The sequence below is a fragment of the Oncorhynchus nerka genome, linkage group LG25 (assembly GCF_034236695.1).
Source record: "Oncorhynchus nerka isolate Pitt River linkage group LG25, Oner_Uvic_2.0, whole genome shotgun sequence".
In the NCBI taxonomy this organism is placed as follows: domain Eukaryota; kingdom Metazoa; phylum Chordata; class Actinopteri; order Salmoniformes; family Salmonidae; genus Oncorhynchus; species Oncorhynchus nerka.
The window spans coordinates 49,327,745-49,616,102 of NC_088420.1; the positions used below are offsets into that span (position 1 = coordinate 49,327,745).

Sequence of the window (288,358 nt, forward strand, 5' to 3'; positions counted from 1 at the left end):
CAGCTAAATGTGGGCAGCAGTTAGCCTAGTGGTTAAGAGCATTGGGCCTTTCCAAAACTGTTAAGAATAATGTCTGTGAATATAACGGAACTGATATGATGCCATTATTTTTAAATGGCTGTTTTTCCAATGAAAGCCTATTCACCATTTATAGGGATAGGACCCAGATTCAGTTCCCTACGGCTTCCACTAGTTGTGAACAGTCTTTAGACATTGTTTCAGGCTTTTATTCTGAAAAATGAGGGTGAATGACCACATTGAGTGAGTGGACCCTGGGATGTCCCCAGAGCTGGTTACTGAGCCCGATCGAGAACGTGCCTTTCTTGTTTTTCTTTTATATTGACAACGCTATTGTCCGGTTGAAATATTATTCATTATTTAGGCTAAAAACAACCTGAGGATTGATTATAAACATCGTTTGACATGTTTCTACGGACTTTACGGATACTATTTGGCATTTTCGTCTGCATCTTGTGTCCGCATTTGAGCCATTGGATTACTGAACAAAACGCGCCAACAAAATTGAGGTTTTTGGATATAAAGACTTTATCGAACAAAACAAACATTTATTGTGTAACTGGGAGTCTTGTGAGTGCAACCATACGAAGATCATCAAAGGTAAGTGATACATTTTATTGCTATTTCTGACTTTTGTGACTAATCTACTTGGCTGCTAACTGTTTGTGATGTTTTGTTAGCTGAGCACTGTCCTTAGATAATCGCATGGTTTGCTTTCGCCATAAAGCTTTTTTGAAATCTGACACGTCGGCTTGATTAACAAGTTAAGTTTTATTTTGATGTATTGCACTTGTGATTTCATGAAAGTTAAATATTTATAGTAATTTAATTTGAATTTGGTGCTCTGCAATTTCACTGGAAGATGTCGAGGTGGGACACTCGAAGTTAATCCCCTACAACAACTCCTCCCCTGTGTCAATTAAGGCAGTACTCTACACCTCTCTGATTCAAAGGGGTTGGGTCAAAGTTGTAACTAGGTCTTTGGCATTTAGAGTCAATACAGGGCAGGTACTTGGCTACTAGCTTGCTAGGATGTAGCCAGCTTGCTTTCAATAATTTTTCAACTCAAACTGGCTAGCTAACTATAGCTAGATAGCCAACTCATTTCAACTAGGCTCGGACAAAGATATGATGAATAACCCGGATTTGCAAGTTAGGTGGCTCGTTTATTTTCTAGGGCAAAAATAAATTGTACTTGTCTACTACAAATATAGCAATGGCTCTGGCACTCAGCAACGTTCACAGCTGGTTGCATAGTAACGGTGTCACCATCACCGGCCTGAATCCATTCTGTAGTTATACAACAGGTGGGTCTAATCCTGAATGCTGAATCCAGCTGGTGTCTATTCCGCAAGTTCCACCGGATAAATCTATGATGTTAAAATGCCTATTAACTCTGTTCCATCTGACTACTGTTTCCTCAGCCCAGCCAAACAATCTATAAACTTGATCTCCACTATAAAAAGCATCTAGACATTATCTCAAATTTCTTTCAGACTAAGATTTGTGTAAACATTGTGACTGTCTCTCCGACATTTGCAACATTGTTTAAATATTTAAATTCAATCTCCAGCTGTCCCATAGTAATGAACGTGTCGCTAGTCGGGACTAGATAGACAGACAGGGAGCATTTCTCAACCAGTTGAAATCATGAATCAGCTGGCATCATTTGTATGAATATATACAAAGTCAATTGAAAAAAAGTAAAACGAAATGAAGTTCAGCGAGTTTGCAGTCTTTCCAACTTCAGTTTGAAGTGCTTGTGTTAGCTGTGTTGTTGACTAGCTCCTCTGAACAACAGTGTCCTGATGAGGAAGCACATTTTCTATGCCAGGCAGAATCACGCCTCATTAGCTCATTGTTAAGGATGTATCCAAATAAATGTAGCTAGAAAACAGCTTAATGCAAATGCAAATGCAGCTACTTTTCTGTTATTCGGGCTGCACATTTTGACGTGACTGTGGGTTAGTAGTAGTTGGCTAGCTAGCAAGCAAGGGATAATAACGTTGCCAGCCAGTATGGCAATGGAACATTTAGAATGAATGACTGGGTTGCGTCTCTAGAAACCGAACCGATAGAATGTGTCCAGCCTGCTTGGGTAGCACCCCTTGATTTGTGTCAGACTATATATGGTGGAAGGATGAAATAGTATGAATAAATTCATTAAAATTAAGTTAATGAAAATGTCAATCATTTTTGAATCAGCACTATGAACAACAAATCCACCAGGTTTTGTACATAACATTTTAATGAAATAAAATATCATCACTCAATAACATATAGCGAGAAACATGCGTTTCTCTATTTTGGAAGTCATTTATATGCTAAAAGGACTGTAATTAAGAAGCCGGTGTTGGGAAGATATACTGGTATGGGTGTCGTTATGCCTGAGGCAAAGTGGAGGGCTGTCAAACCATGCCAATATATCCCCCAAACACCTGCTTCGAGGGTCAATATCAGGGGATCTCAGGGGATATCTTTAGCTATATATTTCCTCATATCTGATATTTTATTAGATATAAGGAGTAGACATGCTCCAGATACACATTTCCTTAATTTCATATACAGAGCTAGGATATTCTTATTTTTCTCACTATATGTTTCTCGAGTGATGATATTTTATTTCTTCAAATGCTATGTATAAAACCTGGTGGATTTGTTGTTCATAGGGTTGAGCGATTACAAGTTTTTGAGGTAGGTTCAGTTTTAGGTAGATTATATAAACAATTTGTTTTCAATTTCGTTTTTTTATTTGACATTGAATGCACTATGCATCATGTGGGTTGAATGCTGTAACAACACAGAATAAAACAATGAATAAAAGTCCCATGATGGTGGTAACTGCCCAGTACTGCTTATCACTTATTAACCATCATTCATTCATATTACTTTACATAAAAAAATATTTCAATTGTTGTGTATATTACATTTGTTTTATTTGAGGACTTTTATTTATTCCAAGTCATCATCTCTATAGAGCTGCTGCCTATGCTGTCTGACAAAATCAATGTAAATAAGGCATACTTTTATGACTGCTGAATACCAACTATCAATCACTTAGATCATGTATTTTCAGCGAGAGATACCTTTCGAAGCAACCACTGCTCTCAACTGACTAGTATCTCCTTTTCCTTTCCTTTCTCTATATCAACTTAATATCCCACATTCTTCTCTCTTCTGTAGCAGTTGTGAAAGAAACACAGACTGGACAAGTAGATGCGCAATTGGGGGGAGAGATTGGAGAATTAGAGGGAGCATATCTAAGGTCACACAGGACACCAGATAAGACAGGAGAATTACACCAGATATGACAGACTGACCCGTGACCCCTGGCACACAGACTATTGCAGCATAGATACTGGAGGGACATTGTCAAAAGTTACCCCCAGACAGGGACAACCAGGCAGAATATAACCCCACCCATTTTGCCAAAACACAGCCCCCACACCACCAAATGGATATCAACAGACCACTAAATTAATACCCTGAGATAAGGCTGAGTATAGCTCACGAAGGTCTCCCCCACATCACGAGCCCAAGGACAGGAAGGATGGGAGAATGTGAGTAAGCCAGTGACTCCCCGTAATAGGATGAGAGGCAGAGAATCCCAGTAGAGAGAGAGTAGCCGACCAGGCAGAGACATCAAGGGTGGTTCATCATTCCAGTGCCTTGCCGTTCACCTTCACACTCCTGGGCCAGACCACATTCAATCATAGGACCTACTGAAGAGATGATTCTTCAGTCAAGACTTAGAGGTTAAAAAACAAGTCTGTCTCACATAGCTCTATAGGAGAAAGCCCTGCCTCCAGCTGTTTGCTTAGAAATTATATGAACAATAAGGAGGCCTGTGTCTTATGACAGTAGCGTACTGTACGTTAAGGTATGTGAGACAGGACAAAATAGGAGAGATAGGTAGGAGCAAGTCCACGTAATGCTTTGCAGGTTAGCAGTAAAATCTTGAAAACAAATACAATGGCTAGCACGAGAGTAATATGGTCAACATTTTTTTGTTCAATTCAAGATTCTAGCAGCTGTATTTACCACTAGCTGAAGTTTATTTAGCACCTTATCCTGGTAGCCAGAGAGTAGAGCATTGCAGTAGTCTAATCATGAAGTGACAAAAGCATTGGATTAGTTTTTCTGCATCATTTTTGTACAAAAAGTTTCAGAATTTTGCAACATTACAAAGATGGAAAAATGCTGCTCTTGAAATATTTTTGATATATTTGTCAAAAGAGATCAGGGTCCTTCACAGTTTTATTTGAGAAGACTGTACAACCATCGAGATTCAATTTCAGATCCAACAGGAGATGCCTTTGTTTCTTGGGACCTAGGACTAGCGCCTCTGTTTTGTCCAGTATGCACTCCATCCTTCCTGCCACCTAACTGCACCTTTGCATAACCTGTAATGCATTACATAGATGGAAGGGACTTCATCACTCATTGGAGACTTGAAGACATAACATCACCCAGAGAGCTGTGTATGTCCCGTGTGTGGTTAGACAGCCAAATCCTTAGATTTGGCCAAACAGACAAATAGAACGCCATTCTAGTTCTGTTTGAAGAGCTGAAGTTGTACCCTTCACACAACTTATTTTTTATTTCCTAGGTAAGTGTAGGCATACTGTCTTTATAAGCACATTAATATGATATTTATAACATAAAATGTTTTGTCTTTATAACACAAACACACTGATCATTTAAAAAAAAATTAATACATGGATCAATGTCCACCAGTATGAATATTAGTAGTTCTGGGATTTGTCCATTGTGAAAGCTCTGCTTTGGACCTAAAGAGTGATAAGACGAGACAAAATTAGCCAGTTATAGAATATTGTGTTGTAGGACAGCTGAGCTGACTCAAGACCAGGCATTCAACTCGCAGTTAGTATGTATTTACATGACATGATGAAACGTTGAAACTAAGTTGCAAGCTACTTTCGTAGCGAAGTGTTGTAGAACAAGTGTCTTATGAAACTTTCTATCTTGCCATAAGAAATAGCAGCTAGATAGGATAACCAGCTGCAGCTATCACCAGTGGTTCTTCCTGTAAAAGTTACGTCGTACTGCAGGACAACTTGTGGGCTGCCGCAAAATTCTAAGGCACGTTATTTAATTGTCAGCCATTGTTGCCATTAATGCTAGTTAGTGCTAGTTTGACCACCAGAGGGCATCTTTGAGAAGCATTTGATAGTCTTCAATATTGGCTGTACTAGAGAATTTAAAACCTTTTTGCCACAGAAAAAAAGGAAGAAGATCAAGCAAGCCGAGTCCCAAGCATCCCCTCAAACTCAATGTGTGGGGGGCAATTTCTCGCCAGGGACCAGGCCCATATTTGATTTTTGATGCAAAGTTTAGCTATTTACAAAGCAAAAGGTACATACAATATTGTAGCCTACACCTCACGGACTGCTATGTGTTCCACAATAATTCACTGTTGCCTCCTTTTTCAGGTATCATGGCTCGAGATTTCTTTGAGGAAGAAATCATCAAGAGATTTGCTGAACCCTGTGTCAGAGAGGTGTTTCTGGGACCACTGTTTCTTTCAAGGTAGGATTATAGCAATATTTTGTTATGTTTAGGCCTATGTACATGTGTATTTCTAGTGTTGTACCTAATGTTGGCTGTTGGGCTAAATGTATTTTTTTCTTCTCCAAATGCAGACAATGACCCAAAACACACTGCCGCCCAGGGTTGCATTGCAAGTGACAAGACGCCAGCAGAGTAAGTAGACCTCTATGTAGTAAAATACAACACCTACGGTAGGCCTACAGTATATCTACAAATATATTTTTATCTCTACATGTATAGGTCTCCTGATTTAAACCCAATCGAACTTGTTTGGCATCAACTGAAAACAGTCATCCGTAACTCTGCCAAGCCTACAAGCTAAAATTAACTGGGCCATCAAGACGGTTTGGCTTGAGAAATTGATGATACAACAATACAACAAATACATTAATCATCTCAGCAAGGTCTTACCCGTGGTCGTGGAGCTGGGGGAAAGTGCAACTAAAACGTAGTTTAAATTAACATCTGCATTTTGAATGTATTTTTTCTCAGTATTTTATTAATGAAAGCATAAAGATGTTGATGAAGAACTGTTAGGGCCAAATTGGGGGATTTTCACACCTACAGCAGCTGGGCAATGAAGAGTTGCCTGTCAATCCATAAACAATGTGCCATGGAATCTCTTCCCAAATATTTTTCAATCTATTTGGCTTTCCGACATTTTTCAGTTGCTTGAGGTCTTGAGTTAGAAATGTAACACTTTAGAGTAGTTAAGCATTGAATACATTGCAAATTGGTAGATTTTCACACCTGCTGTAGCCGGGCTATGAAGAGTCTAGTCCTGCCAATAGAAAACAGTGTTTGCATGATGGGCTACACCTGCTACAGTGCAGTACACCTGTGAAAAGCTGTTATCAAAATGCTTCCAGCTGTCCATTACTACCGTAAATAAAAAAAACAGCATCTAGTTTACATTCCTTATTGTAACCAATGTCACAAATGTCATCAAATGTCATCTACCTTTCCAATTACATTTAGAGTTTTGGATTTACAAATGTGCGCTGTTAGAATATCTAATAATGATAATAATAATAATGGCTGTGTAAATAGGGATGCATTATGAAAGGAAAATGACATGCACGAGAGACGGTGGCCCATAATGGCGCTGTACAACGTGACCAGTCAGTAGGCTACAGTACTACAGTAAGAGAAAAATAATCCTAACATTTCCACACCATGATTGTAGTCTAACCAATACCTAAATGGAGATTAAGTGAAAATAAAAATCTAATTGATTTATCAAGACCAGTCCCCATGCTTGTCTCAGAGCAGCGCTTGACCTCTGAATGCTGTCTTTTTTGAATGAATATTTTCCAGTAAGCAAAATTTATTTACCCTCATTAGTCTACTTTGTTCCAATATTTCTGTCATTCAGTGATATTTATTTCCATAGTAATTCATTATGGATCCATATGGAAAATGACATGCGCAAGAGATGATGGTAATATTTTTCCTTTTAGAGACTAAAATACTTGCGTAGGTCAGGAAAACCAAAATATTTCTTTATTAAAGACTATCAGAAAGAATATTGGTACTTATTTATTTTGATCCAAAGCCATGAATGAGTGAGTCACTCAGCTTTATGTAGGTGCCGAGGCTATATGACTGTGCCATCAACTTGATTATTTAGCAGACATCACTTGCTTATATTCAGTCAACACATATATCGTAAGAATATCATGGAATATAATTTAACATTTTAGTTTCTCTTAGAATAAAAACCTTAGTGTAACAACAGTTTTAGGACGTAAGAAACAAGTAGAAACAAAAAAAATAAGTGTGCACATGCAGGACAGAGGAATAGTAATTCTTACACTATTGTTCTAAATTCAGTCACCTTCTTCATCCTCATCATTCAGTTAATTGAAATTACATTTTGAAGTTGTGCACAATTATCAGTTTCTATTTGGTTTATGTCGCCCATTCATTGTCAGAGACACATTAGCGCCTTGGGACACAAAAGCATAATCAGTGGTCTAACTCCCCCTTGTGGTGGTCTGCAGCAATGAAGCAGTGACGCAGGGTACCGTACTAAACTACAAATTACCTCTAAATCCCACAGCATAATCTCAAAACTTTTAGTTGAGCAACCACTGTAGCTAGCTAGCTGCTATAAGCTTGGCTAAACACAAGGTCAGTGCAGGCTTTAGCCTACACATAGAACTGAATTAGCTGACCATCTTGAGATGGAAAGTCGGTCAGGAGGGGAGAAGTCCTCAACTTCAAAAGTTTGTTCTCTCCACAGCAACGCTAGCTTAGCTAACGTTGCTTTATTCACTACTTGCCTTTTTTTGTTGTGATTGGCAAGGACACACCCAATAAACACCCACATCAAACTACACCTCCAAGACAACTCTTGTTTGCCTTCATTCATGGCCACTAGCATTTCTTAACGAGCGATGATGAAAACGAAGTGCAGTCACCCTTTAAATGGATGTGATGTTAATTGACTTACCTGGATAAAGAATGGATAAAAAAAATTAAAAAACATGACCCTGTTCCCTATTTGTCACTTTGTAAAGATTCACTGCAGACCTTTAATAATTAAGCTAATTAACGGAAAGGACAGTAAATGTCAGCTAGTTGGAAAATAAGCCTCACTAAATGAGCAAATAGAGGTCTCTTTCATGTTCCCTAGCTATTCAACTTGTAAGATATCAAAGAAATGACTTTTGTAAAGGTATTCACTTGTAAAATGTCAAAGAAATGCATAGGAAAATATGTTTTTCATTCTCCAGCCTCTGTTATGAGTCAACTTGTGTTTGAAGTGCTTTTCTTGTTTCAAGTTAAACATGAACCATGCTCTCCTTTGAATGCACACCATACTATGGACCTACATTCTGTTTGTGCAGACTCATATTTATATAAAAACACTGGCTTGTGTGAGTGTGTGTGTCTATGTGTGCGTGCGTGTGAGATGTGCATGCGATGCAGTGTGCGTTTGTGTGTGTGTGACCATTTATGTGTGCATTGCTTACATATGTATGCATGTACAAAGCCGTTCAGCTGCAAATGCAAGATGCAGAGCTACCACCCCATTTTTAATATAACTCACTTGAAAGGTCACATTTTCTACATGTAATAGTTTGAAGACATCAATACGTATCACCTGAAAGGGGTGGTGCCATACAGCAATAGGGCAGAGGTGAAGTTGTCTAATGGCGTCGTGCTAACATGAAACTCACTGATGTATGATGAAGTATGATGCAATCAAACAGGGGTCTCTGGAGCCTTTGGCATGTGAGTTTGTTAGTTAGGGAGGATTTACTGAAGGCTTAGCTTCTCCCAGCTGCCTTGAGGAACAAAGGGTATCTGTTCCTCCTCACTGTGGATATGTCAATCAGTCACTGTTGTGATAGAGAAGCTCCTCTCATGGTTTTGCCAAGGTCTTCAAGGTCGTCAGCCATGATGACAATAAACAGCAGAAAACTCTGATTCTGTTTATGTTGCTAACAGATGGATAATGAGTTGAGAGCTTAGTCCAAAACAAAGCAGCCCTTTAAACTCTTGGCATTATGGTTCAGGAAGTGAGTGAGAGAAAAGACAGACTTCGTTGGTATGCAGAGCAGTCTCATTGGTGCCTTGCATCGGAATCCTCAGCCTTTTACTGATTGACAGTGATGCACTACCATACAAACAAACACCTGTATCACCTGGAAATATTCTGGAAATTGTGCTTCTGGAAAGCAATTTGGACTGTACATTTGAAAGACGTTTTGATTTCTCCACACCCAGATGTTTAGTGTGCAATACACACCAATAGTACAGTTGCCCAGCAGCAAGTTGTGGCTACATGCTGTGGGGAAAAAATGGTTCGCTTTTCCTTTCCACATATCTGAGTCTGCCTTCTTGTCGTCTATGGCAACTAACAGACTGAAGAAAATCTAACTGTAGCTCTCTGCCAGTGTCCTTGTTGCTCTCACGTAAACAATGTTGTCCCCCAGGGCTCTGTTCTAGGCCCTCTCCTATTCTCGCTATACACCAAGTCACTTGGCTCTGTCATAACCTCACATGATCTCTCCTATCATTGCTATGCAGACGACACACAATTCATCTTCTCCTTTCCCCCTTCTGATGACCAGGTGGCGAATCGCATCTCTGCATGTCTGGCAGACATATCAGTGTGGATGACGGATCACCACCTCAAGCTGAACCTCGGCAAGACGGAGCTGCTCTTCCTCCCGGGGAAGGACTGCCCGTTCCATGATCTCGCCATCACGGTTGACAACTCCACTGTGTCCTCCGCCCAGAGCGCTAAGAACCTTGGCGTGATCCTGGACAACACCCTGTCGTTCTCAACTAACATCAAGGCGGTGGCCCGTTCCTGTAGGTTCATGCTCTACAACATCCGCAGAGTACGACCCTGCCTCACACAGGAAGCGGCGCAGGTCCTAATCCAGGCACTTGTCATCTCCCGTCTGTATTACTGCAACTCGCTGTTGGCTGGGCTCCCTGCCTGTGCCATTAAACCCCTACAACTCATCCAGAACGCCGCAGCCCGTCTGGTGTTCAACCTTCCCAAGTTCTCTCACGTCACCCCGCTCCTCCGCTCTCTCCACTGGCTTCCAGTTGAAGCTCGCATCCGCTACAAGACCATGGTGCTTGCCTACGGAGCCGTGAGGGGAACGGCACCTCAGTACCTCCAGGCCCTGATCAGGCCCTACACCCAAACAAGGGCACTGCGTTCATCCACCTCTGGCCTGCTCGCCTCCCTACCACTGAGGAAGTACAGTTCCCGTCAGCCCAGTCAAAACTGTTCGCTGCTCTGGCCCCCCAATGGTGGAACAAACTCCCTCACGACGCCAGGACAGCGGAGTCAATCACCACCTTCCGGAGACACCTGAAACCCCACCTCTTTAAGGAATACCTAGGATAGGATAAAGTAATCCTTCTCACCCCCCTTACAAGATTTAGATGCACTATTGTAAAGTGGCTGCTCCACTGGATGTCATAAGGTGAATGCACCAATTTGTAAGTCGCTCTGGATAAGAGCGTCTGCTAAATGACTTAAATGTAAATGTAAATGTATGTCTCTGAGAGGCAATAGAAATCAGAGCGAGAGACTAAAGCATAAGACATACACACCTCTCGTATCATGGAATGAAGACTAATGAGAGTGTGGTACAGAGGCTCCTCTGTCTCTGCTCCCACCTGCCACTGGGTCTCACTGTCACAAAATGGTGCCAACTCCGGTTAATTAGACCATACATATGCAACCAAACATATAGGATCTTATAACCCATACATTTAAAGAGGAAATATGCAGTTTAAACAAAAACATAGGTCCACAACGTCATTGATTTGGTAAACAGCTGCGAGACGGGGCTGGAGAAATGTAACCACTCTAAAATACACTATATATGCAAAAGTAAGTGGACACCCCTTCAAATTAGTGGATTAGGCCACTTCAGCCACACTCATTGCTGACAGGTGTATACATTCCAGCACACAGCCATGCAATCTCCATAGACAAATATTGGCAGTAGAATGGCCACTATTATAGGATGCCACCTTTCCAACAGGTAAGTTCATCAAATTTCTGTCCTGCTAGAGCTGCCCCAGTCAACTGTAAGTGCTGCTATTGTTAAGAGGAAACATCTAGGAGCAACAATGGCTCAACCGTGAAGTGGTAGGCCACACAAGCTCACAGAAGGGCACCGCCGAGTGCTGAAGCATGTAGCGGGTAAACATCTTCTGTTCTCGTTTGCAACACTCACTACCGAGTTGCAAACTGCCTCTGGAAGCAACATCAGCACAATAACTGTTCATCGGGAGCTTCCTGAAATGGGTTTCCATGGCCGAGTAGCCGCAACTTGACCTGAGCCTAAGATCACCATTTGCAATGCCATGTGTCGGCTGGAGTGGTATAAAGCTTCCCGCCGTTGGACTCTGGAGCAGTGGAAACGCGTTCTCTGGAGTGATGAATCATGCTTCACTACCTGGCAGTCCGACTGACAAAACTGGGTTTGGCGGATGCCAGGAGTATGCTACCTGCCCCAATGCATCGTGCCAACTGTAAAGTTTGGTGGAGGAGGAATAACAAACTGGGGCTGTTTTTCATGGTTCGGGCTTGGCCCCTTAGTTCCAGTGAAGGGAAATCTCTTTGAGGAAGGCCCTTTCCTGTTTCAGCATGACAATGCCCCCGTGCACAAAGCGAGGTCCATACAGAAATGGTTTGAGATCGGTATGAAAGAACTTGACTGGCCTGCACAGAGCCCTGACCTCAACCCCACTGAAAAAGCTGTTATATCAGCAAAGGGGGGACCAACTCCATATTAATGCCCATGATTTTGGAATGAGCCGGTGTCCACATACATTTGTTCATGTAGTATATAGACAGAGCTATGGATGCAAGGACTGCCCATCCAAGATCAAAATGACAGTTTTAACCATGTTTTGAGGCTATACAGTGTTTGTTTATAATTACATTAATTACAAACAACAGAGTATATTTTTGGGTCCGACTGTTGAGCTAAACTCATGAGATATGATTAAGTTATGTTCTTCAAGAATCAATGGGTATATATAATTAATTTAAAGTGCTACAGATATAGGATCTTAACTTGAGCCAGTTTGCTACAGCAAGGATTTAACCCGGCAGCAACAGGAAATGTGAAATTACAAACTTCAGCAACCTTTTTAATCCTCAAATACACTAGTATTTGCAACAGGATGATCAAATTAAGATTCTACATCCGTAGTACAGAGACTGCATGGGTTCACTTAAATCAAAACTGCATTCCAGTATGTATACTGTAGCATGTATCTTATTTTGTATAGTATACACAGTACATTGTATACAGTGTACACAATACTTATCTTTGTCATGATAGGATGTGTTTGCTGGCAAAGATACTGCATAAACTATGCCATGTCAGGTTTGATAACATTTACAGTAACTATGGTGATCATTATACCTACCAAAATGTATTTAGGTCTATGGTAAGCTATTGGTGGTGTGTTTATCAAGTCAGTGTTATCATCATTGAGATGGGATTGCAATCACTAACAGTAGTGTTTGTGCTGTTGGCTACATCGTTGTTAAGGGTGTTGGATGTTTGAGCAATAAACAAAACAATACAACACAAAACAAAACAATTGCATGAACTAAGAGTTAATCATATCATGCTGCAATGTTGTTCCTAAGGTTGAGGATGTGAGGAATGGCGTTCATATGGAGGCAGTGGTTTAAATGAAAGTACGCAGGGAGCTCTCATTAGCCTCAGATGAAAAATTATGACAGTGTGTTCACGTAATCACTTATTTCCTGTGTGACTAATAAGGATGCTCCCCCCTGTGCTGCTAGGGGAGGTAATCATGATGCTCTGTGACAAGACTGGAGTTTCTCATAAGTCCCTGATGCTGGAATGTTGATGCCCCGGGTGACAGATCTCATCAGAGGCGCTCCATGCACGGCAAGAGAAGCAGAGGCCCATTGCTTTGTGTCCATCCTCTGCAGTGGAGAAAAGCAATAACCACACAGGGATGTAGTACACTTAAGTGTGGGCGTGAATAGCTGAGAAGTGGTGGTCATAAGGACATAGAGAGCTGAGAGTCTAGGCTGAAAGGTTATGTTCTGCCTAAAGCTGCTGTTCACACAGGACTCTGTGGTCATATCAGTTCAGAGAGCGAGAGTAGTCTCGGAAAATCATAGACCTAGGACAACAGCACTAGGTTTGGGAATCATGTCTGATTTTCTTGGCCAATTCAGGAAGGGTGCTCTTCAGAATTGACAGCTCTTCTAACAAATCACAAGTTCGGGCAGGTAGGGCTTAAAAACTATTAAGGATAGGTGTTCTACTAGCGGAAACACCTGGCCAACAGCCAGTGAAATTGCAGAGCGCCAAATTCAAACAACAGAAATCTCATAATTAAAATTCCTAAAACATACAAGTGTTATACATACTTAAAGATAAACTTCTTGTTAATCCAACCACAGCGTCAGATTTCAAAAAGACTTTACGGCGAAAGCATACCATGCGATTATCTAAGGACAGTGTCCAGCTAACAAAACATTACATATATCTACCAGCCAAGTAGAGGTGTCACAAAAGTCAGAAATAGCGATAAAATTAATCACTTACCTTTGATGATCTTCATATGGTTGCACTCACAAGACTCCATGTTACACAATAAATGTTTGTTTTGTTCGATAAAGTCCCTCTTTATGTCCAAAAACATTGTTGATGCGTTTTGTTCAGTAATCCATTGGCACAACGATGTTTATAATCAATCCTCAGGTTGTTTTTGTCATAAATAATCGATAATATTTCAAATCGCACAATATCTCCATCAATAGAAAATGAAAAACAAGAAAGGCAAGCTCCCGGTCACACGCAGAAAACATCTCTGGAAATGTTCACTGTCCACTCATTGAAAGTAGTGTTTCTCCCTCATTTTTCAGAGTAAAAGCCTGAAACAATGCCCAAAGACTGGCCACATGTAGTGGAAGCCATAGTGATCGTGAACTGGGTCATAAGTGGATAGGCTTTCAATGGAAAAACAGCCATTTCAAAATAATGGCATTTCCTGGATGGATTTTCCTCAGATTTTCGCCTGCCATGTCAGTTCTGTTATACTCACAGACATTATCTTAACAGTCTTGGAAACTTTAGAGTGTTTTCTATCCAATACTACCATGCACCTGCATATCCTAGCTTCTGGTCCTGAGTAACAGGCAGTTTACATAGGGCACCTTATTCATTCAAACTACTCAATACTGCCCCTGTTCCCAGAAAGGTTAAAAGTAGTCCCCTCAGAAACATGACAGAGGCAGACACAGAAGGCTAGGCAAATTTTGAACACAACCAGTCAGTGGTTGTAAGCTTGTATCTCTAAAATCATGTTGAATGTAAAACTATTTAGTTGCGAAATACTGTTATTGAAAATATCCTTCGCAAGCTCCATTTAGCTAGCTACCGGGAATATTTACAGCAGGACATGAATGTATAAGGCTTTGGACGGATTTGAATGTATAGGGCTCTGGACGGATTTGCAAGAAAATTCCCAGCAACAAAAGAGTGATCAAATTAAGACCCTACACATGTAGTACCCAATTTAGATAAATGAAACAAGCTAAGTTTGTGAATAGCCACATCCATTAAGTCATAAGTGAAGGAATTGCCTCTATTTCCGATTTATTTAATGGGCATTGGTATATTTCCACCTCCATCTCAAGTCTGAGAGAACAAAGCTTTTAAAAATCAAATGTCTTATTTTACGACCAGATAGAATCTATAATGTAATCTACAACCCATTTCAATTTCATTTGCACCCCTCTCGATCCTGTACGTCTTATCCGTCCTGAATCAATATTTATTACATTTTAAACAATTTATGATTTCATGGTCTGTGATTGCATTTGTTCTTGTTTGGGGACCATTCTCTCTTCTCTCAGATGGAGAAACTGTAATATCTACATTTGAAATGTGATCTACATACTCAATGTCTTATATTGCATCTCTTCGCACCCCGTGAAGCATCCCATGTATGATAGTATAAATAAGGGAGGTTCGAAGCTCTATGGCTTTCCTTGTTTGATGAAGCAGTTCACTTATTTAGTGTGCAAAAGAAAAGCCAACAATCTCCATCATTCCTATCCTAAAGTAAACTCCAACATAGGCGTGGCACTGAGGTTACAGGGTTCTGTGTGACAAGCTTACTCAAGCAACTCTGAGTATCCTGTCCTACTGTGAAAAGGTAAGGAACACTGACGTGTTTACTACACCCAGGGGCACTGGGATGTTCTCTTAGGGGTGCAGTACTGGAGGACTGAGGGACCTACTGCCTTGTGGTAAAATCTATTGATAGATTGAAACCAGTATTTGAATCGACAATTACTCTCTATCCAAATAATGATGACAATCAATGAAATGGTAGGGCAGAGCCAGAATCAGTACCCGTGAAGCACTGATGGCCTTCTCTTCTCCGTTGTGTTTAAAGCTACATTTACATTAAAGGTAACACACCTAATGGAAATAAACAAGTCACCAAATCAAATGTTCTTTGTCACATGCATGGTAGAAAACAGGCATAGACTTGTAAAGGTTACTTACGGGTCCTTTTCCAACAGGAGTTAAAGATAAGATAAAACATTTAAAAATAAATAGAAATAGTGACACAAGCAATAAATACACTGTGAAAAATTAATTTAAAAAATATGGCTATATATAAGGACTAGAATATAACATGGCTATATATAAGGACTAGAATATAACATGGCTATATATAAGGACTAGAATATAACATGGCTATATATAAGGACTAGAAAATAACATGGCTATATATAAGGACTAGAATATAACATGGCTATATATAAGGACTAGAAAATAACATGGCTATATATAAGGACTAGAATATAACATGGCTATATATAAGGACTAGAATATAACATGGCTATATATAAGGACTAGAATATAACATGGCTATATATAAGGACTAGAATATAACATGGCTATATATGAGGACTAGAAAATAACATGGCTATATATAAGGACTAGAATATAACATGGCTATATATAAGGACTAGAATATAACATGGCTATATATAAGGACTAGAAAATAACATGGCTATATATAAGGACTAGAATATAACATGGCTATATATAAGGACTAGAAAATAACATGGCTATATATAGGGAGTGGAAAATAACATGGCTATATATAAGGAGTGGAAAATAACATGGCTATATATATAGGGACTAGAACAGAACATTGTTATATATATGTACTAGAAAATTACATGGCTATACATCGGGATTGGAAAATTACATGGCTATATATAAGTACTAGAAAATTACATGGCTATATGTAAGTACTAGAAAATTTCATGGCTATATGTATGGGGAGTATAAAGAACAGCTATATACAGGGAGTAGAAAATTGAACGGCTATATACAGAGAGTAGAATCAACGTGGCTATATTTAGGGAGTAGAACACAACATGGCTATATATAGGGAGTGGAAAATAACATGGCTATATATAGGGAGTAGAAATAACATGGCTATATACAGGGAGTAGAAAATAACATGGCTATATATAGGGAGTAGAAAATAACATGGCTATATATAGGGAGTAGAATATAACATGGCTATGTATAGGGAGTAGAAAATAACATGGCTATATATAAGGAGCATAAAATAACATGGCTATATACAGGGAGTAGAAAATAACATGGCTATATATAGGGACTAGAAAATAACATGAAAATAACATGGCTATATAGAAGGACTAGAAAATAACATGGCTATATATAAAGAAATAAATGGCTATAACATGGCTATATATAAGGACTATAGGAGGCTAGAAAATAACATGGCTATATATAGGGAGTAGAAATAACATGGCTATATATAGGGAGTAGAAAATAACATGGCTATATATAGGAGTAGAAAATAACATGGCTATATATAGGAGTAGAAATAACATGGCTATATACAGGGCTATATATAAGTAGACAATAACATGGCTATATATAGGACTAGAAAATAACATGGCTATATATAAGGACTAGAAAATAACATGGCTATATATAGGACTAGAATATAACATGGCTAATATAAGGACATGGCTATATACAGGGGTAGAAATAACATGGCTATATATAACATGGCTATATATAGAAAAAATAACATGGCTATATATAGGGAGTAGAATATAACATGGCTATATATAGGGAGTAGAAAATAACATGGCTATATATAAGGAGCATAAAATAACATGGCTATATACAGGAGTAGAAAATAACATGGCTATATATAGGAGAAAATAACATATATAAGAAAATAACATGGCTATATAGAAGGACTAGAAAATAACATGGCTATATATAGGGAGAATAAAATAACATGGCTATATATATAGGGCTATATATAGAAAAATAACATGGCTATATACAGGAGTAGAAAATAACATGGCTATATATAGGGAGTAGAAAATAACATGGCTATATATAGGGAGTAGAAAATAACATGGCTATATATAGGGAGAAAGAATATAACATGGCTATATATAAGGACTAGAAAATAACATGGCTATATATAAGGAGCATAAAATAACATGGCTATATATAGGGAGTAGAAATAACATGGCTATATATATAGGGCTATATATAGGGAAGAAAATAACATGGCTATATATAGGGGAGTAGAAAATAACATGGCTATATATAGGAGTAGAAAATAACATGGCTATATATAGGGAGTAGAAAATAACATGGCTATATACAGGGAGTAGACAATAACATGGCTATATATAGGGAGTAGAAAATAACATGGCTATATATAGGGAGTAGAAAATAACATGGCTATATATAGGGAGTAGAATATAACATGGCTTTATAGAAGGAGTGGAAAATAACATGGCTATATATAAGGAGTGGAAAATAACATGGCTATATATTGGGAGAGGAAAATAACATGGCTTTATAGAAGGACTAGAAAATAACATGGCTATATATAAGGAGCATAAAATAACATGGCTTTATATTGGGAGAGGAAAATAACATGGCTTTATAGAAGGACTAGAAAATAACATGGCTATATATATGGGCTAGCATAAAATAACATGGCTATATATAAGAAAAATAACATGGAGTAGAAAATAACATGGCTATATATAGGGAGTAGTAGAAAATAACATGGCTTTATAGAAGGACTAGAAAATAACATGGCTATATATAAGGAGCATAAAATAACATGGCTATATATAGGGAGTAGAAAATAACATGGCTATATATAGGGAGCATGGCTATATATAGGGAGTAGTAGACAATAACATGGCTATATATAGGGAAAATAACATGGCTATGATAAATAACATGGCTATATATAGGGAGTAGAAAATAACATGACTATATATAGGGAGTAGAAAATAACATGGCTTTATAGAAGGACTAGAAAATAACATGGCTATATATAGGGAGTAGAAAATAACATGGCTATATATAAGGAGTAGAAAATAACATGGCTATATATAGGGAGAAGAAAATAACATGGCTATATATAGGGAGTAGAAAATAACATGACTATATATAGGGAGTAGAAAATAACATGGCTATATATAGCGAGTAGAAAATAACATGGCTATATATAGGAGTGGAAAATAACATGGCTTTATAGAAGGACTAGAAAATAACATGGCTATATATAAGGAGCATAAAATAACATGGCTATATATAGGGAGTAGAAAATAACATGGCTTTATAGAAGGACTAGAAAATAACATGGCTATATATAAGGAGTGGAAAATAACATGGCTATATATAAGGAGTGGAAAATAACATGGCTATATATAAGGAGTGGAAAATAACATGGCTATATATAGAAGGAGTAGAAAATAACATGGCTATATATAAGGAGTAAAAATAACATGGCTATATATAGGAGAAAATAACATGGAGTATATATATAGAAAATAACATGGCTATATATAGGAGTGGAAAATAACATGGCTTTATAGAAGGACTAGAAAATAACATGGCTATATATAAGGAGCATAAAATAACATGGCTATATATAAGGGAGAGGAAAATAACATGGCTTTATAGAAGGACTAGAAAATAACATGGCTATATATAAGGAGCATAAAATAACATGGCTATATATAAGGAGCATAAAATAACATGGCTATATATAAGGAGTAGAAAATAACATGGCTATATATAGGGAGTAGAAAATAACATGGCTATATATAGGAGTAGAAAATAACATGGCTATATATAGGAGCTGGCTTTATAGAAGGACTAGAAAATAACATGGCTATATATAAGGAGCAGAAAATAACATGGCTATATATAAGGAGCATAAAATAACATGGCTATATATAAGGAGTAGAAAATAACATGGCTATATATAGGAGTAGAAAATAACATGGCTATATATAGGGAGTAGAAAATAACATGGCTATATATTGGGAGAGGAAAATAACATGGCTTTATAGAAGGACTAGAAAATAACATGGCTATATATAAGGAGTGGAAAATAACATGGCTATATATAAGGAGAGGAAAATAACATGGCTATATATAAGGAGTGGAAAATAACATGGCTATATATTGGGAGAGGAAAATAACATGGCTTTATAGAAGGACTAGAAAATAACATGGCTATATATAAGGAGCATAAAATAACATGGCTATATATAAGGAGTGGAAAATAACATGGCTATATATAAGGAGCATAAAATAACATGGCTATATATAAGGAGTGGAAAATAACATGGCTATATATATGGAGTGGAAAATAACATGGCTATATATAAAGGAGTGGAAAACAACATGGCTATATTTAGGGAGTAGAAAATAACATGGCTATATATAGGGAGTAGAAAATAACATGGCTATATACAGGGAGTTCCCTTATTAGTTTAAAATCCAATACTTATAGAGTTATTTGAACACTGTAATTTGCTAGATTGTTGTCTCTTTGGGCAATTTGCACATCAAAATGTGGATATTCTTTACATTTACATTTAAGTCATTTAGCAGACGCTCTTATCCAGATTCTTGTTGGTTTGCTTTGTTTTGACATGGTAACTGACTACGACGTATGGTATCAGAGCAGCACTCCACTCCGCTGTGAGGTGGTACATTCACTGAGCTTTGGGAATTTGTGTTTTCTCAGTTTCTATTTATAATGTGCACGTGTACAACCAATTGAGGCAGACTCTGCATAATATCTCTTTAGCAACAGGCGTCATGTCTCTGAGACTGTAGGCTAATTATGGACATTGGAGTATATGGGCAATTTTTTAAAAGGAGGACATTTTGGGAACACAAACATCTGTCATCTCCCAGCCAATGGCCATGGGGTAAGTTGAGCCAATGGCCACCATACCCCAAACAAATTATAATGACATTTAGTCAGTTTTATGCATAATATGCATACTATGTTTGCAATGTGTCATGCATATGAACTCAATATAGTGCCTTTCTTATTGTTATAGAGCAATAAGAATGTAAAATGTAAAAAATTGCTCAACTTACCCCACTCTCCCATACTCCCCTACTGTGCTAAGTTGTTGTTTAGAATGACATTATGACATTATGACATTCTTCATAATTATTAGCTTTCAGCATTGATGTCTTGAAGTAAACAAATTAACTGGTCATCCTTGATTCTAACATTTCTCAGATGGTTTCCCAGAATTAGTATAAGGCATTTCCTGAGTTTCCCTGTGTGTACATGACATGTCTACCAATTTGTAGTATGGTCCTTTCTATGTCTGGACTTGGTATTGATTTGCTTAATTTTGAAATGACAAATATCCTATTTCCATCCAACACGGCATCCCTGACCTATAGGCTCAACAAATTTTAACATGATACAGTAGGAAAGATATGTGAAATGGCGATTGGAAAATGAGTATAAATGTCACATACGTTTTTGTCTCCCATCAATTCACTAAATAGATTTGTATCAATATGCCAGAAAAATGATCAGCCTCCAGTTCTTGAAGTTGCATTGGAGAAGTGTATGTATTTTGTTTTGTATATCTCTAATGTAACCCCCCCCCCAAAAAAAAAGTAGGCCACCATAATGCCAGATCGTGATGCACACGTTCAAATACATTTTTACCTTTCCAACTTCTTAGATCACCTGTGAAAAAACTACCTCTTTTATGAACTGCAAAAAAATGAGCGTGGAGCAGAATGAGGTTCTCTCCCCACTATTTATTGTTTTTGCAGTGTGGACTCACCATCTTCAGAGAATTATTTTGTAACTTATTTGCAGATAATCATTGTTTGAAAAAGCAACAGCAGCAGTATACAAATCATGGAGTCAATGCGATTAGTTTCCCAACATTCACCACGACATTCACGAACGACCCATCACTAGTCTACACTTCACAGCTAGTCAAGCTAGAGAAAGACCAGCTCCTTCATCAGCATCAGAGTTTCCTTTTTTTCAAAGTGCAAGCTGATGTGCTTCTGTTTATGATGATTGAGCACACAGCTCTATATGGAGCTCAGAGGACATGCACTGTATGGGTTAGCTCAACACAATTACTAACCACCAGGATACAATAGTGCTGAAGCAATCACGGGGTGGTATGGTGGGAGGGAAGGGAGGTTGGAGGGGGATGGAACACACAGCAGAGACATGTCAGATGTTGTGGTGGTAGTTGATTGAGAGAACCCATGGTAACCAGATTCAGACCTAACCTCTAAAACATGATCACGACATACTGCAGAGGTGGGACCAAGTCACTATTATTCAAGTCACAAGGTCCGAGTCTCAAGTAGAGTCCCAAGTAGAACGGGGGTGAAGACTCCAGTCAAGTCGAAGTAGGGCATTCTAAGAGCGAGTCGAGTCACAAGTTAAGCAAAACAAAAGATCTATATGTGCAACGACTTGTTCAACCACACATCTTTGTCTATTTATCGAGGCTACAGGGCGGCCCTTTTCATTATTTTGTTCACAACTTATTTTTATCAGCCTATGTAATTGTAAAATAGGGACCTTGTAGCAGTCGCAAGGGCATCAAATCAGCAGAAGGCACGGCAAGTTGACGTGCTCAGAGTGTAGATTTACAAATTGAATCTGCCTAACAGGAGCTCAAACAGGTACATAATAAGCACTTGGGCCCCCAGGACCATGCAATTACCCTATTGGCAATTACATCATCCAATAAACTGGTTCTACAATATAAAAGGCCATTTCAACCTCCATTGTTACATTGGTACCTTGTTCTTATTCAGACTTAATGATTATTAATGATATTCCAACACCATGTATACATGGAACAATAATTTTATCTTATTCAACATTCTGACTCCAAAGCGTGGAGCGCAGGCCACTTACACCGAACCCAAAACGGCTGCGCGCATGCGCTATCATGCATACATTTATTTTGCCCCCCCACACCAAACGTGATCACGACACGCAGGTTAAAATATCAAAACAAACTCTGAACCAGAGACATTAATTTGGGGACAGGTCGAAAAGCATTAAACATGTATGGCAATTTAGCTTGCACTTGCTAGCTAACATTAATTTGTCCTATTTAGCTAGCTTGCTGTTGCTAGCTAATTTGTCCTGGGATATAAACATTGAGTTGTTATTTTACCTGGAATGCACAAGGACCTCTACTCCGACAATTAATCCACACATACAACGGCTAAACGAATCGTTTCTAGTCATCTCTCCTCCTTCCAGGCTTTTTCATCGTTTAATTTATATGGTGATCGCATCTAAACTTTCATTGTATTACCACGACTACTGGCAAAACAGTTAGTCTTTCAATCACCCACGTGGGTATAACCAATGAGGAGATGGCACGTGGGTACGTGCTTCTATAAACCAATGAGGAGATGGGAGAGGCAGGACTTGCAGCGCGATCTGCGTCAGAAATAGGAATGAGTTCTATTTTAGCCCTTGGCATCGTAGACACTCGTTGGTGCGCGCAATAATTGAATAACATGGATTTCTACATTTATTTTGTGTCCAGTCTGATCAGCATGTTAGCCTATTTCTATGCGAAGTAAGACGCACACGCGCCTATTGCGCACAGCAAAAATGGCAGAGACGTAGGACACACACACACGGAACTCCGACATAACCCGGGAAATATGAACAAAAGAAACCATTGACTTAAACATAACGTCTACCTCATGACTCTTGCGAATGTCCATATGCACTATAAACATCGCTCCCACTCAGTGCATGATAAGAAATGGTTGGCTTTAAAATGAAAATGTATTGTAGGCCTATCAAACATGAAACAGAAATGTCTATGTGGTCCAATAAACAGCAAGGTAACGGAATGATGAAACGCTAGCAATTATTGTAGTATTAGATGGAATATAGATTTACCACATAGGACCAATGCTTTTAAATGTGTGAAAGCAACAGCAAATATTTCAAGGAGAAAAAGCAGTCTCCGCTGGTGGGAGTTTAGAGAGCGCAAGTCAAATCAAATCAAATTTTATTTGTCACATACACATGGTTAGCAGATGTTAATGCAAGTGCAGCGATATGCTTGTGCTTCTAGTTCCGACAATGCAGTAATAACCTACAAGTAATCTAACTAACAACTCCAAAACTACTGTCTTATACACACAAGTGTAAGGGGATAAAGAATATGTACATAAAGATATATGAATGAGTGATGGTACAGAGCGGCATAGGCGAGATACAGTAGATGGTATCGAGTACAGTATATACATATGAGATGAGTATGTAAACAAAGTGGCATAGTTAAAGTGGCTAGTGATGCATGTATTACATAAAGATGCAGTAGATGATATAGAGTACAGTATATACGTATACATATGAGATGAATAATCTAGGGTATGTAAACATTATATTAGGTAGCATTGTTTAAAGTGGCTAGTGATATATTTTACATAATTTCCCATCAATTCCCATTATTAAAGTGGCTGGAGTTGAGTCAGTGTGTTGGCAGCAGCCACTCAATGTTAGTGGTGGCTGTTTAACAGTCTGATGGCCTTGAGATAGAAACTGTTTTTCAGTCTCTCAGTCCCAGCTTTGATGTACCTGTACTGACCTCGCCTTCTGGATGATAGCGGGGTGAACAGGCAGTGGCTCGAGTGGTTGTTGTCCTTGATGATCTTTATGGCCTTCCTGTAACATCGGGTGGTGTAGGTGTCCTGGAGGGCAGGTAGTTTGCCCCCGGTGATGCGTTGTGCAGACCTCACTACCCTCTGGAGAGCCTTACGGTTGTGGGCGGAGCAGTTGCCGTACCAGGCGGTGATACAGCCCGCCAGGATGTAGAAATTTGTGTGCTTTTGGTGACAATTTCTTCAGCCTCCTGAGGTTGAAGAGGCGCTGCTGCGCCTTCTTCACGATGCTGTGTGTGTGGGTGGACCAATTCAGTTTGTCTGTGATGTGTATGCCGAGGAACTTAAAACTTTCTACCCTCTCCACTACTGTTCCATCGATGTGGATAGGGGGGTGTTTCCTCTGCTGTTTCCTGAAGTCCACAATCATCTCCTTAGTTTTGTTGACGTTAAGTGTGAGGTTATTTTCCTGACACCACACTCCGAGGGCCCTCACCTCCTCCCTGTAGGCCGTCTCGTCGTTGTTGGTAATCAAGCCTACCACTGTTGTGTCGTCCGCAAACGTGATGATTGAGTTGGAGGCGTGCGTGGCCACGCAGTCATGGGTGAACAGGGAGTACAGGAGAGGGCTCAGAACGCACCCTTGTGGGGCCCCAGTGTTGAGGATCAGCGGGGTGGAGATTTTGTTGCCTACCCTCACCACCTGGGGGCGGCCCGTCAGGAAGTCCAGTACCCAGTTGCACAGGGCGGGGTCGAGACCCAGGGTCTCGAGCTTGATGACGAGCTTGGAGGGTACTATGGTGTTAAATGCCGAGCTGTAGTCAATGAACAGCATTCTCACATAGGTATTCCTCTTGTCCAGATGGGTTAGGGCAGTGTGCAGTGTGGTTGAGATTGCATCGTCTGTGGACCTATTTGGGCGGTAAGCAAATTGGAGTGGGTCTAGGGTGTCAGGTAGGGTGGAGGTGATATGGTCCTTGACTAGTCTCTCAAAGCACTTCATGATGACCGAAGTGAGTGCTACGGGGCGGTAGTCGTTTAGCTCAGTTACCTTAGCTTTCTTGGGAACAGGAACAATGGTGGCCCTCTTGAAGCATGTGGGAACAGCAGACTGGGATAGGGATTGATTGAATATGTCCGTAAACACACCAGCCAGCTGGTCTGCGCATGCTCTGAGGGCGCGGCTGGGGATGCCGTCTGGGCCTGCAACCTTGCGAGGGTTAACACGTTTAAATGTTTTACTCACCTCGGCTGCAGTGAAGGAGAGGCCGCATGTTTTGGTTGCAGGCCGTGTCAGTGGCCCTGTATTGTCCTCAAAGCGGGCAAAAAAGTTATTTAGTCTGCCTGGGAGCAAGACATCCTGGTCCGTGACGGGGCTGGTTTTCTTTTTGTAATCCGTGATTGACTGTAGACCCTGCCACATACCTCTTGTGTCTGAGCCGTTGAATTGAGATTCTACTTTGTCTCTATACTGACGCTTAGCTAGTTTGATTGCCTTGCCGGAGGGAATAGCTAAACTGTTTGTATTCAGTCATATTTCCGGTCACCTTGCCCTGATTAAAAGCAGTGGTTTGCGCTTTCAGTTTCACGCGAATGCTGCCATCAATCCACGGTTTCTGGTTTAGGAATGTTTTAATCAATCTTCAACGCACGTTCTGGAACTTTAGCGAATGTTTTAATCTGACGCAATACGAAACATATCCCAGTCCACGTGATGGAAGCAGTCTTGGAGTGTGGAATCAGATTGGTCGGACCAGCGTTGAACAGACCTCAGCGTGGGAGCTTCTTGTTTTAGTTTCTGTCTGTAGGCAGGGATCAACAAAATGGAGTCGTGGTCAGCTTTTCCGAAAGGAGGGCGGGGCAGGGCCTTATATGCGTCGCGGAAGTTAGAATAGCAGTGATCCAAGGTTTGCCAGCCCTGGTTGCGCAATCGATATGCTGATACAATTTAGGGAGTCTTGTTTTCAGATTAGCCTTGTTAAAATCCCCAGCTACAATGAATGCAGCCTCAGGATGTATGGATTCCAGTTTGCAAAGAGTCAAATAAAGTTCGTTCAGAGCCATCGATGCGTCTGCTTGGGGGGGAATATATACGGCTGTGATTATAATCGAAGAGAATTCCCTTGGTAGATAATGCGGTCGACATTTGATTGTGAGGAATTCTAAATCAGGTGAACAGAAGGACTTGAGTTCCTGTATGCTTTTGGGACTACACCACGTCTCGTTAGCCATAAGGCATACGCCCCCGCCCCTCTTCTTACCAGAAAGATGTTTGTTTCTGTCGGCGCGATGCGTGGAGAAACCAGCTGGTTGCACCGACTCCGATAGCGTCTCTCCAGTGAGCCATGTTTCCGTGAAGCAAAGAACGTTACAGTCTCTGATGTCCCTCTGGAATGCTACCCTTGCTCGGATTTCATCAACCTTGTTGTCAAGAGAATGCACATTGGCGAAAAGTATACTGGGGAGTGGTGCACGATGTGCCCGTCTCCGGAGTCTGACCAGAAGACCGCTAAGTTTCCCTCTTTTACGAAGTCGTTTTTTGGGGTCGCCGGCTGGGATCCATTCCGTTGTCCTGGGTGAAAGGCAGAACAAAGGATCCGCTTCGCGAAAGTCATATTCTTGGTCGTACTGATGGTGAGTTGACGCTGCTCTTATATTCAGTAGTTCTTCTCGGCTGTATGTAATGAAACCTAAGATGACATGGGGTACTAATGTAAGAAATAACAGGTAAAAAATCAAAACACTGCATAGTTTACTAGGAACGCGAAGCGAGGCGGCCATCTCTGTCGGCGCCGGAAAAGGGAGTGAAGTGCTCTTGGTGCGTCTTCGCCACAATAATATTTGATTTTAACATCAAATTCCAAAAGAAAGCTTCATAATGTAAATTATCAATATCAAGCATTTGTTGCCCCATTACTGGTGAGCTTGCAAAGAAAACAGTTCATATTCTTGATAACCACATTTTTGGGGCACTGCATATTAATGTATCATGGCAATCCTCCTTCCCTACAATTCCACGTTTGCGCTACACCAGATCTTATAGCTGTACAGCAAATCAGCAATCTGTTCGCTAGCTCACGCGACCTGTGTCGATTGACAGTTTGCTGGTCCAATCAGAGTGCCGAGTGTGCGTTTCACTAGCCAATCTGTTGCAGTTTTTATTTTGCGAAGAGGATGCTGCGGCTACTGACATAACATTACAAAACCTGGCCAGATTTCTAGTTCTCAAGTCAAAGTCGAGTCCCGAGTCTTGAGGATCCAAGTCCAAGACAAATCTCAAGTTATTTTATTTTCTATTAAGTGGAGTCTCAAGTCATCAAATTTGTGACTGAAGTCAGACTCCAAGTCATGTGACTCCAGTCCACAACTCTGACATACTGTACTACTGTATCCTTCCACTACCTACAGTTCCTACACCAAACAGAACCCTTTGTTCATACCCAATAGAAAAGTGGGCTTGCTTATTATACACTACATGAAAAAAGTACTGTATGTGGACACCTGCTCGTTGAACATCTAATTCCAAAACCATGGGCATTAATATGGAGTTGTTGAGTGGAACATCGCTGCGGGGAATTGCTTCCATTCAGCCACAAGAGCATTCGTGAGGCCGGGCATTGGTGCCTGGCTCACAGTCGGCGTTCCAATTAATCCCAAAGGTGTTCAATGGGGTTGATGTCAGGGCACTGTGCAAGCCAGTCACGTTCGTCCACACCGATCTCGAAAAACTATTTCTGTTTGGACCTTGCCTTGTGCGCACAGGGGCACTGGAACTAAGGGGCCAAGCCCGAACCATGAAAAACTGCCCCAGACCATTATTCCTCCTCCACCAGACCTTACAGTTGGCACTCTGCATTGGGGCAGGTAGCGTTCTCCTGGCATCCGCCAAACCCAGATTTGTCCATCAGATGGTGAAGCGTGATTCATCACTCCAGAGAATGCGTTTCCACTGCTCCAGAGTTCAATGGCGGTGAACTTTACACCACTCCAGCCGATGCTTGGCATTGCGCATGGTGATCTTAGGCTTGTGTGTTTTCATGAAGCTCCCAACAAACAATTATTGTGCTGATGTTGCTTTAAGAAGCAGTTTGGAATTAGGTAAGGAGTGTTGCAACAGAGGACAGAAGATTTTTACACACTACGCGCTTCAGCACTCGGTGGTGTGTTTGTGTGGCCTACCACTTCATGGCTGAGCTATTGTTGCAAGGGGCAGCTCTAGCAGGGCCGAAACTTGACATACTGACTGACTTGTTGGAAAGGTGGCATCCTATGATGTAGTTATATCCTTGAGTTGTTTTTGTCTATCAATGTTATGTATTTTGTTATGTTTCGTGTTTTTGAAAGTCAGTGAGCTCCTCAGTAAGGCCATTCTACTGCCAATATTTGTCTATGTGCTCAATTGTATACACCTGTCAGCAACAGGTGTGGCTGAAGTAGCTGAATCCACTAATTTGAAGGGGTGTCCACATACTTTGTGTGTATATATAGTGTATGTGGGGTGAAGAATAATGACCATAGTGACCATGATTATAGCGCAGGTTAGCGTTTTTTGTCATAAATCTTGTTCTGTAGGCAGCTCTGCAGAGTGGTCACCAGCTGCCACAGCCAAAAAGTTATAAAATCTGACCCAAACCTTAACCATCATTCTAACCCTGACGCATAACCCTAACCTTATAATTAAGACCCAAAAGCACATTTTTGTTTTTAGGAATTTTTACAATATGGAAAATGTTGACTTTGCATCTGTCCTTTTATACATTTACATACCTTAAGGGAACATTTTGACATTCGCCATATGGTTAGTGAGACCGACCACATTGCAAATGTACGGCGTCGGGCCGTGCGGCAGGGCCGGATCTTCCGGGAAGTCATCAAACGAAGTCTCTCGGACATTCGGTTTCCGTTTTATAACATTTTCAAATTTTGGTCAAATCCCACAAGAGGGCGAATGGAATCATATTGCAAATGTACAAAACATCACCAATCACAACGTGGCCTTTTCTCCTAAACGGAAAAGACTTTGAAGACGAAACTTGATGAGCATAGGTTTGGCATAATGGGCAGTTGGCCCCGAACAAGATGGCGTCGAGGCCTCAACGGTTTTTGAGTTATGGCCATTTTTCTGGAATTAAAGGTCAAAAATGAAAATAGAGCACAAATTCTTTCGCTTCACATCAAAGTAAATGAATCTACGGTGTCAATAAAAAAAGAACCAGCCATTTATCTATCGTAATTTAAGAGAAATCGTTCAATGTACAATTGGTGATGTTCAAAAAAAAGTGTTTTAAAAAAAAGGTTACAGATCCAGTTGCAGCGTGTTCAGACGAATCTTTTTGAAGTGTGTTTATTTATAGCTTCCTGTGCAAACCGGAAGTGCCTTAAAATAGTGTCATAGGTGCTGTTTCGAAGACTTCATATGTGTTATTAAAACCAGTTAAGGCTAGGCAGAATACTGCCCCCTTTGGAGGAATTGCGTGCCCATAGTAAACTGAAAAAAAATCTGTCCAAAATTGCTAATTTATATGCATATAATAATAATTATTGGATAGAAAACACTCTAAAGCTTCAAAAACCGTTTGAATTATGTCTGTAAGTATAGCAGAACTCACAGGGCAGGCAATCTCCCAAACTATTTTTGGGAGCCTCAAACTTGGGGCAACTTTGACGTCATCGCCCCCACCCTTCCCAACCAGCTATGGATCTGGAGACACTTTCTATGTCTTCCACTAGACTACATTCAAGACGTGTAGTCCACTTGTCATTCCAATCTCCTTTGCATTAGCGTAGCCTCTTCTGTAGCCTGTCAACTATGTGTCTGTCTATCCCTGTTCTCTCCTCTCTGCACAGACCATACAAACGCTCCACACCGCGTGGCCGCGGCCACCCTAATCTGGTGGTCCCAGCGCGCACGACCCACGTGGAGTTCCAGGTCTCCGGTAGCCTCTGGAACTGCCGATCTGCGGCCAACAAGGCAGAGTTCATCTCAGCCTATGCCTCCCTCCAGTCCCTCGACTTCTTGGCACTGACGGAAACATGGATCACCACAGATAACACTGCTACTCCTACTGCTCTCTCTTCGTCCACCCACGTGTTCTCGCACACCCCGAGAGCTTCTGGTCAGCGGGGTGGTGGCACCGGGATCCTCATCTCTCCCAAGTGGTCATTCTCTCTTTCTCCCCTTACCCATCTGTCTATCGCCTCCTTTGAATTCCATGCTGTCACAGTTACCAGCCCATTCAAGCTTAACATCCTTATCATTTATCGCCCTCCAGGTTCCCTCGGAGAGTTCATCAATGAGCTTGATGCCTTGATAAGCTCCTTTCCTGAGGACGGCTCACCTCTCACAGTTCTGGGCGACTTTAACCTCCCCACGTCTACCTTTGACTCATTCCTCTCTGCCTCCTTCTTTCCACTCCTCTCCTCTTTTGACCTCACCCTCTCACCTTCCCCCTACTCACAAGGCAGGCAATACGCTCGACCTCATCTTTACTAGATGCTGTTCTTCCACTAACCTCATTGCAACTCCCCTCCAAGTCTCCGACCACTACCTTGTATCCTTTTCCCTCTCGCTCTCATCCAACACTCCCACACTGCCCCTACTCGGATGGTATCGCGCCGTCCCAACCTTCGCTCTCTCTCCCCCCGCTACTCTCTCCTCTTCCATCCTATCATCTCTTCCCCCTGCTCAAACCTTCTCCAACCTATCTCCTGATTCTGCCTCCTCAACCCTCCTCTCCTCCCTTTCTGCATCCTTTGACTCTCTATGTCCCCTATCCTCCAGGCCGGCTCGGTCCTCCCCTCCCGCTCCGTGGCTCGACGACTCATTGCGAGCTCACAGAACAGGGCTCCGGGCAGCCGAGCGGAAATGGAGGAAAACTCGCCTCCCTGCGGACCTGGCATCCTTTCACTCCCTCCTCTCTACATTTTCCTCTTCTGTCTCTGCTGCTAAAGCCACTTTCTACCACTCTAAATTCCAAGCATCTGCCTCTAACCCTAGGAAGCTCTTTGCCACCTTCTCCTCCCTCCTGAATCCTCCTCCCCCTCCCCCTCCTCCCTCTCTGCAGATGACTTCGTCAACCATTTTGAAAAGAAGGTCGACGACATCCGATCCTCGTTTGCTAAGTCAAACGACACCGCTGGTTTTGCTCACACTGCCCTACCCTGTGCTCTGACCTCTTTCTCCCTCTCTCTCCAGATGAAATCTCGCGTCTTATGACGGCCGGCCGCCCAACAACCTGCCCGCTTGACCCTATCCCCTCCTCTCTTCTCCAGACCATTTCCGGAGACCTTCTCCCTTACCTCACCTCGCTCATCAACTCATCCCTGACCGCTGGCTACATCCCTTCCGTCTTCAAGAGAGCGAGAGTTGCACCCCTTCTGAAAAAACCTACACTCGATCCCTCCGATGTCAACAACTACAGACCAGTATCCCTTCTTTCTTTTCTCTCCAAAACTCTTGAACGTGCCGTCCTTGGCCAGCTCTCCCGCTATCTCTCTCAGAATGACCTTCTTGATCCAAATCAGTCAGGTTTCAAGACTAGTCATTCAACTGAGACTGCTCTTCTCTGTATCACGGAGGCGCTCCGCACTGCTAAAGCTAACTCTATCTCCTCTGCTCTCATCCTTCTAGACCTATCGGCTGCCTTCGATACTATGAACCATCAGATCCTCCTCTCCACCCTCTCCGAGTTGGGCATCTCCGGCGCGGCCCACGCTTGGATTGCATCCTACCTGACAGGTCGCTCCTACCAGGTGGCGTGGCGAGAATCTGTCTCCTCACCACGCGCTCTCACCACTGGCGTCCCCAGGGCTCTGTTCTAGGCCCTCTCCTATTCTCGCTATACACCAAGTCACTTGGCTCTGTCATAACCTCACATGGTCTCTCCTATCATTGCTATGCAGACGACACACAATTAATCTTCTCCTTTCCCCTTCTGATGACCAGGTGGCGAATCGCATCTCTGCATGTCTGGCAGACATATCAGTGTGGATGACGGATCACCACCTCAAGCTGAACCTCGGCAAGACGGAGCTGCTCTTCCTCCCGGGGAAGGACTGCCCGTTCCATGATCTCGCCATCACGGTTGACAACTCCATTGTGTCCTCCTCCCAGAGCGCTAAGAACCTTGGCGTGATCCTGGACAACACCCTGTCGTTCTCAACTAACATCAAGGCGGTGGCCCGTTCCTGTAGGTTCATGCTCTACAACATCCGCAGAGTACGACCCTGCTCACACAGGAAGCGGCGCAGGTCCTAATCCAGGCACTTGTCATCTCCCGTCTGGATTTACTGCAACTCGCTGTTGGCTGGGCTCCCTGCCTGTGCCATTAAACCCCTACAACTCATCCAGAACGCCGCAGCCCGTCTGGTGTTCAACCTTCCCAAGTTCTCTCACGTCACCCCGCTCCTCCGCTCTCTCCACTGGCTTCCAGTTGAAGCTCGCATCCGCTACAAGACCATGGTGCTTGCCTACGGAGCTGTGAGGGGAACGGCACCTCAGTACCTCCAGGCTCTGATCAGGCCCTACACCCAAACAAGGGCACTGCGTTCATCCACCTCTGGCCTGCTCGCCTCCCTACCACTGACAAAGTACAGTTCCCGCTCAGCCCAGTCAAAACTGTTCGCTGCTCTGGCCCCCCAATGGTGGAACAAACTCCCTCACGACGCCAGGACAGCGGAGTCAATCACCACCTTCCGGAGACACCTGAAACCCCACCTCTTTAAGGAATACCTAGGATAGGATAAAGTAATCCTTCTCACCCCCCTTAAAAGATTTAGATGCACTATTGTAAAGTGGCTGTTCCACTGGATGTCATAAGGTGAACGCACCAACTTGTAAGTCGCTCTGGATAAGAGCGTCTGCTAAATGACTTAAATGTAAATGTAAATGTAATGTCCTCATTCAGTACAGCGTTTAATTGTGCAAATCCCGCGTGTTTTGAGCCTTTGGTAGTCAAAAGACTGAGTGTCGCGAGAAAATTCAATGTTACGAGAGCGTGCTTTATGGAGACCCGTTTCTTTGTTCCAGATCGCCTGCCAAGAAGCACGTTCGTCCGAGAGATTAGATAATAGTTTTGTACGTTTAGAACATCCTAAAGCTTGATTCTGCACTTAGTTTGACCAGTTTAGTCGACATATAATATGTAATTTTGAAGTTTTGATGCGCAACTGTTCGTGACCAGAAGTAATTTTTGGTAGTATTTCAGCTGGAACTTGCAGCATTTGCTAATACAAAGACACACGAATTGAAACCAAATGATGTTTTGGGTAAGTATGACTTCTTCCACTACATTATGATCGAAGACCATCAAAGGTAAGGGAATATTTATGTTGTAATTTTGTGTTTCTGTTGACTCCAAAATAGCGGAGAAATATTGCTTATGTCTGAGCGCCATCTCAGATTATTGAAAAATGAACGATTTCTGTAACGTTAAAAAGAAATGTGACAAAGCGATTGCATTAAGAAGCAGTGTATCTTTCTAACTATATGTAGAACATGTATATTTAGTCTAAGTTTATGATGTGTATTGCTGTTATCTGGCGTTATCTGGCGGAGTTATATATAATTTCTCCGGACATTGTTTAGCATTTTCTGAACATGGCGTCAATGTAAACGGTGATTTATGGATATAAATAGCATATTATTGAAAAAAAACATAAATGTACTGTGTAACATGTCCTATTACTGTCATCTGATGAAGATTTTCAAAAGGTTAGTGAATTATTTTTCTTTTAATCCTGCGTTTGTGATTGCATCTTTTGTTCAACAAAATGGCTATATATTGGCTGTGTCTGGTGGTGGTTTGACATAAATATGTGCTATGTTTTCGCCTTAAAACATTTTAGAAATCTGACTCGCTGGGTAGATGAACAAGGTGTTTATCTTTCATTTGAGCTATTGGACTTGTTAATGTGTGGAGGTTAAATATTTCTAAGAATATTTTTGCATTCTGTGCACCATCTTTTGAGTTGAGTGTGGGGGGTGCCCTAGGGGAACGTGGTAGCGTGAACAAGTTAAGCAACTCTCATGAACTGTAAATCAGTCATTTCTCCCAACAGATGTCAAAGAAAAGCTCTCTCTCACTCACACACACAAACACACACACACAGCAAGGATGGAGTGACAAAGTGCAGTGCTTAAAGACACTCAGAGCCTGCAATGGCATTACCATAATCTCTAGGCTGTGCCGAGTTCAACGATATGCCCCGCTTGACCGTAGCTCGCTCGGTCTAAGTGCAACGACCATGAGAAAAAGTAGGCCCAAAATGAAGCCTGGCCCTAAATTTAATTTGCTTTTGAGTGACCGTGGGACAACCTTTAGGGTGAGAAGCTAAATTTGACCTCAGGGATGTTCTCGAGGTCCTCCCAATCTATGCAAGCCTAACCTTGACCGTGTGGCATTAACCCTGAACAGTTAAAAGAAGGTGTTTACATCAAACAGTTTTCAATGACTTCTCTCCCCATAGGAATACATTGCCTGCACCCCTAAATTCAACCTGAAGCCTATGTGGGTTATGAATGTCTTATGAACCTGTCTTCGATGACAATCCATCAGGCCACTATGAGATCTACCTGTGTTGATTCTAAGCTTCCTGGAGCAACCGGAAGTGGTTAAAGTGTTTACTTTTAGCTTCCTGTGCCAACCGGAAGTGCCATAATTGGTGTCATAGGGCTGTTTCGAAGGGTTAAAAAAGTCTGATCTTTCCAAAACGTCATATGTGTGATTAGGCAACTCTCATGAACTGTAAATCAATCATGTCTCCCATAAAATTCCCAAGAAAAGCTCACACACACACACACACACACACAGCTTGGACGGAGGGACGCAGTGTAGTGCGTAGAGAAAGACAAAGCCTGCAATAGTTACCTTTGTTCGAACTATTAAAGAACCGTCAGACCTAGAGTTCTGAAACTTTAGAAAACTGTTCTAGAGCTCAGGTCGATAGTGTGTGGTGAGTTATGTGGCTCTAGAAGGTTCTCGGACCGAGAAACAGCCTAGTACATTTGCAATAACTTCAATTCAATCACGGAAATTACAACATTTAGAAATGTCCCAGAATCGCAAGACTAGGTGCATTGCAACCGCCTCGGCCCATAGAGACAGACCCTAACGTTTCTGTCCGATAGCTCATTCAAGGATCCCGTAGCAACGCCCGGGAAAATGTGGATTTTCAACACCAATAATTCATAGTAAATATTTTATGAGTGTACAATGTAGGCCTCTGTATTTGTTACCATGGCTACAGTGGCTGGCTTTAACACTAACCAGGCAATCCACTCAGTGGCCATTATAGCTGAAACTAATTTATATAAAGACACATTGTATGGTTACCTTATTGAAAAACAAGTGTGTTCTTCCCCTTTTGAAATTCAAGAAAGGAATGCAACTGTTTATTTCTCTCTATGGTTTGACATTGAATTGAAATGAAAAACAAACCTTTTGTGATGAAGAAAGCCAAATGAGAGATTGTTTTTTAAAAGTCCATCTGCTATTGGTTCTCTTAAATCTATCACAGCCCTGGTTAAACCTGTGGTTGAGCAGTAACTGAGGGACATGGCTGATTTGACAGTGGTAGAAGAACATTTATAAATAAACAGTGCTCTTTCTCTCCCTGTTGGTTGATCTTATACAGTGCAGCTGGGAGGTAGTTCATCTCTCGAACCCTGGAGCTGGGTACTCACTGTCAAAGTTAATGACTATCTCATTGAGAGCAATATGAAACAATGGCTTTTACAATAATATACAAGTGCTGTATGATTGAGCTAGGTCATTTCAGACAATTGGCTAAGTTGCAAGGTCCTTCTTCCTCTCAATTTCCTTTTCATGGTCGCCACCTAGTGGATTCACATTGTGCCTACAGTCAAGGCAGACATTGAAAGTACAATACATGCTCTGTCAAAAGAAAGTGTGACATGAGCAAAAAGACATTCAGAATTATTTCTCACATGTACTTTTATTGTAAAGGTTATTTATTCCAAAATATGGTGTGATATGGTGTAGAGGCAAAAAGAAAGAAAGAGAGAGGACAGAAAAAAACAGAGCGAGAACATCTAAAAATGAGTTTGGCAAGACTTGGCTGACATTTTTATCAAAATACACAACAAAAAGAACACAATATCTAATGATGCACACAATCGCTGCCCTCTCAATGAGGCATCTCTATGTTTAAGCCTCTACATGTATTACAATGGAATAAAAAGTCCCTACACATTCTTGTCTTGAAAATAATAATCTATTTGAGGCATACAAAAACCTGGAATGATTGTTCACCTGTGCTTTGTTTTGGAATACAATTGTCAAATTAACAAACTAACCACAGGATACAATATTTTTTTTTATAAATTACTTGGTTGGTATTTTCATTTAATAACGTTTCATTACAATCAACACTTATTTTCGAAAAAGTCACTGTGTATACAGAGCTACTTTGTACAAACTTTATGGAGTATTGTGGTTCATACAACAGGGTTATTATGCCCAAATCAACAGGGCAGTGATGTTTGGAGACCTGCCTTAATGATACAGGAATGCTGGAGTGACCCGGATAAAAACATTTGGGGCAGGAAGAAAATGCCAAAAGCTAATTCCTTGTGACGCCCTAGGCTAGAGGCCTGGGCTAATGCGACTCTAAGATTTGCAACTGCCCTTTTTAAACATGGTGATCATCACAAACTGTGGCCAGATTAAAGTCTAGGGCCACAACCAGTGAAGTGAAGTCTTCCGACTGAGAAACGTTAGACATGCAAGAGTGAAAGTGTGTCATCACTGCTAGCTAGTGAAGCCAATACAACGGTAGTATAAAGACAAAAATAACATTGTTAAAAAAACGTGTTGTATTGTGTGTGGTTGTGAAGTTGTGGTGTACTGTATAGTGTTGGTTACATAGTAATACATAGGCCTGCTGAGTGATGAGGCTACTAGAAGACTAATGACTGACGCTGGTCTCGTCCTCAGCCCAGTGATCCACTAAATGCTTACAGTAATGGCATCTCTGGAGCATCTCTTATCTCCATCCAATACACAGGTGGACTGTCTCCACCACACCGACTGCCAACCTTGGCTAAATCAACACTGACTGAGTCTGCTTCTCCTTCCTCCCCCCAACCCTAACAGAGTGCATCGTATAATATCACAGAGAAACACAGATAAACAGCAGCGCCCCCTAGCAGGGATGGACTTTACAGGCGCGGATCTCCTTCCTGTCCTTGCAGCTGGTGACCTGTGCCGGGGTGTTCTTAGCTCTCTTCTTCACCGTCATGAAGCGCTCCTGGATCCCCCCGCCGCAGTGTTTGGTACAGTCTGTCCAATTGGACCAGGGCCTCATCTTGCAACCTGTAGGAACAAGTCAATGACATGAGGAGAGGAGTGTTTCAGATGACTTTCTTTAGTTTGCCAAATCCATCCCGTTTAGTAATATACTAATTGAATATGGCATATCAGTTAAAGACTCACTATGCAGAAATCATCACGCCATTTCCTGGTTGCTAAAATTCGAATAGTTTGCCTAATTAAAGTTTAGGTGAAAAAACAAGCAAATATAGTGTACTGCAGGGTTTCCAAAAGTCGGTCCAAAATGGAAAGTTACAGACAAAGTCTGCAGACCTGCATCACTATACTGAGAGCGTTGGTGTATTTTTTTTTATATTTTTGAGCTTTTGTTCATATTTTATCCAAGCCCTGGCACTGCAGAACGAGCACGAGGAAGTGTTCCGCTGATGGGGGGTAAGTTGTTCCAAACCAAGTGAAATCGCAAAGAAAAAGTGTCTGAACTCTTCTATAACATGCAATTTACATTCACAATAGAGATTTGAATCAAATAAAGTGAACTTCAACTTCAATGTGAGTGATCACAAGTGAGACCTATCAAATGTGCAATGTTCAAGCCTCCATTGCATGACCAATCATCATCATTCATAACGGATTGATCTGTCATAAATTGACAGTGTAAGAACAAGGAGTCCCTGTCCGGCCTCCATTTCCCATTATTACTGATTATGCATGGTAAGTGCTGGGGGGTAATGCTGCCTAGCAACCCTAGAGGATATACCACGGTGGGGGTATTTGTCACTGTCTACAGCTCATTAGCCCCAGGTTAAAGAGGCCTGTCCCTGTCTCTGTTGGGAGGCAGCAGTCCAAAGCCCACCCTGACTATTTGGCCTCTACCTGCTCATCAGGACGGCCATCTGTGAGCTGGACTAGTCACTGTATCACCCTGACAGGGCTGATCAGCATTGAGTGTAGCCACTCTAACACAGCAATCGCACTGCACCCGGCTGGCAAGGCAGAGAGGGAGGGAGGAGGGGGCAGAGTTGATCGTCTCAAGCATTGGGCGGGGCGATTGAGAGTGAGCTGCATGGGCCCCTTGACCCTTGACTGAGATATGTCTATTTACATTCAGAGCTACAACGGATATCTCAGTGGGACTCATGGAGAATTAATGATGAGTGACTGTGAAATCATCGTCAATGACTTGTCCTATGAATGTTTTGCCCTTTATATTTGGGATATAAAGGATACATCAAGGTGGTGTATAAATCATGAATCAAGCATGGCTTGACAATGACATTAATCCAAATGTGGATCATGGCTGAAAGAGGAAATGACAATAGAGGTGATGAAGATGGTCTTGATGAAAACGATGATAATGATGAAGACAGTGATGAAGATGATAATAACAAATGTATATACAGTGGCTTGCGAAAGTATTCTCCCTCCTTGGCAGGATTGTTGCATTACAATCTGGAATTGAAATAGATTTTTGGGGGTTTTGTATCATTTGATTTACACAACATGCCTACCACTTTGAAGTCAAAACTTTGTAGAGACACCTTTTTCAGCTATTACAACTGCAAGTCTCTTGGGGTATGTCTCTGTAAGCTTGGCACATCTAGCCACTTGGATTTTTGCCCATTCTTCAAGGCAAAACTGCTCCAGCTCCTTTCAAGTTGGATGGATTCCGATGGTGTAAAGCAATCTTTAAGTCATACCACAGATTCTCAATTGGATTGAGGTCTCGGCTTTGACTAGGCCATTCCAAGACATTTAAATGTTTCCCCTTAAACCACTCGAGTGTTGCTTTAGCAGTATGCTTAGGGTCATTGTCCTGCTGGAAGGTGAACCTCAGTCCCGGTCTCAAATCTCTGGAAGACTGAAACAGGTTGCCCTCAAGAATTTCCCTGTATTTAGCGCCATACATCATTCCTTCATTCTGACCAGTTTCCCAGTCCCTGCCGATGAAAAACATCCCCACAGCATGATTCTGCCACCTCCATGCTTCACCGTGGTGATGATGACCTCGGGGTGATGAGAGGTGTTGGGTTTGCGCCAGACATAGCGTTTTCCTTGGTGACCAGAGTATCTTTAAGCAATGTTTTTTTCCCCAGCCACTCTTCTGTAAAGCCCAGCTCTGTGGAGTGTGCGGCTTAAAGTGGTCCTGTGGACAGATACTCAAATCTCCGCTGTGGAGCTTTGCAGCTCCTTCAGGGTTATCTTTAGGCTCTTTGTTGCCTCTGATTAATGCACTCCTTGCCTGGCCCGTGAGTTTTGGTGGACGGCTCTCTCTTGGCAGGTTTGTTGTGGTGCCATATTCTTTTTTTTTTTTTTTTACAATGGATTTAATGGTGCTCCGTTGGATGTTCAAAGTTTCGTATATATATTTTTTTATAACCCAACCCTGATCTGTACTTCTCCACAACTTTGTCGCTGACCTGTTTGGAGAGCTCCTTGGTCTTCATGGTGCCACTTGCTTGGTGGTGCCCCTTGCTTTGTGGTGTTGCAGACTCTGGGGCCTTTCAGAACAGGTGTGTGTATATATACTGAGATCATGTGACACTTAAATAAAGTCCACCTGTGCATAATCTAATTATGTGACTTCTGAAGGTAATTGGTCGCACCAGATCTTATTTAGGGGCTTCATAGCAAAGCTATGGGCGGCAGCGTAGCCTAGTGGTTAGAGCATTGGACTAGCAACCGGAAGGTTGCAAGTTCAAACCCCCGAGCTGACAAGGTACAAATCTGTCGTTCTGCCCCTGAACAGGCAGTTAACCCACTGTTCCTAGGCCGTCATTGAAAATAAGAATTTGTTCTTAACTGACTTACTAACTGATAAAGGTAAAAAATTAAAATAAAAAAGCGGGTGAATACAAATGCACGCACCACTTTATTTTTTAGAATTATTTTTTTCCATTTTGCTTCACCAATTTGGACTATTTTGTGTAGCATGTCCATTACATGGAATCCAAATAAAAATCTATTTTTAAAATACAGGTTGTAATGCAACCAAATAGGAAAAACGCCAAGGGGATGAATACTTTTGCAAGGCACTGTATACAGTATATATAAAGTTGATGATGATGACTGACCGGGCTGTTCCTCCACTGCTGCATCTCGTTCTTGCTGTTTGCCTCTTCTCTTCTCTTTCCCAACGCCCACCTCTCCCCCCCGCCGCCTCTTCCTCTCCTCGCTGGCCCTGGAGCCCCTTTTGCACTTCCTGATCTTACACTTCTTCCTCTGGACTGTCTCGGGGCAAGGCTCCCCTCCAAACTGGGGCTCCAGCTTCACCATGCGCGTCCTGATGGTGTGGCCTTTACCGCAGGACTTATTACACTCAGACCACTCCGTCCACTCTGATACCATGCAGTCCGTAGCTGGGGAGAGATAGGAAAGGGGTTTGGGGGTATTGAAAGGTTGAGTGAAAAGCTACTTGCTAATGTCTCTATTCATGCTCATTGGACAACTACTTACTTAACTGACAATGATGAAAACTCTTTAATTTAAGCGACATAAACTTAGCTGTGTATTATTATTGCAAGTCAACCCGACGCTGAGGGATTATATTGTCCAGTAGGGGACTGGTATGGTTTTCATTTCAACCAGAGGAACAAAAAGAAATGTTAATTGATAAGGACTAAATGGTCATCTTTTCATATGTTATATTAGTCTGCCTGAAAACCAGAAAACTCTTTCTCGTTTCAATAATTCTTTCCATAATCCATTTTCACATTTGACTGCATCATTCATGGAATAATACGACTGTATTTTTGTTATTACTTTGCAGGGAACAATTGTGTGTTTGTTGCAGAACATTTGTTTTTTACTTTGCAAGGAACCCGATTAGAATATAAATAATGGAGCTCCGCTTTAAATGTCAAAGTATAAGGAGACGGAAGATGTCAAATCCTCCATGACGGAAATCTGCCTGGTGTCTGACTTCCACTATGTCTGTCTGTGAGCCTAAGTCTCAACACCTTTTTGGCAACACACAGGCTATTGCTATGCAAAACAAACCATAGGACTCAGCTATACAATCTGGGACCAGGCTATGACAGTGCTAAAACAAACAAACATATGAATTTGAAATATTATGCACAAAGTTGGGCACTAGTTTCTAGTGATCACACTCTGTTTTGGAGTTGATGGTAGTGGTAAACAGCATGGCAACATCTGATGGTGACACTTACGACACTCCGGCTGCATACACCGCTCCACCTGTTCCAGCTCCTCAGTACACTCCCCCAAGTCTGGAGACTTGAGCATGCGTTGGCGTGTACGCACTCCCTTCCCGCATGTCACACTGCAGTCGCTCCAGTCGGACCACGGAGACAGCATACACGGGATAGAGTCTGCAAGGATAGATAATCCAAGCATGGGACTGTCAGTCTGCACATAATTACATAATGTCCCCTGCTCTTCAGATCAACTGCTGTTCGGTAGTTTCAACATACAACATTTCATTTCTGCTACCTTCATCTGCTGTTTTTCATACCTGGGACTTAAAATGATTTTATTGGGTGACTATACACTGGATGTACAAAACATTAAGGACACCTTCCTAATACTGAGTCTCCCCTCCCCCTTTTGCCCTCAGAACAGCCTCAATTATTCAGGAAATGGACTCTACAAGGAGTCGAAAGCGTTCCACAGGGATGCTGTCCCATTTTGACACCAATGCTTCACTGGATGTCCTTTGGGTGGTGGACCATTCTTACACACGGGGAAACTTTTGAGCGTGAAAAACCCAGCAGCGTTGCAGTTCTTGACACAAACTGGTGCGCCTGGCAGCTACTACCATACCCCGTTTAAAGGCACTTAAATATTTTGTCTTGCCCATTCACCCTCTGAATGGCACACATACACAATCTATCTCTCTATTGTCTTAAGGCTTAAAAATATATTTTTTAACTGGTCTCCACCTCTTCATCTACACTGATTGAAGTGGTTTTAACAAGTGACATCAATAAGGGATCATACTGTACTGTAGCTTTCACCTGGATTCACCTGGTCAGTGTATGTCATGGAAAGAGCAGGTGTCCTTAACGTTTTGTACACAGTGTATTTTCATGCCTTCTCTCCTCTGAGATATACTGTCAATTTTAGTGTGTACCTAGCCTGTTGGATCGAGATACATAAAAACTACAGATGCCCCTTGGCAGATGGCTGAACAAGGCTGCCTGTCACAGTGCTTTTAGATGTAGTGTCTCTGGCCTGTAGCCCGGGACCTGCGGGATGAGGCAGGTGTTGAGTGGGTGTGGGGGGCGTTACTCACGGCACTCAGGCATCATGCATTTCTCCACCTCTGCCACCTCCACTTTGCACATGGAACCATCCGAGGGGGGCATCTTCACCATGCGCTCACGTTGCTTCATGCCCAGCCCACAGGTGGTGCTGCAGGGATCCCACTCACCCCACTCCGTCACCACACAGCTACTGGGGGCTAATGGAAGGGACAGGGACAGATACACGCCCATACAATGGGATGGTTCTTTGTTATGGCGGCTTGCGATTACTGTTATTAACATTACTTGAGAAACTTGGTTTCATTAACACACTGACTGAATAAGCCTGTTGGCATATAGCAGCAGGGCTAAGGAAGTATACTTCAAAAGAACAGAAAGGCCCGCACACTGAATATGCGCGCAATTACCACCTTTATTGACAATGTTTCCATACACAAGGATCTTTATCAGGTCAAACATGCCAAAATATTTACACATTTCACCTCACATGACCATTATGCACATGGCTATACAAAGGGCACTAACCATTCATCACAGAGGTACATACGGTCATAAAGGACTTTGACACGTCTCTGTTTTCTCAATGACATTCAAATCAGCATTGAAAAAAGGCGCAAGTTTAAGTTTGTTCCACCTGAGCGAGTCTGACCACAAGTCAGAGACCACTATGATGACACACCAAATGTGTTTGTCACGACTTCCGCCGAAGTTGGTGCCACTCCTTGTTCGGGCGGCGTTCAGCGGAGCCTCCTACGACGGTCCACAGTCCGGAACCTCCTACGACGGTCCACAGGCTGGAGCCTTATTCTGCGCCGGGGCCCAGTCCAGGCACGGCGTCCAGTCCTGCTCCATGGCAAGGAGCCTCCCTCTGCGCCGGTGCCCAGTCCAGGCATGGTGTCCAGTTCCACTCCTAGGCCGGAGCTTTCCTCTGCGCCGGTGCCCAGCCCAGGCACGACGGCCAGTCCCGCTCTATGGCAGGAGCCTCCCTCTGCGCCGGTACCTAGTCCAGGCACGGCGTCCAGTCCCGCGCCAAGGCCGGAGCCTTCCTCTGCGCCGATGCCCAGTCCAGGCACGGAGGCCAACTCAGCTCCATGGCAGGAGCCTCCCTCTGCGCCGGTGCCCAGCCCAGGCACGGCGGCCAGTCCCGCTCCATGGCAGGAGCCTTCCTCTGCGCCGGTGCCCAGTCCAGGCACGGCGTCCAGTCCCGCGCCAAGGCCGGAGTCTTCCTCAGCGCCGATGTCCAGGCACGGCGGCCAACTCAGCTCCATGGCCAGAGCCTTCCTCTGTGCCAATGCCCAGTCCAGGCACAGCATTCTACCCAGGTCCATGGCCGGACCTGTGGTCTGTCATGCCCTGACCATAGAGCGCCTTTTTATTCTCTCTTTTGGTTAGGTCGGGGTGTGACTAGGGCAGGTGTTCCTATCTAGGTTATTGTTTTTTTAATGTTTGCATGATATGGTTCCCAATCAGAGGCAGCTGTTTATCGTTGTCTCTGATTGGGGATCATGTTTAGGCAGCCATTTCCCCGCTGTGTTACAGTGTATAGTCAGTAAGCAGTTATTCCGGCGGGCCCCTTTGGCAATTATTTAATAAAACCAAAAGCTTACCTTGACTTGGAAGAGTTTCAGTGTTGTGTTGGATAGTCATAGCCAGCTAGCTAACATAGCATCCCTCGGTTTGAGCCAGGAGTTTGAGTAACTAATCTAGTCAGCTACATTTGCTAGCTAAAAAAATGACACTTTCTTTTGCTTCTCCGTCATTTTTGAAGGAATTAATTTGTTGAAAACTATTCAGCTATTGTCTTTCTCCTTCGAGTCAACTACTCAACCGCATTTTATGCACTGCAGTGTTAGCTAGCTGTAGCTTATGCTTTCAGTACTAGATTAATTCTCTGATCCTTTGATTGGGTGGGCAACATAAACTAAGGATTCTAGCTTTAACACAGTAGGCCTGAATCCACAATATGATCCTAATGTCACAAAGACTTGTACCCCCATGTTTCAGTGAGACTCACAGCAGTCGTCGTTGACCACACACTTCTCCGTCTCCTCAGTGTTCAGAGAGCAGATGGATCCATCCTCCGGGAACTGTTTGATGTAGCGCTCCCGAGACCTCATCCCCATCCCACAGGACACACTGCACGGAGACCAGTTGATCCACTCTGACATCATACAGGTAGACGCTTCTGGGAATGACGAGGCATAGACAAGCATGGTTAAACCACACTGGAGGCTGTGGTCACCATTGTGTAATGGTGAGTGCAGGATTCAGTCTGATTTAACCAGGCTAGAGAAAACGAGCAGGGTAATTAACATGCCATAACATGCAACAGCTCTGTCCATTCATTCCATCAATACTAGCTGACACCTGAATTACACCTGCACCTTCTTCTGGTAACAAGTAACACACCCTAAAATATTTGATTTAGTCCTACCTAATCTTACTCCGCTCTCTCCAATTATCTGGGAACAGAGCATGTAAACAAAAACAAAATTCATAGAGGATGGATAAACTTTGGGGAACTTTCCATGGATTTCTCTTTCATCTGGTCCATCCCACTGCCTGCCTGCGGATTGGAAGCAGCTGTGAGTGTAGCTTAATAAAGCAGAGCTAAGTGGATCATTAATAAGAGCTGTAAATAAATGTGGACCTGATGAGGCCCCCAGGGGCCACGTCCAGCTTCAGGAATATCAATCAACCACGGACATTAACAGAGCGATACAAGAAAGGAAAGGAGTGACGTGTAGGAAGAAAAGCATACGCTGCCGGTCCTATTAATCGATAGTGTGTGTTGGAGGGAAACAATAGCCTTGAACAATTCAAACACACTTTATCAAGCCCTGACAAATCTGAGATTTAGGGCACGAGTAGAGAGAAAGGGAGGAAAGACAAACAACTCTGCATGACTGATCATGTGCCTTTTGGCATGGTGGACTAAATTGACAACTTTGATGAGAATTGGACAAAGGACCAGTTAGTTCCTGAGAAACAAAGTTGATGTCAATCTGACTGAATAGAACAGCCATCAGATCTGTCTTGTTTACAGGAAGAAGAAGCTTTTGTGGAATATCATATTCCTGTCTTTGGATCTTTACCTGGTTGTGGGACTTGATGAGGCTCCAAAGTTCCATCTTTACATGTTGTATTTGAATGCCAACAACAAAACGGTATTAATTGTGCATCATATGTAGCATGTAAACAGGGAAAGGGAAAACAATGGCAACAATGTATTTTCTCGTGCTTGGCTAGTAAATTGGAGGATCGTGACACCATTTCAACCCTAATCCCTGTTCCCATACATGGATATGGCTGTCTTTAGTCAATATGACATGTACACGACCACACAGGGATCACCAGCTCAGCCTGCAGAGTAGCAGACAAACCTTTAGCCAACAACCTCTTCTTTATGACCTGCTTTAAAAACAATAACATATAATTCACTGTCTCTTTCCAATTTTTGGAAGCTCTTTTACAGCCATTGGAGATGGAACAACATGTTCTGAATGAGACAAAACTGTTGGATTTCAATTCTCAAAAATTCATAGACGTTTCACCCAATTGTTATCAGGCAGGCAAACAACTGTATTCATGTCTAAGCGGAGGCGACTTTGTCAGCTGACTCATATACCAGTGATTGCATGCATTAGTGCTATGAATGAGAAACAGGCCTGTGACACTGTCCTTAGTCCTCACCCTCCTCGCTGCAGCCGGGCCCCATGCAGGGTTTGAAGTCCTGGGTGTGAGGGCAAGGCACACTGAGGTCCAGCTGGGCCTTCAGCATCCTCTGTCTCATCCTCCGGCCCTTGTCACAGCTGGCTGAGCTGCAGGCTGACCACGGAGACCAGTTGGAGTAGATGCACGTCTCTGGAGTGTCGTCTGGAGGAGGAAATACTCTATTAGACAATGCATTGACAAGTCCTCTTGGTCAGCTTGTCTGACAATAACTGCATTGGTTAAATGTCACTATCTTGTCATATTCTAATGAGATCATGTAAATGGGGATGGGGGGGTATTAATACTCAATTTTCTTGTTTATAAGCCTATATTTTCACTGCTTTAGAATGTGCTGCTGCTGTATAGGTATGGACTAATGCGCCTAACTGCCTAAAAGTCAATGCAAGTTCATATAGTTCAGATCTTGCTCTAACCACAGTGTATAGTTACTGTACAGTACCCACAGTACGTGTATTGTAATGTTCTAGAGACCTTCCTGTTAAGGAAACAGACCGTGTTGCCCTCAACAGAAAGAGGTTAGAGAGAACCCGGTTCAAAGGTAGAATTGGACGTTAACTGCAGAGTGTGGTTAGAAACAAACTCCACAGGTTCATTTCTCCTGCTAGCAGTGTTGATGGTGTTCAGCAGACAGACATCTGGAAGTTTAAACATGGATTCAGGCAAAGCAAGTCCAGCAGCTGGAGCTTGTGGCTTTTAAATTGAACATCCCAAATTGGTTGAGATGAAGTGCTTCCACACCTTCCTCCTTCTCCTCCTGGCCAATATCTGCCACGATATCGTCCACCGTGTCCGGGACAATATTGCACTGCTCTCCCTGTGGACAAGAAACATGATTCAACATCACAAACACTGACAAGATTCTCAATTTACCATTTAATATCACATTCTTATCGGAGACTAGGGTAAACACCCGAATATGTGTAATTTATTTTCTTGACAATCTTCTGTGAAATGGAGGTTAGGTCAATATGACATCTGGTTGTTGGTTTAAAAGAGATTCTTTTTTCAAAGAATTATTTGCTTCAATTGGAAGGAGACAAACACATTGTAATTGTTCTATGTGTTTTCCAAAGACTTGCTATGATCAGTGTACAAAACATTAGGAACACCTTCTTAATATTGAGTTGCACTTCCTTTTTGCTCTCAGAACAGCCTCAAGTCGTTGGGGCATGGGCTGTACAAGGTGTCAAAAGCGTTCCACATGGATGCTGGACCGTATTGACTCCAATGCTTCCCACAGTTGTGTCAAGTTGGCTGGATGTCCTTTGGGTGGTGGACCATTCTTGATACACACGGGAAACTGTTGAGCGTGAAACAGCGTTGCAGTTCTTGACACACTCAAACCGGTGCTCCTGGCACCTATGACCATACCCTGTTCAAAGGCACTCAAATCTTTTGTCTTGCACATTCACCCTTTGAATGGCACACATGCACAATCCATGTCTCAGTTGTCTCAAGGCTTAAAAATCCTTCTGTAACCAGTCTCCTCCCCTTCAACTACACTGATTTAAGTGGATTTAACAAGTTACATCAATAAGGGATCATAGCTTTCACCTGGATTCACCTGGTCAGTCTACTGCCCATTCAAAGAGCTATGTATCCAAAGCAACATTACATGTATAGTGACTGTGAGGAGAGTTATGTTGCATGAACATTCACATTTCTTCAGCGAGAGGGAGCAGACACAGACAAAGATAGCGGAATGAATGAGCCAGGCGCTGATGGTACCTTTCTGGCTATCCTTTCCACCAACACCCGGGCCAAGGCTGTGATAGGGCCTCCCTCAGTGTCGTAGAAGGGACTCTGGGGGTGGTCCAGGCTGGTCAGGGGCCGGATCCTCTCCTGGGGTATCGTAGGCTTGTTGGGAGACTGGAATGGTACGAGACAGGTTGGACTATGAGTGACACAATATTGACATTGGGCTAGGAGTAAGTGTAAGACAGGGTAATATAGGTCCACGGAAGGGAGTTAGTACAACAGTACTAACAGTAATTCTAATAGGAGTTAGTATAGGTGCAGAGTTGGTATTAAAGGCCCAGTGCAGTCAAAAATATGATTTGCCTGTGTTAAACTGTGTAAATATCAGACCAGTTTCTCTGTACATATATTGATGAAAACCTGCTCCAGAGCGCTCATGACCTAAGACTGGGGCCAAGGTTCACCTTCCAACAGGACAACGACCCTAAGCAAACAACGACCAAGACAATGCAGGAGTAGCTTCAAGGACCGTCTCTGAATGTCCTGGAGTGGCCCAGCCAGAGCCTGGACTTGAACCCGACTGAACATCTCTGGAGAGACCTGAAAATAGCTGTGCAGCAACACCGCAGAGAAGAATGGGAGAAACTCCCCAAATACAGGTGTGCCAAGCTTGTAGCATCACACCCAAGAAGACTCAAGGCCGTAGTCGCTGCCAAAGGTGCTTCAACAAAGTAAATGGTCTGAATACTTAGGTAAATGTGATATTTATGGAGGTTTTATTATTATAAATTAGCTAAATATCTAAAAAACGATTTTTGCTTTGTCATTATGGAGTATTGTGTGTAGATTGATGAGGGAAAAAAAATATTTAATCAATTTTAGAATAAGGGTGCAACGTAACAAAATATATACAGTTGAAGTCGGAAGTTAACACACTTATGTTGGAGTCATTAAAACTCATTTTTCAACCACTCAACACATTTCTTGTTAAAAAACTATAGTTTTGGCAAGTCGGTTGGGACATTTACTTTCTGCATGACACAAGTCATTTTTCCAAAAAGTTGTTTACAGACAGATTATTTCAGTTATAATTGACTGTATCACAATTCCAGTGGGTCAGAAGTTTACATACACTAAGTTGACTGTGCCTTTAAACAGCTTGGAAAATTCCAGAAAATGTCATGGCTTTAGAAGCTTCTGATAGGCTAATTGACATCATTCGAGTCAATTGGAGGTGTACCTGTGGATGTATTTCAAGGCCTACCTTCAAACCCAGTGCCTCTTTGCTTGACATCATGGGAAAATCAAAAGAAATCAGCGAAGACCTCAGAAAAAAATGGTAGACCTCCACAAGTCTGGTTCATCCTTGGGAGCAATTTACAAACGCCTGATACCACATTCATCTGTACAAACAATAGTATGCAAGTATAAACACCATGGGACCACGCAGCCGTCATACCACTCAGGAAGGAGACGTGTTCTGTTTCCTAGAGATGAACGTACTTTGATGCGAAAAGTGGAAATCAATCCCAGAACAACAGCAAAGGATCTTGTGAAGATCCTGGAGGAAACAGGTACAAAAGTATCTATATCCACAGTAAAACGAGTCCTATATTGACATAACTTGAAAGGCAGCTCATCAAGGAAGAAGCCACTGCTCCAAAACTGCTATAAAAAAGCCAGACTACGGTTTGCAACTGCACATGGGGACAAATATCGTACTTTTTGGAGAAATGTCCTCTGGTCTGATGAAACAAAAATAGAACTGTTTGGCCATAATGACCATTGTTATGTTTGGAGGAAAAAGGGGGAGGCTTGCAAGCTGAAGAACACCATCCCAACCGTGAAGCTTGGGGGTGGCAACATCATGTCGTGGGGGTGCTTTGCTGCAGGAGGGACTGGTGCACTTCACAAAATAGATGGCATCATGAAGTAGGAAAATTGTGGATATATTGAAGCAACATCACAAGACATCAGTTAGGAAGTTAAAGCTTGGTAACAAATGGGTCTTCCAAATGGACAACGACCTCAAGCATACTTCCAACGTTGTAGCAAAATGACTTAAGGACAACAGAGTCAAGGTATTGGAGTGGCCATCACAAAGCCCTGACCTCAATCCTTTGGAAAATTAGTGGGCAGAACTGAAAAAGAGTGTGCGAGCAAGGAGGCCTACAAACTTGACTCAGTTACACCAGCTCTGCCAGGAGGAATGGGCCACAATTCACCCCATTTATTGTGGGAAGCTTGTGGAAGGCTACCCGACACATTTGACCCAAGTTAAACAATTTAAAGGCAATGCTACCAAATACTAATTGAGTGCATGTAAACTTCTGACCCACTGGGAATGTGATGAAAGAAATAAAAGCTGAAATAAATCATTCTCTCTAGTATTATTCTGATATTTCAAATTCTTAAAATAAAGTGATGATCCTAATTGACCTAAGACAGGGAATTTTTACTAGGATTAAAAGTGGGGAATTGTGAGAAACTGAGTTTAAATGTATTTGGCTAAGGTGTAAGTAAACTTCCGACTTCAACTGTGTGTGTGTGTGTGTGTGTGTATATATATATATATATATATATATATATATATATATAGATACAGTTGAATTCGGAAGTTTACATACACCTTGGCCAAATACATTTAAACTCAGTTATATACACACACAGACAGTACCAGTCAAACGTTTGGACATCTACTCATTCAAGGTCTTTTCTTTATTTTTACTATCTATCTATATATATATATATCTCTCTCTATATCTATATATATATATATATATATATACACACACATACTAATAACACTGTAAAATGTTGAAAACTGTGATCACGCCCTTTTAGTGTAAGAGCTGTTTGAAAAGACAGCCTGAAAGTTCTGCCTGTTTTGGTTTGATGGAGTTTTGGTCTTCCATGGTGACATCACCTAGCAGTAAATTAGTTAAGAACAATAAGAAAGAGTTTCAAACCTCTCTGCAAATAACAGCACATTTTCAGTTTTCCACTCCCCACTTGGACCACTCCCAGACAGTCAAATTCTTGCTTGAGAAATTGCCTTTTTGTAACGGCCGTTGGTGGAAGAAGGTGAGGACCAAAGCATAAGGTGGTACGTGTTCGTCATTTTAATGGTAAAGCTGAACACTATACAACAAGCAACAAAAGAACAACCGAAACAGCTACCTGAGGTACAAAACACACTAAACAGAAATGAACTACCCACACCACACAGGTGGGAAAAGGCTACCTAAGTATGGTTCTCACTACAACGATAGACAGCTGCCTCTGATTGAGAACCACACCCGGCCAAACACAGAAATCCAAAACATAGAAAATGAACATAGAATGCCCACCCTAGTCGCACCCTGGCCTAACCAAAATATAGAATAAAAGCCTATCTATGGCTAGGGCGTAACACTTTTCCTAAGAAGCTATTTTTGTTTATTTGTTTACCATTTTAAGGTACTTCATTGTTACCCAGCAATGATTTGATATTGAGATAAAAAACGGCTTTATTGGACTTTTAAAACCTCTTAAGGTATAGGGGGCAGCATTTTCACTTTTGGATAAATAGCGTGCCCAATTTCAACTTCCTGCTACTCATTCCAGGAATATAAGATATGCCTATTATTAGTAGATGTGGATAGAAAACACTCTGAAGTTTCTAAAACTGTTTGAATCATGTCTGTGAGTATAAGAGAACTTATGTAGCAGGCAAAACCCCAAGGACTAACTGTTCAGATTATTTTTTGCCTCTGACTGTTCCCTGAGTTGTCTTTGCCAAGGGATATTTTTTAGGAACCGGTTTTCAGTTCCTACCGCTTCCACTGGATGTCACCAGTCATTGGAATTTGGTTGAGGTTATTCATTTGTGCAATGAAGAAGAAGCACATCCTGGAACAACGTTACACTATTGAGAGTTGCGCAAGACGTAAGAAGGAGAATGGTTTGTTTACTTCCTGTATTGAACACAGATAGCTCCGTCTACAATTTGATAGATTATTAACGTTTAAAAATAAGTTGTATTAGAAAAGTAGTTTGAAATATTTTGGCAAAGTTTATAGGTAACTTTTGAAATGTTTTGTAGTGACGTTGCGTTTTTTGGCAGCTGTTTTTTTCTGGATCAAACGCGTCAAATAAATGGACATTTGGATATATATGGACGGAATTAATCGAACAAAAGGACCAATTGTCATGTTTGTGGGACATATTGGAGTGCCAACAAAAGAAGCTCGTCAAAGGTAAGGCATGATTTATATTTTATTTCAGAGTTTTGTGTAGCGCCTGCAGGGTTGAAATATGCTACTCTCTTTGTTGACGTTGTGCTATCAGATAATAGCTTCTTATGCTTTCGCCGAAAAGCTTTTTAAAATCTGCCATGTTGGCTGGATTCACAACGAGTGTAGCTTTAATTGAGTATCTTACATGTGTGATTTAATGAAAGTTAGATTTGTATATCATTATTTGAATTTGCCTCGCTGCATTTTCCCTGTTTTTTCCCCAAGTGGGACGCAACCGTCCCCTATACCATAAGAAGTGTAACACATCTCAGTCTTAAAATGCCTGAAATATCTACTTTGTATACTAGTTGAGCACACCTAAGATGTAAATGCAGAATCAATAGTAAACTTTGCAATAAAAGCCCAACATTTGGTACAGAGGTAGATGTACATTATGTACCCAGAAAATATATAGATGTGGATCCACCCCAGATTTGGCCTCTGGGGGGCGTGGCAGCCCCGATAACTCAAAAATATCTAAAAAAAATGTAAATACATATTTAGGTTCTAGTCAATGTCTACACCAAGTCGAGAGTCGCATCTTTTAGATGAAATTTGAACTAGAGCTAAATGTCTGATGTCACCGGCACCCATATCACCTAAATGGGCCTTATCTGTGGCCATTTTAGGTCATACCGGTATGTCAGACTAGCTCAATCGTCAAATTATCAGCCTCTGAGTATCACAGAAACACAACACTTTGAATAACAGACAAATGTTCATAACAAGTGGCTATGGGTGAGATGTATCAACATATAATTTCTAAACATTTATAAAACGGTGTATTTTGAATATGGGGTATTTAAAGAATTTACTTGTGTTACAAAAGGTTAATCAAATCAAAAAGGGTTACTGTTTGACTGAAAGTGTGTTTTTCCATCACATCCAAAAATGACCCCTATTGTTGCTATTAGGAGTTGAAATACTGTAAGTTGGTGCTTTTAGGGTGAAGTTGAATGCACTAACTATAAGTCGCTCTGGATAAGAGTGTCTGCTAAATGACTAAAATGTAATGTAATGTGTAGCATGGGCACAGGGAAGAGAGCTAGTGAAACAGTATCGGCACGGGGCTGAGAGCGAGCACCTCGTCATGTTCAGCTGCCATCTGTTAGGGGCTTCTGTGTTTGATCTTAATATGCATAATTGATCGGCTGTGTAATATTCCTTTTATGAGTGATTTATGACATTGTTTCCTGCTCGGTGCTTTGTGAATCACCTTTCATGCTGCCGTTCCAGAACAGTAACTTCAGTTGAAGAGAAAACTACAAAAGCTATTGAGTCCCTTTCTACTTTAACTCCAGGGAATCTAGTTTTAGTTCACTTTTGGCTGATATATTAATTGGTGCTGCAGCCAACATATGGAGCCAAAAACTAAATAACCAAATCACATCTGGGGTATGTGAATGCATGATTTGTCCGCTTTCTTTGCATAGAAAGTATAAAGGCTATTTACAGAGTGTGAATGATTATGCTGTGTGTGTGGGTATGCATTGAAGTCTGGATATACTGTATCTTCAGTGGCTTTTCTGGCCTATAGATGGCAGTGTCTCTCCTTTTATTTTCCCAGTATCTTTACAAGCCAGCAGAAAATTGACTATAAATTCCAGCGCAGGATTTGTTGGGTACATATTTACAGTGTAGCGACACAAGACTAGTCAGTGAGGCAGCCACTTGGGTAAATATGTCCGCCTCAATAAAACGACAACACAGTGGATGTGCTGTTTTATGTTTGCAGTGTGTTTTTCTCCGAATCTGTTTATGCGTTTTTCAGCCGAGGTTGGATGATTTGTATATTCATAAGTCATAAACAAAAAATAAAAAAGCAACGCTCCTGCACTATTAATGAAAGTAGATCAACAGCTTTCGTTCCAGATTCATGGCAAAATACAGAGGCCTGGTTACGAAAGTTAGAATGGCAGAAGTATTTTTACTAGATAACTGAAACCAGAGCCATTTACTACATATCGACCCCCATGTCTGGGGCCCCCAGGGCCTCACCTCGTAGGTGACCCCGTTGTCGGTGCCTGCGTCCCAAGGGATGAGGTCTTGGTCCAGCCTCTGGACCCAGCCACACTCCTTGGTGCAGAGGTCCTCTGCAGACAGCCCCACGTTCCAGTCAGGGCTGGGCCCCAGCATGCTCAGAAAGGACATGAGGTGACGCGTACGGTCCACTGAGAACTCAGCTGAGGGAGCTGCCCGCCTGAATAGACAAACAGATACAGACATGCATCGTATGCTCCTCAATGTGCAGATTGATCTGATTGATCAACACACAATGACACAATGTTAAAGACTGGTGAAGCCAGCTTGGTTTTCATTTTAATGCATCACATACCACACCAGTTATCTGCTTTAAGAGTTTAAATGAGCTACATACTGTCCAAACAAAAACATATAACACATTTCTGTCACACCCTGGCCTTAGTTATCTTTGTTTTCTTTATTATTTTGGTTAGGTCAGGCTGTGACATGGGGGATTTATGTGTGTTTTTGCTGGTCTAGGGGTTTGTATGTTTATGGGTTGTTTTCTAGTCTAGGTGTTTTTGTAAGTCTATGGTTGCCTAGATTGGTTCTCAACTAGAGGCAGGTGATTATCGTCGTCTCTGATTGGGAACCATATTTAGGCAGCCATGTTCTTTGGGTATTTTGTGGGTGATTGTTTCCTGTGTCTGTGTTTGTGCCACACGGGACTGTTTCGGTGTCAGTTCACTTTGTTATTTTGTATTTGTGTTCATGTTGAGTTTTCTTATTAAATAACATGGACACCTACAACGCTGCATATTGGTCCGATCCTTGCTACACCTTCTCTTCAGAGGAAGAGGAGGAAATCTGTCATGACAATTTCGTTCATAACAGCTCAACATATTAATAAATAATTACTTGTTTCTATTCAGAACTTAGAGAGAATAATGTATCACTAGAACACACTAAATTTTTTTTTTATGAAATAGATGTTACGTTGGAAATGTTAAGGCTGGTCAATGTGTGTGGAGGCAAATAGACAGTTTCTGTCCCAAATGGCCCCCTATTCCCTATATAGTGGACTACTTTTAACCAGAGCCCTATAGGCCCTGGTGAAAAGTAGTGCACTATATAGGGAATAGGGTGCTTTTTGGGACTCTGTGTTAATTGCCACAACACAAATTCTAAGAGGAGAATAACATCCAGTCACATCTGAATAGTTACTGATGTGTGAAGAGATACTTATATCATATTTCTCCTTGTCATGTTGAATAGGAGATAAACAACAAAACTCTGTACAATTCTATAACGTAACACAATGTGGGAGTGTAGTACTGCTCAATTAGATAGAACTGCAGTTCCTGTGAGATGGTATGTATGGAAGTATGGAAACAACAACCTACACTTCGCTGTGCCCTATTTAGAGAACGTATTCCACATGCACATCTCTTTAAACAATCTCCTTCCCTTTGAGACATCTATGTTGTTCTGATCCCCCTTTACCTAAAACAAATGTCTATGACTTCTCCAAACAGCCTCTTCTAAAGAGAGAAAATTGCCCGGCTTAATTGGTTGGCTGATGTTAAAATAGGTAAATGTAAACGTCTTAATATATTGGAACTGGAGGGAGTCAATTAACACTAATCACAGAAACACCCAGAGGAAACACATCTCTCATCAAAACAGGAGTCTTCCTTTTGCAAACAAAATACCTCATGAAAAATGTACACAATCATTAATGAATTTAAAGAAAACACCCGCAGGCCAGGCAGGTAGCTATTGAATTAATTATTGGTGATTATCTCCTCCTTAGCCTGTTTTCTGATTAAGTTTTTTAAAAATATGAGAAATTCTGTTTTCATCTAAATTCTCAATTCACCTAGATTATCAAATGATAATCTCTACAAGTAATTTCACCGTTTTAAAACAGACAATTAACATTTTAAAACCTGTGAAAAGTGAGGGTACTCTTGTACATCACAGTGCACTCACACATTCAGGGGCTGCCATGCTGGCCACTGCGCCTTGGTTTTTATCACAGTCAGAACTTCATCACCCTGTGGATGACAAACACAGAGAGAGAAAGATACATTAGTTTGGTCAAATTAGAGAACTGCATGGAGAATACAGAAAGATACCCAATAGGGTTAATTCCTCTCTTTCTTATGAAATCTAAAACACTTTCTAATGTTGAGAGCTGTGAAAGTAGGCATCTTGGGACCAGATGTGTCTGTTATTTTATAATAGCTGTTTTTTTCCACAAGAGGATTCCTCTTGTGAATCACACACAGTAGCTCAGCTGAGCTGGCCAGCCTGGGGGAGCAGGGTGTTAACATAGCAGCATTGTCACCTGCTGCTGAAAAATTAAAGGCCCAGTAGCAAACAGCCTTTTGATGAAAAACTAAGCAGGGGTTGTTGCTGCTCTGTGAGACAGTGTGGTGTCTGAAATCAAACAAAGGAAAAACAGGGTGGTAGAGATCTGTGGTGTTACATGTAGCCTATTATTGTGTTTTCACACACGCAGCAACGCTCAGTCTCTTTTTGGGACGCGCCCCGCTTGCTTGCATACAAATAAAAAAAATATATGGTTGACTGATGGTTCCGCAATACCCTGAAAGCCTCCTTCTCTTTGTGGATTTCTATAGAAAACATGTCATTTTGAGAAAAGAGAGATTGACAAAATTGATATTGGCTACAGGGTCTCTTTGTAGCTTTTTTTTGAGACTATCAACAGTAGCCAGCATATTGCTTTTACCTTCACTATTGAAGGTTTACTTTTGTAAATCACTTTCCCGAAAATAAATAAGCTCAACGAGCAGACTGATGGGAACACCACAGGCTATCGTTTGTCACACACCCTACACATATTTGTAAGCTTCAATCTTGTTTTAAAAAGTAAATGAGCCAATCTAGTTCAACAGTGATTGAACCGAATGGTAGCCGAGCGAGGGCTTCGGAGCTAGCAGACGTGTGGCATGGCAGCGGATCGATACTGAGTTTCCTGAAGTCCCACACAGAGATGGAATTCATGTCGGAAGACCGGGCGAGGAAGATGACTGATGGCGAGAAGAAGTGAGACAGAAAAAAGGGTGCGAGGTGCAAACCCAAACCGGCTGTGAAATACAAGCACAAATATCATACCCCTAAGACATAGTAACCTCTCACCATTACAATAACAAGGAAGGTTATTTTTAGTATTTTTTTTGGGGGTGGGTATGATATTTGTGAGTCTGTAACTTTCTTACTCATTATTACTCACAATTCATTCAAGGTTATCTGTAATCATGGGAGCATCCACATTAATGAAGAAGTTTTAGAAACATATTCTATTATTATTTAGAATAAAAGTGACTCCAAAATGACACAATACATGATTTACCATTAATTTCTATTGGGCACAAAGTAATCTGAAAGCAGCAAATGCATCCAACAAGTTTGTAGAGTTATAAGCTTGATGTAATCATTATGTGCTAGGAATAAGTGTCACGCCCTGGCCATAGAGAGGGTTTTATTCTCTATTTTGGTTAGGCCAGGGTGTGACTAGGGTGGGTATTCTAGTTTCTTTAGTTCTATGTTTTCTATTTCTTTGTATTTGGCCGGGTGTGGTTCTCAATCAGAGGCAGCTGTCTACCGTTGTCTCGGATTGAGAATCATACTTAGGCAGCTTTTTCCCAACTGTGTTTTGTGGGTAGTTGTTTTCTGCTTTGTGTCTGCACCTGACAGAACTGTTTCGTTTTGTTCTACTTCGTGATTTTGTTTCAGTGTTCAGTTTGATTAAATATCATGAACGCTTACCACGTTGCACTTTGGTCCACTCCTTCTTCATGCAACGACGAACGTTACAATAAGGGACCAAATACTAAACTTTTCACTACATTAAAGTGAATTTGTCCCAATACTTTTGGTTCCCTAAAATGGGGCGACCACGAACAAAAGGTGCTGTAATTTCTAAACGGTCCATGCGATATCAATGAAAATACTCTCAAATAAAGCGAACAGTCTGCACTTTAACCTCATCGTCATTGTATCATTTCAAATCCAAATTGCTGTTATACAGAGCCAAAACAACAAAAAAGGAGTCACTGTCCCAATACTTTGAGCTGACTGTAATTGGCAGCCATTTGATTTGATTTGATTAAATAAATATTTGTTTTGTTTTCAGATTATCCTTCCGGCCTCCCACTGGCTTTTCACAGCCAGGCCTATTTATCAAATCTGTTTGGATTTAACTTCGGTCGATATCATGAACAATGTTTCCATTGAGAGTTGGCTAGGCCAGACATGTCCAGAAGCCACTCCTGCGTTGTCTTGACTGTGTGTTTAGGATCGTTGTCCTGTTGGATTGAGTTCCAGTCTGATGTCCTGAGTGCTCTGGAGCAGGTTTTCATCAAGGATCTCTCTGTATTTTGCTCTGTTCAACTTTGCCTTGATCCTGACTAGTTTCCCAGTCCCTGCCACTGAAAAACATCCCCACAGCATGATGCTGCCACCACCATGCTTCACGATAGGGACGGTGCCAGGTTTCCTCCAGACGTGACGCTTGGCATTCAGGCCAAAGAGTTCAATCTTGGTTCAATCAACTCCAAGCAGGCTGTCATGTGCCTTTATTGAGGAGTGGCTTCCGCTTCCGCCGTGCTGCAGAGATGGTTGTCCTTCTGGAAGGTTCTCCCATCTCCACAGAGAAACTCTAGAGCTGTGTCAGAGTGACCCTCGTGTTCTTGGTCACCTCCCTGACCAAGGCCCTTCTCCCCCGATTGCTTACTTTGGCCGGGCAGCCAGCTCTAGGAAGAGTCTTGGTGGTTCCAAATCTTTTCCATTTAAGAATGATGGAGACCACTGTGTTCATGCGGACCTTCAATGCTGCAGAAATGTTTCGGTACCCTTCCCCAGATCTGTGCCTCAACACAATCCTGTCTCAGAGCTCTACGGACAATTCCTTTGACCTCATGGCTTGTTTTCTTGCTCTGACATGCACTGTCAACTGTGGGGCCTTTATATAGACGGGTATGTGCCTTTACAAATCATGTTAAATCAATTGAATTTACCACAGATCAATCAAGCTGTAGTAACATCTCAAGGATGATCAATGGAAACACCGGAGCTCAATTTTGAGTCTCATGGCAAAATAGTCTAAATACTTACACTACCAGTCAAAAGTTTTAGAACACCTACTCATTCAAGAGTTTTTCTTAATTTTTACTATTTTCTACATTGTAGAATAATAGGAAGACATCAAAACTATGAAACAACACATATGGAATCATGTAGTAACCAACCAATCAAAATATATTTTATATTTGAGACTCTTAAAATAGCCACTCTTTGCCTTGATGACAGCTTTGCAAACTCTTGGCATTCTCTCAACCAGCTTCACCTGGAATGCTTTTTCAACAGTCTTGAAGGAGTTCCCACATATGCTGAGCACTTGTTAGCTGCTTTTCCTTCACTCTGCGGTCCGACTCAAACCCTCTCAATTTGGTTGAGGTCGGGGGATTGGGGAGGCCAGGTCATCTGATGCAGCACTCCATCACTCTCCTTCTTGGTAAAATAGTGACACAGCGTGTCACCATTTTTAGAGAAAGCTAAACAGTAGCTAGTTTTCTTTAACATACTTTGTTTTTGTAGTAAGTAGCCTACCTAAAGTTTCTCTGATAAATATCTTAGCCTTTGTCTTCACTTGTATCTTCACTCTTACCTCCCCAGAATCAAGGCACTCATTTCTTTTACCTTAACAAGTTTATATTTGAATTATTTGTCATGTTGACCCTAGGCTGACCTCATGTGATGCCGTGTCCAGCCTCTTGAATCCCCTAAATGGCCCGTCTGTTTGTCTATATCCAGCTACAGAGAAGTCTGGGCCATAATTGATTTGATTTCAGTGAGGTGCCAGTCACTCCCGCAAGCGGAGAGGAACTGAGAGGCAGGGCCATGAGCCCCCATAACCACACTGCTCTCCCCCATCACATCATGCTCAGAGGCAGGCAGGCAGAGCAGCTCCCTTGACTCAGCCGTCTTGCCAGCGTGTGGCACTCCGAGGACCCAACGTACCCAGCATACTTCTGCCTCTGCCATTGCCGCTCCCATCTGATGCCCGAGCACAATCAAAACCTAGTGACTTTGCCAAGGGATCTGTTGCACGGCAGCGGGAGAAATATTGTCAAATTGTAATAATGTTAAATGAGCTGGGAGCCTCTGGGAGAGTGTGTAATAAAGAATAAACGCTGTCATATTGGAGTTTAAAAGCAATTCTGGGTGCCTGTCTGGAGAATGAGACTAGGCTCTGGGAGATGATGGTGTGGTCTTCTGTTGTGCTGCAATCGTGCAGTTCGGAGGGTGTATTATACAATCATTACAGGAAACAATTACCCACATAACCTTGTGGCGGACCTTTTTAATCTCTTAGTTCAAACAGTGTGGAATGAAGTACACTATATACTGTGCATGGTGCAGACAACAAAGCACATTATTAGATATCAATGTATGTATAAAGTAGGCCTACTATTTTAAATAAGGCAAATTAACTTCTGTTATATAATGTACTGTACAGTGCCCTCAAAGTATTCACACACCTTGACTTTTTCTACATTTTGTTGTGTTACAGACAACATTTAAAAAGGATTCAATTGAGGTTTTGTGTCACTGGCATACATACACACAAAACCCCATAATGTCAAAGTGGAATAATGTTTTTCGGGATTTTAACAAATTAATAAAAATGTTAAAGTTGAAATGTCTTGAATCAATAAATATTCAACCCCTTTGTTATAACAAGCCTAATAAGTTCAGGAGTAAAAATGTGATGTTTTCAGGAAGCTAGGCATACGTCCCACGTCATTACTTTACAGGAGACGCATTTGAACTCAGTTATACATTCTTTTTAATCAAAATGAGTTTTTTGGGGCAAAATGCCTTCTGGAACATGTGAACGTTCATGTGCCCTAATAACACACTTGTATACCATCTGTAAATGCGAATAAAATGTTAAATTAGGAGCCTACCTGGTTTAGCCACGGAAAAAGGCAGGAACTTTCCCAATAGCCATGATTGTCTGAAATAATGGATGGGATGGACATGTCGAGAGACGAGTTCGGATTGGTCTTCCATGTAGAATGCTTCTGTTTATAACATGAGCTGCTCAGTATGTGTAGATAATCCTTGCTACCGTGGAGTTCTTTAACATATGGAGAACTGCAAAAATGTTGCTACTACTCTCAACATTGCTGCCCTGAATTTAAGAGGCGCTATCGATGAAGACCAGCAGGGAAAAGTTGTGATGAACTACTTTCTGGAGGACGATCGTCCCATGCTGACTCTCTCTGACTCTGAAAATGAATCAGACGATGAGGAAATCCCTGTTTTAGTTCAACACTTTTTAATTGAACCAGACAGTGATGGGAAAGAAACGGCAATCAACAGTGTTGTTGTCACGGAAGATGTTGACCGAGTTTTGAAATCAGTGCAATGCCCGATGGAAGCAGAGTATGCTTGCAAATGTGGAAGGAGTCAAAAAGACACCACAGAAAGCTGTTGTTTAAAACACCTGTGTCCGGATTACATCTTCAAACTAAGGGCAAACATGGCATCCATGAAAGAGAGAGGAGAAGTGTTCATCCATGTACATAGGTAAGAGTCTAGCTACATTTTCAGATATTATATGTTTCTACTTTTGTCCGAAAGTAATTTCATTGCAAGTTAAAGAGTACTGTTAGCTAGCTATACAACATTAGCTGGCTTGCTCGCTAGCTAATGTTACGTGCATGATCTGTGTAGTAATATTATTCGTATCTCAGAAATCTGTTTGCATTGCTAGTTATAGTAATGTTAGCTAGCTAGCTAACATTGAGCCTAAACTATATTACCAAAAGTATGTGTACACCTGCTCGTCAAACATCTCATTCCAAAATCATGGCATTAATATGGAGTTGGTCCCCCTTTTGCTGCTATAACAGCATCTACCTTTCTGAGAAGTCTTTCCAGTAGAAGTTGGAAAATTGCTGCAGGGACTTGTTTCCATTCAGCCATGAGCATTAGCATTACCGTCTCTGGTAAACACACACTATATCAAATAAAACTAACGTTTATTTGTCAAATGCACAGGATACAGAAAGTGTAAACGATACAGTGAAATGATTACTTGCATAGTGGAGTCGTTTGTTTAGACATGTAGCTAGCTAGCTAAACAATTAACCATAATCCCAACTCATACCGAATCTGCAGGTAACTCAATTTATCCAACTAGCTAGTTAACATTAGGCTCTAACTAGAATTGCAAAATCTATTTCTGAGATATGAATAGTATTTTTACATAGATCATACATGTAATGTTAGCTAGCTAGCTAACAGTATGCTTTAACTTGCAATGAAAACAACTTTGACAAAATGAGAAATATATAATATCTGAAAATGTAGCTAGCTAGACCCTCTTACCTGTATACATGGATTAACGCTTCTCCCTCCCTGTCACGGATGCTATGGTTGCCCTTATTCTGAAGATGTACACTGGAGACAGGTGTTCTCTTTTCGACTCCCTCCGTATAATATTTGCAATCAAACGAGATAATTTTCTCCATATCCTTACCTATCGAACTCTGCTTCTACCGGGCATTCCACTTTTTCCACTGAGGGGCGGCAGGTAGCCTAGTGGTTAGAGCATTGGGCCAGTAACTGAAAGGTTGCAAGATTGAATCCCTGAGCTGACAAGGTATAAATGTGTCGTTCTGCCCCTGAACAAGGCAGTTAACCCACTGTTCCTAAGGTGTCATTGTAAATAATATTTTTTTCTTAATTAACTGACTTGCCTAGTTAAAAAAGGTTACCATTTTTTAAAACTTATTTGTTCCAGTTCGAGATATCTTTAAAAAAAAAAGCCACGTTTAGAAAGGATTACCTACACAGACTGAGCAGCTTGTGCAATAGACAGAAGCTTGCTACATGGCAGACCAATCAGAACTCATCTCTCGGGCATGTCCAGCACATCCATTATCCCAGCCAATCATGGCTAGCGGGAAGGTTACTGTCTTCTTTCGTGGCTAAACCAATTAGGCTCGTAATTGTATTGTTTTATTCATATTTACAGATGGCACACGAGTTTGTTCCAGAAGGCATTCTTGCCAGAAAATTAATTTGGATTGTTTTTAAATTATGATGAAATGCCTCTCCTGTGAAGTAGTGAAGTGCGAAATATGCCTAGTTACCTGAAACGAGTCACAAATGTGGAATAAAGTCAAGGGGTATGAATACTTTCTGAAGGCACTGTATAAGAGAAATAAGCCTTATGCATTTGCATGAATATAGCCTTCATATGAGAACTAATCCTACCTTCTAATAGTTCAATCCTTTACATCCTGACGTTCAAACAATGTTTATTTCAATGCAAATCATGGTAGATACTTGTTTAGAATTTTTTATAACTTTAATCCTTAAATTATACTTTGGCAAAAGGTCATTGTTCTTAATTGATCAAACTTTCTACCGATCCCGTGTCCTGCCTATTTCATTATAGACAGATTACCAGTGTACTATACCTCCCGTTGATAGAGGTTGCTTGATTTCACACAAATTAACAAGATATGTATGTAACATTACAGTATCTGAGCTGGTTGAAAAGCATTACTTATCACTGACTTTCCAAGTTAGGTTAAAAAGTATCTCCTGTTACGTGGAATAAAAAAAGAAAAAAAAGAACTGATACTACATTGAATATAGATTTCTTTGATATCAACAATGACATTCATCTGTGTCTCTCATCTACAGTGCTTGGCATCATTTACACATTACTACTGTGCTGTAAGTCAAATGAGGGAGTGCAAATGGGAACACGGGGGAGTGCATGGGAGCACTTAACCAGGTTAAATGACATTGACTAAATAAGGTACAGCAAGTCAGGAACTATATATTTACATTAAACATCCTAGTCAGTTAGCAGACACTCTTATCCAGAGCAATTAGCGTTAAGTGTCTTGCTCAAGGGCACAGACAGACTCTTCACCTAGTCGCCTCGGGGATTCGAGCCAGCAATCTTTTGGTTACTGGCCCAAAGCTCTTAACCGCTATGCTACCTGCCACCCTTTATAAATTAAATCAATATGACATACATGATTCCAGACTCCCTGAGCCAGTAGCGGAGCCCAACATTTGTTGGTGGGAACTGCTAACTTCCTGCAATTCTACACATTTTGCTATAAGGGCAGAGAGGAACATTTGCAGTTTCATAGCTAATCTCATGCTATTGAGCACATATTGACATGAGGCTAATTAAAGATAAAATAAAGATGTGTTGACTGTGATAAAGGCACTGGATTATGAACGGTCTTGTTTGCGAAATGAACAAATGCAGTAGGCAGCAGTATGGTCCATATAACCGTAGGAACACAGGGACATTTGCCTCAATGCGGTCATATTTGTGGCTCGCTGGGTATGTGGCTTTCATTTAGTTATTTTTGGCCACCCATCCCATGAGAGTGAATTGTCATTCCAGTTCATCTGAATGTCATTCCAGTGCACTGCTTGCTATGCATTCTATCTGATGGTGTTTGCATGTTTAGGTAAAAATACATAATTATTGGGTGTGCCTTGCTCCCCAGTGGGTGGGTCTGGATATTGTGTGATGTATTTTCAATTCATTGTGGAATTATCTCTTATAGGATGTACGCGATTTTACGTAATCCCTGGGATGCAGGATATTCAGACTATGTGCCTGTACTTGCATGCGTGTGGGTTGTCTTTAATGTATTTTTGTATTTCAAAAATAGGGAAATGGGACTATTACATAACATTGGTTTATGTTGTTATGGTTTTTCATTTAAGACTGAGTGCAAGGTTAGTTCTTAAGCATAAACATCATTTTGACTGTAATCTGTCTTCTGTCTGACCTAGACTGCTAACTGTGACCAGCTTTTCTCCATTTAATTTCATGTTTGATAATAAGTACATCTCAATGCCTCTCACCGGTCTCTGTGGAAAAATCATATGTGGAAAAGATGTCATGATCAAACAGTCTGCTGCCATTTTGTGATTTGCCTCGTCAATTGGGCAGGTCTCTAATAGTTTTGGAGGCTAGCACTCATACACATGCAGCTCTGTAGTGTATTTTATTAATCAATGTCTCACAACATGAGACAGGAGCCATATGACCAACAAGACTTGTCTTTCTTTCTCTGCCTCAGGCCTGGAAAAATACTGTGTGATTTAAATATTGCCTTTTAATAACATCACTGCGGCAACAGCAAAAGCATCTAGCGTAAGTTTACTCCGGCTCATCAGATAAGGGTAATTTGTCATGTTTGGGTGCTGGAGGATGTTTTCTGCGGCGCCAAAGTGATAAATCATCCATAATTCAGAATTTATGTTAGATATTACTTGACAAGAGATTACATTAGTCAAACATAAATCACAGACTGTTTAATCATGTCATGGTATAGGCTCTGTTTTGTCAACCAGGGGAATACATTTGTAACAGCAGGTCAGCAGGTAAAAGGACATCATGGTATAATGTTGTCTGAGGCTACTCAAGCCATAGTAGATACTGTACACCAGTGATGCCTGAGGCTAGCCAAAGCTACACACATTGTAAATAATATCAGTGCCTGTCTAATGAAAAAATAACTCAATCAATCATGAGATTTACATTGTGCATGTTACGTCAAAACTCCAGCGCATTCAACCATTACAAACATTCTCACCTCACCTCCAAACTACATTCCAAACTAAATAATATCCTTTAACAAAGCTAGTCGTGGATACTGAGCGTTGTTGATGTGACTAAAGGAAAAAACACATTTCTGTGACACTCTAAATTAGTTGGACTTAAACTATATATACAAAAGTATGTGGCCACTTCTTCAAATGAGTGGATTCGGGCCATTTCAGCCACACCTGTTGCTGACAGGTCTATAAAATCACGTGCACAGCCTCGCAATCTCCATAGACAAACATTGGCAGTAGAATTGCCTTACTGAAGGGTTCAGCAACTTTCAATATGGCTCTGTCATAGGATGCCACCTATCCAACAAGTCAGTTCGTCAAATTTCTGCCCTGCTAGAGCTGCCCCGGTCAACTGTAAGTGCTGTTAATGTGAAGTGGAAACATCTAGGAGCCACAACAACTCAGCCGCGAAGTGGTAGGCCACACAAACTCACAGAACGTGACTGCCAAGTGCTGAAGCGCGTAAAAATAATCTGTCCTCGGTTGCAACACTCACTACCGAGTTCCAAACTGCCTCTGGAAGCAACGTCAGCATAAGAACAGTTTGTCGGGAGTTTTATGAAATGGGTTTCCATGGTCGAGCAGCCGAACACAATCCTAAGATCAATGCTCAATGACAATTGCCGGCTGGAGTGGTGTAAAGCTCCCCACCAATGGACTCTAGAGCAGTGGAAATGCGTTCTCTGGATTGATCAGTTACACTTCACCATCTGGCAGTCCGACGGACAAATATGGGTTTACCAGATGCCAGGAAAACGCTACCTGCCCCAAAGCATAGTTCCAACTGTAAAGTTTGGTGGAGGAGGAATAATGTTCTGGGCTGTTTTTCATGGTTCGGGCTAGGCCCCTTAGTTCCAGTGAAGGGAAATCTTAACGCTACAGCATTACAATGACATTCTAGACAATTTTGTGCTTCCAACTTTGTGGCAACAGTGTGGGGAAGGTTCTTTCCTGTTTCAGCATGACAATGCCCATGTGCACAAAGTGAGGTCCATACAGAAAATGGTTTTGTCGAGGTCGGAGCCCTGACCTCAACCCCATCAAACACTTTTGGGATGAATTGGAATGCCGACTGCTAGCCAGGCCTAATTGCCCAACATTAGTTCCCGACCATACTAATGCTCTTGTGGCTGAATGGAAGCAAGTCCCCACAGCAAGGTTCCAACATCTAGTGGAAAGTCTTCCCAGAAGAGTGGAAGTTATTTTAGCTGCAAAGGGTGGATCAACTCCATAATAATGTCCATGATTTTGGAATGAGACATTAGACGAGCAAAAAGTGTCCACATACTTTTGCCCATGTAGTGTATGTCTAAGTAGCACAAAGCGGCTATACAGATGGTTAAAGCCCTCTTGCAAAAACATACTTTATTGTAAACCTACAGAAATACGAGCTACCAGATCTGGTCTCAGAGATGGCTAACTCCAGAGATCCCTTCGCTCTCTACTGAGTTAGATAGATCTGTGTTTAATTTCTTTGCACCTTACTTGTGGAATGATCTCCAGTAATCTCTAACATTTTATATTTTGGTGCCACTCGGGCAGTTCAGACAGCTGGTTGATAACCTTTTTACTGAGGAATGTGTTTTTATTTCCATTATTGTGTTTTATAAGTTACTGTTGTTGAATTACTTATATTGCATGTTTTATTGCTTTGGAATTGTAAATATTGTGAATTTGTATGATTGTGTGCAGGGCTCCCTCGTAAAAGAGGATTTCATAAGATTTCCCTGTTTAAATAAAGTTTTTAATTGACACTTAAAGACAAGCTTTATGTCTTTCTGTCTGTCTATCCTGCTTCGTTACATGGTATTTCTCTAGACAATGTTTAGACCGACGCATGAATTGTTCTGTTGTCAGTGTCCTGTTGTCATCAGACCAGCATTAATTAGTTTAGGCTATGACTCAATTTAATTAACCCAGCCAAAATGAAATAATATTGCAGATACGGTATCATAGTGCTTTGACGTGAGACATGACTGAAAACACATTTGTGCATAATGATGAGAAGAAAGTTTGCAGAAGAAAGACACTTAAGATGTTTGGTTTCTTAAAACTTTGACATTTTTTCAACATACCTCCAACAATTTAACATGAAGATGAATAGAAGTACACAAACGGTGTCCCCACATTTGTCTTTAAAGTTGTAAACATTTCAAAGTCTGTTTTCAAAGCTTTTTTCCGACTCTGACATGGACATTTCAAACTTTTTTTTCGGGTGTAATTTTGCCCGGTTTGGTTGGGGTAGGCTGTCATTGTAAATAAGAATTATTCTTAATTAACTGACTTACCTAGTTAAATAAAGGTAAAATTTAACAGTGAGGAGGCTGACAATGAAGATAGTTCTTGTTGCCCAGCGTTACACGTTTATTAGCAAACGTGTCAAATAGCCGGCTGCTGTGCAATGTGTACAAACAAAAATAGCAAACAGGCCATTATTCAAAGACAATCTGAATCAAGATAAGTAGAACTCTATCAAAGAAAAAAACATGCTTCAAATATAACTGTAACCGGCAACATGCCAACCTGTTCCCCGTCCTGTCTGACAAACAAGGTTTAGGGTTTAAATACCACTAACCATAATGCATCAGCCAATAGGAATAACATTAACAATGCATGACCGAGGTGAGCAGGATGATAATGCATGGTGTTACATCAGGATGCCACAAAGTCGGGAGAAGAAGAATATTGGGACAGGTACACAGAAAGGTGGATTTCTGAGGAGGAATGGAAGGGGAAAAAAAGAAGAAGAGGTCGAAGAGAATGAGGAAAGCAGAGGTTGGATTTTGAATTTGAGGAAGATGGTGATAAAAATTCAGATGGTGTGTCGAAGAAGAGTGCAAACAAAGTGTGCCGTGTGCCAGACCGAATTCTGGAGGTGAAATGGAAGTGAATGAGGGTGAGTTAAGTGAGGTGGAAGGTGCGATGAAGAGCTCCGGACCCCACCCTGGCACCGATGAACATGATAAAGAATGATAAAGAATCTGATTAAGAATCTGGTAGTAGGAGTGATATTTTTTAAGAAAATGGATCCTTGCCTTTTGGCAGTTCCATTTGTGGTTTCAGGTTGGGTGGGAAAGGAGTTGGGTGCAGTTGAAATCAGTGAAGGTAACCTGTAGAGGACTTGTGATATTTGTTTGTTTTTCTGCTGACCAGAGGGAGCGGGCACTCCGTGTCACGCAACTTGGGGTCACATCTGTTTCTTGCTTTGCTCTTTGGAACAGGGCAACATTGAAAGGAGTGATTTATGGGATAGCTTAAAGGGCGGATTTGGAGCAATTGAAGTTAAAGATTCCTGGTGTTTTTGATTCATGTCGTTTTGATGCGACGCAAACCCAGTGGTGAGCGTGGTGAAACAAAGCAGTCCTTTTGTCAGTCCTTTTGAGTTTTGAGTCTTGACCCGACAAGGTCATGTTAGGATGTATGAGTTATCCTCTTAGAACTTTTGTGCCCAATCCAATCCACTGCACTGTTGCAATGTTTATGTTCATGTCGCAGCACTTTGTAGGAGTGAGATTCCAAAATGTGGGAAGTGTGCAGGAGGGCATGGGCTAGCTGCTAGATCATTGTGTTTCAGGGGATAAAATGTAGGGGTGCCCATTTCAAACCAAGGATAATTTTTGGGGGGATCGAACCTTTCCTCTCAATTTGTTAGTCAACTGTTTATAATTACATACATACATACAGCTTCTCTGCTGTCATTATGCGTTGCCTTAGAAGTCTAAATAAACCCTTTATCACCCGAATAAACTTCTCTTGGTCATCTCTGCTTCTTTCACGGAGCAAAGATGTTTAGGCACCGGAGAGAAAATGTAATAACTTTCTTTCTGTGCAAAATGACCCAACATGTTTCTGATAATATTTCAATTCGGCTTCGATGCATTTTATGTGGTTGAATATCAGCTTTTATGAAGCTGATAAAGATTGCACCTCTACTGCAAGAAATGCTTAGTTCTGCAGGAGTTAATATTAAGGCTATGCGAGAGGTTGTAGACCTAAAGTCAGTGTCCAGATGTCAGTTTCCATTTAACCCATCTGAACAGTAGGCTACAGTTCCCTTGACGTGCCATAGGCCTGTTTGATGTCCCCATCTTGTAACACTGCTATCATCTTCTTTGACCACTTCATCAAATCTTTCCCAAACATTATTTTTCTGACCCTCCCTTCTCATTATTTTCAACTTCGCAGCTTTTCTCTTATTAAATTAAACTCAGACATTGTCCTTTTTGCCTCAGTGGCTCTACATTTACTTTTCCCAAAAGCATTTGGCGATTGGCATGTAGGCTATTTGGTGTGCAAACAGTTGGGCCCTACATTTTACAGCCCTATGCATTAATGCCAGATAGCCTAAAAAGAATGAAAGAAAAACCTAAACCTCATGAATTGAACAATAATTATAAATGTATATGTTTTTTCAACTCACCTGCCCTTCATCCACACAATATTTCATGACCCTAAACCTGCCCGCCCCATAGAGTCAACCCACGAATCACTAGCGGTAACTGCTTCGACTGCTTTGCCAGCAGCATACCACCCTGCATCCCACTGCTGGCTTGCTTCTAAAGCTAAGCTGGGTTGGTCCTGGTTGGTCTCTGGATGGGAGACCAAATGCTGCTGGAAGTGGTGTTGGAGGTCCAGTAGGATGCCCCCTTTCCTCTGGTTTAAAAACATAACCCATTGCCCCAGAGCAGGGTGCCGTCTTTCGGATGGGATGTTAAAAGGGTGTCCTGACTCTCTCTGGTCACTAAAGATCCCATGGCACTTATCGTAAGAGTTGGGGTGTTAACCCCAGTGTCCTGGCTAAATTTCCAATCTGCCTTCATTCAGTCACCTAATCATCCCAGCTTACAATTGGCTCATTCATCCCCTGTAACTATTCCCCAGGTTGTTGCTGTAAATGAGAATGTGTTCTCAGTCAACTTACCTGGTAAAATAATAAATACATTTTTTTTTAAAGACCTTCAGCTCAGTTGATTTTACTCAGTCTGGTCAGGTAGGCAGGCTTCCAAATTAGTTTCTGGCCCCCTGCCCTTCCAAGAAATCATCTGACTGGGAGGGATGTTGACTACATTGATTCAGCTTCTTACAAACAAGTAGTGATGAAGTCAATCTCTCCTACACTTTGAGCCATGAGAGATTGACATGCATATAATTAATGTTAGCTCCCTGTGTACATTTAAGGGCCAGCCGTGCTGCCCGGTTCTGAGCCAATTGTAATTTTCCTAAGTACCTATTTGTGGCACCTGACTAGGGCCTGTGGGACCTGCCTTGTTGAAAGTGTTGTTATTAAGACAGACTTCACCCCATCTAAGCTACTGTTGTATCAATATGTTTTGACCATGGCAGTTTACAATCCAGGGTTACTCCAGGCAGTTTAGTCACCTCTACTTGCTCCACATTATTCATTACAAGATTTAGTTGGGGTTTAGTGAATGATTTGTCCCAAACACAATGCTTTTGGTTTTGAAATATTTAGGACTAACTTATTTCTTGCTACCCATTCTGAAACGGACTGCAAGCTCTTTGTTAAGTGTTGCAGTCATTTCAGAAAGGTGTAGTAGCTGACGTGTATAGTGTTGAGTCATCCACATACATAGATATACTGGCTTTACTCAAAGCCTCAAAGCATGTTGTTAGTAAAGATTGAAAAAGTAAGGGACCTAGACATCTGCTCTGGGGAATTCATGATTTCCTGAATTCCTGGATTATGTTGGAAAGGCTTCCATTAAAGAACACCCTCTGTGGTCTGTTAGACAGGTAACTCTTTATCCACAGGATAACAGGGGGTGTAAATCCATAATACATACGTTTTTCCAGCAGCAGACTATGATTGATAATGCCAAAAACTTTTTTATCATCAATTTCTCTCAGCCAATCATCAGTCATTTGTGTAAGTGCTGTGCTTGTTGAATGTCCTTCCCTATAAGTGTTCTGAAAGTCTGTGGTCAATTTGTTTACTGTAAAAATAGCATTGTATTTGGTCAAACATTATTTTTTCAAAAAGTTTACTAAGGTTTGGAAGCAGGTTGATTGGTCGGCTATTTGAGTCAGTAAAGGGAGCTTTACTTTTCTTAGGTAGCGGAATGACTTTAGCTACGCTCCAGGCCTGAGGGCACACACTTTCTGGTAGGCTTAAATTGAAGATATGGCAAACAGGAGTGGCAATATCGTCTTCTATTATCCTTAGTAATTTTCCATCCAAGTTGTCAGACCCCGGTGGCTTGTCATTGTTGATAGACAACAATCATTTTTTTCACCTCTTCCACACTCACTTTATGGAATTCAAAATACAATGCTTGTCTCTCATAATTTGGTCAGTTATACTTGGATGTGTAGTGTTGGCATTTGTTGCTGGCATGTCATGCTTAAATTTGCTAATCTTGCCCATGAAAAATTCATTAAAGTAGTTGGAAATATCCGTGGGTGTTGTGATGAATGCGCCCTCTGATTCAATGAATGATGGAGCTGAGTTTGCCTTTTTGACGAAGAGTTCATTTAAGGTGCTCCAAAGCTTTTTAGTATCAATCTTTATATAATTCATCTTTGTTTCATAGTATAGTTTCTTCTTCTTTTTATTCAGTTTAGTTACAAGATTCCTTAATTTGCATTACATTTGCCAAATCAGTTCTGTTGCCAGACTTATTTCCCTCATCTCTCTCAACTATACAATTTTTCAATTCCTCATCAATCTAAGGCGATTTAACCGTTTTTACAGACATTATTGGGTGCATGCTTATTTGTAACTGGAATAAGCAATTTCATAAATGCGTCAAGTGCAGCATCTGATTGATCCTCAATACACACCAACAAATATTCTTTACATCATTAACACAAGAATCACTACAAATGTCTTGTATGACCTCTTATATACTATATTAGGTCCAGCCGTTGAAACTAGATCGCAATTGGATATCACAAAATTGGAGAGAAAAAGGGGATAAAATTACAACAATTTTTTTTATTTTTTTTATAACGTCACCATGGTTAAATCACTGAGCCATTTTCTTCCTCTCGGGAACTGAATTAGGAAGAATGCATGTATTATTGTCATGACTGGGTGTATTGATACACCATCCAAAGTGTAATTATTAACTTCACCATGCTCAAAGGGATATTCAATGTCTTGCTTTTTTTTACTAGCCATAGGTGCCCTTCTTTTTGAAGCATTGCAAAACCACCCTGGCCTTTCTACAAACATAATTCTACTTTGACATTATGGGGCATTGTGTGTAGGCCAGTGACAAGAAAATCTAAATGAAATCCATTTTAAATTCAGGCTGTAACACAACAAAATGCAAGAGGTGTGAATATTTTCTGAGCACTGTATATTCATGCAGCTATAAGCCAAGCTTGGATCTGTCTTTAATAGAAATGTAGGGTGTTATGCACTAAATATTATATCTTGTCTTGTTCTTAGGCCCATCTGATAGACACTTTTCTTTTGTAGTGTTTTGTACCACTTTTTTGTAGAACTCTTTTCTATAGTCACATGCTTTTATCTATATAAACATGTAAAACACACGTAGCCTAACTGTAGAGATACGCTTTTAAAAAACATTATTTTCCCCAGCGTCAAACTTCTGATAAAAGTATTACCATACCATCCACGTACATTCAGGTCTGAGGTGCTGTAGCTACCCCCACCGAAGCTCTATGGAGATGATTAAATGTAAAATGTAAATGTGTGATTCAGGCTGTTAGGATAGCAATAACCACATAAGCCACGCAATTGCAATTATCTTGTCTCCTCTAGTAACTCTGAACTACATTAATGGAAAGTGACGGTAGAGATAACTGAGTCAAACAATTATAATGAAGAGGGACGAGAACCCAAGTCATCTACTTGTCACACAGAAAATATAATTCACAAATCATCTCTAACAAAGGTAACAGGGTCATATCCAAGGCCTTTGAGTGTCTCATCATCAATAAACCAGCCTGCCAAATGTTTAATGGAACAAAGGAATCAACAGCCAGGCCTACTATGATTGTGGGTTTGAAGGGATTGTTCACCGCTCTTTCCCCATCTTTTTTCAATGCACGGCTAACTGATACAATACGTTTCCACTAGCATTGCTAAATGGTACACTACAAAGGCTTGAGCAGAACGTTCCTTGTGGCTAAGACACACGTAGTTTGTTAATTGCTAACATGCTACAGTAAAAAATGCACTCTGGATTTTTGATGACTTGGCAGGTGGCAGCATGAAAGGCACAGCTTGTCCCATGAATTAATCACAAAAATTGAGGATTAGCTGATAACTACGAAACAAACATTCTGGATAATATAGAGAATCTGGAACTATGTATTGATCAGCATTTTGATATGCCCGAAAAAGAAACGGATACATCGAAGCAAACAAGAGAAGACCTTTCCTCGAGTTCTGTGAGAAAAACAGGAGGAAAGTCTAAAATTCCTAATTTAACATTGGAGGGGGATGTTTTTATAACTATGTATCCAAAAGACAGAGTATTGCTTACAAGTATGAGCGCGCAGTTAAAAAACTGGATCTATTGCCTGGGCTACTGGGGGAGGTTGAGGCCTTAAAAACAGGAATGGATTACACTAATAAAATGGTGGAAGAAATATGAGCGGAAAATAAGATATTGAATACTACCGTGGACTCCTATAAAGACATTACTACAGAGAGGCTACAGTATGATAATAAAACGATGAAAGCCGAATGACTTGCTCTAAAGTGCAGAAGTATGAAAAATAATATTGTTATAATGGGAATAAAGGAGGATGAAAACTATCAATCATCGGAGGAAAAAGTCAAGTTGTTCATGAAATGTAATCTCAAGATGACGGACAAGCAGGTGGAAACAATTGATTTTCAAAGAGCTCACCGTTTCGGTGGCAGAGGGGAGGGAAGGCCCCGTCTGATCATAGCTATGCTAACTCACTCAAAATTAAAATTGCCTTTTTACAACAGGGTCGGGAATTGAAGAACACCCCATTCTCTATTAATTAACAATTTCCTCATGAAATAGTGGACAGACGGCGTGCCCTGTATCCCACTTTCAAAAGGCTCCGATCAGAGAAGCAGAATGTTCGTCTAGTGGTGGATAAATTATAAGCAAACAACCAAATGTTCAAGGACTTGAAGATTACAACGTGGCTGTGAGTGATAGCTACCTCCTGTTGAAGTAGTCCCCGACACATATTTGCATCGCATTACACAGTACAAATATGGATTAATTTGTTTTTGACAAAAACATTTTTAAATTTTCTTTGTTGCATGAAATATATATATATAAAGACACTACTACAGAGAGGCTACGGTTGTGGTCAGAGAGATGTCGTAAATTCCTGAGGATCTCCTCATGGACACAGTATAGAGAGAGTCAATTTTCATAGAGAACAGGGAAATTTCTATATATATATATATATGTGTGTGTTTGTATATATTTTTTTAATATTCATGCCGTATGGAACCGAGGACTATGTGAACTTAAAACAAGGTTGGACTTATGATAATGCAGAATGTGTATTGTCATGACGTTGCCCTCTTTGGGTGTGGCGAGCCTCATCCCCCTCTCCCTGCCACCCCCTATCCTCCTTCAACTAGGCTGCTGTGGTCAGAGAGACGTCGTAAATTCCTGAGGATCTCCTCATGGACACACAGTATAGAGAGAGTCAATTTTCATAGAGAACAGGGGAATTTCTTCCACCTCACAGAACTTGAGGTCCGAACAAATTTCATGTTCCGGAGAAAGTATAGAAGATCGGTGAAGAATCCAGCTACGAACTGGTCCGTTTGTTACAACTTGGGGAAGCTCATGGGAGACGGTGTGGCCACATTACCATAATGCTGTTTATATAATAGCCTCAGATATGAGGTTTACATCTAATTGTTGTATAAGATGAATGAGTGAGTATGATACTGTTTACACAATTTTACAATGTGATTTTGGACTGTTTAATGAAGGAAAACTCAAAAAGGGAATTGGAGTTAACTAAATAAGAGGACCGCCCCTGAGCCCAGTTAGGGTCAGGCGTCCTGGGACAGCCCTTTTCTGCAATTCCGAATAAAACCCAACTTTGAGTAATTATCACCAGACCATGTTTTTCTCCATTAGGAGGGGACCAAGGTTGTAGACCATTGCTGAATCTTTTAACCATACCACGTGGATAAACTCTTAGACTATTGATACCGACAAAATAAGAACAAGTCTTTGATATTAATTACTAGTCTGCAGCTAGGAATTCGGTATCATTGAACGCAAAGAATGACAACCGCCGAAACATCCATTCTATAACGAAACAAATTAATGTCACTCTGAACAAACCACTCTAATTGTTAGAATTATCACTCTGTAGTGACTTCTTATTCCACCCCCACTTCCCCTTTTGTCTAACAAGCCACCATGCCGGTTTAGCCCACTAGGGCACATTCCCCTATTATTTCTTGTAACCACATTTACCTTGTTTGTTTGTTTGTTTATACATTTCTGTGAATTACTTAGTTAGTAATAAATAAATGATTTAAGACAATTGATGTATGGATGACTCATAGTGAAGACGATTTTGGAATGAGACTAATGACGTTTGGAATGAGACTAACGTGAGGTAAAGTAAATAATTCATTAAGTCGAAGACTAATTGATCAGATAAAATATCTGAAAAGTTATTTTAGGAAATGATAACTTTGTAATCTGAATATTTTTCCTTGGTGCCCCACTTCCTAGTTAATTACAGTTACATGATTAATCAGTTGATCGCATAATACTAATTACAGAGAATCTTTGATAAAAACTATAAGTCTTCAATGTAATGATAGTAAATACACGACAGTATGAACTTATCCTTTTTCTATTTAGGCATTATGGTACTTTGGACTATATGGACATAATATCAGGTTTTGATTTCGGTGAAGGCGAAGATAGGTAAGGCTGACCTTTTCTTCTTTATGATTTTTTATTTATTTAAGTTGAAGATTGTACATTAGAAATACCATGGTCGTTTTTTAAAGTTTAACATGGTATGGCCTAATTGTAGAGGTCGCGGTATATTATGACTTAAAAGCTGTTTTATGGTGCGGCCCTTGTTCGCCGATGTGAATTGGAACGATTAGCTTTTAAGATAAGACTTAATGAATAAGAATATATTTATTATAGAGATAGGATAAATTATTATATAATTAAAAACCTGCCTAGATTCTCTATTGGAAAAGGCCTATATGATCCTAAAATAATTGGTGTTATTACCCTTTTACATTTAAAAAATGTACTCTCTCTGGATTGTCAGTACTGCATGTGTCCTTCGCAGTCGTGCCGTGGTTGTCGGAGTCGATTGTGAGTTGAACTTGGGTATGCCTTCCCATAGAGGGTTGCCCGGGTTTTGGTTTACGGTCCGCTCTGGCACAGCCACGGCACGACACAACAGGAATACAACAGGATATAATGTGATGCCTAAGACAAATTTTTACTTGCAATATATTTAGGTTGTTTTCTCTTCATTCTCTTCTCTTAAAAAAATTTGAACAATTGAATCCAATGAACTAAGCAGGCTGGGCTGACATGCTTATAGCCATGCTAGGACTTTTTATTTTATTTAGGATTTTTTTCCATGTTATTTGGTTAGTTCTCTTAAGCATCCTCATAGGTATTTATGTTATCATGGGACTGCCCATATTTCCCTCTGGCCAATGCCAATTGTCGGCCAAGGGTTTGCCTTAGGATGCAAAGGTGCGTCATGAGTCAGGGAGATGGTCTGATGGTCTTAGTGACAAAAGACCTAGATATGGGGGGAGGTTTTGGTGGGTGGAATATTAGGACAATTGGAGGTTTACAAAGTTGCAGCTACAGTATGCTTAACAGTGCAAATGATTATGGTACAGCTATATGGACACTTAATCATCATGGTGCTTTTTAATAGTACGTTTACAAACATTGGTTGTGGTAAGTATAATTGAAACATGGGTATCATTATGGTAAGTAAGTATAGAAAGTTATAATTGTAACGGCTTAGCAGATCATAAAAAATACACATTTTACATGGCTTAAAAGAGAAAGAATATAATATCTATTGTTTACAGGAAACTCATTCTATAAATATAGATGGGGTTGGGTGAAAAAGGACTGGGAGGGAGAAATATATATTTGTCATGGGCAAAGAAACTCAAAAGGGGTGATTATACTAATTAATACACATTTTGATCCAATTGTGCAAACTGTGCAAACAGACCCGCAAGGAAGATGGATTATTTTAAATATGCTATTGGACCAAAAACAGTTCTGACTAATTAATCTATATGGGACAGATAATGATGATCCACACTTTTTCGAAAATATATATAAAAATCTATTGAGATCACAAGCAATGAAATAATCTATTATTATAGTGGGAGATTATAATACGGATTTAAGTACCTCAATGGATCGTAAAGGAAATCACTCTACAAACTATCCCCCTCAAGCACTTAAGGAGATCATGAATATCAAGGATACATTAGAACTAGTGGATATATGGAGGTTGAAAAACACTGACCTAGTGAGATATACATGGAGGAGGCTTAATCAAGATAGCCGTCTTGATTACTTTCTAGTCTCGCTCTTGCTGGCATCAAAAGTAAAAAAGTATTAATAGGAGAACGAATGCAATCGGACCACCATCTAATTGGCCTCCATATAACCCTTACAGAATTTCCACGTGGACGGGGATATTGGAAATTTAATCAAAGCCTATTGGATGACAATTTGTTCTTAACTAAGACAAAATAATTCATAATTTACTTTTCTTGTACAACATAGGTACAGCAGATCCCCTTATTGTATGGGACACTTTCAAATGTACTTTTAGAGGTAATTCAATACAATACCCTTCATGAAAACAAAAGCAGTTTAGGTCAAAAGAGATTAGACTAATAACGGAACTAGAGGAAGCTACAGAGCAGGTCGATGGTCATGGAAACTGTCCTATAGAGGCACAAAATAGGTCAGAGGAAAAACAAAAAGCATTGGAGGTACTTAGTGTATTACACAAATAAAGCGAATTGAATGGACAATTGTGAAAAATTCACAAAAATGTTCTTGAATCTTCAACATAGAAATACTACCAAAAATAATTTACAGAAACTCGTTACAAATGATGGAGTTACCCATGATTCAACCAATTATATTCTGAAAGAGGAAGCAAAATATTTTAAGCATATGTTTTCTTTTCAGTCTCCTCTATTTCCACTGAATGATGTTAACTGTAAGGATGTATTTCCTAATTATAATGTAAAATTAACACATTTACAGAAAGGCCAACTTACAGAAGAGCAATTTTTGAGGCAATAACATCTTTTCAGTCTGGAAAAACACCAGGGCTTGATGGTATACCAGTAGAGGTAGAGTGGGGCAAAAAAGTATTTAGTCAGCCACCAATTGTGCAAGTTCTCCCCCTTAAAAAGATGAGGGAGGCCTGTAATTTTCATCATAGGTACACTTCAACTATGACAGACAAAATGAGAAAAACAAAATCCAGAAAATCACATTGCAGGATTTTTAATGAATTTATTTGCAAACTATGGTGGAAAATAAGTATTTGGTCACCTACAAACAAGCAAGATTTCTGGCTCTCACAGACCTGTAACTTCTTCTTTAAGAGGCTCCTCTGTCCTCCACTCGTTATCTGTATTAATGGCACCTGTTTGAACTTGTTATCAGTATAAAAGACACCTGTCCACAACCTCAAACAGTCATACACTCCAAACTCCACTATGGCCAAGACCAAAGAGCTGTCAAAGGACACCAGAAACAAAATTGTAGACCTGCACCAGGTTGGGAAGACTGAATCTGCAATAGGTAAGCAGCTTGGTTTGAAGAAATCAACTGTGGGAGCAATTATTAGGACATGGAAGATATACAAGACCACTGATAATCTCCCTCGATCTGGGGCTCCACGCAAGATCTCACCCCGTGGGGTCAAAATGATCACAAGAACGTTGAGCAAAAATACCAGAACCACACGGGGGGACCTAGTGAATGACCTGCAGAGAGCTGGGACCAAAGTAACCAAGCCTACAATCATAAACACACTACGCTGCCAGGGACTCAAATCCTGCAGTGCCAAACTTTTTGGTCAAAACTCAACTCGTCGTGTTTGGAGGACAAAGAATGCTGAGTTGCATCCAAAGAACACCATACCTACTGTGAAGCATGGGGGTGGAAACATCATGCTTTGGGGCTGTTTTTCTGCAAAGGGACCAGGACGACTGATCCGTGTAAAGGAAAGAATGAATGGGGCCATGTATCGTGAGATTTTGAGTGAAAACCTCCTTCCATCAGCAAGGGCATTGAAGATGAAACGTGGCTGGGTCTTTCAGCATGACAATGATCCCAAACACACCGCCCGGGCAATGAAGGAGTGGCTTCGTAAGAAGCATTTCAAGGTCCTGGAGTGGCCTAGCCAGTATCCAGATCTCAACCCCATTGAACATCTTTGGAGGGAGTTGAAAGTCTGTGTTGCTCAGCAACAGCCCCAAAACATCACTGCTCTAGAAGAGATCTGCATGGAGGAATGGCCCAAAATACCAGCAACAGTGTGTGAAAACCTTGTGAAGACTTACAGAAAACGTTTGGCCTCTGTCATTGCCAACAAAGGGTATATAACAAAGTATTGAGATACACTTTTGTTATTGACCAAATACTTATTTTCCACCATAATTTGCAAATAAATTCATTACAAATCCTACAATGTGATTTTCTGGATTTTTTTCCCCTCATTTTGTCTGTCATAGTTGAAGTGTACCTACGATGAAAAGTACAGGCCTCTCTCATCTTTTTAAGTGGGAGAACTTGCACAATTGGTGGCTGAATAAATACTTTTTTGCCCCACTGTATATCAGACCTTTTTTTGATGTACTCAAAGATCCTTTATTAGCATGTTTTAATTACTCTTATACAAATGGTAGACTTTCAGGTACTCAACAAGAAGGTCTGATTTCATTACTACTAAAACAGGACCCAGGTGGTTAAGTACTGTATAAAGATTCAGTCCATTTAAAAATCTGGAGTCCTCTAACACTTCAATGTTGCGATGTAAAAATCCTGGCGAAATGCATAGCATATAGACTAAAAAAGGTTTTACCAAATATTGTTCATCTTGATCAGAAAGGTTTTTTACATGGACGATATACTGGAGATAATATATGACAATTACTTGAAACAATTGAACATTATGAAACATCGAAGACAAAAGGCTTGGTCTTCATTGCACATTTTGAAAAGGCGTTTGATAAAGTATGACTAGAATTTATGTATAAATGTCTGGATTACTTTCATTTTGGTGAATCTCTTATACAATGGGTTAAAGTTATGTACAGCAACCTCAGATGTAAAATAGTAAATAATGGTTACTTCTCAGAAATGATTGAGCTTTTAAGAGGAGTAAAACATGGCTGTCATGTGACAAGTGGGGGCTCGTCCGTAAGTTAAAGTTAATTGTACTTTAGTCTTTCTTTAGTATTTTAGTTTAATTTAACATTTTGTCATCATTGATTAAGTTTTTGTCTAGATTGTCTTTGTCTTATTATGGATACGTTTATTTATTTGCAATTTGGCTTATTTGATTATTGTTTTGTAGTTAACTTGGGTTAGTTTAGTTCATATTGCCAAATGTTTTGTTTGAGGGGATGTTTTGTTTGGGCCAATATTATTGAAGCGAGGGTTGAGAGCCATGTGTTCTTTTGGTTTAGTTAGCTTGGTAGCTACATTTTTTAGCAATTCACTCTGGGTTTTGTTCAGGTGGGAGTCCTCTCCTGTTCAGGCTTATCAGCGAGTGTCAATAGGAGGCTCGTGGTGTTTTTGTTTTGGGTGGCAGTGAACGTGGGTAGAGCATCCCTTTCCCTTTTCCCTTACATCGGCTCGGGAGTACCTCCGTGGTTATGGTTGTCTTTTCCACTCCACTGGTTTTGTGTCCATAAAACCCCACCACATGTGACTGCACGAAGACCAGGGCCAGTTAGTTAATTGTTTTTGGAGGATAGCGGGCTGTGGCTCCTGTCCTTGAACCCAGACTGACAGCAGGTGAGTTGTGTGTTTTTTGGAGCATTTGTAATAGTTGTGTTGGTTGAGAAAAATGTCTTCCATTTTGAGTAGGTTTGTTCAAGCTCCTTCAGGGGTAGCCTTAGAGTTGTGTACTAAAGAGCAGTTAACCTGTTCAACCTATGGGGGCGCTATGTCATTATTGGATAAAAAGACGTTCCCGTTTTAAGCGCAATATTTTGTCACGAAAAGATGCTCGACTATGCATGGAATTGACAGCTTTGGAAAGACAAAACTCTGACGTCTCCAAAACTGCAAAGATATTATCTGTGAGTGCCCCAGAACTAATGCAACAGGCGAAACCAAGATGAAGTTTCATACAGGAAATGCCCCAGATTCTGAAGGCGCTGTGTTCCAATGTCTCCTTATATGGCTGTGAATGCGCCAGGAATGAGCCTGCGGTTTCTGTCTATTCCCCGAGGTGTCTGCAGCATTGTGACGTGTTTGTAGGCATATCATTGGAAGATTGACCATAAGAGACTACATTTACCTGGTGTCCCGCCCGGTGTCCTGTGTGCGTAATCTGTAGGTCCATGCGCGTTCCATTTCTTCAGAAGAGAAAGTAAACTGCCACGATGGATTTTATCGTCGATAGATATGTGAAAAACACCATGAGGATTGATTCTAAACATTGGTTTGCCATGTTTCTGTCGATATTATGGAGTTAATTTGGAAAAAAGTTCGCGTTTTAATGACTTAATATATATATATTTTTTCCCCTCCCCAAATATGATGAACAAAACGGAGCGATTAGTCGACACAAATAATATTTTTTGTAAAAACGGAACATTTGCTATCTAACAGTCTCCTCATTGAAAACATCTGAAGTTCTTCAAAGGTAAATGATTTTATTTGGCTTAATGCAATGCTAGGCTATCAATACTCTTACACAAATGCTTGTTTAGCTATGGTTCAAAAGCATATTTTGAAAATCTGAGATGACAGTGCTTAACAAAAGGCTAAGAGAGCAAATAGATTAATTTCATTTCATTTGCGATTTTCATGAATAGTTAACGTTGTGTTATGCTAATGAGCTTGCGGATAGATTTACACAATCCTGGATACAGGTTTTTTTTCGTAGCTAAACGTGACGCAGAAAAAGGAGCGATTTGTCCTAAACAAATAATCTTTCAGTAAAAACTGAACATTTGCTATCTGAGAGTCTCCTCATTGAAAACATCCGAAGTTCTTCAAAGGTAAATTATTTTATTTGAATGCTTTTCTGGTTTTTGTGGAAAATGTTGCATGCTGAAATAGAGGCATAATCCAATGCTAGGCTATCAATACTGTTACACAAATGCTTGTTTAGCTATGGTTCAAAAGCATATTTTGAAAATCTGAGATGACAGTGTTGTTAACAAAAGGCTAAGCTTGAGAGCAAATAGATTAATTTCATTTAATTTGCGATTTTCATGAATAGTTAACGTTGCGTTATGGTAATGAGCTTGGGGCTGTAGTCACGATACCGGATCCGGGATGGCTCGACGCAAGAAGTTAATTGAAATTGCTGAACATTATCAGATTGAGATTATTGATAAAAAATTAAAGAGACTGTTAAAACTAGATTAAAGCAGGGTCTTAGAGAAATGGGTGTTTTTTGGGGTCAGTCTGCTAGTAGTGAGGGTGTAGGTTTTCAGTCTAGCCCTTCATTAACTTTTGAGCAGCAGAGGGAGCTGTTACAAATGCAGTAAGAGATAGAGGGATTGAGAAATGCTAATAGACCAGAAGGATTACCACAGTTTGATGGTTCACAGAATCTTCCTTTGTTGCCTAAATTTGATGAGTCAGATCCAGACACATACTTTGCTTTATTTGAGCGTATTGCGGAAGCTAGAGCTTGGTCAGATTTGGACATGACTATGTTGTTGCAATGTGTACAGGTAAAGCATGTGAGGCTTTTGCAGCACTGAGTCTAGCTGACAGTAAAGTTTTTGCTAAAGTTAAATCAGCAGTTCTGAAGGTCTACGAGCTTGTGCCAGAGTCATATCGTCAACGTTTTCGTTACAGGAAAAAGTTAGATTCACAAACCTATTCTGAGTTTGTTCGTGATTTGACTTCTGCATTTAATCGTTGGTGTACACCTTCTGAAGTTAGTACTTTTGAGGGTCTGTCTAATTTGATTGTGTTAGAACAGTTCAAAAATTCTGTGTCTGACCAGGTTGCTACATACATGAAGGAACGTAAAGTTAAGTCTCCAAGTGATGCAGCAATCTTTGCAGATGAGTACAGGCTAACACATAAAAGCCATTTTGAGTCAAACAGTGACATGTACCATAAAAATAAGGAATAGTAGGTCACCTTTTTTTGGAGCTTCTTTCTAAAGGCCTCAGCAGAAGTTTGGGTCTGGAGGACTTAAAGCACTGGTTAATGCTAATACCCGTCGCTACTGTATAGTTGAAGGACATTGGAAGAAAGATTGTCCTCTGCTTAAATCAAAAAAGTCAGGTCAAGTTAAACCTGCTGTGATGGCAAGTCCTGTTACAGGCTCTGACCACCAGGGTGAGCTTTTTCAGCCACTCGTTGAGTTTGATTCTCAGTCTTCCCACTGTGATTTTTCAGCCTTTATTTCAGATGGTGTAGTGTCCCTGGTAGATGGCAACCAAAATGTTTCAATCAAGATCTTAAGAGACACTGGAGCTTTAGATGATTTTATTCTGGAATCTGTTTTGCCGTTCTCTAAAGAGTCTGATACTGGCAGTTGTGTAATGGTATGTGGTATGGGTTTAGTTCCATTCTCTTGTCCTTTACATGAAGTTACCCTAAAATGTGGTCTGATGTTGGGGTTAGACCCCAGTTGCCAGTAGAGGGAGTCCACATGATTTTGGGGAATGACTTGGCAGGTAGTAAGGTGTGGGCAGATGGCAAACTAAACATCTGTAAGAAGCAACCTTCAGTGTCACCTGCAAGGGAATCTCCGGATCAAAACTGTATGTCTCCTGAGGTATTTCCAGTTTGTGCGGTTACCCGCGCGGCTTCTCGTAAGGAGATGGAGAGTAAGCCAGAAAGTATTGAGTTGCCAGTCAAACTCCAGACAGAACAGTTGACTAGTTCTAGAGATTCATTGATGGCTGAGCAAAAGGCCGATACTACCTTGGCTGATCTGTTTGATAAAGTTGTTCCTGATTTAATGGTGAGGAATAGTGCTCAGCGTTATTTTCTTCTTGATGGGCTGTTGGTCAGGAAATGGGTTCCACACTATGATCAGGGTCTAGGAGAACCAGTCTTTCAAATAGTTGTACCTACTACTTTGCGAAATAAAGTGTTGCAAGCTTCACATGGTGATGTGGCAGGTCATATGGGTGTTCGTAAAACTTATGATCGCATACTTCGTTATTTTTTCTGGCCACGTTAAAAGCGGGATGTAGCTCAGTTTATTAAAACTTGTGATAAGTGTCAGCACACAAGCAAGCCAAACCAGGTTGTAAAGCCAGCACCTTTGTATCCAATACCAGCCGTAGGGCAACCTTTTGAGCATCTTATTATCGATTGTGTTGGGCCTTTACCAAGGTCCAAGTCAGGTCATAGCTACTTATTAACTGTTATGTGTCAAGCAACTAGATATCCGGCAGCTTTTTCCTTGCGTACCATAACTTCAAAATCTGTAGTTAAAGCGTTAACTCAATTTATTTCAACATTTGGGATTCCAAAAATCATCCAGTCAGATCTGGGGTCTAACTTTACCTCCCATTTATTTGCTCAGGTTCTCAAACAGCTTAAAGTTAAACACAACAAATCTACTGCGTTCCATGCCCAGAGCCAGGGAGCTTTGGAACGTTTTCATCAAACTTTAAAATCCTTGCTTCATGCATACTGTACAGAACTGTCTGCAGATTGGGAGGGGTTACCTTGGCTGTTACTAGCTGCTCGTGAAGTAGTGCAGGAAAGCACAGGGTTTAGCCCAAATGACTTAGTGTCTGGTCATAAGGTGCGTGGGCCTTTAGCAGTGTTGCAGGATGGTTGTTTGCCTGAGGAACCACATCGGAACCTTATTGACTATGTAAATAGTTTTAGGATGAAGTTGTATATGGCTGGTGAACTGGCGAAAGAAAAACTCAAATTTTCTCAACGGAAAATGAAACTGAAATATGACGGACAGGCTGAGCTGCGTGAGTTTAGTCCCGGTGATCGTGTACTTGCTCTTCTGCCTCTTGTAAGTTCACCATTTCAGGCAAAATACTGTGGTCCTTTCACTGTGTTGCGTAAAGTGTCAGATTTGAACTATCTTATTGAAACCCCTGGTCATAGGAAGTCCTCTAAATTATGCCATGTGAACCTGTTAAAATGTTATCACTCCCGTGATCTAAGCAAAGTTGAAGGCACTCCAGCGGTGAGGACAGCGTTGACTGCTGCTCCACTCACTGCATCTTGTGGCTTTAATTTGGTGGAGGGGGGAGAAGAGGAGGAAGTTAGGGTTTCGGATGAGGTCTTACAAGGTCGGTTAAAAAACTCCTAGACTTTACAAAACCTTTGGGTTTTGGTAGATCATTTAGACTCTGAGAAACGTGATGAATTGGTAGCTCTTATTAGAAACTACCCTGTTTTGTTTTCTGACACTCTATCGCAAACCCACTTAATTGAGCATGATATAGACATCGGAGATGCTAAGCCTATCAAACAGAGATTTTATCGTGTATCTGAGGAGAAGAGACTGCAATTGGAAACAGAGGTGCAGTATATGTTGGACAATGGTATTGTCATTTACTCAGACTCCTGGGAGGAGCATGTTTGTAGAGTGCAAGCCCTGTTCGAAAGACTGGTGTGGGCCAGGTTGACAATTAATTTGGCAAAATGTGAGTTTGCCAAAGCTACAGTCACATACCTAGGTAAGGTTGTTGGTCAGGGTTTTGTCTGTCCCGTGGAAGCCAAGGTCCAGGCTGTGAAGCAGTTCCCACAGCCGTGCACAAAGAAAGAACTGATGCGCTTCCTGGGAATACTACTAATACTACTACTACTACTCCTTCCTGGCGGGATACTACTACGTGCTTTCTGTAAAAACTTTTCAGTAGTAGTGTCTCCACTGACCAATCTGTTGAAGGCCAAGTCTGAATTTATCTGGTCCACCCAGTGTCAAGAGGCATTTGATGCAGTTAAGGCTCTTTTGTGTTTGGCACCTGTGTTGGCAGCACCACATTTTTGGAAACGTTTCAAATTGCAGGTAGTCAAATCGGTGCTGGGGCTGTGCTTCTCCAGGAGAATGATAACAATGTTGAGTGTCCAGTCAGTTTCTTCTCCCGGAAATGTAATAAGTATCAGCAAAACTATTCTGTAATTGAAAAGGAGGCTTTGGGTCTCATTTGGGCTTTACGGCACATCGAGGTCTATGTTGGTTCTGGTTTGACCCCTTTAACTGTGTTCACTGACCACAACCCACTTATTTTTCTGAGGTCCCTGCAAAATCCCAACCAGCGCCTGATGCGTTGGGCTTTGTTCTTGCAACCATTCAACCTTGATATTAGACACATTAGTGGTAAGGATAATATCATTGCTGATGCTCTGTCCCGTGCTCCTTTAACCTAGTTTGTATCTTCTCTCTGCTGACCCCTACGGGTTGTCTGTGCCTCTTTCCTCTTAAATTGCTCCCCAGGTACCAGGGCTGCTGAGTTTGAGGGGCGGACAGTCAGTTGGGGGACACATGGCTACTACTAAGAGCCGGGACTGATATCCTTTTTTTTCTTGTTGGGGAATTTTCTTGTTTTGAATATGTTGGGGCGAAATTTGGGTTGAGGGTGGGACCCTCATTTTAAGGAGGGGGGTGTCACGGCCCCTCTGCAGTGCAGGGGCGGTTCCTCCTGCAGGCAGAGGAGGGTTGTTAGTGATTGGAGTCACCTGGGCTCAAAGTATTTAAACTGTTTCACTAATCACTCGTCTCTCTCCCTCTCTCTCTCTGCTCCTCCAGGTATGATCCTGTTTTATTTGTTCCTTTGTAGTTTTGCATTGTTTTCACTCAGTCATTCACACACACAGATTCACGCATCCCTGCACTTTACATACACCTTACATTATGATACTTTCACACCTCATTCCTTTTTCTTTGTTTAAAGTTAATAGTTTTGGTTTACAATAAAGAACCTTTTTGATTGGCCTATACCTGTTGTTCGCGTCCCCTCATTTTCTGCCACAGGTTATGAGCCGGCCTGTGACATTTGTCTCCATATCTATTTATTATGGCCATTGAAATGCTAGCGATTAAAATGAGATCGAACAAGAACATACTGTAAAGGGGTTAGAAATCCAGGGGATAAAAACAAAAAGTGTCAATGTATGCCAATGATTCAAGTTTTTTCTTAAATTCGCAATCAGGATCCCTGCACTGTCTCATTGAAGATCTTGATCACTTTTCTGGATTAAAACCTAATTATGACAAGTGTACCATTATTACGTATTGGATTGTTAAAAAAATTGTCTTTACACTACCGTGTAGTTTACCAATAAAATGGGTAAATGTGTCACGACTTCCGCCGAAGTCGGTCCCTCTCCTTGTTGGGGTGGCGTTCGGCGGTCGACGTCGCCGGCCTTCTAGCCACCGCAGATCCACTTTTCATTTTCCTTTGTTCTGTCTTTGTCTTTCACACCTGGCTTCACTCAACCAATTACTTGTTTATTATTTAACTCTCTGTTCCCCATGTTTTGTTTGTGAGTGATTGTTCATTGTATATCGGTCCGTTATTGTGGGCTCACATTGTTGCTTTGTATTTGGTTATTTTGAGTAAAGTACGTTGATTACTCAATTCTGCTGTCCTGTGCCTGACTCTCTACACCAGCTACATACAGGACCCATGTGTCCCTGGTGCGCAGGGTGCTTGGTCGACTGTTGGAGCATGACCTGTACGTCAAGGCTGAGAAATGTCTGTTCTTCCAACAGTCCGTCTCCTTCCTAGGGTACCGCATTTCCACTTGGGGAGGAGATGGAGTGTGGCCACATTTCAGCCATGTGTAATTGGCCGACTCCCACCACGGTAAAGGAAGTGCAGCGGTTTCTAGGGTTTGCCAACTACTACCGGGGGTTTATCCGGGGTTTTGGTCAGGTAGCAGCTCCCATTACCTCACTGCTGAAGGGGGGACTGGTGCGGCTGCAGTGGTCGGATGAGGCAGACAGGGCTTTTGGTCACCCGAAGGCTCTGTTTACATCGGCTCCCGTGCTGGCTCATCCGGATCCCTCTTTGGCGTTCATAGTGGAGGTGGACGCATCCGAGGCTGGGATAGGAGCCATGCTCTCTCAGCGCTCGGCCACGCTACCAAAGCTCCGCCCCTGTGCTTTCTTTTCGAACAAGCTCAGCCCGGCGGAGCGAAGCTATGATGTGGGGGACCGGGAGCTGTTGGCTGTTGTCAAGGCTCTGAAGGCGTGGAGACATTGGCTTGAGGGGGCTAAACACCCTTTTCTCATCTGGACTGACCACCGCAATCTGGAGTACATCCGGGTGGCGAGGTGACTGAACCCTCGCCAGGCAAGGTGGGCTATGTTCTTTACCCGTTTTGTTTTCACTCTGTTACAGACCAGGTTCCCAGAACGCTAAGGCAGACGCACTGTCCTGGATGTATGACACAGAGGAGCGGTCCATGGATCATACTCCCATACTTCCGGCCTCTTGCCTGGTGGTGTGGGAGCTGGACACGGATATCAAGCGGGCGTTACGCACAAAGCCCACCCCCCTCCCAGTGTCCAGCTGGGCACCTGTACGTTCCGTCTGCGACCGTTTGATCTATTGGGCCCACACGTCACCCTCCTCTGGTCATCCTGGCATCGGTCAGACGGTGCGTTGCCTTAGTGGGATGTACTGGTGGCCCACCTTGGCCAAGGACGTGAGGGTTTATGCTTCCTCCTGCTTGGTGCATGCCCGGTGCAAGGCTCCCAGGGACCTGCCCAAAGGGAAATTACAACCCCCACCCGTTCCACAGGCTGGTGGTGGCTGGTCCACTCCAGGAATCTGAGGTGCGGGAGGTTCCTCCGCCCCCTCTGGACATCGAGGGGGCGCCGGCGTATGCTGTTCGAGCCATCCTGGACTTGAGGCGTCGAGCGAGGGGCCTTCAGAACCTCGTGGAGTGGGAGGGGTATGGTCCGGAGGAGAGATGCTGGGTGCTGGTGGAGGACGTCCTAGACCCTTCGTTGCTGCGTGATTTCCACCGTCCCCATCCGGATCGCCCTGTGCCTCGTCCTCCGGGTCGTTCCCGAGGTCGGTGTCGGCGCACTGCTGGAGCCGTGTGTCAAGGGGGGGGGGGGGGGGGGTACTGTCACAACTTCCGCCGAAGTTGGTCCCTCTCCTTGTTCGGGCGGCGTTCGGCGGTCGACGTTGCCGGCCTTCTAGCCACCGCCGATCCACTTTTCATTTTCCATTTGTTCTGTCTTTGTCTTTCACACTTGGCTTCACTCAACCAATTACTTGTTTATTATTTAACCCTCTGTTCCCCATCTTTTGTTTGTGAGTGATTGTTCGTTGTATATCGGTCTGTTATTGTGGGCTCGCATTGTTGCTTTGTATTTGGTTATTTTGAGTAAAGTACATTGATTACTCAATTCTGCTGTCCTGCGCCTGACTCTCTACACCAGCTACACACAGGACCCATTACAGGATGTTGAAGTAGACATACTTGGCATTCACATCTCAAATAATATAAATGAACTTACCACAATTCATTTCAATAGAAAGTTAGCAAAAATAGATAAGATTCTGCAACCATGGAGAGATAAATAGTTGTCTATTCATGGAAAATTCACATTGATTAACTCTTTGGTCTTGTCACAGTTTACTTATGTACTAATGGCACTGCCTACTCCAGATGACTTGTTTTTTTTTATCATATGAGCAAGAAATATTTCATTTTTATTGGAATGCTAAGCCAGACTAAATTAAATGTGACTATTTATATAATGAATATGAGTTTGAGGGAGTAAAATTATTCAATATTAAAGGTTTAAACCTCTCACAAAGCTTCACTCATACATAAATTATACTTAAACCAAAAATGGTTCTCCAGTAGATTATTAAGAAAGGCTCATCCTTTGTTAAAAAAAAATCATTTTTGCCTTCATACAGATTACAACTTCTCATTTCCGACTAATTGAAACCTTCTGACTAATTGAAAATGAAATTTTGTTTAAAGTACCACCCTTTCTTAATAAACAAGCCATTCAAAGCTGGTTACAATTTCAGTTTTATCCTCCAGAAATGATAGAACAAATATTGCAAAAAATGTTATGGTTAAATTCAAATATACTGATTAATAAAAAAACATAATTTATGGAAGAAAACGTTTTAAAAAATGTATTATATTTGTTAATGATAGTATGAATAGAAACGGAGGAGTTATGTCACATATAGGAATATCTGCTCAATCCAAATTTACAACCAACTGATTGCAGCTTTACCACAAAAATGGAAGAGGTAAGTGGAAAAGGGAGAAGGTAGGGAACTTGTTTGCCTGCCATATATTAAAGATACAAATTGGCTGAAGGAACTTGTTTGCCTGCCATATATTAAAGATACAAATTGGCTGAAGGAACTGGTTTCATCGGAGGTAAAAAATGTGAAAGCTGCGCCATACAGGTTGCAAAATAAAGATTTTCGATGAACCAATTCCATGGCATGTGGTTTATGAACTGGTACAAAAAAAACACTTGATTCAACACTTAGTTTTTCAATTGAAATCATTATATAACATTCTTGCCACCAATAGAATGCTATATACAGTTGAAGTCGGAAGTTTACATACACTTAGGTTGGAGTCATTAAAACTTTAACATTAAAACACTCCACAAATGTCTTGTTAACAAACTATAGTTTTGGCAAGTCGGTTAGGACATCTACTTTGTGCATGACACAAGTAATTTTTCCAACAATTGTTTACAGACGGATTATTTCAATTATAATTCACTGTATCACAATTCCAGTGGGTCAGAAGTTTACATACACTAAGTTGACTGTGCCTTTAAACAGCTTGGAAAATTCCAGAAAATGTCATGGCTTTAGAAGCTTCTGATAGGTTAATTGACATTATTTGAGTCAATTGGAGGTGTACCTGTGGATGTATTCCAAGGCCTACCTTCAAACTCAGTCCCACTGTCCTTGACATCATGGGAAAATCAAAAGAAATCAGCCAAGAACAAAATTGTAGACCTCCACAAGTCTGGTTTATCATTGAGAGCAATTTCCAAATGCCTTAAGGTACCATGTTTATCTGTACAAACAATAGTACGCAAGTATAAACACCATTGGACCCCGCAGCCGTCATACCACTCAGGAACGAGACACCTTCTGTCTCCTAGAATTGAACATACTTTGGTGCGAAAAGTGCAAATCAATCCCAGAACAACAGCAAAGGACCTTGTGAAGATGCTGGAGGAAACAGGTACAAAAGTATCTATATCCACAGTAAAACGAGTCCTATATCGACATAACCTGAAAGGCCGCTCAGCAAGGAAGAAGCCACTGCTCCAAAACCGCCATAAAATAAAACAGACTACGGTTTGCAACTGCACATGTGGACAAAGATCGTACTTTTTGGAAAAATGTCTTCTGCTCTGATGAAACAAAAATAAAACTTTTCGGCCATAATGACCATCGTTATGTTTGGAGGAAAAAGGGGGAGGCTTGCAAGCCAAAGAACACCATCCCAACCATGAAGCACGGGGGTGGAAGCATCATGTTGTGGGGGTGCTTTCCTGAGGAGGGACTGGTGCACTTCACAAAATATATGGCTTCATGAGGGAGGAAAATTATGTGTATATATTGAAGCAACATCTCAAGGCATCAGTTAAAGCTTGGTCGCAAATGGGTCTTCCAAATGGCCAATGACCCCAAGCATAAATCCAAATTTGTGGCAAAATGGCTTAAGGACGACAATATCAAGGTATTGGGAGTGGCCATCACAAAGCCCTGACCTCAAACCTGTAGAAAATTAGTGGGCAGAACTGAAAAAGCGTGTGCGAGCAAGGAGGCCTATACAGACCTGACTTACACCAGCTCGGTCAGGAGGAATGGGCCAAAATTCACCCCATTTATTGTGGGAAGCTTGTGGAAGGCTACCCGACACATTTGACCCAAGTTAAACAATTTAAAGGCAATGCTACCAAATACTAATTGAGTGTATGTAAATGTCTGACCCACTGGGAATGTGATGAAAGAAAGAAAAAAAAGCTGAAATAAATCATTCTCTCTATTATTATTCTGACATTTCACATTCTTAAAATGAAGTGGTCACCTAAGGCAGGGAATATTTACTGGGTTTAAATGTGGGGAATTGTGAAAAACTGAGTTTAAATGTATTTGGCTAAGGTGTATGTAAACTTCCGACTTCAACTGTATGTATATGTAGCAAAAAAGCTAACAAAAAACGAAGATATGTGTCCTAAAAGAGGGTGGGTGGTGGAGGGGTTATTAAATTTAATAAAAAAACATGCTACAGCACTAAGAGAAAAATCTTTTGCTATTTTGTTGTTGGGCTGTTCATTAGTATCTCTGACATGAGGCATGAGTGCTTCGCTACCTCCTCTTTCATCTTAACAGAAAGCTCCTCAACCTGAACTGAATCAAATCCCTCTCCGTCAAAACCTTAGTCCCTTCTTTCGATTACATGACAACAATTATACATGAGAACAATTAGGATAGAACACAATCTTTATAAAAAAAATCCTTTAATCTTTTTGTTTTGTTGAAATGCCCAACCATCCATTCCCACTTAGGGTTTCACATGTAATTGCTGGTTCATAAGCTCATTCTTGATTTTGACGAAACTGACTGTGTTCTGTCTGGCTAATAATTCTAAGCCAGTGTCACAGTTAAGAGAAAAAACACCAGGTGTGGTGGGCATCTTACCAGGTGTGTACCAGGTGTGGTGGGCATCTTACCAGGTGTGTACCAGGTGTGGTAGGCATCTTACCATTCAGCCAGTGTTCAGGGAAGAGGATATTATAATACATTCTTAACATACCAAAGCAATCATATTAATCACCTTCTGGGCTGTGTGATACATATTCAGAATGTTAATCTCATTGCAAAGGCAATCCCTCAGGCTTGTAATTACCGCCCAGTTTAGATATCTAATAAAAAATGTGGATCTGCTTCTCGACCATAGTATTACCACTTTTTCAAGCCAGAAAATATTTCCTTGTAAACATTGGAGATCACGGGCTTCTATGGCTAGTTGAAAGGGGGAGAGAGCTTCAGCTACTAGCAATAAAAGTTTTGATATTGCAAGCCTCTTAAAGCTTTCAACTTCTCATGTCTTATAACAAACGATTTGTGGATTCCAATAACACCCTAGTACGAAAAGAAAAGAGAAACAAGACAATCCTATTTGGACATTCTGTCGGCTAACATATAGAGAGCTTTCTCCTGATCCGATCTTTACAATTGATTTGCTGACAGAGGATTTCAGCTTCACCTTCAGTGAGGCCAACAGACAGGCACCCTGTGCAGCAACAATCTTTCATTTCAAAATCAGGGAGCCTTGATGTCTTGAATAGGATATCTGCATTAGTTGTCATCAATTCGGATGACTGACTTCAGTGACTAAATTCTGATTATCAATAAAATGACCTTCTCTTCCAACATCAAAATCAGGTGATTACAAAAACATCAAAATAAGTAATTCACCAGTGCTTTGTCAAAGAGAGAAGCTACACCTATGAAAAATACACACTTGATTGGTTGGAAGTCCTGTTGATATTAGCAAATAACATATAGGCCTCCTTAAAAAGAAGTTGAAGAGCAGTTAACTAAAGTGGAGTAGTATGGGTGAAATATTTGACAGTGAGCTACTATAACAAAGGAATAAGAGAGAAATAAGGCCATTGACTGACTGTGTGAGTCTCTGAGCCTTGATGTCAGATTGTATCCCACTACAAAGTGTGCTATCAAAGGCATCGGACAGCAAACGTGACAGAACGGAAGGAGTGTGTTAAGAGATAGTTGTCTCTGCAAACGTTCTAATTTCAGCGTGAGGGTGTCCTGAATATGGCTGGAGTAACTTTAGGTAACAGTTTTAGACATTCTGAGAAAGATGTGCAAGAATTGCAGCAGATGCAAGTCACCAAAATCCCCAACAGATGTCAATTTAACCTCATCAAAATGCACAACTAATTTCTTGCCATTTTGGAAACTCATCATACATAATTAGTGAGACAGTAGCCTAGGGGTCCGTATGAAGGCCAGTGCTCTCTCTCTCTCCTCTCCCTCATATCCCCACTCTATTCATTACCCAGACAGAACTGAGACATGTTTCCAAGCAGTGTGTGCTTCTCTTAAATCCTCCCCGTCAACATCCCTATACACACACACATACGGAGAGCTCAACCATGTCTCTCTACCCAGCCACCATCACCATCACTATCCTCAGCTCATTGTGTCCAATCAGCTCCTTCCGTTTGGCTTCAGTGCTCGGCACCAATTAGGTCAGCTTGGGGAGTTTGTCTGTCAGCGGCCAAAGCTCACTACACAACCTCAGGAATGACTCCGCTCTCTATAAACCTCCCTCCCTCTGCCCTCATCTTCTCCCACAAATAACTGACAACCACTTTCCCATGTCTCTACTCAGTGCTATCTTACGCCAGCTCACTTCACCAGTGCTCTCTGAGACAAGTGTCCTCATCCGTCAACATATCCCTTTCACAAAACAGTCGTAGGTTGGCCAAGGGATACTAGCAGAAGTAAGACGTATTCTAAAATCAGTACATGTTTGTACTTGTAAGGTTTGGAAGATAATATGAAAATACACTTAAGTTCTGAATCATTGTGGATGAGCAAACAAATTATATTATTTTCTGCTGAGAGAATACAGTGCATTTGGAAAGTATTCAGACCCCTTGACTTTTTCAAAGCTTTCTTAAATTTATTTTAGCAAATGTATAAAAAACATTTATCACATTTACATAAATATTCAGACCCTTTACTCAGAACTTTGTTGAAGCACCTTTGGCAGCGATTACAGACTCAAGTCTTTTTTGGTATGACGCTACAAGCTTGGCACACCTGTATTTGGGGAGTTTCTCCCAAGTTTCTCTGCAGATCCTCTCAAGCACTATCAGGTTGGATGGGGAGCGTTGCAGCACAGCTATTTTCAGGTATCTCCAGAGATGTTCGATTGGGTTCAAGTCCGGGCTCTGGCTGGGCCACTCAAGGACATTCCGAGACTTGTCCCGAAGCCACTCCTCTTGGCTGTGTACTTAGGGTCGTTGTCCTGTTGGAAGGTGAACCTTCGCCCCAGTCTGATGTTCTGAGTGGTTTGGAGCAGGTTTTCGTCAAGGATCTCTCTGTACTTTGCTCTGTTCATCTTTGCTTCAATCCTGACTCGTCTCCCAGTCCCTGCCGCTGAAAAACGTCCCCACAGCATGATGCTGCAACCACCATGCTTCACCGTAGGGATGGTGCCATGTTTCTCCAGACGTGACGCTTGGCATTCAGACCAAAGAGCGGGGGCCAGCTCTAGGAAGAGTCTTGTTGGTTCCAAATTTCTTCCATTTAAGAATGATGGAGGCCACTGTGTTCTTGGGGACCTTCAATGCTGCAGAAATGTTTTGGTACCCTTCCCCAGATCTGTGCCTTGACACAATCTTGTCTCAGAGCTCTACAGACAATTCCTTCGACCTCATGGCTTGATTTTTGCTTTGACATGCACTGTCAACTGTGGGACCTTATATAGACAGGTGTTTGCCTTTCCACATCATGTCCAATTACTTGAATTGACTACAGGTGAACTCTAATCAAGTTGTAGAAACATCTCAAGGATGATCAATGGAAACATCATGCACCCGAGCTCAACTTCGAGTCTCATAGCAAAGGGTCTGAATACTTATGTAAATAAGTAAAATAATAATAATATCTGTTTTTATTTTTTATGAAAGTGCAGAAATGTCGAAAAACCTGTTTTCGCTTTGTCATGATGGGTGATGGGTTGTGTGTAGATTGATGAGGAACATTTTTCATTTAATTAATTTTAGAATAATGCTGTAACGTAACAAAATGTGGGAAAAGTGAAGGGGTCTGAATTCTTTCCGAATGCACTGCATCTACACTGAACAAAAATAGGAAATCAGTCAATTGAAATACATTAATTAGGGCCTAATCTATGGATTTCACATGACTGGGAATACAGATATGCATCTGTTGATCACAGATACCTTGGATCAGAACACCAGTCTGTATCTGGTGTGACCACCATTTGCCTCAAGCAGTGTGACACATCTCCTACGTATAGAGTTGATCAGGCTGTTGATTGTGTACTGCAGAATGTTGTCCCACTCCTCTTCAATGGCTGTGCGATGTTGCTGGATATTGGCGGGAACTGGAACACGCTGTCATGCATGTCGGTCCAGAGCATTCCAAACATGCTCAATAGGTGACATATCTGGTGAGTATGCAGGCCATACTGTAGAAGAACTCGGCCATTTTCAGCTTCCAGGAATTGTGTACAGATCCTTGCGAAATGTGGCTGTGCATTATCACACTGAAACATGAGGTGATGGAGGTAGATGAATGGCATGACAATGGGCCTCAGGATCTCGTCACGGTATCTCTGTGTATTCAAATTGCCATTAATAAATATTATTGTGTTCGATGCCGGTAGCTTATGCCTGCCCATACCATAACCCTACCTCCACCATGGGGCACTATGTTCACAACGTTGACTTCAGAAATTGCTTGCCCACACAACATCATACACACTGTCTGCCATCTGCCTGGTACAGTTGGAACCGTGATTCATCCGTGAAGAGCACACTTCTCCAGCGTGCCAGTGACCATCGAAGGTGATAATTTGCCCACTGAAGTCGGTTACGACGCCCAACTGCAGTTAAGTCAAGACCCTGGTGAGGACAACGAAAATGCACATGAGCTTCCCTGAGACGGTTTCTGACAGTTTGTGCAGAAATTCTTCGGTTGTGCAAACCCACAGTTTCATCAGCTGTCCGGATGGCTGGTCTCAGGTGATCCCGCAGGTGAAGAAGCCGGATGTGGAGGTCCTGGGCTGGCGGTTACACATGGTCTGCGGTTATGAGGTCAGACGTACTGCCAAATTCTTTAAAACGACGTTGGATAAATTAACATTACATTATCTGGCAACAGCTCTGGTGGACATTCCTGCAGTCAGAATGCCAACTGCATGCTCCCTCAAAACTTGAGACATCTGTAGCATTGTGTTGTGTGACAAAACAGAAGATTTTAGAGTGGCCTTTAATTGTTCCCAGCACAAGGTGCACCTGTGTAATGATCATGCTGTTTAATCAGCTTCTTGATATGCCACACCTGTCAAGTGGATGGATTATCTTGGCAAAGGAGAAATGCTCACTAACAGGGACGTAAACAAATTTGTGCAACACATTTTAGAAACAATAAGCTTCTTGAGCATAAGGAAAACTTCTGGGCTCTTTTATTTCAGCTCATGAAACATGGGACGAACACTTGACATGTTGTGTTTATATATTCGGTCAGTATATTTACTATCAATATGAATAGATGCCTCCGGGCTGGTGTAGGTGTATAGCTACAAGATAAAGTACTCTAGGTTTACATCTTGGCAGATAACACTATAGTTCCTCCCACTGATTATTATCAAATAATTCTATGGTAATGTGTATGAACTGTATTATAGACAGTGTTCACTCTCAATGATACTCTTAGATAAAGATAATAGAGCAGCGGGGAACTGTACAGAGGAGTGAAATGTTTGTCATGCCGACATTGAGACGGTTCTGGAAATCCTTTTCTTAAGGAATATCACCTTCCTACCACAGGACAATAGCTGCCTTGGAGAGAGTGTGAAGTGTGTTTAGGGGAGAAAGTCCAGACTGTCACTCAGACCAGTGTGTGTGTGTGTGTGTAAGTGCATCCTCTCAGGCGTACAGGAGGGAGGAATCCACAGAGCAAATTATGGGTAGATTACTGTCAGAAAGGCCTATGGACCTAAGGGTTCATTTACATAGGAAAACCATGGCTGCCAAATACCGTTAATTGAAAACAGATTCATGAGGGGACCCTCATGAATTAAAGAAGCTCTGTGCATAATGTGGCTTTATTGTGTTTACAGGGTTCTGTGTTATGAGGACTTTAGGAGCTGGAGGGATCGGGCCATATCGCCTGAATCTTAACATGGGAACATTCCTACTACTAGAGACAGAGACATTCAGTACAATCCCTCTGGGGAACAAGCCAAGAACCATGTTGAATGTTTCCAACAACAACGAAAACCCACAAAGGCAACCTTCACTACAAAAGCCTAGGACCTGCCCTTCAAAAGCATAGGACACTGACCCTCAGCACACACTGTCAGTCACACAACAGTTAGTTGTGCACAGCTCCTGCTAAAGTTTCCAGAGCTTTCGGGACTTCAGTATACTGATGTTGCCACGAGGTGACAAAGTACTTCCAAACATTTGAGATTCCATTTGAAGATAGCTTTACTAAGCAGAAATTCATTATTTTATTGTGCTTTAGAAATGTCAAGATTGGAGGGGATCGGAAGAGATGCTGTCAAGCGCTGCCTGGATGCTTCAGGTTTTCACCCGCTTACTGGGATGTATATGGCAGGCAATAAAGGCTGAGTTTGGCTTTCGGATAGGTTTGCAGCAATTTCCTCTGAAGCAGTCAAGTATTCAGATGAAAGTGAAGGACAGCTATGCAAGCTGGCATGCCCGCTGATTTCATCCCAACCCTCTGACAATCTCAGTGAAATGAAGCCTTCGGGGGGGGGGGGGGGGTTAAGTAAAAAGACACGGCCCGAAACACTTAGGATTTGTTTATGAGACGGAGGAAAAGACATTCCAGTCAAAGTAAATTCTATCTGTGAAGTGTCTGGTGAGAGGATATGATATAGCTGCGCTTTGTCAACTTCCAGACCGACGATAACTGACAACAAACTTCTAACTTTGTTTACAGCAAAAACGGAATACTCCAGGAAATAGTCGGACATGTTTGTGCACTAATTCCGATGTCTCTGTCCAGATAAAGACCCTGTGCATAGCTAGCGCATGTTGCCTACGACGTTTACATATAACCTCCAGTATAGAGCTATATCGCATGGCACTGATACCACGCTGCTCTACTACTACAGGAAGTCTTTGCGCTCTGCAGAACTATACAAACAAAACAATCGCCCGCCATTGTAACATTTCTATCAAATATTCACGTAATTATTCTTCCAGGTAAACAGAAAGTCAAACTTACCCCAGCAATATTGTTCACCTGTGCACACCTGTGGGTGCTGTGAGGCATGTCACTCCTCCAGGCCCAGGATGAAAGATTTTGTTAAAGAGATCTTGGGCTTTGTCTTCATATTATCAGAGCTAATTCCCAGCTGGATGTTTGAGATTCCTCTGTAATCCCGGGCTTACTGGAATCCATGAACTGTGCACCTTTGGACCAGACTTTCTCCCCTGGTGGAGTTGTGTCCACCAGACCTGAACAGAGTACACTGGCAGACTGGACAGAGTCAAACATGGGTGCTTAGGATACATCCTATCTACAGAGGACAAGCCTCTCTCATCCCCTGGGAAAGCATTTAAAGTGGGTGGTGGGCACGAACAAACACACACAGGTTTGACCAGCTGTAGTGGAATGTGTATGGCCACTGGCCAGACTGTAAAAAGATTAGTAGGATCCACAGTTCTGTAGAAACCAGATAAACTATTCACAAGCATATCACATAGTTCTGAAGTGACAATGGTGAGTGAAGTCAGAAATCTAATAACAGTCATGAGAGAAGCTCAAACAATAAACACCAGATGGTTGGGATATGATTACAAAGCAATATCGTTTTACATCTATTTTTCAAGTGACAATCGTTGCAGGTTGAGGAAACTTTGATATAACAAAAATATAAAGTACAGAAACTTCTACCTCAGTAGAATTAAATTCAGTTTCAAGTCCATTGTAAAAACAGCCTCACAAGCCAATAGAGGGGTTAGGCCTGTCTTTCAAATACTGATGTCTCCATGCAACATCGCAAAGCGAAGCTGACAGGCAGCCAGGAAATTGCCAGTTGGTTGAAATTAGACAATTGTTCCTCGGTAAACTACTGGAACTCCTGTCAAACAATGCAGCGGTCTACTCTACTGAATCCTGCCTGAACAAAGGGCCCAGCGAGCAGAAGATTCACACAGGGAAGAATTCTGTGGCGGCCGTCCAAACCGAGATAGCTTAAGACTGTCTGTAAAAAGTATTGGGCAATATTTCCCATCATGTACTGTGGGCTGGACGACAGAGAGAGCTCCCCAGAGATCTTATTTACTCTAAATTGCCCCAGCTCTAGACTGAGCTAATCCAAGCCTTGTGAGGGGGATATAGAGGCGGACATACTCTATGCATTCTGTATAAAAGTGATGTGCTGCCAAATGTTTCATTAGAGTCGGATTCAGACGTTGCAAGGCACATTCTTTAAATTTCCCTGCTTTTTAAGCAGCAAGCAACGCAATTAGAGACCACATACTCCACAGGAATCTTTACTCACATTTTCGAGTCTGGAAATGTGATGAGTATTTTCATGGTTGCAATTTGCTGCGTCTGTGTAGGTTCTCAGCCCACTCCAGTACTCCCTGTTCACCCATGACTGCATGGCCACGCACGCCTTTAACGGAATCATCAAGTTTGCAGACGACACAACAGTGGTAGGCCTGATTACAAACAACAACGAGACATTTTGCTTGGCCCCTAAGACCCTCGCCAACTTCTACAGATGCACCATTGAGAGCATCCTCTCGGGATGTATCACCGCCTAGTATCACCGCCCAGCGTCCGCAACCGCAGGGCTCTCCAGAGAGTGGTGCGCTCCGCCCAACGCATCACCGGGGGCACACTGCCAGCCCTCCAGGACATCTACAACACCCAATGTCACAGGAAGGCCAAGAAGATCTTCAATGACCTCAGCCATCCGAAACACGACCTGCTCACCCCACTATCATCCAGAAAGCGTGGTCAGTACAGGTGCATCAAAGATGGAACCGAGAGACTGAAAAACAGCTTCTATCTCAAGGCCATCAGACTCTTAAATAACCATCACTAGCCTGCCTACACCCAGTACCCTGCCCTGAACTTAGTCACTGTCACTAGCCAGCTACCACCCAGTTACTCAACCATGCATCTTAGAGGCTGCTACCCTGTGTACACTAACTCTAAAAAGTTCTGGGACACTGTAAAGTCCATGGAGAATAAGAACACCTCCTCCCAGCTGCCCACTGCACTGAAGATAGGAAACACTGTCACCACTGATAAATCCACCATAATTGAGAATTTCAATAAGCATTTTTCTACGGCTGGCCATGCTTTCCACCTGGCAACTCCTACCCCGGTCAACAGCACTGCACCTCCAACAGCAACTCGCCCAAGCCTTCCCCATTTCTCCTTCTCCCAAATCCATTCAGCTGAAGTTCTGAAAGAGCTGAAAAATCTGGACCCCTACAAATCAGCCGGGCTAGACAATCTGGACCCTTTCTTTCTAAAATTATCTGCCGAAATTGTTGCCACCCCTATTACTAGCCTGTTCAACCTCTCTTTCGTGTCATCTGAGATTCCCAAAGATTGGAAAGCAGCTGCGGTCATCCCCTCTTCAAAGGGGGGACACTCTTGACCCAAACTGCTACAGACCTATATCTATCCTACCATGCCTTTCCAAGGTCTTCGAAAGCCAAGTCAACAAACAGATTACCGACCATTTCGAATCTCACCATACCTTCTCTGCTATGCAATCTGGTTTCAGAGCTGGTCATGGGTGCACCTCAGCCACGCTCAAGGTCCTAAACGATATCTTAACCGCCATCGATAAGAAACATTACTGTGCAGCCGTATTCATTGATCTGGCCAAGGCTTTCGACTCTGTCAACCACCACATCCTCATCGGCAGACTCGACAGCCTTGGTTTCTCAAATGATTGCCTCGCCTGGTTCACCAACTACTTCTCTGATAGAGTTCAGTGTGTCAAATCGGAGGGTCTGCTGTCCGGACCTCTGGCAGTCTCTATGGGGGTGCCACAGGGTTCAATTCTTGGACCGACTCTCTTCTCTGTATACATCAATGAGGTCGCTCTTGCTGCTGGTGAGTCTCTGATCCACCTCTACGCAGACGACACCATTCTGTATACTTCCGGCCCTTCTTTGGACACTGTGTTAACAACCCTCCAGGCAAGCTTCAATGCCATACAACTCTCCTTCCGTGGCCTCCAATTGCTCTTAAATACAAGTAAAACTAAATGCATGCTCTTCAACCGATCGCTACCTGCACCTACCCGCCTGTCCAACATCACTACTCTGGACGGCTCTGACTTAGAATACGTGGACAACTACAAATACTTAGGTGTCTGGTTAGACTGTAAACTCTCCTTCCAGACCCATATCAAACATCTCCAATCCAAAGTTAAATCTAGAATTGGCTTCCTATTTCGCAACAAAGCATCCTTCACTCATGCTGCCAAACATACCCTTGTAAAATTGACCATCCTACCAATCCTCGACTTTGGCGATGTCATTTACAAAATAGCCTCCAATACCCTACTCAACAAATTGGATGCAGTCTATCACAGTGCTATCCGTTTTGTCACCAAAGCCCCATATACTACCCACCATTGCGACCTGTACGCTCTCGTTGGCTGGCCCTCGCTTCATACTCGTCGCCAAACCCACTGGCTCCATGTCATCTACAAGACCCTGCTAGGTAAAGTCCCCCTTATCTCAGCTCGCTGGTCACCATAGCATCTCCCACCTGTAGCACACGCTCCAGCAGGTATATCTCTCTAGTCACCCCCAAAACCAATTCTTTCTTTGGCCGCCTCTCCTTCCAGTTCTCTGCTGCCAATGACTGGAACGAACTACAAAAATCTCTTAAATTGGAAACACTTATCTCCCTCACTAGCTTTAAGCACCAACTGTCAGAGCATCTTACAGATTACTGCACCTGTACATAGCCCACCTATAATTTAGCCCAAACAACTACCTCTTTCCCAACTGTATTTAATTAATTTATTTATTTTGCTCCTTTGCACCCCATTATTTTTATTTCTACTTTGCACATTCTTCCATTGCAATACTACCATTCCAGTGTTTTACTTGCTATATTGTATTTACTTTGCCACCATGGCCTTTTTTGCCTTTACCTCCCTTCTCACCTAATTTGCTCACATTGTATATAGACTTGTTTTTTACTGTATTATTGACTGTATGTTTGTTTTACTCCATGTGTAACTCTGTGTCGTTGTATGTGTCGAACTGCTTTGCTTTATCTTGGCCAGGTCGCAATTGTAAATGAGAACTTGTTCTCAACTTGCTTACCTGGTTAAATAAAGGTGAAATAAAAATTTAAAAAAATAAAAAACATTGAATGGTCACTTTAATAAAGTTTACATATTGTTTTACCCATTTCATACGTGTCTACATACTGTATTTTCGTCAAGGCCATCCTGTTAAACCATTGCTGTAAATACACTATTCTATCCTACATATTCTTCATATATACTACATATTCTATCCAAATACTGTCCATAATGTCTATACATCCCACATCCCCCTCCACACCTACAGTGCCTTGGGAAAGTATTCAGACCCCTTAACTTTTTCTATATTTTGTTAGGTTGAAGCCTAATTCTAAAATTGATTAAAATCTGGGGGTTTTCTCAATCTACACACAATAGCCATATGGACTACGTAAAATACGTTTTTTTGAAATGTTTGCTCATTTATTTTAAAACGTTTTTAAAAATGACATTTTCTTTGTTCATCTTTGCCTCCATCCTGACTAGTCTCCCCAGTCCCTGCCGCTGAAAAACATCCCCACACCATGATGCTGCCACCACCATGCTTCACCGTAGGGATGGTGCCAGGTTTCCTCCAGACGTGACACTTGGCATTCTGGCCAAATAGTTTAATCTTGGTTTCATCAGACCAGAGAATCTTGATTCACATGGTCTGAGTCTTTAGGTGCATTTTGGCAAACTCCAAGCAGGCTGTCATGTGCCTTTAACTGAGGATTGGCTTCTGTCTCATAAAGGCCTGATTGCAGGAGTGCTGCATAGATGGTTGTCCTTCTGGAAGGTTTTCCCATCTCCACAGAGGAACTCTAGAACTCTGTCAGAGTGACCATCAGGTTCTTGGTCACCTCCCTGACCAAGGCCCTTCTCCCCCCGATGTCTCATTTTAGCCGGGCGGCCAGCTCTAGGAAGTGTCTTGGTGGTTAGAATATTCTTCCATTTCAGAATGATGGAGGCCACTGTGTTCTTGGGGACTCATGTTTTGGTTTTTGCTCTGCACTGTCAACTGTGGGACCTTATATAAACAGGTGTGTGCCTTTCCAAATCATGTCCAATCAAAAAGTGTTGGAAAAATGAGTGTCTTTCCTGATGTCTTTAATATTTTCTAGTTTCCACTCAGGCTATGGATGTGTCACTGCAACCTTAAAAGGTCCTAAATTATGTCACCATTGCCCTTGATTCTAAGCAATGTTGTGCTGCTATTTATATTGACTTGGCCTAAGCTTTTGATACGGTAGACCATTCCATTATTTTGGGCCAGCTAAGGAGTATTGGTGTCTCTGAGCGGTCTTTGGCCTGGTTTGCTAACTACCTCTCTCAAAGAGTGCAGTGTATAAAGTCAGAACATCTGCTGTCTCAGCCACTGCCTGTCACCAAGGGAGTAACCCAAGGCTTGATCCTAGGCCCCACGCTTTTCTCAATTTAAGTCAACAACATAACTCAGGCAGTAGGATCTCTCTCATCCATTTATATGCAGATGACAGTCTTATACTCAGCGGGCCTCTCCCCAGATGTTGTGTTAAATGCTCTACAACAAAGCTATGTTCCTGTCCAACAAGGTTTCTCTGCCCTTAACCTTCTTCTGAAAACCTCCAAAACAAAGGTCATGTGGTTTGGTAAGAAGAATGCCCCTAACCCCACCCATGTGATTACTAGCTCTGAGGGTTTAGAACTTGAGGTAGTCGCCTAATTCAAGTACTTGGCTAGACGGTACACTGTTCTTCTCTCAGCACATATCAACTCATATCAAAGCTGCAAAGCCATCATAATCACTCCTCTTTCACCTCAGCTGCCAAACTAACCCTGATTCAGATGACCATCCTACCCATGCTAGATTATAGAGACATAATTTCTAGATCTTCAGGTAAGGACGCTCTCGAACGGCTAGATGTTCTTTACCATTTGGCCATCACAGTTGCCACCAATGCTCCTTATAGGACACATCACTGCACTCTATACTCCTCTGTAAACTGGTCATCTCTGTATACGAGTCGCAAGACCCACTGGTTGATGCTTATTTCTAAAAGCCCTCTTAGGCCTCACTCCCCCCTATCTGAGATACCTACTGCAGCCCTCATCCTCAGATGTAAACATCAGTTCTACCAATCACATTCTGTTAAAGGTCCCCAAAGCACACATCCCTGGGTCGCTCATCTTTTCAGTTCGCTGCAGCTAGCGACTAGAACGAGCTGCAAAAATAAACACTCAAACTGGACCATTTTATCTCCATCTCTTCATTCAAAGACTCAATCCTGGACACTGTTACTGACAGTTTTGGCTGCTTCGTGTGATGTATTGTTGTCTCTACCTTCTTGCCCTTTGTGCTGATGTCTGTGCCCAATAATGTTTGTACCATGTTTCGTGCTGCTACGATGTTGCGCTGCTGGCATGTGTTGCCACCATCCTGTGTTGTAATGTGTTGCTGCCATACTATTGTCTTAGGTCTCTCTTTATGTAGTGTTTTGCTGTGTCTCATCGTGATGTGTTTCTCTTTATTATTTTTTATTATCTCAGCCCCCATCCCCGCAGGAGTCCTTCTGCCTTTTGGTAGGCCGTCATTGTAAAGAATAATTTCTACTTAACTGACTTGCTTTTACTATAAAACCCACACTAGAACTGCTATAGCAGTCATTTGGACTGCTCATTAATATATGTGTTTATTACTCTGACATTTACAGGAAAAGGAGGACTGATCACGCCCCAATTCTCATCGACGGGGCTGTAATGGAACAGGTTGAGAGCTTCAAGTTCCTTGAAGTGTCCACGTCACCAACAAACTATCATGGCCCAAACACACTAAGACAGTCGTCAAGAGGGCACGACAATGCCTATTCCCCTCGGGAGACTGAGAAGATTTGGCATGGGTCCTCAGATCATCAAAATATTCTACAGCTGCACCATCGAGAGCATGGGTTGCACTGGTTGCATCACTACCTTGTGTGGCAGTTAGAAAAGCCAAGGCTAGCTTTTTCAAGCAGAAATTTGCTTCCTGCAACACTAACTCAAAAATGTTCTGGGACACTGTAAAGTCCATGGAGAATAAGAACACCTCCTCCCAGCTGCCCACTGCACTGAAGATAGGAAACACTGTCACCACTGATAAATCCACAATAATTGAGAATTTCAATAAGCATTTTGTCTATGGCTGGCCATGCTTTCCACCTGGCTACTCCTACCCCGGTCAACAGCACTGCACCCCCAACAGCAACTCGCCCAAGCCTTCCCCATTTCTCCTTCTCCCAAATCCATTCAGCTAATGTTCTGAATGAGCTGAAAAATCTGGACCCATACAAATCAGCCGGGCTAGACAATCTGGACCCTTTCTTTCTAAAATTATCTGCCAAAATTGTTGCCACCCCTATTACTAGCCTGTTCAACCTCTCTTTCGTGTCGTATGAGATTCCCAAAGATTGGAAAGCAGCTGCGGTCATCCCCCTCTTCAAAGGGGGGGACACTCTTGACCCAAACTGCTACAGACCTATATCTATCCTACCATGCCTTTCTAAGGTCTTCGAAAGCCAAGTCAACAAACAGATTACCGACCATTTCGAATCTCACCATACCTTCTCTGCTATGCAATCTGGTTTCAGAGCTGGTCATGGGTGCACCTCAGCCACGCTCAAGGTCCTAAACGATATCTTAACCGCCATCGATAAGAAACATTACTGTGCAGCTGTATTCATTGATCTGGCCAAGGCTTTCGAATCTTGTCAATCACCACATCCTCATCGGCAGACTCGACAGCCTTGGTTTCTCAAATGATTGCCTCGCCTGGTTCACCAACTACTTCTCTGATAGAGTTCAGTGTGTCAAATCGGAGGGTCTGCTGTCCGGACCTCTGGCAGTCTCTATGGGGGTGCCACAGGGTTCAATTCTTGGACCGACTCTCTTCTCTGTATACATCAATGAGGTCGCTCTTGCTGCTGGTGAGTCTCTGATCCACCTCTACGCAGACGACACCATTCTGTATACTTCCGGCCCTTCTTTGGACACTGTGTTAACAACCCTCCAGGCAAGCTTCAATGCCATACAACTCTCCTTCCGTGGCCTCCAATTGCTCTTAAATACAAGTAAAACTAAATGCATGCTCTTCAACTGATCGCTACCTGCACCTACCCGCCTGTCCAACATCACTACTCTGGACGGCTCTGACTTAGAATACTTAGGTGTCTGGTTAGACTGTAAACTCTCCTTCCAGACCCATATCAAACATCTCCAATCCAAAGTTAAATCTAGAATTGGCTTCCTATTTCGCAACAAAGCATCCTTCACTCATGCTGCCAAACATACCCTTGTAAAACTGACCATCCTACCAATCCTCGACTTTGGCGATGTCATTTACAAAATAGCCCCCAATATCCTACTCAACAAATTGGATGCAGTCTATCACAGTGCAATCCGTTTTGTCACCAAAGCCCCATATACTACCCACCATTGCGACCTGTACGCTCTCGTTGGCTGGCCCTCGCTTCATACTCATTGCCAAACCCACTGGCTCCATGTCATCTACAAGACCCTGCTAGGTAAAGTCCCCCCTTATCTCAGCTCGCTGGTCACCATAGCATCTCCCACCTGTAGCACACGCTCCAGCAGGTATATCTCTCTAGTCACCCCCAAAACCAATTCTTTCTTTGGCCGCCTCTCCTTCCAGTTCTCTGCTGCCAATGACTGGAACGAACTACAAAAATCTATGAAACTGGAAACACTTATCTCCCTCACTAGCTTTAAGCACCAACTGTCAGAGCATCTTATAGATTACTGCACCTGTACATAGCCCACCTATAATTTAGCCTAAACAACTACCTCTTTCCCAATTGTATTTAATTTATTTATTTATTTTGCTCCTTTGCACCCCATTATTTTTATTTCTACTTTGCACATTCTTCCATTGCAAAACTACCATTCCAGTGTTTTACTTGCTATATTTTATTTACTTTGCCACCATGGCCTTTTTTGCCTTTACCTCCCTTCTCACCTCATTTGCTCACATTGTATATAGACTTGTTTATACTGTATTATTGACTGTATGTTTGTTTTACTCCATGTGTAACTCTGTGTCGTTGTATCTGTCGAACTGCTTTGCTTTATCTTGGCCAGGTCGCAATTGTAAATGAGAACTTGTTCTCAACTTGCCTACCTGGTTAAATAAAGGTGAAATAAAAAAAATAAAAAAATAAACACAGCCAAATTATAATCTTTGTGATAGAAGTGTTTCTCCAGTTTTGCCTCCAGCACCTTCACAAATCAGCTTTAGATGTATGGTAGATTCTGCCTATTTTCTACATGTGACAGCATATATAAAATGTATTAATTATTCTGTTAGAATGTTGCAGTCACCCGAGGCCCAATGGTTATGGTGTTCTAAAAAAAAGTGTGCGTGTGCACACATGAGGTGTACCGTGAAAAAAAACATGTGTCCGCCTATGGAAATCAAATGCCCGTCCAACTGATTCGATCTGGCGCCGGCCCTGGCCTTACAGCAGCAATCAAGTTGAAACAATAACAAAGCATACTTCCTGCTCCGATTTCGGTAAAAAGCTGACAGATGGGGCTGGAGAAATGTTACCATTCTCAAATTCATTAGACACATGGATGCTATGACTGACCATCCATGATATCAAAATTATAGACTTAAACAGGTTTTTAGGCTATATAGTATTTGTTTACATTTACTTGGTTTACAAACATTGGAGTAAAACAAGCTTATACCTTGGGTTCTGATGGGGTATGACAGTTATCTACGCTCATGAGGCATTTCTAAGTTATATTCTTCATGAATCATGTTTTATTTTAACAATACAAAACATACATATAAAAGCGACAACATACAGACCCACACAAATATCCACAACATCAGTCCTACCCAGTCCCACCTGCTTACACCTCCATCTCCAGCGCCTGCATCACTCTCCGCAACATAGCCTCAAACTGCACCATTTTGTCTCCCTCCCTCCATCACCCACACACTTTTAACATTTAGATAATAAAGCATTTGACCTTTCCCTTCTTCAAGAATCAATGGGTGCATATCATTAATTAATGACTCCAAAATTGTATGTAACAACTGCCTGAATGCCCCTTTAAGAATGACATGCACAGGAGAGAGACATTATTAGCAAATATCACTATAATGAGGTTGTGCAGAAAGGAATATATTAAGGATCATTTGATTTAATTTCAAAATAAATGTTGCTTGACATAAAGTTGCAATTTGTTTGCTTCATTTTATGTATCATCCTGGTGTAATTATATGCAGTTCAACATCATCACCACAAGGTGTTTGCACTAGCATTTGTGTTATAGTCTAGCTTTACTCCATGTAAACAAACCACTAGCTAGGTCTCATAACCGGAGGTCAATATTACATGCCTAGCAGCGGTTCATTATTATGTTTCTTAATTGAAACTAAGTAGGCAATACAACTGGGTAAAATAGAGTTGTGTTTTGAAAAACAGAAAATTAAGAGCTAGTAGAGACAGATTTGTGAGGGCGAGAGAGGGGTTGATAGCAGGGTAATTACTGCTGCTGCTCACTTTTGACATACACAATCTGGTCGTCAAACATTGGACTCGTATGCTAGCTACATTTAGTTTATTTATATTGTTGGCTGTCATGAGATAAATTAATCTCTATCTAGCTGGCTAACAAAGTAAGCTGAACATTCTCTACCTTCACATCACACTAGCTCCGTGGTTATTTGCTGTGCTAGCCAAATGTATTTAGCCAACACCACTAGAGAAAACTAATAATAAACGGAAAATAGGCCCATCAGCACACTTATGTAAGGGTCTGCAGAGGTCGTGGCATCTGATAAATGTTTTGTTACTACCAGATCCACTAAACAAGTCAATGTGTGTATATAAATTGTGTGATCTGTTTTTTGGTTGAATCAAGAAATACGAACTTGTAATTTTGTGCTATCTAGACAACTAACTAGCTACATGGCTAGCTAGCTGGCAATTATGGCACACTGCAGCACCTGATGTTTACTGGGGAACCTCTTGGTTGTACATGCATATAGAACCTATTATTGTTTTGACAATTAAAAAGGTCTATAGCCTCAAAACACGGTTAAAACTAAAAAAAAATATTTCATGGATTGTCAGTCCTTGCAGCCGTAGCTCTCTCTATAAATTTGAGTATGGATATATTTCTCCAAACCCATCCAGCATCATTTTATCAAAACAGAGGCAGGGTGGCAACTTTGTTATTGTTTTAACTGCAGATTCTAGCTTGAATCTTTATTCATTGTTTACAAAAATATCCAACAAAACATTGTAATAAAGTGTTCAGAACATGTAGATTTACATTCTGAGCGTCACTTCCAGCTCTTGTCCTATGGTGTCTCTTAAGTATATACAGATTAATCCATGTTTTGCCCTGCCTTATCTTGATGCTACTGTTATGTACTAGCGTGTCAGTGTTAAGAAGAAACTATGTCCCTTCCCTGGCAAGAAATGAATGCTGAGCTCCTTCAGTAGCATTTCCCCAAGGTCAGTAGCAGAATTAGAAAATGTAATCATCCCATAACCGGACAATGTGCCTTCCCGGGGCATTGTCAAATGATGAGCTCGGAATGTTATAATCTACCCTTATCATGTGAGAAAGAAAGGGCATTCTACAACACCCGATAGCCAGTGTCTCAATTCAACAGAATAGACGAAATTGCTGTGGCTTAGAGCTACAGTGGCAAGAAAAGGTATGTGAACCCTTTGGAATTACCTGGATTTCTGTGACACCACGAAAAAAGTCAAGGCTGTCAAAAAAAAACATTGCTGCATGTCTGAAGTTTGCAAAAGCGCACCTGGAAGTTCCACAGCGCTACTGGAAAAATATTCTGTGGACAGATGAAACTACAGTTGAGTTGTTTGGAAGGAACAAACAACACTGTGTATGGAGAAAAAAAGGCACAGCACACCAACATCAAAACCTCATCCCAACACTAAAGTATGGTGGAGGGAACACCATAGTTTGGGGTTGCTTTGCAGCCTCAGGGCCTGGACAGCTTGCTATCAGACAGAAAAAATGAATTCTGAAGTTTATCAAGACATTTTGCAGGAGAATGTTATGCTATCGGTCCACCAATTGAAGCTCCACAGAAGTTCGGTAATGCAACAAGGCAACAACCCAAACACAGAAGTAAATCAACAAAAATGGCTTCAACAGAAGAAAATACGCCTTCTGGAGTGGCCCAGTCAGAGTCCTGACCTCAACCCGATTGAGATGCTGTGGCATGACCTCAAGAGAGCAGTTCACACCAGACATCCCAAGAATATTGCTGAACTAAAACAGTTTTCTAAAGAGGAATAGTCTAAAATTCCTCCTGACAGTTGTGCAGGTCTGATCCGCAACTACAGAAAATGTTTGGTTGAGGTTATTGCTGCCAAAGGAGGGTCAACCAGTTATTAAATCCAAGGGTTCACATACTTTTCCCACCCTGCACTGTGAATGTTTACACGGTGTGTTCAATAAAGACATGAACACGTATAATTGTTTGTGTTATTAGTTTAAGCAGACTGTGTTTGTCTATTGTTGTGACCTAAATGAAGATCAGATCAAATTTGAATACAAATTTATGCAGAAATCCAGGTATTTCCAAAGGGTTCACATGCTGTTTCTTGCCACTGTATGTAGTTGCATTTAACCCTATACAGCATTAAGCATTCGTCACTGTCACAAACATCGGGACATCTAGAATTGATTGTGTGAGCTTTGACAAATGAAGCATCAGTTTACCTCTGGATCTGTGTGTGTGCAGCAACTGTATTCTCTATTTTGGATTAGCAATGACTGAGAAATCACAGTCATCTAAATAAAGATGACCTTGTTACGTACTCAGCAAATAAAACAATACGCAGATGGAACAGACTGACGATCTCTACGAAAAACACTCCATAGACCAGACAGCAGAAACCCCAAACGCACTCTCCCAGACACAGCCATGTTGTCAGAGAGACACTCACAGATGCCAAAACACTGATTATCTAACCCTGCTGTCATATCTATGATTTCACTTTAAATATCTTCCTCTTATGGCTTCATCTTTAGAGAGAAATGTTTACAGTATGGCCACCATAGAGTCATATAAAAAAACAAGAACTCTGATGGCCACATTGATATATGATCAAGGAGATGCCATTCCAAAGCAAACAGATGACAGGTATGATGAATGATGTAGACTGTTAACATGCCAGGGCACAGCAATGGATGGTTAACAGAAGGGATGAGCATAGAGATCCTATGAAATTTCTAGAGTGGCTATGGCAAACCCTCAAAGTTCTAGAATGCTTTAAAAATGGCAGCCATTGTTTAAAAAAAAATCCATTCATTGTGAAGGATACGCAATAAAATGTGTTACAAATTTTAAGAAGGATGTACAGTATCGATTTTTGTAACACAAAGCATCAAACAAACAAACACAAAAACAGAAACACACAGGGTTTTTACATTCAAAGAAATGTGAAAAGCTTAAGAGTATCAATTGATTTAATTTCCGTCTTTTTCTTACAGAGCATAATATTCAATGTGAGTATTTAAATCTACCTTTAGAAATATTGAATATGATGTTTTTTATGCATTTTATAATCAAATTCATCACATACATTTTGTTAGTGGAGAATCTTTTGACAATGAAAAACAAGATGAACATCAGAAGCTTGCAGATGGATGTCCCTACTGTACCAAAACATTCTACCTAAATCCAGCTGAAAACCCACCCACAACACAGTCACATACACACATTAGAAAAACAAATGCTCAAGAGATTCTGTCCCAGACTGACAAAATGTTAACAGGTAACACCTTAGTTATTTTGTTTTTCTCACTTTGTTTGTGATCACATATTTGTATGATAAAATCCATACCTTTAACCAATTTACAACACATTGCAAGTTATACCTAGATTTTGCTATTGGAACAACACGATCATAAAAAGTTTCTCTAATTAATTAATTATTGATCAAATAAATAATTGAGACAATTAATATGGCTGAATTTAGAAGTGATGGATCTGTAATGACCACAATTTGTTTCAAAAGGGCTAGAACACCATCTGGTAACACACTATCTCATATTCCTTTAGTGAGACAGTGAGCTCGTACATTAAAAAAATAAAAAATACTTTTATGTATAAAGATGTCCGTCTGAAATGAGAAGCTGACCCACAAGTAAAATGTCTGTTCAAAACCGGCTGACGAAACTGGGTTTGGCGGATGCTACCTGCCGTAATGCATAGTGCCCAATGCAAAATTTGGTGGAGGAGGAATAATGGTGCAATATATCCACGTAATTTTCCTCCCTCATGATGCAATTATTTTGTGAAGTACACCAGACCCTCCTGCAGCAAAGCACCCCCACAACATGATGCTGCCACCCCCATGCTTCACAGTTGGGATGGTGTTCTTCGGCTTTAAAGTCTCCCCCTTTTTCCTCCAAACATAACAATGGTCATTATGGCCAAACAGTTCTATTTTTGTTTCATCAGACCAGAGGACATTTCTCCGAAAAGTACAATAATTGTCCCCATGTGCAGTTGCAAACCGTAGTCTTGCTTTTTTATGGCGGTTTTATGGCAGTGGCTTCTTCCTTGCTGAGCGGCCTTTCAGGTTATGTTGATACAGGACTTGTTTTACTGTGGACATAGATACTTTTGTACCTGTTTCCTCCAGCATCTTCACAAGGTCCTTTGCTTTGGTTCTGGGATTGATTTACACTTTTCGCATCAAAGTACGTTCATCTCTAACGCTTCTCCTTCCTGAGCGGTATGACGGCTGCGTGGTCCCATGGTGTTTATACTTGCGTACTATTGTTTGTACAGATGAACACGGTACCTTCAGGCGCTGATTTCTTTTGATTTTCCCATGATGTCAAGGACAGGGGGACTGAGTTTGAAGGTAGGCCTTGAAATACATCCACAGGTACACCTCCAATTGACTCAAATAATGTCAATTAACCTATCAGAAGCTTCTAATGCCATGACATCATTTTCTGGAATTTTCCAAGCTGTTTAAAGGCAAAGTCAACTTAGTGTATGTAAACTTCTGACCCACTGGAATTGTGATACAGTGAATTATAAGTGAAATAATCTGTCTGTAAACAATTGTTGGAAAAATTACTTGTGTCATGCACAAAGTAGCTGTCCTAACCGACTTGCCAAAATTATAGTTTGTTAACAAGAAATGTGTGGAGTGGTTGAAAAACAAGTTTTAATAACTTCAACCTAATTGTATGTAAACGTATGACTTCAACTGTAAGAGGCTTTAGACTAGCTTTCAACCTTAGTCAGCAAAACTCTTCGCCCAAATGGACAAATCTCTGGCTAACCGTGAGTTTAACTTTTTTTAAAAATTTTATAGCCGAGACAACAGGGGAAAGAGTAAGATTCTTCATTCTCTCCTTCTCTTTTGTAATTTTTATTTTTTAAATAGCAGCCAATGTGGCTAGGGAGAAATCCAAACCAGTCTAACTGGTATGAATGGCAGTTGAGGCATAGGTGATGCATGATGCATGTGTTAGCTAATCCAAAAGGCTAATTGATCTGTATGTGGAGCACCTGGAGCATCAGCATTTGTAGGTTTGATTACAGGCTCAAAATGGCCAGAAACAAATAACTTTCTTCTGAAACTCGTCAGTCTATTCTTGTGCTGAGAAAGAAAGGCTATTCCATGCGACGCTAGTTTCTGCAATTTCGGCTAGGTTCGGCAGCTCGCTTGTGCTGAGATGGGAGGGGTGGCAATATTGAGGTGTGTCAAAAACAAGTGCAAAAGTTCAAAGTTTTGAGACCCACAAAAAGCAGGTCTCAATGGTAATGCAGTTGATAATGGCATGGACTTTGAGGGTGGAAGCACAGCCTATCCAGCCATGGTGCACAATGCCCATGGAAAAGAGATGTGCCTTTTGTGCCAGTGATGGGTTCCCCCCATTTTGTTTAATTTGACTATAAACCTTAATCAGGGCTGGTTTAGCAGCATTGCAGAGATGCATATTTTATTCTGTCCATTAGCCAAGTAGCCTATGAATAAAGGGGTTTGAAATGGTCTACTGAGAGTGCTTTGAAATATTTTGGAGGTTTTTGCCCTCATGTTTTTTCATAATTCACAACATACTGTACATACTTGCATTTTTCTTGTTCAAGTAGGCTATCCATCCCCACTTTCAATAAGCACACCTCGTCCGTTTTCTGAGAATCTGCCTTTTACATAGGCAACGATACAATTGACAGGAGCCTAGTATTTTGTATAGAGGTGCAAATGTTATGCATAAAGCAATTTATGATATCATGCTTCTGACCTCATCTTATTTATAAATATTGCTGTTTAAAAAAAAAGATAGCTTGTTTTTCATTTCATATCCAACCCTCCATAGGGTATCCTTGCCCTAAGCCTCAGCTACTAAGGCTAGGTCAACAGCAATGCGTCATGTATTTTATATCCTGACCTTGTAAAGTAGCCTATCCATAAAAGGTGTTTAAATGGTCTATTCTTCAGAGTGCATTGAATTGAAATATACCGCACATCCTAAAACATCCACACACCTACCTACCTGCATACTATATTTTGCTTGTTCTAGTATTCATCCAAACGTATTTAAATTATTCAGTTCAATAATATAGCATCAATGGCAGGCCTAGGCTATATTTTGTTTTTGAGAACATGCCTCAAACATAAAATAACATTTACAAGAGCCAAGTGTTTTCTATTTTAGGAGACGTGTAAAGACATATTGGCTAGGCTCCTTGAAGCAATTTACAACAATGTTGACTGCCAACACTCCAAACATAGGCTATTGGAGCAAACATGTCATTTTTTTTTTCTTTTTACTGTTGCCATTACTTGACCAAAACGCAAAGACCGTCAATAAGAGGGTCTTATTCAGCTGATGGTTGGATGACTTTTAAATGCATTCAGAATTAATCAGGGTGTAGCTAGGACCTGAAAACTGAAAGCAGACTACTACCTCAAATCTACTGTTTGAGAATCTGAATAATCCATACAAAGGTTGGCGAGTAGTGAAAGATTTGGAGTCCACAAAAAGATGCACAGCTTCCTAAACAACTGCTGGTAGACTCACAGGTGGTAACTGAGAAAACCTCTATTCTGAACTCTTTTAATCAGCATTTTCTTGATGCAGGCAAATTATTTAATAGGGTTAAAAGGTCAAAATGAGCACCCTGTACACTCCCGAGCACTCCTGCTCAAGGTTCTCTTTCCAACCTTTGTCTCAGAGGTGCATAGAGCCATGAAAGCAATTGATTATCTACACCTCCATCTATTACTATTAGCTGCAGACCAGGTATTAACTGAAAGGGTCTGACATCACTGTGATCTCCATAGTGCTGTTGGCTGGTCTTCGTTGACTCTAGGTAGGCTTAAACATTGGCATACCATGATCGATAAGGCCATTTTGAGAAAACTGGCGCTTTATTTCTGTTCTTTTTCGATAAGGTCAGGAAATAAATACCAGTTAAGGCCTCACTCCTACTTACTTTTAATGGTTCTTCAAGTCAGAACAGATCATTGCAAAAGTGTCAAAAAGGTTGGTTGAGACATGTTACTGAGGAAAGTGATTGTCATTAGGACTTCATGCGGGGGTATATATGATACATTTTTATCTAGAACGCTTGTATGTTCTGTAATTCTACTTTATGTGTGTCTACATCTAAATTCTGTTCATGGTGTGTCTATGTCTGTAAATTGTTATGTCTGACATTTGTCTGAAATATTGTTCCCCCTGCTGCTGTCTTGGTTGGAACAGGTCTCTCTTGAAAAATGTATTTGATCTCAATGAGACTAACCTGGATAAATAAAGGTTAAATCAAATAAAACAAAAAACCTAAAGAACTTGAGACAAAAGCATGCATTAATAATGCCGATTGGCTTAGTGGTCCAAGGCACTGCATCTCAGTGCTAGAGGCATCACTACAGACCCTGGTTCAATTCCAGGCTGTATCACAACCGGCCGTGATCGGGAGTCCCATAGGGCGGCACACAATTGGCCCAGTGTCATCTGGGTTAGGGTTTGGCTGTCATTGTAAATAAGAATTTGTTCTTTAACTGACTTGCCTAGTTAAATAAAGGTTAAATGTTTTTTTGCGTTTTCAAATAAGCCATGGAATGCGTTGATTGGCCAGTGGCCAAACCCTCGTCACACTTACAACTTGTTTATACATCAAAACCCAGCACTTTTGAGCCACTGCCAGCTATTGTGCTCATAATTCTGGCTGTGAAAATATGAAAAATATTTCTCACACACCCCCAGACCTATAGACCTTCAGCCAGCGCTTAGATTTACCATTGCGTTAGGTTTGTTAAACTAGAGCCCACTGTGCAAATAATCTTCAAATTCATTGTTTTACACAATATCTTATGACAGCACTGGCTGACCTTTTATACTGTCATAAGAAGGTTCATGTCCATTCAAGTATTTGAATACCTAATTATATGGACTTGAGAACACTTGTCACTGCCACATCCACATCCAAAAGCAAAGTCATAACACGACCTAAAGACTGCTCGTTATATGGACCATTACTAATATGTTTCCTGTGTATTCTATCCCTATTTTATTACCAATTTCAATCAGTAATATATGTATATTGAGCACATTCCTATGGGTTTAATTCAACCTTGATTGATATCACAGTAATTTATTTTTACAACAACAACAGATTGAATTATAAACAGAAAATTTGAAAGCGGAAATTGGTGATTGTGGCCCACCTCCAGAATCTGTGACAACCAATCATATTTGCTTGTGACAGGAAGTCAAACAGAACACTATCTTCCATCTGACACTTGTCAACATTCCCATTATTAGTCGGCCCTCACAGCACTGTGGAAAAGAAAAGATCACATGGGTTATGAGCCTTTCCTGTGTGACCTTTAAGATTCTCTGTGAGGCGGCCATCCTTTCTCACCTCTCCCTCCATTAGTCATGCCACCGCTCCTCCACAGCCTTCCCATGATGCCCCTCTGCATCTCATCTGTCCCTGGCCTCAACACTATTGTTGCCATGTCACCCGAGAGCAGGGAATTAGCACTAAATAGCAGAGCGCTACAGATCCGCCAATATACAAACTTGTGTGATTCATTAATATGCCAGAGAGGTCCTGCCATTAACTGATCAACCTTTGACATGCTGTTTCAGAAGCGGAGACATCAGAAGGTCCGAGCCACTTTTTGTCTGAAGATCAGATATAGCGGATCGGCAAACATGAACAGTTCGGAACCCATGATGTTTCTTTAGGACCTACCTTCTGTCTTATCTCCTCCTCCATCTTAACTGGAGACCCCAGCTCTGCCACCTGTTTCACCCCTTCGCTGGCGAAGCCACCGTACTCCCACAGGACATAGCTCCTGGAGTGGGACGCCCCGATGAGGGCTGACCAATGATTGGCGCGTCCTGTATAGGGTGGTGACAGAGAAACAAAGTCGCCTGCGTGTGTCTGTGTACAGATGTAGGATCTTAATTTGATCACCATGTTACAGGAGAACGTTCCTGCAATGCAGGACATGTTAAACTCGTAGTGCATTTGAGGTTTAAAAAAGGCTACTGAAGTTTGCAATTTCCACTTTGAAATTTAAGACTTGATTTTCCCTTATGAAAAATCTATCAACCCTCTACAAAAATGTGGATGAATTAGAATCCACATAATAATTCACATGTTCTGTTGCTGCAGGACTATTTTCCGGCTGTAGCAAACTGTAGCAAAATTAAGTTCCTACATGTGTAGGTGTAGCGGCTGACAGATCGCTCCTGGCTTTAACTGTGTCTGCTGGGCGTGTGAGGCTAACAGCAGAGTGGTGGAGACAGTGTTCATTAGCCATGCATGTGGCTGGAAGGCTACTGTTAGATATACTGTGACAGGCCCGCACTTCCACTGGTGGAGCCCTCATCATTACTGAAAGAGTTGAGGCTGGAATAGACCCGGTCAGACAACACACACACACACCAACCAATTTGTATATATCATTGTTTTTACTTTGGCCACTCAACACTCCCCTCAGAAACCCTTGAATGTAATTACATTTTTCCATGATACGCTTCCCTCCGTGAAAGATTATATATCAAGCTGGAGGGAAAGGGAAACTATACAGTTCATCTCTTTAAGCCCATCAGGCCTATAGAGAATCCATGTGATGTGCTTTAATGTACCAAAACTTGTTTCTTGTTTCCTGCCAAAAGAGCCTCTTCCCATCTCAAATTATTTATGGCGATTCCCTTTGTAAGCTCTGACTACATAACACTGACTGCAGGGAATATGTGTGTGGTTCGGATCATCAGCTCCAAAAGAGGAGACTGTATCATAACAGCTATCCAATATCATACTGTTTTACTGACTTAGGCTTACTGAAAAGTATTTGTTTAAATCCCAACAACACACAAATCATTTGAGAGAAATCCTCTAAACCAGTGGTTCCAAACTGGTTTCTAGTGAGGAACTCTCGGGGGTCCAGCAAAACCTTCCTAATCTTGTTTTTTTAACTGTTATAAACATGACCCGCGGAATGCAGTGCCGGTCTGATAAAACATTAAATGGCACATGATTACGATCTGTATCGTTGTTTCAAGTCCAGTGCGCTCAGGCTGTTGTTATGTTTGTATCATTTTGAGGGGTGCCCATCACGAGCAAACTAATTTGTATGATTTTACTTTGTCTGTGAAAACGATTAGAACAGGCACATCTGATGAGTCATTTGGGCTTAGCATTACTCTGGGTTTAGCTATACTAGCTATACTACAGCCTCTGCCATATAACTAAACAGAGCATGGCTTTCCGTCTGTGGTTGCACCTTTACAATGCAGAAGACATTGGCTCATCTTTAGCCCAAACCGTTCAAAACTAAAAGACCTATTTTATCAGAGCTACATGTTTTTCTTTCTGGCTCAAATTGACAGGAAGCTCTTAAAAGGGTACACACAAATTAACCACCATGAAACTATAACAAACCTTTAAAAAAAAGTCACAGACAATAGATGATTTGCAGTATGGATCAGATGAGGTCATTACCACTAAATAAATTAGAAGGGACATTTTAGGTCTGCCACGGAATTTAATATTCCATCAAGGTGTGCCACGGTTCCACAAAGGTTGGGAACCACTGCTCTAAACTACAGTGTGCTGTTCTTTCGTGCAGTATGTAACTCTAGTCAACAGACAGTCTAAATATGTCCAGGGTAAAATGTAATCTTTTTGTTTTTCTTCCAAAACCATAATGTCTTGCTTAATGACTATAAACGGTGCAGATCCTTTCACACTCCAGAGCAAACGGACAGTTTAGCAACAGGTGGGAAGTTGTACAGCAATGTGCAGTGTGCGTGGGTGTACATACAGTACATGACTGCAGTGAAGAACTTACTGGGGTAGTCTTTAGGGTGAATTTTCTCCGACCAGTTCCCATAGAAGGTGACTCTGTACTTGGCCGTCCCACAGGCACAGCATTCCGGAGGGGGCTTCTCTGTGGTCTCTCCAAACACAGCCTCTGAAACACACACACCCACCCAGCCACACATACACACACACACACACACACACGACCCCTCAACCCCCCCATGCACACAAAGTGAAGTTAAGAATGGTGATCTTGCTTGACCGAAAATAATTTTTTAATATGACTACATTCAATATCTCCATTATAATCTACTACAGTAACAGATCATGTAAAAGCATTGGGCTGTTCCAGTGAGAAGTAATATTCGTATAGGACAGATATGCTGTACCTTTCTCACACAGTCTGACAGTGAGGGAACCTTCATCCTGGAAGTAAATGATCCTCTTCTGCACAATGCTGGCCCTGCAGAGGAGAAAGAATAGCATTCCTTCTATTCACTGACAACACAATGCAATACAGCGCTCATGTTAGCTCACAACTCCCAGGGGTGCGCACACACACACACACACACACACACACACACACGAGGAGGAGCCTCGAAATTACCAGGCTGATTACCGATGCGCTGTAGTGAAAAAGAATGTAAGCTTGCGAGACTTCCGGATGGTTTTACAAGGTTACGTGAGGAGTGCAAGAGGCACTGACTGTCTGGTTCCTCTGATGAGAGGTGGTAAAATCCCCCCCGTCAGAGCGCACGCCAGAGGCACTGCCAGACCTGCTCCCCATCAACCTCAGCAGAATACCAATGTGCAGAGAGCCAGACTGAGGCTGATCCTCAGGACAGTCCATCAAAACTCTTGACAGATACTGTATGACTACTCTGTCTCACACTCTCTACAGCTCGTCTCCCAGGAGAGACTATTCTCGGTAGACAAAAACCTTTTGGGTGGTAAAATATAAAATTGTGATCGTCTCATCAAACCACAGGATCTGAGGCCACGACACTGTTTCTCCAAACAGACAAACTCAAGCCCAAACTTTTCTCTGCAACAGATGTATATCCTCAGCCATACAGCTGTTCTAAAGGCCACAGTTACATTGTATGGAGCTCAGCAGGGACTTTGCATGTTATAATACATCATTTTCACTATCATTGCACTTTAAAATGGGGCGGCAGGTAGCCTAGTGGTTAGAGTGTTGGACTAGTAACCGAAAGTTTGCAAGATCGAATCCCCGAGCTGACAAGGTAAAAAGCTGTCATTCTGCCCCTGAACAAGGCAGTTAACCCACTGTTCTTAGGCTGTCATTGAAAATAAGAATTTGTTCTTAACCGACTTGCCTAGTTAAATAAAGGTAAAATAAATAAATAAAATGTGGTACAGGTGCATCAAGTTAATGACTTTCACCCAATGTAAATATCTTAACATTTGCTGGCATCAGTGGGTTGCAGTTGGGTAATCTTTGGTTAATACACTGCTCAAAAAAATAAAGGGAACACTAAAATATACACAACGCCTGGGCATGCTCCTGATGAGGTGGCGGATGGTCTCCTGAGGGATCTCCTCCCAGACCTGGACTAAAGCATCCGACAACTCCTGGACAGTCTGTGGTGCAACGTGGCGTTGGTGGATGGAGCGAGACATGATGTCTCAGATGTGCTCAATTGGATTCAGGTCTGGGGAAATGGCGGGCCAGTCCATAGCATCAATGCCTTCCTCTTGCAGGAACTGCTGACACACTCCAGCCACATGAGGTCTAGCATTGTCTTGCATTAGGAGGAATCCAGGGCCAACCGCACCAGCATATGGTCTCACAAGGGGTCTGAGGATCTCATCTCGGTACCTAATGGCAGTCAGGCTACCTCTGGCGAGCACATGGAGGGCTGTGCGGCCCCCCAAAGAAATGCCACCCCACACCATGACTGACCCTGGCTGGAGGATGTTGCAGGTAGCAGAACGTTCTCCACGGCGTCTCCAGACTCAGTCACATCTGTCACGTGCTCAGTGTGAACCTGCTTTCATCTGTGAGGAGCACAGGGTGCCAGTGGCAAATTTGCCAATCTTGGTGTTCTCTGGCAAATGCCAAATGTCCGGGCATGGTGTTGGGCTGTAAGCACAACCCCCACCTGTGGACGTCGGGCCCTCATACCACCCATGGAGTCTGTTTCTGACCGTTTGAGCAGACACATGCACATTTGTGGCCTGCTGGAGGTCATTTTGCAGGGCTCTGGCAGTGCTCCTCCTGCTCCTCCTTGCACAAAGGCGGAGGTAGCGATCCTGCTGCTGGGTTGTTGCCCTCCTACGGCCTCCTCCACGTCTCCTGATGTACTGGCCTGTCTCCTGGTAGCGCCTCCATGCTCTGGACACTACGCTGACAGACACAGCAAACCTTCTTGCCACAGCTCGCATTGATGTTCCATCCTGGATGAGCTGCACTACCTGAGCCACTTGTGTGGGTTGTAGACTCCGTCTCATGCTACCACTAGAGTGAAAGCACCGCCAGCATTCAAAAGTGACCAAAATATAAGCCAGGAAGCATATGAACTGAGAAGTGGTCTGTTGTCACCACCTGCAGAACCACTCCTTTATTGGGGGTGTCTTGCTAATTGCCTATAATTTTCACCTGTTGTCTATTCCATTTGCACAACAGCATGTGGAATTTATTGTCAATCAGTGTTGCTTCCTAAGTGGACAGTTTGATTTCACAGAAGTGTGATTGACTTGGAGTTACATTGTGTTGTTTAAGTGTTCCCTTTATTTTTTTGAGCAGTGTATATCCCTGACTTCCATGGCTCTCTCCATGGTTATGTTCTTCACGTCAAGGGTTTGGGCTGGGCTTCTGTCTACAACATTAGTTCCTGCGGGAGTGTTTAGGATCCTTTAGTTGTGGTCCCACACACACAGGCCTGTGGGCCCTGGCTCCGCATGTCTCCGGTGCTGCTGCCCGCCTGCAATCTCTCTGTCACTGGGGAGAGGGTGGCTATAGAGAGCGGAAGCTCCATGTAGACCTTCATCTCTCGTTCTTCTTCATCTGACTCTCAAACACTGTTTTTTAACCTCACCCTCAAAGAGAGAGTCTGCCTTTCTTCTTCGTCAACTCTAAGACACTATTCAGGTCAAACCTCTAAGGGCTTTATATGCCGTGCCCTATGACATAATAGCCGTTGACATTTCTGTATACCAGACAAACTAGCACTAATGACAGGACTCTGTAGTGTAGAAGGAGGAGCATTGTTTTGGGATCTCAGCTGTTAAATGTGATATACTTTATGAGATTCAGTGGGAGAAGAATTGGATCCTCTCCTAGCAGTAATTTGAGTTCTATTTGATGTTCAGTGGATAGAGTTGGCAGCTGTGTTTCGTGGCCTTTGTCTGGCAGGCAGCCCGACGCTCCGGTACGAGGTAGAGAGCTGTATCTCTGCTTTGACAGGCAAAGACAAAGTGACAGCAATGCGGCGGGATTTGCATAGCAGATGTTTCTCAGTGCAACATTTATTGGAATAATACCAGGACTGCAATAAGCCATCTGTCGTATGGGACGGGAAGATATATTAGAAGTAACTATTGTGGATATAGCTTCAGAAAGCTCGGCAGAGATGAGTGAGTTACATCTAGCACTAAGTCAGTGAAGCTAAGCACTATTTGCAGGGTAAATACAGGGCAGGGGATGGAGAGGCAGGATGTGTTAGGGGAAAAAATTGCTTAAATATCTATACAGCAGAGCTTAATTGTTCAGTATTCATGCACCAATTCGATCTCACCTCAATTTCACATTTCTTAACATAAGAAAGAGCTTTCAGATGAGCAAGCAATATGCCATGGAAATAGTTATTTAACACCCAATTTCAACCGTTTTTGAGAATTATTAGGGTTAGGCTGAGTGTTCTCCCTTTATGCTAATCATGCAAGTTTGTGTGTGCGTGGGTAGCACAGCTACTCTAGGAATCCACTGAGGCAACGCCTAGCCGCCTGGCTTCACAACTCATGAAGCCAATGCAATAAAAAGACACTAAATCTGATCGTGCTTTTCCTGCCAATTCATTTTAGGTCTGTACCAGCAAGTATCCCCCACAAATGGTATGTTAACGAAGACATAAACTTTTGAAGATATAGTCAAAACAGTGATGAACTGTTGATCCTTACAAAATGTGTTGTTCACTCAAGAATTCGTCAGCTAATGTTGAATTGGTCAGCTAAAGGGCATTCGGACTGCTAGCTCACTAGCTGTTGTGACAGTACATTTTTTCGTTTTTAGCCTGTATAACATGTTTACAGTTGCGAGGCTTATTGATAACGAGTTCATAGCATATCTAACAGGTTATGAAACTCATATCCAAATGCAATTTCATATGTAAGTGCTATTTTCTTGGCTGCCAACTTTCAAAGAAAGCTTGGAGTGAGGTTTTCCATCTTGAAAATCATTGCACCCTGACACAACCCCTAGATGTGGGGTTTGGGGGTCCTCCCCCAGGAAAATGTTACAGTTTTAAAGCTAATTTCCTGCAATTCTACCTATTTTGACATGGCTTAGGCCTATGACCAATAAATAAATAAACACACACACACACAGTGTATTCAGAAAGTATACACTGTGTGTGTGTGTGTGTGTGTGTGTGTGTGTGTGTGTGTGTGTGTGTTTCCACATTGTTACGTTACAGCCTTATTCTAAAATTGATAAAATAATATTTTTTCCCTCGGGACAAGTCTCTGAATGTCCTTGAGTGGCACAGCCAGAGCCCGGACCTGAACATCTCTGTAGAGTCCAGAAAATAGCTGTGCAGGAACACTCCCCATCCAACCTGACAGAGCTTGAGAGGATCTGCAGAGAAGAATGGGAGAAACTCCCCAAAAACAGTTGTGCCAAGCTTGTAGCGTCATACCCAAGAAGACTTGAGGCTATAATTGCTGCCAAAGGTGCTTCAACAAAGTACTAGTATTAGTATTAGTTGAAGATCCTTGCCATCATCTTATTCTATATAGACAAAACGAGTCCCCCTACCATCTCTGCCTAGGAAGTGCACAATACAGAAATGTCATAAACTGATATTTGAGGCCTGTAACATTTACTATCCAACACTGTCCATAAATGGCTGCAAAAATACATAGCCTCAAATTCATTTTCAAAGACACAATCGGTATATCAGGTCTTTGATGTTGGGGCTATTTTGCTTCCACCTTGTTAAGGTCAATGGAAACATGAACTTCACCCAGTACCAGGATATTTTAGCCATAAACCTGGTTGCCTCTGCCAGGAGGCAAGATAATAACCCCAAGCATACATCACAATCCACAAAGAAATGGTCAATTGGCCATAAAATCAACATTTTGCAATGGCCATCTCAGTCTCCGGACTTGAAACCCATTGAAAAAGTAACATTATGACTAACTATTGTTCCCTGAAGGAGGGACACAAAACATACTATTGGGAGTTGCACTCTTATGACTTAGGTTGAAGGATCTACAAATGAAATCCATGGCTTGCTGTATGATAAGATTGAGGCTCGGATTCATTCCTTCAATTTAATACCGCCCTTCAGAGCCCAGGTATGGGCGGAGTGGGACCAGACAGGTGTTGTACCTTGTTTCCCTCCTTCAGGGAACATTAGTTATAGTCATAACGTTACTTTCCCTTTGTCAGTCAACTTCGGTACACATGCTATGGGGAAATATAATCACGCGCCAAGCCAACCCCAATGGGTACTAAATTAACTGGACAATGGAAGACCACCCAGACCTGACCCCACCAGATAAAGCAGCCTGGGTATTATGCACACAATGTGTTGCCTAGTGACTTTCCCCTTCCCCCTACACTGTGTGTTACACTGTGACATCCAAGCGATAAAACCTCACAAAAGTGTGTGGTGAGGCCCAACTTGCAGCAGCACAAATATCTCCTACAATTCAACCCTTTAAACAACACCCAAGACGATGCCAGACCCCTAGTGGAGTGGGTGCGTACACCGCTAGGTAACCTTTGCTCCTTGCTGCTATATGCCAGAGGCATACCTTTTACACTCCAGTGGGAGAGACGCTGCTTAGAGAGCACACTGCCGCGACCTGGATTAGACAAAAAGTTGGTCACAAAACCGAATAGCTCAAAAAGCTAAGGACCTGTAGAATGTAGCCATGACTTTCGGTGCAAAGGCCACTTTTGGACGCAACGTCACCTTAGAGTACAGGAAGAGTGTACAGAAGTCCCCAACACATTTAGTTGAGGCCAAAGCCATGAGCAGGGAGGTTCTGTAAGAGAGGATCTTCAGATCCATCGACTCCCGAGGATCAAAGGGGGCCACATACAGTGCTTCCAAAACCAGTGCCAAGTCCCATGTGGGTGCAGTGGGAGTTTCCACGGGTCCCCGCTTAAAAGGTAGATGATCACCACAAACCAAGGCTGCCTGGGCCAACGGGGAGCCACAAGAATCAATGGTAAGCCCTCCCGGCGCACCCAATTCAATGTGGGCTGAATCAGAACCACTGGCGGAATCACGTAAAGGAGTGTTCGAGGCCACTGGTACGCCAGAGCATCTCTGTTCCCAGCGGGGCACTCAGGTACATCATTCAGAAAAATAGATGGCACCATGTTTTTTCACGTTGCGCAAAGATCTACGTCGGCCCTGCCGAGCAACTTAAAGATACGTATAATACTAAACAAGAGAGCTACCCCAGCAACTCTACCGTGGGGATGCAGAAATAGCTAGTAATAGCTAGCTCACCTCAGAGAGTTAGCCAACCTGGCTTGGTTTAGCTCGAAAAGTTCATGTAGGACCGGATCATCGAGGTGGGACCGGACCCTTCATCAACAAGTCTGGCGGTGCTTGCCTCTCCTCCCAGGGTCAGTACCTAACGAACCTGGCCACCCTCTCTCTTCGAGTAGCCTCCTGTAACCGGCGACAGAGTGCACAGGAGCCAGGTTGGGTGCAGGCAGCCATCGCATACCCCACACAGACAAGACATTTGCTCCAATCACCCAATCAATCTCCGCTTCATGCACCTCAGTCCCAGCCGAGTATCGGCAACTGGGAACGGAATGTTGCCATTGTTAATGGCAAGCTTCCTCAATAATGCTACCAGGGATCGAGGGGAGGTTGTACACAGTACGTGGCAATGTGCACACAAACAGATTCGAGCAAGGGCCGCCTGATCATGCTCCAAGCCGAGACAAACTACACAGAGATCGTGAGTATCTTTCAGAGAAAGATGTCTGCATGAATGGGGGCATGATCTCGACACCAAACCTGGCTTAGTCATTCCACCACAATGGGACAGTTTAGTTGCCGCAACATAAGACAGTCTCGTTATGTAATTGTTTGTTTTAGTATCGTGAATCGTTCATTCCTGTTCACACCGAGGTGAAGAGCAGAATAATTAAAGGAATGAATCCGAGACTCACGCTTATCACCTGTGGCTTATAGCGGGGAGTAGATTTTATTGGCCTTGACGGGAGGGATTGTAGTTCTTCAACCGAAGTCGTGAGAGTGCGACTCCTCATAGTATATTGCCAAAGTTGACTGAATAAAATGGTTAACTGTGGTTTGAACTGAAGAGGGCAGTCCATAAGCGCAAACAAATTATATTAAGGAACTGGAAGGATTCTGTATGGAGGAATTGTCTAAGATCCCTCCCAATGTGGTCTCCGATTTATAAAACATATTAGAAAAAGGCTCAGTGCCATTATCCTCGGAAGGTGAGGTATTGAAATCAGAGCTATACATTTTGACCCCTACCTTTTTCAGAAATATATTACTTTCTTTCGCTGAGCAATTGAGCAAAGGAATATAAATTCCTTATTTTTGTTAGCATACGATATACAGTAGCTAGGTATTTGAATAATTTATTATATATAGAGTAATTTTTCCTCATTTTTATCAAGGGTGTCAATCATTTCAAACCCCACTGTAAGGACTGTCTGTTGCATTTTTGTTGTCACCGCCCCCTATAGTTTAGGCTCAATGCCAAACACGAAACGAGGGGACCAGGCTAATTCAAGTGTGGATTAAATCGACTTTAGCACGATGTCAAAAGGCAACATTCTGCATTTGGGACGGGAGTAACAGCAACCTAATTTGTTGAGAACATTATACAAGACAACAGTGCTACCATGCTGCGCAGTAGCCCGGTCCGCCACAAGGAGTCGCTAGACAGCGATGAGCCATGTAAAGCCCCGCCAGCCAAACCCTCCCCTAACCCAGACGACGCTGGGCCAATTGTGCGCCGTCCTATGGGACTTCCAGTCATGGATCAAACCCCAGGCTGTAGTGTGATGCAGTGCCTTAGACCACTGCGCCACTCGGGAGGCCAAAAAAGAGTACTTTTTAATGCATGAAGTGTGGCATGTGAGCGTGAGATGAGGGTAAAATACGTGTCTCACAGCCAATGCATGAAAGCAGTGGCGACCCGTCATTCAGGGAAGGTGAGGCAGAGCCCTACCTGTTTTGAGCCCCACCTGTTTAGAGTAAAACATAAAAAATCCCATGTTTGCATGTTATTTTGGCATTTATACGTGTCACATATTAGTTTGCAAACATTGTAAAAAAAAAATGTAAAAATTATCATTCAGTTAATAAAGCTGCATACAATCATGGTCTCTTTTTTGCTCTCTTGAGTAAGGCAGCTCCAAAAAATGCAGGTTTTTCAGCCTAGCTCAGTTCTTCCTGTTCAAGTGAGCACAGAAAAGAGTCCAAAAATGTGTTGTGTGCTACTGCATACATGACATAATATGCCAGGAAGATATGTATACTTTAGTTAGGAAAGTAATACTAAATATATGTTGTGAAGCAAGCCGTTAGTTGCCCATGTGCCTCACCTTAATAATTTTCCCTCATAAATTAGCCTACTGTTCTGGCTTGGTGGTGCACATTTAGCCTATAGCCTGTTGTAGAGAAATGTCATCATCAAATATTGTAAGAGCTTTCATTGTGTGCTTATATGCCTTGTTTATTTATCCTACGGTTCTGACTTGGTGTAGAGGGAGAATACTGTAAGAATGGCCCATGTTCTGAATTCTGTTGCTGTACATTATACAAGTACTCAACAAATATTTATATTTACTAAGTCTGTCCTAGCTCGCTCATTAATGTCTTAATCGAAATTACGGATTGACTCTTATCAGCTCGTCCTCCCCTTATTCCATAGTTTGTACATCTCAATTGTCAGTAGAGAACACACTTGTTTTAAGCAAGTCAGCCATATCAGCTATGTTTTTTTAAATGCAGTAAATGAGGCTGAATGAACTGTTTCTCTGCCAGACAAGTCTCCGCTGATAGCCGGGTGAAGCAGTGGTAAGTATTTTTTCCATGGTGCAAAAAAAAAAAAACTTTGCTGTTGGGACAGCTTTATGTAGGCCCTAACAGTTTGTGTGCACTGTTTGTCACCGTTATAGTGCAATTAATGTATTGTAACAACCCTGGGTTTATAAGCCCGGAAATGGACTCTGCAGCACGAGCATGCTTTTGCGGCACAGTCGATAGCGTGTCGGACCTCGGGCTCGAAGGTCGAGGGTTCGAGACCTGCTCCCTGCTGTTTCATTACAGTATTGTTTAGTGCTGTGTAGTGGCTTTGCTGGCATGCATCTAAAAACATTATTGAGTTTTCCCCACCAAGATTTACATGCTAAAATCACCACTGTGTGAGAGGTGGCAGATCTGTATTTTGGAGTTTGTTGCTACATTCAGCAAATCTTTTAGGTTCCTAGCTACCATTGCAACTGAAGTTGTTTTCTTTATGGCTAGCTAGCCTATATACCTGTATTCCAGTTTGTCTATTTATTCAGTTAGCTCTTTGCCATGTTGTGTTATTTGTTCTAATGAATTGTTGAACCCTATGAAATGAATCTGTATGGACAACTCATGAAGCTGATGCAGTAAAAGACACTACATCAGATCCTGCTTTCCTGTCAATTCATTTCAGCCTCCAGACATTGTGGGGGCTCATCCGGGATTGCTACAGTGGAGTGAGGAGACAACCAGCCTGCTACAACTTCAGCACAGCGATCAACAGCAGGACCGAACTCGTCTACGTGTAGACCTACGATGTGAAGTTTCAAGTAATTGTCCACAATAGTTTCTGCACATAAGACACTTGTTTGGGAAGAAGAAGAAAAAATTACCACAGTTAAATGAACTGGAAGATGTGAACAGTGGCACCTTTAGTTGAAAGGGACACAGCATTCCACAGACAAATGACTGTGATGAACTGTTTGAGTATATCAACATACGGTTAAGCTTCTCTGCATTGATGGAAATCAGAGGATCAAGGCATCTCAATACCGTTTAACTTGAAAGATAATATTGATGCAATGGTTAATGGCGGAGAGAAAACACAAAAGGAGAGACAGACAAATGAAATTAAGGAGGTGTCTAGGACCACAGGGTTCCAACCAATAAATTAGCATGTCTTGGGGGGATGATCTTTCATCCTCTAACTTTCTCACTCATTATTATATTTATTCGGGATTACCTGTAATCATGGTAGCATCCATATTAATGTAGAAGTATTTAGAAACATAGTTTATTCTTATTTACAATAAAAGTGACTCCAAAATGACACAATACATTATTTACCAAAACTTATATTGGGCACAAAATAATCTGAAACACAAGGAAAGCAAACTGCAAATGCATCCAACAGGTTTGTAGCTATTGGGTTTTGTGGGTTACTAGAGATTATACATCCAGGACCTTTCCAGAATTTCCAAAGCGTTGTATGAACTGCTCCAAAACCACCAAAAACAGGTGACCTGCCACTCCCAGCTTTCAAGAAGAAATCCAAAAGAAACAAATATTCAGACATAGGCCAACTCCCATCAACAGCACTGGTGAACTGGACAGCCGAACATCTACAAACCATAAAGCGGCTCATAGACCTACTCAGCAGCCCACCAATTACCATTTCAGAATTTGAACTTCCATTTGTCCTTCACACAGATGCGTCAGGTGAAGGTTTGGGAGCTGTGTTCTACCAAGAGCAGGAAGGGAAGTTATGAGTGATAGGCTATGGATCAGGAACTCTCACCACAGCAGAGAAAGACTATCACTTGCATTCAAGAAAGCATGAGTTTTTGGCTTTAAAATGGGCTGCCTGCGAAACATTTGGATAATGTTTTAACCCCCTCCCCGGCCTTGTCTCAGGATGGTAAGTTGGGGGTTGAAGATATCCCTCTAGTGGGTGGGGTTATATCCTGCCTGTTTGGCCATGTCCGGGGGTATCATTGGATGGGGCCACAGTGTCTCCTGACCCCTCCTGTCTCAGCCTCCAGTATGTATGCTGCAGTTGTTTATGTGTCGGGGGCTAGGGTCAGTCTGTTATATCTGGAGTATTTCTCCTGTCTTATTCAGGGTCCTGTGTGAATTTAAGCATGCTCTCTCTAATTCTCTCTTTCTTTCTTTCTCTCTCTCGGAGGACCTGAGCCCTAGGACCATGCCTCAGGACTACCTGGCATGATGACTCCTTGCTGTCCCGAGTCCACCTGGCCGTGCTGCTGCTCCAGTTTCAACTGTTCTGCCTGCAGCTATGGAACCCTGACCCGTCCCAGACCTGCTGTTTTCAACTCTCTAGAGACAGCAGGAGCAGTAGAGATACTCTCAATGACTGGCTATGAAAAGCCAACTGACATTTACTCCTGAGGTGCTGACTTGTTGCACCCTCGACAACCACTCTGATTATTATTATTTGACCATGCTGGTCATTTATGAACATTTGAACATCTTGGCCATGTTCTGTTATAATATCCACCCGGCACAGCCAGAAGAGGACTGGCCACCCCTCATAGCCTGGTTCCTCTCTAGGTTTCTTCCTAGGTTTTGGCCTTTCTAGGGAGTTTGTCCTAGCCACCGTCCTTCTACACCTGCATTGCTTGCTGTTTGGGGTTTTAGGCTGGGTTTCTGTACAGCACTTTGATATATCAGTTGATGTAAGAAGGGCTATATAAATACATTTGATTTGATTTGAATAACCCATTGATTTATGTTATGAGCACTGCTAAACTGAATGCCAATGGGCACAGATGGGTGGGAGAATTTTTATTTAACAAAGTATAGGCCAGGACAAACTAATGCTGATGCAGACACTGTCACAACTGCCTGTGACTATGGAGGGGCATTTGTAGGTGGTTGACAAGGAATTGTCACAGGAGACAATCTCAGCCATTTGGCAGGGGAGTAGAGTGGCAGAGAATGAGTCCTCTTGGGTGGCTTCCTTGAACATACAGTTCTGTCCCGTTGGAGAAAAGCCTGAAATGCTGCTGCAGGCTGTGACCAACAACGAGATCCGGAAAGCTCAAGAGGAAGATGGTGGGGTCTAAAACCAGACTGATGCGGCAAATCCAAGATGGCAGCATGTCAAGTCGTTTGTCTGTGACTAGTACATTTTAACCTACTAATAACCTATTTATTTATGGTTGAGTAACTTCCTTGTTGTTTAGTGCAAACTATGTTGTTTTTGCTGGTGTAAAGATCACGGGTCTCTCAACTCGGCACTTCATTACTTGAAGTTTACCAAAGTAAATCTATCTCTGGCTGGCTTGAGTTCCTTCTTCATCCGCGGAGTGTCTCGTCCAAGAGGCTCCTTTTTGCTCTTTGCCTGGCTGTCAGTGGCAGCTCAACAATTCCCAACCCGTTCTCTCAATCGACCTCAATACCCAATCTACTCAACTCGCAAATACTCACATTCAGACTCATACATCCCTCTCTCCCCTTACCTTCGTTGGCCTCTATTTTTGACATTTATCCGAGAAAATTACAATTTTCGTGGTATTGCTTTGTGCACTGACTTTACTGAACTCTGGAGAAAACGAACATTGTCGCTGGGTGAAAACATCTGACAATGTGCTCTCCCGTCCATTAGACACCATTAGACACCTTGAGAAAAGTACTGGAGGGCATGGGTATATCCTGGCATAAAATAGGTACCTTCTAGCAGTCATAAGGACATAGAGTCAATCGGTGATTGGGGTTTTAGATTATCAAAATATATTTTCCCATACTGTCTCCCAATTTGTCTGTCTGTCAGAAAGTGTAAAATATTTTTCCCATACCGTGGATATATTTAATTGTTTTTGTGCTGCTATAATTAATTGACTATAGACATAAGAAACAACTTATTGTGAGGATCATCTGTTCGTTTGAAGTTTGACCAATGGGTGTACCGGTAAATCTGGTCATTCTGCTCCGCAGAGGATCCCATAGGCTTGAATATATAGGTGGTGTTGAAGGTAAACACAAAATGATGAACCTGGGACATTAAAACACTGGCGAATTTCCTAGAAACTGAGGAGTCCATTCACATTGAATATGTCTTTGAAAGTATAAATAACCTTAGACCAAGAATCTGATATACAGTGCATTCGGAAGGTATTCAGAGCCCTTGACTTTTCCCACATTACGTTACCGCCTTATTCTAAAATGTATTAAATACATGTTTGTCCTCATCAATCTACACACAACACTGCATAATGACAGGGCGAAAACAGGTTTTAGCAAATGTATTAAAAATAAAACACAGAAATACCTTATTTTCACAAGTATTCAGACCCTTAGCTATGAGACTTGAGATTGAGCTTAGGTGCATCCTGTTTAAATTGATTGTCCTTTAGATGTTTCTACAACTTGGTAGTCCACCTGTGGTAAATTCAATTGACTGAACATGATGTGGAAAGGCACAAACCTGTCTATATAAGGTCCAGCATATGACAATGCATGTCAGAGCAAAAACCATGCCATGAGGTCGAAGGAATTGTCAAGACCGGATTATGTTGAGGCACAGATCTGGGGAAGGATACCAAAACATTTCTGCAGCATTGAAGATCCCCAAGACCACACTGGCCTCCTTCATTCTTAAATGGAAGAAGTTTGGAACCACCAAGACTCTTCCTAGAGCTGGCTGCCCAGCCAAACTGAGCAATCGGGGGAGAAGAGCCTTGGTCAGGGAGGTGACCAAGTATGCGATGGTCACTCTGACAGAGCTCCAGAGTTCCTCTGTGGAGATGGAAGAACAACCATCTCTGCAGCACTCCACCAATCAGGCCTTTATGGTAGAGTGGCCAGACGGAGGCCACTCCTCAGTAAAAGGCACATGACAGACAACTTGGAGTTTGCCAAAAGTCTCCTAAAGGACTCTTAGACCATGAGAAACAACTCTTTGGCCTGAATGCCAAGCATCACGTCTGGATAAAACCTGGCATCATCCCTACGGTGAAGCATGGTGATGGCAGCATCATGCTGTGGGGATGTTTTTCAGTGGCAGGGACTGTGAGACTAGTCAGGATCGAGGGAAAACCTTCTCCAGGGCGCTCTGGACCTCAGACTCGGGCGAAGGTTCACCTTCCAACAGGACAACGACCCTAAGCACACAGCCAAGACAACGCAGGAGTGGCTTTGGGGCAAGTCTCAATGTTCTTGAGTGGCCCAGCCAGAGCCCGGACTTGAACCCGATCTAACATCTCTGGATAGACCTAAAATTAGCTGTGCAGCGACAAGTGGTAACTCGTCATTCAGGGCAGTTGGGGTTGCCTGTTTTGCATGTTATTTTGGCATTGAAGACCTTATAGCTTGAGAGGATCTACAGAGAATGGGAGAAACTACTGAAATACAGGTGAGCTAAGCTTGTAGCATCAAACCCAAGAAGACTTGAGGCTGTTATCACTACCAATGCCTAAAAACCTTTTTTGCTTCGTCATTATGGGCTATTGTGTGTAGATGGATATAAATGTTTGTTTTTTCATCCATTTTAATATAAGGCTGTAACGTAACAAAATGTGGGGAAAAAATCAAGGGATCTGAATACTTTCCGAATGCACTGTAAATGGTTTCTTACATTCTGAGAATTCTTTATTATGCCATATTGGAGAGTATGAATGCCGTTTTAGATTAAAACTCATGTTTCTCTGTAGCTTTCCACACATTTACTCATATGCTGAGTAATAGGTCCAAACTATAATGCAACATTTTTAGGAGTCAATATAGAAAATAAATCTTCTAATCTAAGCGGATAAATGATTGATTCTTCTATAGTAAGCCAAGGAGCTGACATCTCTGAGTTTAACCAGGTCTTCAGGAAATTCCTTTGGAATGATAGGTGGTAAAATTAGAAATGTGGAACTGCAAGTACACCTAATGCTTTTGTTCTCTGTAGTGTTGCGTATTTAATCTGTGCCCCCCCCCCTCCCCCAAAGGAACTTCTTTATGAGATAGACTGTTGGCCTTAATTTGACTATAGGAGGAGGCAGTGGTAACATCGAACATATAAAATTGATATGAGGAAGGACATTCATTTTAATAATTGAGACACTAGCTTGCAAAGAAGTGGGCATACCAGACCATCTTGTCTTTTTGGACCTTTTCTTCCTGCACATAGTGTGAATAGAGAGGGATATGGTACAGTGGTCGCTCAACTAAAAGTTTTGAGATTATGCAGCGGGACTTGTGGTTTAGTACGGTACCCTGCGTCACTGCTTCATTGCTCCAGACAACCCCAGGGGGAGTTAAGAGCACGAATTATGCTTTTGGGTCCCAAGGCGCTAACGTGTCTCTAACTGACAATACATGGGCGACATAAACCAAATATAAACTGATAATTGTGCTAACTTCAAAATTGAATTTCAATTAACTGAATGATGAGGATGAAGAAGGTGACTGAATTTAGAACAATAGTGTAAGAATTACTTTTCCTCTGTCCTGCACGTGCACACCCGGAAAAACACACTTATATTTTTGTTTCTACTCATCAGTATTACTTCCTAAAACTGTTTTAACGCTAGGGTTTTATTCTAAGAGAAACAAAAATGTTCAATTATATTACATTATATTACATTCTTAAGATATGTGTTGACAGAATATAAGCTAGTGATGTCTGCTAAATAATCAAGTTGATGGAGCAGTCATATAGCCACAGCACCTAAATAAAGTTGAGTGACTTACTCATTCATGGCTTCAGATCAAAATAACATTCTTTCTGATAGGCTTTAATAAAGAAATGTTTTGCTTATCCTGACCAGGACACCACGTATCATAATAGCCCATTATGGACTATTAGCAGGACAATAGACTCTTGCCAACACCTCGCTGTATTTTGATTCTTTGTGCAAGGCAATTGATCAGCATTAAACTTTGTGGATGGGTGCAGTGCAAACTGCATTGGTACAGATGCTGGTTCGATACCCGTGCCATCCGCGACGGGGAGACCCATGAGGTGATGGTGGGCTTTTGGTTTCTCTCCCTCTAAAAACAGAAATAAATCATTCTTAATAACAAACTGGCTGTATTTACAAATTAGTAAGAGTGTCTCACCCCTTGTTCAAGAATGGCCTTTTTCTCGTTCACATTAGGTTATTTGAAAACAAAATAATCTCCAAAATATCGTTATTTTTTAAACAAAGCGGTTATTATTATTATTAATTTAGAATTATATAAAAGTCCCTTAGATATTCTCACAGATCAGATTTTCCCTAACGAAAAATGCCCTTTAGAAATTAATTTAGAATCCTCCAATCCTCTAAATCAAATGATCAAGTCATTGAAAAACATATTTTTAGATATACTATATCCTCTTCTCTCAACTGAGGAAGCCAGCTTACTGGGAACCTACATTGGATAACATGAATAAAAGGAAAATCACCAGTATTTCATCTGAGGTCTATTTAAAAATATGGAACCAATTAAGTCCACTGTTACTTGAAATGATTAGCAGAGCCGTTCACAAAAAGGTTCATTTGGAAGGGATGTAAATACAGCAGTAATTTACCTTTGTAAAAAAAAAGTTAAGTACGCCATCCAGTGTTCTCAATATTGCCCTCTACCTTTGATAAATACAGATATTAAACAAGTTTCTAAAATTCTGTTGTCCCTTCTCGAAAAGTACTTACCCAAATTTGTACATCTGGACCAAAGCGTGTCTGTTAAAAAAATTATTACAGATCTAACATCCTTCATCAGAATCTAAAGCTCATTGGGCAATGATATATCTCGACGCAGAAAAAGCTTTTGATAGACTAAAAAGGTCATATCTTTGGTCAGTTTTTAAACATATGGGACTTGGCTTCAATTTTTTTTAAATATTATTAAAATACTATATGCTAATCCCTCAGCCATAGTAATAACATGCATTACCTGCTCTGTTCCATTTAGACTAGAAGTAGCAGGCAAGGTGATCCCATCTCAACTCTGCAATTTGTATTGTCTATGGAGCCCCTGGCCACGGCAATTCGACAACGTAAAGAAATTACACCAATAGCTCTCAGTTCTACGGATGACATTATCTAATTACACGCCGACGATATCTAACTTTATGTAGATGATGTAGCTCAATCCCTCCCAAAGGCTCTGAAGATCGTAGACAAATTCAGCTCCATCTCAAATTACAAAATTGCCAGAAACATTCATTTAATTTTACATCTGCACATTCACAGTTTGGCGCGACACAACCATTAGACCGGATGACATGTTTCTGTGCATAAGCTATGCTAGCTAACGTCATGACATCGCCTACAAGTGTGACCAGGGATTTTATTGGAGAATCAATTTTTACATACAGTGCCTTATGTGAAGTATTCAGACCCCTAGACTTAAGATATTTTGTTATGTTACAGCCTTATTCTAAAATTGATAAATGTTTTTTCACCCAACACAATCTATAAACAATACCACATCATTTATCATAAAAAGTTGAAATATCACATTTACATAAGTATTCAGACCCTTTACTCAGTACTTTTCTGAAGCACCTTTGGCAACAACTACAGTCTTCTTAGGTATGACGCTTGAAACCAAGATTGAACTCTTTGGCTGGAGGAAACCTAGCACCATCAAACCCTCTGGGTTTCCACTAGGATGGAACAGACAATATGGCGCTGTACAACGTGATGCTAATAAATTCAGACCATTGTCAGATTGTACATTCAGACCGTTTCGCTCTCGGAGGGCACACTGGACGTTCGGGCCGAGGAGTAGGGTTGATTTGAGCGGTCTGGCCTTATAACGTCAGTCAAGCATCCAAGCTAATGTTGGCTAGCTTGCTAGCTACTTCCAGACACAAATGAGACCACTCTGACCATTTTACTCGCCCTAGCTGAGCTGGTAAGGCAGTTTTCGTGATAATCAGAGCGTTAGTGACTGTAAATGTGGTACTGGAAACAATTTAATTGCGCTTTTTTCCCGACATTTACTGACACCGGCCATATTCAACGGGTGTTGAGAGGCCGTAAATGGATTATTCTGCTCTCTGGTACACTCAGATGAGAGTGCTCTGAAATCCGTGTTGATAGTAGGCTGGATACATGAAATTCTAAACAACGTTCTTTTTTGATAAAAACTAGTTAATTGCATCGAACTAGTTCATTGCATTTTTCACCCTGCCAGCTCCTATTGAGCACTGTGGCACCAAATCACCTTCCGAACATTCTATTCCCAGATAATTGTTCAACGTCACAATGCCTGCTTCGCTATTGTTGGCAATGAGACAAGCTCTTTGAAATTATGTAAGTCTGGGCAACAAGCTCCTTTGTCATCGATCGCTAGACCAGAAAAAGTCAGAATTTTTTTTTTTTTCTCATTACGCAGACATAAGCACAGTTGACACCATCGAGGTGCGGATGTTTACTTTCTACACAATATGTTTTTTTCCAGTTTCGTCCAACGAACAGATTGTAGTGCTAAAATAAAAAGGGATACATTTTTTGTGCCATATAGGCAAAATGGAATTCTAATTCTCCAGTCAAAACAGGCTCTGCGAACGTTCGATTCCATTAATTTGCTATGGGCACTCGCTAGTGTTCCAGTTTAACCAACGTTCTTCAGCCATTTTTCAGCCTTGGGTGAATTTTGACTCGTTCTATTGTCCAGCCTATGGATAGCCAGGGTGAATTTTGACTCGTTCTATTGTCCAGCCTATGGATAGCCAGGGTGAATTTTGACTCGTTCTATTGGTCCAGCCTATGGATAGCCAGAGCGAATTTACAAAAGCACCCGAATGATCCATTGAGAAAGCACAACGACTATCCCATTTTGCTCAGCTAAGAATGACTGGAATAATCAAGTCAATAAACGTTGGGTAGTTCGGTAGCCTATAGTTAATATACTGGCATGGGTGGTGTGTAACTACTAACGTTAGGTAGCTAGCTAACATACCGGTACATACTGCTGTAATGATATACTATGTGGCTCGTAAGGGCAGCGTAGCTAACAAATTGTCAGCCAACATAAGGTGTAAGGTAACTTATTTGAAAAGTCATTACTTTGTTACATTGAGTAGCAAGCTACCCTTTGGTCATTAGGGCAAATCTGGTCTGTGATAGTTTTTTTTTCACACCTAGCTCGGCTATTAGACTATTCTTTGGTAGGTTGAATAGTCTATTGTTCAGCAATTAGCCCCCCTCCCCAACTTGCAACAAATTGTTGTTGTTCCCATCTTGTTCCCTTCCCTCTTCCATGCTCTCTCTCTATCGGTCTCTCGTCTGCAGGTATGTTTTGATGTGAGAGAGAAAGCCAGTCCCGTCATCACCACCTCACCCACTCATAAGGTAACCTTCGGGCCAACTGGGGGCCCAATGCTGGTTAGGAGACACAGCAATTGTGATGAACTGAGAGAATATTAGGGTAGCAGTGTAATTCATTAATTCATTAAGCTGTTCTTATCTTTTTTTCCTTTCCGTCTTCTACACCTATCTCCCCACCTCGTCTTTCTTCCTCGTTTTATAATGCACACACCAGATTGAACTTGTATTATATAATATTACAATTATCATAATTATAATGCATGTATTATGTATTTATAACACCTGGATAATGAACTTCTTTCAATAAAGCGTTTCACATTCTCCACTGGTTGAAATTAAGTATCTCATGGAAATACTATCCTGTGTCCTCAGATTAATGCAGAAGGGAGTTAGATATGCATTGTTTATTTAATGCATATATGAATTACAAATCAATCATGTTTCTAGTCTACTGCATAGTTACAATGTGTAATCATTGATGTCCCAGGAGCAGGAGTGGTAAACACTGTTGAAATTATTAATTGTAATACATACATGCAGACAGCATCATTCAAATAATGGAGTTTGATATGACTGAAAAGAATGTATCAGAGATTCATACGTGAACTGCACCTTTATTTACCAAGGAAGAGTACATGATCAGTGAATTAATGTATATTCAATGTACAGTGTACAATGTGGAAATCTCATGCGTGGTAATAACTACAGTACATGTACAGTTGAAATCGGAAGTATACATACACCTTAGCCAAAAACATTTAAACTCGGTTTTTCACAATTCCTGACATTTAATCTTAGCAAAAATTCCCTGTTTTAGGTCAGATAGGATCACCAGTTTATTTTAAGAATGTGAAATGTCAAAATAATAGTAGAGTGAAGATTTATTTCAGCTTTTATTTCTTTCATCACATTCCCAGTGGGTCAGAAGTTTACATACACTCAATTAGTATTTGGTAGCATTGCCTTTAAATTGTTTAACTTGTGTCAAACGTTTCGGGTAGCCTTCCACAAGCTTCCCACAATAAGTTGGGTGAATTTTGGCCCTTCCTCCTGACAGAGCTGGTGTAACTGAGTCAAGTTTTTAGGCCTCCTTGCTCGCACATGGTTTTTCGGTTCTGCCCACAAATGTTCTATAGGATTGAGGTCAGGGCTTTCTGGCCACTCCAATACCTTGACTTTGTTGTCCTTAAGCCATTTTTCCACAACTTTCGAAGTATGCTTGGGGTCATTGTCCATTTGGAAGACCCATTTTCGACCAAGCTTTAACTTCCTGACTGATGTCTTTAGATGTTGCTTCAATATATCCACATAATTGTCCAACCTCATGATGCCATCTATTTTGGGAAGTGCACCAGTCCCTCCTGCAGCAAAGCACTCCCACAACATGATGCTGCCACCTCCGTGCTTCACGGTTGGGATGATGTCCTTCGGCTTGCAAGCCTCCCCCTTTTTTCTCCAAACATAACTATGGTCATTATGGCCAAACAGTTCTATTTCTCCAAAATCTACAATCTTTGTCCCCATGTGCAGTTGCAAACCGTAGTCTGGCTTATTTATGATGGTTTTGGAGCAGTGGTTTCTTCCTTGCAGAGAGGCCTTTCTGGTTATATCCATATATGACTTGTTTTACTGTGGATATAGATACTTTTGTACTGGTTTCTTCCAGCATCTTCACAAGGCCCGTTGCTGTTGTTCTGGGATTGATTTGCACTTTTCGCACCGAAGCACATTCATCTCTAGGAGACCGAACGCGTCTCCTTCCTGTGCGGTATGACAGCTGTGGTGTTTATACATGCATACTATTGTTTGTACAGATGAACATGGTACCTTCAGGGCTTTGGAAATTGCTCCCAAGGATGAACCAGACTTGTGGAGGTCTACAAAAAAAAAGGTCTTGGCTGATTTCTTTTGATTTTTCCCATGATGTCAAGCAAAGAGGCATTGAGTTTGAAGGTAGGCCTTGAAATACATCCACAGGTACACCTCCAATTGACTCAAATTATGTCAATTAGCTTATCAGAAGCTTCTAAGCCATGACATTTTCTGGAATTTTCCAAGTTGTTTAAAGGCACAGTCAACTTAGTCAACTTGTAAACTTCTACTGCCTCTACTGCCATTCAGACTTGAAGTTGATACAACTGATAGCTGAGGTTCATAGATTGGTATAAATATTAGTTCAGAACCTAACGTTTTAGGGTCCATACACAGATCGGCTACATACTGTAGCTAGCTACACATCAATAGGCATACAGTTATTTTTATCCTCCACTACACAATAAGCAAGTAAATAGTTAGCTAGCTATGTTACTTCAGCTGCATTGCAAGGCAAGTTTACATAATTGTACTGTCACGTTATGACCTTTATTTCCTTTGTTTTGTATTTATTTTAGTATGGTCAGGGCGTGAGTTGGGTGGGCAGTCTATGTTTGTTTTTCTATGTTTTGGGGTATTTCTATGTTTCGGCCTAGTATGGTTCTCAATCAGAGGCAGGTGTCATTAGTTGTTTTCCACGTTTATTGTTTTGTAGTGTTCGTGTTTATCTTTTTTTATTAAACATGAATCAATATAACCACGTTGCGTTTTGGTCCGCCTCTACTTCACCTAAAGAAAACCGTTACAGAATCACCCACCACAACAGGACCAAGCGGCGTGGTAACGGGCAACAGCAAAAGCAGCAGCAGGAGAAGCGACAGAGGCAGCAGCAGCAGGAGCAGCAGCAGCAGCAGTGGGAGAGGCTGCACTATTTGGAGGAATGGACATGGGAGGAAGAATTGGAAGGTAAAGGACCCTGGGCACAGCCTGGAGAATATCGCCGCCCCAAAGAAGAGCTGGAGGCGGGGAAGGCGGAGAGGCGCTGGTATGAGGAGGCAGCACGGCGGCGTGGATGGAAGCCTGAAAGTCAGCCCCAAAAATGTCTTGGGGGGTGGCACACAGGAAGTGTGGTGAAGCCAGGTAGGAGACCTGCGCCAACTTCCTGTGCTTACCGGGGGGCTGGAGAGACCGGGCTGGCACCGTGTTATGCTGTGAAGCGCACGGTGTCCCCAGTGCGGGTGCATAGCCCGGTGCGGTACATTCCAGCTCCGCGTATCGGCCGGGCTAGAGTGGGCATCGAGCCAAGTGCCATGAAGCCGGCTCTACGCATCTGGTCTCCAGTGCGTCTCCTTGGACCGGCTTACATGGCACCAGCCTTGCGCACGGTGTCCCTGGTTCGCCTGCATAGCCCAATGCGGGCTATTCCACCTCGCCGCACTGGCAGGGCGACCGGGACCATTCAACCGGGTAAGGTTGGGCAGGCTCGGTGCTCAAGAGCTCCAGTGCGCCTGCACGGTCCGGTCTATCCGTCACCACCTCCACGCACCAGCCCTCCAGTGGCAGCCCCCCGCACCAGGCTGTCTCTCCGGCTCATCCTTACAGAGGCTCCCGCCTCTCCAGCGCTGCCGGAGCCTCCCGGCCTGTTCGGCGCTACCAGAGCTCCCGCCCCTCAGTCCAGAGGCGCCAGAGCTACTCAGTCCAGCGCTGTCAGAGCCTTCCTCTCCAGCGTTGCCGGAGCTTCCCGTCTGCCCAGCGTTGCCGGAGCTTCCCGTCTGCCCAGCGCCATCTGAGCTACCCGTCTGCCCAGCGCCATCTGAGCTTCCAGTCTGCCCAGCGCCATCTGAGCTTCCAGTCTGCCCAGCGCCATCTGAGCCTCCCGTCTGCCCAGCGCCGCCTGAGCCACCCGTCTGCCCAGCGCCACCTGAGCCGCCCGTCTGCCCAGCGCCGCCAGTGCCGCCAGTCTGCCCAGCGCCGCCAGTGCCGCCAGTCAGCCAGGGGCCACCAGTCAGCCAGGGGCCACCAGAGCCCCTCAGCCCAGAGCCCCTCAGCCCAGAGCCGCCAGAGCCCCTCAACCCAGAGGTGCCAGAGCCCTCAGCCAAGAGCCCCTGCCCCTCAGCCAAGAGCCCCTGCCCCTCAGCCAAGAGCTTCCGCCCCTCTGTCCAGAGCTTCCGCCCCTCTGTCCAGAGCTTCCGCCCCTCTGTCCAGTGCTTCCGCCCCTCTGTCCAGAGCTGCCCCTCAGTCCAGTGGGGTCATTTAGAGGGGTCGCCGTGGTTAGGAGGCCACGGAAGCAGACAATAAGGCGGACTAAGACAATGGTGAAGTGGGGTCCGCGTCCCGCGCCAGAGCCGCCACCGGGACAGACGCCCACCCAGACCCTCCCCTATAGGTTAAGGTTTTGCGGCCGGAGTCCGCACCTTTGGGGGGGGGTACTGTCACGTTCTGACCTTTATTTCCTTTGTTTTGTATTTATTTTAGTATGGTCAGGGCGTGAGTTGGGTGGGCAGTCTATGTTTCGGCCTAGTATGGTTCTCAATCAGAGGCAGGTGTCATTAGTTGTCTCTGATTGAGAATCATACTTAGGTAGCCTGGGTTTCACTGTGTGTTTGTGGGTGATTGTTCCTGTCTCTGTGTTTTGCACCAGATAGGGCTGTTTTTGGTTTTCCACGTTTATTGTTTTGTAGTGTTCGTGTTTATCTTTTTATATTAAACATGAATCAATATAACGACGCTGCGTTTTGGTCCGCCTCTACTTCACCTAAAGAAAACCGTTACATGTACGTTCAATTTGAAGTGAATGCTTTAGCTAGCTAGATTCTTTACATCCATTGTTTCACACGATGACAGCCTGGTTTGCTGGTGTTCTCAGGAGTCCCTAAAACATTAAACAACACGAAGTACAAATTTATTCTCCTAACATTAGTTAGCTGGCTAATGTTAGCTAGTCAGATAAATGGCTATTTAGCAAGTTTCGTACATTAACAAAAACGTTTGTCTCTACATTAACATATTCCTCTCAATTGTACATTTCTTGCATGACTCGTTATGACGTTATAACTACTTATATTTGGTTCCACCGTAATGTTTTGTCTGCCATCTTTGTTGAAAAACGCCACCAGGCACGGGTGGCTTGCGTCAAAACTTGTCATTGGAATCACTCGATATGATTGGTCATATAAAAACCTTGGAACCCAAATGCATATTGAGTGCTCTAACTCCCCTTGTGGTGGTCTGGAGCAATGAAGCCATGACACTGGGTACCTCTAAGTCCCGCAGTGCAAGCTTGCAACTTTTAAGAGGAGGAACCATTGTAGCACCATCCCTACGGTGAAGCATGGGGGTGGCAGCATCATGCTGTGGGAATGTTTTTTAGATGCAGGGACTGGGAGACGAGTGAACCTTCGCCCCTCTGACTGGGGCGAAGGTTCACCTTCCAACAGGACAATGACCCTAAGCACACAGCCAAGACAAAGCAGGAGTGGCTTCGGGACAAGTCTCTGAACGTCCTTGAGCTGTCCAGCCATAGCCCAGACTTGAACCCAATCAAACATTTCTGGAGAGACCGTAAAATAGCTGTGCAGCAACGCTCCCCATCCAATCTGACAGCGCTTGAGAGGATCTGGGGAGGAATGGGAGAAACTCTCCAAATAGAGGTGTGCCAAGCTAGTAGCGTCATACCCAAGAAGATTTGAGGCTGTAATCGCTGCCAAAAGGTGATTCAACAAAGTACTGAGTAACGGGTCTGAATGCTTATGTAAATGTGATATTTCCCTTTTTTATAAATTTCGAAAACACCGTTTTTGCTTTGTCATTGTGTGTAGATTGAGTAAGGATGTAATGTATCAAAATGTGGGAAAAGTCAAGAGGTCTGAATATTTTCCAAATGTACTGTAAGCTTCCTGAAACCTGTCTCAAAAAATATATATATCACTGACAAATACACTGGCAAATCAAATTGTTCACATACACATATTTAGCAAATGTAATTGTGGGTGTAGCGAAATGCCTGTCTTCCTTGCTCCAACAGTGCAGTAGTATCTAACAATTCACAACAATATACACAAATCTAAAAGTCAAATAATGGAATTAAGAAATATTTACACTACCAGTCAGAAGTTTGGACACACCTACTCATTCCAGGGATTTTCTTTATTTTTTAACATTTTCCACATTGTTGAATAATAGTGAAGATATCAAAACTATGACATAACACATATGGAATCATGTAGTAACCAAAAAAAACTATTCAAAAAGAGTCTTCAAAGTAGCCGCCCTCTGCCTTGATGACAGCTTTGCACACTCTTGGCATTCTCTCAACCAACTTCATGAGGCATGCTTTTCCCAACAGCCTTAAAGGATTTCCCACATGCGCTGAGCACTTGTTGGCTGCTTTTCCTTTTCCTCTGCGGTACAACTAATCCCAAACCATCTCAATTGGGTTGAGGTTGGGTGATTGTGGAGGCCAGGATATCTGATGCAGTACTCCATCACTCTCCTCGGTCAAATAGCCCTTACAAAGCCTGGAGGTGTGTTGGGTCATTGTCCTGTTGAAAAACAAATGATAGTCTCACTAAGCCCAAACCAGATGGGATGGCGTATTGCTGCAGAATGCTGTGGTAGCCATGCTGGTTAAGTGTGCCTTGAATTCTAAATAAATCACAGACAGTGTCTGTGCAAAGCACCCCCACACCATCACACCTTCTCCTCCATGCTTCACGGTGGGAACCACACATGCGGAGATCATCCGTTCACCTACTCTGCGTCTCCCAAACACACAGCGGTTGGAACCAACAATCTCCAATTTGGACTCATTAGACCAAAGGACAGATTTCCACGGGTCTAATGCCAATTGCTAATGTTTCTTGGAACAAGCAAGTCTCTTATTATTGGTGTCGTTTAGTAGTGGTTTCTTGGCAGCAATTCGACCATGAAGGCCTGATTCACGCAGTCTCCTCTGAACAATTGATGTTTTGTTTTGCTTATTTGAGCTCTTCTTGCCATAATATGGGCTTGGTCTTTTACAAAATAAGGTTATCTTCCGTATACCACCCCTACCTTGTAGAGGTCGACCGATTATGGCACGCAGGCGTCCCATCTAGAGCTCTGGAAATGCAAATGCACTACGCTAAATGCTAATAGTATTAGTTAAAACTCAAACGTTCATTAAAATACACATGCAGGGTATTGAATTAAAGCTACACTCATTGTGAATCCAGGCAACAAGTCAGATTTTTAAAATGCTTTTCGGCGAAAGCATGAGAAGCTATTATCTGATAGCATGTAACACCACAAAAGACCCGCAGGGGACGTAAACAAAATAATTAGCATATTCTGCGCTATACAAACCGCACAATAAAATATAAAACATTCATTACCTTTGACCATCTTCTTTGTTGGCACTCCTAGATGTCCCATAATCACTATTGGGTCTTTTTTTCGATTAAATCGGTCCATATATAGCCTAGATATCGTTCTATGTAGACTGTGTGATAAACATTTACATTTACATTTAAGTCATTTAGCAGACGCTCTTATCCAGAGCGACTTACAAATTGGTGCATTCACCTTATGACATCCAGTGGAACAGTAGTGCATCTAAATCTTTTAAGGGGGTGAGAGGGATTACTTTATCCTATCCTAGGTATTCCTTAAAGAGGTGGGGTTTCAGGTGTCTCCGGAAGGTGGTGATTGACTCCGCTGTCCTGGCGTCGTGAGGGAGTTTGTTCCACCATTGGGGGGCCAGAGCAGCGAACAGTTTTGACTGGGCTGAGCGGGAACTGTACTTCCTCAGTGGTAGGGAGGCGAGCAGGCCAGAGGTGGATGAACGCAGTGCCCTTGTTTGGGTGTAGGGCCTGATCAGAGCCTGGAGGTACTGAGGTGCCGTTCCCCTCACAGCTCCGTAGGCAAGCACCATGGTCTTGTAGCGGATGCGAGCTTCAACTGGAAGCCAGTGGAGAGAGCGGAGGAGCGGGGTGACGTGAGAGAACTTGGGAAGGTTGAACACCAGGCGGGCTGCGGCGTTCTGGATGAGTTGTAGGGGTTTAATGGCAAAGGCAGGGAGCCCAGCCAACAGCGAGTTGCAGTAATCCAGACGGGAGATGACAAGTGCCTGGATTAGGACCTGCGCCGCTTCCTGTGTGAGGCAGGGTCGTACTCTGCGGATGTTGTAGAGCATGAACCTACAGGAACGGGCCACCGCCTTGATGTTAGTTGAGAACGACAGGGTGTTGTCCAGGATCACGCCAAGGTTCTTAGCGCTCTGGGAGGAGGACACAATGGAGTTGTCAACCGTGATGGCGAGATCATGGAACGGGCAGTCCTTCCCCGGGAGGAAGAGCAGCTCCGTCTTGCCGAGGTTCAGCTTGAGGTGGTGATCCGTCATCCACACTGATATGTCTGCCAGACATGCAGAGATGCGATTCGCCACCTGGTCATCAGAAGGGGGAAAGGAGAAGATTAATTGTGTGTCGTCTGCATAGCAATGATAGGAGAGACCATGTGAGGTTAAGACAGAGCCAAGTGTAGCGAGAATAGGAGAGGGCCTAGAACAGAGCCCTGGGGGACACCAGTGGTGAGAGCACGTGGTGTGGAGACGGATTCTCGCCACGCCACCTGGTAGGAGCGACCTGTCAGGTAGGACGCAATCCAGCGTGGGCCGCGCCGGAGATGCCCAACTCGGAGAGGGTGGAGAGGAGGATCTGATGGTTCACAGTATCGAAGGCAGCCGATAGGTCTAGAAGGATGAGAGCAGAGGAGAGAGAGTTAGCTTTAGCAGTGCGGAGCGCCTCCGTGATACAGAGAAGAGCAGTCTCAGTTGAATGACTAGTCTTGAAACCTGACTGATTTGGATCAAGAAGGTCATTCTGAGAGAGATAGCGGGAGAGCTGGCCAAGGACGGCACGTTCAAGAGTTTTGGAGAGAAAAGAAAGAAGGGATACTGGTCTGTAGTTGTTGACATCGGAGGGATCGAGTGTAGGTTTTTTCAGAAGGGGTGCAACTCTCGCTCTCTTGAAGACGGAAGGGACGTAGCCAGCGGTCAGGGATGAGTTGATGAGCGAGGTGAGGTAAGGGAGAAGGTCTCCGGAAATGGTCTGGAGAAGAGAGGATAGGGTCAAGCGGGCAGGTTGTTGGGCGGCCGGCCGTCACAAGATGCGAGATTTCATCTGGAGAGAGAGGGGAGAAAGAGGTCAGAGCACAGGGTAGGGCAGTGTGAGCAGAACCAGCGGTGTCGTTTGACTTAGCAAACGAGGATCGGATGTCGTCGACCTTCTTTTCAAAATGGTTGACGAAGTCATCTGCAGAGAGGGAGGAGGGGGAGGAGGATTCAGGAGGGAGGAGAAGGTTGCAAAGAGCTTCCTAGGGTTAGAGGCAGATGCTTGGAATTTAGAGTGGTAGAAAGTGGCTTTAGCAGCAGAGAGAGAAGAGGAAAATGTAGAGAGGAGGGAGTGAAAGGATGTCAGGTCCGCAGGGAGGCGAGTTTTCCTCCATTTCCGCTCGGCTGCCCGGAGCCCTGTTCTGTGAGCTCGCAATGAGTCGTCGAGCCACGGAGCGGGAGGGGAGGACCGAGCCGGCCTGGAGGATAGGGGACATAGAGAGTCAAAGGATGCAGAAAGGGAGGAGAGGAGGGTTGAGGAGGCAGAATCAGGAGATAGGATGGAGAAGGTTTGAGCAGAGGGAAGAGATGATAGGATGGAAGAGGAGAGAGTAGCGGGGAGAGAGAGCGAAGGTTGGGACGGCGCGATACCATCCGAGTAGGGGCAGTGTGGGAAGTGTTGGATGAGAGCGAGAGGGAAAAGGATACAAGGTAGTGGTCGGAGACTTGGAGGGGAGTTGCAATGAGGTTAGTGGAAGAACAGCATGTAGTAAAGATGAGGTCGAGCGTATTTCCTGCCTTGTGAGTAGGGGGGAAGGTGAGAGGGTGAGGTCAAAAGAGGAGAGGAGTGGAAAGAAGGAGGCAGAGAGGAATGAGTCAAAGGTAGACGTGGGGAGGTTAAAGTCGCCCAGAACTGTGAGAGGTGAGCCGTCCTCAGGAAAGGAGCTTATCAAGGCATCAAGCTCATTGATGAACTCTCCGAGGGAACCTGGAGGGCGATAAATGATAAGGATGTTAAGCTTGAAAGGGCTGGTAACTGTGACAGCATGGAATTCAATGGAGGCGATAGACAGATGGGTAAGGGGAGAAAGAGAGAATGACCACTTGGGAGAGATGAGGATCCCGGTGCCACCACCCCGCTGACCAGAAGCTCTCGGGGTGTGCGAGAACACGTGGGCGGACGAAGAGAGAGCAGTAGGAGTAGCAGTGTTGTCTGTGGTGATCCATGTTTCCGTCAGTGCCAAGAAGTCGAGGGACTGGAGGATGGCATAGGCTGAGATGAACTCTGCCTTGTTGGCCGCAGATCGGCAGTTCCAGAGGCTACCGGAGACCTGGAACTCCACGTGGGTCGTGCGCGCTGGGACCACCAGATTAGGTGGCCGCGCCACGCGGTGTGGAGCGTTTGTATGGTCTGTGCAGAGAGGAGAGAACAGGGATAGACAGACACATAGTTGACAGGCTACACAAGAGGCTACGCTAATGCAAAGGAGATTGGAATGACAAGTGGACTACACGTCTCGAGTGTTCAGAAAGTTAAGCTTACGTAGCAAGAATCTTATTGACTAAAATGATTAAAATGATACAGTACTGCTGAAGTAGGCTAGCTGGCAGAGGCTGCGTTGTTGACTATGTAGGCTAGCTGGCAGTGTCTGCGTTGTTGACACTACACTAATCAAGTCGTTCCGTTGAGTGTAATAGTTTCTACTGTGCTACTGTGCTGCTATTCGGGGCTAGCTGGCTAGCTAGCAGTGTTGATTACGTTACATTGCGTTAAAAGAACGACAATAGCTGGCTAGCTAACCTAGGAAATCGCTCAAGACTACACAATTATCTTTGATACAAAGACGGCTATGTAGCTAGCTATGTAGCTAGCTACGATCAAACAAATCAAGTCGTTGTACTGTAATGAAATGAAATGAAAAATGTGATACTACCTGTGGAGCGAAGCGAAATGCGACCGGATTGTTGAGTGCGGAAGTTCTGTTCGGTAGACGTTGGCTAGCTGTTGGCTAGCTAGCAGTGTCTCCTACGTTAAGGACGACAAATAGCTGGCTAGCTAACCTCGGTAAATTAAGATAATCACTCTAAAACTACACACTCTAAACTACACAATTATCTTGGATACGAAGACAGCAAAGACAACTATGTAGCTAGCTAACACTACACTAATCAAGTCGTTCAGTTGAGTGTAATAGTTGTGCTGCTAATCAGTAGACGGTGGACTAGCTAACGGTGGACGTTAGGTAGCTGGCTAGCTGCAGGGCAGTGTAGACTGCGTTAGGACGACGAAATACGATAATTACGCAATTATCTATGATACAAAGACGGCTATGTAGCTAGCTAAGAAGAAATTGCTAAGATTAGACAAATCAAACCGTTGCTAATCGGTAGACGGTGGACTAGCTAACGGTGGACGTTAGCTAGCTGGCTAGCTGCAGGGCAGTGTAGACTGCGTTAGGACGACGAAATACGATAATTACGCAATTATCTATGATACAAAGACGGCTATGTAGCTAGCTAAGAAGAAATTGCTAAGATTAGACAAATCAAACCGTTGTACTATAATTAAATGTAATGAAATGTAATACTACCTGCGGACCGAGTGCAGATGCGACCGCTCGCTCCAACCCGGAAGTCAGTTGATAAACGAAAAAAATAGCGTTTCATAACGTAACGTCATTTTTTTAAATTCAAAAAGTCGACGATAAACTTTCACAAAACACTTTGAAATACTGTTCTAATGCAACTTTAGGTATTAGTACACGTTAATAAGCGATAAAATTCATCAGGAGGCGATGTAAATTCTATAGGTGTCATCTTGAAAAAACATGGCCGGAGAGAGCTCGACCAAAACATCAGGTCGGGGACCGGAGGGAAGTGGTTCCCTTGATTCGGTTCAACCAAGAATCAAAGCTGAATCAAATGACAAGACTCTAGACAACGTGTGGAAGCTGTAGGCGCTGAAATCTCGGTCTTATGTAATTCGGTTCACTTTGAACAATTCCTGGAAGGAGCGCAAGGATATTTATTCCATTTTCAGTGATCAGGTTTTCCTGCGCTTTTCGATGGAACTCACGTTATGTTATAGTCACAGCCGTGATTTAACCAGTTTTATAAACGTCTGAGTGTTTTCTATCCACACATACTAATCATATGCATATACTATATTCCTGGCCTGAGTAGCAGGGCACTGAAATGTTGCGCGATTTTTAACAGAATGTTCAAAAAAGTAGGGGGTAGGCTTAACAGGTTTTAAGGAAAGAAATTCCACAAATTCAGGCACACCTGTTAATTGAAATGCATTCCAGGTGATTACCTCATGAAGTTGGTTGAGAGAATGCCAAGAGTGTGCAAAGCTGTCCTCAAGGCAAAGGGGGGCACTTTGAAGAATCTCAAATATAAAATATATTTTGATTTGTTTAACATTTTTTGTTACTACATGATTCCATATGTTTTATTTCATAGTGTTGATGTCTTCACTATTATTCTACAATGTAGGGTTGTCGGGTGGCCATCACTAGCAACACGCAGACATGTAGTTGTCTCTAGTTTGTCACCTGATGTCACTAGTTTGCGTTGCCATATGTAAGGAAGCATGTTGTTGAACTTCAAACACACCACACACTTTGTTTGCTGTTGTATTTGTGCTGTTGACAGTGTCATATGTCTGTGTTGTCCGTTTTGTCTTACATTGTTTTGTTTTTTGTTTTTTTATCCCAGCCCCCATCCCCACAAGAGGCATTCTGCCTCTTGCCAGGCTGTCATTGTAAATAATAATTTGTTCTTATTTTAGAAGAAATTGTGAATTGTGCTAAGGTGCCAATATATTTGACCACATCTGTATCAATATTGAGAAATAGTATTCTGAAACAAATAATTGTTAGCATTAACAGGTCTTGTCCCATCTTGATTACTGTCCGGTAATATGGTCAAGTGAAGCAAAGAAATACTTGGCAAAGCTGTAGCTGGCTCAAAACAGAGCATTGCGACTTGCACATACAGAACTCACATCAACAACATGCATGCCAGTCTTTTCTGGATGAGGGTTGACGAGAAACTAACTGCTTCCCTTCTAGATTTAAATGAGAAATATTACTGAGGGGACACTCAAACACATTAAATATATATATACACACACACACACAGTGTTTTTGTGACTTGTTTTGTGCTTTTTGTGGAACTCAGAAAGAGTTGCCTGCTGCTTCTGCAAAAGCAAACAAATAAATGAACAAATCCCAGTAACACTGGTTAATGGTAGTGGTAGTAGTGTAATAATTGTTGTAATAGTATCAGTATTTTAAAAAAAGGTACCGACTTGAGGATGACACAGCCGCTGCCAGAAGGTGGTGCTGTCCAGAACACTTGGATCCGGGTCCTCCTGCGGGGGGTGCTCTCCGTCACAGCCGGGGGACAGTTGGTCATGAACTGGGTGTCCTCCTCATCTATGATCTAGGGAACACAGGAAACCAGTCAGAATTACAACACTTCTCACCAAAATCCCTTTATGGACAAAAAGCAAAAGAATAAACAATTTTTTAAAACTTCCCCCCCACACACACACACAGTTATAGATGCAAAAAAAAGTTGAGTCAATAACATTTTCCATTTTCAAAAATAGATCACGAATCTTTGAGAAATGTATTTTAATTCTCACCCATGGTGCTCTGCTCACTACGTCTGTGCCGATAAAGTTGAATGTTTTAATTATCACAACTCAGACTTGTGATTAATTTTCATTATTGATCTATGCTATAATTCAGGGCTCCTTGTAATAAACCAATGGTTTAGCGTTTTAGACAGGCTGTAATTTGCATTCTGTTGTCAACTCGCTGCAGCGTCACACTCCACTACGCCCTCATACCAGGATCAATAGTGTATTTCACAGTCACACGTGTCTGAATGTTTTCATATGGAATCCTTTTCAGATGCCAACACTGGCATTACACGTACTGTAATAATCTGTTTTGTGTAGTTTGATATGTGAACAACTTCTCTTAAAACCGATAAACTCAGATGTCTTCAGTTCAAAATGATAGACTGTAACGGCCATTGTTGGTGGAAGGTGAGGACCAATGCGCAGCGTCGTAAGTGTTCATATTTTTAATAATGTAATGAACACTGAACAAAAACAAATAAAACAACAAAACGAACAGTCCTGTATGGTGCTGAAAAAACACTGAACAGAAAATAATCACCCACAACTCAAGGGTGAAAACAGGCTACCTAAGTATGGTTCTCAATCAGGGACAACGATTGACAGCTGCCTCTGATTGATAACCATACCAGGCCAAACACAGAAATCCCAAATCATAGAAAAAATAACATAGACTGCCCAACCCAACTCACGCCCTGACCATACTAAAACAAAGACAAAACAAAGGAACTAAGGTCAGAACGTGACAATAACAGAGTTGTCGTAATACATTATGACATTGAATTCCACTGTAGGTATGTTGTTTCACCTCATCTCTCTACAAATGTGACTGGTTGACTGACAGTTGAGTGTACAGTGTATAACAATCTAGGCATCCCTTCACCTGTCCTTGAAAGTAGGACAGTAATAAAATAATTGTATTTAATTTATTTATACTCCAAATTACGCAATGAAACAGTGGTAAAACAGTGTTGTGAGTCCATGGCGTGTCCAGTCCAGTCCCCCTCTATGGCACGGCCATGAGAGTAATAAAAGCCAGGCGTGACGAGCAGCAGACTCACACAGAGATGACCTCTGGGGCCCCGTTGAATGTTCGCCAGCTGCCCTGACTCCACAATCATATTGATCTAACAGCCAGATGCTTTACACATGACAGAAGTAAGGGAGGGAAGCAATTTTCCTTGATAAATTTGTGTAAGAGGAAGAATTCCTTCTGGAGGTATTTTAGAAGAAGAAGAAAAAGTCTTCATTGATACTGACAATTGTTTCAATTTGCATTCTGTCTAGGCACCCGTGAGCCCAGTCTTCCCTCCCTATAACTAGTATCTCTCACTCTCTCTGTCTTTGTCTCTTTCTCTCTGTGGCTCTCTCTTTTCTCTCTCTGACTCAAATAAGCTCCACCAGGATTCCTCCATAGTAGTCCTTAGGCCTCATTATACTCATAGTGAAATGTCTTTTTGTGCCTCTTCACCATTGAGGTCCTGTCAGTCACAGGCAGCTACAAACAACTGACAGTGCTGAGGAAAACAACACATTTATAGGAGGAAGCTGAACTTGGAGTTGAGTTACTTCGGAAACTGTGCTTTTCTTACAGAACACCCAGCCTATATCTATTTGTTACCCTGTGGGAAGGAGGGGGGAATGATTCCATTGTCTTGTAGGGGGAGGGGGAGTCTGGAGGAGCAGCTGAACACTGCTGTTTTCATAGTCATTCCATCCCGGGTGACACAGCAAACACAGATGCTTCGCTAAAGTATATGTGTCTTTTCAAGGAGATGCAGATGGGAGAAAATCAAGACATGGAATAAATGATAGCTTGGCAAAAGACTCAGGGCGGATGTAACTTTCTGACACAATATTTAAAATGTCACAACATGTGATTTAAAAGTAGCGTGTTTCTTCCGATCTCGATGGAAATCTCCAGACTCGAGAGCACTAAACATTTGCCTTGAGCCTCCTATCAATCAAACACTTACATTACTACGGAAACCCGTAGAGATGTTCAAGCAATCTCTGATATCAAATCTTATTATGTGATATTTTTCAAACAGTACAAATGTCTGAACATGTTTGCTACAGTACAAGAGAATCAATATATAGAGTTATACCTCATATTACTGTATACTTTATTAGCAGATTGACTTTAAATGTTAAAAAAATAAAACAGAACATCAATGTCATGCTGCAGTGAGCTTCAGCCTTGAGAGCTAGCTCAAGGATGCTACTAAATAACAGTTGCGTGCAATCTCTGGCCCAAATAAAAACAGCAATGAACTGTGCTTTATACAAATACAGCAGCTGAGATAGTAATGGTAACACTACTGCTGTTCCCTTCCATTAAAAGCTTTGATGCTGGCTGGGTTTGTGAGAAAAGCTTTTAAAAAAGGAGATCACTTGGACAGAAAACACACTCTTAAAGTAAAGATGGACTGTTGTTTCTCTTTGCTTATTTGAGCCGTTCTTGCCATAATATGGAACTTGGTCTTTTACCAAATAGGGCCTTTTTCTATATGTCACCTCTACCTTGTCACAACACAACTGATTGGCTCAAACGCATTAAGAAGGAAAGAAATTAACTTAACAATGCACACATGTTAATGGAAATGCATTCCAGGTGACTACCTCATGAAGCTGGTTGAGAGAATGCCAAGAGTGTGCAAAGCTGTCCTCAAGGCAAAGGGTGGCTACTTTGAAGAATCTCAAGTATAAAATATATTTAGATTTGTTGAACACTTTTTTTGGTTACTACATGATTCCATGTGTGTTATTTCATAGTTTTGATGTCTTCACTATTATTCTACATGATAGAAAATAGTAAATTGACCAATTCGGCCACTTGGGTACATTTAGGCAAACTCGTGAGGGACACCTGGCAGACTTAAAAAAATAAAAATGTTTATTTAACAAGGCAAGTCAGTTAAGATTTTTTTTTACAATGACGGCCTACACAGGCTCTCAATAATGGCCTGTTAATGTGATATAGACTGGATTCGAACCAGGAGATGCAGTGCCTTAGATCACTGCGCCAATTGGGAGACTTCATATTACATAGCTCTCTCATTCTTGAATGTATCAGTCAGAAACTTTACACACACACTGTCGCCCTGTTGTGGACAACATCTATTCCCAGCTTCCTACCTCAATGTATGGTCTTTATTTTGCATTTAAAGGATGGTGCAACAAAAAATTTTAAAAACGCATGTTTTTTTTGTTTATTTTATCTTTATCCCGATCTATTGTGTTATATTCTCCTACAGTAATTTCACATCTCCACAAACTTCAAAGTGTTTCCTTTCAAATAGTATCAAGAATATGCATATCATTGTTTCAGGTCCTGAGCTACTGGCAGATAGATTTGGGTATGATTGAGGAACTAACAGTATGATGCTGTAAAGAAACCAGGCCAAATGTTTTGCCTTTGGAAAAGGTGTGAAGTTCAGTTCTGCTTCTTAAAAATGTGATTAAATGAGTGGTACAACTATACCTTTATCAGGATAGACGCAATGGTCATTATGACACAGGGGGCTATTGAAACTTGGTCAAGGTGACCATATATTTCACCTGACCTGTTGACCATTTCCCCCTCACTATGTCATATCCTGCTGTGGTATAATATTCTGCCACTGTAGATCATCCACCGCTAATGTGTATTATCCCTGCTACATGTAATACACTCGCCCCCTTTGACCTAACGAGAAGATATGCAACTGAGTCAGCTTGTCTGTCTATCCATAGCAACGTAGAAACAAAGTGATGCTTTTAATCTCTGTAAACACAAGGTTATATCTAATCTGGGCTCATCTCTCTCCAAACAAACTTAGTTTGCTTCCCTTGCTTCCCTGGGTAATAACTTCTTTGGCCTAGATAAATAAGAGCGAGGAGGGTTAGGAAATCTGGGTGTTTGTTTCTCTGAGGTCTAAGGCACAAGTGGAGTATTTTACTAACTTTATCTACACATACTTTAGTTTTATTTAAAATGAATGAGGCCGTTTTTTGTACATCTCCCAGCAGATGTTCATTAGGATGGGAAAGCAGATGTGCTGTGTCATGCTGATCTCATTGAATCATTTGTCAATTATTTGTGCAATTAAATGATGACAATCAGTCCCACTTTACAATAGGTTGTTATCAATTTCTAGCTTAGCGATACACAGGCAAATTTGCCCTTCTTCTGTTTGACAGGCAGAGCCCACAATGGATGGAAAATTAACCTAAACTATACATACCTGTCAGGCAATAAATAGTACACTTTTATTTTATATCACTCAAATATACAAATAAATGGTGGCTACTATTGAGAGACACCGTCAATGCATTGGGCGGGCTGCGGGCTTGCCCCCTCAGCTGTGAATGGTTTGCTTGATATTTAATTAAATGTAACATTATTGACAACAACTTCTACAAAGACCTAAAAACAAGTCAGTAGTAATGCGATTGTAATAATCATGTCATGACCTCAACAGGACCATAATGCATATTGAATGTATTTGATCTATTTTGGGTGGCATTAGGGACATTTGAAGATGCCAATGAAAATGGGATTCAAACCTTGAGAGTAGAAAACGGTTACACACTCAAGGAGACGAAGGAGCCAGTGTGGGCTGAAGCTAAGCAGGTTGTGGGATGGTTTGTTCCTTTTTACATTATGAGGTAGTTAAGGATGTTTGTTCTCACTGTTGGAGAACTCTCTCACTCAGTAGGTGGTGTATTTTCATCGCAAGTTGAGCGAAAGAGACAACTCTTTCGTTTAGCTGTTCTTACTGAGGTTTTAGGAGGAATGTAATTGACTCTTTTTTTTGTGGTGATTTTGTAATACAAAGATAATTACTCAAATATGAGCACAGAAAACATGCACAGTATATTACCTGGAATTTGCCAGCATAGTGGCCGTCTCTGGTTCCTTCCGTCCCCTCCTTCAGAGCGATGAGTGTAAAGCCTCTAAAATAGGAGGGACTGGAGGCGTACAGAGTCACTGGAAACAGGAAAGGAGGGGAGTTAAGAGAAAATAGGTCAAAGATAAAGTAAGAAGTCCCATCCCAAGTGCAGACCCTCCCAGGTACTGAGAAGAGAGAAACAAACTCAGCTGGTGGAGCCAACTACATGTATGTGGGCCATTTCCTGGTTGCTAGAATTCTAATAGTTCGCTACATTTCAGTTTGTGACAAAACAAGCAAGTATAGTGAAGAGAATCATTGTACCAAATAAACCGCTGCGAAAAATATTTTCCATTACAAAAATATTGAATTTTCAGCTGTGTGAAGGGGTGTACAAAACCAAACGTAAGAGAGACTGACATGGATGTTAATGACACTTTCCCTCTGTGTACATCTAAGTGTGATATGTGCTGCTTTGTTCGGGAACAACTTCAATTTACCTACAGTTTAAGTCGGAAGTTTACATTCGCCTTAGCCAAATACATTTAAACTCAAATCCTGACATTTAATCGTAGCAAAAATTCCCTGTCTTAGGTCAGTTAGGATCACCACGTTATTTTAAGAATGTGAAATGTCAGAATAATAGTAGAGAGAAGATTTATTTCACATTTTATTTCTTTCATCACATTCCTAGTGGGTCAGAAGTTTACATACACTCAATTAGTATTTGCCTTTAAATTGTTTAACTTGGGTCAAACGTGTCGGGTGGCCTTCCACAAGCTTCCCACAATAAGTTGGGTGAATTTTGGCCCATTCCTCCTGACAGAGCTGGTGTAACTGAGTCAAGCTTGTAGGCCTCCTTGCTAGCACACTCTTTTTCAGTTCTGCCCACAAATTTTCTATTGGATTGAGGTCAGGGCTTTGTGATGGCCACTCCAATACCTTGACTTTGCTGTCCTTAAGCCATTTTGCCACAACTTTGGAAGTATGCTTGGGGTCATTGTCCATTTGGAAGACCCATTTTCGACCAAGCAGACTGATGTCTTTAGATGTTGCTTCAATATATCCACATAATTTGCAACCAAGCTTGAACTGATGTCTTAAGATGTTGCTTCCATAACTTCCCATCCTCAAGATGGCATCTATTTTGTAAAGTGCACCAGTCCCTCCTGCAGCAAAGCACCCCACAACATGATGCTGCCACCCCCGTGCTTCACGGTTGGGATGGTGTTCTTCAGCTTGCAAGCCTCCCCCTTTTTCCTCCAAATTTAACGATGGTCATTATGGTCAAACAGTTATATTTTTGTTTCATTTGACCAGAGGACATTTCTCAAAAAAATATGATCTTTGTCCCCATGTGCAGTTGCAAAACCATAGTCTGGCTTTTTTATGGTGGTTTTGGAGCAGTGGCTTCTTCCTTGCTGAGCGGCCTTTCAGGTTATGTCGATATAGGACTCGTTTTACTGTTGATATAGATACTTTGTTTCCTCCAGCATCTTCACAAGGACCTTTGCTGTTGTTCTGGGATTGATTTGCATTTTCACACCATTCTTTTGATTTTCCCATGATGTCAAGCAAAGAGGCACTGAGTTTGAAGGTAGGACTTGAAATACATACACAGGTACCCCTCCAATTTTCCAGGCTGTTTAAAGGAACATTCAACTTAGTGTATGTAAATAATCTGTCTGTAAACCATTGTTGGAAAAATGACTTGTGTCATGCACAAAGTAGATGTCCTAACCAACTTGTCAAAACTATAGTTTGTTTAACAAGACATTTGTGGAGTGGTTGAAAAAACGAGTTTTAATGACTCCAACCAAAGTGTATGTAAACTTCCGACTTCAACTGTATGTCCTTTTTGCCGCACATGACCATTCAACTGGGCAGTAGTGTCACGCCCTGACCTTAGTTATCTTTGTTTTCTTTACTATTTTGGTTAGGTTAGGATGTGACGAGGGTGGTATGTGTGTTTTCGTCTTGTCTAATGTTTTTTGTATATCTATGGGGTTTTGGGATTGTCTAGGTAAATGTAGGTCTATGGTGGCCTGAATTGGTTCCCAATCAGAGACAGCTGTTTATCATTGTCTCTGATTGAGGATCCTATTTAGGTTGCCATTTTCCATTTTGGTTATTGTCTATGTGTAGTTGCATGTCAGCCCTCGTTATTATTAGCGTCACGGTCATTTTGTTAGTGTTCTTTGTAAATAAAGAGGAATGTTTTCAAATCACGCAGTGCCTTGGTCTCATCGTTACTACGAACGTGACAAGTAGCCCAGGTGTGCCAACTAGAACCTGTAGAACCTGTCTGGGTGATTTAGAGGTCAAGAAAGCAGAGCAACGCCTGATCATGAACAAACCTCTTCCCATTTTAGCAACAATTGAGTCAATTGATCTTATTTGGGGACAATACAATGAAGAATTGCATTATTGTTTTTGAGTACAAAATCAGACTCTAGGCTGCAGTGAAAATGTGATTTGAATAACAGCCATAAAGCCCTGTGATTTTATTGTTTCATTACATTTGGATCTGCTGTGGGTCTACTCTCAACCGTTTAAGGAACATTAGCAGGCCAGTCTGGCTGTATTTTAAGTTCTGATACTGAGATGCGGTGTCACTTCCAGATCATCATTCTCCCAATTTGTCCTATAATTTCACATGACTGGGTAGGGACAAAGCTATGGGTGAGCCAGGCCCACCCACTGTGGAGCCAGGCCCATCCAATCAGAATAAGTTTTTCCACACAAAAGGGCTTTATTACAGACAGAAATACTCCTCAGTTTCATCAGCTGTCCGGGTGGCTGGAAGATCCAGCAGGTGAAGAAGCCAGATGTGGAAGTCCTGGGCTGGCATGGTTACACGTGGTCTGTGGTTGTGAGGCCTTGTGGACGTACTGCCAAATTCTCTAAAATGACATTGAATGTGGCTTATGGTAGAAAAATAAACATTCAATTCTCCGGCAACAGCCCTGGTGGAAATTCCTGCAGTCAGCATGCCAGTTGCAGGATCCTTCAAAACTTGAGACATCTGTGGCATTGTGTTGTGTGACAAAACTGCACCTTTTAGAATGGCCTTTTATTGTACCCAGAACAAGGTGCACCTGTGTAATAATCATGCTGTTTAATCAGCTTCTTAATATGCCACACCTGTTAGGTGGAAGGATTATTTTGGGAAAGGAGAAATGCTCACTAACAGGGATGTAAACAAGTTTGTGCACTAAATTTGAGAGAAATAAGCTTTGTGTGTCTGGAAAATTTGGGGGATCTTTATTTCAGCTCATGAAACATGGGACCCACACTACATGTTGCATTTATATTTTTTCCCCGTACCTTTCACGATAATTAAACTGCATGGACATTTTTGAATATTTGCATGAAAATCTTTGACCAATTGGATGGAAACCTAGCTATATACACCCCAATGGCAAGTGCGCTAGTCCAGTGTCACTTTGATTATGCCTCCACATCATGGTTCACCAGCAGCCCCAAACATATAAAGCATAAACTAGACAAACTTGTAAGAATTGTACTTAAACTCCCCCTCAAGCATTTTTTGTCTGCATCTATGAAATTGTATATATGTATTTATGTCAAATAAAATAGGGACCACAATGGAAATAAGTCCGACTTTATAGTGCTATCTAGGTCCCTTTTAAAATTCTTCACACTGTGTGTGTGTGTCAAATCGTATGTTCCATACGCCTTTGTCGCATTTCACCTTACCGTAAAATGCTTTACTTACAAGCCCTTAACCAACAATGCAGTTCAAGAAAATAGAGTTAAGAAAAGATTTACTAAATAAACTAAAAGTTTTTTGTTTTTAAAGTTAAAAAATTTGGAAATCCAATAGTAACAAAAGAAAAGTACGTAACAATAACGATACTATATAAAAACGGGGTATCGGTACAGAGTCCATGTGCAGAGGCACAGGTTAGTCGAGGTAATTTGTAAAGTGACTACGCATGGATAATAAACAGTGAGTAGCAGCAGTGTAAAAATATATCTTTGACAATTTTTTGGGCCATCCTGGGACGAAGATGCAACCAGTCAGGATGCTCTCGATGGTGCAGCTGTAGAACTTTTTGAGGATCTTGGGATCCTGCCTAATCTTTTCAGTGTCCTGAGGGGAAAAGGTGTTGTCGTGCCCTCTTCACAACTGTCTTTATGTATTTAGACCACGATAGTTCATTGGTGATGTGGACACCAAGGAACTTGAAACTCTCAACCCGCTCCACTTCAGCCCCGATGTTTCCTATAATCCACGATCAGCTCCTTTGTCTTGCTCACATTGAGGGAGAGGTTGTTGTCCTGGCACTATACTGCCAGGTCTCTGACCTCCTCCCTTCAGTCTGTCTCATCATTGTCTGTGATCAGACCTACCACTGTTGTGTCGTCAGCAAACTTAATGATGGTGTTGGAGTTGTGCTTGGCCATGCAGTCATGGGTGAACAGGGAGTACAGGAGGGGACTAAGCACACACCCCTGAGGGGCCCCAGTGTTGAGGATCAGCATAGCAGATGTGTTGTTGCCTACACTTACCACCTGGGGGGGCGTCAGGAAGTCCAGGATCCAGTTGCAGATCCAGTTGTTTAGGCCCAGGGTCCTTAGCTTAGTGAAGAGCTTTGTGGGTATTATGGTGTTGAATACTGAGCTGTAGTCAATGAACAGCATTCTCACATAGGTGTTCCTTTTGTCCAGGTGGGAAAGAGCAGTGTGGAATGCGATTGAGATTACGTCATCTGTGGATCTGTTGGGGCAGTATGCAAATTGATGTAGGTCTAGGGTTTCCATCATGGTGGTGTTGATGTGAGCCTTAACCAGCCTTTCAAAGCACTTCATGGCTACCGACGTGAGTGCTACGGGGTGGTAATCATTTAAGCAGGTTACCTTCACTTTCTTGGGCACAGGGACTATGGTGGTCTTTTGAAACATGTAGGTATTACAGACTCCGTCCAGGAGAGTTTGAAAATGTCAGTGAAGACACTTGCCAGTTCAAGTCCTGGTAATCCATCTGGCCCTGCGGCTTTAAACTTTTTACAGCCTAGTTAAATCAAATTTAAAAAACATTTTAAAAAGTATCTCACATCGGCTACGGAGTGCGTGATCACAGTCGTCCTGAACAGCTGGTTCTCTCATGCATGCTTCAGTGTTGCTTGCCTCGAAGCAAGCATAAAAGGCATTTAGCTCATCTGGTAGGCTAGCGTCACTGGGCAGCTCTCGGCTGTGCTTCCCTTTGTAGTCCGTAATAGTTTGCAAGCCCTGCCACATCCGACGAACGTCAGAGTCGGTGTAATAGGATTCGATCTTAGTCCTGTATTGATGCTTTGCCTGTTTGATGGTTCATCTGAGGGCATAGCAGGATTTCTTATAAGTGTATAGTGGATGTGGCCTGTAATCCATGGCCTGTTTCTGGAATGTACGTACGGTCTCTGTGGGGATGAAGTCTTCGATGCACTTATTGATGAAGCCGGTGACTGAGGTGGTATACTTCTCAATGACATTGGATGAATGTCACTTATTCCAATCTGCACTAGCAAAACACTCCTGTAGCATAGCATCAGTGTCATCTGACCACTTCCTTATTAAGCGAGTCACTGGTACTTCCTGATTTATTTTTTTCTTGTAAGCAGAAATCAGGAGGATTGAATTATAGTCAGATTTGCCAAATGGAGGGCGAGGGAGAGCTTTGTATGCGTCTCTGTGTGTGGAGTAACGGTGGTCTAGACTTGTCTTCCCTCTGGTTGCACATGTGACATGCTGCTAGAAAAGATGTAAAACGTGCATATCTAAAATAAATTGTATATCCCAAAGACAACAAAAATTGACTGACAAATAAAATCAATCAATCCAAAATGTGCAGTGGCCATTTGATGAATGGAAAGAGACATCCGTTACAAAACACTAAAATATTTAAAAGCATTTAATACTGGGTAGTCCTACAAGATAGGGAAGGGGGTATTTTCTGTTTTTCGAGGTTGACAGTCTATTTATTGTGATGTTTAAAAATGTAAAGTGCCGGAGTCATTATGCTTTGTTTATTGGTTGTGTGGTGCATTGGAACAGGAAATTTGTGGAAAATTCATTGCATATATTTTATATAATTATACATATGGCATCAAAATGTTGAAAATCTGATTTCCCCCTAGCTGATCATTGTCTGCAAACCGACTTTTATCTTAGTGTAATGAAACAGGCAGAGAGAGTGTGTGCGTCCACGGTGGTCGGCGAACCCGCAACCTTCTGGCCCATAGCCCTGCTTGGCATTGACTGTGCCACAAAAGCATGCTAAAGTGCAAGGGGAGGGTTATGTGAAAACCTTTTTTTTTTCTTCATTGGGGCAGTATGTGTGTCAACAAAAAGTGACCAAAATATTGCTCAAGCATCGATTTCTCAATTGACATGACTAGAACTGCTAAATAGAACCAGAAAAAACTACAACTAAACAAAAATATAAATAATTTCAGTTGACTAACATTGACTACTAAATGGAATGGACAAAAGTTTTTGGAGAGATTTTCAGTATTAAGCACAATTCATATTAGCAGCAGAGTTCTGTTCAGCAGTGGGAAGGACGTGGCACACTCACCCTAGCCTACATCAGCTGATGAGCTGCAGGCGAGCAAGCGATGAGTGTGGGCAGACAGGCTCCGAATACACATATCGCGCAGGCAATGCTTGCTTCCATATAGCTAACTAGTCACCACCAGATTTCTAGTTAGTTACCCATTGCCTAGTTAAGAAGCACAAGCTGGTTTAGGAAAATAAAACAATACAATACTCCCTTGAGTATAGAAAAGTTGTTGAATTTGTAGTCTCACTCAACCCTCACACTTTTCCCACTGTATTTCATAGCCAGGTTCTGTAACCAACATACTAACCAAGTCTCCCTCGTATGCTCTTGACAAAATTGCTTGATTCTAGCTATTACGATCTAAAAGATATAACCCACAATACCGGCGCTACGTTTTTTTTATTTCTATTGTGTATTTTACATTCATAAAGCGTATACCGGGCTTTTCTAAAACTAGGCTACTTGCTGACCGGACAGTTAACTATTTGTTTAGGCAACACCTTGTTCAGTCATGTTACCTCATTAGCTAGCTATAGCTAAAAACCTGGGGCGCGTTCAGCAGGAAGCAACGTTTTGGAACGTTCGGATAGAAATATTCTATGTAGAACAAACATGCCTCTCTGACATTTTGAATAAGGAATAATGTTGGCTCTGTTAATATAATTTCTATCTGCAGCGTTCAGGTATGTTTTGCAACTGAACGTGGCCTTGGTGGCATGGAAAGAAAAGGAAATGGATAGCGAACAATTTATTGACTAAATCCCACTACACTATATCTGACTGGGTAAATAACTTTATTTTGAATGAATGTGGACACAGTGACTCAGACCTGAACACTTGGACCAGGACTCAAGCACGAGGACTTCGGCCATAGGGACTTGTGACTTGACTCGTGATTCGACCATTGGTGACTCATTATTTAATCTGACTCGAACACAAGGTACCTGGAACTCGATTCTGACTCGAGGTTTAGTGACTCGACTACATCACTGGGCGAAACAGTCATTAGCTCCAGTTCAAAGTCATTAGCCCCATTCTACTTTTGGACATCAATGTGGCTGCAACGTCTGTGGAACGTTGATAACAATGACAACTGAGTGACAGAGGTGCAACCCATACTACTTTGCATCTGGTGATTGTACTACTCTCCCACTCTCTCTGCTTGTGTGTGTGCTTGTTTTGTATGTAATATGCAATATCTAGGTAGGCTGAATTAGGTCCCCGTACATGGCCAGATAATTGTTATATATTATTTACTTGTCGGTCATATTTCTGCTGTTGGGAAGAAAATATGTTATGCTTTGGAAGAAAATATGATGTTATGCAGAAGAATAGGCTATGTATGTTTGATCAAATGGAAGTCAGTGATTTATGTTTACTATAAATTAATGGAGGCAATACAAATGTGATGTGACTAAAATGAAAGGGCATTTTGTTGACTAAAATGGGCCACTGTTTGTGCTATTTTGACAATAAGACTAAATCATTATTTAAATGACAAATCTGACTCAGTCATTTTGACAAAAATAGCCTTAAGTCTAAGACTAGACTAAAACAAATTGTTTTAAAGAGTGACAAAATGAACACTGCATTGGGGAGGGGTGGTGCATTTGTTTTATGACACCTTGAGTTGGACCAACCCCACCCCCTGTAAATTTCCAACTGTCCCTATATGTTTTGCATTTCAAGTGACATAATGAGGTGTGATAAGTAGCCTACTCTGGTTGGCTACATTTACGAAATGAAGTCACTTGTGCACAGAACTTAAACTTGACTTTGGTGTTAGGCTACTGGAGTAAGCTACTTTCTGATAGTTGTCATTTCAAAGCCACTTCAATTTGGTGGATATAACAAAAGCCAAGTAAGTAACTAAGTAAAATGTGCTCTAGTTGCATACCTCTGTAGATGCTAGCAGGTTGGTAGTTTTCGGGGTCCCCCTCTACTCTTAGCCGAAACTCATTGTAGCCATCTCTCCGTGTACCCTGTGTCTGTGCCCGTAAAATCCTGCCGCAATATCCATCCGACTTCGCATGCTTATCTGTGGGTTCTTCGACGAAAGCGAGAGCATTGCACATAAAACTCGAAACCAAATACTGCAAAAGCAGCAAATGCATATACATTCCCATAATATATGTTCTGGTGCGAAGTTCTTTATTCCACCTATAAAAGGAAACAAAATATAGGAGTATAAATTCTCTCACCACAGTCCCCACGAAAAGAAATACCTGCAAACTATTTAGCCCTGACACTTGGTAGAAATTGTGTGAGAAACCGGGGTGAATCCATCCCAGACGGGCGGGTTTTGAAGTTCGATGGCACTGCTTCAGTACCTATAGTTACACTGATTTGAGAGGAAAGCCGTGATAGGTGGCTTGAGTGATGAGTTAAGGGAGTAGGCTCATTCTCAGGGTCCGGGAAATAGCGAAGCGCAGCATTGAAACGAATAGATTGAAGCGATGAAAGCAGCAGAGTTTAAACAAAATCCAGACATTCCTACCAGTGGCCGCTGTGAGCCTGTGACCGAGGAGCGTTTGACATTCTTGATGAGACGCAGGAAAGCTGTCGGCCAATGTTTGCACAGCCGTGGATCTCACAAGTTAATTACATCAGCGCGCTCATAACAATTGTGTGTCTTTTCTTTGCGTAAAACATTTTATTAATGGTAATTGGGGTACAATCGTTTGGTATATCAAAACCATGTCTCAATTAGTTACGTTTGACGATGAAAGAATTCTAGTTTATTTGAAAGTGCATGATTTATTTATTTTATCTTTAGGGAATAGATCGGCTTTAATATTACATATAGATTGTGGCTTCATCTATATAATTGTCTGCATCATTTCCAATCCCCCATAGTGTATTTATAAAACATATACAGTACCAGTCAAAAGTTTGGACACACCTACTCGTTCAAGGATTTGTCTTTATTTTCACTATTTTCTACATTGTAGAATAATAGTGAAAACATAAAAACTATGAAATAATACATGCTGGTTAAGTGTGCCTTAAATTCTAAATAAATATCAGACAGTGTCACCAGCAAAGCACCCCCACACCATTACACCTCCTCCTCCATACTTCACGGTGGAAACTACACATGCAGAGATCATCTGTTCACCTACTCTGCATCTCACAAAGACACAGCAAATTTGGACTCATCAGACCAAAGGACAGATTTCCACCGGTCTAGTGTCCACGCAGTCTCCTCTGAACAGTTGACATTGAGATGTGTCTGTTACTTGAATCATTTATTTGGGCTGCAATTTATGAGGCTGGTAACTCTAATGAACTTATCCTATGCAGCAGAGTTAACTGGGTCTTCCTTTCCTGTGGTGGTCCTCATGAGAGCCAGTTTCATCATAGTGCTTGATAGTTTTGATTGGCTCAAACGTATTAAGAAGGAAAGAAATTCCACAAATTAACTTTCAACAAAGTACACCTGTTAATTGAAATGCATTCCTGGTGTCTACCTCTTGAAGCTGGTTGAGAGAATGCCAAGAGTGTGCAAAGCTGTCAAGGCAAAAGGTGGCTACTTTGAAGAATCTCAAATATAAAATATATATTGATTTGTTTCACACATTTTTCGTTACTACATGATTCCATATGTGTTATTTAAAAGTTTGACGTCTTCACTATTATTCTGCAATGTAAAAAAAAAACTGACTGGAACTGTGTGTATATATATATATATATATTTGTTTATATATTTTCCTTTACTATTGTCCCCTAACCCTACCACCCCTCACCTAACTTGACTAAACTAATATGTTTCTACTTCCATCTTATACATACTATATACATTTTACAGACACAATATATTTTACAATAGTTATCTTTTGTTTGTTTTTAGCACAACTTATTGTTGTAATGGAATTATATTAATCTCATGTGTAAAAGTCACGTGAGATATCTGGAAGTGAATCAAATGTAGCTACAGTATTCATTTAGGCAGACTGTTCAATTTCAGATCAATACATATTTACTAATGGATAGTACCATAGGTCTATCTATAAGGTCCATGTCCAACCCATTAAAACAATGAAATTAGATAATACATTAATAGAACAGTATTACAAACGACTTTTGATACAGACATAAGCTATTGTGATGTTTCACTGGGGCATCATAGCATTTTTATTCATTTTAAGTAAATTTCATATCTGAGACCAATTGTCATATATTTTCATCATCTGCAAAGTGTCTCCCTTATTCCAGATTTTCTATGAGCCGCTCAAAAGGATGGAAATTGAAACTATGCAGACCAGTAGGTGTCACAAGAGTATCCTCACACCTCAAATGGCCGGCCGTCTGTCAGTTCTACTCTCCATCCATTGTCTTCTGTCCACACAAATCACTTTGTATACTGTACATAGGCTATACTGTGCCTGCCAATGCGAGTTATTAGTGATCTGGTCTGTATTGAAGAATATGGGAGTTTATTCGCTCTCCTTTCGTACTTTAGCCTACGTTATCATAGATGGCTGTGTGGATGTCTGCCATAATGCTCCCCATGCTACCGTTCACTAAAACCTCCTTGAGACAAGCCAATCTCTGCGTTGCTATGTAAACATTTCCCCTAGCAAGGTGAAATAAACATCATTTAACATACATCATTGAATAATTGTGGGTGTTTGGTATGTATGGTAAGGAAAGGTATTCTGGTGTGGACCTGGGAGTGGGACCATGAGGTAGTGATAACAACATGTAGGGGAGAACAGTGCCTGGGGCTGGAGGTGGTTACTCTGCATCTGCCATGATGTTGTCTGAGGAAACCCATCTGGCATCCAATCTTTATAACATGTGTATGTATGAGGGGGTGGCTGTTTCCCATATAGGGGCATGTGTGGCTGTTTTTGCAATACTGTTGTGCAATGGTTAATTTTTTATTTTACATCATGCATAAACACAGACACAGATGTGTACATGTACGCTTCAACCTACCAACGTACGCCTCAACCTATTACCTACTCAATTTAACTGATAATGCCTGACATTAACAACAATCAAGGGCTTTTCACAGTACTGAGCCGAACCCAGCTAGACGATGCTGTAGTGTGTAGTTAAATAAAATAAATAAAAAGTGTTCTGGACTGGTTACGTATCCACCATAGTTTCTTAACTGTGCTGGAAATGACAGTTTAAAAAGAAAACTTCAGAGGCAGCTTGGTTTGGGTCAGTACGATAGTGTGAAAGGGGTTTAAGATAAAGATATGAATAATATCATATACAGTGGGGCAAAAAAGTATTTAATCAGCCACCAATTGTGCAAGTTCTCCCACTTAAAAAGATGAGAGAGGCCTGTAATTTTCATCATAGGTACACTTCAACTATGACAGACAAAATTAGAAAAAAATCCAGAAAATCACATTGTAGGATTTTTAATGCATTTATTTGCAAATTATGGTGGAAAATAAGTATTTGGTCACCTACAAACAAGCAAGATTTCTGACTCACTCGTTACCTGTATTAATGGCACCTGTTTGAACTTGTTATCAGTATAAAAGACACCTGTCCACAACCTCAAACAGTCACACTCCAAACTCCACTATGGCCAAGACCAAAGAGCTGTCAAAGGACACCAGAAACAAAATTGTAGACCTGCACCACGCTGGGAAGACTGAATCTGCAATAGGTAAACAGCTTGGTTTGAAGAAATCAACTGTGGGAGCAATTATTAGGAAATGGAAGACATACAAGATAATCTCCCTCGATCTGGGGCTCCACGCAAGATCTCACCCCGTGGGATCAAAATGATCACAAGAACAGCGAGCAAAAATCCCAGAACCACACGGGGGGACCTAGTGAATGACCTGCAGAGAGCTGGGACCAAAGTAACAAAGCCTACCATCAGTAACACACTACGCCACCAGGGACTCAAATACTGCAGTGCCAGACATGTCCCCCTGCTTAAGCCAGTACATGTCCAGGCCCGTCTGAAGTTTGCTAGAGAGCATTTGGATGATCCAGAAGAAGATTGGGAGAATGTCATATGGTCAGATGAAATCAAAATAGAACTTTTTGGTAAAAACTCAACTCGTCGTGTTTGGAGGACAAAGAATGCTGAGTTGCATCCAAAGAACACCATACCTACTGTGAAGCATGGGGGTGGAAACATCATGCTTTGGGGCTGTTTTTCTGCAAAGGGACCAGGACAACTGATCCGTGTAAAGGAAAGAATGAATGGGGCCATGTATCGTGAGATTTTGAGTGAAAACCTCCTTCCATCACCAATGGCATTGAAGATGAAACGTGGCTGGGTCTTTCAGCATGACAATGATCCCAAAACACCGCCCGGGCAACGAAGGAGTGGCTTCGTAAGAAGCATTTAAAATCAAATCAAATCAAATTTATTTATATAGCTCTTCGTACATCAGCTGATATCTCAAAGTGCTGTACAGAAACCCAGCCTAAAACCCCAAACAGCAAGCAATGCAGGTGTAGAAGCACGGTGGCTAGGAAAAACTCCCTAGAAAGGCCAAAACCTAGGAAGAAACCTAGAGAGGAACCAGGCTATGTGGGGTGGCCAGTCCTCTTCTGGCTGTGCCGGGTGGAGATTATAACAGAACATGGCCAAGATGTTCAAATGTTCATAAATGACCAGCATGGTCGAATAATAATAAGGCAGAACAGTTGAAACTGGAGCAGCAGCATGGCCAGGTGGACTGGGGACAGCAAGGAGTCATCATGTCAGGTAGTCCTGGGGCATGGTCCTAGGGCTCAGGTCAGTTGAAACTGGAACAGCAGCATGGCCAGGTGGACTGGGGACAGCAAGGAGTCATCATGTCAGGTTGTCCTGGGGCATGGTCCTAGGGCTCAGGTCCTCCGAGAGAGAGAAAGAAAGAAAGAGAGAAGGAGAGAATTAGAGAACGCACACTTAGATTCACACAGGACACCGAATAGGACAGGAGAAGTACTCCAGATATAACAAACTGACCCTAGCCCCCCGACACATAAACTACTGCAGCATAAATACTGGAGGCTGAGACAGGAGGGGTCAGGAGACACTGTGGCCCCATCCGAGGACACCCCGGACAGGGCCAAACAGGAAGGATATAACCCCACCCACTTTGCCAAAGCACAGCCCCCACACTACTAGAGGGATATCTTCAACCACCAACTTACCATCCTGAGACAAGGCTGAGTATAGCCCACAAAGATCTCCGCCACGGCACAACCCAAGGGGGGGCGCGCCAGCAGACAGGATGACCACAACAGTGAATCAACCCACTCAGGTGACGCACCCCCTCCAGGGACGGCATGAGAGAGCCCCAGTAAGCCAGTGATTCAGCCCCTGTAATAGGGTTAGAGGCAGAGAATCCCAGTGGAAAGAGGGGAACCGGCCAGGCAGAGACAGCAAGGGCGGTTCGTTGCTCCAGAGCCTTTCCGTTCACCTTCCCACTCCTGGGCCAGACTACACTCAATCATATGACCCACTGAAGAGATGAGTCTTCAGTAAAGACTTAAAGGTTGAGACCGAGTTTGCGTCTCTCACATGGGTAGGCAGACCGTTCCATAAAAATGGAGCTCTATAGGAGAAAGCCCTGCCTCCAGCTGTTTGCTTAGAATTTCTAGGGACAATTAGGAGGCCTGCGTCTTGTGACCGTAGCGTACGTGTAGGTATGTACGGCAGGACCAAATCAGAGAGATAGGTAGGAGCAAGCCCATGTAATGCTTTGTAGGTTAGCAGTAAAACCTTGAAATCAGCCCTTGCTTTGACAGGAAGCCAGTGTAGAGAGGCTAGCACTGGAGTAATATGATCAAATTTTTTGGTTCTAGTCAGGATTCTAGCAGCCGTATTTAGCACTAACTGAAGTTTATTTAGTGCTTTGTCCGGGTAGCCGGAAAATAGAGCATTCCAGTAGTCTAACCTAGAAGTGACAAAAGCATGGATTAATTTTTCTGCATCATTTTTGGACAGAAAGTTTCTGATTTTTGCAATGTTACGTAGATGGAAAAAAGCTGTCCTCAAAATGGTCTTGATATGTTCTTCAAAAGAGAGCTCAGGGTCCAGAGTAACGCCGAGGTCCTTCACAGTTTTATTTGAGACGACTGTACAACCATTAAGATTAATTGTCAGATTCAACAGAAGATCTCTTTGTTTCTTGGGACCTAGAACAAGCATCTCTGTTTTGTCCGAGTTTAATAGTAGAAAGTTTGCAGCCATCCACTTCCTTATGTCTGAAACACATGCTTCTAGCGAGGGCAATTTTTGGGCTTCGCCATGTTACATTGAAATGTACAGCTGTGTGTCATCCGCATAGCAGTGAAAGTTAACATTATTTTTTCGAATAACATCCCCAAGAGGTAAAATATATAGTGAAAACAATAGTGGTCCTAAAACGGAACCTTGAGGAACACCGAAATTTACAGTTGATTTGTCAGAGGACAAACCATTCACAGAGACAAACTGATATCTTTCCGACAGATAAGATCTAAACCAGGCCAGAACATGTCCGTGTAGACCAATTTGGGTTTCCAATCTCTCCAAAAAAATGTGGTGATCGATGATATCAAAAGCAGCACTAAGGTCTAGGAGCACGAGGACAGATGCAGAGCCTCGGTCCGATTCCATTCAAATGTAATTTACCACCTTCACAAGTGCCGTCTCAGTGCTATGATGGGGTCTAAAACCAGACTGAAGCATTTCGTATACATTGTTTGTCTTCAGGAAGGCAGTGAGTTGCTGCGCAACAGCCTTCTCTAAAAATTTTGAGAGGAATGGAAGATTCGATATAGGCCGATAGTTTTTTATATTTTCTGGGTCAAGGTTTGGCTTTTTCAAGAGAGGCTTTATTACTGCCACTTTTAGTGAGTTTGGTACACATCCAGTGGATAGAGAGCCGTTTATTATGTTCAACATAGGAGGGCCAAGCACAGGAAGCAGCTCTTTCAGTAGTTTAGTTGGAATAGGGTCCAGTATGCAGCTTGAAGGTTTAGAGGCCATGATTATTTTCATCATTGTGTCAAGAGATATAGTACTAAAACACTTGATCCTAGGTCCTGGCAGAGTTGTGCAGACTCAGGACAACTGAGGTTTGGAGGAATACGCAGGTTTAAAGAGGAGTCCGTAATTTGCTTTCTAATAATCATAATCTTTTCCTCAAAGAAGTTCATGAATTTATCACTGCTAAAGTGAAAGTCATCCTCTCTTGGGGAATGCTGCTTTTTAGTTAGCTTTGCGACAGTATAAAAAAGGAATTTCGGATTGTTCTTATTTTCCTCAATTAAGTTAGAAAAATAGGATGATCGAGCAGCAGTAAGGGCTCTTCGGTACTGCACGGTACCGTCCTTCCAAGCTAGCCGGAAGACTTCCAGTTTGGTGTGGCGCCATTTCCGTTCCAATTTTCTGGAAGCTTGCTTCAGAGCTCGGGTATTTTCTGTGTACCAGGGAGCTAGTTTTTTTTTAGTTTTTAGGGGTGCAACTGCATCTAGGGTATTGCGCAAGGTTAAATTGAGATCCTCAGTTAGGTGGTTAACTGATTTTTGTCCTCTGGCGTCCTTGGGTAGGCAGAGGGAGTCTGGAAGGGCATCAAGGAATCTTTGTGTTGTCTGTGAATTTATAGCACGGCTTTTGATGTTCCTTGGTTGTGGTCTGAGCAGATTATTTGTTGCAATTGCAAACGTAATAAAATGGTGGTCCAATAGTCCAGGATTATGAGGAAAACATTAAGATCCACAACATTTATTCCATGGGACAAAACTAGGTCCAGCGTATGACTGTGACAGTGAGTGGGTCCAGAGACATGTTGGACAAAACCCACTGAGTCGATGATGGCTCCGAAAGCCTTTTGGAGTGGGTCTGTGGACTTTTCCATGTGAATATTAAAGTCACCAAAGATTAGAATATTATCTGCTATGACTACAAGGTCCGATAGGAATTCAGGGAACTCAGTGAGAAACGCTGTATATGGCCCAAGAGGCCTGTAAACAGTAGCTATAAAAAGTGATTGAGTAGGCTGCATAGATTTCATGACTAGAAGCTCAAAAGACGAAAACGTCATTTTTTTTTGTTGTAAATTTACATTTGCTATCGTAAATGTTAGCAACACCTCCGCCTTTGCGGGATGCACGGGGGATATGGTCACTAGTGTAGCCAGGAGGTGAGGCCTCATTTAAAACAGTAAATTCATCAGGCTTAAGCCATGTTTCAGTCAGGCCAACCACATCAAGATTATGATCAGTGATTAGTTCATTGACTATAATTGCCTTTGAAGTAAGGGATCTAACATTAAGTAGCCCTATTTTGAGATGTGAGGTATCATGATCTCTTTCAGTAATGACAGGAATGGAGGTGGTCTTTATCCTAGTGAGATTGCTAAGGCGAACACCGCCATGTTTAGTTTTGCCCAACCTAGGTCGAGGCACAGACACGGTCTCAATGGTGATAGCTGAGCTGACTACACTGACTGTGCTAGTGGCAGACTCCACTATGCTGGCAGGCTGGCTAACAGCCTGCTGCCTGGCCTGCACCCTATTTCATTGTGGAGCTAGAGGAGTTAGAGCCCTGTCTATGTTGGTAGATAAGATGAGAGCACCCCTCCAGCTAGGATGGAGTCCGTCACTCCTCAGCAGGTCAGGCTTGGTCCTGTTTGTGGGTGAGTCCCAGAAAGAGGGCCAATTATCTACAAATTCTATCTTTTGGGAGGGGTCCTGGAGTGGCCTAGCCAGTCTCCAGATCTCAACCCCATAGAAAATCTTTGGAGGGAGTTGAAAGTCCGTGTTGCCCAGCAACAGCCCCAAAACATCACTGCTCTAGAGGAGATCTGCATGGAGGAATGGGCCAAAATACCAGCAGCAGTGTGTGAAAACCTTGTGAAGACTTACAGAAAACGTTTGACCTCTGTCATTGCCAACAAAGGGTATATAACAAAGAATTGAGATAAACTTTTGTTATTGACCAAATGCTTATTTTCCACCATCATTTGCAAATAAATTCATACAAAATCCTACAATGTGATTTTTTTTCTCATTTTGTCTGTCATAGTTGTGTGTACCTATGATGAAAATTACAGGCCTCTCTCATCTTTTTAAATGGGAGAACTTGCACAATTGGTGGCTGACTAAATACTTTTTTGCCCCACTGTACGATGTTCTGTGTCTTCATAAAATAAATCTATTAAAAACGTGTAATAGACTATAAAGTGTTTGGTCACTCTCAGCAGGCAGTGTGTTGTGTCAGTCTGATCTGCTTCTCTGAGACTATACACTGCACTTTGATGGGATTTGCAGGTAATTGATTCAGACGTCCGTTACACCCTTCTGAAATATTCTAAACGTTTGGAGGCCATCAGATGCAATTACAGTGAGTAAAGGCAGATAACTGAATCTAAATGCATGTCCTCAGGTAGTTGCAGTATTACTCTCTGAGTGAGACTATATCATATATCCCAAGTAATATTTGAATTAAACACACTGTTGAGGTAGTGCTTAGCTGTGTTGATACAGTAGCGCAGTCTATCACAGATAATGGTGAGAATTAAGATAGGAAATGTGTTGATTATTGACTAAATAATCAACACACTAAAAGCCTGAAACTGTCTATGAATTTCCCAATTATGTTACAGTTCTTAAGCAGTGTTTCATTTAATTTGAGTGAGATATAAAGTAACTGCCTAGTAGAAGAACTAAAGTATATATGGGGTACTTCATTTAGCAGCTCCCTGTATGAATGAACACTATTTAGCATTAGAGTGATCCTGAGGTTAGCAGACCATTCTTCACCCATGCTGATGTGATGTAGGCTCGCCTCACTGAGCTTCCACACATAGTGAATCTTTCTTCTCCTCAGGATGGTGGCTTCCAATTGGGCTGCTGGAGAGGAGGAGCATAGAACTACATGTGTAACTCATTGTGCTGAAGTACTGTTCATCACCAAAAAAAAACTGTTGTTCGCTAATCCGGCGAGACCTAGAATCATGAAAAAACGTCTAGCTGGAGCTCGTCTGAGCAGTCGGCTGTGAATGCCCTCACCTGCTAGTAAACTTAATGCTGATTGGTTTTTGTTTTGACCACTACAGTGCTGTCTGGTTAGAAGGTGATGTTGAGGCCCATTACTGTAACTTGGTCACTCACGTGGACACCAGTGGCAGTCAGTGCCGTTTAAGATTGGGGAGGACGTTTTTTTTTCTTTTATGAGCATGGCCTTATTTCTATTACAGCATGTTGGAGGACTGTCATTCATATTCCATTCACCCAGCTCAATGTAACATCGATAGGTTTAGGCTAATACACACATTTCCCTTATACCCATCATAAGGTTGACTACAGCCTACGAATTAAAGTTTATAACGTAGGTGCGCATGTCGAAAGTCAGATTGGAGTAATCAAGGTGACAGACAGTGACATATTCAATACCGCCTTGCACACCCTTGCCTAAATCTAGCTGATCTAGGGTTATAATCATTAGTCCAAACAGTAATTATGATGACTTCCGGAGGACATCCTCCAACCTATCAAAGCTCTTGCAGCATGAGCTGACATGTTGTCCACCCAATTAAATGATCCGAGAATGTATATAGTACTGAAATCATAAGCTACAGCTAGCTGGCACTGCAGTGCATAAAATGTGGTTAGTAGTTGACTCCGAGAGAAAGACAATAGTTTAACAGTTTTGAACAAATTAAGTTCTTTAAAAATTAAGGAAAAGCAACAGAGAGAAAGGGAGCTAGTTATATTTGTTTAAAAAAAATCATTTTCACTTTCACTTACTTAGCTAGCTAATGCAGCCTGCTAATTTAACACCTGTCTGCCTTTAGTATCACTTACAAGGTTTCCAGCCAACCCTTTTATGGGAGTAAAGTACGTTGGATAAAAAAATGTTGACGTTCAGTTAACTTTCCAAATGTTGAAACAAAATACGCTGCTACACAAGTTTAGATCTTTTTGTGTTGGTAAAATGAATGATGCGAGAAATGTCAGTGGAAAGCGTGCTGATGTATTATGAAGCTACAGATGAAATAAGTTATGATGAACTTCACAGGCTGGTGAAAGTGCAAGCTGATGAGCTTGATGATCCTTTCCAATAAATATCTAGCTTCTTATTCTGCTGACATGATAATCGATGCTTTGTTGCCGTTTGAATAATAAAAATAATCTTGCTCTTTTGTCTATATAATGTTATCATGTAGGCTACACGTGCACTCTAGCCAACAGCAAGCAGGTAGTGATGTTGGCTAGAACGCACGTCCCAATACCAGAGTGGGCACGCTCGCTATATAACGCAACATTTTTGGTGAGAAAACCATCAGTAGAGTTGAAAATGCAATGCAAACTCATTTAACTTTTATTTTTTATTCAGTACATGGGTATTTAACAGCTAAATGTATTTATATGTACACTACGTCATCACGCACAGCCTTTTATCTGCAACAAGTCAATTTGATGAAAACATATCTCTGCTGGGAAAATGCTGATATTGTTTTTTTGTGTGGAGTTTTGAATATTCGCATGAAAACCCTTGCCAACTGGATGGAAACCTAGCTACTAATCACGTTCCTATACACAGTTTTTATGCAAGTAAAGTCATATTGATACAAAAATTCACCATGGCTGTGATGGAAACAGGAAGTTTATGTTTAATTTTATCAATGCCGACAGATTTTTGGTGGGATCTTTTTGTGTGTCGATGAAATCTATTATGCGGGAAATGGCAGTGGGAAGTGGGGTTGAATATTTTCTTGGCATTTTACAAATGTTCCATCCCAAGAATAAATATATTTTTTCCCGGGTAATCCTGTTTTTCCCGCCAAATCCGGAACTGTCTTTCAAAAGTATTTTAAAGGATATAAATAGGCCTATGTCTGGATTTTATTAGAGCTTTGATCGAAAAATAAAGCCTGGTGCTACCTGAGCCAGATGAGCCACACATATAGTTGAAGTCAGAAGTTTACATACACTTAGGTTGGAGTCATTAAAACTTGTTTTTCAACCACTCCACAAATGTCTTGTTAACAAACTATAGTTTTGGCAAGTCGATTAGGACATCTACTTTTGCACGACACAAGTAATTTTTCAAAAAATTGTTTACAGACAGATTATTTCACTTATAATTCATTATCACAATTCCAGTGGGTCAGAAGTTTACATACACTAAGTTGACTGTGTCTTTTAAACAGCTTGGAAAATTCCAGAATTTGATGTTATGGCTTTAGAAGCTTCTTATAGGTTAATTGATATCATTTGAGTCAATTGGAGGTGTACCTGTGGATGTATTTCAAGGCTTGACATCATGGGAAAATCAAAAGAAATTAGCCAAGACCTCAGAAAAAAATTGTAGACCTCCACAAATCTGGTTCATCCTTGGGAGCAATTTCCAAATGCCTGAAGGTACCACGTTCATCTACCACGTTCGTCATACTGCCCAAGAAGGAGATGTGATCTGTCTCCTAGAGATGAACATACTTATGTGCGAAAAGTGCAAATCAATCCCAGAACAACAGCAAATGACCTTATGAAGATGCTGGAGGAAACAGGTACAAAAGTATCTATATCCACAGTAAAACGAGTCCTATATCGACATAACCTGAAAGGCCGCTTAGCAAGGAAGAAGCCACTGCTCCAAAACCACCATAAGAAAGCCAGACTACGGTTTGCAACTGCACATGGTTCAAAGATCGTACTTTTTGGAGAAATGTCCTCTGGTCTGATGAAACCAAAATACAACTGTTTGACCATAATGACCATTGTTATGTTTGGAGGAAAAAGTGGGAGGCTTGCAAGCCGAAGAACACCATCCCAACAGTGAAGCACGGGGGTGGCAGCATCATGTTGTGGGGGTGCTTTGCTGCAGTAGGGACTGGTGCACTTCACAAAATAGATGGCATCATGAGGTAGGAAAATTATGTGGATATGTTGAAGCAACATCTCAAGATATCTGTCAGGAAGTTAAAACTTGGTTGCAAATGGGTCTTCCAAATTAACAAAGACCCCAAGCATTCTTCCAACGTTGTGGCAAAATGGCTTAAGGACAACAAAGTCAATGTATTGGAGTGGACATCACAAAGCCCTGACCTCAATCCTATAGAAGATTTGTGGGCAGAACTGAAAAAGCATGTGCGAGCAAGGAGGCCTACAAACCTGACTCAGTTACACCAGCTCTGTCAGGAGGAATGGGCCACAATTCACCCAACTTATTGTGGGAAGCTTGTGGAAGGCTACCCAAAACGTTTGGCCCAGGTTAAACAATTTAAAGGCAATGCTACCAAATACTAATCGAGTTTATGTAAACTTCTGACCCACTGGGAATGTGATGAAATAAATAAAAGCTGAAATAAATTATTCTCTCTACTATTATTCTGACATTTCACATTCTTAAAATAAAGTGGTGTTCCTAACTGACCAAAGACAGGGAATTTTTACTAGGATTACATTTCAGGAATTGTGAGTTTAAATGTATCTGGCTAAGGTGTGTGTAAACTTCCTACTTCAAATGTACATTTGATGAGCCCTACATTAAATATATTTAATGAGCCCAAGCCCAATATATACAGTACATTGGGAAAGTATTCAGACCCCTTGACTCTTTCCACATTTTGTTAAATTGATCTTATTCTAAAATGTATTAACTCGTTTTTTCCCCTCATCAATCTACACACAAAACCCAATAATGACAGAACGAAAACAGGTTTTTATAAATGTTTTAAAATGTATAAAAAATATAAAACTGAAATATCAAATTTACAGAAGTATTAAGACCCTTTACTCAGTACTTTGTTGAAGCACCTTTGGCAGCGATTACAGCCTCGAGTCTTCTTGGGTATGACACTACAAGCTTGCCACACCTGTATTTGTGGAGTTTTCCCATTCTTCTCTGCAGATCCTCTCAAGCGCTGTCAGGTTGGACGGGGAGCATGGCTGCACAGCTATTTTCAGGTCTCTCCAGAGATGTTCGATCAGGATCAAGTCCGAGCTCTGGCTGTGAAAGTCAAGGAAATTTGTCCCAAAGCCACTTTGGTGGAAACATACCACTGGTGGGAAAATGCTTGTTAGCACTTCCTTTTAAGGGGTCCTTATTACACTGTAGCAAATATTGTAGTTAGCTGTAACAACACAGAGTTACAGTGTAATAACAACATGTTACTGGTTATAATTGCGGTCTGTAATTACAGAAGTGTAGCAACGAATGCTTGTTACCTTTTTGTTACAAATGGGCAGGTTTACACTAAATTCACAACATATTTTTTAGCTTCTTCTCAGCTGCATCCAATTCATTAACAACTGTGACGATGGTTGGGATCCCTTGTGGATGCGCTGGGTGTCTGAGAGATTATAGAAAACAGATCTAATACGAGTGTCATCCCAGATGAGGAATAATACACTATTTCAAGCGTAGTACATGTTATATTCACATAAGTACAATGTAATTACTAGTTGTTACACAGGATTTAGATAAGTGTATTTTGAGGGGTATTTAATTATAGTGTTACCAAATGCGCATTAATCTGTCACCAATTGGATGTAAACCTAGCTAGTGTAATGAACGTTACCATATTCTAGCCACACTTTCCTCTGCCCCCTGTTCCTCCCTGACCATCTGCCTCTGTCAGATGCCCAATCATCTAGCTGAACATGATTTGAGAGCGGGAACAAGCATAATGACTGACACAAATGCTGCATATATTTGTTTGGTACAACAACAAGTCTCCTTTTCAAATGGGGTGAAAACTCCATTTTGACGGGTCCAAGTTAAGACTTAATTGAGCATAGAACAATGGAGGTGTCATTTTTTTCAAAGGTACACAAGCTGGAAGTCTTTCTAAAGTTCACTCTTAACTATTTATACATCAAGTCCACACAGCTCGGAGGACTGCTGAGTCCACATATCCACCACCGTATTAGGAAGTTCAAGCTACTTCTGAAACAAAAGTTAATGGTGCAATCTTGAAGTCCATAAAAATTGGAATTATACCTCATCAGCAAACCTACAGTACAGTTACATTTTGGACACCCTGATTTGCATTTCTGTGCCCTGGCTTTCAACTAATAACCAAATGCCAAGTTACATCATTTTTGCTAAGTCATGAGTTCATAATCTATGTTTCACAAGAATACACATAAAAAATTATGCTATGCACAGCAAATCATAGGTTTATGTAATGTTTTTTTTTATTTTTAAAATTGAACGCGATTATATGTTGCAGTAACAGTGAAGAGCTCCCACACATACAGTACAGTGTCCTGCTGTACAATAGATAGAATCACAAAGCAGTACCTAAAAAGCACTACACTGCAGTGAGGACTTACATGAACCCATCTCCCTCTTGCCTTAGGATGTGTGTTACACAATTTCAGAGCCTCACTCCCTCTCAGTTTGCTGACCATCAGCTGAATGGGCACTCTCCTTTCCCTTGGCTCTATTCCCAATGTGTTTGGCTTCACGTTGCCCACCTGTGATTTAGATTGTGTGGTCAGCTGTTTCAGATTGTCTTTTGGAGCCCTGGAATTTATAGCACATGAGAGAACTTGGGGACAATGCAGTGATACACTATATGGGCAAAAGTATGTGGACACCTGCTTGTCGAACATCTCATTCCAAAAACATGCATTAATGTGGAGTTGGTCCCCCCTTTGCTACTATAATAGACTCCACTCTTCTGGGAAGGCTTTCCACTAGATGCTAGAACATTGCTGTGGGAACTTGCTTCCATTCATCCACAAGAGCATTAGTGAGGTCGGGCACTGCTGTTGGCCAATTAGGCCTGTTTCGCAGTCGGTGTTCCAATTAATCCTAAAGGTGTTTGATGGGGTTGAGGTCAAGGCTCTGTGCAGACCAGTCAAATGTTTCCACACCGATCTCATCAAACCATTTCTCATTTTGTGCACAGGGGCATTGTCATGCTCAAACAGGAAAGGGCTTTCCCCAAACTGTTGCCACAAAGTTGGAACCACATAATCATCTAGAATGTAATTCTATGCTGTAGCGTTAATATTGCAACTAAGGGGCCTAGCCTGAACCATGAAAAACAGCCCCAGGCCATTATTCCTCCTCCACCAAACTTTACAGTTGGCACTATGCATTTGGGCAGCTAGCGTTCTTCTGGCTTCCGCCCAACCCATATTCGTCCTTCGTACTGCTAGATGGTGAAGCTTTATTCATCACTCCAGAGAATGCGTTTCCACTGCTCCAGAGTCCTATGGCAGCGAGCTTTACACCACTCCAGCCGACACTTGGCATTGCGCATGGTGATCTTAGGCTTGTGTGCGGCTCCTCGGCCATGGAAACCTATTTCATGAACCTCGCAATGAACAGTTCTTGTGCTGACGTTGTTTCCAGAGGCAGTTTGGCACTCGTGGTGAGTGTTGCAACCGAGGACTGACGATTTTTACGCGCAAGGCTCTTCAGTACTCGGCGGTCCCATTCTGTGAGCTTGTGTGGCCTACCACTTCGCAAATGAGTTGTTGTTCCTTCTAGATGTTTCCACTTCACAATAACAGCACTTACAGTTGACCGAGATAGCTCTAGCAGGGCAGAAATTGTACGAACTGTGTTACGAATCCCTTTTGGCCCGACAGTCTAGGGGGGATGGTAATGAGACCCGTAACATAACTCATGCAAATTATTATTGTGACAAAGTAAAAGTGTGCACGAAATAACCACGACAACAGAAATCTACCGTCAAACTCTAGGTTTATTTATAAACACACGGTAATGGGGGGAGCAGGAAAAGGGGCTGAGCTGGACCCAAGAAAAGAAACAATAAGTATTCAAAAACACCCCTAAGCTAGACTAGCCTACTTTAACAACAGCTAACTAACTAACCAAAAATACAGTTGGTGGTCCGCCCAGTTCTAACTAGTGTATTTAACAAAGTTCACCTACGGGTAGTGTATGCCCATGGGCGACTTGTCTTGGTTTCCCCTTTTCCCACCAGCAAACAAACACAAACACCATAACCAAAAACAATACTCACAGGTGATGACAAAGTGCTATGGAGGTGCTTAAACAAAAGAGAGGTTAAGACAAAAAGCGAGAGTGAAACACAGAGACCTACAGACATAGCATTTACAGCGAGATTGAGCTAGAGATTGCTACAGAGCAAACAAATGATGGGGTTTTTAAACCACAGGGAAGGAACTGTGATAGGGTAGGAAATAGGAGGAGGTGTGTCTTCTGATTGATGATTGATTGTTGACTGATTGGGGAGTGATGGTTTTCACCTGTGAGGGGAGAAGGAGAGAAAAGAAACACACACACAGGATACACACACACACAGGATAACTGTATCCGTAACAAACTGACTTGTTGGAAAGGTGGTATCCTATGACGGTGCCACTTTGAAAGCTCTTCAGTACGGGCCATTCCACTGCCAATGTTTGTTTATGGAGATTGCATGGCTGTGTGCTCAATTTTATACACTTGTCAGCAACTGGTGTGGCTGAAATAGCCAAATCCACTCATTTGAAGGGGTGTCCACATACCTTTGGTCATGTAGTGTATTAGCTTTAGATCTGGCCTTGGGAGCCAATGGTTCAAATGATTTTACAAAAGCAATTTATACCCAGTTTATATCCAATTAAATGACCTAAAAGACAAATATTCACTCTGAGCAAACACTTCTTGTGGCATTTATTTTCATATTTTTGAGTGATGATTGTGCAGTAATGGAATGAGGACAAAGAGGGAGCACCACATCTAATTTCAGTAACTCATTACCAGTACCTCATTGGGGTGGCAGCTAGCCTAGTAGTTAGAGCATTGGACCAGTAACCGAAAGGTTGCTTGATCGAATCCCCGAGCTGACAAGGTAAAAACCTGTTGTTCTGAACAAGGGAGTTAACCCACTGTTCTGAGGCTGTCATTGTAATTAAGAATTTGTTCTTAACTTTCTTGCCTAGTTAAATAATCATTTAAAAAATGGTCTCCCTTTATGAGTTTACTCTAACCCATTGTGAAATCTCAGTTGTGAAAACTCCCACAAACAGGTATCTGCCAAAACAAAGGAAATCCCAACGAAGGTCCTAAATAGGGCATTGGCCCACTAGAACAGCTTCCATGTGCCTTGCCATAGATTCTACAAGTGTCTGGAACTCTATTGGAGGGATGTAACACCATTCTTCCCTAAGAAATTCCATCATTTGGTGTTTTGTTGGTGGTAGAAAACATTGTCTCAAGCGCCTCTTGTAAGTATTTAATAGCATATGTACATTTAGCAGACAATCTTATCCAGAGCGACTTAAGTGTTTTGCTCAAGGGCACACCCACAGATTTTTCAATTAGTGTCAGACGCACTCATAAATGTGCCTCTACTCACAGAATGTTTTAGAGAAAGTTATAGGCTACTGCGTGCATTCAATCAAATTTTTGCAGTCAAACAACCAATAATACTACGCGCCTCTGGTTCTTCTCCCGTGTTTGGTCTGGACTGTGTTCTGGTATGAATGGAGACCACCCTTTTTGAGCGAATCCTGGTGCGTTGTTCAGTGCGCTCCCGAGTGTGGATCGTGTTCACACCAGTCCAAACGATCTGAATTAAGGGGGAAAATACACCAACTACTCCAAACCAGTTTGGTATGAAAGCCCCCTGAGACAGACATCCACACTTTAAACACCTAGGCTAATTTGAGACCCCTCTTTCAAAGTCACTGAGATCTCTTCTTCTAGCCATGGTAGCTAAAATAATTAATTTTATACATTACTCGAAGCATGAGATGTTAATTGCGTAATTAGCTCAGGAACCACACGTTTCTGGAAGCACCGGCTTTCAATATACTTTCTATCCCTCAAGTTTATTTTATTTTGTAATTTACCAGTATAATGGCTTGCAGCATCAGCAGAGTTTTCTGTACATGAAGTCCAGGGCCTTAGAGGACCTCAGGGCCCAAACTGATTCAAGAAGCTAAGTTTCTTACATGTCCATTTTTAGAAGCTTTTTATTTTCATCTCAGCATTTGCAACAACACACTGTCAGCTCCTTGTGCTGGCTGCTTAAGGCAGTGGATGTGAGGTGAAGCACATAGAGGAGTGAATCCCTGACCTGACTGACATCTGACAGGGTAGGTAGGGAGCTTCTGCAAAATGCTGACCAAGCAAAGATTTTTCATTGTAGAGTAGCGGGGGTAGTTCCAGTTTAACTTATTTTCACTATCACCTTTGTTGCTCATTGTGAATATTAAGCTACGTTACCTCATGGCTCTCTTGGCAATGAAACGATTCAACCGAAAAGTGGTATGCACAGTTATGTTGTCCGCCAGTTGATGACCTGCAAAGACCTGGAACTGATACAGATTATTTAATTGTCAATCTCATCTCTCAAAGATGGTGTAGCAGTGCGGACATGTTTGTTGATGTCCCTTGTAAATTTTAGAGCTAGAACCTCCATCAGAAGCTAGCCATCAGAAGCTAACCAGCTAATTAGTTACTAGCTATTTAGTCATTGTTAGCCACTGCTAGTGGCCTTTTCCTTTAGCTCAGACACCAGACTTCCTGCAGTAAGCTCTGGACCATTACACTGGATCATCGCAGCTAGCTAGCTGCTACCAAGTGGCCCAGCCCCGAAGCTAGCCTTGTGCCAGACCCATCTGGGGCGGCAGGGTAGCCTAGTGGTTAGAGCGTTGGACTAGTAACCAGAAGGTTGCAAGTTCAAACCACTGAGCTGACAAGGTACAAATCTGTCGTTCTGCCCCTGAACAGGCAGTTAACCCACTGTTCCTAGGCCGTCATTGAAAATAAGAATCTGTTCTTAACTGACTTTCCTAGTTAAATAAAGGTTTAAAAATAATTTAAAAAATAAAAAAAATCTCTCGGCCTGCTCTGTTGACCCTATACACAGCTGATGCCTCCCAGACTCTTCACTAGCATGACAAGAAGCCATTACATCACCGGATTCCTGCCGTTAGCTCTGGACCTTTGCACCATCATCGCAGCTAGCTAGCTGCAACTGAGTGGCTATAGTTGAACAACTCCCTTGTCCCGAAGCTAGCACCTGTTAGCCTCAAGGCGCATCTCCGGCTAGCAAACTAAATTACTCCAGCTACAATACCTCTTTTGCCAATTGGCCTGGACACGGAGCCCCGCCACGACTGGTCTTCCGACGTAATTCCGTCCGATGTGCCCTCAAACGGCATTTGCCGGACGTCGGTGAAGACGCTTCTGCTAGCCCTGGCCTGCTAACTTTCTGAACATCGTGTCTCCCGCTCACCTAGTGTAGTAACGGCTTCCCTGTTTCATCTATTGCTGTTCACTGGACCCTATGATCACTTGGCTACATAGCTGATGCCTGCTGGACTGTTCATTAATCACGGTACTCTATTTAGTTTATTTAGTTTATCTGTCAGCCCCAGCCTCAAACTCAGGCCCTGTGTGTAATTAACTGACTCTCTCTGCCCATTCATCGCCATTTTCCCTTTTGTTTTTGTCTTAGCTGATTAGTTGTTGTTGTCTTACCCATGTCTTACCCATGCCCCACTTTATGTCTTTCTCTAATGTTAATATGCCTTGTATACTGTTGTTTAGGGTAGTTATCGTTGTTTTATTTTACTGCGGAGCCTATAGACCCACTCAACATGCCTCAGATAGCTCTTTTATCCCACCTCCCATGCATGCGGTGACCTCACCTAGCATAACTAGTGCCTCCAGAGATGCAACCTCTCTTATTGTCACTCAATAACTAGGTTTACCTCCACTGTACCCGCACCCTACCATACCCGTCTGTACATTATGCCCTGAGTCTATCCCACCACGCCCATAAATCTGCTCCTTTTATTCTCTGTTCCCAACGCACTAGACGACCAGCTCTGATAGCCTTTAGCCGTACCCTCATCCTACTCCTCCTCTGTTCGTTGGGTGATGTAGAGGTTAACCCAGGCCCTGTGTGTCCCCAGGCGCTCTCATTCGCTGACTTCTGTAACTGTAAAAGCCTTGGTTTCATGCATGTTAACATCAGAAGCCTCCTCCCTAAGTTTGTTTTACTCCCTGCTTTAGCACACTCCGCCAACCCTGATGTCCTTGCCGTGTCTGAATCCTGGCTTAGGAAGGTCAAAAATTCTGAGATTTCCATCCCCAACCACAACATTTTCCGTCAAGATAGAACTGACAAAGGGGGAGGAGTTAGCCTGCAAAGTTCTGTCATACTTTCCAGTTCTATGCCCAAACAGTTCGAGCTTCTAATTAAAAAAATGTATCTCTCCAGAAATAAGTCTCTTGCCTGTTATAGACCCCCCTCAGCTCCCAGCTGTGCACTGGACACCATATGTGAATTGATTACCCCCATCTATCTTCAGAGTTCATTCAGTTAGGTGACCTAAACTGGGATATGCTTAACACCCCGGCCGTCCTACAATCTAAGACATATGCCCACAATCTCACACAAATTATCAAGGAACCCACCAGGTACAACCCTAAATCCGTAAACATAGGCACCCTCATAGATATTATCCTGACCAACTTCAAACTCCAAATACACTTCTGCTCTTTTCTATCAGGATCTCAGCGATCACTGTCTCATTGTCTGCATCCGTTATGTGTCCGCGGTCAAAAGACCACACCTCATCACTATAAAACGCTCCCTAAAACAATTCTGCAAGCAGGTCTTTCTAATCGACCTGGCCCGGGTATCCTGGAAGGATATTGACCTCACCCCGTCAGTCGAGGATGCCTGGTTGTTCTTTAAAAGTAATTTCCTCACCATCTTAACTTCTTCGAGATAGGGGGCGCTCTTTTAATTTTTGAATAAAAAACGTTCCCGTTTTAAACAATATATTTTGTCACGAAAAGATGCTCGACTATGCATGTAATTGACAGCTTTGGAAAGAAAAACCTCTGACGTTTCCAAAACTGCAAATATATTATCTGTGAGTGCCCCAGAACTAATGCTACAGGCGAAACCAAGATGAAATTTCATACAGGAAATGGTCCAGATTTTGAATGCGCTGTGTTCCAATGTCTCCTTATATGGCTGTGAATGCGCCAGGAATGAGCCTGCACTTTCTGTCGTTTCCCCAAGGTGTCTGCAGCATTGTGACGTATTTGTAGGCATATCATTGGAAGATTGACCATAAGAGACTACATTTACCAGGTGTCCGCCCGGTGTCCTCCGTCGAAATTATTGCGTAATCTCCAGCTCCATGCGCGTTTCCATTTTCTTCCGAGGAGAAAGTCAACTGCCACGAATGATTTATCATCGATAGATATGTGAAAAACACCTTGAGGATTGATTCTAAACAACGTTTGCCATGTTTCTGTCGATATTATGGAGTTAATTTGGAACAAACTTTGCGTTGTAATGACTTAATTTTCGGGGGTTTTTCTTACCCAAACGTGATGGACAAAACGGAGCGATTTGTCCTACACAAATAATATTTTTGGAAAAACTGAACATTTGCTATCTAACTGAGAGTCTCCTCATTGAAAACATCTGAAGTTCTTCAAAGGTAAATTATTTTATTTGAATGCTTTTCTTGTTTTTGCGAAAAGGTCGCATGCTGAATGCTAGGCTTAATGCTATGCTAGCTATCAATACTCTTTACACAAATGCTTGTTTAGCTATGGTTCAAAAGCATATTTTGAAAATCTGAGATGACAGTGTTGTTAACAAAAGGCTAAGCTTGAGAGCTAATATATTTATTTCATTTCATTTGCGATTTTCATGAATAGTTAACGTTGCGTCATGCTAATGACCTTGCGGCTATAATTACACTCCTGGATACAGGTTTTTTTCGTAGCCAAACGTGATGAACAAAACGGAGCGATTTCTCCTACACAAAAAATATTTTTGGAAAAACTGAACATTTGCTATCTAACTGAGAGTCTCCTCATTGAAAACATCTGAAGTTCTTCAAAGGTAAATTATTTTATTTGAATGCTTTTCTTGTTTTTGTGAAAATGTTGCATGCTGAATGCTAGGCTTAATGCTATGCTAGCTATCAATACTCTTACACAAATGCTTGTTTAGCTATGGTTGAAAAGCATATTTCGAAAATCTGAGATGACAGTGTTGTTAATTAAATAAGCATGCCCCTTTCAAAAAATGTTGAACGAAGAACAGACATTGGTTCACTCCAGACCTGACTGCCCTCAATCAGCACAAAAACATCCTGTGGCGGACTGCACTAGCATCGAATAGTCCCCGCGTCATGCAACTTTTCAGGGATGTCAGGAACCAATACACACAGTCAGTTAGGAAAGCAAAGGCTAGCTTTTTAAAACAGAAATTTACATCCTGTAGCTCTACCTCCACAAAGTTTTGGGACACTGTAAAGTCCATGGAGAATAAGAGCACCTCCTCCCTGCTGCCCACTGCACTGAGGCTAGGAAACACTGTCACCCCACGATAAATCCACTATAATCGACAATTTCAACAAGCATTTCTCTACGGCCAGCCGTGCTTTCCTCCTGACTACCTCAACCCTGGCCAACAGCTCCGCAACCCCTGCAGCTACTTGCCCAAGCCTCCCCAGCTTCTCCTTCACCCAAATCCAGATAGCTAATGTTCTGAAAGAGCTGCAAAACTTGGACCCATACACATGGAGGTGGGCTAGACAATCTGGACCCTCTCTTTCTAAAATTATCCGCCACCATTGTTGCAACCCCTATTACTAGCCTGTTCAACCTCTCCTTCGTATCGTTCAAGATTCCTAAAGATTGGAAAGCTGCCGTGGTCATCCCCCTCTTCAAAGGGGGTGACACTCTAGACCCAAACTGTTACAGATCTATATCCATCCTGCCCTGCCTTTCTAAAGTCTTCAAACGCCAAGTTAACTAACAGATCACTGACCATTTCGAATCCCATCTTACCTTCTCCGCTGTGCAATCTGGTTTCTGAGCTGGTCACAGGTGCACCTCAGCCACGCTCAAGGTACTAAACGATATCATAACCTCCATCAATAAAAGACAGTCCTGTGCAGCCATCTTCATCGACCTGGCCAAGGCTTTCGACTCTGTCAATTACCGTATTCTTATCGGCAGACTCAACAGCCTTGGTTTGTCAAATGACTGCGTCACCTGGTTCACCAACTACTTCTCAGATCGAGTTCAGTGTGTCAAATCGCAGGGCCTGTTGTCCGGACCTCTGGTTGTCTCTATGTACCACAGGGTTCAATTCTCGGGCCGACTCTTTTCTCTGTATATATTAATGATGTCGCTCTTACTGCGGGTGATTCCTTGATCCACCTCTACGCAGACGACACCATTCTGTATACATTTGGACCTTCCTTGGACACTGTGTTAACAAACCTCCAAACGAGCTTCAATGCCATACAACATTCCTTCTGTGGCCTCCAACTGCTCTTAAATGCTAGTTAAACTAAATGCATGCTCTTCAACTGATCGCTGCCCGCACCCGCCTGCCCGACTAGCATCACTTCTCTGGACGGTTCTGACTTAGAATATGTGGACAACAAATACCTAGGTGTCTGGCTAGACTGTAAACTCTCCTTCCAGACTCACATTAAGCATCTCCAATCCCAAATTAAATCTAGAATCGGCTTCCTATTTCACAACAAAGCCTCCTTCACTCATGCTGCCCTCCTAAAACTGACTATCCTACCAATACTCGACTTTGGCGATGTCATTTACAAAATAGCCTCCTACACTCTACTCAGCAAATTGGCAGTCTATCACAGTGCTATCCGTTTTGTCACCAAAGCCCCATATACCACCCACCACTGTGACCTGTATGCTCTCGTCGGCTGGTCCTCGCTACACATCGCCAAACCCACTGGCTCCAGGTCATCTATAAGTCTTTGCTAGGTAAAGCTCTGCCTTATCTCAGCTCACTGGTCACCATAGCAACACTCACCCGTAGCACGTGCTCCAGCAGGTATATCTCACTGGTCATCCCCAAAGCCAACACCTCATTTGGCCACCTTACCTTCCAGTTCTCTGCTGCCAATGACTGGAACAAATTGCAAGAATTGCTGAAGTTGGAGACTTATATCTCCCTCACTAACTTTAAGCATCAGCTTTCTGAGCAGTTTACCGATCGCTGCAGCTGTACACAGCCCATCTGTAAATAGCCCATCCAACTACCTACCTCATCCCCATATTGTTTTTATTTACTTTTTTGCTCTTTTGCACACCAGTATTTCTACTTGCACATCATCATCTGCACATCTATCACTCCAGTGTTAATTTTCTAAATTGTAGTTACTTCGCTACTATGGTTTATTTATTGCCTTACCTCCTTACTCCATTTGCACACACTGTATATACATCTTTTCTATTGTCAAATCAAATCAAATCAAATGTATTTATATAGCCCTTCGTACATCAGCTGATATCTCAAAGTGCTGTATTGTGTTATTGACTGTAATTTTGTTTATCCCACGTGTAACTCTGTGTTGTTGTTTTTTGTCGCACTGCTTTGCTTTATCTTGGCCAGGTCCCAGTTGTAAATGAAAACTTGTTCTCAACTGGCCTACCTGGTTAAATAAAGGTGAAATGCGTTTTTTTAAATAAAAAGGATTTACAATAATATGATGATTACTGATAGCGGGGTCAGTTAGACAAAGGGGATTGCATGTCTGTAAGTCATTGGAGTTGGACTGGACAGGAGATTACATTGACTCTAATGAGAACCTGCACTAGGTCTACTGAACCAGTATAACAGAACCATATGCTGCTGTGCTGGGTGAACAATGAGGTGAGCTCTGTTAACCCCTAAGTAAAACTAGTGTAAAACTAGCATTGAAAGCTTGATCAGCATGCCAGGGCGGCCTGATAGAGAGGGGGCAGGAGAGGCATGGTGGCTTCCTGTCCTAATCTGAGTTATGTTAACATGGTTGCGAGCTAATGTACTGTGCCAGGGACTTCTTTCACTGGTTTTAATGGAGAGAGAGAGAGGCAGCTGATGCAAATAGACTCCATATGCGTTCTTCCACTTCCCTTTCCTCCTCTCACTTCTCCACTTTTATTCCATTAAATCTAGATGGGACAATGTTTCAGATAACCTCTATAACAATAAGTTGCAGCATGGCAATAAAAACTGTTGAGAGAATGAATTAATCATTAAATGCAAGATAGCAATTTCAAAAACATATTGCTTAAAGCATAAGAACAGAAGCTAAATATGACCTGAAACGTTCCCTGTCTATCTTCAGTATTCAGAGAGGGTGTGAATAACTGGACACTTTATTTGAACTTCAGAAAGTCCAGCCTCAAACAGGATGCGTCATACAGGGCTGCTGGGGAGAGTCAATTCAGCCAAGCTTTGGGCTGGTGTTCGTGTTCACAACGGGTCAGGTCCCTGAGGGAACAGCAGACGCTCTCTGACGAGCACCATCACCACAGGGAAGACGTCAGATGGAGATGAAAACAGAATTATAGAAGTACAGTAACAGTGCCTTCCTCATTCCTGACCAAAGACAACAACCAGAGATTTAACAGTAAAAGTTAAGAAATCAGAACCATTGATTCATAAATTACTTTTGTAACATTGCCAGCTAATGAACAAGACACCCAACCCCACCTCAACTCACAGAGCCCCGAAGTATATTACAGACAGCAGCCAAAAAAGGGAATAATCTGAAACAAATTTTTTAAAGTGATAAAGCAGAGGAAAGCTGCAGGTCCTTGGGGTTTGTGCTGTACCTAATAATGCTTTGTGTGATTTGTAAAATCCCTGCTGGATCCAAAGCCCTGCCAGCAAGCACTCTCCTGCTTCCATACGACAGCTCTGCCGCTAACAAACCACTGGTGTTGATGTGTCACAGGGTGCTGGGGGGATCACTCGTTTATAATTCAAGGCTAGGGCCATGGAGGGGCTCTCGCCGTCTGCCAGGGTAGGGCCCAGGGGCCCGGGATGGAGGCCAGATGAGATGGCTGGGAGGGGAGCCACCCGGCCTCCACCCTACAGAGTACAACAGCTGTCCTATGGGTGATGCAGGTCTGCAGTAGAATGATAAATATGTAATATGACAAAAAGTCATCATTCAAAGCATGAATCACAGTAGCTGCATTGAAGTTCAAATTCAACGCCATGCAAATCTAGTTACATAAGTTAACTAGAAGTTTCAGTTTCTGGAGAGAGCATTTAGACCTGAAATGCTGTCCTGCGCATATCTTTTCTCCTGTTGAGCTACAGTAGATGCAGCTGCCATTTGTATAGAGGACAAAGGCATTCTGAGTCTCTGAGAAAAACCTAGCTAGACAAAATTAGGCCTGACAATGTGAGAGAGAGAAAGAGAGAGAGAGATCATTCATGAATCGAAACAGAGAGGAACAGAAGAGTCCCTTGTCCTTCTAATATAATTGCCTTTCTCTGCCCAACTCTTAGTCTCTCTTTCAAGTTTCTAACCTCCTCCTTCCTCCTTCTATCCCTCCCTCATCCCATCTCATCTCCATCCTCTCAAAAGGTTTGAGTGTTTATGGCTACTGAGATGATATAATTATCATTGTAGCATGTAGCAATAATAGTTTTTAAATGTACTAGATGAGGCATGCATATTACTCTTGTGTTGTCCTCAAATCAATTTTGATTTGTCACATTCCCCATAAAAAAACACAAGTATAGACTTACAGCGAAATGCTTACTTATTATTCCCGACAATGCAGAGAGGAAAAAAAGACAAATAATATTTAAAAAATAGCACAAGGAATAAATACACAGTGAGTAACGATAACTTGGCTATATACACAGGGCAACAGTACTGAGTTGAGCAGGGGAACGAGGTAATTGAGGTATATACAGTGCCTTCAGAAAGTATTCACACGCATTTTACTTTTTCTACATTTTGTTGTTATACAGCCTGTATTTAAAATGTATTACATTGAGATTTTGTGTCACTGATCTATACACACTACTCCATAATTTCGAAGTGGTGTTTTGTTTGTTCGCCATAATGACCATCGTTATGTTTGGAGGAAAAAGGGGGATGCTTGCAAGCCGAAGAACACCATCCCAACCGTGAAGCTCAGGGGTGGCAGCATCGGGGGGTGCAGGAGGGACTGGTGAACTTGACAAAATAGATGGCATCATGAGGTAGGAAAATTATGTGGATATATTTGAAGCAACATCTTAAGACATCAGTCAGGAAGTTATAGCTTGGTCACAATTGGATCTTCCAAATGGACAATGACCCCAAGCATACTTCCAAAGTTGTGGCAAAATGGCTTATGGACAACAAAGTCAAGGTATTGGAGTGGCCATCACAAAGCCCTGACCTCAATCCTATAGAAAATTTGTGGGCATAATTGAAGAAGTGTGTGTGAGCAAGGAGGCCTACAAACCTGACTAAGTTACACCAACTCTGTCAGGAGGAATGGGCATAATTCACCCAACTTATTGTGGGAAGCTTGTGGAAGGCTACCCATGGATCATCACTGGAGGCTTCGTGCCATTGATCATCACTGTAGGCTTCGAATGTGGAGCAGGAACAGGTCTCAGCGGACTGAGGAGACATACTGGCAGCCTAGTGAGTAGAGCTGCCACAACACGTCCTGGCTGGATACCCACTCTAGCTCGGTGAGTGTGGAGAGCTGGCACAGGACGCACTGGGCTATGCCGGCGCGCTGGAGGCATGGTGCGTAGAGCCAGCGCAGGACAGCGCACCGGAGGTCTCGAGCACAGAGCTGGCATAACTCGTCCTGGCTGGATACCCCCCTTAGCCCGGCAAGTGCGGGGAGCTGGAACAGGCCGCACTGGGTTTTGCTGGCAAACCGGGGATAACGTGCGTAGAGCTGGCGCAGGATAACCTGGGCCGAAGAAACGCACCGGAGGCCAGGAACGCTGAACCAGCACAATCCGTCCTGGCTGAATGCCCACTCTAGCACGACCACTGCAGGGAGCTTGCACAGAGCGCACCGGGCTATGGCTGCGCACCGAAGGCATGGTGCGCAGAACCGGATAACACGGTGCTTGACCAGTCCCCACGGTAAGCACGGGGAGTTGACTCAGGTCTACAACCTGACTCCGCCAATCTCCCTGTGTGCCCCCCAAAAAATGTTTTGGGGCTGCCTCTCGTGCTTGCTTCATTGCTGTGACTCCCTCGATGCTTCCACCTGTTCCCATGCGAGGCGATCCCTTCCGGCCAGGATCGTCTCCCATGTCCAGGATCCTTTGCCGTCCAGGATGTCCCCCCATGTCCAGTCCTCCTGACCACGCTGCTTGGTCCGTTTGTGGTGGGATCTTTGGTAACGTTTGTTGTCGGAAGGAGACCAAGGTGCAGCGTTGTAAGTGTTCATGATACTTTAATTACTCAGAACACCAAACAAAACAACAAAAGCATAACAAACGTCACATTCTGCAGGCTTCACAGAGCTAACAAAAAACAATATCCCACAAACCCCAAAAGGAGAATGACAACTTATATGTGATCTCCAATCAGAGACAACGATAAACAGCTGCCTCTGATTGGGAACCACACTCGGCAAAAAAACAAAGAAATAGAAAACATAGAAATATAGAAACTAGAATGCCCACCCAAACCAACCAGGGCAAAACATGCCCACAGCTGGCAGCACACAAGTAATCATAAATTCAGAGTGCCACTGCATAAGAATGCAGCTGTACGCGACTCGGTCGCAATGCTTGTGGTACATCTGGATTGACTTTGGATATCCCTATGGGGATAGTTAGGGACCATCAGAACACAATGTACACTACCGGCCAAAAGTTTAAGAACACCTACTAATTCAAGGGTATTTCTTTATTTGACTATTTTCTACATTGTAGAATAATAGTGAAAACATCAAACCTATGAAATAACACAAATGGAATCAAAATAGTGTTATAAGAAATCAAATATATTTTATATTTTATTTTTCTAATAGTCACCCTTTTGCAGTGACAACTTTGCACACGCTTGGCATTTTCTCTACCAGCTTCACCTGGAATGCTTTTCCAACAGTCTTGAAGGAGTTCCCACATATGCTGAGCACTTGTTGACTGCTTTTCCTTCACTCTGCGGTCTGACTCATCCCAAACCATCTCAACTTGGTTGAGGTCGGGGGATTGTGGAGGCCAGGTCATCTGATGCAGCACTCCATCACTCTCCTTCTTGGTCAAATAGCCCTTACACAGCCTGGAGGCGTGTTGGGTCATTGTCCTGTTGAAAAACAAATGATAGTCCCACTAAAGCCAAGGTAGATGGGATGGTGTATCTCTGCAGAATGCTGTGGTAGCCATGCTGGTGAAGTTTGCCTTGAATTCTAAATAAATCTCACCGTAACACCTCCTCATCCATGCTTTACGGTGGGAAATACACATGCGGAGATCATCCGGAGATCATCCGTTCACCCACACCGAGTCTCACAAAGACACGGCAGTTGGAACCAAAACTCTCCAATTTGGACTCCAGACCAAAATACACATTCCCAACGGTCTAATGTCCATTGCTTATGTTTCTTGGCCCAAGCAAGTCTCTTCTTCTTATTGGTGTCCTTTAGTAGTGGTTTCTTTGCATCAATCCGTGCATGAAAGCCTGATTCCCACAGTCTCCTCTGGGCAGTTGATGTTGAGATGTGTATGTTACTTGAACTCTGTGAAGCATTTATCTGGGCTGCAATTTCTGAGGCTGGTAACTCTAACGAACTTATCCTCTAGAGAAGAGGTAACTATGGGTCATCCTTTCCTGTGGTGGTCCTCATGTGAGCCAGTTTCATTTTAGCGCAAGATGCTTTTTGCGACTGCACTTGAAGAAACTTTCAAAGTTCTTGAAATGTTCCATATTGACTGACCTTCATGTCTTAAAGTAATGATGGACTATTGTTTCTCTTTGCTTATTTGAGCTGTTCTTGCCGTAATATGGACTTGGTCTTTTATCAAATAGGCCTCTCTTCTGTATACCACCCCTACCTTGTCACAACACAACTGATTGGCTCAATTAAGAAGAAAATAAATTCCACAAATTAACTTCTAAGAAGGCACACTTGTTAATTGAAAAGCATTCCAGGTGACTATCTCATGAAGCAGGTTGAAAGAATGCCAAGAGTGTGCAAAGCTGTCATCAAGGCAAAGGGTGGCTATTTGAAATATCGTAAATATTAAATATATTTTGATTTGTTTAACACTTTTTTGGTTAGTACATGACTCCATATGTGTTACTTCATAGTGTTGATGTCTTCACTATTATTCTACAATGTAGAAAATAGTAAAAAATTAAGAAAACCCCTTGAATGAGTAGCTGTTCTAAAACTTTTGACCTGTAGTGTACGTAAATTAGATATTTCTGTATTTCATTTTAAATTCATTTGCTAAAATTTCAAAAAACAGGTTTTCACTTTGTCATTATGGGGAATTGTGTGTAGATGGGTGAGAAGAAAAGAAAAAAAATACATTTTTGAATTCAGGTTGTAACATAACAAAATGTGGAATTAGTCAAGGGGTATGAATACTTTGTGAAGGCACTGTATGTACATAATAGGTAGGGATAAAGTGACTAGGCAACAGGATTGATAATAAACAGTAGCAGCAGCATAATGTGATGAGTCAAAAGAGTCAATGCAGATAGTCCGGGTAGCTATTGGTTAAAGGGATACTTTGAGATTTTGAGGCCCTTTATCTACTTCCCCAGAGTCAGATGAATTGTGCATACAATTTTTATGTCTCTGTGTCCATAATGAAAGAAGTTAGAGGTAGTTTTGTGAGCCAATGCTAACTAACGTCAGCGGATACTGGCATATACTACTAGCATACTAGCATACACCCATAGACTTCCAGTGTCACACCTTGACCATAGTTTGCTTTGTATGTTCTATGTTTTGTTTGGTCAGGGTGTGATCTGAGTGGGCATTCTATGTTGGATGTCTTGTTTGTCTGTTTCTGTGTTTGGGCCTGATATGGTTCTCAATCAGAGGCAGGTGTTAGTCATTGTCTCTGATTGGGAGCCATATTTAGGTAGCCTGTTTTGTGTTGGGTTTTGTGGGTGATTGTTCCTGTCTTTGTGTTTGGTACACCAGATAGGGCTGTTTTCAGTTTTTCCACATTTCTTGTTTTGTATATTGTTCATTTATCATCTTCATTAAAGCTGTATCACAATAACCACTCTGTGTTTTGGTCCGCCTCTCCTTCAACAGAAGAATCCCGTGACATCCAGTGATTGAGCTAACAGTAGTTAGCAATTGCAATTGCACTCGCTCTAGTTAGCAACTTCCTTCAATTTGCACTCAGAGCCATACAAATGGTATCCACAAGTTTATCTCTCTGGGGAAGTAAATAAAGGGCCTCATTGCCAAAATCCCAAAGTATCCCTTTAACTATTTGGAATTCTTATGGCTTGGGGATAGAAGCTGTCGAGGGACCTATTGGTTCCAGACTTGGTGTATCTGTATTTTCTCATTAATCTTTGATATCCTGGTAATAAGTCCACTAAGGGTATTGACCTCGCAGAGATGGGCTCATATCTGTACTTTCTGTATGTTTGTGTCCAAAAAGACACATCCAGATATTGATCTTGAAAGAGTTTAGTCAACTTTCCCATTTACACACACTGTCTGGTCAAGAATGAGCAGGTCAGAGTGAAAATAAGACGTTATAGACTCAAACATGATATAGATTTGTATGAGTGGTGTTGTGTGATCATGTTTATGAAGTAGGCTGAATGAGTCAACTATCCAATCTATAGATATGGTCAAATATACTGAACAAAAATATAAATGCAACATGCAACAATTTCAAAGACTGTCCTGAGTTACAATTCAGATAAAGAAGTCAGAGAATTGAAATCAATTAATTTGGCCCTAATCTATGGATTTCACATAAGTGTTTACCATAAGGGTTACCTTTAGGAATAATTTCCCCTTACATAAGGGAATGTTAAGGGCATACTTAAGGGGTTTTACGGTAGTTTGAAGGCATGTATGACAGAAAGAGTATCTGGTAGCCATGGAGATGGCCTGATTCACTGACTAAACATCTCTTCAACGAGATCGCTTTCATTTTGTGAGATAGCAAAATATAACTTCTCCAATTAAGACACGATAACCAAATTGTTTCAGAAGATAATAAGCATGTTTCTTGGAGTTACTTGTTTCTCAATTTGCTTATATCAAGGCAGTTTACAGAGTAGCTAACTAGCCAGCTAGCTTTGTAGCCATGGATTGTGCACCTTCCATTGTGTCGCTAAGTAGTTAGCTGTTTGATGTTTTATTTTCGCAGCCAGAGCAGGAGAAGGCAACATACACCTCCACAAATGCTGTTTGTATTGATATCCATACTGAATGAAGCAGTTAAGGGGCCACAGTAACGAAACTATAAACAGGGGGTACCAGTACCAGAGTCAATGTGCGGGGGCACAGGTTACTCAAGGCAATTGAGGTAATATGTACATGTGTGGAGGGGAGGGGAGGGGGGGTTAAACGCAAATAGTCTGGGTAGCCATTTGGTTAGCTGTTCAAGAGTCTTATGGCTTGGGGGTAGAAGCTGTTAAGAAGCCTTTTGGACCTAGATTTGGTGCTCCGGTACCGCTTGCCCTGTGGTAGCAGAGAGAACAGTCTATGACTAGGGTGGCTGGAGTCTTTGGCAATTTTTAGAGCCTCTCTCTGACACCGCCTGGTATAGAGGTCCTGGATGGCAGGAAGCTTGGCCCCAGTGATGTACTGGGCCGTACGTGCATTGTGGTCGGAGGCAGAGCAATTGCCATACCAGACGCTGATGAAACCAGCTCTTGCTTGTGCAGCTATAGAATTTTTTGAGGATTTGGGGACCCATGCCACATCTTTTCAGTCTCCTGAGGGGGAATAGGCATTGTTGTGCCCTCTTCACGACTGTCTTGGTGTGTTTGGACCATGACAGTTCGTTTGTGAACTTGAAGCGCTCAAATTGCTCTACTACTGCCCCGTCGATGAGAATGGGGGCGTGCTAGGTCCTCCTTTTCCTGTAGTCCACAATCATCTTAATCACATTGAGGGAGAGGTTGTTATCATGGCACTACACTGCCAGGTCTCTGACCTCCTCCTTATAGGCTGTCTCATCGTTGTCTGTGATCAGGCCTACCACTGTTGTGTCTTCGGCAAACTTAAGGATGGTGATGGATGGTGTTGGAGGATGGTGTTGGGACTGAGTGCACACCCCTGAGGGACCCCCGTGTTCAGGATCAGGATGGCAGATGTGTTGTTACCTATCCTTACCACCTAGGGGTGGCACGTCAGGAAGTCCAAGATCCAAGTGCAGAGGAATGTATTTTGTCCCAGGGACCTTAGCTTAATGATGCGCTTTGAGGGCACTATGGTGTTGAATGCTGAGCTGTAGTCAATGAATAGCATTCTCACTTAGGTATTCCTTTTGTCCAGGTGGAAAAGGGCAGTGTGGACTGCAATAGAGATTGCATCATCTGTGGATCTGTTGGAGCGGTTTGCAAATTGGAGTGGGTCTAGGGTTTCTGGATAATGGTGTTGATGTGAGCCATGACCAGCTTTTCAAAGCACTCTATGACTACAGACGTGAGTGCTATGGGATGGTAGTCGTTTAGGCAGGTTGCCTTGGTGATCTTTGGCACAGGGACTATGGTGGTCTGCTTGAAGCATGTTGGTATTACAGACTCGGTCAGGGAGAGGTTGAAAATGTCAGTGAAGACACTTGTCAGTTGGTCAGCGCATACTCAGAGTACACATCCTGGTAATCCATCTGGCCCTGCGGCCTTGTGAATGTTGGCCTGTTTAAAGGTCTTACTCACATTAGCTACGGAGAGCGTGATCACACAGTTATCCGGGAACAGCTGGTGCTCTCAAGCATGTTTCAGTTTTGCTTGCCTCGAAGCGAGCATAGAAGTCATTTAGGTCGTCTGGTAGGCTCGTGTCACTGGGCAGCTCACTGCTGTGCTTCCCTTTGTAGTCCGTAATAGTTTACAAGACCTATCACATCCAAAGAGCTTCAGAGCCGGTGTAGTAGGATTCAATCTTAGTCCTGTATTGATGTTTTGCCTGTTTGACGGTTCATCAGAGGTCAGAGCAGCTTTTCTTATAAGCGTCCGGGTTAGAGTCCCGCTCCTTGAAAGCGGCAGCTCTACTCTTTTGCTCGTGCGGATGTTGCCTGTAATCCATGGTTTCTGGTTGGGGTATGTACGTACGGTCACTGTAGGGATGACGTCATTGATGCACTTATTGATGAAACCAGTGACTGATGTGGTGTACTCCTGAATGCCATCAGAAGAATCCTGGAACATATTCCAGTCTGTGCTAGCAAAACAGTCCTATAGCTTAACATTGCGTCATCTGAGCACTTCCGTATTGAGTGAGTCACTGGTACTTCCTGCTTTAGTTTTTGCTTGTAAACAGGAAGTAGAAGGAAAGGGTAATGGTCAGATTTGCCAAATGGAGGTAGAGGGAGAGCTTTGTATGTGTTTCTGTGTGTGGAGTAAAGGTGGTCTAGAGTTTTTCTCCCCTCTGGTTGCACATGTAATATGCTGGTAGAAATGAGGTAAAACGGATTTAAGTTTGCCTGCATTAAAATCCCCGGCCACTGGGAGCGCCACTTCTGGATGAGCAACTTCTTGTTTACTTATTGCCTTATACAGCTGGTTGAGTGCTGTCTTAGTGCCAGCATCGGTTTATGGTGGTAAATAGAAGGCTACGAATAATATAGATGAAAACTCTCTTGGTAGATAGTGTGGTCTAAGCTTATCATAAGGTACTCTACCTCAGGCGAGCATACCTCAAGACTTCTTTCGTATTAGAAATCGCGCAGCAGCTGTTATTTTCAAAGCGAAACACACCACCTTCCCTCGTTTTACCAAATGTAGCTTCTCTGTCCTGCCGGTGCATGGAAAATCCCGCCAGCTATATATTTACCGTGTCGTCATTCAGCCACGACTCAGTGAAACATAAGCTATTCCAGTATTTAATGTCCTGTTGGTAGTATAATCTTGATCGTAGGTTATACATTTCATTTTCCAATGACTGCACGTTGGCCAATAGAACAGATGACAGTGGGAGTTTACTCACTCGCCTACGAATTCTCAGAAGACAGTCTGACCTCAGCCACTTTTTCCCCCCGTCTTTTCTTCACGCAAATGACGGGGATTTGGGCCCGTTCCCAAGAGAGCAGTATATCCTTTCATTCAGACTCGTTAAATAAATATTATTATTCTAGTTCGAGTTGAGTAATCGCTGTTCTGATGTCCAGAAGTTATTTTCGGTCATAAGAGATGGTAGCAGCAACATTATGTACAGAATAAGTTTTAAAAATAAGTTACAAACAATGCAAAAAAAACTAGCAAAATAGCACAGTTGGTAAGGAGCATGTAAAATGTCAGCCATCCCATCTGGTGCCATTCTACCATACCTGTTGAGTATGCAGGCCATGTTGCATCTATAAACTCAGCAAAAAAAGAAACATCCCTTTTTCAGGACCCTGTCGTTCAAAGATAATTCGTAAAAATCCAAATAACTTCACAGATCTTCATTGTAAAGGGTTTAAACACTGTTTCCCATGCTTATTAAATGAACCATAAACAATTAATGAACATGCACCTGTGGAACGGTCGTTAAGACACTAACAGCTTACAGAAGGTAGGCAATTAAGGTCAGAGTTATGAAAACTTAGGACACTAAAGAGGCCTTTCTACTGACTCTGACAAACACCAAAAGAAAGATACCAGGGTGAACATGCCTTAGGCATGCTGCAAGGAGGCATGAGGACTGCAGATGTGGCCAGAGCAATAAATTGCAATGTCCGTTCTGTGGGACAGCTAAGACAGTGCTACAGGGACACAGGAAGGACAGCTGATCGTCCTTGTGGTGGCAGACCGAAAATCACACCTGCCGGACAGGTACAGGATGGCAACAACAATGCCCGAGTTACACCAGGAACGCACAATTCATCCATCAGTGCTCAGACTGTCCACAATAGGCTGAGAGAGGCTGGACTGAGGGCTTGTAGGCCTGTTGTAAGGCAGGTTCTCACCAGACATCACTGGCAACAACGTCGCCTATGGGCACAAACCCACTGTCGCTGGACCAGACAGGACTGGCAAAAAGTGCTCTTCACTGACGAGACACGGTTTTGTCTCACAATGGGTGATGGTCGGATTTGTGTTTATCATCGAAGGAATGAGCGTTACACCGAGGCCTATACTCTGGAGCTGGATCGATGGTATAGAGCCGTCATGGTCTGGTGTGTCACAGCATCATCGGACTGAGCTTGTTGTCATTGCAGGCAATCTCAACACTGTGCGTTACAGGGAAGACATCATCCTCCCATGTGGTACCCTTCCTGCAGGCTCATCCTGACATGACCCTCCAGCATGACAATGCCACCTTTCACTTTACCAATATACAGTATTTGACCGCATATGTATCTTCAGTGCCTGTTGAATCATGGGACAGCTTCATCAGTGATGAGATCTGACAGGTAAAGCAAACAAAACCATCGAACCTATTTCATTATTGGACAAAGAAAACCCCATTTAATGCATGATTGTGCTTGTACTTGAGAGAGGAGACTGCTCCACACCATAACAAGGGAATTTGCCCAGCTCAGCGACAGGAAATTACTTTTGAACAGCTTGATTAATGATGTTTATTAGCCTTGAGAAACATTCAATAGAATATAATTATTTCTGTGACCACACCCCCGATGCTTATGTGTATGTTCTTTCACGTGCATCTGTTTTCCCCAGTGATTCATACGGCGCTAAATTAGACATCAGATTGGCTGTTGAGAATGATGACTGATTGTTTATTTTTGTACCTCTCAGTGAGGGAGGTCAAAGACATACAGATCAAGGCGAGCACTTCAGTCAATCAACAAGCCTACATGTTCACTATAGTCTTTTGATTGATAGGGGAGCATGGATGACAGCAGGGACAAGAGACTATAATTAATGAATGCCTACTTGTAAAACCTCTGCCTACAGTAGGTGAAAGAAAGGGCAAATGATTTCACATTGAATTGTATGAAAGGCCTCGACTGACACTATCTGACAAGGAAACAGCGATGTCATCATAGGAGAAAAACCTAGCTAAACCAAAATACTTATCCTCTCAATTAGAAGAGAGGGTGATACATAGATTTGTCATTTTGGTTCTCTTTCTTAAGTGTCTGATGGGAGTGTTTTCATTAATATAGCACTCCAGTCAGTGAATAATGACTTATAGAAGTACCAATATAGGCGCTAGATAAGGTCATTCCAATTTGTTCAATAACAAAGAAGAAAGTTGTCCTCCAGTTTAGTTTAGTTTATTGGGATCCTCATTAGCTATTGCACATGCAGCAGCTACTCTTCCTGGGTTCCACATAAAATGGAAAAATACATGACAGAGTACAGAATAGTTGCAGACAAGAACAACATAAGATAATATTAAATTAAAAATAAATACAGTGCCAAGTGCTTCTCAAATTTAACACGTTAGGTTAGGTTCTGGAAAAACTATTGTGCAATATAGATTACAGTGTAGAGGAGTAATTTAATTAAAATCATTGATGAAGTTCATCAATCATTTGTAAATCCTGTTGGACAACTTCTTTTTTATTTTCTTTTCAAATAAAATAACATTTTATTTGCACATGCTTCGTCCACAACAGGTTTAGACTAACAATGAAATGCTTACTTACGGATCTTTTTCCAGCAATGCAGAGTTAAAAATAAGATATTTTTTCAAATAAAAAATAGAAATAGCAACAGTGAATAACAAATAAAAATCATGAGTAAAAACAACATGGCTATAGGAAGTAGAAAATAACATGGCTTTATATAGTATGTAGGGCATGATGCAATATGCTATTCTTTACTGCTTATTGAGGGCGTGTTCGGAAAAGCTATCAATACATCTCCCAGCGATTAGATCCAGATATGCTAGCAATCATCTTTAATGTGAAAGGAATGTCAAACTGTACAATAGAAAGGTCCATCTGATTTGTCCTGGAGACCATTTCTCAGAAACAGTCACTGTCAGTGGTGTAAAGTATACTTCGGGATCAGTGTCCCTTCCACGGGACGGTTGAGCTAACGTAGGGTAATGCAATTAGCATGAGGTTGAGCTAACGTAGGGTAATGCGATTAGCATGAGGTTGTAAGTAACAAGAACATTTCCCAGGACATAGACATATCTCATATTGTCAGAAAGCTTAAAATCTTGTTAATCTAACTGCACTGCCCAATTTACAGTTGCTATTACAGTGAAATAATACCATGGTATTGTTTGAGGAGAGTGCACAATTTAAACATGAAAAGTTATTAATAAACACATTAGGCATATTTGGGCAGTCTTGATACAACATTTGGAATGCAGAAAATGCAATGGTTCATTGGATACCAGACGGTGATAAAACCAGTGCTCTTGATTGTGCAGCTGTAGAACTTTTTGAGGATTTTTTGAGGTTCATTGGATCAGTCTAAAATGTTGCACACACACTACTGGGCTGCAATAATACATGATGGCCTTTCTCTCTACAAAAGAACAGTTTTCTTTCATTGTATTATATTTGATCCATCTCTTGCCATCTAGTGGCCAAAATCTAAATTATACCTGGGCTGCAAATAATACATGATGGCCTTTCTCTTGCATTTCAAAGGAACAGTTTTCCAAAATTTGATCAGATAAATTATACCTGGGCTGCAAGAATATGCATATCATTGCTTCAGGGCCTGGCCAGGCAGTTAGATTTGGACATGTCATTTAGGGGAAAATTGAAAAAGGGGCTAAAGAGGTTTTTAAGAAAAAATGAAAGTACTAAAAAAAATCAAATCAAATTTATTTATATAGCCCTTCGTAACAGTGATATCTCAAAGTGCTTCAGAAACCCAGCCTTGTGCAGGTGTATATTTGAAAAACTCAGAAAGGCCAAAACCTCTATTGTGGGGTATATTCTCTGTGCCGGGTAGAGATTATAACAGAACATGACCAAGATGTTCAAATGTTCATTGACCAGCATGGTCCAGAACAAAACTCAACGTGTTTGGGGACAGCAAGGAGTCATCATGTCAAATCCTGGGGCACGGTAGGGCTCAGGTCCTCCGAGAGAGAAAGAAAGAGAGAATTAGCATATGTGGGGGTGGCCAGTCCTGGCTGTGCAGGGAGATTATAACCTGAGATGTTCAAATGTTCAGACCAGCATGGTTGAATAATAGTAAGGCAGAACAGTTGAAACTGGAGCATGTGGACATATTAGGGTCCTGGGGCAAAATTGAAAAAAGAAAGAGGGAAGAGAATTAGAGAACGCACACTAATTCCTAGGAGGTTTTTGACCCTAGCCCCCCGACACATTTAAAAATACTGGAGGCTGAAAGTACTAACTAAGTAGTTTTTGGGGGGGATATCTTCAACCACCAACTTACCATTTTCTTTACTATTTACGTTTTTCAGACAGGGTACTTGGAAAGAGGGAAATACATTTTTACCTCATTACATTCAATGATGTACTTTTTACTCCATACATTTTCGCTGACACCCAAAAGTACTCATTACATTTTGAATGCTTACTAGGACAGGGAAATGGTCTAATTCACACACTTATCAATAGAATATCCCTGATTTTGCCTCTGATCTTGCTGACTCACTAAATACATGCTTTGTTTTTTAAAAGATGTCTGAGTGTTGGAACACGCCCCTGCCTATCTGTAAATACATTTTAAAAACTAGAAAATGTCAAATGTGTCTCACGTCGTCCACTGATTGAGAGAGGATCAAGTCTGTCTATCAGCACAGCCGACGTCCCCTAGCGCGGGCGCACCGTGCCTGCTCCGCGCCTGTTCTGTGCCTGCTCCACTCTTTACTAGCTCTACCCTGTCCTTAGGAACCACTGCACTCACTGGGAGTCTGGGCTGCATCATGTTTGCTCCCCACTCATGCTGCACAGAATAATGCAACAGGGCATATAGAAATGTTAAAATGGTTAATTACTTTTCGCAAAACAATGTCCATTACAAGCTAGAACTCTTTAAAACGGTAACTTCCAGCTTTGTAGGCTAACTTTAAAGCTGATGCGAACATCAATTCACTACTCTAGTACTTTGTAATAATATGGAAACCATAACGCAAAATATGCTGATTTCAAAGCTGTCACCAAAAACGTTATTCTTTCACTTAATCTTCTCTCCTTCTCCCTTTGCCTAATACATCAGGCTGTTACCATGGTTACCCCATGGATATTGTGTCTGAAAGAAGTCTCCCTAAAAAGACACAAGGATAAAATCCTATTTTAGATTACTTTACCGGTTGTCCGTGCTGTTGGTCCTTTTGACAGTAGGAAGTGGAGATAAAATGTCCACAGGAAAGTATTATTAACCCGACTTCTTGGGGCGCCTGTCTGTACATGGCTCTGTCGGATTGCATCAGCTGGAAGTGCTTGCATCTTACTGCAAATTGACAGAAATATCTAATTTAAATAAGTATTCACACCCCTTTGGAATCACCTTTGGCAGCTATTACAGCTGTGAGTCTTTCTGGGTAATTCTCTAAGAGCTTTGCACACCTCGATTGTACAATATTTGCACATTATTCTTTAAAAAATTCTTAAAGCTCTGTCAAGGTGGTTGTTTATCATTGCTAGACAGCCATTTTCAAGTCTTGACACACATGTTCAAGCCTGTCAACTTTAACTAGGTCACTCAGGAACATTTAATGTGATCTTGGTAATCAACTCCAGTGTATAGGTGAACTTGTCTCCCAGTGTCTGTTGGAAAGCAGACTGAACCAGGTTTTCATCTAGGATTGCCAGTACTTAGCTCTATTCTGTTTCTTTTTATCCCCAAAAAACTCCCTAGTCCGTGCTGATGACAAGCATACTGTCACGACTCCTGCCGAAGTTGGCTCCCCTGCCTGTTCGGGCGGTGCTCGGCGGTCGTTGCACCGGCCTACTAGCCGCCACTGATCCCTTTTTCCTTTTCTGTTAGTTTAGTCTTAGTTGCACCTGTTCATATTTGTGTTTTCTTGATTTTCTAGCCTATTTAAGCTTGTTAGGCCCTCTCTAGTTTGTGCAGATTATTTTGTGTTCACGTTTAGTGTTGGCTGTGGTTTTGTGCTCCGGACCGTTTTACCCTCTGTTTTGGGTGTTTTCCGCCCTGTGTTTGGGCATGACCGTTTGTGCCAGAATAAATACCCTATTTTTCTTGAACCATCTGCTCTCTGCACCTGACTCCTACCTTCCACTCCTATTCACCCGTGACAGAATCCCGCACCTGTTATTATGGAGTCCCATCGATGGACCACAATTCACACCACAATTCTTCACCGGAGTTCCGGACCTTGGCCGCAGGGGTGGCGTGGAACGACAGGGCTTTGATGGACCACTACCGTTGTAGCCTCAGGGAGGACGTCCGCAGGGAGCTAGCGTGTCGGGACACCACCCTCTCCCTGGGGGGGCTGCATCGAGGAGGACCGGAGGAGGAGTTTCCTCCTGCACCAGTTGTGGTCGGGAAGGACACACTGTCGATCGGTGCTGGAGGAGCTCGTCTGGGAGTCGGGAGGGCAGGTGGAGCACTACTCGTTCACCCCAGGTGAGTCAGCACCAGACTTACCCAGAGCTTCCTGTCGGCTATATGTTTTTGCTAACTTATTTTCCTGGGTTTTTTCCCTCTCTACAGCATAAGGCGCTAGTCGATTCAGGCGCAGCTGGGAACTTCATGGATTGTGGGCTCGCGCTAAGGGTAGGGATTCCCCTGGTGTTGTTAGACCAACATTTCCCCGTGCACGCCTTAGATAGCCGACCATTAGGGTCAGGGCTGGTCAGGGAGGCCACGGTTCCACTGGACATGATAACGCAGGGGGATCATAAGGAGCGGATAAGTCTCTTCCTTATCGAATCACCTGCGTTTCCAGTGGTGCTGGGAATTCCCTGGCTGGCTCATCACAATCCGGTGATTTCATGGAGACAGGGGGCTCTTCGAGGGTGGTCAGAGGAGTGTTAAGGCAGGTGGGTGTATAGGAGTTTCCGTAGGTGCGACTACGGTGGAGAGTCCAGACCAGGTTTCCACTGTGCGCATTCCCTCTGAATATGCCGATTTGGCTATCGCCTTCTGTAAGAAGGCCCAATTATCACCCCATCGACGAGGGGACTGAGCGATAAACCTCCTGGAGAACGCTAATCTTCCTAGGAGTCACGTGTACCCGTTGTCCCAGGAGGAGACAGTGGCTATGGAGACATACATCACTGAATCTCTGGGACAGGGGTACATTCGGCCCTCCACATCACCTGTCTCCTCGAGCTTCTTTTTTTGTGAAGAAGAAGGAGGGAGGTCTGCGTCCGTGTATTGATTATAGAGGTCTAAATTCAATCACAGTGGGGTTTAGTTACCCACTACCTCTCATCGCCACGGTGATGGAATCATTTCACGGGGCGCCTTTCCATTATGAGTACAGTCATGCCATATGGGTTGAAGAATGCTCCAGACGTTTTCCAATCTTTCGTAGATGAGATTCTCCAAGACCTGCACGGGCAGGGAGTGGTAGTGGACATCGATGACATACTGATCTATTCTGCCACACATGCCGCACACGTGTCTCTGGTGTGTAAGGTACTTGGGCAACTGCTGGAGCATGACCTGTACGTCAAGGCTGAGAAATGTGTGTTCTCCAAACAAGCCGTTTCCTTCCTGGGTTATTGCATTTCCACCTCTGGGGTGGTGATGGAGTTTGACAGCGTTACAGCCATGCGTAATTGGCCGACTCAGTAATTGCGTAATTGGCCCGACTTGGACCACGGTTAAAGAGGTGCAGCGGATTTTAGGGTTTGCCAATTACTACCGGATGTTTATCCGGGGTTTTGGTCAGGTGGCTGCTCCCATTACCTCAGCAGAGGCAGAGCTTTCAGTCGTCTGAAGGAGCTGTTCACCAATGCGCCCGTGTTGGCGCATCTGGACCCCTCTTTAGCGTTCATAGTGGAAGTGGACGTGTCCGAGGCTGGGGTAGGACCCGTGCTGTCACAGCACTCGGGCGCGCCACCAAAGCTCCGCCCTGGCGCTTTTTTTTAGAAGAAGCTCGGTCCGGCGGAGCGAAACTATGACGTGGGGGACCAGCAGTTGTTAGCTGTAGTCAAGGCTCTGAAGGTGTGGAGACATTGGCTTGAGGGGGCTAAGCACCCTTTCCTCATCTGGACTGACCATCATAATCTCGAATATATCCGGGCAGCGAGGAGACTAAATCCGCGTCAGGCTAGATGGGCCATGTTCTTTACCCGGTTCCGTTTCACCATCTCATACCGGCCAGGCTCCCAAAACACGAAGGTCGACGCACTGTCCCGCCTATATGATACCGAGGAGCGGTCCATCGAGCCGACCCCCATCCTTCCACCTTCATGTCTCATGGAACCGGTGGTATGGGAGGTGGATGCGGAAATCGAGAGGGCATCACGGTTGGAGCCTGCACCCCCTCAGTGTCCAGCAGGGGCTCAGTACGTGCCGCTGGGTGTCCGTGATAGGTTAATTCGTTGGGCCCATACTCTACCCTCCTCGGGTCATCCTGGCATCGAGAGGACAGTGCGGAGTCTTAGGGGGAGGTACTGGTGGCCCACGTTGATGAAGGACGTGAGGTTTTATGTCTCCTCCTGCTCGTTGTGCACTCAGAGCAGGGCTCCCTGACACCTGCCTAGAGGGAAGTTACAGCCCCTCCCCGTTCCGCAACGGCCGTGATCAGAATTGTCGGTGGACTTCCTCAATGACCTTCCCCCGTCCCAGGGAAGTACTACGATCCAGGTCGTTGTGGATCGGTTTTCTAAGTCCACATACCCATAACATGATGCAGCCCCCACCATGCTTGAAAATATGAAGTGGTACTCAGTGATGTGTTGTGTTGGATTTGCCCCAAACATAACGCTTTGTATTCAGGACATAAAGTTAATTTCTTTGCCACCTTTTTTGCAGTTTTACTAGTGCCTTATTGCAAACAGGATGCGTGTTTTGGAATATTTGTATTAGGTACAGACTTCCTTCTGTTCACTCTGTCATTTAGGTTACTATTGTGGAGTAACTATAATGTTGTTAATCCATCCTCAGTTTTCTTCTATTACAGCCATTATACTCTGTAACTGTTTTAAAGTCACCATTGGCCTCATGGTGAAATCCCTGAGCCGTTTCCTTCCTCTCCGGCAACTGAGTTAGGAAGGATGTCTGTATATTTGAAGTGACTGGGTGTATTGATGCACTATCCAAAGTGAATAATAATAACTTCACCATGCTCAAAGGGATATTCAATGTTAGTTTTTTAATCCATCTACCAATAGGTGCCCTTGTTTGCGAGGAATTGGAAAACCTCCCTGGACTTTGTGGTTTCAAATTCACAGCTCGACTGAGGGACTTTATAGATAATTGTATATGTGGGGTACAGAGATATGGTAGTCATTCAAAAATCATGTTAAACACTATTATTACACGTGTTAATCAAATATTTTCTCCTACATTTATTTAGGCTTGCCATAACAAAGACGTTGAATATTTATTGACTCAAGATACTTCAGCTTTAGATTTTTCATTAATTTGTAAAATTTCAAAAATCATCCTTCCACTTTGACATTATGGGGTATTGTTTTTGTATGCCAATAACAACAAATCTCAATTTTATCCATTTTAAATTCAGGCTGTAACACAACAAAAAAATGTAAAAGTCAAGGGGTGTGAAAACCTTCTGAGGATACTGTATTGTGTTTGCTCGGCATGTGAGTTGCATCACTATTGAAAATACAAACTGAAAATACAAACCGACAGAACCATATACAGACCAGCATTAGTAAAAGTCTGGCTAATAACACTTACCTGGGGATATTTTGTCTCAGATTACCTCCGGCATAAGGATAAAATAAGCAGACCACATGTATGTCCAAATTAAGTTTATTCAACATTCTGACTTGTAATGGGACTGTTCGGAAATGTTGAGCCTACATGTTAGAGACAGATTGCAATAAAGTATGATGTGGTGAGCTGATACTTAAAATACCTGCACAGGCATTGTAAGATCTGGCATGCGTCAGCAACGCCTCGGCACAGGAACGAGCCCTTTGAAACTCTATGGTGTAACGGTGCATATACCTAGTGAATGACATCATTACTCTTAAAGAGACCACAAACACTTTTATAAAAGAAGCGATCACTTCTTCTATGCAAATGTTGTTGATCAATACAATAAAATAAGTCCCAAATAGAAGGTAAACAGATTGTTTTTCATCTGCAGTCCCACGAAATCAGCCAAAACAAGTGACAATAACTCAATGCAAGCACACACTCCTATTGAATATGCATTCACCTGTATTGTGAATAGGCCTAGACTACATCTTTACCCAGTTTATCAATAGCTTTATTTACCATTCAAATAAATCTTTACCATTATGTTATAATGTAGTTAGACTAGTAAAAAAGTCATACATTGACATCACAAATGTCAAGTGTATTGTTATTGAACTCAAAAGATCAAGTGCCTTTCTGTGACTGGTTAATACGGCATATTTCTTTGCTGTGGTATCGTTTTGGTATGGAGTATTGTGATGGTATGGAGTATTGTGATACTAAACCTGGTATCGGTATCGAAGTCAACAGTCTGATATCGTGACAACGCTACCAAACACATCACAGAAGACACTTTGCTTCCAGCTCTGATGTACTCTCTCCAAAATAATGAGCCCACCATGCCTTTGATTTACACTAGGGATGGGCAACTTTGATGAGGTGGGAGCCACAAAAAAAAACTGAACTCATCATGAAGGGCCGCAGTGGCTCGCGGGTCTGTGTACCCACATCTATTCCCAGAGCCAGTCCTAGCATTTTGGGGGCTTTAAGTAATATTTAGTTGCGAGCAAAACCTTTTAGCGGCTCACCTCTTGACAGCATAAGGGAAAAAAATAGTATGTTTTAGAGTTAATTTCCTGCAATTCTACACGTTTTGCCATAGGATGGAGAGAAATGTTTGCAGATTTGAGTATGAGTGAGAGTGACTAATAAAGTCAATTGGGCCTCCCCGGTTGGTAATTCGACCATGATTACTACAACTTTAGTTAGTTGACTGGACTAATTTACCAATCCCAAAAAATGTTAGCTGACATGGGCTAATTGAGTTACTATCAGGGACTGACTTAACAAGAGAAAATTGCACCTTGTGTACTCTACTATTCTAACTTTCAACAGTAAGTTGAGACCCTGACTGAGTTCCTACAAAAGGGGGATCGCGCCTGTTGCCCAGCCCTGATTTACACTATACATTAGTGCTGAAATAGCAGAAATACCCCATTATATTTAGTTCAGAAAGGAAACACCACGTAGAAATATGTTTAACTTTTTATTAAAGAATGAAAAATGAAAGTCTTAGCGATATAGGCTCTGCTCCTTCAGGCTAACTCACGGCCTAAGAAAAATGATCAAAGACAAAATTCCTCCACACAGATGTGAGAGACTGATCAACAAAGGTGGCACAGCCAGTTATTGAGTGTAAGGGGGCAATTACTTTTCACACAGTGGAATTTGGGTGTTGCATAACTTTGTTAATTAAATAAATAAAGTATCGATTTAGTTAGTTATTTGTAAATGCAGGGTCACTTTATCTAATATTAGGTTTTGGATGAAGATCTGATAACATTCAGTATCAAAAATATGCAAAAATAGAGAAAATCAGAAAGGGTTCAAATACTTTTTTATGGCAGTGTATTTTCTGTGTTTTGGGAAGGGAGAGTATCAAGTTTAATACTGCTGACATAGTGAGAAATAAATACAGTCAGGTCCATAATGGCAGCCTTGATAAAGATGAGTGAAAAAAAGTGTATAAATGAAAAGTACAACTACTGAGCTATATTGTATGCACTAAAAAGGGAAACTATATTATTTATACCAATACAATTGCTTGTCACCCCTGTTTTCAATGTTCTAGCACCCTCCCCTTGTGAGAATAATGACTGAGCTAGAATGTTCTAAAATGTTTCAAATCTTTTACATTTTAAATGTTTTAAATGTTCAAAAAATGTTATGGAATTGGAGAACATGTTGGGAGGGATCTTAGACCATTTCTCCATACAGAATCTTTCCAGATTCTCAATATCCTTTGTCTGCTCTTATGGACTTCCCTCTTCAATTCAAACAGGAACCAGGTTTTTTGTCTAAAATGTCCTGGTACTTGGTAAAGTTCATGATACCATTGATACCAAGGGCCCCAAGACCAGTGGAAGTAAAATAGCACAACATCAAAGATACACCACCATATTTTACCATAGATAGAGAGGCACTTTTCTGCATTATGCTTCTGTTTTTCAATACCAAACCCACCACTGGTGTACATGGCCAAAGAGCTCTATTTTCATGTCCCCCCCCTCCCCATGTATTAATTGTGATAACAATTAACATGAGCCCAATTAGATATAGTAACAATTAAGTAACCAGTTAAGTTCATAGTGTATATGCCAGGTCACAACGGATGTATTTTCTTGCCCGATCAAGTGAAATATGCAATTATCAACATTTTACTCTGATGATGGCCTGAGGCCAAATCGTATGTGTTTTGTTTTCACCTTTTATTCATGCACTATGATATATTATTTGGGCACCATGATGTTTCAATAACCATCTTTATTTTGCATTCAAGCATCAGTTTTGGATCTATTCCTTTTTTTCGACAGTGTCCAGGTCTCTATTTCTTCCAGTATTCTTATTTTGACTCACACCTGGAACAGACACTTTTCAGTAGTAAGGACCTTAAAAGAGCACAGACGGCCTCTGATCATTCAGGTCACAACTGAAACAATGATGTCAATACCAAAACGCTTGATGTTTTTCAAAAATAAACATAGGAAAAGCAACAAGTTAATCATCTAACAACATAAATGTGTCACGAATCCCGCTTCCTGGATCTGTGTTTGCCTGTGTTTCTGTCCTGGAGTGTGTTTCCGGTGTCCTGGAACGCACCCTGTCTGGTTGCCGGGCGAATTAGCTTGTTGGGAGATCGATGTTCACCCGCACCTGTATCCCATCAGTAATCTGCACACCTGTCCTGATCATCACCTCTCCCCTTCAAAAGCTCTGACCTGACATCCATTCCCTGCCGGATCGTTAGCCATGAACAGTATGTTGTGCCATAGTATCAGCCTCAAGTTGGATAGAATTTGTTTTGTTGTTTTTTACGTATTGCTTGCCTTAAACTTACCTCCGTTTGTTCTGTCTTCAGTTACTCACCCGGATCATTTACCCCATTCCCGCCTGGTCCTTGGAGGATTCCGCTACCCCATTGGATCCACCTATTTACTCCCATCAACTCACCACCGCTGCCCGCTACGCCACCTGGATATATCTACCCATTCACATTCACTTGTAAATAAATACTCACCTTCTTCCTACTCTCCTTGTCCTGGTCTGCTTCTGGGTTCGATTTTGAAAGAACGTGACAAAATGATTAGATGCACAATCAACATTGGACATTTTAAACACAACAATAGAGATTATATGTCTCTAACATCAGGTTTAAAATAATGTTTTTGGTAATTTGTCAATTATATGCAAATAACAATAATAACAATACAATTGAGTTAATAGTCTGTAATAGAAGGTTGATCAAAATTATCAATACTGTGCTTGTGTAACGGCTTTCTAATGGTGAAGGAGAGTCGGACCAAACTGCAGCGTGTCTATTGTGATTCATCTTTAATAAACAAACGTAACACAAAAAAACACTAACACTACAAAACGAAAACAGCCTATACAAGTGTCTACTAACCTCTAACCAGGACATCAAGACACACAGGACAATCACCCACAATACAACCAAAGAATATGGCTGCCTAAATATGGTTCCCAATCAGAGACAACGGTAAACACCTGCCTCTGATTGAGAACCACTTCAGACAGCCATAGACTCTCCTAGAACACCCCACTAAGCTACAATCCCACTATACACACATTCCAAAATCCCAAGACAAAACACACCACAATACAAAAACTCTATGCCACACCCTGGCCTGACCCAATACATGAAGAAAACACAAAATACTTAGACCAGGGCGTGACAGCTTGGTTCTCCCTTTCTTGCAACTTGTTCCACTATGTTTAGGTAGTGACAAACGTAGTAGGGTGGTAAGGAATTAATGTAAATATTTCAAATATTCAATATTAACAACTTCTTCGGGATACGGGGCAGTATTCGGTTTGGATGACTGAGGTGAGTTATCCAAGTAAACTGCCTGTTACTCAGGCCCAGAAGCTAGGATATGCATATAATTGGTAGTATTGGAGAGAAAACACTCTAAAGTGTATATTTATTTATGAATAATGTCTGTGAGCATCACAGAACTGATATAGCAGGTGAAAACTAGAGGAGAATCCATCCTGATTTTTTTTGTTCTTGAGCTCACCACTCATTCAAAGGCTGTCTATGGGAATATCAATGGAATACCTCCCAGATTGCAGTTCCTAGGGCTTCTGGTAGAAGTCAACAGTCTTTAGAAAGAGGTTCAAGCTTGTTTGTTTTTTTTAATTTGCTAGAATTTGTAGTTTTCTAGATGACTCCCATTTTGGCTGTAGTATTGTGGCGCCTCTGCTTGTTTGGAAAATGTTTGTAATGCTTTTGTATGCGTGGGCGCTGTCCTCGTAATTGCATGGTGTGCTTTCGCCGTAAAGCCTTTTTGAAATCTGACAAAGCGGCTGGATTAACAAGAAGTTAGGCTTTTAAACAATGTAAGAAACTTGTATTTTCATGAATGTTTAATATTACGAATTTTGTATTTTGAATTTCGCGCTCTGCAATTTCACCGGATGTTGTCGAGGTGGGGCGCTAGCTATTGATGTGTCTTTCTGACTGGTTCTCTCTTCCTATTCTACTTCTGTGTCCAAATGATCACTGTGACTAAGTGGATTTTGGGTGGCAGTGGCAGAGTCCCTGGCAGACTCTCCATCACAGATTCAAGGGGAGAAGTAAGGTTAATTGGAGATTGTGGAATGATGAGTCAAGTTCAGACCCAGTCCAGCCCAAAAATGATCTATAAGCTTATAGCTACTATAGCATGTCACTGGCAGAGACAGCATGTTGTGCATAATTGCAGTGTCGATCTATGAGACAGGAAAGGACTCCACTGGTGTGTTTAGTGAATCCTAAACACAGATACAAGTTTGTTTTACTATGCTTGTGGGGACCAAACAATTGATTCACATTTAAAATCCTATTTCAACTAACCCTTAACCTAACCCTAACCCTAACCTTAAACCCAAATCCTAACCCTAATTGTAACCCTAAACCGAACCCCTAAGCCTAAAACAACCTTTTTCTTTGTGGGGACCAGCTAAATGTCCCCACTTGTCTGCATTTTTAAACTAAAAAAACACACACCAACCCTGGTCCTGGTTCGTTTTTCTCCTTAGGTTGTCATCAGCCTTTGAAACCCAATCGCCTCTCTCCCCAATGCTCAGTGGTGAGGATCTGAGTGATGAATTTCCACAGCTCTAAGCTAATAATGTTGAGCGAGAGAAAACAAGTCGAACCGCAAGTATACAGGGGAAAAAACAACTTCTGCTGGAAATGAGGGATTTATGATCGTGGAGACTGGCTTTATAGCCACAGCAAAAAACAAATAAACATTCAAATGGCTGTAAAGAGGAAACAAGGTCCCATAATTGCAGGAAATAGGGAAACCGAGAAACGTAAGTGAATTACACAAGGGGAATAAGTTTATCACATCAAAGTACCACACTCCGCCACAGTCCCCACCAGCAGATGAGATGAACTCTCTCTCTCTCGCTCTCACTCACTCACACACTCACACATGCACACACACTCACTCACTCACTCACTCACTTACTCACGCACATGCACACACACACATTCTCAAATCCCATCATCCCTTCAGACTGGAGAGGGACAGAGAGGCCCATTTCAGGTCATTGACTTACTAAAGAAAACCATACCTCTCAACTGTCACGATGCAATGTTTTCATTAAGTGCCTGCCGTTTGCTAAATAGCCTATAGACTCATTGTAGCCGGCTACCTTGTCCACTTCGTTAACCTCATAGTCCGCCCCATCCCGCATGCGGTATCGTTACTACAGCCTCAAGCTCATTACCATAACGCAACGTTAGCAATTTCTAAAAATCGCAAATGAAATGAAATAAATATGCCTGCTCTCAAGCTTATCCTTTTCTTAACAATCCTGTCGTCTCAGATTTTCAAAATATGCTTTAGAACCAGAGAAAATCAATAATTTGTGTAAGAGTGGTGATAGCTAGCTTAGCATTTAGCGTTAGCATTTAGCACGCAACATATTCACAAAAACCAGCCAAGGAATCAAATAAAATAATTTACCTTTGAAGAACTTCAGATGTTTCAATGAGGAGACTCTCAGTTACATAGCAGATGTCCAGTTTTTCCTGAAAGATTCTTGTGTAGGACACATCGTTCCCTTTTGTTACTATGCATTTGGCTACCGAAACTAACCGAAAATTCAGTCACCTACACGTCAAACTTTTTTCCGAATTAACTCCATAATATCGACTGAAACATGGAAAACGTTGTTTGAATCAATCCTGAAGGTGGTTTCTCATATATCTCTCCATTGAAAGCACCGTCCTTGAAGCCTGCTTTGTTGTCTGATTCGAATGGAAAAACACTGGGAGCTGACTTTTGCGCACCAAATGCCACGCAGACACCAAGCGGGACACTTGGCAATTGTAGTCTCTTATGGTCAATCTTCCAATGATATGCCTACAAATACGTCACAATGCTGCAGAGACCTTGGGGAAACAAGATAAAGTGTCCGTTGATTCCTGTCGCATTCACAGCCATATAAGGCGATCATGGAAAACGTAGCCTCAAAAATCCTGTTCATTTCCTGGTCGGTCATACATCTTGGTTTTGCCCGAAGCATTTGTTCTAAGGGACTCACAGTGAAAATCTTTGCAGTTCTGGAAACGTAAGAGTCTCTTCTTTCCAAAACTATCAATTCCAAGCATATTCGAGCATCTTTTCGTGACAAAATATTGCGCTTAAAACGGGCACGTCTTTTTATCCAAAAATGAAATACTGCCCCTAGAGTACTAACAGGTTAATTAACGAGGCTTCTTTTCATTTAAAAGTTTCAATTCGCTAGTCAGAAAGGTCCGTATAGCCTTCTCCCTCTAGAATTAACTATACAGTATGCATCTTCTAGTGATCTATTGATAGAACAGGTGCCTGTCAGTCACAAAGCAAGGAATGACAGGGACACACTGCTGATTTATCAGTCTGGCGCCTGTCCCGCCTCTCGGTACCTGTCCCGCCTCTCGGTACCTGTCCCGCCTCTCGGTACCTGTCCCGCCTTTCGGTACCTGTCCCGCCTCTCGGTACCTGTCCCGCCTCTCGGTACCTGTGTAATTTTTGTGCACTCTGGTTGGCTGCAGTCAAATTTATTTTCATAGAGGAGGAAGAGCATGATGCTTCTTGATCTTCTCCTGGTTGTGAAGGAGAGCACGAGCATCATCTCCTGAGAGTGATTTTACACGTCCCATGTAATGTAAGTGGTGACGATGAGTTGAAATCCACATAAATATTGTTTTGTGGCACAAAGATTTTGTGTGTTTCATAGGCATACTACAGCCAGCCAGTTTATAAAAGGTGTCAAACTGACTGAATAAGGTATTTATCCTAAATCCCTTTGCTATTTTGAAATCATACAACGTAGTTATATGTCCATGGTATCGCATCGGGACAAATAAACCAAAGATTCCAACCTAAATTCTTAAGATTCGAGGCACATGTTGAAGCTTGCCAGTGAGCGCTAAAGTCACTCATCAGTGTAGCCTCGGGATGGGTTGTTCGCCAATGAACAGATCTTTATAAACAGATCTTTTAACATAACCCAAATCGCATCGCTGAGAGAGCCACTCATTTGACTCCCTAATTTGCATACTGGTAGGCTACTACTGCTTTTTGCCGATTATTTGCAGATGAATTATGAAAACATTCAATGAAGATGTTGAATCCTCACTGCAAGAAATCAATTAAAAATCTAACCTTAACCAACAATGCAGCTTTAAGAAAATACCCCCCAAAAAGTAAAAGATAAGAATAACAAATAATTAAAGAGCAGCAATAAATAACAATAGCAGGGCTATATACAGGGGGTACCAGTACAGAGTCGATGTGTAGGAGGGGCACCGGTGTCGAGGGAATTGAGGTGATATGTACATGTAGGTAGAGTTATTAAAGTGACTATGCATAGATAATAACAGAGTGTATCAGCAACGTAGAAGGGGGGGGGGGGGCAATGCAAATAGTCTTGGGTAGCCATTTGATTAGATCTTCAGGAATCTTATTGCTTGGGGGTAGAAGCTGTTTAGAAGCCTCTTGGACCTAGACTTGGCACTCCGGTACCACTTGCCGTGCAGTAGCAGAGAGAACAGTCTATGACTAGGGTGGCTGGAGTCTACGTAGAGGAGAGAGAGCCTCTTTCTGGTCCAAAATATGATAAAAGAAACAGATTGAAGGATATGGAAGCTAATGTCATGATACTTGGTATTACTATGGTATTATTAAATATATTGATATAGACCTTCTGATTTTATTAAAGTGTTGACAATGGAGTAGTATTCTGTGTAGCAAAGCCCATGTTTAACAGCTGCTTCATTCTTCAGTCATACTTGTAGATCTATTCATGGACTGATTGTATAAAAGTGGAGGTGCGCAATCTAGTGGGGGGTCTGTGGGTCCTCTGCAGTTCTATATTGTTTCAACAAGGAATCCGTTTTTAATTGACAGAACACAAACCTTTTTTCCTAGGTTTTTTGCCTCAATAAACTAAATTGAAGATTTCATTTTTTCCACAATAAATTACATTGAAAGAGTGGACTAGACTAGTTTTTCTGACTAGATTACTAATCTACCGTCTTCCCTCAAAATCCTACCTACAGTGATTGATTGACAGGTCTGAAACCCTACAAACTCTGTGACTCACAAACAATCCCACCCACAGTGATTGTTAAAGGAGTACCCAAATTACAAAATTAAACATTGGTTTCCTTACCTTAAAGTGTCCCCAGAAACAGAGCCAATAATATACATAATTTGAAGAACAAACATCATTGTGGCAATTCATATATTGCAGTAAAACTGTAAATATTATTTTAATCTCAAGAGAAGACAGCTTTAAATAGGTTTAAAAAGGTGTAATAAAAAAGTCCTGGTCATATAGGCCTAGGCCTAGACGATATCCAAAACAACTAACAACACATTGAATTCAAACATTTTCAGTCATTTTAATTGTAAAGTCATTTCTTTCTACTCAATACCACGACTCATTTGACCAATCTGGGAGGTAAAGTCGTTAAAGTATTCAATCATTTAACTGTGTATTTAGGATGGAATCAAGCCATTAGAATGTACCAGAGGCCACCAAAATAGAACTCGTTCTGCTATTTGTTTTCCCCGGGGGGCATGACCCTATGGACCCCGCCCAGCATGGAACTCCCTGGCTGGCTACTTTTTCCATTTTGCTGGCTACTCCATGCACATATGGAAAACACTGAGTACAGTGCATTCGGGAAGTATAAAGACACCTTGGCTTTTTCCACATTTTGTTACGTTACAACCTTATTTAAAAAAAAAAAAAGATCCCTCATCAATCTACACACAATACCCCATAATGATGAAGCAAATTAAAGGTTTTAGACATCTTTGCAAATGTATAAAAAATAAAAAACTGAAATATCACATTTACGTAGGTATTAAGACCCTTTACTCAGTACATTGTTGAAGCACCTTTGGCAGTGATTACAACCTCGAGTCTTCTTGGGTATGACGCTGCAAGCTTGGCACACCTTTATAAATGGTTAATATAATGGCGCCGGAGGGGAGGGCTGCCACTTCACAGGCTCTTAACCAACTGTGCTATTTTGTTAGTTTTTTCGCATTTGTTTGTAAATCATTTTGTACATAATTTTACTGCTAATGTCTCTTATGACCGAAAATAACTTCTGGATGTGTCTGACTTGAAGGATATACTGCTTTGTCAAGACAAGGCCCAAATTCCCGTCATCAGCATGAAAAAAAGACAGAGAAAAAGGGGGAGAAGGGCGGGGTGCTTTGTAAGAATTTGCAGACGAGTAGGTAAACCACCACTTCCCTCCATATTATTGGCCAAAGTGCAATCATTGGAAAACAAACTGGATGATCTACGATTAAGACTATCCTACCAACGGAACATTAAAAACTGTAATATCTTATGTTTCACCGAGAAGTGGCTGAACGATGACATGGATAATATAGATCTGGCTGGCTTCTCTGTGCATCGGCAGGACAGAGCAACTACATCTGGTAAGACGAGGGGTGGGGGTGTGTGTCTATTTATCAATAACGGCTGCTGAGCGAAATGTCTAATATTAAAGAAGTCTCAAGGTATTGCTCGCCTGAGGTAGAATACCTCATGATATGCTGTAGACCACACTATCTACCAAGAGAGTTCTCATCTATATTATTGGTAGCCATCTATTTACCACCACAAACCGAAGCTGACAGTAAGACCACACTCAACGAGCTGTATAAGGCCATATGCAAACAAGAAAATGCTCATCCAGTGGTGGCGCTGCTAGTGACCCGGGACTTTAAATGCAGGCAAATTTAAATCTGTTTTACCTCATTTCTACCAGCATTTCACATGTGCAACATGGGGAACTCTAGACGACCTTACTCCACACACAAAGACACATACTACACTCTCCCTTGCCCTATATTTGACAAATCTGACCATAAATCTATCCTCCTGATTCCAGCTTACAAGCAAAAAATAAAGCAGGAAGTACCAGTGACTCACTCAATACGGAAGTGGTCAGATGATGCGGACACTACGCTACAGGAGTGTTTTGCTAGCACAGACTAGAATATATTCATCAAATGGCATTGAGGAGTATACCACCTCAGTCACCGGCTTCATCAATAAGTGCATCGACGACGTCGTCCCAACAGTGACCATACGTACATTTCCCAACCAGAAGCCATGGATTACAGGCAACATTCGCACCGAGCTAAAGGCTAGATCTGCCGATTTCAAGGAGTGGAACACTAATCTGGATGCTTATAAGAAATCCCGCTATGTACTCAGACGGACCATCAAACAGGCAAAGCATCAATACAGGACTAAGATTGAATCCTACTACTCTGGCTCTGACGTTCGTCGGATGTGGCAAGGCTTGAAACATATTACGGACTACAAAGGGAAACCCAGTCGCATTAAAACCTACCCTAATCAGAAACCATGGATAGATGGCAGCATTCGCACAAAACTGAAAGCACATACCACTGCATTTAAACATGGCAAGGCGACTGGGAATATGGCAGAATACAAACAGAGTATTCATTCCCTCCGCAAGGCAATCAAACAAGCAAAATGTCAGTATAGAGACGAAGTGGAGTCGCAATTCAACGGCTCAGACACAATATGTATGTGGCAAGGTCTACTTTTTATCTAATTTCAGGATAATACGTTGCCTGCTACCAAGGATTGTGGGCTCTCTTTCTCTGTGGCCGCCATGAGTAAGACAAAACATGTTAACCCTCGCAAGGCTGCCGGCCCAGACGGCATCCATAGCCACGTCCTCAGAGCATGCGCAGACCAACTGGCCGGTATGTTTATGGACATATTCAATCTCTCCCTATCCCAGTCTGCTGTCCCCACATGCTTCAAGATGGCCACCATTGTTTCTGTTTCCAGTAATACAAGGTAACTGAACTAAATGACTATCGCCCTGTTGCACTCACTTCTGTCATCATGATGTGTTTTGAGAGACTAGTCAAGGATCATATCACCTCCACCTTACCTGTCACCCTAGACCCACTTCAATTTGCTTACCGCCCCAATAGGTCCACAGATGATGTAATCGCCATCAGACTGCATGATGCCCTATCCCATCTGGACAAGAGGAATACCTACGGTTTGATTTTGAGCTGCCTAGTGACACGAGTCTACCAGATGAGCTATAAATGCCTTCTACGCTCGCTTCATGGCAAACACGGAAGCATGCATGAGAGCACCAGCTGTTCCGGACAACTGTGTGATCACGCTCTCCGTAACCGATGTGAGCAAGAACTTTAAACAGGTCAACATTCCCAAAGCCGCGGGGCCAGACGGACTACCAGGACGTGTACTCAAAGCTTGCACGGACCAACTGGCAAGTGTCTTCACTGACATTTTCAACCTCTCCCTGACCAAGTCTGTAATACCTACATGTTTCAAACAGACCACCATAGTCCCTGTGCCCAAGAAAGTGAATGTAGCCATGAAGTGCTTTGAAAGGCTGGTCATGGCTCACATCAACACCATCATGCCGGAAAACCTATACCACTCCAATTCTCAAACATCCCCAACAGATCCACAGATGACACAATCTCAATCGCACCTGAACAAAAGGAACACCCTGTGTAAGAATTATGTTAATTGACTACAGCTCAGCGTTCAACACCATAGTGCCCACAAAGCTCATCACTAAGCTAAGGACCCTGGGACCCTAAACACCTCCCTCTGCAACTGGATCCTGGAATGCTGACAGGTCGCTCCCAGGTGGTAAGGGTAGGCAACAACACATCTGCCACACTGATCCTCAACACTGGGGCCCCTCAGGGGTGGGGGCTCAGTCCCCTCCTGTACTCCCTGTTTACCCATGACTGTGTGGCTAAGCATGACTCCAACACCATCAATACGTTTGTTGATGACACAACAGTGGTAGGCCTGATCACCGAAAATGATGAGACAGCCTATAGGGAGGAGGTCAGAGACCTGGCAATGTGGTGCCAGGACAACAACCTTTCTCTCAATGTGAGCAAGACAGAGGAGCTGATCTTGGTCTATTCGAAAAGGAGGGCCGAACAGGTCCCCATTAACATTGACAGGGCTGAAGTGGAGAGGGTCGAGAGTGTCCACATCACTCTCATCACTCACATCGAGAGGTGTCCACATCACCAACAAACTATCATGGTCTAAACACACCAAGTCAGTTGTGAAAAGGGCACGACAACACCTTTTCCCCCTCAGGATACTGAAAAGATTTGGCATGGGTCCCCAGGACCTCAAGACATTCTACAGCTGCACCATTGAGAGAATCCTGACCGGTTGCATCACCGCCTTGTATGGCAACTGCTTGTCTTCTGACCATAAGGCGCTGCAGAGAGTAGTGCGTACAGCTCAGTGCATCACTGGGGCCAAGCTTCCTGACATCCAGGCCCTATATACTTGGTGGTGTCAGAGGAAAGCCAAAAAAACTGTCAATCTCCAGTCACCCAAGTCATAGACTGTTCTCTCTTCTACCCTATGGCAAGCGATACTGGAGCGCCAAGTCTAGGACTAAAAGGCTCCTTAACAGCTGAAGTGCTGAACAATTAATCAAATGGCCACCCGGAATATTTACATTGACCCCCCCCCTTTGTTTTTACACTGCTGCTACTCACTGTTTATTATCTATGCATAGTATCTTTACAAATTTCCTCAACTAACCTCTACCCCCGCACAATGACTCGGTAACAGTACCCCCTGTATATAGCCTCGTTATTATGTCATTTTCTTGTGTTACTTTTATAAACTTTAGTTTATTAAGTAAATATTTTCTTAACTCTATTTCTTTAACTGCATTGTTGGTTAAGGGCTTGTAAGTAAGCATTTCAAGGTAAGGCCTACCTGTTGTACTCTGCGCATTCTTCCCTGCAGATCCTCTAAAGCTTTGTCAGGTTAAATGGGGAGCATCGCTGCACAGCTATTTTCAGGTCTCTCTAGAGATGTTCGATCGCGTTCAAGTCCGCGCTCTTGCTGGGCCACCCAAGCACATTCAGAGACTTGTCCCGAAGCCAGTCCTGTGTTGTCTTGGCTGTGTTCTTAAGGTTGTTTTCCTGTTGGAAGGTGAACCTTCGCCGCAGTCTGAGGTCCTGAGCTCTCTGGCGCAGGTTTTCACAAAGTATCTCTCTGTACTTTGCTCCTTTCATCTTTCCCTCGATCCTGACGAGTCTCCCAGTGCCTGCCACTGAAAAACATCCCCATAACATGATGCTGCCAACACCATGCTTCACCGTAGGGATGGTGCAAGGCTTCCTCCAGACATGACGCTTGCGGTTCAGACTTAAGAGTTAAATATTTGTTTCATCAGACCAGAGAATCTTGTTTCTCATGGTCTGAGAGTCCTTTCCGTGTCTTTTGGCAAACTCCAAACTTGCTGTCAAGACTGCCCAAATGTGCCTTTTACTGAGGAGTGGCTTCTGTCTGGCCACTCTACCATACATGTATGATTGGTGGAGTGCTGCAGAGATGGTTGTCCTTTTAGAAGGTTCTCCCATCTCCACAGAGGAACTCTGGTGGTTCCAAACTTCTTCCATTTAAGAATGATGGAGGCCAGTGTGTTGTTGGGGGACCTTCAATGCTGCATAATTCTTTTGGTACCCTTCCCCAGATCTGTGCCTCGACACAATCCTGCCTCTGAGCTCAACGGACATTTCCTTCGACCTCATGGCTTGGTATTTGCTCTGACATGTACTGTCAACTGTGGGATCTTATATAGTCAGGTGTGTGCCTTTCCAAATCATGGCCAATCAATTGAATTGACCACAGGTGGACTTCAATCAAGTTGTAGAAACACCTCAAGGATGATCAATGGAAACAGGCTACACCCGACCTCAATTTCGAATCTCATAGCAAAGGGTCTGAATACTTAGGGTCTGAATAAGTTATTTATGTTTTTTATTGGAATAAGTTATTTATGTTTTTTATTGGTTATTATGTGTAGATTGATTGATATTTTTTATTTATTTAATACATTTTAGAATAAGGCTGTAACAAAATGTGGAAAAAGGGAAGGGGTCTGAATACTTTCCGAATGCATTGTATATGTCACTGGCTGGAAGGTCTAAATGTGTATACAATCACAGGGTCACACAACCTTAAACCTGTCCAGTCCTGAAGGATATGCCGCTGTCCCATCTGGAGGACAGAATTGGCGTGACACACTATTGGCTGCAGACACAGACATCACTGTGCTTCCTATAATCAGAGAAGACAAAATTGAATGTAAATGGGAAATGCTATAAAAGCATATAACAGGATGCTAATTACATAGAATGTAAATGGCAACTAATGATGAATCACAATAGGCTGCAAAGTAGCTGTAACAATAAAAATGTCCACAGCAAAGCCTACTTTATGATTCTTGAGGCGGGTTTAAGCTCTTAAAATAAAACAAGTACTCTGAAAACATATAGCTGATTTGCGTTGAGCTAGATATGCCACATTGCGAGACCTGCTTCATAGATTCTGATTTCCATCACATCAGGCAGAATGTGCTGAGCTCAATAGAACTTTTTATTGTCACACCTGCTATGCAATGCATAGCTTACTGTACTCACAGACTGTTAGTTGCATCTGCGTAATGATGCATTATCCAGCATCTGAGAAGAGAAGCATCTGCCAAATGACATTACTTTAATTCTAGTGTAGTACATAACCCTGGCCGGCTCTACTCACCATGTTGCCAGGTACTGTAGTGTAGCTTGTTATTGTTCAGAAGACAAATCTGCTTACACCATATTATGTCCTCAACCTACTTCCCAGAAAGAAGCATTTTACTATTTGGCTCATTAGCAGCGAACATCACTAAAAGCTCTAAATGTTAACTTGCGAATATGACCAATTCCTCTGTGACAAGGCACAAGTTGGAGGCAGTGTTATAGCTTCAGTATGTAATAACCCAGTGACTGTGAGGGGGATGTGTTATCTCTGTGAAGCAGCTGCTGAGTTGTACTGATATGGATCCAAGCACAGTTTACATCCTGGTGGGACAGACATAATAACACACACAGACGGAAAACAACTAAATACAGTAGTTGTGTGTGTGTGTGTGTGTGTGTGTGTGTGTGTGTGTGCGTGCGCATGGCCCGCATGTTTGTGCATATGATATCTCTGTATCAGTGGAGGGATGTAGATGGGACTGTTCCTTTTTCCGATAACTGGGAACAGACAGGAAAACAGGATGTCATAAAACAGATATTTATGCAAACACAAGGTTGGTGATTAGAGATTATGCCAAAAAAGGGGTCACAGTTCTTTGCACATCGTTTGAGGTTTTCGTGGAATTCTGAATTCAGACCAGGAGCCTACATGACTGCTTAGTGTAGCCTAAACTCTCTCTCTCTCTCTCTCTCATTCCTATTCCATAATTTCTTTCCCACCTGAAGTACTGTCCCTGCAGGAAATGTGCATTTATGCACCTCATTGTCTGTTCGAAAACATCGGACTTGTATCAGAAACGAAAGCCGCCTCTTATGTTGGATCAGAGAGAAAGGGAGGCAGGGGAGCACATTAGGAGCATCTCTCCATCCATCACAGTGCAGTGCACATTGGGTGCAATGCACATTGTAAAGCAGCGACTGCACTGTGGATTTTACCTACCATATAAACTCAGCAAAAAAAATAAAAGTCCCCTTTTCAGGACCCTGTCTTTCAAAGACAATGAATCAAATCCAAATAACTTCACAGATCTTCATTGTAAAAGGATTAAACACTCTTTCCCATGCTTGTTCAATTAACCATAAACAATTAATGAACATGCACCTGTGGAACGGTCGTTAAGAAACAGCTTACAAACGGTAGGCAATTAAGGTCACACCAGGGTCCCTGCTCATCTGCGTGAATGGACCTTAGGCATGCTGCAAGGAGGCATGAGGACTGCAGATGTGGGCAGGGAAATAAATTGCAATGTCCATACTGTGAGACGCCTAAGACAGTGCTACAGGGAGACAGGATGGACAGCTGATCGTCCTCGTAGTGGCAGACCATGTGTAACAACACCTGTACAGGATCGGTACATCTGAACATTACACCTGCGGGACAGGTACAGGATGGCAACAACAACAATGCCCAAGTTACACCAGGAACTCACAATCTCTCCATTAGTGCTCAGACTGTCCACAAAAGCCATAAGAGGCTGGACTGAGGACTTGTAGGCCTGTTGTATGGCAGGTCCTCACCAGACATTTTTATTTTTTTATTTCACCTTTATTTAACCAGGTAGGCTAGTTGAGAACAGGTTCTCATTTGCAACTGCGACCTGGCCAAGATAAAGCATAGCAGAGTGAACAGACAACACAGAGTTACACATGGAGTAAACAATTAACAAGTCAATAACACGGTAGAGAAAAAAAAGGGGAGTCTATATACAATGTGTGCAAAAGGCATGAGGAGGTAGGCGAATAATTACAATATTGCAGATTAACACTGGAGTGATAAATGATCAGATGATCATGTACAGGTAGAGATATTTGTGTGCAAAAGAGCAGAAAAGTAAATAAATAAAAACTGTGGGGATGAGGTAGGTGAAAAATGGGTGTGCTATTTACCAGTAGATTATGTACAGCTGCAGCGATCGGTTAGCTGCTCAGATAGCTGATGTTTGAAGTTGGTGAGGGAGATAAAAGTCTCCAACTTCAGCGATTTTTGCAATTCGTTCCAGTCACAGGCAGCAGAGTACTGGAACGAAAGGCGGCCGAATGAGGTGTTGGCTTTGGGGATGCTCAATGAGATACACCTGCTGGAGCGCGTGCTACGGATGGGTGTTGCCATCGTGACCAGTGAGCTGAGATAAGGCGGAGCTTTGCCTAGCATGGACTTGTAGATGACCTGGAGCCAGTGGGTCTGGCGACGAATATGTAGCGAGGGCCAGCCGACTAGAACATACAAGTCGCAGTGGTGGGTAGTATAAGGTGCTTTAGTGACAAAACGGATGGCACTGTGATAAACTGCATCCAGTTTGCTGAGAAGAGTGTTGGAAGCCATTTTGTAGATGACATCGCCGAAGTCGAGGATCGGTAGGATAGTCAGTTTTACTAGGGTAAGCTTGGCAGCGTGAGTGAAGGAGGCTTTGTTGCGGAATAGAAAGCCGACTCTAGATTTGATTTTCGATTGGAGATGTTTGATATGGGTCTGGAAGGAGAGTTTGCAGTCTAGCCAGACACCTAGGTACTTATAGGTGTCCACATATTCAAGGTCGGAACCATCCAGTGTGGTGATGCTAGTCGGGCAAGCGGGTGCATGCAGCGATCGGTTGAAAAGCATGCATTTGGTTTTACTAGCGTTTAAGAGCAGTTGGAGGCCACGGAAGGAGTGTTGTATGGCATTGAAGCTCGATTGGAGGTTAGATAGCACAGTGTCCAATGACGGGCCGAAAGTGTATAGAATGGTGTCGTCTGCGTAGAGGTGGATCAGGGAATCGCCCGCAGCAAGAGCAACATCATTAATATACACAGAGAAAAGAGTCGGCCCGAGAATTGAACCCTGTGGCACCCCGATAGAGACTGCCAGAGGACCGGACAGCATGTCCTCCGATTTGACACACTGAACTCTGTCTGCAAAGTAATTGGTGAACCAGGCAAGGCAGTCATCCGAAAAGCCGAGGCTACTGAGTCTGCCGATAAGAATATGGTGATTGACAGAGTCGAAAGCCTTGGCAAGGTCGATGAAGACGGCTGCACAGTACTGTCTTTTATCGATGGCGGTTATGATGTCATTTAGTACCTTGAGTGTGGCTGAGGTGCACCCGTGACCGGCTCGGAAACCAGATTGCATAGCGGAGAAGGTACGGTGGGATTCAAGATGGTCAGTGACCTGTTTGTTGACTTGGCTTTCGAAGACCTTAGATAGGCAGGGCAGAATGGATATAGGTCTGTAACAGTTTGGATCCAGGGTGTCTCCCCCTTTGAAGAGAGGGATGACTGCGGCAGCTTTCCAATCCTTGGGGATCTCAGACGATATGAAAGAGAGGTTGAACAGGCTGGTAATAGGGGTTGTGACAATGGCGGCGGATAGTTTCAGAAATAGAGGGTCCAGATTGTCAAGCCCAGCTGATTTATACGGGTCCAGGTTTTGCAGCTCTTTCAGAACATCTGCTATCTGGATTTGGGTAAAGGAGAACCTGGAGAGGCTTGGGCGAGGAGCTGCGGGGGGGCCGGAGCTGTTGGCCGAGGTAGGAGTAGCCAGGCGGAAGGCATGGCCAGCCGTTGAGAAATGCTTGTTGAAGTTTTCGATAATCATGGATTTGTCGGTGGTGACCGTGTTCCCTAGCCTCAGTGTAGTGGGCAGCAACATCGGCTATGGGCATAAACCCACCGTCGCTGGACCAGACAGGACTTTCAAAAAGTGCTCTTCACTGACGAGTCACGGTTTGTCTCACCATGGGTGATGGTCGGATTCTAATTTATCATCGAAGGAATGAGCGTTACACCGAGGCCTGTACTCTGGAGTGGGATTGATTTGGAGATGGAAGGTCTGTCATAGTCTGGGCATCATCAGACTGAGCTTGTTGTCATTGCAGGTGATCTCAACGCTGTGTGTTACAGGGAAGACATCCTCTTCCCTCATGTGGTACCCTTCCTGCAGGCTCATCCTGATATGACACTCCAGCATGACAATGCCACCAGCCATACAGCTCGTTCTGTGCATGATTTCCTGCAAGACAGGAATGTCAGTGTTCTACCATGGCCAGCGAAGAGCCCGGATCTCAATCCCATTGAGCACGTCTGGGACCTGTTGGATCGGAGGGTGAGGGCTAGGACCATTCCCTTCAGAAATGTCTGGGAACTTGCAGGTGCCTTGGTGGAAGAGTGGGGTAACATCTCACAGCAATAATTGGCAAATCTGGTGCAGTCCATGAGGAGGAGATGCACTGCAGTACTTAATGCAGCTGGTGGCCACACCAGATACTGACTGTTACTTTTGATTTTGACCCCCCCCCCCCCCTCTTTGTTCAGGGACACATTATTCCATTTCTGTTAGTCACATGTCTGTGGAACTTATTTAGATTATGTCTCAGTTGTTGAATCTTGCTATGTTCATACAAATATTTACACATGTTAAGTTTTCTGAAAATAAACGCAGTTGACAGTGAGAGGACGTTTCTTTTTTGCTGAGTTTAGTTAGTGCTGAGGTCCCTTTAGTGGAACTAGTGGAAAATATTTTTAAATGGCCAGAAACATCTGAACTGATTACATGGAATCACAGTGCACAACTTTGTGTTTGACCTTGGAAGGATCTCCTCTGTGCATACTGTTAGCACAGTGTCCATCTCACAACAGACTCAGCATGTCCGTCTTCTGCTGTCATTCATTCTCCAGTGCATGTTAACCTCTTTAATGGCTAGACCTAAGCTGTTCAGAACACCTGCTAATTGATGTTAGCCTCACTGTGTTTTTACAGTCTCCATCTCCGTCCTGCCCTGGGTGTCAGGGCCCGGGTGCGTTACATCGGAAAGCGCAGGAAAACCTGATCACAGAAAATGGAAATAAATATCCTTGCGCCACTTCCAGCAATTGTTAACAGTGAGCCGAATTAGATAAGACCGAGCATTCAACTCCCACAGCATCCCCATGTTGTCTAGAGTCTTGTGAATTGAATCATCTTTGATTCTTGGTTGAACCGAAACAGGGGCACCACTTACCTCCGGTCTCCGCCCAGATCATTCCGGAAGAGCTCTCTCGTGAAATTTTTTCCAAGACGACAGCTAATGATTTTTACATCGCCTAAGGATGATTTTTATCGCTTATTAACGTTTACTAATACCTAAAGTAGCATTACAAACGTATTTCGAAGTGTTTTGTGAAAGTTTATCGTCTACTTTTTGAATTTTAAAAATGACGTTACGTTGTGAAATCGCTGTTTTTTTCGTTTATCACACAGTCTACATATAACGATATCTTGGCTTTATATGGCCCGATTTAATCGAAATAAAGACCCAATAGTGTTTATGGGACATCTAGGAGTGCCAACAAAGAAGATGGTGAAAGGTAATGACTGTTTTCTATTTTATTGTGCGGTTTGTGTAACGCCGAAATGCTAATTATTTTGTTTACGTCCCCTGCTGTGCTTTTGTGTTGTAGTGTATTGGTGCATGCTATCAGATAATAGCTTCTCATGCTGTCGCCGAAAAGCATTTTAAAAATCTGACTTGTTGCCTGGATTCACAACGAGTGTAGCTTTAATTTGATACCCTGCATGTGTATTTTAATGAACTTTTGAGTTTTAACTAATAATATTAGCATTTAGCGTAGCGCATTTGCATTTCCAGAGCTCTAGTTGGGACGCAAGCGTCCCAAGTAGAAGCAAGAGGTTAAGGGGTTATACAGTAGTTTGAAGGCATGTATGGCAGAAAGACTATCTGGTTACCATGGAGATGGCCTGATTCACTGACGAAATGTCTTGTCAAAGAGAACACTTTCATTTTGCGAGATGGCAAAATATAACTTCTTCAATCAAGACAGGATAAACAAATTGCTTTATAAGATAATAAACCATGTTTCTTGTAGGTACTTTTTTCTCAACTTATTTATATTACTTTCTAGTATGTCAAGGTAGCTTACAGAGTAGTTATAGCTAACTAGCCAACTAGCTTTATAGCCATGGATTGTGCACCTTCCATTGTTTAGCTAAGCTGGTTGATGTTTTCCTTTCGTAACCAGAGCAGATGAAGGCAACATTCACCTCCAGAAATGCTATTGTCACGCCTGCTCCCGCTCCCCCTCTCTGGCGATCCAGGACGCCAGGCTGCCCTTCATTACGCACACCTGTCACTATCATTGTGTGCAGCTGCGCAATATTGGACTCCATTACTTTGTTGATTACCCCTATATATGTCTGCTCCTCAGGGGGTGCCTCAGCTAGCTTGTCGGGCTTCCACGCCTCGGTTGACTCGGCAGACGCCCACCCAATGTCATGCTTCAGTCGGCCCATCAGGCTCCCACGCCTCAGCCGGTTCGTCAGGCTCCCACGCCTCAGTGGGATCATCAGGCTGTCAAGCCTCAGACGGATCGTCAGGCACCCACGCCTCATCTGGCTCGCCGGGATCCCACGCTCATTGGCCTTCAGGACAATAGGCAAGCAGCTTGGTGAGAAGGCAACAACTGTTGCCGCAATTATTAGAAAATGGAAGAAGTTCAAGATGACGGTTAATCACCCTCGGTCTGGGGCTCCATGCAAGATTTCACCTTGTGGGGCATCAATGATCATGAGGAAGGTGAGGGATCAGCCCAGAACTACACGGCAGGACCTGGTCAATGACCTGAAGAGAGCTGGGACCACAGTCTCAAAGAAAACCATTAGTAACACACTACGCCGTCATGGATTAAAATCCTGCAGCGCACGCAAGGTCCCCTTGCTCAAGCCAGCGCATGTCCAGGCCCGTCTGAAGTTTGCCAATGACCATCTGGATGACCCAGAGGAGGAATGGGAGAAGGTCATGTGGTCTGATGAGACAAAAATAGAGCTTTTTGGTCTAAAGTCCACTCGCCATGTTTGGAGGAAGAAGAAGGATGAGTACAACCCCAAGAATACCATCCCAACCGTGAAGCATGGAGGTGGAAACATCATTCTTTGGGGATGCATTTCTGCAAAGGGGACAGGACGACTGCACCGTATTGAGGGGAGGATGGATGGGGCCATGTATCGCGAGATCTTGGCAGACAACCTCCTTCCCTCAGTAAGAGCATTGAAGATGGGTCGTGGCTGGGTCTTCCAGCATGACAACGACCCGAAACACACAGCCGGGGCAACTAAAGAGTGGCTCCGTAAGAAGCATCTCAAGGTCCTGGAGTGACCTAGCCAGTCTCCAGACCTGAACCCAATAGAAAATCTTTGGAGGGAGCTGAAAGTCCGTTTTGCCCAGCGACAGCCCCATCATTTACATTACATTTAAGTCATTTAGCAGACGCTCTTATCCAGAGCGACTTACAAATTGGTGCATTCACCTTATGACATCCAGTGGAGCAGCCACTTTACAATAGTGCATCTAAATCTTTTAAGGGGGGTGAGAAGGATTACTTTATCCTATCCTAGGTATTCCTTAAAGAGGTGGGGTTTCAGGTGTCTCCGGAAGGTGGTGATTGACTCCGCTGTCCTGGCGTCGTGAGGGAGTTTGTTCCACCATTGGGGGTCCAGAGCAGCGAACAGTTTTGACTGGGCTGAGCGGGAACTGTACTTCCTCAGTGGTAGGGAGGCGAGCAGGCCAGAGGTGGATGAACGCAGTGCCCTTGTTTGGGTGTAGGGCCTGATCAGAGCCTGGAGGTACTGAGGTGCCGTTACCCTCACAGCTCCGTAGGCAAGCACCATGGTCTTGTAGCGGATGCGAGCTTCAACTGGAAGCCAGTGGAGAGAGCGGAGGAGCGGGGTGACGTGAGAGAACTTGGGAAGGTTGAACACCAGACGGGCTGCGGCGTTCTGGACGAGTTGTAGGGGTTTAATGGCACAGGCAGGGAGCCCAGCCAACAGCGAGTTGCAGTAATCCAGACGGGAGATGACAAGTGCCTGGATTAGGACCTGCGCCGCTTCCTGTGTGAGGCAGGGTCGTACTCTGCGGATGTTGTAGAGCATGAACCTACAGGAACGGGCCACCGCCTTGATGTTAGTTGAGAACGACAGGGTGTTGTCCAGGATCACGCCAAGGTTCTTAGCGCTCTGGGAGGAGGACACAGTGGAGTTGTCAACCGTGATGGCGAGATCATGGAACGGGCAGTCCTTCCCCGGAGGAAGAGCAGCTCCGTCTTGCCGAGGTTCAGCTTGAGGTGGTGATCCGTCATCCACACTGATATGTCTGCCAGACATGCAGAGATGCGATTCGCCACCTGGTCATCAGAAGGGGGAAAGGAGAAGATTAATTGTGTGTCATCTGCATAGCAATGATAGGAGAGACCATGTGAGGTTATGACAGAGCCAAGTGACTTGGTGTATAGCGAGAATAGGAGAGGGCCTAGAACAGAGCCCTGGGGGACACCAGTGGTGAGAGCACGTGGTGAGGAGACGGATTCTCGCCACGCCACCTGGTAGGAGCGACCTGTCAGGTAGGACGCAATCCAAGCGTGGGCCGCGCCGGAGATGCCCAACTCGGAGAGGGTTGAGAGGAGGATCTGACGGTTCACAGTATCGAAGGCAGCCGATAGGTCTAGAAGGATGAGAGCAGAGGAGAGAGAGTTAGCTTTAGCAGTGCGGAGCGCCTCCGTGATACAGAGAAGAGCAGTCTCAGTTGAATGACTAGTCTTGAAACCTGACTGATTTGGATCAAGAAGGTCATTCTGAGAGAGATAGCGGGAGAGCTGGCCAAGGACGGCACGTTCAAGGGTTTTGGAGAGAAAAGAAAGAAGGGATACTGGTCTGTAGTTGTTGACATCGGAGGGATCGAGTGTAGGTTTTTTCAGAAGGGGTGCAACTCTCGCTCTCTTGAAGACGGAAGGGACGTAGCCAGCGGTCAGGGATGAGTTGATGAGCGAGGTGAGGTAAGGGAGAAGGTCTCCGGAAATGGTCTGGAGAAGAGAGGGGGATAGGGTCAAGCGGGCAGGTTGTTGGGCGGCCGGCCGTCACAAGACGCGAGATTTCATCTGGAGAGAGAGGGAGAAAGAGGTCAGAGCACAGGGTAGGGCAGTGTGAGCAGAACCAGCGGTGTCGTTTGACTTAGCAAACGAGGATCGGATGTCGTCGACCTTCTTTTCAAAATGGTTGACGAAGTCATCTGCAGAGAGGGGGGAGGGGGAGGGGGATTCAGGAGGGAGGAGAAGGTGGCAAAGAGCTTCCTAGGGTTAGAGGCAGATGCTTGGAATTTAGAGTGGTAGAAAGTGGCTTTAGCAGCAGCGACAGAAGAGGAAAATGTAGAGAGGAGGGAGTGAAAGGATGCCAGGTCCGCAGGGAGGCGAGTTTTCCTCCATTTCCGCTCGGCTGCCCGGAGCCCTGTTCTGTGAGCTCGCGATGAGTCGTCGAGCCACGGAGCGGGAGGGGAGGACCGAGCCGGCCTGGAGGATAGGGGACATAGAGAGTCAAAGGATGCAGAAAGGGAGGAGATGAGGGTTGAGGAGGCAGAATCAGGAGATAGGTTGGAGAAGGTTTGAGCAGAGGGAAGAGATGATAGGATGGAAGAGGAGAGAGTAGCGGGGGAGAGAGAGCGAAGGTTGGGACGGCGCGATACCATCTGAGTAGGGGCAGTGTGGGAAGTGTTGGATGAGAGCGAGAGGGAAAAGGATACAAGGTAGTGGTCGGAGACTTGGAGGGAGTTGCAATGAGGTTAGTGGAAGAACAGCATCTAGTAAAGATGAGGTCGAGCGTATTGCCTGCCTTGTGAGTAGGGGGGGAAGGTGAGAGGGAGAGGTCAAAAGAGGAGAGGAGTGGAAAGAAGGAGGCAGAGAGGAAAGAGTCAAAGGTAGACGTGGGGAGGTTAAAGTCGCCCAGAACTGTGAGAGGTGAGCCGTCCTCAGGAAAGGAGCTTATCAAGGCATCAAGCTCATTGATGAACTCTCCGAGGGAACCTGGAGGGCGATAAATGATAAGGATGTTAAGCTTGAAAGGGCTGGTAACTGTGACAGCATGGAATTCAAAGGAGGCGATAGACAGATGGGTAAGGGGAGAAAGAGAGAATGACCACTTGGGAGAGATGAGGATCCCGGTGCGACCACCCCGCTGACCAGAAGCTCTCGGGGTGTGCGAGAACACGTGGGCGGACGAAGAGAGAGCAGCAGGAGTAGCAGTGTTGTCTGTGGTGATCCATGTTTCCGTCAGTGCCAAGAAGTCGAGGGACTGGAGGGAGGCATAGGCTGAGATGAACTCTGCCTTGTTGGCCGCAGATCGGCAGTTCCAGAGGCTACCGGAGACCTGGAACTCCACGTGGGTCGTGCGCGCTGGGACCACCAGATTAGGGTGGCCGCGGCCACGCGGTGTGGAGCGTTTGTATGGTCTGTGCAGAGAGGAGAGAACAGGGATAGACAGACACATAGTTGACAGGCTACAGAAGAGGCTACGCTAATGCAAAGGAGATTGGAATGACAAGTGGACTACACGTCTCGAATGTTCAGAAAGTTGAGCTTACGTAGCAAGAATCTTATTGACTAAAATGATTAAAAATGATACAGTACTGCTGAAGTAGGCTAGCTGGCAGTGGCTGCGTTGTTGATTTGTAGGCGGGGTGGCTAGCTGGCTAGCTAGCAGTGTTGATTACGTTACGTTGCGTTAAAAGAATGACAATAGCTGGCTAGGTAACCTAGAAAATCGCTCTAGACTACACAATTATCTTTGATACAGAGACGGCTATGTAGCTAGCTATGTAGCTAGCTACGATCAAACAAATCAAACCGTTGTACTGTAATGAAATGAAATGAAAATGTGATACTACCTGTGGAGCGAGGCGGAATGCGACCGGGTTGTTGAGTTCTAATCGGTAGACGTTGGCTAGCTGTTGGCTAGCTAGCAGTGTCTCCTACGTTAAGGACGACAAATAGCTGGCTGCGTTGTTGATTCAGGGGCTAGCTGGCTAGCTAGCTAGCAGTGTTGATTACGTTACGTTGCGTTAAAAGAACGACAATAGCTGGCTAGGTAACCTAGAAAATCGCTCTAGACTACACAATTATCTACACAATTATCTTTGATACAGAGACGGCTATGTAGCTAGCTATGTAGACGGTGGGCGTTAGCTAGCTGGCTAGCTGCTGGGCAGATACGTTAGGACGACGAAATACGATAATTACGCAATTATCTTTGATACAAAGACGGCTATGTAGCTAGCTAAGAAGAAATTGCTAAGATTAGACAAATCAAACCGTTGTACTATAATGAAATGTAATGAAAAGTTATACTACCTGCAGACCGAAGTGCAGACCGAAGTGCGGACACCATGGCAGTCATAGCAACGTGTAACTGGTAAATCCAGTCATCACATTATGTTTGAAATAGTCTACAGTTTTATGAGGTAGTTATACTAGTTGATTGCTTATTTTAGACATGATCTTTGAAGTTTAGGCATAACCTTAATCATTATATGTCACATAGGCCTACAGTAGCCTAACTGAGTCTGTCTTTACAGTAGAATGTGAGCCAAAAGTTACAGCAGCTAAATCGGCTAGCCTAGGTTTGGAATGGGATCTGAAGGATCTGGAGAAGGTCTGTATGGAGGAGTGGACCAAAATCCCTGCTGCAGTGTGTGCAAACCTGGTCAAGAACTACAGGAAACATATGATCTCTGTAATTGCAAGGTTTCTGTACCAAATATTAAGTTCTGCTTTTCTGATGTATCAAATACTTATGTCATGCAATAAAATGCAAATGAATTACTTAAAAATCATACAATGCGATTTTCTGGATTTTTGTTTTAGATTCCGTCTCTCACAGTTGAAGTGTATCAGTCTGAAACGTTGCACACACACTGCTGCTTTCTTGTGGACAAAATCAACATGTTTTGACCATGACAGTTAACAATCCAGGGTCACACCAAGCAGTTTAGTCACCTGAACATGATACATTTTTGTATTATTTATTGCAAGATTTAGTTGAGGTTTAGGGTTGAGTGAATGTTTTGTCCCATGTACAATGCCTTAAGTTTTTGAAATATTTAGGACTTATTTTTAAAATTTATTTCACCTGTATTTAGCCAGGTAGGCAAGTTGAGAACAAGTTCTCATTCACAACTGCGACCTGGCCAAGAATAAAGCAAAGCAGTTCGACACATACAACAACACAGAGTTACACATGGAATAAACAAACATACAGTCAATAATACTGTAGAAAAAGTCTATATACAGTGTGTGCAAATGAGGTAAGATAAGGGATGTAAGGCAATAAATAATTACTTTGCCACGGTGGCGAAGTAATTACAATATACCAATTAAACACTGGAGTGATTGATGTGCAGAAGATGAATGTGCAAGTAGAGATACTGGGATGCAAAGGAGCAAGATCAATAAATAAATACAGTATGGGGATGAGGTAGTTGGATGGGCTATTTACAGATTAGCTATGTACAGGTGGAGTGATCTGTGAGCTGCTCTGACAGCTAGTGAGCGAGATATGAGTCTCCAGCTTCAGTGATTTTTGCAGTTTGTTCCAGTCATTGACAGCAGAGAACTGGATTGGAAAGGCAGCCAAAGGAGGAATTGGCTTTGGGGGTGACATGTGAGATATACCTGCTATATGTGTGGGTGCTGCTATGGTGACCAGTGGGCTGAGATAAGGTGGTGCTTTGGGTTTGGCGACGAATATGAAGCGAGGGCCAGCCAACAACAGTGTACAGGTCGCAATGGTGGGTAGTATATGGGGCTTTGGTGACAAAACGGATGGCACAGTGATAGACAGATAGACTGCACCCATTCTGAAATGGATTGCAAGCTCTTTGTTAAGTGTTGCAGGAATTTCACTCACTGTAGTAGTTGAAGTGTATAGTGTTGAATCATCCGCATACATAGACCCACTGGCTTTAATTCTTATTGTCAACTCTCAGTCAATCATCAGTAATTTGTGTAAGTGTTGTGCATGTTGAATGCCCTTCGCTATAAGCGGGCTGAAAGTCTGTCAATTTGTTTACTGTAAAATAGCATTGTATCTGGTCTAACACACATTATTTCCAAAAGTTTACTAAGGGTTGGTAATAGGCTGATTGGTCAGCAATTTGAGCCAGTAAAGGGGGCTTTACTATTCTTGGGTAGAGGAATGACTTTTGCTGTCTATCACTGTGCCATCCGTGCTTCTACACCTGCATTTCTTGCTGTTTGGGGTTTTAGGCTGGGTTTCTGTACAGCACTTTGAGATATCAGCTGATGTACGAAGGGCTATATAAATAAATTTGATTTGATTTGATTTGCTTCCCTCCAGGCCTGAGGGCACACACTTTCATTTAGGCTTACACTGAAAACATGGCAAATAGGAACGGCAATATCATCCTTTATTATCTCCAAGTTGTCAGACCCAGGTGCCTTGTCATTGTTGATATATATCAATATTTTTTTCACCTCTTCCACACTCACTTTACGGAATTCAAAATTACAATGCCTGTCTTTCCTAATTTGGTCAGTTAAACTTGGATGTGTAGTGTCAGCGTTTGTTGTTGGCATGTCATGCCTAAATTTGCTAATCTTGCCAATGAAAAAATCATTGAAGCAGTTGGCAATATCAGTGTGTTTTGGGATGAATGAGCCATCTGATTAAATTAATGATGGAGCTGAAGTTTGCCTTTTTGCCTAAAATTTTATTTAAGGCACTCCAAAGCTTTTTATCATCATTCTTTATATAATTTACCTTTGTTTCATTATATGGTTTATTCTTCTTTTTATTCAGTTTAGTCACATGATTTCTCAATTTGCAGTACATTTGCCAATCGATTGTGCAGCCAGACTTGTCATTCCTTTTACCTCATCCCTCTCAACCATACCATTTTAAAATTCCTCATCAATCCACAGGGATTTAACCGTTTTCACAGTCATTTTATTAGTGGGTGCATGCTTATTAGTAACTGGAAAAATTTATCACATATATTATCAAGCCGTTTACATATATTATCCATATACTCACTGTTAGCACTTGGTGGTCTATAGCAGCTTCCCACAATAATGGGCTTTAGGTGAGGCAAGTGAACCTGTAGCCATATTACTTCAACAGTATTTAACATGGGAACCTTTCTAAGCTTTACAGGAATTTGGCTCTGATATAGACCGCAACACCACCCACATGGGCATTTCTGTCTTTTCTGTCGATATTATAACCATATATTGCTACCACTATATAATCAATAGTATTATCTAAAAGAGTTTTAGAGATAGTCAGAATATGAATGTCATCTGTTACTAGAAAGTTACTGATTTCATGAACCTTGTATCTTTGGCTATATGTTAATGTGGGCTATTTTTAAGCACTTTTCTGGGATGCTTGATCGTTTTTATTGCTTTACTGGGTAGCTTATCAGAAGTAGACATGACAATGTTATTTATGTTTGAGCTGATAGTGCAGGGTGAGCTGCACACAGTGGACATCCTACTAGGGCGCACCGCCTTAGTGCTAACAGTATAACTCTGGTTCATAGGCACATGATTACTGTATGCTGTAGGATCGACAGAGGCACTCAGGGGAGTTAGAGGGACATCAATTAGGTTACTTATATTGTAATTGCCAAAGCCCCTGGGATAATGTACATTTGCTACAGCATTACGACAACTCAGCGACACAATGGTAGGGATTATCTGAGCTGGGCTTGGGTCATTGAAAAGTAATTGTCTAAATGCATTCTTGAAATGTGTGGACAAAGTCCAGGAGCCAAGATGATTTGGATGGACTATGTCATTCCTGTAGAGCATCATCTGTTCCTAGAAGGTGTCAAAGTTATCTATAAAAGTTCATTCAACAGAGATACAGTCATTTTTTTAATGGAATTGGAAGCCCCCAGGGAAGAAGGTGCCGGAACCTTTGGATCCAGGTCGGCGAAGTTGTTTTTAGTCTGTGTCCGGTCCGGGCTTACCTTCGCCAAGGAGGCCCCCGTTGCCAGAGGTCTCTGTTTTCGACTTCCACAGTGAGTGACATGTATCCATGGCTGGTTGGTAGGATCGAGAACAGGAATATCCACCAAGTCATCCAGGAGCATCCTACTAACTCCATTCTCTGCAGGGAAGGGGGAATCGGCTGTGGAGAGTTCCACCTCAAAAAGCACAAGAGACACCCAACATTTCAGATTGTTCTGAAATAGTTTATGTTGTTAGAAACAGATAAGATTATCATTCCTGCAAGATTATTTTGTTGAAGTATAATTTGATTTCTGAGAAATTAAGCTAATCGATTGCATCCAAATTGGCTATTTTAATTTATAGGATTTAATTTTATAGCGAAAGACGCATGGGTGCAGTTTCTTGTCCTCCTCATTCCACTGTGAAAGGACCGCCCCTGCTCCGGTGTCTGAGGAGTCCACCTCCACCACAAAGGGACAAGTCGGATCAGGATGAATGAGGATGGGTCCAGAGGTGAAACATCCCTTGAGCTAAATACTCATAGTGGCCACTAGGCATGTTAAAGGCAGTCTTCCACTCATCGCCCTCCGTGACTCTCAACCAGATTGTAAGCATTGCGGAGGTCCAATTTGAGGAAGAATTGTGCCCCTTGGACCAACTCCAATGCGGAAGACATCAGTGGTAGGAGGTCAAAATTATTGATCGTAATCTGGTTCAGCCCTCTGTAGTCGATGCAGGGACACAGGCCTCCATCCTTCTTACCCACGAAGAAGAAGCCTGCACCAGTAGGGGATGTAGAGGGGAAATGAAACCTGCCTCCAGCGACTTCCGGATGTAATTGTCCATGACTGTTGCTTCAGGGGTCAAGAGGGAGTACAAACGACCCCGGAGAAGTGTGGTGCCGGGAAAGAGTTCTATGGCACAGTCATAAGGATGATGAGGGGGAAGGGTGGCGGCCTGCCTCTTATGAAAGAACACCGGAGGTCGAAGTATTCAGGAGGGAGAGCGGAAAAGTCTTGGTCTTCAATGTATGCAGGAGGACACGGCGAGGCTCTTGGTGGGGGTCTTAGACATTTAGTCTGGCAGTCCTTACCCCAGTCTAGAAGGTGTCCCGTGGACCAGGAAATGAGTGGGTTACAGTAGAATGGGATTGATCTGATATTCCACCTGACCCGGAGCCAATGGGGCATCCATCGAGGGCTTGAATCTGCAGAGGGATGGGACATTTCACGCAGGGGATCTGTAACTCTCTGGCAAAGTCTTGGTCCATGAAATTATCCGCGGCCCCGCAGTCCACAATTGCTTGAATCTGGTGCGAACGGTTGTTCCAGTGCAGGGTAGTAACAGACAGTGACTATGTAGCCAGGAGGTAACTGCACAGCTTGTCAGCGTCTCCTCCTGTCCTGATGAGCCCTGGCAATTCCCATCAGCTCCGGGAAGGAAGCACGGAGATGGCCGAGACCTACGTCGTAGAGGCAGCAGCTTTCACACATTTGCCTGTCATGCTACTGCGGGCTCAGACGTGTGCAACCCAGCTGCACGGGATCCTCCATGCTGAGCTTGGGTTGCTCAGGAAACAGGAATGCTGAGTTGATGTCAAAAGGGCGCTGTCTCACCCGTTCCCAGATCCAGTTGTCAATCCTGATTACCTGTGTTATCAGGGACTCGAGGTCCTCTCCCAGTTCCCAAGCGGCCAGTTCATCTTTGATGGAGATAGACAGACCCTGGTGGAAAGCGGTAACCAGTGCCTACGTATTCCACCCACTCTCGGCGGCGAGGGTGCGGATCTCAATGGCGAAGTCAGCCAAAGGTCTGGCCATTTTGCGGAGGTTGAACAGTCGGCTGGACACTTCTCGTCTGCCGACTGGGTGGTCGAAGACTCAGCATAGCTCAGCAGTGAAAGCTACTATGGATCTGCAAGATGTTCCCAAACCGCCGTTGCCCATGCCAGTGCCTTGCCCAAGAGTAGATAGATGATGTAGGCGATCATGGCCTGATGGGTGTGGAACGAGGAGGACTGTAGCTCGAACACCAGAGAACACTAAGTGAGGAACCCCTTGCATTCTCCCCGGTGGCCGTCATACCACTCAGGGGCTGGGATCTTGGGTTCCCGGTGCAGGTTCCCTGGAGGAATCATGACAACATCTGTAGCATTGGGTGATGAGACATGGGCATTGGGTCCTCCTGTGTTGGGGGCATGCTGTGGTTGGAGGGACTCGGCAAGTGCCCGAAGGGTCCCGGAGATCTGGGAGAGCTGTTCTTGCTAAAGGTGTTCTTTTCTGGGCTAACACATTCCATATCTGCGTGATCTCTGCTGAGTCCATGTTGTGGCAGAAGCTTGCTGGGAGGTGGTAAGGTTGGACCCAGGTGCAGAGAAGGTGATGAGGAATCAGTGGTTAAGGATAAACATAATACTTTACTGAGATACGGTAGCCGCAGGATCACAGTACACTTGAAAAAACAGCAAACAATAAGTCTCAAAAACTCACTCAGGAAACGAACGCACACAGTAAACAAGCTTCGGACCACAGAAAACACACCTCTTTTATCAGGGACACAATCATGAAATAATAAGACACACCTGAGTCCAATAAAAGTCTCTAGGGCGGTCTCTGCCGCACTCTGGTGCCAGGAGGAACCATGACACATGCCAAACCTTTTCAACCACGTGGACGGGGAAGATACCCTGTCACGCCTTTGTAACGACTGTGCGTGCTTGTGTGGGCATCAGAGCCTGTGTAATATTTTTTTATTTTTTATATTTCACCTTTATTTAACCAGGTAGGCTAGTTGAGAACAAGTTCTCATTTGCAACTGCGACCTGGCCAAGATAAAGCATAGCAGTGTGAACAGACAACACAGAGTTACACATGGAGTAAACAATAAACAAGTCAATAACACAGTAGAAAAAAAAGAGAGTCTATATACATTGTGTGCAAAAGGCATGAGGAGGTAGGCGAATAATTACAATTTTGCAGATTAACACTGGAGTGATAAATGATCAGATGGTCATGTACAGGTAGAGATATTGGTGTGCAAAAGAGCAGAAAAGTAAATAAATAAAAACAGTATGGGGATGAGGTAGGTAAAAATGGGTGGGCTATTTACCGATAGACTATGTACAGCTGCAGCGATCGGTTAGCTGCTCAGATAGATGTTTAAAGTTGGTGAGGGAGATAAAAGTCTCCAACTTCAGCGATTTTTGCAATTCGTTCCAGTCACAGGCAGCAGAGAACTGGAAGGAAAGGCGGCCAAATGAGGTGTTGGCTTTAGGGATGATCAGTGAGATACACCTGCTGGAGCGTGTGCTACAGGTGGGTGTTGCCATCATCACCAGTGAACTGAGATAAGGCGGAGCTTTACCTAGCATGGACTTGTAGATGACCTGGAGCCAGTGGGTCTGGCGACGAATATGTAGCGAGGGCCAGCCGACTAGAGCATACAGGTCGCAGTGGTGGGTGGTATAAGGTGCTTTAGTAACAAAGCGGATGGCACTGTGATAAACTGCATCCAGTTTGCTGAGTAGAGTATTGGAAGCCATTATGTAGATGACATCGCCGAAGTCGAGGATCGGTAGGGTAGTCAGTTTTACTAGGGTAAGTTTGGCGGCGTGAGTGAAGGAGGCTTTGTTGCGAAATAGAAAGCCGATTCTAGATTTGATTTTGGATTGGAGATGTTTGATATGAGTCTGGAAGGAGAGTTTACAGTCTAGCCAGACACCTAGGTACTTATAGATTCTAGGTCGGAACCATCCAGGGTGGTGATGCTAGTCGGGCGTGCGGGTGCAGGCAGCGAATGGTTGAAAAGCATGCATTTGGTTTTACTAGAGTTTAACAGCAGTTGGAGGCCACGGAAGGAGTGTTGTATGTCATTGAAGCTCGTTTGGAGGTTAGATAGCACAGTGTCCAAGGAAGTGCCAGAAGTTTACAGAATGGTGTCGTCTGCGTAGAGGTGGATCAGAGAATCGCCCGCAGCAAGAGCAACATCATTGATATATACAGAGAAAATAGTCGGCCCGAGAATTGAACCCTGTGGCACCCCCATAGAGACTGCCAGAGGACCGGACAACATGCCCTCCGATTTGACACACTGAACTCTGTCTGCAAAGTAGTTGGAGAACCAGGCAAGGCAGTCATTAGAAACAAAGAGATCTTCTGTTGAATCTGACAATTAATCTTAATGGTTGTACAGTCGTCTCAAATAAAACTGTGAAGGACCTCGGCGTTACTCTGGACCCTGATCTCTCTTTTGAAGAACATATCAAGACCATTTCAAGGACAGCTTTTTTTCATCTACGTAACATTGCAAAAATCAGAAACTTTCTGTCCAAAATTATGCAGAAATATTAATCCATGCTTTTGTCACTTCTAGGTTAGACTACTGCAATGCTCTACTTTCCGGCTACCTCCGGAAAAAAATAAACTTCAGTTAGTGCTAAATACGGCTGCTAGAATCCTGACTAGAACCAAAAAATTTGATCATATTACTCCAGTGCTAGCCTCCCTACACTGGCTTCCTGTCAAAGCAAGGGCTGATTTCAAGGTTTTACTGCTAACCTACAAAGCATTACATGGGCTTGCTCCTACCTATCTCGCTGATTTGGTCCTGCCGTACATACCTACACGTACGCTACGGTCACAAGACGCAGGCCTCCTAATTGTCCCTAGAATTTCTAAGCAAACAGCTGGAGGCAGGGCTTTCTCCTATAGAGCTCCATTTTTATGGAACGGTCTGCCTACCCATGTCAGAGACGCAAACTCGGTCTCAACCTTTAAGTCTTTACTGAAGACTCATCTCTTCAGTGGGTCATATGATTGAGTGTAGTCTGGCCCAGGAGTGGGAAGGTGAACGGAAAGGCTCTGGAGCAACGAACCGCCCTTGCTGTCTCTGCCTGGCCGGTTCCCTTCTTTCCACTGGTATTCTCTGCCTCTAATCCTATTACAGGGGCTGAGTCACTGGCTTACTGGGGCTCTCTCATACCGTCTCTGGGAGGGGTGCGTCACCTGAGTGGGTTGAGTCACTGATGTGATCATCCTGTCTGGGTTGGCGCCTCCCCCTTGGGTTGTGCCGTGGCGGAGATCTTTGTGGGCTATACTCAGCCTTGTCTCAGGATGGTAAGTTGGTGGTTGAAGATATCCCTCTAGTGGTGTGGGGGCTGTGCTTTGGCAAAGTGGGTGGGGTTATATCCTTCCTGTTTGGCCCTGTCCGGGGATGTCCTCGGATGGGGCCACAGTGTCTCCTGACCCCTCCTGTCTCAGCCTCCAGTATTTATGCTGCAGTAGTTTATGTGTCGGGGGGCTAGGGTCAGTTTGTTATATCTGGAGTACTTCTCCTGTCCTATTCGGTGTCCTGTGTGAATTTAAGTGTGCTCTCTCTAATTCTCTCTTTCTTTCTCTCTCTCGAAGGACCTGAGCCCTAGGACCATGCCTCAGGACTACCTGACATGATGACTCCTTGTTGTCCCCAGTCCACCTGGCCGTGCTGCTGCTCCAGTTTCAACTGTTCTGCCTTATTATTATTGGACCATGCTGGTCATTTATGAACATTTGAACATCTTGGCCATGTTCTGTTATAATCTCCACCCGGCACAGCCAGAAGAGGACTGGCCACCCCACATAGCCTGGTTCCTCTCTAGGTTTCTTCCTAGGTTTTGGCCTTTCTAGGGAGTTTTTCCTAGCCACCGTGCTTCTACACCTGCATTGCTTGCTGTTTGGGGTTTTAGGCTGGGTTTCTGTACAGCACTTTGAGATATCAGCTGATGTACGAAGGGCTATATAAATACATTTGATTTGATTTGATATGAAAAACCGAGGCTACTGAGTCTGCCGATAAGAATATGGTGATTGACAGAGTCGAAAGCCTTGGCCAGGTCGATGAAGACAGCTGCACAGTACTGTCTTTTATCAATGGCGGTTATGATATCGTTTAGTAATGCATTTCAATTAACAGGTGTGTCTTCTTAAAAGTGAATTTGTGGATTTTTTTTCCTTCTTAATGCGTTTGAGCCCAGGTAAGGGGTATACAGAACATAACCCTATTTGGTAAAAGACCAAGTCCATTTTATGGCCAGAACAGCTCAAGTAAGCAAAGAGAAACGAAAGTCCATCATTACTTTAAGACATGAAGGTCAATACGGAAAATTGCTATTGCTATGATCAAACTGGCTCTCATGAGGACTGCCACAGGAATGGAAGTTACCTCTGCTGTAGAGGATACGTTCATTAGAGTTACAAGCCTCAAATAAATGCTTCACAGAGTTCAAGTAACAGACACATCTCAACATCAACTGTTCAGAGGAGACTGTGTGAATCAGGTCTTCATTGTCAAATTGCTGCAAAGAAACCAATACTAACGGACACCAATAAGAAGAGACTTCCTTGGGCCAAGAAACACGAGCAATGGACATTAGATCGGTGGAAATTTGTCCTTTGATTTGGTGTCCAAATTGTAGACCGCCGTGTCTTTGTGAGACGTGGTGTGGGTAAACGGATGATCTCCACAAGTGTATTTCCCACCGTAAAGCATGCAGGAGGTGTTATGGTCTGGGGGTGCTTTGCTGGTGACACTGTCTGTGATTTATTTTGAATACAAGGCACACTTAACCAGCATGGCTACCACAGCATTCTGCAGCGATACGCCATCCAATCTGGTTTGGCTTTAGTGGGACTATCATTTGTTTTTCAACAGGACAATGACCCAACACACCTCCAGGCTGTGTAAGGGCTATTTGACCAAGAAGGAGAGTAATGGAGTGCTGCATCAGATGACCTGGCCTCAACCAAATTGAGATGGTTTGGAATGAGTCGGACTGTAGAGTGAAGGAAAAGCAGCCAACAAGTGCTCAGCATATATGGGAACTCCTTCAAGACTGTTGGGAAAGCATTCCAGGTGAAGCTGGTTGAGAGAATGCCAAGAGTGTGCAAAGATGTCATGAAGGAAAAAGATGGCTAATTTGAAAAATCTAAAATCTAAAATACATTTAGATTTCTTTAACACTGTTTTGGTTACTACGTGATTCCATATGTATTATCTCATAGTTTTGATGTTTTCACTATTATTCTACAATGTAGAAAATAGTCAAATAAAGAAAAACCCTTGAATGAGTAGGTGTTCTAAAACTTTTGACCGGTAGTGTATATTGTGTTCCGATGGTCCCTAACCATCCCCATAGGGATATCCAAAGTCAACCCAGATTTACCACAAGCATTACGACCGGGTCCTTGCAGCTGCACTCCGAATTGATGATTACTTGTGTGCTGCCAGCTGTGGGCATGTGGGTAACCCAACTTTAATTTCCATTGCGATGCAGTCACGACCACAAGTCTCACAAATCTTTGTTTTGGACAAGACTGACTTTATGACCAAAATGATCCTATTTACATTTGTAGTCAATTTTGACAGTAGAATAAATGTTTCTAACTATTGATGCCACATAGGCTGTTTTCTAAATGAGAAGTTGGTTTTTAGGAGCAGTTGCTCTTTAAATTGACTGTGTACTGACATGACCAGGGCAACTCAACTGTGAAGAAAAATTCAAGTGGAGGCATAACAGAGCACCATAACTCCAGACATGACAGTTAAGAAGCTACATAGCCCCTAGGCTATATGAATATAAAGAGACATGAGCCAAAACAAATTACCTGTAGAATGGAAAATTGAATAAGTTATAAGACCTCTATGATTCATTTAATTTAGTCAGTTCTAGCAGCTAATGTGAGATTTTTAGATTAGATAACATTCGAGGACACATAATTTAAGGGCCTATTTTCAATGTTTTGATTCACCTATAATCTAACAATTAATCTGGCCAGCTCTTCCCCTCTCTTTCTGGCTGGCCCCTTACCTTCTAAGTTGAAATTTGTTTATTTTTCATATACACAGTCTATACATGCAGTACACAGTGCAATGAAATGCTTACTTGCAGGTTAACCTCTCGACGGTGAAACAACAATAGAAAAAATAAGTAGCTATGAGAATAAAAAGAGACATCAAAATAAAAGCTCATTGAAATATTTTCACAAATTTACTAACAGGCAGTTTTTTGCAAATAGTTACATAGCCTATATGAAAATAACAGACATGAGCCAAGCATGTTTACCTGTAGAATGAATGATTATAAGACCTCGATGATTCATTTCATCTTATCAGTTCTACCACCTCAACATTGCCAATTTTAAACAAGGTTAAATATCAAGTTCTTGTAAAGTTCAGCTTCAGTCCACAGGGAGCACTGTGTCACTGCCAGAAGATATGTGCTTCAGTCAAAAAATCGTTCTCTCATCTCTTCGGCCTCAGCTAGCTAGCCAGCCAGTAGCGACCAAAAAGAGCTAGCTACAGAAACCAAACCCATCAAATACAGTTGTAAGAAATAAACACTTTTCCTAATATCATGACTTCTAAGGACATCCTTAGCTTGGTCACTAAATATACTGTTAAATAACTCTGACTGACACCCAATAGCTTAAGGATGCTGAACGATAGCGTATTAGCATTAGCCAACCGTTATGCTGAGGGAGACTAGCTAGTTAACTACCACCAACCCTGGCTAACTCTACTGCTCTTGCTGCACTTTGACTTTCTGGCTGTTCTGCCCTCTCCACCATATTCACTTCTGCCTGCTTGTGCTCAACCTGCTCGCTTTTTTGCCTCTCTTTCAGAAGTTCAGAATATCCATATTTGTTCTGTGCTATAGACTGACTGAATGACAGGTGTTTTGCTGAGTGATGACATTGACATGTAACTGGTGCTGTAACGGTGGATCAAGGCATGTGGGTGGTTCACTGCATTGTGAAATCTCGACCAATCACAGCAGGCACCGTGTCACTCCAGGGGCTTCTTGCAGTGCCTGCTACTGCCTAGTGCAGTATATTGTATTGTTAATTTTTGTCATAAAAATGTGTCAGTAAAACTTTTATATATATACTGAATAGCACAAAAATTTGTGTTTATGGAAACTCATATCAGCCACAAATGTAATTTTAAAAAAATGACCATCAAAAGATTTGGGGCTGGGCCAAAACCTCCAGCACTTAAGCCGCAGAAGCCCAGACCTAATTACGCCACTGACTCAAGCAGTAGAACATTTGAGGTGCCAGTACTCAGTTCAGGTGAACTCCTGCCCAAGTCAAGCATTGAAAAGTTGAAGCGCCCTGTCAAAATGTGCTAGCAAATTCTAAATGTTCCAGCCAGCGGATACATGACTGACTTCGCACTTTGGTTGCAATGCATCACATCAGATGACACGAGAAGCATCACCCATTAATTAATCTGACAGAAGCTCTCCCTCTCTTTTTATCTCTCTCTCTTATCTTTCATCTGGAAGGTCTAGCTACCATAGAGGAGCCTGGAAAGGCCTCCTGCTGTCACAGCTATTCTGTAGCAGAGGAATGTAATAGATACAGTGTCTGTTGGCGGAATAAAACCATCTAGATGGGCCTCTGACCAGTCAGCATGTTGTGATAACCATGACAAGCGAGAAAGCTACTCGTAGAAAAAAAGGTGCTATCTAGAACCTAAAAGGGTTATTCGGCTGTCCCCATAGGTGAACCCTTTGGAGAACCCTTTTGGGTGCCATGTAGAACCCTTTTCACAGATAAAAAGGGGTTCTATGTTTCTAAGAGTGTATGTCAGATAACTCCTTGGGAAAGGTGCTACACTATTTTGTATTTTATTGTAAATTATTGGGCGATTCACTTGATTAAATTCATTGTCAGTTGTAGCACAGTCAGCTGAAAGGTTATTGTTTGCAACAATCAAACAATAAAAGTTTGCCTGGTGGAAATGAAAGAATGATACAAAAGATACCGATACAGGTAACACTTTACAATAACCTTCCATTTGTAAAGGGTTTATAAAGTAGTTATAATTACGTTAATGATTATTTAATCATTTGTAAATGCAATATAAACCATTCATAAATGGTTATATCGTATTAGTCAAAATAGGGCAATAACTCAGTGTTTGCAAAGCAGTGACCCACTATTTCTGAAATTTTTGCGTCCCATAATGCTATTCAGAAAATAGGCATGGCTTCACAACATTTTCAAATTTGAAGAATATGGAGGAAAATATGCAGCCGAAGTACAACAGGAGCGGATACAAATTCATTGCTTTAACTAATTATGACAAATATTAACAAAATGTTGAGCAATGTAATAAATTAATGCCTTTTCAAATAAGTTACATTGAATGTTATGTTGTCTGACAATTTGTTAGCTTCGCTAGGCTTACGAACGCATAGCATATCATTACAGCAGTTGCTTTTACAGTGCATTCGGAAAGTATTCAGACCCCTTGAGTTTTTCCACATTTTGATACGTTATAGACTTACTCTAAAATTGGTTAAATTGTTTTTTCATCTCATCGATCTACACACAATACCCCATGATGACAAAGCGAACACAAGTTTTTCGAATTTTAGAAAATGTATTAAAAAATAAAAAGTATTCAGACCCTTTACTCAGTACTTTGTTGAAGCACTTGGCCGCGATTACAGCCTCGAGTCTTCTTGGTCATGACGCTACCAGCTTGGCACACCTGTATTTGGATAGTTTCTCCCAAGCTTATCTGCAGATCCTCTCAAGCCCAGTCAGGTTGGATGGGGAGCGTCGCTGCACAGCTATTTTCATGTCTCTCCAGAGATGTTTGATCGGGTTCAAGTCTGGGCTCTGGCTGTCCCGAAGCCACTCCTGCGTTGTCTTGGCTGTGTGCTTAAGGTCATTGTTCTGTTGGAAGGTGAACCTTCCAACAGATCCTGAGCGTTCTGGACAGGTTTTCATCAAGGATCTCTCTGTACTTTGCTCTGTTCATCTTTCCCTCAATCCTGACTAGTCTCCCAGTCCCTGCCGCTGAAAAACATCCCCACAGCATGATGCTTCACCGTAGGGATGGTGCCAGGTTTCCTCCAGACGTGACGCTTGGCATTCAGGCAAAACAGTTCAATCTTGATTTCTTCAGACCAGAGAATCTTGTTTCTCATGGTCTCAGAGTTCTTGAGTTGTCTTATGCCAAACTACAAGCGGGCCTTTTACTGAGGATTGACTTTCGTCTGGCCACACTACCATGGCCTGATTGGTGGGGTGCTGCAGAGATGGTTTTCCTTCTGGATGGAGGCCACTGTGTCCTTGGGGACCTTCAATGCTGCAGAAATGTTTTGATACCCTTCCCCAGATCTGTGCCATCAACAATTTATAAAAACCTGTTTTCGCTTTGTCACCATGGGATATTGTGTGTAGATTGTTGAGGGGGAAAAGTATTTAATACTTTTTAGAAGAAGACTGTGACGTAACAAAATGTGGAAAAAGGAAAGGGGTCTGAATACATTCCGAATGCACTGTATGTACCGGTATATAAGCTAGCTACCATCCTAACGTTAGTTGGCTACTAATATATCGAACTTGCCAGTATATTAACTATATGCTATCTAACTATGTACCCAACATTTATTGACTTGATTATTCACGTCAATCTTAGATTAACTAAGTGGTATAGTCATTGTCCGTTGTCAATGGACATTGTTAATGAAGTCGTATGCTAACATGCTATACTAACAAGCTATGCTAACAAGCTTGCAGAAGTTGCATAGCAACAACATCAACTTCTGGTAGATACGCAAAGTGCTAGAACACTCAACTGAAAGGATACTGTCCTTTTACAGTATACTAAAATGAACTAATAGTATATATTATGTAGTATATACTCATTCAGTATGTAGTATACAATATGTTAGTTTGTGTATTCGAACACAGCTTTTAAGTTAGTCTTAAAATTGAAACCACTTGTGTGCTGACAAAGGATGCTAGCTAGCTAACTTACCATTTACCTAGTAAGAGACATTACCTGAGTTCAAAAGTTAGATAACTAGCTAACTAGCGTGCTAATCCAAAAAAAGCTAGCTAACAAATTGCATGGAAATTCAGTCATGTCGATGTTAGCTAGTTAGCTTGCAGCTAACTTTTGCTAGCTAGCTAAGCTAACTAGCCAGCAAACACAATATACTTAGCTAGCTAACTATACCATGCCAAAAATTATCCCATGCTAAATCGTCTAGCAGAATTTCTATACTTAAAAACACATTTTAGTTTCTACCTAATGCTTGCTAGCTAGGAAGTACAGAGGCAAAAAATTTTTTTTAACTAAACCAAGACAGACCACAGCCTGTCATTTCAAATGGGAACAAATGAGCCATAGTAGGCAGAACAAGCAAGAAGGTGGGCAAAGCCAAGCACGAGCTAGCAAGATCATATTGACACATTCTAGCATACCTTTGCATATTTATGTTAGGGAACGCCTACTCTGTGAACTGCGCATATGCAATAACTAAATTTGCCTTTGCACTCTTTCTAAACAACAAAAAATGTTAAACCTTTGGCAAAGGGTAGTCTACAAAACTTAGCCCACTCTGTTCGTGACAGTTTGTAGTTTTGGGAACAGAAAAGTGTATTGAGATCAAATGTTTAATCGATGAGTAAATTATCAGAATGTCTGACAAAACCCATGTTCTCCCACTGCTGGTCATTGGAATTCTCTCACTACCATATATTGGATAGTGAGTGGAAGCGCCAACCAGATGCTTCATATTTATACATCCGGTGAAATATCTGTCTCATTGTTCTATCTTTGACAGAGGTGCTAGCAAACGTTAGCTAGATAGCTAGCTAATTAGCTAGTGTGATAAATCATCCAGCTGAACTTCTGTATCCAAAAGTGAAATACATTCCATAGAGAATATACTGTCTCCTCTCCTCTCAATATTTGTATCTTGTGAACAACGTTTCTTTCATGCAATCTCATTTTGTCTGGCCTTTGCACACTTCTCATAGCCACTTCCATCCTGATTCTTCAAGATGCACTGTCACATGGTGTAAGTGTCAACACAAAATACAGGGCATGTTCCAGGTCGTCTTTATTTCAAGCTCGTTTCACAGATGGGCAGATCTCACAAAGTCGGGGGAATATCTCAGAAACCAGCGAACCACACCATTAATTCCTGGAATAAATAAGTGTACCAATGCATCATCAGGGTTTCAAAAGTGGTGCAAGACACATCATGGAATCCAACCATTTCTGTTCCTGGTACAGAGCAACAATGCGTCACACCAACAAGTGAGAAAATAACTATTGTTTAACTGTGCAACCACTTAAAATAAGGTTGCATGATGATACATAAGGGTTCAATATTATATGCATGTGTACATTAAGTGCATTAATAGATGGTTAACAGCTGGAGGTATATAGTGTCTCATTATTTGGCAAGCAATGACTGGTTATCGTACTATTTTGAAACATTTTGTTATAACCAACTTATTAATGGTTTATAATGCAGTTACACATTTTTAAATAACCGGTGATGTAATTACAAACCCTTTACAAATGGAACCTTATTGTAAAGTGTTACCGATTCAGGTAGTGTTTTAATTTTGTCTCTAGCCAATGGCTATGTTTTGGACCAGTCTGACACCTCTCCAGATAACAAGAGAGAACTCTGTTGTTAAAGGCATAGTTGTTTAAAAATAATCAATGGAAGTAGAAAGGCATAGCGAAGCTGGGAAGTTGATAGTCTATTAGGCTGTTATGGAGTTTTGCACACATGAATACATTTGCACAGTGTTTAAAATACAGGTAACTGACTAAATAATGGATACACTTGAGTAAATGAGGGATACAAAGTGTATTGAAAGCAGGTGCTTCCACACAGGTGTGGTTCCTGAAATTAATTAAGTAGTTAACATCCATCATGCTTAGGAATAAAAATGCTGGGCAGGCCAGTATTTTGGCTACCATGGCCCCGTAGAATGACAATGCCCCATCCACTGGAGTGGTCACTGTATGGTTTGATGAGCATGAAAACTATGTAAACCACATGCCATGGCCGTCTCAGTCACCAGATCTCAACCCAATTGAACACTTATGAGAGATTCTGGAGTGGCACCTCAGACAGCATTTTCCACCACCATCAACAAAACACCAAATGATTGAATTTCTCATGGACACCCTATTCATTTCTTATGGCTGGGGGCAGTATTGAGTAGCTTGGATGAATAAGGTGCCCAGAGTAAACGGTCTGCTACTCAGGCCCAGTTGCTAATATATGCATATTATTAGTAGATTTTGATAGAAAATAGATAGAAACGTTTCTAAAACTGTTTGAATGATGTCCGTGAGTATAACAGAACTCATATGGCAGGCACAAACCTGAGAAAAAATCCAACCAGGAAGTGAGAAATCTGAGGTTTGTAGTTTTTTAACTCTTTGTCTATCGAATATACAGTGTCTATTTGCAGTTCCCAAGGCTTCCACTAGATGTCAACAGTCTTTAGAACCTTGTTTGATGCTTCTACTGTGAAGGAGGGGGGAATGGGAGCTAAATGAGTCAGGGCTCTGCCCGAGTGGCATGAGCTGGTCACATGCGTTCACATGAGAGTTAGCTTGCGTTCCATTGCATTTCTGAAGACAAAGCAATTCTCCGGTTGGTACATTATTGAAGATTTATGTTAAAAACATCCTAAAGATTGATTCTATACTTCATTTGACATGTTTCTACGGACTGTAACGGAACTTTTTGACTTTTCGTCTGGACTGCTCGTCATGAATTTGGATTACTGGGCTGAACACGGGAACAAAAAGGAGGTATTTGGACATAAATTATGGATTTTATCGAACAAATCAAACATTTATTGTGGAACTGGGATTCCTGGGAGTGCATTCTGATGAAGATCATCAAAGGTAAGTGAATATTTATAATGTTATTTCTGACTTCTGTTGACTCCACAACATGGCGGATATCTGTATGGCTTGATTTGTTGTCTGAGAGCTGTACTCAGATTATTGCATGGTGTGCTTTTTCGGTAAAGCTTTTTCGAAATCTGACACAGCGGTTGCAGTAAGGAGAAGTGTATCTATAATTCCATGCATAACACTTGAATCTTTTAGCAATGTTTATTATGAGTATTTCTGTAAATTGATGTGGCAAAATCACAGAATGTTTTGGAACTACTAGACATAACGTGCCAATGTAAACTCAGATTTTTGTATATAAATATGAACTTTATTGAAAAAAACATACATGTATTGTGTAACATGAAGTCCTATGAGTGTCATCTGATGAAGATCATCAAAGGTTAGTGATTCATTTTATCTCCATTTCTGCTTTTTGTGACTCCTCTCTTTGGCTGGAAAAATGGCTGTGTTTTTCTGTGACTAGGTGCAGACCTAACATAATCGTTTGGTGTGCTTTCGTCGTAAGGCCTTTTTGAAATCGGACACTGTGGTGGGATTAACAACAAGTGTATCTTTAAAATGGTGTAAAATACTTCTATGTTTGAGGAATTTTAATTATGAGATTTCTGTTGTTTTGAATTTGGCGCCCTGCACTTTCACTAGCTGTTGTCATATCGATCCCGTTAGTGGGACTCAAGCCATAAAGACGTTTTAAGACACTTTATGTTGGCATTTAATTTATTTTGGCAGTTACCTGTACATCTTGATAGTATTGTAAAGCCTGTGTAACAGAATGGGTCTTGACCTGTGTTCATTTATCACCATGGGCCTGAAGGTGACGCATCGTCCATGTGTAATCAAGTGTGGAGAAACACACCCCGGGGCAACGTCTACCAAGGAGCTTTAATGCCTCTGACAGGCTACACAAGGAGGCCATGCTGCAGTGATAAGACCTGATATGATTCACTACACCTTCATGTCACATCAAACGTTATGCAAAGCCATTTCTGCTTGGGATGATTGATGCAGGCCTGGTGTGCTATTCATCAGAACTATGTCAAACAAGCCTCTTTGGGGTCCTCATGCCTCCAGAGTTAAGCCCCCCATGTCATTGGTTGTTAACGCACTCATCTGACAGGAGGAGAAAATCCTCTGTCGTAGGCTAATTATCTACTGTTCCGCTTATCTAATATGCACAACTATAGTATAAGATATTATTTTATTTGAAAGGACTTCATTTCTGGTGGTCGTGCTTGTCCTGTCTGCCAAGACTAATGCTGGAGCTGTCCTGTTTTATTTTCGCTGTAATCGCTGCGCTGTGTGTTGAAAGCTTAGGATAGAGAACAATGGGACTGTCATTTCACTAGCAGAGAATAAAATAACTTTTATTGTAAGTCCCCTAGCTGGATGTCTTGTCAGGATCACATTTGCGCAAGGCTGTAGACAACGACTGAAACATTCAATATAGGGCTGAAGTTAGGGATAATATTCTTAAACCTTGCACGACTTATCTGAAATTGCTGAAGGTTAAGGAAGGTCAACGCTTCAATCTAAAAAAAAATACAAATAGCAGATAACAACATTTAGAACCTTGATGAAACCATGTGGTCACAGGAGCCTTGGCAGACACTGATTGCAGCATTATTGAGATTTGGCTGGTACCTACTCAAGGTCTCTTTGAGAAGCATCAGCTAGCCCAGTCTGAAACCATAGAGCTGCATACAGAGGTTCTAAAAGATGTTGGGATTAGTCTATAGGCATACATGATGTATGGTCCTGTATCAGCATCTGGCATCATTTGTAATATGACAGTCACAGTAGTGTTTCAAATTTAAAGATGAATCAGAGATATTGCAATATATTCCCATAAAATCCAACACAATTGGTTCCAGTGAACTTACTGTGAGACTGTACATTAATTATTTAGCAACACTGAATCATAACCATTGTTTAATGGTACAAAAAAATTGAACATGAAATGTTAGAGCACAATTTAAACTGCCTGTTCTCCGTGTGACATTTTAACAATGTCAGTCATTCATCACTCTTACGAAACTGCTTGTTATGAGAAACGAAATGGGAATGTAATATTGATTTAAGCAATTGTACCTTCAAGTATTTTAAAGTGAAATCCCAGCTAATACAGATTTATGGAGGGCACTGTCTCCTCCAGAAATCGAGAGTAATAATGTCATGTGCTTTGCCAAGAAGACCCTCATCCGGATGAATGGGGCAGCGATTACTCAAAATTAGATTCTCGTCATCTTTGCATTGGAATTCGTTACAGTTTTCCATTATAGTTTTCTATCAGTCACCAACCAATCATTGTTATTAAGTAAAACAGAGTTGACAATGTGGCCTTCAAGAGAGGGTTCTTTTGTAAACCTAATACAGTGGATGCATGGATAAAATACCCACCTCAGTTACCTGGCTGTAAACTTTGGTTCCCACCTTCACTCTCACCCACACACAGCTGTAAGGCCTATAAACCGTACATTCTCAATACATATCTCTGCCCGACTCGACTTGGTACTAGCTTTCCTGCCCCTCAAAGGAATTTGAATTATTTCCACCTTAAAATGCACTCCAATGTCAACTTTAGGAAAGTTTTACACAGTTAGGGCTGGATTTAATCTGTCGCAACAAAGATCAGTGTTGAAGCTAAAACGCTGATTTTTCGGCACTACGGATTGAATCCAGACCTTAATTTTTGCTTCTGTTTTTCCGAATAACAAAGAACATGTTGTATTTGTTTGTAGCAGAGAGTGTGAAAGACAGAGAAAGGGAGTGTGAGACAGACAGTACAGTGTCGGAAGTCGGAAGTTTACATACACCTTAGCCAAATACAGTACATTTGAACTCAGTTTTTCACAATTCCTGACATTTAATCATAGTAAAAATTCCCTGTCTTAGGTCAGTTAGGATCACCACTTTATTTTAACAATGTGAAATGTCAGAATAATAATAGAGAGAATGATTTATTTCAGCTTTTCTTTCTTTCATTACATTCCCAGTGCATCAGAAGTTTACATACACTCAATTAGTATTTGATAGCATTGCCTTTACATTGTTTAACTTGGGTCAAACGTGTCAGGTGGCCTTCCACAAGCTTCCCACAATAAGTTGGGTGAATTTTGGCCCATTCCTCCTGACAGAGCTCGTGCAACTGAGTCAGGTTTGTAGGCCTCCTTGCTCGCACACGCCTTTTCAGTTCTGCCCACAAATTTTCTATGGGATTGAGGTCAGGGATTTGTGATGGCCACTCCAATACCTTTACTTTGTTGTCCTTAAGCCATTTTGTCACAACTTTGGAAGTATGCTTGGGGTCATTGTCCATTTGGAAGACCCATTTGTGACCAAGCTTTAACTTTAAGCTGATGTCTTGAGATGTTGCTTCAATATATCCACATAATTTTCCAACCTCATGATGCCATCTATTTTGTGAAGTGCACCAGTCTCTCCTGCAACAAAGCACCCCCACACATGATGCTGCCACCCCCGTGCTTCACTGTTGGGATGATGTTCTTCGGCTTGCAAGCATCCCCCTTTTTCCTCCAAACATAACGATGGTCATTTTGGCCAAACAGTTCTATTTTTGTTTCATTTGACCAGAGGACATTTCTCCAAAAAGGACGATATTTGTCCCCATGTGCAGTTGCAAACTGTAGTCTGGCTTTTTATTGCGGTTTTGGAGCAGTGACTTCTTCCTTGCTGAGCGGCCTTTTAGGTTATGTCGATAAAGGACTCGTTTTACTGTGGATATAGATACTTTTGTACCTGTTTCCTCCAGCATCTTCACAAGGTCCTTTGCTGTTGTTCTGGGATTGATATGCACTTTTCACACCAAAGTACGTTCATCTCTACGAGACAGAACACGTCTCCTTCCTGAGCGATATGACAGCTGCGTGGTCCCATGGTGTTTATACTTGCGTACTAGACCTCAGAAAAATCAACAGTCTCAACGTCAATAGTGAAGAGGCGACTCCGGGCCAGTTGAGGATTTTGAGGCGTCTGTTTCTCAAACTAGACACTCTAATTTACTTGTCCTCTTGCTCAGTTGTGCACTGGGGCCTCCCACTCCTCTTTCTATTCTGCTTAGAGCCAGTTAGTGCTGTTCTGTGAAGGGAGTAGGACACAGCGTTGTACGAGATCCTCAGTTTCTTGGCAATTTCTCGCATGGAATAGCCTTCATTTCTCAGAACAAGAATAGACTGACGAGTTTCAGAGAAGTTCTTTGTTTCTGGCCATTTTGAGCCTGTAATCGAACCCACAAATGCTGATGGTCCAGATACTCAACTAGTCTAAAGAAGGCCAGTTTTATTGCTTCTTTAAATCAGCACAACAGTTTTCAGCTGTGCTAACATAATTTCAAAATGGTTTTCTAATGATCAGTTAGCCTTTTAAAATGATAAACTTGGATTAGCTAACACAACGTGCCATTGGAACACAGGACTCATGGTTGCTGATAATGGCTGTTACGGATACAGTTATCCTGTGTGTGTGTGTGTGTATCCTGTGTGTTTCTTTTCTCTCCTTCTCCCCTCACAGGTGAAAACCATCACTCCCCAATCAGTCAACAATCAATCATCAATCAGAAGACACACCTCCTCCTATTTCCTACCCTATCACAGTTCCTTCCCCATGGTTTAAAAACCCCATCATTTGTTTGTTCTAGAGCAATCTCTAGCTCAATCTCTAGCTCAATCTCTCTGTAAATGCCATGTCTGTAGGTCTCTGTGTTTCACTCTCGCTTTGTGTCATAACCTCTCTTTTGTTTAAGCACCTCATAGCACTTTGTCATCACCTGTGAGTATTGTTTTTGGTTATGGTGTTTGTGTTTGTTTGCTGATGGGAAAAGGGGAAACCAAGACAAGTCGCCCATGGGCATACACTACCCGTAGGTGAACTTTGTTAAATACACTAGTTAGAACTGGGCGGACCACCAACTTTATTTTTGGTTAGTTAGTTAGCTGTTGTTAAAGTAGGCTAGTCTAGCTTAGGGGTGTTTTTGAATACTTATTGTTTCTTTTCTTGGGTCCAGCTCAGCCCCTTTTCCTGCTCCCCCATTACCGTGTGTTTATAAATAAACCTAGAGTTTGACGGTAGATTTCTGTTGTCGTGGTTATTTCGTGCACACTTTTACTTTGTCACAATAATAATTTGCATGAGTTATATTACGGGTCTCATTACCATCCCCCCTAGACTGTCGGGCCAAAGGGATTCGTAACATAAGTGGGGGCTCGTCCGGGATCTGTCATAACTGACACCCATGCCGCTCATGTAGATTGTTGTAGTGGTATAGTTCAGTGTTGAGCGTCATAGCTGATGTAGCATTAGTGTTTGCTATTTTCTTTGGCACTTGTGAAGTAGTGTAAAATGACTACTTTTGATTTGAAATCCTTTTTGGATAACCCTTCGTGGGAGGTTTTTGACAAATGTCGTAGAGTTGATTTAATGACCTTGGCTGACCATTATTCAGTATCGATTCCGCAGAGTTTAGTTAAGGCGGAGGTTAAACGGCTAGTATTAAATGTATTGTTGGAAGAGCAGGTGCTTGTGTTACCGCTGCCTGAGTCTACTACCCCTGTAGCGGATGTTGCTGCTCCTGTAAGCCCATTGGTGTCTGATAATGAGGGCGAGGCTAAAACACCAGCCACATTGTCCCGTTTTGATCCACTCTCCCCACTGTCAAATGGTGATGCCAGGAGGGATGTCCGTTTAGCACAGTTCCAACTGGAGGTGGAAGAGAGCCCAAATTAGGCAAGAGACTCTCCAGTTGGAGATATGTAAAATAGAGGCAGAAAAAGAACGAGAACAACGGCATTTGGAGATGTGTAAAATTGAGGCAGACAGAGAACAAAGGCAGTTGGAGTTCAAAATGCGCCAGATGGAACTGGAGGCAGAGACAGCGAGGCTAGCCTCCGGTCCTACTGTGCCTGTTTGTGAGCCGTCCTCACCTACTGTGTCCTCAAACACGTTTGACATTAGTAGGCAGATTGCCTTAGTACCTTTGTTCAGAGAGTCAGAGGTTGACTCCTATTTTTGTGTATTTGAGCGTATAGCCGTAGCATTGAAATGGCCTGAAGAGGTATGGTGCCTATTACTTCAGTGTAAATTAACTGGTAAAGCCCAAGAGGTTTTGTCAGCGCTACCTCTGGAGGACAGTTTGAATTATGAAGTGGTCAAAGCTACTGTTCTTCGTGCCTATGAGCTTGTGCCTGAGGCATACCGACAGAGATTTAGGTCTCATAGAAAGTCTTCTAGTAAGACTTATGTGGAATTTGCTAGAGACAAGGGAAATCTGTTTGATAAATGGCATGCTGCTAGTAAGGTAACTGATTTCAACTCTCTCCGGGAGTTAATCTTGTTGGAAGAGTTTAAAAATTGCTTGCCCGAACGCATTGTAGTTTACCTAAACGAACAGAAAGTATCCTCCCTGGCAGAAGTGTCTGTGTTGGCAGACGAGTTTGTGTTGACGCACAAGAGTGTGTTTTCGGCTCAAACTGAGAGTAGAGTCACTGAGTTTCCTACCTTTAGCCCTAGTTGGCCAGCAGTAGTATATCAAGCACGCCAGAAGAATGAGCGTCCCAGTTTCTATTGTCATAAAGTAGGACATATGATTAATGATTGCTTCCTGCTTAAACGCAAACAAGGGATGCCTCTTCGTGCCAAGCCACCAACAGGTGTTGCTCTAATTCGTACGGTTGTGAGGTCTGCAACAAAACAGGTGCCTCAGGGTAACTGTAGTTTGAAAGTCTCAGTCCCCGACCACAGTTATGAACCATTCATTTTCGAGGGGTTTGTGTCCCTAACGAATGACGAAGCGTCTCAACGACCGGTTAAAATCCTTAGAGATACTGGTGCGGCGCAGTCGTTTATATTGTCTGATGTGTTGCCCTTATCTGACGATACATATTGTGGTTCCAGTGTGTTAGTGCAGGGTATTGAAATGGGTTTTATCCCAGTGCCATTGCACTTTGTGAAAGTACACTCTGAGTTAATCAGTGGAATATTCAGAGTGGGGGTACGTCCTATGTTGCCAGTGAAAGGTGTGACCTTTATAATGGGTAACGATATTGCCGGAGGAAAGGTAGTACCCGTATTGGAAGTATTGGATAAAAGTGACCACTCTCTCTAATGAGCTGGCACAGAGTTATCCACATGTGTTCCCCGCTTGTGCTGTCACTGTGCTCAGGCACGACAAGAGGGTGACGTGATAGATTTGTCAAACACTGTTCTGTTCAAAGAGGTTGATCAAGAAGATGGATTGTGTGATACCTCTGAGAAGCTGATCACCTCTGACAAACAGCCCAGGAAAGAATCAAAGAACGTTGAACTTATTGCTGATGCAATACAGTTACCAGTCACTCGTGAGCAGCTGATTGCTAACCAAAAGGTTGACAACAAGCTTGCTAAATGTTTTTCTAGTGTTGTCTCATTGGAAGATGTGAAGAAGAAGAACGGGCTTACTTCATTGATGGTAATCTCCTCATGCGTAAATGGAAATCCCATGTTGACGCGGATGGAGATTGGAATGCTGTTTACCAAATAGTGATTCCTACAGCCTTTCGACAAAATGTGTTATCCCTTGCTCATGATCACCAGTGGTCTGGTCATTTAGGAATCACAAAAACTTATGATCGGATCCTTCGACATTTCTTTTGGCCGGGTTTAAAACAAGATGTGGCTCAGTTCTGTCGGACATGCCACACATGTCAGATAACAGGAAAACCAAATCAGGTTATTCCTCCCGCTCCTCTTTGTCCCATACCTGTCATAGGTGAACCATTCGAGCATGTGGTGGTTGATTGTGTCGGACCGTTATCAAGACAAAATCGGGTAACCAGTTTTTGTTAACGATAATGTGTATGGCTACAAGATACCCCGAGGCCATTCCTCTGAGAAGGATTACAGCCCCGGTAGTGAGTAAAGCCTTAATAAAATTCTTCACGACATTCGGGTTACCTAGGTGGTACAAAGCGATCAAGGTACCAATTTCCTATCCAAGCTCTTCAAGCAGGTGTTAAAATCCTTGTCAATTACGCACCGTGTGTCAAGCGCCTATCACCCAGAGTCTCAGGGTGCACTTGAAAGATGGCATCAGACACTGAAGTCTATGCTACGTAAATATTGTTTGGAATCTGAGAAAGATTGGGATGAGGAGTTCCTCTAGTTTTGTTTGCTGCTCGTGAAACTGTGCAGGAGTCCCTAGGTTTCAGCCCGGCTGAACTGGTGTTTGGTCACACAGTGAGAGGACCAATGAAAGTCCTTAAAGAACAGTTCTTGTCCCAAGAGTTGTGTACCAGAGATGAGAATGTGTTGGACTACGTTAGTCGCTTTCGTGAGCGCCTACACCAAGCTTGTGCTCTCGCAAAGGAAGCTCTGTCTTCCTCACAGAGGAGCATGAAAAGACACTATGATAAAGAGGCTGTTTCTCGTCCACTACAGCCAGGTGACCAAGTACTGGTGTTATTACCTGTTCCAGGATCTTTCACTGTCAGCTCGTTTCTCGGGTCCTTATTTAATTGAAAAGAAAATAAGTGAAACTGACTATGTGCTTCAAACTCCTGATAGACAACGCCAATCTCGTGTGTGTCACATTAACATGTTGAAAGCTTACCACACCCGACCCATCACACAGTTCGAGAGTTCAAAAACAGAGGAAGGTACTGCTGTCTCCTCTGCTACTACTGCTATGATAGTGGACTGTCATATTGATGATGTTGATGGCTTGGAGTTGCGCAATACTCAGCAGCAGTGTGTTAGATTGCCCAACTCAGAAATGCTGCTGTCTATCCAATCCGGTCTGGTTCATTGAGCGGATGGACAGGCCAATGATATTGTGAGGCTACTACACAGTTTTCCATGTCTCTTTAATGACGTTCCTACTCGCACAAACGTGTTGGAACATGACATTAATGTTGGAAATGCTACACCTATCAAGCAACACCCATATCGTATCAACGCTTCCAAGAGGAAGATAATGAGGGATGAGGTGAAATATTTGTTGGAGAATGACCTGGCTAAGCCAAGTTCAAGCCCTTGGAGTTCTCCTTGCATTTTGGTTCCTAAACCTGATGGTACGTCCAGGTTATGTACGGATTATCGAAAGGTAAATTCTGTCACAATGCCAGATTCGTTCCCGTTACCCCGACTGGACGACTGTATCGACACTATTGGTGCTGCTAAGTATGTAACTAAGTTAGACCTCTTAAAAGGTTACTGGCAGGTTCCGTTCTTCACGTGCTTCTGAGATTTCTGCCTTTGTGACCCCAGACAACTTCCTACAGTACTCAGTCATGGCTTTTGGGATGCGAAATGCACCAGCCACTTTCCAACGACTGGTTAACTCCGTATTAGCTGGCGTTCCTAATTGTAGTGCATACCTTGATGACCTAGTGATTTATTCGTCTGAGTGGTCAGATCATGTTGACTCGCTAAGGGTAGTATGTGAACGGTTGGCAGCTGCTTCTCTAACCCTGAACTTGGCAAAGTGCGAGTTTGGGAAGGCTACTGTTACCTATCTCGGTAAAGAGGTTGGCCATGGACAGGTGCGCCCTGTTGATGCCAAGGTCTTGGCTATAACTGCATTCCCTGCACCTACCACCAGACGAGAGCTACGCCGCTTTTTAGGGATGGTTGGCTACTACCGTAGCTTCTGTAAGAATTTCTCTGCGGTAGTTGCTCCATTGACCGATTTGCTTAGTCCAGCTAGACCATTTGTGTGGTCCCCTGATTGTAAGAGAGCTTTTGAATCTGCGAAAGCACTCTTATGTAGTACACCTGTACTTGCTGCTCCAGATTTTGAACAACCGTTCAAACTTGAGGTAGATGCTAGTGCCAGAGGTGCTGGTGCTGTTCTACTGCAGCAGGACAAGAGTGGAGTGGATCATCCCGTTTGTTATTTTTCACGTAAATTTACTAAATGTCAAACAAACTATGCGACAATAGAACAAGAAGCTCTTGCTTTGTTGTTGGCTCTGCAATACTTTGAAGTATATATTGGTTCCAGTGCCCTACCCGTGATTGTATATACTGACCATAACCCCTTAGTTTTTCTCCACCGAATGTACAACCAGAACCAGCGCCTTATGCGTTGGGCGCTGATTGTACAAAATTATAATTTGGAGATCCGCCACAAAGGGTTCTGATAATGTGTTGGCAGATGCTTTGTCTCGTGTGTGAAAATGATTTCTGTATGTTTCGCAAGGTTGTGAGTATTCATTGAAATACTGTAGTCGCCACCCCTAGGGTTGCTCTTTTAAGGGTGGGAGTGTTACGGATACAGTTATCCTGTGTGTGTGTGTATCCTGTGTGTTTCTTTTCTCTCCTTCTCCCCTCACAGGTGAAAACCATCACTCCCCAATCAGTCAACAATCAATCATCAATCAGAAGACACACCTCCTCCTATTTCCTACCCTATCACAGTTCCTTCCCCATGGTTTAAAAACCCCATCATTTGTTTGTTCTAGAGCAATCTCTAGCTCAATCTCTAGCTCAATCTCTCTGTAAATGCCATGTCTGTAGGTCTCTGTGTTTCACTCTCGCTTTGTGTCATAACCTCTCTTTTGTTTAAGCACCTCATAGCACTTTGTCATCACCTGTGAGTATTGTTTTTGGTTATGGTGTTTGTTTGCTGGTGGGAAAAGGGGAAACCAAGACAAGTCGCCCATGGGCATACACTACCCGTAGGTGAACTTTGTTAAATACACTAGTTAGAACTGGGCGGACCACCAACTGTATTTTTGGTTAGTTAGTTAGCTGTTGTTAAAGTAGGCTAGTCTAGCTTAGGGGTGTTTTTGAATACTTATTGTTTCTTTTCTTGGGTCCAGCTCAGCCCCTTTTCCTGCTCCCCCCATTACCGTGTGTTTATAAATAAACCTAGAGTTTGACGGTAGATTTCTGTTGTCGTGGTTATTTCGTGCACACTTTTACTTTGTCACAATAATAATTTGCATGAGTTATGTTACGGGTCTCATTACCATCCCCCCTAGACTGTCGGGCCAAAAGGGATTCGTAACAATGGCCCTCTGTACATCTATGTAGATATTCCATTCAAAGTATCCGTTTCCAGCTACAATAGTCATTTACAACATTAACAATGTTTACATTGTATTTCTGATCAATCCAATTTTATTTTAATGGACAAAAAGTTTAGCTTTTCTTTCAAAAACAGGGACATTTCTAAGTGACCCCAAAATTGTGAATGGTAGTGTAGGTACTAGATGGCAGGAAGCTTGGTCCCAGTTATGTATTGGACCGTGCGCATTACCCTCTGTAATGACTTACGGTCAGATACCGAGCAGTTGCCTTACCAGGTGGTGATGCAAATGGTCAGAATGCTCTCAATGGTGCAGCTGTAGGATTTTTTGAGGATCTGGGGACCCATGTGTTACGTTCCCCAGTTTCTTTGTTGTGGTTTGTGTATTTGCATGTATGTATTTCAGGAAATGGCTTCCTGAAATTCTCCCCAAGCAGCTGATTGGTCAGCCCCATTGATGATTGGCGAGCTGACCCCGCCCCTTCGTCAGGACGCAGCTGTCTTCAGTTACCAACTCCTTCTGAAGCAAGATAAGCCAGAGAGTTATGTTGCTCAGAAGAGAGAGGAGGCTGATGGCTATATACTGTGTTGGTTGTGCTCAGAGGGAGCTGATTAGTATATCCTGTGCTTTTGGTGGTGCACAGAGGTATAATTTGTTGCCACTATTTTGTAGCCGGTCCTACTAAGGTATGTCTATGACAAAAGGACTGTTTATGATTGTGGAATTGTTTGTAATATTCTGTTTCATTTGTTCCCAGGGGGGAAGGGGAAGGCACCTAGGGAGTGCTTAGGCAAGAGGCCCGCGGGCATACATATACCCGTAGTATATACACTGTCTAGGCACACTAGGCAAGACCTGGGAGGACCACCCCCTGTATTTTGGTTAGCGCACCAGGTGGTGCTAAGTTCGATAAGTAGTGGGTAGGCAGGTTATATAGGAGAGGGGACTTTGACATTTACTTTCTTTGCTTTGGTTCCATCCAGCCCCTTTTCCCCATATTAGCGTGTGAAGGAATAAATTCCTAGTAAACGGTAAAATCTCTGCCTTTTGTTATCTTTACTCGCACCTACAGTCCCATACCTCGTTCACTTCATGGGGAGTTGAGTTGTAGCAGGGTGTTGCATTCCCTCTTCATAGATGCGAACGTAACACCATGCCAAATCTTTTCAGTCTCCTGAGGGGGAGAAGGTGTTGTCGTGCCCTCTTCACAACTGTCTTGGTGTGTTTGGACCGTGATAGTATCTTGGTGATGTGGACACCAAGGAACATAAATCTCTTGACCCGCTCCACTACAGCCCCATCGATGTTAATGGAGGCCTGTTCAGCTTTCCTTTTCCTGAAGTCCACAATCATCTCCTTTGTCTTGCTCACATTGACGGAGAGGTTGTTGGCCTGGCACCACACTGACAGGTCTCTGACCACCTCCCTATAGGCTGTCTCATCATTGTTGTTGGTCAGGCCTACCACTGTTGTGTCATCAGAAACCGTAATGATGGTGTTGGAGTCATGCTTAGTCACGCAGTCGTGGGTGAACAGGGAGATCAGGAGGGGACTAAGCACACCCCTGAGGGGCCCCTGGGTTGAGGATCAGTAGGGCAGATGTTTTCTTGCCTACCCTTACCAACTGGGGGACGGACCGTTAGGAAGTCCAGGATCCAGTTGTAGAGGATCCTTAGCTAGTCCCAGGGTCCTTAGCTTAGTGATGATCTTTGTGGGCACTATTGTGTTGTACGCTGAGCTGTAGTCAATGAACAGCATTCTCACAGGTGTTATTTCTGTCCAGATGGGAAAGGGCAGTATGGAGTGTGATTGCCACAGAAACCAGACAAACGGTAGCACTGATTATATTCGGATACACATTTTAAGGCAAATTTAAACACTTAAGTTTAGCCATCACTATTGCATGAGGTAGAAAAGTTCTTAGTTCTTGCCTTTCCTACCCTGAGCTTATTGTCTTGACCCACTGGGCAAAAAGTGGCTGAATCAACATAGTTTCCATGTCATTTGAACCAAAAAATGTAATGTGATGACGTTGAATCAACGTGGAAAACTTATTGGATTTGCACAAAGTCCAGCAATTTCATATTTTTTTTAACCTAAATCCACTGACGGGTTGAAATGTTGGTTGATTTCACATTGAATTCACGTTAGTTGACAAAATTAGACGTTAAACTGACCTCTGTTCCCAGTGGGGTGTGTCCAATTGAACAACCTATGAGTAATGCCTCTTAGTTTTAAATTTATTCAAGTTTGGCTGTGTCAAAAAAAAAAAAATTATGTGCATGTGTGAGGCAGAAATGTATTTCTCTCTCTTCAATCTCCATTATGTTATTTCCTCCTGATTTCAAGACTGTCTTCATCCTTGTACTGCACACAGTCAGACATTTCAGTGGGCTTGTTGTTTAGATAAAGAACCCAACAAGGAAGGAACGATTCATCAAAATGAATCAGACTGAAGCAAAACATAACTGTTTATTTAATTTCGTTTTAAGTTTATCTTATGTCCACTGATTACCAATGCATGGGCTAGGCAATCTGAGACTGATGTATGTCCAGAGTTTAGCAGTCTGAAGAAGAGCTGTGTGCAGCAAGCATGGTATGCTATGGAGTTACCGTATGAACAGAACGTAGTGTATGTCAACTGGTGTTGTGAGTGTGAAACTATTCCCTCATTACTGTCATTTAGTTTCAGTTCATGGACTTTAATTGATGCATCTCTCTAAATGGGGTCACCTTGCAGGGTCAGGTGGTGGCCGTGTGGGTGGGTGGAGGGATAGCCTATTAGTTAGAGAACAGCCAGTGAGGTGGAGTGGGCTGAAGGCTCTGGCCCTCACCCCTTTGTGGAAGTGTGGGCTTAAATCTGGAAAGCTCTTTCACTCTCTCCCATTAGTCCCTGCTAGGTAATAGTGTATGTTTTTACAAGGCTGGCATTCAACCTGATAATGAGTAGCATGATCATATAAAACTGACATGATGTAGGGAAACCCTTAATATTAATTCATTATGTTTTCACATTTTCTTATTTTCAATATCATTAAATGTTCAACTTGATAGGCATTAATCCACGAATTTCAATTTATGTTTAGCAGTCAGTCTTCCTTTGCAGAGAGAGAGAGAGAGAGAGAGAGAGAGAGAAAAACAAAGGATCCAGGTCACTGGGTCTTGTGGTTTATAGTTAGTTTGATAGTCCTGGGGCACTACAGTTTGTTCCACAGAATCCTGCTTCCTTGATAGTGGAAAGTAATGTGGAAGGTAAGTGGAAAAGCAGTTGAATTATACATACTTGTGTTGCGGTTGCCTGAGCCAGTCTCATGGGGCCTCATAAGTGACCTAAGACCTTTCCGCCCCCTAACAGGCTCTGATTGACGGTTGTAATTTGTTTCCGAGCCCCGGTGTTATTACAGCTGTGCAGATAACCCTGTGCCTGTTCTGAGCTGGAAAGAGCCGTAATTGTTGCCATGGAAATTAAACACACACAGCTGTGGTAAATAAGAAGGGAGGGTTCAACAACTTGACCCCTGGGTAAATATGCTGTCTCCCTTTTCAGCCAATCAATAGAGTCCAGATATTTCCAGGCGACAGAGCTCACTTCATTTACATTGTTTAAGAAAAAAAGTTGGTGGTAGGTTTACAATCTTTGGGCGTAAGGCCTACTGTTCACAACTCCATTGAGCATGAAAAAGTGTGACAGATCTCAACCAAACTGGGCTGGTGTATGTCTGTTCAAGCTGCACCATAGAGTTTGAAGACTATAGAGCCAATGAGTCATATCGTGATGCTTTGACGGTTTGAATGCCAGGCGCTATTTATTATTTCTCTGCCATCTTACCCTCACCTCCTGGACCATTGGCCTCTATTCACATGCTAATGTCTTGGAGTAGCGAGGTGATTGTTCTGTGTGCTTTGTGGTAGTGTGGCAGTGTGACAGAGATCTTCTAATACTCATCTCCGTCTGTCCCTTTCATCAATCTGTCCATCCGCAGGAAGAGACGGAGATGGAGACATTTTTACCCTCCTTTCACATATGATTTACACAGTGCTGGTGTAGAGCTACCGCAATACCCTTCTCATTAAGAAGCATGATTTTGCCATTTTATAAAACATTCTCTATTATGATTCAGTAGATATTGTAAAAGATATATGCTTAGATACCTGATTTGAATGACCTTGTTCTCCAAGCAATTATTGAGTCGGTGTCTGCTATAAAACTTCAGTGGGTGATTAGAATGAGAAATATTCAGATAAGGCAATGCTTTGAGACTTAATTATATGCGTGTGGATGTTCTGAAGTTTAACGCGATAATGACTCATAAGGAGAGTGAACAGACTGCATCTGTTCCCTACAAGTACAATAGTACAATTACAACGTCCCCGTTTCAAAATGTATAGCAAGCAAACATCAGCAGTCCCTTTAGGCAATGCTGCATGCGGCAAGTAAAACAATCATTTTAAAAAGCAGCTGAAAAGTCAGGCTGACACTAAAACAACATCTTGCTGAGACTGAGGCTGTCCTAATATGGACACCGTACTACTCTGCCATTCTCCTGGGTCAATGCATCCCTAGATTATTCATCTCATCTAATAAAATATTGATCTCGTCATATACCTGGGAGTTGACATGGAGCTATGTGCTCTCTTAGAGACAACGGCTTTCCTTTGATTATATTTGCCCTCTACTCCACTTCTTATGAATCGTGCTCAATATAAGGAAAGGAATCCTCTGAGATTGGTTTGTCCACACAGGTTGGGGGGGGGGGTAATCATTTCTTTATCGATTTATCAGGAGGAGTTTGGGACAGACTTGAGAAAATGCTGGCATTTCAGCGTTTTATGCCTTGTGACATTTTTTTTTTTAACAATGGTGATTTTATCAGGGACTGGAATTCAATCAAAAGTCAGAGCCACTCTCATAGCGAGATGTCAAAGTTATCAAAGGCAGGCCGGTTTTAAGTGCATGAAAGTTTAGATTTGGTTTGGCTCAGGAAATAGCTGTAGTGAATACATGATGTGGACACTCCATGTCATAATACTGGGCACTGAGCATGGTGTGGATCTCTGTGGTAGTCTGCGGATTTAGACCAAATCAATCTTCTCACGAGCATATTCTTTCACAATAACATATTAATAGCGCATGAATTCACAATAGCATGGCCAGTGCGGCAATCAGTGAACTATTGTGCTTTATGAGACACTACCTACAATTTCATATCTATGCCTCCTTTGGATCCGAACAAGTAGATACAATGAATTGGCTTTACATTGACAGAGACTGTGTGGCACCCAGAGAGGCAGCCACAATGTTTTGCTGCCGCTCAGGTCTTCGTTGTTTTGTCTGTCGGTTATAGTCTGTTTATTGTGGCGGCACCATTTCACTGGGTCAAGTACCTGTACAGCATTAAGTACCGAGTAAGCCAATGTTTTTCAATGGAGGAGGAAGTTATGCTCACCTAAAGACAGATAGGCTGCATAAACATTGCTATGGCAGGTTTTTATTGAATATGGCATTGTGTATTTACTTGTCTGTGGTATTTTTATATTAATTTGGAACTTTTCAGGCTCTAAGAATGTCATTTAGATAAACCAGCGCAAATCCAACAATTTACAGGATGGTAAAAAAAATGATGTACCTGTATATTGGAGAAGGTTCCCAAGACGTATCTGGGGGGGGGGGGGGGGTTGTGGGATCGTGGGTTGGCAGACTTGAATAGCTGACAGAAAGCGCCCACAAAGCCGCTAGCCAAATTATACCACCACATGATGACAATTCAATTTCCCGAAATGAAGCCTCACAGTGAACCCAAATGGTTCTGTTTTTGGACGTAACAAGTATTTGGACAGCTGGGTGACCATGAGACTTTATGATCACCTGTTTGTGGGACGGTTTTTCTTTAAGAAGATCAATAAAGGTGGGCAGGCTCGTAGGTGGATAAGCTGTGAGGGGGGGAACCAGACATTTCAGCCCATGTTTCAGACACTACCTCAAATCTCCCGGCTCCTATCTGTCTGGATCTGTCAGAGCTGATGGCTGTGACAGACTAATACCAATTGGATGCAGCTCAAGATTCCGTGGTTCCTTTTCAGTATGACTGACCTTTCCGCTGGGATGGTTCATGAGAAGAGCTAACTGTGGGCTGGGTTCCAATATGCTCTAAGTTAATGGCCCCTTGGATAGATGAAAGAAAGATGGAGAAAAGCCCAATTAGGTATTAAATTCACCATTACATTCAGTATCTAACTATTCCCCTCATTCTATGACTACACCACCCTACTGTAGGTATCACCAAAGAGCATAGGGAACTCCGTGATACTCTTTATTTATAGGCTACTTATTTCCTATAGACTTATTCTCAACACTATTAATGTTTTTCTGACTGTTATGACAGCTCATTTATTAATTCATAACCATTCTTTATTAGGGACAAAAATGTACAATCTATGAAAATATATGTTCCATGTGAGATGAATCATTTCGTGCCCGCAGCTTTTATGTTTTCTTATTTACTGGCTCAACATCCATAAGCTTTTGAAGCCAGGGGAGCTGACTACGATGAATAGGATGAAAAACGGATATTTTAACACATATCTGAGACTTTCTGCAAAACTTTCAGGATACAATTGATTTTCTATTCACTAAGAGCACTCTGTGGTTATATGGTATTTTACTGCACCTTGAAGATCAATATGGAATATTTCAAGACACTGTTAAAAGTTCAAATATTGCTGTGATATCTGGAAAATTTACAGAGTTCGTCACTATTTGTCAAAGCAGTCTTGTGTGTTTGAAAAGTATTCCAAAAAAGCCTAAGTTGTGAGTTTTTTGGGGGGTAGGAGGGGACTTGGGCAGGTGAGCTGTCAGACATTTGCTTATCACTGTTCTTATTAGATTAACAGCTTTTCAGTCATGTTAGGTGTCAAAGAGTGTGGTAGACAGTAGGCGTTCTGGACTGTGGACCCTCTATTCCTATGTACCCTCCATTCCTTATGGCATACTCTCACTCACACAGAGGAAGCCAGTAATGCTTTTCTGATCTTAAATTGAATCACTTCAATTGTGATTCTCCCTCTTCAAGTGGTGGGTGCTTTAGGAATGGGGGTTCAGGAGGATGGGGTTGGGGGGGTAATGTATTAGCAAGCAAGAATAAATCAATTTATTACTGATTGGAATTATCATACCCAATCGACCTTGGCAATGTTCAAGACAGTGAAGTGGAGAAAAACCCAGTCTGTTTTTGAATGAAATTACCAAGATTGGCAATAATATGAGCAGCGAACTATGGCAGAGTCATCACAAGGATTATAAATCAAAACAGTGGATGTCATAGCTACATCCTGTAATAAAAAATGTTGGAGGCTGGGCGGAACACGCCCGGTGTCGCCAAGATGAAAACTCATGTCAGAGGGCTGAGCAGGAAAGAAGCTTGTTTTACAATCTGTGGCTGTTTCCTGTAACCTATACATATCAATTTAATTAAGTCGTTAAAAAAACGATTAGATGCAACATTCTGCTCTATAATTTGTATCGATTCGCAGCCATAGGCTTATGCTTTCCTCAAATTGCTTTTCCGGAGTACTTTGCATTGCTAAGGGAACTGGGAGCAAGTTCAAAAAAGACTGTTGATATTGAGTCCTGGCCTGTACCCCCTCTGTTAGGTAACTATTCACCCAGCTGGCTCTGTGTGTCTCTGTACTCTGTCTCCTGCTCTTAGAGAGTAGGAATGGAGCTGGAATATGACACACATCAGGCTACACAATAACATTGAAGTACTGTACACTAGGATAAGGAATTACACAAGGATGGAATCCATCTCCCATTCCACATTAACACATACAGTATATGTCGTCATACAGACATTAAATCATATGTCTAAGTTGAGAAAATTCTACTTTCTAGATAAAATGTATTAATAAATGTATGTGTTCCACTGTGCACTTCGTCAATGCTTATTTTAAATGTGTGTAAATTGTAATTATTTGTTTGGTCTGTAATGTCTTTTTCATTATGTGTCTGTCACGACTTCCGCCGAAGTCGGCTCCTCTTTTTGTTCAGGCGACGTCACCGGCTTTCTAGCCATCACCGCTCCATGTTTCATGTATCCATTTGTTTTGTCTTGTTCCCTGCACACCTGGTCATTCATTCCCCAATCAATCCATATGTATTTATTCCTCTGTTCCCCATGTCTTTGTGTAAGATTGTTTGTGTTACGTGTATTTTGGAATTGTGGATATTGTTACACGCATTACTTTTTGTCTATGTTCCGTGTTCAGGCTCATTTTATGTTACTTTGTGCTGTCATTTTGGACCGGGAAAAAAAGTGTGTCTGTTCACTACACTCTGCTCTCCTGCACCTGATTTCACCTCCAATACACACTCCTAACAGAATCCTACACCTAACCATGGAGTCAGCAGGAGCAGGTACCCGGTCAGAGGAGTTGAGGAACGCGTCCAGGAACACGCGGCTATGCTACATCATCTCGTTGTCCAGACCATGGACCCGCTGGGAGAGAGAGGAAGTCTCTCCAGCGCCTCGACCAGCTCAACCGGGGTTATCTCTACCCGTCCCGTCCGGATCCAGCTCCAGTGGAATACGTCTCTCCCTTCCCAGGGAGTATGATGGGACAGCCGCACAGTGCCAGGGTTTCCTTTTACAACTGGACCTATACCTGGCCACTGTTCACCCAGCTCCCTCAGGAAGGGAGAGAGTATCCACCCTCGTCTCATGCTTCTCGGGGAGAGCTCTGGAGTGGGCAAACGCCGTGTGGGGAGAGGAAGACGTGGCGTTGGACCACTTCGAGGAATTCACCCTTCCGGGCCGTCTTTGACCATCCGCCCGAAGGTAGAGCGGTGGGTGAACTACTCTTCCATTTGAGGCAGGGGACGAGGAGTGCACAGGATTTCGCGCTGGAGTTCCAGACCTTGGCCGCCGGAGCAGAATGGAACGACAGGGCCCTCATCAACCACTATCAATGCAGCTTACGTGAGGACATCCGACGGGAGTTGGCCTGCAGGGATGCCACCCCCACCTTTGATCAACTGGTGAATATGTTAATCCGGTTGGATAACCTGCTGGTCATCCGTGGACGTCCTGAGGGGGCTCTGTAGGTTCCATCTCTCAGCACACCCACTCCTATGCCTATGGAGTTGGGAGGGGCTGCGCATAGGGAGGCTGGAGGAGGGGCCTCCATGTGCACCATCTGTGGCCGCAGAGGGCACACTGCCAGTCGGTGCCGGGTTGGTCCCTCTGGGAGTCGAGGCAGCCGGCAGGGCACTCTGGCGACACCCCAGGTGAGTATGCACCACTCTCATCCAGAGTCCTCTGTTTGTACCTGTTCTTTTCCCAGAGTTCTCCCCGCATTCCCAGCATACGGCGCTCATCGATTCAGGCTCAGCTGGGAATTTTATTGACAGAGCGTTCGCACTTAGCTTAGGGATCACCATTATTCCTGTAGTTAGACCTTTCCCGGTTCACGCTCTGGATAGTCGACCATTAGGATCCGGGCTAATCAGGGAGGCCACCATTTCCCTGGCCATGGAGACGCAGGGGGGTCACGAGGAGAGAATCAGTCTCTTTCTCATTGACTCTTCTGCGTTTCCTGTGGTACTAGGCCTTCCCTGGTTGGCTTGTCATAACCTCACCATTTCCTGGCAACAGAGGGCTCTCACGGGGTGGTCGTGAGAGTGCTCGGGGAGGTGTGTAGGGGTTTCCGTTGGTGCTACCATGGTGGAAAGTCCAGACCAGGTCTCCACCATGCACATTCCCCCAGAATATGCCGATTTGGCACTTGCCTTCTGTAAGAATAAGGCGACTCAATTACCATCCCATCGACGGGGGGATTGTGCGATAAATCTCCTGGTAGACGCTGCACTTCCCAGGAGTCACGTGTATCCCCTGTCGCAAGCGGAGATGGTGGCTATGGAGACATATGAAGGATGGAGGTCTGCACCCGTGCATTGATTATAGGGGTCTCAATCATATCACGGTGAGGTACAGTTACCCGCTACCTCTTATTGCCACGGCGATTGAGTTAATTAATGCACTGGGCGCGCTTCTGGATCTCAGGAGTGCATACAATCTGGTGCGTATCAAAGAGGGAGACGAATGGAAAACGGCATTTAGTACCACCTCAGGGCATTATGAGTACCTCGCCATGCGAGTTGATGAATGCTCCATCAGTCTTCCAATCCTTCGTAGATGAGATTTTCAGGGACCTGCACGGGCGGGGTGTAGTGGTGTATATCGATGACATTCTGATATACTCCGCTACACGCGCCGAGCATGTGTCCTTGGTGCACAAGGTACTTGGACGACTGTTGGAGCATGACCTGTACGTCAAGGCTGAGAAATGCCTGTTCTTTCAACAATCTGCCTCCTTCCTAGGGTATCGCATTTCACATCAGGGGTGGAGATGGAGAGTGACCGCATAGCAACCATGCATAATTGGCCGACTCCCACCAAGGTAAAGGAGGTGCTGCGATTTTTAGGGTTTGCCAATTGCTACCGGAGATTTATCCGGGGTTTTGGCAAGGTGGCTGCTCCCATTACCTCACTGCTGAAGGGGGGTCCTGTATGTCTGCAGTGGTCGGTTGAGGCGGACAGGGCTTTTGGGCAGCTGAGAGCTCTGTTTACCTCTGCTCAGCCCGGCAGAGCGGAACTATGATGTGGGGGACCGGGAGCTGTTGGCTGTGGTTAAGGCTTTGAAGGCGTGGAGACATTGGCTTGAGGGGGCTAAACACCCTTTCCTCATCTGGACTGACCACCGCAACCTGGAGTACATCCGGGCAGCGAGGAGACTGAATCCTCGTTAGGCAAGGTGGGCCATGTTCTTTACCTGTTTTGTGTTTACCCTGTCCTACAGACCAGGTTCCCAGAATGTTAAGGCAGCCGCACTGTCCCGACTGTATGACACAGAGGAGTGGCCCATGGATCAGACTCCCATTCTCTCAGCCTCCTGCCTGTAGCGCCGGTCGTGTGGGAGCTGGACACGGACATTGAGCGGGCGTTGCGTACTTAACCCGCTCCACTCCAGTGTCCCGTCGGACTTCAGAACATTCCGTCTGCTGTCCGTGACCAGTTGTTCTATTGGGCCCACACATCACCCTCCTCTGGTCATCCGGGGATAGATCGGACGGTGCGCTGTCTGTCTAGGAAGTCCCGGATGGCCTACCTTGGCTCGGGACATGAGGGTTTCTGTTTCCTCCTGCTCGGTGTGCGCCCAGTGTAAGGCTCCTACACACCTGCCCAGAGGTAAGTTACATCCCTTACCCGTTCCACAACGGCTTTGGTCACACATGGCAGTTGATTTTCTAACGGATCTTCCTCCCTCACTGTCGTCTCCTCCCTCTGCCCGGTCTCCCTACGACCCTACAAACTGTGGAGGCCCTGTTTACACATGTCTTCCGGCATTACGGGGTGCCTGAGGATATAGTGGCTGATCGGGGTCCCCCCGGATCGAGAGTCTGGGGGCGTTCATTGAACCTTTGGGGTCTCGATCAGCCTCACCTCGGGTTTCCATCCCGAGAGTAATGGGCAGGTGGAGAGAGTGAACCAGGATATGGGCAGGTTTCTGCGGTCCTGTTGCCTATTGCCCTGGGCAGAGATGGCGCAGAACTCGCTCCACCACTCCTCCACTAACCTCTCCGCCATTCAGTGTGTATTGTGGTACCAGCTGGCCGTTCTGGTGGCTGATGTATTAGACCCTGAACTACTGCGTGAGTTCCACCCTCGCCGGCCGGATCGCCCTGCGCCTCGCCCTCCGGGTCATCTCCGAGGCCAGTGTCAACGCACCCCTGGAGCTGTGGGGTGGGGGAGGGGGGGGTACTGTCACGACTTCCTGTCACGACTTTACTTTGTGCTGTCATTTTGGACCGGAATAAAAAGTGTGCCTGTTCACTACACTCTGCTCTCCTGCACCTGACTTCGCCTCCAATACACACTCCTAACAGTGTCGGACCCCAGTAAGACTAGCTGTTGCCACTGGCGTCGGCTAATGGGGATCCTAATAAATCAAATCAAATCTACCAACCAAAAGTGGCTTGCGTTCTTTTGATCATATTTTAAGTTACCTGAATTTGTTCCTTTCTCATCTGAATTTAAAAGTCGTTTTTGGTAGCTGAACTAATGAGCATCTTGTGGTATAATTTATGCCCATATTAATTTGCAGCTTCCCATCTAATGTGAAGTTGTTTGGTTCAGCTTTTTAAATAGAGCACTCTACAGGCTTTTAGGGGTTTGCTGTTTATCAAAGTCACTCTGTTGAAAGAGGAGATGGCTACTGTGTTGTGGACATAGATAGATGGATAAACGTGCAACAATCCCCTAATGAGTATGAACATAGTCCTATCCCAGTTTTATCCCAGTGTTATTTTATGTAAAAACCTGCTAAATGCTGCTAAGTTATATAGTGAGTGCCATAAGTTATCTATGAATTATTTCACATGCTCTCTGGTAATTTATTCAATGAATACGCTCCAGTAGCTAATTCGTTTCCTCTGTGTCTTCTGCTATGAATAATACCTAGTCCTCAGTAGCCTATCATGTCCATTTACTTCACCAGGTGCTGGCCTTTTATAATTGACAATAAGTACCTATAATATCTTGATATCCTCTTTTATCATTTCACTGATGGAAAATAAGACTGGTAATTTTCATCCTGGCAACGTACGGTGCACGTTCCCCTCTTGTTGCTTAGCTCTTTGTCTGTACGTTCCGTTTTCTAAAAGATAATAAGGCTTTTTTTGTATTCCTTTTATAACCTGTGGTACTCTAGCCTGTAAGTGTTTTAGTTTTTATGTCACTTCACATGCTTTTTGAAAGATTGATTTTCGTAAATCCAGAAGCCCAGATATTTATAATCGTGCAAACGATCAGTATGCGTAAATCATCAAATACATTTTTCTATAATTTGGAGAATAACATATACTTGGTTTTCAACAAAAGATTTCTGCAGGCTGATAAAGGCAGATTGAAGCTCTGACAGAGCCTGGTCAGCTGTGGGGGCAATAGTGTCACAGTGACCACAGTGTCATCTGCATACAGGTGAAAGTGACCATTTATTTAGCAGATCAACCAAAATTGTTCATGTAAATAGTGAAAAGAATTAGACCAAGAATCGATCCCTGTGGGACAACCTGATTTAACCAACAATGTATATAAATCCTGGATTACAGATGCTATGTATTGGCCATTGAGAGGCTTTGAAGCCACCGGTCAGCCATATTGGTACTCCCCAGTAGGAGCAGTCCTCCAAAGGAATGAATGGAATTCTACAGTATTTAAAATAAATGTTTCAAAGACAAAATTACACGCATTTAAGTACTTTTTGTTGTAATGGGGACCATAACATTAGTACTTTCTAAAGAAAATACTTCAAGGAAATTGTTTGTATATATTTTTTTATTTAAAAATTTTTTTTTAGTTCACATAATATAATTTAAAAGTATGCATTAAGGTGTCTGTAATAGAATACATGTATCAAAAACAAATCAGGACATATAAAATAAATGCATTTCTATAGCTTCCCCCCCAAAAAATTTAACTGGAGGAGGACCAAGATGGTTGCGCACTGGCTTCCATACAGCACCCCCTGTCAGTCATCCAGAGTTTATACTGTACACATAACTGGATTTAACATCATCAGTAAATACACACGGTCCTTTAAATCATTTTAAAACCAGCTTCACATGGCCTGGTCCAGGCCAATTGATTGAAACATACCAGAAATGAGCCTGTGGGATTTCCATACAAGTTAAATAAGCATGTTTTAATTTAAAGAGCTAATTTAATTGCCTTATTGGTTTCCACGATGGGAACCTGCTGGGTTGTGAGAAGTTACTCAGAGCAGGGTTGACATTTTGCATTACTACAAAACACAGACAACGCTGCTTATTCTTAAAGCACTCTATCTCTCTCAACTAATAATTTCACTGAAAAGCTCCCATTGACTCTAGAATTACGAGAAGCACTTATTTGGAAAGTGACCACAATTCCTCCATAGAAAGTTACCTTTTCAATTTTGGGGGGGAAAGGTCCTTGAAATGTTGGTAATGAATACTTTGGAGAAATGTATTGATTTAGCCTTATCACGGCTGGGCTGAAGCCACAGACTGTGATCATGCTGGCCAGAGCTACCAGAGTAGAGTATATACCCTACCTCGTGCTGCAAAGACACTCAGCAATCAGTCCAGGTGGAGTTATCACCAACCACATGAATAATGATTGTTGGAACCACCTGAAAGACGCTTTCAGATGAACCGTGTTCAGCTGCTCACAACAACCCTCAGTGTGCTGACTGTGCACCCAAGCTGCAGGAGATTTCCGGGCTTATCAGACCAGAACAAACCCCTCCTGTCTCATTGTGGCGTGTTTAGGCTCTGAGGGCTGGTTACTGCTACTCCTCATTGTTTAGAAACAGTTCATGTACTGAGTGGATCATTACATAGCAGACTCCAGTGGTTCCACATGCCTACACGCAACTTGTGTCTAACAGACTCTCTGTAGAGGATTGGAATTTTGAGTGTATGCAGCAAGATTCCATTTGGTGGGTGTCTGCTCAGAGTCTCAAACAAGGTAGTGTGGAACTCATTGGGGAATATGTGTGCCAGAGAACCAGGAGCGAGAGAGTCTTATTTCATTCATGTATCAATGATAAGTCCATTCAACATTTTGTTTATTTTGTCTTTAGAATTAATATTATTAAGTGCCTATTACAGAGATGATGTGTATCTGATAAAGATAATCCATCAAATATATGTTTTTGCTGTACGAACGGTTTCCTGTAATTTTCATCAAAGGGATGACTTAATGAAAGTTCACGACCCAAAAAAAGCACTTTGCTGATTTACAGCGCCATTAGTCTGGTCTGTTTAATTAAGCCAGATTTCATTAGCACGTCTATTACACAGAAACCGTGTGATTTAAGAGGTTTACCAGACAGGTGTACAGAGGGAGAGTGTGTGAAAATTACATCCTGTCATGAAAGGTTAGGGAGGTCTGGAGTGGAGGTGGCACAGGAACCAGAGATATATCAAGTAACTTTACAATAATGGGCTCTGTAGGCTATACCGTTCATCTACTCATGATCATTGCCAAGGGCTGCTCAGACAGTATGCCAAAAACGATAACTACTCATTGGGCTCTTGTAGCAATTAAGTAAAATATGAACTTTCATGCATTTCGTTTTAAGTCATATGTTGATCGGCTTGTTTCGTCCCGTCTCGAGATAACCTGAACGCTCCTCTTGTCAGCTCTGACAACAGACAGCAGATATATTCATCTCCGCAATGAGAGTTGTTTTGAAAAACAGAAGACACTTGTTGAATCGCTGCTTACAGTGAATAAATATTGAACTCTGACCATAATTATGATGATATTACTGTATTCAGCAGCATATAAAACTATAACTTGAACACATCATCGGACTGTCTGAACCCACACAGTACAGTGTGGCAACACCTTCACCTTTAACAGTTTGTGAACACACAGTATACCGGCTATAAGTCGTGATTTAACTGACTTTAATTGGCAATGAGATGCTATTTAACCTGGGGAACCTTTTGGCAGCTGAGTTATGTAATGTATGGAAAAAGTGGGTACAGTACTTGTACATATGAATCCTGTCTCGAAAAAACAAGCATCTGCTATTTCATTTGCCACCACATGGCCATTTTGCATTATCAGTCTAATTGTAAACATATTGCAGTGTACAGCAGGAGGGTCTGTGTGTGTGTAAAACTCAGTCTAAACAAGTCCATCTGATATCTTATTGTACACAAGTCATGGAAAATGTCATCTATTTTTTTGTTCTCACCCTTCCTGCATTCGTTTATAGTGTAGTGACATTTATATTAAATCATTTGAACATCTCCTGAGTGCAAACAAAACAAGGGCAGAAATGAAATCAAAATCAGTTCAAAGTTTATTGGTCACATACACAGATTTGCAGATGTCATCGCAGATGCAGTGAAATGATTGTGCTTTTAGATCCTAAACTGCAGTAATAATACCTAGCAATAAAAAAATAACTTTACACACATAAATAAACAAATTAATATATATACAGTTGAAGTTGGAAGTTTACATACATTTAGGTTGCAGTCATTAAAACTCGTTTTTCAACCACTCCACAAATTTCTTGTTAACAAGCTATAGTTTTGGCAAGTCGGTTAGGACATTTGTGCATGACACAAGTAATCTTTCCAACAATTGTCTGCAGACAGATTATTTCACTTATAATTCACTGTATCATAATTATTGTGGGTCAGAAGTTAACATACACTAAGTTGACTGTGCCTTTAAACGTCTTGGAAAAAAAGGCTTTAGAAGCTTCTGATAGGCTAATTGACATAATTTGAGTCAATTGGAGGTGTACCCAATTTGTAAGTCGCTCTGGATAAGAGCGTCTGCTAAATGACTTAAATGTAAATGTAAATGTACCTGTGGGTGTATTTCAAGGTCTACCTTCAAACTCAGTGCCTCTTTGCTTGACATCATCGGAAAATCAAAAGAATTCAGCCAAGACCTCAGAAATAAATTGTAGACCTCCACAAGTCTGGTTCATCCTTGGGAGCAATTTCCAAACGCCTGAAGGTACCACGTTCATCTGTACAAATAATAGGACGCAAGTATAAACACCATGTGACCACGCAGCCGTCATACCGCTCAGGAAGGAGACGCGTTCTGTCTCCTAGAGATGAGCGTACTTATGTGCGAAAAGTGCATATCAATCCCAGTACAACAGCAAAGGACCTTGTGAAGATGCTGGAGGAAACAGGTACAAAAGTATCTATATCCACAAAAGAACGAGTTCTATATTGACATAAACTGAAAGGCCGCTCAGCAAGGAAGAAGCCACTGCTTCAAAACCGCAATAAAAAAAGCCAGACTACGGTTTGCAACTGCACATGGGGAGAAAGATCGTAGTTTTTAGAGAAATGTCCTCTGGTCTGATGAAACAAAAATAGAACTGTTTGGCCATAATGACCATCGTTATGTTTGGAGGAAAAAGGGGGATGCTTGCAAGCCGAAGAACACCATCCCAACAGTGAAGCACAGGGTGGCAGCATCATGTTGTGGCAGTGCTTTGCTGCAGTAGGGACTGGTGCACTTCACAAAACAGATGGCATCATGAGGTAGGAAAATGAAGTGGATATATTGAAGCAACATCTCAAGACATCAGTTTTGGTAATCCAAATGGACAATGAGCCCAAGCATACTTCCAAAGTTGTGGCAAAATTGTTTAAGGACAACAAAGTCAAGGTATTGGAGTGGCCATCACAAAGCCCTGACCTCAATCCTATAGAACATTTGTGGGCAGAACTGCAAAAGCGTGTGCGAGCAAGGAGGCCTACAAACCTGACTCGATTACACTAGCTTTGTCAGGATGAAGTGGGCCAAAATTCACCCAACTTATTGTGGGAAGCTTGTGGAAGGCCACCCGAAACATTTGACCCAAGTTAAACAATGTAAAGGCAATGCTACCAAATACTAATTGAGTGTATGTAAACTTCTGACCCACTGGGAATGTGATGAAAGAAATGAAAGCTGAAATAAATCAATCTCTCTGATATTATTCTGTCATTTCACATTCTTAAAATAAAGTGATGATCCTAACTGACCTAAAACAGGGAATTTTGACTTGGATTAAATGTCAGGAATTGTGAAAAACTGCGTTCAAATGTATTTGGCTAAGGTGTATGTGAAACTTCCGATTTAAACTGTATATATTTGGCTCATGGCTCATCTAATATATCGTTTTTTTTTTTAATTGCTAGGTATTACTACACTGTTGGAGCTAGAAACACAAGCATTTCACTGCACCTGTGATAACATCTGCAGATCTGTGTATGTGACCAATGAATGAAAAGTCCCATCTCTACATGTCCTGAACGTTCCTCTTGTCAGCTCTGACAACAGACAGCAGATACATTCATCTCAGCAACAGAAGACACTTGTTGAATCGCTGCTTACAGTGAATAAATATTGAACTCTGACCATAATTATGATGATATTACTGTATTCAGGAGCGTATAAAACCAGGATGAGCCATGACTAGAATGCAGTATGAAGTGGGTGAAACAGTATGTACATAGGGCAGCCGTCTCTAAGGATGGTAGCCGACTAGAACAGTGACTAAGGTTCAGGGCAGGGTATTAGGCAGAGCCCGGGCTAGTGGTGACTGTTTAACAGTCTGGTGGTCTGGAGATAGAAGCTGTTTCTCAGTGTCTCGGTCCCGGCTTTGATGCATCTGTACTGTCACCGCCTTCAAAATGGTAGCGGAGTGAACAGGCCGTGGCTCGGGTGGCTGAGGACCTTGATGATCTTCTTGGCCTTTCTGTGACACCGGGTGCTGTAGATATCCTGGAGGGCTGATCGCACCAGCCTCTAGAGAGCCCTATGGTTGCCCAAATACCGTACCATGCGGTGAAACAGCCCGACAGGATGCTCTCAATGTTGCATCTATAGAAGTTTGTAAGGGTCTTAGGGGCCAATACAAATTTCTTCACCCTTCTGAGGTTGCCACGCTGTCTGTGTGATGGATTCAGGTTGTCGATGAGCTTTTGACCCTC

General features: G+C 42.5%; 1 protein-coding gene across 1 annotated transcript; it reads right to left on the reverse strand.

Moving 5' to 3' along the window:
* Positions 1 to 36,046: 36,046 nt before the first annotated feature.
* Positions 36,047 to 168,594, reverse strand: LOC115109622 (spondin-1-like). The gene is made up of 16 exons (XM_029634772.2): positions 167,959 to 168,594; positions 159,485 to 159,591; positions 154,281 to 154,414; positions 121,970 to 122,043; positions 121,609 to 121,731; positions 119,502 to 119,650; positions 56,292 to 56,356; positions 54,336 to 54,537; positions 48,091 to 48,231; positions 47,101 to 47,176; positions 46,321 to 46,503; positions 44,642 to 44,812; positions 42,657 to 42,824; positions 41,572 to 41,733; positions 40,474 to 40,758; positions 36,047 to 37,444 (listed from the first exon to the last, which is right to left on the reverse strand). Exons 1-16 carry the CDS (start codon positions 168,185 to 168,187, stop codon positions 37,275 to 37,277), a joined length of 2,439 nt encoding a protein of 812 aa, XP_029490632.1. The 5' UTR covers positions 168,188 to 168,594; the 3' UTR covers positions 36,047 to 37,274.
* Between the last annotated feature and the right edge of the window lie 119,764 nt (positions 168,595 to 288,358).

What these genes read in the sequence shown, in the direction of transcription:
- LOC115109622 (XM_029634772.2), bottom strand. Translation starts at nt 168,187, where the DNA reads ATGGGAATGTATATGCATTTGCTGCTTTTGCAGTATTTGGTTTCGAGT. An exon ending in AGGAGGAGATAAGACAGAAG is followed by an intron (nt 56,357 to 119,501) that starts GTAGGTCCTAAA and finishes TGTCATCCACAG; the next exon opens with GGTGATGAAGTTCTGACTGT. An exon ending in GCCCGGCTGCAGCGAGGAGG is followed by an intron (nt 44,813 to 46,320) that starts GTGAGGACTAAG and finishes CGTCATTCCCAG; the next exon opens with AAGCGTCTACCTGTATGATG.